This window comes from Chaetodon trifascialis, chromosome 21 (assembly GCF_039877785.1).
Source record: "Chaetodon trifascialis isolate fChaTrf1 chromosome 21, fChaTrf1.hap1, whole genome shotgun sequence".
Classification (NCBI taxonomy): domain Eukaryota; kingdom Metazoa; phylum Chordata; class Actinopteri; order Chaetodontiformes; family Chaetodontidae; genus Chaetodon; species Chaetodon trifascialis.
This window is the reverse complement of record NC_092076.1, coordinates 20,370,102-20,635,090: the sequence shown is the minus strand read 5'-3', so window position 1 is coordinate 20,635,090 and position 264,989 is coordinate 20,370,102. Positions and strand designations below refer to the sequence as shown.

At 40.8% G+C, this 264,989-nt stretch overlaps 8 protein-coding genes across 21 annotated transcripts in view; 4 read left to right on the top strand and 4 right to left on the bottom strand.

Annotated features, from left to right (window-relative positions):
- Window positions 1–14,281, bottom strand: part of LOC139349925 (caveolae-associated protein 1-like) — a 29,090-nt gene extending 14,809 nt beyond the window's left edge. The window contains exon 1 of the mRNA XM_070990991.1: window positions 13,433–14,281. Within this exon, the coding sequence (XP_070847092.1) occupies window positions 13,433–13,957 (525 nt within the window). The 5' untranslated portion in view covers window positions 13,958–14,281. The remainder of the gene's footprint in view (window positions 1–13,432) is intronic.
- A 4,858-nt stretch (window positions 14,282–19,139) lies between these two features.
- Window positions 19,140–45,311, top strand: LOC139350067 (V-type proton ATPase 116 kDa subunit a 1-like). 2 transcript variants are annotated; one of them, XM_070991159.1, is made up of 22 exons: window positions 19,140–19,243; window positions 21,017–21,179; window positions 21,410–21,488; window positions 21,778–21,875; window positions 21,980–22,108; window positions 22,215–22,297; window positions 22,790–22,916; window positions 23,104–23,186; window positions 23,906–23,999; window positions 24,867–25,079; window positions 26,150–26,300; window positions 26,922–27,061; window positions 27,375–27,538; window positions 27,701–27,791; window positions 28,139–28,257; window positions 28,880–29,096; window positions 30,056–30,163; window positions 31,851–31,958; window positions 34,085–34,102; window positions 36,841–36,958; window positions 37,146–37,317; window positions 43,416–45,311. In XM_070991159.1, exons 2-22 carry the CDS (start codon window positions 21,063–21,065, stop codon window positions 43,507–43,509), a joined length of 2,523 nt encoding a protein of 840 aa, XP_070847260.1. In that variant the 5' UTR covers window positions 19,140–19,243; window positions 21,017–21,062; the 3' UTR covers window positions 43,510–45,311. The 2 variants fall into 2 exon arrangements, with proteins under 2 accessions (XP_070847260.1, XP_070847258.1); XM_070991157.1 differs by having other exon boundaries at window positions 31,758–31,958.
- Window positions 45,312–64,984: 19,673 nt separating this feature from the next.
- On the bottom strand, window positions 64,985–106,856 carry LOC139350050 (1-phosphatidylinositol 4,5-bisphosphate phosphodiesterase delta-3-A-like). 2 transcript variants are annotated; one of them, XM_070991142.1, is made up of 16 exons: window positions 106,466–106,856; window positions 87,908–87,963; window positions 87,688–87,799; window positions 73,422–73,650; window positions 72,886–73,015; window positions 72,463–72,688; window positions 71,962–72,163; window positions 70,971–71,115; window positions 70,513–70,665; window positions 69,080–69,223; window positions 68,729–68,885; window positions 68,394–68,510; window positions 68,002–68,180; window positions 66,340–66,475; window positions 65,393–65,542; window positions 64,985–65,309 (listed from the first exon to the last, which is right to left on the bottom strand). In XM_070991142.1, the coding sequence occupies exons 1-16, from the start codon at window positions 106,554–106,556 to the stop codon at window positions 65,146–65,148; spliced, it is 2,391 nt and encodes a 796-aa protein (XP_070847243.1). In that variant the 5' UTR covers window positions 106,557–106,856; the 3' UTR covers window positions 64,985–65,145. The 2 variants fall into 2 exon arrangements, with proteins under 2 accessions (XP_070847243.1, XP_070847244.1); XM_070991143.1 differs by having other exon boundaries at window positions 64,985–65,306.
- Window positions 106,857–108,273: 1,417 nt separating this feature from the next.
- Window positions 108,274–120,031, top strand: acbd4 (acyl-CoA binding domain containing 4). 2 transcript variants are annotated; one of them, XM_070990857.1, is made up of 11 exons: window positions 108,274–108,456; window positions 109,219–109,357; window positions 110,065–110,185; window positions 113,070–113,154; window positions 113,477–113,597; window positions 114,892–115,023; window positions 116,097–116,194; window positions 116,314–116,524; window positions 117,309–117,529; window positions 118,039–118,098; window positions 118,769–120,031. In XM_070990857.1, exons 2-11 carry the CDS (start codon window positions 109,267–109,269, stop codon window positions 118,895–118,897), a joined length of 1,269 nt encoding a protein of 422 aa, XP_070846958.1. In that variant the 5' UTR covers window positions 108,274–108,456; window positions 109,219–109,266; the 3' UTR covers window positions 118,898–120,031. The 2 variants fall into 2 exon arrangements, with proteins under 2 accessions (XP_070846958.1, XP_070846957.1); XM_070990856.1 differs by having other exon boundaries at window positions 108,283–108,456; window positions 109,243–109,357.
- A 334-nt stretch (window positions 120,032–120,365) lies between these two features.
- Window positions 120,366–193,642, bottom strand: LOC139349838 (rho GTPase-activating protein 23-like). Of its 11 annotated transcripts, none has more exons than XM_070990849.1 (24): window positions 193,193–193,642; window positions 141,327–141,518; window positions 139,864–139,894; window positions 139,438–139,533; window positions 138,492–138,570; window positions 138,347–138,407; window positions 136,102–137,551; window positions 134,355–134,519; window positions 133,263–133,371; window positions 132,594–132,633; window positions 132,322–132,459; window positions 130,493–130,801; window positions 130,346–130,407; window positions 129,927–130,033; window positions 128,966–129,078; window positions 128,270–128,422; window positions 127,331–127,409; window positions 127,065–127,138; window positions 126,830–126,919; window positions 126,628–126,753; window positions 126,468–126,512; window positions 126,154–126,247; window positions 124,929–124,960; window positions 120,366–124,837 (listed from the first exon to the last, which is right to left on the bottom strand). In XM_070990849.1, the coding sequence occupies exons 1-24, from the start codon at window positions 193,199–193,201 to the stop codon at window positions 123,839–123,841; spliced, it is 4,653 nt and encodes a 1,550-aa protein (XP_070846950.1). In that variant the 5' UTR covers window positions 193,202–193,642; the 3' UTR covers window positions 120,366–123,838. The 11 variants fall into 11 exon arrangements, with proteins under 11 accessions (XP_070846950.1, XP_070846947.1, XP_070846948.1 ...); XM_070990846.1 differs by lacking the exon at window positions 193,193–193,642 and adding an exon at window positions 170,707–170,981; XM_070990847.1 differs by lacking the exon at window positions 193,193–193,642 and adding an exon at window positions 170,707–170,981 and having other exon boundaries at window positions 139,438–139,530.
- Window positions 193,643–196,586: 2,944 nt separating this feature from the next.
- On the top strand, window positions 196,587–204,649 carry LOC139349840 (zinc finger protein 260-like). Its single transcript, XM_070990855.1, has 3 exons — window positions 196,587–196,911; window positions 198,857–199,251; window positions 201,534–204,649. Exons 2-3 carry the CDS (start codon window positions 199,065–199,067, stop codon window positions 202,844–202,846), a joined length of 1,500 nt encoding a protein of 499 aa, XP_070846956.1. The 5' UTR covers window positions 196,587–196,911; window positions 198,857–199,064; the 3' UTR covers window positions 202,847–204,649.
- A 13,113-nt stretch (window positions 204,650–217,762) lies between these two features.
- On the bottom strand, window positions 217,763–264,314 carry LOC139349857 (AT-rich interactive domain-containing protein 5B-like). The gene is made up of 10 exons (XM_070990879.1): window positions 264,197–264,314; window positions 263,713–263,967; window positions 245,095–245,323; window positions 230,831–231,061; window positions 227,227–227,381; window positions 226,874–227,102; window positions 226,666–226,718; window positions 226,296–226,393; window positions 221,672–221,864; window positions 217,763–220,702 (listed from the first exon to the last, which is right to left on the bottom strand). The coding sequence occupies exons 1-10, from the start codon at window positions 264,215–264,217 to the stop codon at window positions 219,326–219,328; spliced, it is 2,841 nt and encodes a 946-aa protein (XP_070846980.1). The 5' UTR covers window positions 264,218–264,314; the 3' UTR covers window positions 217,763–219,325.
- Window positions 229,204–230,001, top strand: LOC139349858 (high choriolytic enzyme 1-like). Its single transcript, XM_070990880.1, has one exon. The coding sequence runs from the start codon at window positions 229,204–229,206 to the stop codon at window positions 229,999–230,001; it is 798 nt and encodes a 265-aa protein (XP_070846981.1).
- Window positions 264,315–264,989: the final 675 nt, after the last annotated feature.

The following is a 264,989-nucleotide window of genomic DNA, read 5'->3' as shown; positions in this document are numbered from 1 at the left end:
TAGCTTAAGTCAATGATTTTAGTGGACAACTTGGTGGTTTAATGTGGAAGTGAGTTGGAGAAGACACTGTTGTTACATAACTGCTGTTATGCTAAGCTAGGCTAACCAAGTCCTAACTCCAGCTCTGTGCTAAACACAACAGACATGGATTAATGTCAATCTGAACAGCTCACTCTCAGAAACAAAACAAATAAGTGTATTTCCTGAAATGCTGAAATATTCCTTTGAAGCTCTTTCATCACCTCCATTGTTAATACTTCCATCACCTCCATCCTCTCCTCTGATGTGTTTCCTTGTGTTATTTTTTGGACAACATTTGATGACAGATTTTCCTACATTGTGTCCTGCAGTTGTGGAGCTTCAGACCACAACTGTTCCAAAACCTCTTTTCTATTTAAAGCTTTGTAAGTATACATACATGAATCTAGCCTGAATAAAGACTTGCTGAAGTGTTTCCAAGGCTGCAGACATGTATGTGTGAAGCAGCTCTGTGCTGCTTTCATTCTCACTCCTTTGAGCTCTCACTGCAAGACACAGCTTGCTATTGTTTCACTAGAGGTTGTTTTTATGACATTCTTTTGTTCGTGGGTATTCTGATCATGTACTTTCATGTAGGAGCACACACATATAGTCTGTCGGAAGATATTTGTATTAAGAAACATTGTCCCACATTATCCACTGCATGAGTGAGCATGCATGAGTCTTTTTCAAATTCTCCATATGTGATTCAACAAACAAATTTTACAGTCCTTGGCAGCTTCTGATCAGTCCCAGTATGACTACCTTGTTGGGACAATTGGTAGTGATCATAATAATAGATAGACAGATAGATTAAGATTAAGAGTCACAGGTGAGTCCTATATTTTGGTTGAACACTCCTTACTGCTTATTATGTGCTACAATGACCCTCACATATACACACTACACATTCTGCTCTTTCTTTTTTCTATTTTACACTAATGTACCTCATTCATTTCTATCATTATAGTTAACTGTTGTGTTTTTATGTGTTTATTATCATTATTGTCCACATAGTTCCTCAACAGGGCAGGGGGTAAGCATAGGGAGGAGGGGCGGTTGGTTCATTATTGGAACAGTTCATATGTATTGTCTGTTCACTGTATTGTCTCATGATAAAATGCCAATAAAAAATATTTATTAACAAAAGAAATGCACACAGACAGAGAGAACAAATGTAGTTCCATAGACACACAAACACAATCTTTTGGAGTGAATAAACACAGATGCTCATCATTAATAACTCCTTCTGTGAGTGATATAATCCATATGGGTGCTATGAACCATTCCAATGCCATATCCAAAGACAGCTTTCTGCAAATACACATGATGGGCTTACTACTCCCTCCTCTCTGGCCCTCTCTGGGTCTATGTACAGTTCCCCATGCTTGACTAACAGGGACCTGGACAGCGAGGGATGACTGTGGTCGTTCCCTTGGCCACCAGTGGTACTCCTTCCATTAACAATGGAGGAGGTTGGTGTTTATGGAGAGATTTATAGAGCTGCAAAAGAAATGGCTTCTTCCTCTGCTGTTTGCTCCTGTCCTTGTCTGTGCAGTGTATCTTCCATTTAGGCAAATAGGAATGTTAGATTACTGAGGGGCTCAGTCATATACATTGTATGAAAACTTGTAATGATGACTTTTTGAAAGGGGTGTAATGATTTTGTATTGCACTTTCATAATGTTTAGGCACATGTGTGAGAGAAAGACTAAACCAAGAATGGTCAAACACAACAGCAGAGGCTGTGATATCCTGACTTTACTAGGACTTCTTGAATTGATTTGATTTTAATTAGAACTGATTTTACGGTCCTCCTCCTTGTATACAAAACCCTTAATGCGCTAGGACCAAGTTACGTTATTAAATCCTTTGTTCATTGTTTGCTTTCAAGAACACTTTGATCATCTGCTGCTGGTCTATTAGAGGTTTCCAGCAACAGCTGAAAGATTATCAGGGATGTAGCCTTTGTCAATTTCAACGCAAAGCTCCGGAACACTCCACCATTAGATTTCAGGGAAGCCAGCTTGCTTCTTTACGTTAGCCGTTAGCTATGATTTTCCTGATACAGGACTGATTTTGCTTTATTGATTTGCACTTAGTCAAGTAAACCATGAACTTTTTCATCTAGATTTGGTCAACAAGAAGAATTGCCAGTTTAATCATCAAAAATCTTGTGAACATTTCAGTCTAATTTTAGACAAATAATGATCATTTTAGTCAAACTTCAGAAAACTACTTTCAAATAAGATTTCACCCAATTAACTTCAGGCAAAAATAACTAGCACTGAAAATTAACCACGAAATGACAGATTGTGTGATAGAGAAAGCAGCTTTGCAGACAGGATGTCTTGTCTGTTATTATTGAGGTATAAACTAACATGTTCTGATTTGCATATGTATTTTGAACCAACACGATTCAACAAATCCATTTGGGGCCTTATTATTGTTGTTCTTGACTGTCTATACAATAGGTGACTATTGTATAGTATTGTATTGAAAGGTTTCTTTTGGCCTGGAGTTTCCTATATTTGAAGTGGGTCCAAATGTTGACCAGTTTTGTCCAGCCAAGCCCATTTTCTGCCATCATGTACTTTTCCCATCACAGTGTTACATTGGCCGAGCCCCTACAGCTGTGGGGTGCAGCCAGCCCAAGGCTTTAGCAGCACTGTTGGCAGCTGGTATGCAAAGTCACTGAGCCTGCTGCAGGGGAAGCTACACTAAAAGTGAATCAAAAAAGTAAAGTTGCAGCAGAAACTGACATGGCAGAAACTTGGCTCCAGGCTGATGATAAAGGAACTGACCACAGTATAACTCACTAAGGAAAAATGTAACACCTCCAGAAACTTAACAAATCGGACGTTTTGGACTCACCAGTGGAACAAGTTAAAGACCTGAAAGAGCTTGTTAGAGCAAGCAAGGCAGAAACAAAGCAGCTGAAAATGACTGTTTCCACTTTGGAATCCTAATTTAAAACACTGAGTGATGAAAAGAAGAGAAGAATTCACGAAAGGAAACCATGCTGGACTGAAGTGAGGCAGAGGGAATACTCTAAGAGTACTCTGAAGAGACATTCAGATTTCTGGTGGAACGTGCCCAAACTGTATTGAGTTGAGTATTGAGTGTTTCAAACACCAAAGGAGGATGACGTAAAAGGAAAACTAGTTAAACTTGTTGTTTACCTACTATCACCACCACTACTAATGCCATTACCACTCTGTAGTTTTGTGTGTACATCCCAGTCAGTGGTCTCTTCAATAACCATAAAGGCCAGGATCATTCCAGGCTGCAAATCAATGAAATGAAGGTCAAACAGGCCATTGATCTGTCAACTGTTGCTGCAGTCTATCATTTGTTTGGGTGGATAGGCTATTTATGCATGTACATGGATTTTTTTTGTGTGTAATCATCTAATTATCTCATTACAACTTCTGTACTGCAGCCTAAGTAAGTGAAATCACACATTACAGGGCTACACTTAATGTTAGCATCATTTGTTATGCTTGAATGTTCGTGTTTGACCTAAGTAGTACTTTGGCAAAAAAAAAAAATTCTTTTGCAACGTTTTGTGCCAAGCTTTTATCTCCTTTAATAATTTTTATCTTATGATCAAACTATCATATTTAAGTCATGTGATAATATTTTTTATTTCAATGACAAGTGAAAGCCAAGACATGCGGCTAAATGAACATGTGAGCCTTGTGAAAGTTCAAGTCATCATGGAACTAGATGATTTGGTGACCTATCACAAAAGTTTCTCTGTTCAGGGCCAATAATGTCACTTGGGGATTCAAAGCTGGAATCATATGACACAGTAGATCATATGAGGAAACAAACTAATGTTTTCAAGTACAGCATTTGACTGTGAGTCATCGACGTCTGACTTGTGGAAAAACTTCTACTTGGACATAAAAATGATTTGGGGTGAAACAAGGATCTGAAAGATAATTCCTCTATTGAACAGTATTAGAACAGATTTGTCATGTTTTTCAGCACAGCTGGAAAATTCTGGTGAGAAAGTAGTGCAGGAAGACTGAAACCTTGAGGTGTCTGGCAGTGGTAGACTGCTCCCTTTTTTGAATGAATTATTAGTGTGCTGAGGCAACCTACAGCCTAATGTGTAAACAAGCTCAAGAGATGTAGTTGACACAAGAGATTTCAAAAGTTGTATGATATTCATGTGGTAGATACACACAGGGCTTCTTTCAATCTGAAGGACAAAAGTGTGTTTTCAGTCAGTATTGCCTGCTCCATTCTGTGGTCACATCACTTCATGGATGTTTCTGTCTCTTACAGAGACTCTCACTTCTACCTGCTGTACTGTGGAATGTTCCTTTTGTCCTTGGTATACACTGCATCAGTTCTTAACCGTATTTGTAGTGCATGTTTTTTCTCCCTATTAAACAGCAGAGGGTGGCTAAATTTTCAGTTGCTCTCAGAAAACAACTTCAAAGATGATGGGCACACTTGATCAGCTGCTAGCGCTTTAGCAAATAACTCTCCTGCATTGAGCTCAGGAGGAGACACCAGGGCTGCAGAGCTGGAGCAAAGTTGAGAAGGTGGAGATTTAAACCCTGGTTCTGCCATTCATCATGGGGAACATTGGATCTTTATGAAATAAGATTAATGACCTGTGCACACTGATTGGAACCCAGAGGGAGTAAGTTAAATTACTTCAAGCAGAAAAAATATTTCAAACAAAAGACTACTTTACTTACTGTCTTGCTGTGATCATACTGATTACATTGTCTCCCAGATGGGAAAGGGATTGCTATCTCAAGGAAATGTTCTGTATGTGATCCACCTTTTGTTATGTTTGATGTTGTCAGGTCACTTGCTCTGTCACACCTGGAGTACTGCCCAGTCATCCGGACAAGTGCTGCAGAAAAAATCTAAAAATAATTGTACAGAACAGAGCTGCCAGATTAGCAATTCATTGCTCTTACTGTACTAATGTGTGTGAGACAACGACTATTGTGGCTGTGGAGGTGATATTAAAATCAATTCCTCTGTTATTTATTCAAACTATACCACACTTCTTCATTTTTTTTTGTTATTGTGTTAATTAGGACCCCAGGAAGACTAGTGATCACTTTGTGGAAGCTTTTTAAAGAATAAAGAATAAAGCCATGTTACAAACAGGGAGACATAACAAGGAATAGACCTTTTTTCAAACTAATGACATGCATTCATAATCAAGTTGATGCTGTGGCCTGAATGTCAACACCACTTGTCTAGGCCCAGCCTCAGATTTCTTCAAAACCAAACAGGAACACAATCTCCTAAAGGCTCTTTCCTTCTTACAATCAATCAAGTATGTGATATGCTATTTTTAGATGGCCCTCTTCTATTTCTCCGTCTCCATGAGCCCTCTGCTACCTCCCTCTCATTCTCTATTGTCTCTCCTTCCTCCTCTCGCTTTCTCTTTCCCTTCTTCCCCATTTTGTCAAGAAGCACTCAAAAATGTCCTGACCATGTTGCCTGACATGCACACCACCCCTACTTACTTTACCGAAGCCAAAAACACCCACCAAAAAGCCCTGCTACCAGCTGAATCAGTATTACACACAATCTGGCCTGTAAACTGAGGAGGGAGCGTTTCTGCCTCACATGTCCATATATGGACCTGGATAAACCTGTGTGAGAAGAATGGGTCCACTCTGGTGAATTATCATGCAAAACATTACTGGGAGTGCAATTGCTCCCAGGGTGTTACTGAAATGAGCACTTTACAGTGTTGCAGACCTTGTTTAAATCCTCTGACAGATGGTTTAAAGTTGGAATTTAGGCATTTTACTGATAGAAAATTGCCTTCACCCCTTTTAAGATAGGTGCCGGCGGTGAGCCCTGTCTCTCGAACTAACATTTATTTTGCAAAAATATTGGTACTGAACATTATGTTTACTGACAACGTATTTCATTTGTTTTCCACCAGAATAGGCAGTCTTGCAATCCTCTATCCATTTGTATCGACTATAGCATTATTCATACTCATATTCATACTTGTGATTAAGCACTGGCAGCACTTTGTCAATGTCAGGGAAACATAATGGGCTATTTCAACACAGGGAAGGTCGACAGCAATCACGACCTTGCCCTAACCTTAACCAAAGTGCTTTTGTTGCCTAAACCTGACCACAGTCAGGACAGGAACATTTAATTCTGGCGTTACTTTCTTGCACTTCATAGGGCCATCATCCACCCAACCACCTCCCTGCAACTGCAGCTCAGAACATAAAATGTAATGTTTCATTCCCTCAAAAAATGTCTCTGAACATAATTCCAGGAGCAACAACATTTGTCACCACAACATAATTGTGAATTCAAATTAGTTGTATATAAACGTAATTTCTAGGAGGACAAACTGCAGACCTTCTTGGCTGGGTGGCTAATTGGTAGCTAGTCCCATTTTAAGAATTGCTTTTGCCAAACGTTTTATCACTCCAAGCAGACAGTGGACCTCTGTATGTACAAACATATAAAAAATACATAAAAAGAAGGTTGTACTGGATAACAGGTAAAAAATTAATACAATTACATTAGAATTTTTCTGCAGGGAATGTTAGTGACAGAATGATGGAGTAAAAAACAAACTACGTAGCTCCTTCACTAACCAGTTACTGACAGCAAACTGTGCAGTACTGCGCAGCACTTCTGTCACAGAGTACTATATTCTCCAGCAGAGCAGGTTTATATAAAACTGCATAGCAGCATTCCTATCCACGTCTACGAGGAGACCTCAAAAGTATGAAAATGTAGTTATTGGTGTTAATTCATGTCAAAGTTGTACCCTGCAGGAAATGTGAGACTTACTCAGTCTCTGCCAGTGGATGTGCTGATTGCCGTGCTCTAATCTACCAAAGCTTCTGAGGCAGCCAGTGAGCACAAAATGTTTATGTCTGCAGAGGAAGGACTGGTACTGAGCTATCCGAACAGAGTCATGCACTTTACAACGTTTACTAAAGTTGTATTCTACACTCTACAGGCCTCTCCAAGAAGATCTGTTGTTTGCAGTGATTTAACTGAAATTGATTGATTTTGAAATCTGAAAATTGGAAATTCTGTGGTTTGAACAACACTGGAATAAGAACAAGACTGGAGTAAGAGCCATTTTCCTAGATCAACACGAGATTAAGAGTTCCTGTAAAAACATGTTCCCCAGGCTCATTACTTGCTCCGACCAAGAAAATATTCAAATGCTGAAATATTCTTTAAAAGAACACACTGATACTTCCAGACTGGAAGCCTCCTAGTTTAGACTTCAAATTGGTAACTGCTGGCAGCAAAAGAAATTTAGAATTACTAATCACGGATGTGCTGATTGCTGAATATTTTCATATTGCAGATGTCTTTTTAATTACATTTTTCAATTCAATGATATGACCAGATTCATCTAAAAGGGTGATCTAAAGGAGGAAGGAATAGTGGTAAGGGAACAGGGATGGTGTGTAGGGCGGGGCGGGGTGAGGAGGACACGATGTGGAGTGAATTATCCTGGTGGGTGGAGGAGCAGGGGAGAGGGAGGAACAGGGCAGTGACTAGTTCCACATGAGAAGGAGGCAGGAGGAGGTTAGCATGGAGAGCTGGGGATGCCTGTGCAATGAATCAGCTGTCTAAATATGGTCCCTGCTGTTCATTGCAACACGCCCATCCACTCCCTGTACAAAGTGGATGGACATCTCCTCTTCCTCCAGTTTATCTTTTGCTCTTACTCGCCCATGTACACAGTTCCACCCTCCTCACAGTAATGGAGGAAGCTTGTGAGGGCAATGTGTCACATATTATAACTACACATTATGTGTTTCTTCCAGCCTACTGTCTCTACTATAGGTGGTAGCAGCTTGTACATAGACACATTCAGGACAGGGGCACAAAACTGACAGTGGACACCTGGTCGCAGTCACTGTCTCTAGACTCCAAAGGGAGGTGGAGCATTAAAGTCTTAGTATAGTTAAATTAAGCAAGTTGTGACTTGATTAATATGTCATCAGACCACATCCAAACGAAATTAGAGTTAATAGCTGTTCCAAATGTCCACAATGAACATGCATGCCAGCATGAGGAAGATGCAATTAATTGAACTAATGTGGATGAACACATTTTCAGATAGTCTCTCCTCAAAGACAGTCGTAGTGTGAACACCAGTTTGTGGCTAGCTTTCTCCGTCTGCAGTGTGGTGCAGGGCAAGAAGAGTACAGTGGGTGATCCAAATTTTTGTTGAATTCAGCTGCCTGCTGCATCTCCAAATGGATTTCTGGAGAGCAGACTTGTGGGGCAGAAAGTCAAAACAATCATCCTGAAGATGCTAACATCTTTGGTAGAGCTGAAGGCAACTGGAGAGTTGGTGATAATTCTTTCTGGCTTTGACACTAAATGTGATCCCTTTAATATGACATGTATTCCTTTGATCTATAGGTAATACAAAAAAACTGAGTAGTGCAGCTTTAATCACCACTCTGCCTTGCTTCCTGTAGGTCTCTCTCTCATATGCATATTGTGTGGTAGAGTTGACACATTCCAGGTAAGTGCAGTATGCTCTGTTCTCTGGCAGCATATGGCCTCAGCTGTCAAGGAACTGAACACAGATGTAAGGGAGTAAATCTCAGGCTTACTGGACATTCAGGCTTACATGAGCCAAAGGCACATACATGCAAGCTAACACACACACACACACACACACACACACACACACACACACACACACACACACACACACACACACACACACACACACACACACACACACACACACACACACACACACACACAGAGTCTCAGAGGAGGACAGCTGTTAATGCAAAGAGGGAGACAGTCACTTCCAACTGATATGCTGACAGAGCTGCCACTGATGAGTTTCCACTTACACGTCAAACAGTAGCCTGAGCTAGAGCAGCATTATGATGACATTATGACATTATGAGGTATTGTTTGCATTGTTGACATGAACCACAGATGGTTTTGGTTTGCCTTTGACTGATACTAGCTTTTGACTGATCATGATGATTTGTGCCAGAATACAATATAATCTAATCCCATAGTTATGTAAAGCCAAAAAGTTCCTGTAAAACTCAGTTGAAACTAGGAAGAAACAAATCTATGCATGTTTTTGTTTGGAACTAAAATCACCAGGAAGTTTTAAAATACATGTATTAAAATGTATATATTTATCATATCTGAGGTTGATGCAATTGTTTTTTCATTAGAAAACAAGATAAACAAAGTCATGAATTCAGTCGGTGTAAGTCCTTGTTAGGACCACACTTGTGCAGGGGGCCCAGGAGGGAGTGGAGTGAAGACTGGCGGGTCGGCAGCCACTAATAAAGGAGAGATTAAACACCCTATGCTCCGATACAAAGCCCTCGTGCTGTGTCCTCCCTGTGTGAGCTAGCCCTCTGTAACAGTAAACACCACTCAGTAACAGTGTGCTTTTATTACCAGCAGAGCAGTATAAATCAATCTAAACTCCGCACTTCCCACCTCATACAAACTGAAAAGTGAGAAACATTTCAGAAAAATGTCTGAGAGAAATCAGAAAACAGTATCTGTTGCTAGGTTACATGTGTCACAAATCTACAAATAGACTCACATTAGGTCACAAACTCCAGCGACCCCTATATGGCAATATAGAGATGTAAGGCAGAAGGTGTAGAGCTATTTTGTCTTTTGTTGTATATTGTTCTGAATAGCAGTGTGTGGTAAACGCTCAAAGTGTAATGTAATGCTTCCAGTGTCCGTGAAATCACTTTGATGCCAGTATGCCAGGAACAAGGTTTGGATCATTAAAGAAAGTGTAAAGAACCATGGAAAAACACACCTTGACCAGTCACCATCTGACTCTGGTTATAGGGAAACTTTAGCTCAAGTGTGTCCCAGTCAGGGTGTACCAAAGGTGGCCAAAAACAAAAACCGAACATGCTAATGATTCACTTCCATTAAGACTAATGTGAAGGGTGAATCTCTAAAACATTTTGTCAGGTTGCTAAACATGTTCAACTTCAACTTCAAAGAACTTTATTTATCCGTTAGGAACTTCATTTGTGCAGAGCATCAGTGCGTGTACAGTTCACATAACCAGGAACACAACACAATATACCACAATCAGTCAACAAATAGAATGATAAAAACAATTGTTGAAAATATATAATATAATATAATATAATATAATATAATATAATATAATATAATATAATATAATATAATATAATATAATATATAAATATGTTGCTTTGACCATCATGACCTCTGAAAAGAAAAAACAATATGACTGAACAGGAAACCTTTGCAGTGCAACACAAGAATATCCACATCTGCAGCACTACAGGAATTTTTCACATGTTGGTCTGGAGTGACATTCTAATTAAGGCTCAGTGTCCTGCTCCAGGGCACTACAGCAGAACATAAATACTCATTAAAAAGCTCTGACACACCACACTGGCAGTCAACCAGTGGAAAGTTTATTTCCTTAAGTAATGTACTTTTGTTCTTCTTGTACTTTGAGAATTTTCGTTGTATTCCATTTTAACTTCTCTATGTACACCTTGCTCGTTGCCATGTTGCCCATTTGCTTGATGGAGACTGTGTAGGTTTGTAACAAGCTTTTTCATCCAGTGTGGAGAAACTACTTTATACTTCTACTGCATTTCAAAATGACTTGTTCTTTTTCAATCCTCCACATTTACTTGACACCTATATAAAGTATATAAAGGACTAACTAACATTAACTCAACATATCTAATAACAGCACATCTGTCAATATTCATGGTTAATTTCTGATAATCAAATTTAAAAGAAGATAAGTAGTGAGGGGAACATTTGAATGTTAAATCAAACATATCTTTGACATTTCTCTTCTTACATTTCGGACACATACAAATATGTAATCAATACACTATATCTGTGATGAAAATGATATTGGCTGATAACATTTCTTTGGTTTGGCTCTAATGAAGCCTTAAAACGATTTGTAGCAGTGTAAGAATTGTAGCCTTTTTTGATTGTTTGTCTTTCTATTCTGAGTACAAATACTGCAACTACTAACACTACAACTACTACTGCAAATGTCCTTGTACTTCCACAGTGTTCAGTTTGTTGCTGTGAATGGTGTTGATGTTGATGTGATTGTGCCTGGAGGTAGACGCCAAAAGTATTAATGAGTCTTATGAAAGACCAAGTATTTATGTGTTGACATGCTGTCCAAGCAGCCAAATAAACAGTGTTACAGTTCACTGGGGGTGTTGGTGGAGGCTTTCTCCGTCTACTGCTGATTTCGAAAGAATCTGTGCTTGAAGGGCAACAGAGGAGCACAGAAAATTGAAAACAGAACAACGCATTGTGGTTTACTTTTTTAATGAAGATGAATCTGACGTTATGTCATAGTTGGCAACCGTAAACAAAGCCAGTGTTTTGAGTTAGAGAGGAGCCAGAGATAGGCATTTCAGGGGGAGTTTATTTTGCCACGGGGCCCAAGCAGTTGGCTAACACTAGCAAAATCCCAACCAGTTTTGTTTTTCACTGTGTGGTTTTTCAAGTGGATTGTACTGGAAACTTGCAAGCCCCACTTCAAGACGTTATTAGATATGAATTAAAATGTTGATTTATGGCCCTTTCAGATTGAGAAACAGTTCAGTCATGAAATTCCTTCAGATGTGAGAATGAAGATAAACTTTTTCTTGCTGAGAGCTTTGCTGTGCTCATCTGTGGATCATTATATACAAAATATTTTGCTGATATGCCAGGTCGAGGAAGCCAAATATATTGTGTAAGCATGATAGAATGGCATTAATGCACAAGCACAGTCAGACAGTCTGGGTTGCTTAAGATGGAGCTCTCATTTGACTTCGAGAAACAGAGAGTGAGGCTGGCCCAAGACATGATGTCTGAGTCAAGGGTGGAAACTCTGAATGTTCTCGCGCCACTGTGCAAAAAGCTGCAAGTTGTTACACATCACACTGCAGCCTCACAGGCTAAAAAAAGACACAGGGCTCCCCTCAACTCCCATGTAAGAAAAAACCTTGCTCTCTGTCTTTTCAAATGAAACATCTCTTGAGAGCTCCCCTCTCTCCTGTCCCTTCCTCATGCTACTACTCTTCTGCCTTAACAGGACCTTCACCGTGCTTGTGGTATTTTCCATCTTTGTTTAAAAAAAGGAAAAGAGTGAAAGGACTTTCCGAATGGATTCCGTATGACTTGGGCAGCCAGCGAGTTTGGCTCACATGTGGAGGCTTGTATTTTTTAGTCCTATACACAGTGTGCTATTGAAGGAAAATATCTGGAGGGCAGCTGTAGTGGATACTGAGTACCAATGTACTGTAGATTTGAAGTGGGGCAGAGATGGTGTAAAACAACATCTGGGAGGTTGGCAATCAATGACATACATTCATGATTACAGCTTCTGTATGTTGTCTGGAGCTTTGTTTTTAGGTACTATTTTATATAATCACTTATGAATACTCAGAAAATGTAACATATACCAAATTGGAAAATGACTGGAAGCTGTGTTTGAGCTGCGAGTGATGTACCCACTAACTGCTTCTATAGCTGTGGATGTGAACCAGCAGCCTTTTTTCGTATCATTCACATTTCATAGCTACATGTGTGATCAGTCATAGCTGTGCACTCATATTTACATATTGAAAGATAGTTTATTGTTCATTTTGTACGTTCGTTTGTCTTTAACATACAGTGTGGTCAGAGTGAATGGCTGGCATACAAATCACAAGAGTTTGGCATCCGAAAGCAGGATTCATATCTTCAACCTGTGTTTGTTCAGGTTTATACTAAAACACTTAACTCACACACTTAAGAGTGAGGGGTACGTTTAGGGATATATGTGGTGGGGGTGTCACATAAAGTATAGAAACATCAAAGCTGCAGCACATAGACTTTCAATATATTGAATAGTCTTGTTTACCTCAGGTGATTATGTATGATTAAGTAGTAAGCAAAGGAGTAAGGTGTAAACAGTACCTTTCTGTTTCTTAAATATCTGAGACATCTGAGAATGTCTGAGAAAAGCATTACTTTCTGAAGGGCATGTTTTTGGTACTGTCACTTCAGTGATGAGAGATAGTACAGCCTCTTGAGCACTTGCCAGCAGTACTTTGAGGTAACCTTTAACCACTCCCTGAAATCCCCTGCACCTCAGCAAATTGAGTAACATCTCTGGCAAATCAACAGTTTCCTGCTCACTCCCATCAGCCCAACGCTGAATCATTTCAGCAGGGTTTTTATTTATTTATTTATTTTTTCTCATGTGCCAATGTTATGACTTTCATACACATTCAAGAACCCAAACATGTGTTTGGTTCACCAGTGGGCCACACCCATCCCCAAACCAATAATACGTACACATCCTCAAACCTCAAACAGATGAGCCACATGTATCAAGTATTCATGCACACATACACTCTCTCACCTGGTAGATCATGACTTTAAAGTTGCGTCTCTTCAGCAACTCAGCCTCATTGGTCTCCAGCTTCTTGATCTGGCCTCCTTGCTTCTCCAGGGTGGCTCGCACGGTCTTGACATTGACGCTCACCTTGCGCACCTTTTCCATCATCTTGTTGACGCTGTTGGATGTGGTGCTGTGGCTCTTGGACAGTTTAGTCAGCTCTCCCTGGATGCTGGTCACAGAACGCTCCATCTCCTGCTGCCTGGCCTCCAGCCCACTCTGGGTCTGCTGGATCTTGTCCACTGCCCCAATAATCTTGTCAAGTAAAGACAGAACCATGACTCCGTTCACCTGTGGGTCAAGCTTCAGCGCCTCATCCTTGTCTTCAACAGCGTCTCCCTCTGTCCCCATGGTGGACAGCTCTTTCTTGGCTGCAGCATCATCTTCATCATCTGAAGGTGGAAGGTTTACCTCGTCGTCTGAGATCTCAGTGAGGGTTTGAGGCTCTAGCTGGGCAATTGAGGATTCCAGTGCTTCCATGGCTGCCATGTCAGTGGATTTGTAGTGTACAGCTATTCAACGTGCCTTCGGATTCCTTTTTCAACTGTTGCTTTCTCACCTTTTTCTCCCTTTCTCTTCTCCGAACTTCTATTCTTTCTCCCTACTACCTCTAAACTCACTTATCTCTCTCCAGAGTACATGCACTCTGTCTCTGTCTGTCTGTCTGTCTGTCTGTCTGTCTGTCTGTCTGTCTGTCTGTCTGTCTGTCTGTCTGTCTGTCTTGTCTACTTCAAATCCCTGGAATCAGGCCAGTGTGCAGGGGAAGCCAAGCGATGCTGGATGTTACCACATGAGCGTTAGGATGTGAATACCACACCAGGCAGAGAAACCCTTCAGTCAAGCTACAGCCAGCAGGATTTTTTTCTCTCCAGCCTCCACCCCCCCACTTTTTCCACTGGATTCTCCCCCTCTCCTCAAACTCCTCCCTCATCTCCTCCCTAAATACAGACACACGCATATCAGTAAGACTCCACCTACAGCTGGTAGGTCCAGCCCCTCAATGATTCAATAACACACCCCTTTGGTTAGCCTTGTCCCATCAGCATGGTTGGAATAGTTAAAGCAGAGCGCACTGATCTGCTTGTATACAAGCTCAGGCACAGCGGAAGGAGGAATGTCAGGCACAATCTGTCCATTTCCACTCCCTTCTATGCAGAGCAGGTTCAGTTCATGTAAGGCAGGGCTAGATTTATTTTGGATGAAAAACACCATGAAGGAAAAGCACATACAGAAGCTAAGCTTGAAACAAAATGATGTTTTGATTTGAACTCTAAGAATGGTGTGTTTCACTTATTTAGTGGGGACTGGCTGACTTTCAGTCACTAGTGTGGGTCCAACTCCCAAAATGCTGTATCCTACATTTCCTATAAAGTAACTCAATAGCTTCTTTTGTTAGACCGTGCCTGCATAGTAAAATCCCCTTGGATTGTAACACAGACTTTCAGTTAACAGTCTAAAAATTAATGCCCATGCTGAGATAAACCTGATGGCATGACCAGAGCATCATCAGTTATTCAGAGTTATTCTCTCAGACTTGACAAAAACTCCCTCAGGGCCACAGAAGATATCACAACTGTTCAGGCTCAGTGGGACTGCTCATGCTGAGTAAAGGGAAAACAAGATGACATAGCCAAGAATGAATAAAGATATATATCTATCAACAGGACCACTGTGCTATCTGTTATTAATACATTAAGGATTAATAAACACAACATGCCTGAAAATCTTAAATAGTCTGTAGTACCACGGATAAAATAAACCAAACACCAATACAGTATAGTGAGCATGTACAGCACTTCGATCAATAACCAGTAGTAGGTAAAGGATCAATACTTTATTGCCAAGGCCCAAATGGCTCCTGGTTTTGGCACCTTTCGATCTAAATAAAAAGGGAGGAAGTAGCAGGGTAGCATGGTAGCTCCTGGCCTATGATTTTTGATACTGTGCATTTCATTTCATCCAGATGTTTCCTGTCTTGTGTGGAGGTGTTTCCATACAACACTGTTATTCCAAAGATTAGAATGCTCTGGATCCCTGCATGATGAAATTGCATCATATCTTTGTATGATAAAAGAGACTGCTGTCTGAAAAAGAGATTTTTTTTTGCTGCACTTTCTTCAGCACTGCTATAGTATTGACTTCCCATTTTGAAGGAGTGTGGACTGTTACACACAAGAATCCATCTGATGAATTTCTGACCGTTTATGACTAAAGGTAGATGCTCAGTATGACTCTTATAGAAGTCCAAGGCTACGTAGTTTGATTTTGAAACATTCAATATTAAGTTGTTGGCTGCACACCAGTCCATTAGGAATTAAATTTTGTTTCTGTATGTTGTTTCATTATTATTCAAAATTATTCCTGCAAATGTGGTATCATCCGCACACTTAAACACAACAGACTGGGACAGTGACTGTGAAATTCAGTCATTTATGTAAAATGGGTAAAACAGCAGAGACGAAATGCACATCCCCCTGTGGGCCTGTAAGACCTTTGTTAGCAAGTCTGACTACCTGCTTCATCCCCTGTATGTCAAAGATCCACTGATACAGGAACATCTAGACTCCCGGTTTTTGAGCAGCTTATCATACAATACAACAACTACAAAACAACAATGTTTGATGAACAGAACCCTTGCATAAGTGCCAGTACCTCAAGGTGTTGAAGTGCCAACATAATGACCCTGCATCATTGACAGACTTATTTACCCTGTCTGCAAACTGTCAGGCCCAAAGGCAACACTGAACAAATGACAGTAAACCAGGTGTTCAGAGACCTTCATTATAACAGATGTTAATGTGACAGGTCTAAAATCATTCTTGCAGCTTGGTTTAGATGTTTTTAGGCACAGGAACAATAACAGCAGACTTCAAACATGCTGAGACCCTTTGTGCCAGAAGAGATTAAAAATTTGAGTTAGATTATGGCCAACCCATCAGTATACCATTTCAGGGTAGCAGCTGACATTAAATCAGTGCCACAGCCTCGCTGTTATTTTTCTATGCAGCAGATTCCTAACCTGGCCTCATACATACTGACAAAGGAGAATAAGACAGTTCCATTGCAGACTGAAAACTCATCTCTTCAGACTGAAGCATGAAAAGGAAAGTAAAACACCTCTCCATCAGCTAAATGAAGGTAATGTAATGGGACCAACCCTTGAGATGGGTACTGGGATCAAACCTGCAGTGAAATTTATTAAACTCATCAGTCAGGTGCTCACAGATTCTGATTCCAACCTGCTTAATGAGTTGAATAAATTTCACTGCAGGTTCACTGTTCACTGCAAACTATAGTTTGTGATTAATGGCATGCCCTTCTCAGACCTCTATCATTAGAGTTCAGTTCATTTTCACAGGTTTTTGTTGCCTGATTTGTAAGAAATACATTTCTTCTGAAGATGACCACATCACAAAAACTCCAGATTACCATTTGAGTCATAATAGACTGAGGCAACCCGGCACATTCGGGAGAATAAAGGTTATAGAAGCACGCTTGTCTGTGAGCATGCAGCAAGATTCAACATAGCTGCCTGAATTCGCTTATATTTGGACACCACATGCATTTAACCACTGACCATATGGCGATGATTCAGAAAGTACAGTCAGTAGTTGCAAATGCATTGTGAAAACTGAAAACTATGAAAACATTTTTAAATGATGTGTTGTCAGCACAGAATATTTACTTTTTTGTAGCCAAGGGTCAAAACCTGACAGCTGCAAGCAAGACATGTTTTCAAAGTTTAAAGAGTTTGGAATCTATGGAATGCCATTTTCCAAAGAGCACCTTCCAGTCATTACCTTCATATTTTACTCTTTTACTTAATTTCACCAGTGTTACTTAATTTCCCTGCTGTGGGATCAATAAAGTCTTATCTTATATGTGTCTCAGTGGCACACTTTGCTCTGCTTTTCTCTGCACAGCAAGCGAGCACAAGACAATCCTAAATGCACTAATGCACACAATTTATGAAAACCACATGACACGAAATAGAAACCTATCTTTGAGAAGCTGCATCTTATAGAAGTCTGCAGCAGTAATTTATGTACATTATGGGAGTTCCATGGTCCCAAAATTGCTCGTTGGCAGTCGGCCAGTGTCCTGGTGTAAACCCTGAACCATGTGGAACTGAGAGGGGGTGAAACTCTTTTGTGGCTGTTTGAAAGAGGAAAATTTCTACAGGATCTTGTCAGTACTGACTCACCAGTTGGCCAGCTGTGGACCATTCCGCCACATCTGGTAGACCTTACTCTCTGGACATTTGAAAGAATGGTTTTGGTTGCACTTTACTTAAGGGGCTGCTAAAACGAAATTAGGTGTCATTTGCATCTTACTGGTACATTCTAATCATTTAAACAGGTGTAGTCCAGACTGTATAACATGAAGGTGGGTTAAATCTCAACAATGTGACTGATTAATGGAAGAATGTTAAGGCTGCCACAATATAAGAGTACCAATTACAATTTTTATTTTATTTTTTCAATTATTATTGAAAATAATAATTACGAGTGACACTAGTAGTGCTGAGGCCACATAGAATTATCACAACTGTGTATGGGCTGATAGGGCTGTGGGCTGATTAGCCCTCTTTTCTTTATTATAGACACAGTAAAGAGATAATAGGAAATAAAGTACAGAGGGATTGAACAGCATGATGATGAGTGGTCCCTGGATATAGGCTCAAAACATGTATGGCACACCTCAAGGTAAGTACTCTAAACCCTGAAGCCAGACGGGGCTCACCAGTTGCATCATCATCATTCTTATTTGGACATGGAGTTCAGCGACCTCTTACTCACATTCCTGCAGAGCCCCTCTCACTATGAACCTAAGCAGAGGTCTAATTTGACAGAATAACTGAAATAGTCAGTGTTGTCCCTTAACTGAAGCATAACATGTTCTTTGCCTGACCAGACAGGTGTGTTTGTTTCTTTATGTCAGGCCTGTCTTTTCCTGTTTGTTTGTTTGTTTGTTTGTTGGTTTGTTTTTTAAATTTACAATAGTGTTTGAGAAAATAAAACCCTCTATTTGTACTGTGCTTCTTGTACCTCATTTTCTGGGTCCATCACAAACATATAACATGTTCACTATGTTTTCAGCCTGTGTTTTTATGGAGTAAATTCTCTTTATTTCAAACACTGCCCACAATGAATAAAGGAAAAGACCTTACAGATAAGAGATAGACAAGTATAAACTTGATATGAAGCAATGTTAAATAAAATATATGGTACCTCTGTCCCCTCATAATTTCAATCCCTTATGAGGTTGTTTTACACTGTGTGTGTGTGTGTGTGTGTGTGTGTGTGTGTGTGTGTGTGTGTGTGTGGGGGGGGGGGGGGGGGGGGGGGGGATTATTATTTTGATACATAAATGTGTACAGCGTGCATGGCTTGTTCCAATGAATTCATCCTGAATCCTGAATCGATGACGATATCAAGATAACGGAATTTTTAAGAGCTTCCTCTTTTGATTTCCAAAATAAAAACAATGACGCATGATTTACAGCAATAGAATATACCAGAGCTTGTGATTAATAATGTAACTCATTTGAAAACTATTGGTATCACTACCAAATTCTGACCCAGTTTTTTAAAAAAATACAAGAGGTCCGCCATGGAAATACAGTATGCTCTTATTTTGAAATCGGTTATTTTCGCGAAAGATTTTTGCAGGACTTCATGTAACTTGATGCACCAGGCTGGACCGCAGCATCCAGCATCCAGCATCCCAGGGCTTGACGGACAAGAGAGTACCGACTAGCTGCGGCGTACACGGGTGAGTAAAGGGACATTTTGAAAGTCTTTAATGTGAAATTCGGTCACTTCAATTTTTTCAGACATTGCGGTAGTGGGGGAATTATGAACCACAGTCCTGAGAATCGTAATGTTGTGAGGACGGTGACAGCTGCTTCGCTCGCAGGTGCCGAATGTTTGCAAATGATGGATTTTTTACGTAATCACGGGAACCGATGAGTACAGCGTCCGAACGATACTCAGACCTCCAGCCTGAAGCCGAATCAATCTCAATCTAAGTCCGGTACTGGGCCTACATACAATGTTAGTGTGTAACGAAAAAGCCTGAATTCAGTAGCATTTATTGTTACACACGACAGATAGTGTCTTATTTTTCCGAAGGCACGTACTGAGTGTGTGAGAGGAGGTGACAGACGCTCACACAGGCCGGACTTGCAGCATCATGGCGTCCTTGAAGAGTGAAGGGCAGAGCTGCAGAGGGGATGATGCGACGGCAGCGATGCTCTGCATTGCTAACATGGGGCTCTTAAGAGGCTTGCTTTTTTAAAGCAGAAGTGTTTTTACTATAATAGCAATGATTTGCAGTTTATCAGCCATATATTTAGGCTTCATTGCGTAGCGTTGTGTATTGCGATGTTATCATAAAGGCTTGTCCATCCTTGGCAAACAACGCCATTCCCCTCCGCAGTTCACTTCGGCATCTTCTTACGTACACCCAGGCTGCATATGACCAATCATTGTATGAAATCAGTAATGAGAATGTCACCAATCCTCCATATCAATTACAAGTATATGAGTCGTCGTCCGTGCATCACAGAGACGAGGAAATGCAGTTTGTCTCTGTGATGCACTCTGACGATGACAATAAAGTTGAATCTAATCTAATGAGTATAAGATTTTTCTTCCTATACTTACTATACTATACTATACTATACTATACTATACTATACTATACTATACTATACTATACTGGTTACTTCCTATGCTTGCATCAATGTGTAAGCAGTATTTTGTTCTTGTAGTTCCTTGAGGTGGAGCTGATTTGCATGGGACTGCAAAGAATGCTTCTTTTCATTACGGATGATGAAACTGATCATTCTTTTCTTGATCAAATCATTTATTGTATGGTTGTTACTGTATGTAAGTTTACTGCAATTTAAAACGAGGAAAACCGATAATTAAAAAAAAAAAAAAAAAGAGAGAGAGAGAAGCTGAAACAATGAAATGTTTTATGATGTTTGCAGGAAAAATGACGTGACCCCGAATGAATTGAATTGTATTTGCTGCTGGGATCTGCATTTGCAGTGCCAGTGGAGTAAACAGTCTATAGTCTGTATTTGAAATGATCAGCTGATCAATCAATTTTTCAGTCAATAAAAATTAAACTGACAGTTATTTGGATAATCATTTAATAATTTCAGTTATTTTTCAAGCTGAAATTGCCAAGAATTCACTGATTTCTGCTTTTCAGATGTGAGGATTTGTTGCTGTTTTTCTTCATTTAGCTGGGCTTTGGTCTCTTGGTTTGCCAAAATATTTGGGCTCACTGTTTGTTGAGATTTAAGAAAACCCTTATTCAATTATTTCAGAAAATGATTGGCAGATTTATTGATAATAAAAATTAATGTAGTACAGTTTAGTGTAGTACACCATATACCACTGCATATAAAAAACAGGTTTGCACACTTCCTGCTATTTCCTTTTACTTGAGCCTTTGATGGTATAAAAAAAATGAATGAATAAATTTAAAAATCTTCAGCCTAATACTTTTATGTGTCTTCCTGTCATACTGTAGGTGCAGTGTTTCTTTGTTCTAGCTGAGTTGGGGAGTGGTTCTCATCATGGGGGAACTATTCAGGAGCGAGGAGATGACCCTGGCTCAGCTCTTTCTCCAGTCAGAAGCAGCCTACTGCTGCGTCAGTGAGCTGGGAGAACTGGGCATGGTCCAGTTCAGAGATGTAAGGATGAATGTTCTCATGCTTTGCCATTTCTTGGTGTTAAATGTCCCCTGAAGGCAGATATAATCTCACTGATTAATTTAAAGCCAGTATAAACGGTGAGCGGTCAGAGATGAGATGTGGTGTTACTTGTTTCCTGTCTTTCATATGACGTCACACAGTTATTAATGATAAATAATCAATTCCTATTGTGTCAAAATCTCAAAATTGCACTTGTTTTCCATCCACAGCTGAATCCAGATGTGAACGTGTTCCAGCGCAAATTTGTGAATGAAGTGAGAAGATGTGAGGAGATGGACAGGAAACTAAGTAAGTAATGAGAGAAATGAAGAGTCAGGCCCAGCCAAAGGCACAGTGTAGTTCTTACCTATGATCCAGTGCATCGTTTTTCTATATTACAGGGGTGTCAATGTGATAAAACTTTCCAAATGACTACCATCAGTCCAACTACTGCACATGTGTTTATTCTCAGTTGCCCAACACAAGGTGTCAATCAGAAACTGATTTATTTTTTAAATTTCATCTTATTCGGAAAATTTGAAGGAACCTGGTTTTCCATTGGTACAGTATTGAATCATGGATTATCTCTGCTGAACAGGGTTTGTGGAGAAGGAGATTAAGAAAGCAAACATCCCAACTGTGGACACTGGAGAAAATCCAGAGGTGCCTTTTCCCAGGGACATGATTGATCTGGAGGTAATCAATCTGCACTCCGTAATCATTGTCACTTAAGATAAACTGATTTCAGTCAAACTTGGATTTTGATGCATTGCAAAGTGTCTCGTGCTTGTGACTGGCAGGCCACCTTTGAGAAGCTGGAGAATGAACTGAAAGAGATCAACACCAACCAGGAAGCGCTGAAGAAGAACTTCCTCGAGCTGACAGAACTCAAACACATACTCCGTCGAACACAGCAATTTTTTGATGAGGTTTGCTTATTTTGCCCTCACAGAAATAAACACACCCAGAGGCACGATAGATTATATGTATGCTTCTGTAAATCAAGTAACTGAAATCTTCCTAATATCTTTGCAGATGGAGGATCCCAACCTGCTGGAGGAATCATCAGCCCTGATGGAGGGCAGCGAGGGCGGCCGCGGGGCCCCGCTCAGACTGGGGTAAAGCATGAGGACTGCATCAGATTCTTTAATATGGGGGCTTCAGGGCATTCAATCGATCGCAACTGGACTTTGTCAGTTTGTCTTGGAAGACGTTTCGCCTCTCATCCGAGCAGGCTTCATCAGTTCATGCGCACCGGACTAAAAGTCGCATGAACTGATGAAGCCTGCTCGGATGAGAGGCGAAACGTCTTCCAAGACAAACTGACAAAGTCCAGTTGCGATCGATTGAATGCCCTGAAGCTTACAATGACCTGGATGAATGAGAATATTCACAGGCATTCTTTAATATGCATTATCCAGTTGTGCTGGCAAATATAGACATGGTCATCTGAACTGCACATGATTACATGTTTTGGTGGGCAGTAGGATGTCTTCAAATGAAGACATTTGTTTTTCATTTTTGCCACTCAAAGGCTGGCTATTTACACACTGTGGTCTGTTTTCTTTTGTGTTATCTACTCTGCGCACTTGGATGTTTTGTTTGTGCAGGTTTGTGGCTGGAGTGATCAGCAGGGAGAGGATTCCAACCTTTGAGAGGATGCTGTGGAGGGTGTGCCGTGGTAATGTCTTCCTAAGGAAAGCAGAGATCGAGGACCCTCTGGAGGACCCCACCACCGTCAGTACACACAACACGCAGTCACAGGGTCTAGTAAAGAGACCTATTGATAAGGAAAAGAAAGCATAAAAATATGTCATACATATCATAATTGACATTTTTACATTTTAGAAACAGATACACGACTCATCTGTGTGTTGTGTAAGTGAGTGGGAGTTTTTTTAACAGCTTGTTCTCTTTCCAACAGGGAGACCAAGTCCACAAATCAGTGTTCATTATCTTCTTTCAAGGTGACCAGCTGAAGAACAGGGTGAAGAAGATCTGTGAGGGGTGGGTATAAAATTCTTCCAGACAAACTGACACTTTGGGACAATGTTACTGATCCGATGCTTGCAGCTCGGCACAGAACTTTCCTGCATACATTTCCTGCATCTACCTTTCTTCTCTTGACAGTCGTCATGATGTGTGACACGGTGACTGTTCCAACAGTGTAACTGCTAAGTGCGTATTGCATTCAGGCACCACCTGGAAGGACATGTTAGTCTAATGTTCTGTTTGTTTTATCACATAAAAAAGTAACATCACACATCAGTCATGTTGAGAGAGAGGCAGCACATTCGCAAGAGCTCATCACTTCAACAAACTCTCAGAAGTTCAACCACATTGGTAGATGCAAGACAGGTTTGCTGAAGACTTTGTGGCTGTATGCGTGGAGTTAGATATTCTGTTTGGACAAAATGAACATGCAACGTTCATTTCGGGACGTTCTCCACCCCTTGTTTGCAGGTTATATAAATGTTTAGTGTGGTTAATATTAAGAAGGGGAAGACTGCAGTACTGCCTCTGGTCACACAGTTTATTTAGACTAGTAAAGAAGGTGGTGCCTTCACAGACCTTAACAAGTAGTGGACAAACCTGGACTTCATTGTACCATTGGTCAACATTTTGACAATGAGGAAAGGATGAAGGAACCAGGATGGAAACAGGGAGAAAGTAGAGCGTGTGTTCTATGCTGTCAGTTGACTCTGCTAGTGTTTGTGTTTCTCCAGGTTCCGTGCCTCACTTTACCCATGCCCAGAGACCCCTCAGGAGAGGAAGGAGATGCTTGCTGGAGTCAACAGCCGCATAGATGACCTCCAGATGGTATGTTTGCTGTAATGGATCTTTACCTCCCCTCATTACTAGCATTACACACACATTAAAGATAAATAGAGTAAAGTGGGAGGTTTCAGAGAGGGGGTTGGCATTGGAGTCAAGCCTGCTTATTGTGTAAGTGACATTATCATTATCAATACAGATTTTTTTAATTGAATTCTTTCAAAGGCTCTTTGTACTCATTGTTGCACTGCTGCTCACTGAACAACAAGAAATTAATCAGAAACTTTGCACAACAGGATGTCAGGCTCCTGCTCAGTTTTCCCTTCTAAAATTTATTTCCAATAGTGTTCCATAGTGACGGCGAGTGTTTTCTTGTGCTTTAGTTCTCCTCTGTGAGAGACCTTTGTCCTGTCTCACAGTGTTGTGATTCCCAGAACTTTGCCCATATTAAGCCTGGAAAAAAACCTGGTTTTGCTTGAGAGGTCTGCTCTACTCTGAACCTGCCAACCACATACAATGTATTCCAGTCCTCCACAATAGAGCATTGTAGTCAGGTTCACATAGAAAATCAAATTCTGTGCATAGATGTGATTTGAGTCTTGGAGCCAGCACAGTAAGATCAATCCATTTGTACCATTTGCCAACATGTTTACATCACTAATAATCACATTATGTTCATATCACAAAACTGTGACAATAAGCAACGAGTCTAGTCTTAAAAGAGATTGGATAGACCACACACAGATAGAAGACAACAAATGGAAAGAAATAGCTTTTAATTAGATAAGTAAGAAAATTAATTCACCTCAGGTCGTCCTACAGCATTGCCAAGACTTCACACCATTCAAACACCCAGTGCTGACTTGGCCAGGTCTCCAACCTAAAACAGATCACTCCACATTGCATCTGTAGGTGCTGAACCAAACAGAGGACCACCGTCAGCGAGTGCTGCAGGCTGCTTCCAAGACCATGCGGGTGTGGTTCATCAAGGTGAGGAAGATGAAGGCCATCTACCACACGCTCAATCTCTGCAACATCGACGTCACCCAGAAGTGTCTGATTGCCGAGGTGTGGTGTCCCGTCTCAGACTTGGATTCCATCCAGTTCGCTTTGCGCAGAGGGACGGTGAGGTTTTTTTTGTTTGTTTGTTTGTTTGTGTATTTATTTGTTTCCACTGATCACATTCCTGTTTTTGCAGTGCGGTGTAGAAAAAAGTATTAAACATTTCTCTCTTCTTGTCCTGTACACATTTTGAGGTCATAAGCAGCAATGTTTTTTTTTTTTTTTTTCAAGCAGTCTAGTAATTTAGAGGGACTTTTGAAAAGTGTTTTTTGGATCTAAATTTTTTATGTTGGCTGTTTTTTAAACCTACTATTTTACTTCTATCTGAGGAAAATGTTGACTGTTTCCACTCTAGACTCTCTGTGGCTCTGCTTCCTGCTGTGAGCTGTCACTCCATGCTCATATATTGTACCACATTTTATATTGTACTGAGTGTGCTGCTGCTAAACAGAGCAATCTTATAACACACTTACGCTAGTACGCTTTGGCTTTTTTCATTCTGTCATGAAAGAAAGGAAAATTGAATTAATTGTATGTACAGCAGCAGTTCATACATAGGTCACTGACGCTTTGTGAAATAACAGGAATAAGGTTCCTGCTGGAGAAGTATCAGCAGGCAGCTGAACACACTGAGTCTCTGTTATTGTTTAGTTCTGTTAAAGTTTGGAAATTTGAATTTTTTTCACTTCTTGTATGAGGAAATATAAGCTGTAATGATTCTACAACATTTCACAAGAGGATAAAACTGCATTTGTTACAGCAACTGCAATTTCTACATAATTGCGGTAACAGTGTCTCAGCCATGATCCTCATGCCCCCCCACCCCCCACATATTGAAGTAATAGCACACTGTTTTGAGACTCGCTCAACTGCAATATGATTACACCAATAAAATCACAGTACCCACAGCAGTTGTTACAATTTTAAGCCCATTGGAGAACACTGTTAGGCGCTGGCACGGCAGAAAAATGAATAATTGCTAATTACAAGTGACAAAGACAAAACAAACACCAAATATATGCAGAATTTTTAGTTGGACTTTAAAACTGACATGACGTATTGAGGTTTGTGGGGACCTCTGTAAGTCATCTGGTCCCCTAATGTAACTAATAAGTGAGGGCTTTACTTGACAGGAGAGGAGCGGCTCGACAGTGCCGTCCATCCTCAACCGGATGCAGACCAAACAAACTCCACCTACCTTCAACAAGACCAACAAGTTCACATCAGGCTTCCAGAACATCGTTGATGCCTATGGTATTGGGAACTACCGGGAAATCAACCCAGGTCATACGAGAATTTATATTTATCTATATTTGAATTACTCATCATATTGCTTCACAATTTCAATTAATTGTTGCCAGAAATTGTAATAGTTCAGTAGCAAAAAGGTCCCATTTTAAGGACAACACACATACAGCTACTGAAATCTCTCACCTGCATGAAATGGAAGTAGAGTGGGTTCCGCTCTTTTGTGACTTCTCAAAAAGTGCTCAGGTGGTCCTTCATTGATTTCAACTGCAGAGCAAACCAGGTCTTTATTGAAACAGGCATTGGGACAGATCTTTATTTATCTCCCCCTCCTGCCCTACTGCCCTCAGTTTCTCTTCTCAAATGGTAATTCTGTTTTCAGTCACTAGGAGTTTTTTTGTTTTTTTTAGAGTTCCCATAATACACAAGGGTTGGGGTTGTATGATCACAGTATGGACTGTTATACATGTCGACTCTAAATTTTTAGGTTCCTTGTGCTTACTACCTTATACTGAGTGTAAAATGCTGGTAAATTCAACCTCTTCATGCTTAAAATTCAGTTGTTTGTCAGAGATTCAGTATGTGAGAGGTGGTGTCCTTGATCTGAACTTGAGCCTCATTGTGTGATGGTCTCCTCCTGTTTGTCAACTGTTACAGCTCCGTACACCATCATTACTTTCCCCTTCCTGTTTGCGGTGATGTTTGGTGACATGGGTCACGGCGTGCTGATGACCGCTGCAGCCCTCTACCTGGTCATCCGAGAGAGTCGCCTCCTGGCCCAGAAGAGTGACAATGAGGTACAGTAAGACATAAACAAGTAATAAAGTAATTAAAATCTTTGCGGTTCAGAGGTGGCTGTGGCTCAGGAAGAGCAGGTTGTCCACCAATTAGGAGGTCGGTTGCTCCTCTGGTTCCTATGTTGAATTATCCATGGGCAAGATACCGAAGGCCAAACTGCTCCTGATGCTGTGTATGAATGTGTGTGAATTGGTGAATATGGCATGTGTTATAAAACTCTTTGAGTGGTCAAAGTAGATTAGAAAGCCACTATAAAAATACAGTCCATTTCCCATTCAACCTAACATATGACATGTTGTTGTGTCTCTGTAGATGTTCAACATGGTGTTTGCTGGTCGCTACATCATCCTGCTGATGGGGATCTTCTCCATCTACACCGGCATCATTTACAACGACTGCTTCTCTAAGTCACTCAACATGTTCGGCTCTGGATGGAGTGTCAGGCCCATGTTTGGCCCAAAAGGAGCCAACTGGTCGTAAGTCAGCCACCAGCTTTGCTTGGACTGATACTGTCTGTAGTGTTCCACATCCCTGATTGTCACTAATGTATTCTTCAATTCAGTATATAGAAAACTGACCAGAATATTTAGATGATCCTGCTTCATTTCATTCGTTAATTTGCTGCTGGTCTGTCCTAGGATTGAGACACTTGATGGAAATGCCGTTTTACAGTTAGACCCAGCAGTTCCTGGTGTGTTCAGCGGGCCCTATCCACTCGGAATCGACCCGGTAAAACCTATATATCCACTACAACACCAAACAAGAGCTGGCAGTTGTTTCCTTTGGTTAGAACCACAGTGTGAACTTTACCTCTGGCTTTAAAGGGACACGGCCTGAAATATTCTTATTGTCAGCACTGTCCCAGGAAATTGCCCAAACTAACAAACTTGTCTAACTTATGTCTAACGAAGAAACTAACGGAATAAATGACCGAAAGACTTAAGACAAAGGGGCAAATAGTGTAGATTTCCCAGTATATGGTTTACATTCCTGCACACCTATGCAGAAAAGAAAGCTATGGAGTGTCACACCTTGGTAGGTCTCAAACTTTTGACTTTGTTTTGTCTTCTCTGCAGATCTGGAACGTTGCCACCAACAAGCTGACCTTCCTAAACTCATTCAAGATGAAGATGTCTGTGATCCTGGGCGTCATCCACATGCTGTTTGGAGTGTCTCTCAGTTTGTTCAACCACCTGTAAGTGATACACTCAACATCAGAAAATTAAGACCTGAATCCTTGGGTGTTACAAAATAGTCATTGTTGTCTCTTTGTATAGCTCTTAATCAGGGATGTCATATATTGTAACTTTCAAAATAGCTTAGCCTCATCATTTAAATGGGATGGCTGTGGCTCAGGAGGCAGTGGGGGATTCACTAATGACAGGTTGGTGGTTTGTTTCCCACCTCTTCCTGTCCACACTAAGGACACAAAACCCATACCATCAGGTTTTCCAAAAGTTTTGTTTCTTTGGAAAAGCAAGTTAGAACTCAGGTTTAATAGGGTTATAAGATCCTTCTGAACGGATATGATAACACAGATGGACTATGATGAAACAATTACCCTGATTGGAAACTCTCTCCATATTCTGTTATTGAGACGTGTTGATTTGATTTGTCAGGTTGCAGCTATTCTGGTTGGGAATGACAGTGCTATCTTACTGCATTCACATTACCTTCTGCTTGATATTTTCACTTCAAGTCAAAAGTAGCAAAGCAAAGCTGCTCAACTGATCCTGCACTAGATTCTCCATCACCAACAAAACATAGTTATAAAATTTGCCTGATCTGTGTTGTTAACTGACTTCACTGCTCTGCAGGTACTTCAAGAAGCCACTGAACATCTTCCTGGGTTTCATCCCAGAAATAGTGTTCATGGCGAGCCTCTTCGGCTACCTCATTCTGCTGGTCTTCTACAAGTGGACAGCCTATGACGCCTTCACTTCCAAGGATGCTCCCAGCCTTCTCATCCACTTCATCAACATGTGTCTCTTCAACTACAGCGACCCCACGAACAAGCCCCTCTATGCGGGACAGGTGCTCCCTCCCTCCCTCCCTCATCCACCCCTCTGCCTCTCCCAGCTACCGCCCCTCCCCCCATGCACTAGTGTGGTTGAACCCTGCCAGAGAGGTGCACAGCAGCTAATATCGAACTAACCCACAGTTTCAGTTTGTTTGATATTTTCTTCTGGTCAGAGCTGCAAGGGATTTTAGGTCACTGTGTGGCCAAACATGGCCATTATTAGCAAAAATCACCTTACCACCAATGTCTTGCTGCTATGTTTATCGACAGCAGCTCTTATTGTTTAAGGTTGCTGTGATTTTAGTTGTCGCTTTCTGTCCTGACATCTCAACAGAGGTTCGTCACTGCCATCTGGCTTTTGATACTAGCACGAAAGTGCGTGGTGTGTTCAGCCAACCATCCCTGCTATGCCTACCATGGGAAGAGGGCTGTCTGTTGTTGGTATTGGTTAGAAATAGCTTTGCTTCTGTAATGCAATTGGCTGTTGGTACATCATCAAGCAATGAACACTGTCAATACCATATCAGAGTTTTTCTCATTTGAAGCAATACAACTATATACTGGATTAGAAAGAAAAGAATATAAAAGTCAACATCTATCCATTCAGTAAGACTAACAATTGAAAACGTTCTTGCAGGAAAGTCTACGCTTCTTTTAACGACTTCGTATAGGTGTAGACTGAAACAGCCAGCCTTTAGTTTTGGTTTCCTGATACATTTGATAAATCTGTTGTATCCACTGATCAGCATATTATTATTGCTATTATAAGAAAAGCAAGGCTAGTATTTTGTCAGTGAGCTTCATGTAATTTTTCTATTCAAATGAGACAAAAGAAAGAAAATCAGCTGTGGTTTTTATTTCCTGTTCCAGCAGTAAGAGTTTAGAGTGAATGAGGCCTCATCAAGTTCTGTTCAGGGACTTAGTATCTTCTATCACCAACACTTTGTTAACATCTCTCTGTTTGAATCTGTAGATGGGGATCCAGGTTTTGTTGGTGCTGATTGCCCTTGCATGTGTACCCTGTATGCTGATTGTGAAAACTATGGTGCTTCGCCGTCAGCACCTGTGGAAAAAGCACCTGGTATGTGACATTGACCCCACCCATAACCTTACTGCCACCATTGATGAATAACAATTATAACCTTTTGTGTGACTTTTTCTCACTCCTATTCTGCCATTCATTTCAACGCACATTGTATTGTGTAATGTGTTTGGTTGTGTTGCCATGAAAAATGCTTAAAGCCTGCCTTGGAAACGCTCATATATTGGTGGAAAATGTATTAGTAATACTTTACAGACTGAGGGCACCCGAACAGCTCATGATCTGCCTCTTGTATTCTCCTGTTCTATCTGTGTATTTGGCAAGTAACCAAAACAATACATATCCAACTAATATGACAAATATGACCTGATATACTTGATAAAGCGACCTGTACCTCTCATTGCTCTCACTGGTTGTCTTAAACCTCAAACAAATGCAGTCTCATCAGAAGATATAAATTTTAGCATTTTGAGGCTCACATCCACTGCCCTTGATAAAGTTATATGAAAGATAGCTTTTTATAAATGCTGGTGTGGTGCATCTGCATGCATGCATTTGTAGTTTGTCCCAGATGTTTTGTTACCACTTCTTGTCAAATTTTCAGTGGGATTGAGGATGACTTTAGTGCATTAATCAATGCAGCCTTTCGAGGATGCTCCTTTCATACCCAATCATGATACTATCACCTCTTACAAATGAACCTGTGGATTGTTCCAACTTGTTTAGCAGCAGCAGATCTCTTTTTCTGTTTTCAACTGAGTATATGTCAAAAAGGAAAGCAAATTATCACACCTGTTTTATTTATGTTTCATAGAATGTGATACATTTCATCATGGATTTTATTATCAAGGGTTGCTTTTTATTCCATTTTTGTCTTTAGCTTACCTTAGCTTGACATTTTCTAGGATGGCAGAATCCATAGTTACTTTACTTTTTGACTGTGGTTTGAGATGCAGCTGCACTGGAAAATTGATTAAGTAGCAGTGTTTGTCTTAAGTTGTCTGTCATCTGTGTTTTCACAAGTGTAACTACTTGAATGGCATGCATAACAGGCAATGTACCAGTTCCACTGGAAGTTTTAATGCTGTATTAAGGCAGTATTAGCCACCAGAGTTAACTAGTCTTAATAAGGGACATTTTAAATGAGTAACAAAAGCACTAGACTAGATCAGGGTGTTGCTGGTAGCTCAGTGACCCAACAGGACATGTTGATTTCAGTCATAATAGTTTCCTCCTCACCATTTAAAGTTTACAGTTGTACAGTAGTAAAAACATACTACAAATGTAGTTTTCACCTCTTTTTTAATGAGGTTTAACTCAACCAGTGAGATTACTTTACCCTTTAATAAATGGTGACCCCAATCAAATACTAGTTTGGTCTATAAAATAGTGTTTTATGAGGCAAAATTTTGATAGATTACTGTATCTTTGAGCATTTATATTTTTGCTACCTTTTATTTATTCAGTGTCATGTTTCCCAAGTGTTGGATGCATTTCATTTTGGAATGAAAGCCTCCACTTTCTGTGCTGGGTGCCCTGGTTTTTCTGAAAAAACTCAAGTAAATTAAGGAGAGAGCGTTCAACCTAAGGCTTGCTTTAAGCTAGACACAGCTCTTGTGGCTTTTGTATCTAGTCCCAGAAGAGGGAAGAAACCCCTGCAGAGAATCTAGAGCAATCTTTAGAGCAAACAGGCGTGTCCTCATCATGCACCGGACTCACCCAACAGGGCACGCAGAAGTTCGGAGGGGTACGGGTGGGCAATGGGCCCACGGAGGACGAGGCTGGCATCATGGATCACGACCAGCTCTCCCAGCACTCAGAGGAAGGAGATGAGGTAAGCCCATGAAATATCACCAGGCACCACTGATTCAAATTCCATCCTCTTGCTGACCTTCATATTGTTTGCTTTGAAAGTTTAAATAGTTTTTATTAGGATTATTGTACTGACTATGCTCTCACTATTGCATATGGACTATTCCCTCTGTTCTCTGTATGGTACAGATAAAGGGGTCAGATCATACAAGCTTTTTACTTCATGTTCTCAAAATGAATTAATTAGTTTTCCAGGCCCAGGAACCCCAAACCTAAGAATTAAACCTGACTGTTTGACTTAGTAGTAGTAGCTTTAAGAGTCACTTTGAAAGTTGGCTGTCATAAACTAAGAAAATTTGCAGTCTGAGTTATTTCAGTTTTTTGTATGTCAAAACATATCAAAAACATACCTTGAAAAAAAGCACTGGCCTTTTCCCTCCTGTGCCTTTTCAGCTGGTGTTATCTGAAGGACTTTTAAATTTTATTTCTGGACACTAAAGATTCATTGAAATTTTCAAAATTCTGAGGTATACTTCATGGGGCATACAATTTCCACTAAAAATTCTGACAAAATAAAATTGAAGGTATATGGAGGGAAACAGTGGAAACAGACTATAAAAACCCATAAAACAACAACACAAGACAGGACTGTGACAGGACCATGATAGCACCCTCCTTCAAGGGAAGGCTCACAGACATCCCTTCAAAACAAATCCAGTCCAAGTCCAGTCCAAGTCCAAGTAAAGCCAGGTGGGTGCAGGGGGTATGGAGAACGGACTGAGGAAACGTGGGAGCTGAAGAATGAGGGCTGGACGGGGGCAGATCCAGGGACAGCTGGTGGGTGGAGCCAGGGCAGAACTGAAAGGCAGAGCAGGTATGGACGATGACTAGGGGGCTGGACAGAAGGGTGAGACTGATGGTGAGGACAGAACTTCTCCTCACAATGGCGGGCTGACAAAGAGGGCTGACAAAGAGGTCAACGGGGAAGGTGGAACCCCTCTGGAGGTCTGGCAGGACCCTGCCTTTCTTTCAGTATACCCTGAAAGAAAGGCAGGGCAGACATGGACTGGAGCAGATAAGAGATGGAATTTCCATTTCAGAAACATAAACAGCGAGGTGGTTTTCACGAGAACCAGCAAGTGGAATTTCTGAAAGTACCCACCCTGCTTTCTTCTATCTGTGACTCAGAGGTTTGGTGTCTCCCAGGTCTGAATAATAAACCTCTGAGTGTTTATGGTGTGATAACATATTGCATAACAGTAATGTAATCAGACTGCATTTTGTCATCATTATTCCAAGTGTCTAATATTCCACAAAGAAATGACTTATCACCAGGGTTATGGAATTTAGTACTGCATAATGTTGGGAGTAACAACTGACTGTAAGAATCAGTCTGGAAACCTCCTGAATACTCCAGAAAAGGTTAACATCCAGGTACATTGATTGATACAGGTATATCTTTTCTCCTTACCTCTTGTTAGGGGTGGGCAATATGACTTAAAATTTATATCACAGAAATTTTTTTTTGCACACATTCTGATGTTCAGATGAAGCTAATATGAGGCCTCAGCAATCTGAATTAGTCTAATCAACTAGGTATCTTTGTCCTGGCAGTTGCATGTAGGTATATGCCAGTGCTGTCTCTCAGCAACAAACCTACAGTACATGTGATTTCCACGGTGTACTGTATGTACTGTGTACTGTACTCTAACCCTGAGACAACTTAATCAAAGCGCTGCCAAATCTGAGACTCAAGTCTGACCTGAGACCTGAGTTACATATTTTGCTTTAGTATATCTATTACTGACCGTTAGTTTGCCAGACGAATGCAATTCATTGGTTACATGCTGTCTATTTCTCCTCTTTGCACTGGAAAGCATATCTGTTTGCAATACATGACACAAATGGATGCAGATGATTGAAACAGTCAGAGAGTGAAAGACAGAAATGTCTGAAATTACATCTGAAAATAATCAAAACGGAGTCCAACCTAAGCCCAAGTGTTTACCTCCCCTTTTACCTCTCAAAGCTGTCAGGTTTGAATCAGTCAAGTGAAATAAACTGCAAAACAATGATCAAAAAGTAGATGGAACCTTCTGGAAGTTCTTGAATTCTGCCACTAACCTTTGACCTTTGCTTACTTTCAAGCACTCGGAGGAAGAGCCGGTAAGAACCTCTGTTTGGTGCTTTCTTAGCAGGTCTGAATGCTGTCTCGCCGGCTCTTTTTGTTCCTTTAGTGCCAAGTGATGTTTTTGTCTTTCTTTGAACTATGGTTGATCTGTCTGACCTCCTGTACTCCTGCCCACCTCACAGTACCAGGCATGGTTATGTATGTCATGTAAAGGTATGTGTTTGTCTCTGACAAAAGCTGTGAAAAACCACTCTGCAGTAGTCAGATACTCATTATAAAGTCTTGATTTACAACATATTTTACAAATGCAAAAAATGCAACAATTCAGTTTGTTTCCAGTGCAGTTTTCCATTGGTAGTGGGAAGATTCTGTGACGAGTGTCATTTGTTGAGTGAGGCAGAATATGATCAGTAAGTCTACTAGTATCAAGAAAATGACACAGTTTTGAAACTATCTTGACTTTTTGGCAAATATCTTCATTTGGAAATGAAAATAAGCTTCCAAGACTCAATGAGAGACTTAATGACTTGCTAAGTTTGATATTTTTGTAGTGTACCCTTGAATGATGCCAAGACCACTGAAGTAAGTATGAGCAGTTTCAAGATTGTAAGACCAAGTCCAAATCAAGGTTGATTGTCCTTCCATTGTTTGTATAAAACAAGCAAAACAGCTACCATTAAATATTCTTAATTCTGTTGTATGTCAACATCATACCATAAAATATTTTTGCCTTTTGAGATGCTTATTTTTTGTGTTTTTTTTGTTTGTTTGTTTTTTTTTTTGCTGAATCCATCACAGATACAAGACAGGTCTATCATTGATCTTATACACTGTAAATGTACATTGTGAAATCATATGACTCCCCTCAGCTGGAATGTTTGGTCACAACAGTTCAAATCAGAGCCACTGATGTATTTTGCCATTACGGCATGTTAGCCAGTGTTGTTTTCATTAGCCATTTGTGTCGGAGACCCTTTGAATGGGAACAATGAGTGCTGCTTCCATGAACTCTATGTCACGGATCCAAGGACAAAAGCAAAGCATGGAAAGAGGAAGTCAGACCAGCGCAAAGCCAAACCTAACAACAGCAACACTGAGCAATAGACTCCCATTTTTCCCCCTCACTTACACACAGGAAAGGCTAGTCTTACTCCAGGAAGGGGAGAATGGAGGAACTCTGTTGGCTTTACACTGTACAAACTAGAGAAAAAAGAAGAAAGAAACTCAAATAAGCCAAACGTCTGTGCTCTTTGTTTTCTGCCTAATGAGAGGTAAAGGCTTTGGCGGGGTCAAAGGTCAGAGGGCCAACTCATAAAGATTTCCATCCAAAGTCATTTCCACTGTTCATGCCATGCTGACAGTACACTTGTTATTATACTGTAGGCCACATCTTAGATAGCAGAAGAGGGTGACAATCATCTTTCAGTGTTAAAGGGAAGGTCAGGTTTTTTGAAGTGGGGTTGTATGAGATACATACTCATGGTCAGTGTTTTACCTACAATAAATGGTGGTCAGCACACCCCCAGTTTGGAGAAGCAGACAGAAGAACCGGCACAAACTGAGCAATGTACTGCTGTGAACATATAAACATATTTTAGCCACATAAAAGAAGGCCAACCTAAAAGAATCAGTATCAGTTTAGATGTATGCTATATTTATGAATATTTTCACTGCTTTACCTTGCCATCAGACAGCCCTTTCTTTTGGCACTATATGTTCTCAGTCTTTGATACTGTGGACCTGAAAATTCTCCTTGACAGTCTGGAAAAGTGGTTGGGATTCAGGCACAGTCCTCAATTGGTTAAGATGGTATGTCAAAGACAGAGGTTATGTTGTTACCACTGGTTATTAATCTGAGGGAATCACCATGACGTGGAGTCTCCCAGGATTCAATCATTGGGCAGCTGTTTTTCAACCTATTCATGCTCCCTCTTGGTCAGATTATATGTGACAATAACATTGCTCATCTCCTTGAAGAAAAAAAAAAAACTCAGTAGGGCCCATTAGATGTTTAGGACGCAGTCAACTGGTCGTACATTACCTACTATGCTGCCCACAGCACCATAGCAACTTTCAAATCTAAAAGGAAAACCCTGCTGTTTTCTTGTACCTCTGATAGATTGGATTCTCTACAGCACCTTTATTACCTTTGATGCATTTGAGGCAACTCTTGTACAATTTTCCTTTCATTCTTCATTGTTTTTAGTATGGGTTTATTGCTTATTGTTTTGATTGCCATTCTAGCACTTTTCTTTGCCTGCGTAAAGTACTTGCCTTTGTGTTTGAAATGTGCAGTATAAATATTGCTGCCTTGCTTTACCTTTTTGTGTAGTCTCAGACTTCGTGGAGGTGCAATACTATGACCATGGAGAGTACAGATATATTTGCTACTAAAAGCAGACAAAAGCAGTTTCAAAAAAGGTTTCATGTTGAACCACACTTTATGTAATGGTGGCGAGAAGGTTAGGGAAGTGGGCCTGTGACCTGATGGTTGCCAGTCCGAAGTTTGATAAGTGAAAGAGTAGCACTTTCCCCTCACTACCACTACTAATGTGTCATTGATCACAACTGTGATGATTAAGCCAGGTTACGCAGTATATGTACTATATGCATTGTGTGGTTGCTGACTTAACCTGATTTTGCTGAGTAACCTTTCTTGTTTGCATGCGAAAGTACTGAGTGATACTGTACATTTCTGGTTAAGTAAAGGTTAAAAAGTATGCAATGAGTCCATTGACTGTGTGGCGTTCAATGTCTTGTCTTTCCACCGCAGTTTGACTTTGGTGATGTAGCAGTCCACCAGGCCATCCACACCATAGAGTACTGTCTAGGATGCATCTCCAACACAGCTTCCTACCTGCGCCTCTGGGCCCTCAGCCTGGCTCATGCACGTGAGTAAATACATCCAGACACACACATTCACACAAGCATGCACAGTTTGATGATACATATTCTGCAAACAAACAGACAAACAATCCTTACTTTGACTAGATACCATAGGTCAGTCAATTCAATAATGCTGAATTCAAATGTGCTTGTATTTTGGTACCAACCTTGTTGTCATCACTGTGTGTGCAGAGCTGTCAGAGGTGCTCTGGTCCATGGTGATGCACCTGGGTCTGTCCTCCCGGAGTGGTGGCGGGTTCTTTGGCCTGTCCATCATCTTCTCCGCCTTTGCCACCCTCACTGTTGCCATCCTGCTCATCATGGAGGGGCTGTCAGCCTTTCTACATGCCCTGCGTCTGCACTGGTTAGACACACATACACACATTTTTATGATATACATATACAAATGCCCACACAAATACAGCCTACATGCATGCTACTAAATGTGCAGGGTATATGCACATCCAGTAAATACACACACACACCCATGTGCACACACATCACTCTCAGCAAATACTCATATGTGCTGTCATTGTTCACCTCTTGCACCAAGTATTTCTGCCAAAACTGCAGTTCTTCGGTTTTACATGCACATGAGGAATGCTGTCAACATGAAACATTCCTGACCCAAGGTGGTTTACCAAACTGTGAGCATACAGGACTGCAGATAACCTCACACCCTCCAGCTCCATCGCCACCTAGCACCACCTCCACCCTGCTGATCCAGTGCGCACCAGTGTAAACTCAACTGACACGCAAGGAAGTCAAATATTTTGGAATACAGGACATTATCTAGTGTAGACAAGTCATGGATTGCCCTGAAACAGGACCACACCTATATGATTACCATTGTGAAATACAGCTTGATAAAAATTTATTAACTGGTATTAGGAGTAATTCTAACTTGTTAGCAAGTACTGTGGCAGCTGCAATCATGAATCGTATTAATGGATATATTTTGATAGAAAGGATTCTTAGTAACAGTGTTTTGAGAGGAGGACACAGATGGAGTACTGCAGAGAAATATACAGAGGAGGTGCCTAAGCCTTAGGTGCTAAGCTAGTTGTAGGCTAACCGTGCCCCATATCTAATGCATACAACATGAAATTGATCCTGACAACCCAAAATGGTCCTGCAATTCCAGTGCCATTTTATATGTTTGTATAATGTATGTATAATAAGTTGAAGTAGTGTTTGCTGCTGGCTGATCAAGATACATAGTGATGTATTCGGGTGAAGTTATTATATTATATTACTGAGGCTGTCTGTAGCATAGACCTGTCCATTGCTTGATATTGAGACATTTCTGTCTATGTCCATCCATTTATCATTGGCTCTTTTGTGGCACATTAGAGTTGAGATTAACAGGTGTTCCACGCTGCATTTCTGTTTTTCAGGCCGTGTCTTTTCAACCTTATGAATGAAGGCAACAAGTTTATTTTCTTTAATCATTCAGAACTGGTTCCTGAAATTAGCACAGCGCCTTAAGGCAAGGTTATGAGATGATGAACAAAGAGAGGAAGAGAATATCTTGTGTGTTTTTGTTGAATAGATGTATGGTTTTAATGCTTAACTGCTGCTCTCAGGGCTGATTGTTGTAAGTAGGTTTAAGCAGAAGCTGTCTGTCAGTCCTCTGTCTGTTGTTCCGTATACTGGTGGAAAATGATCTGACAACCTTTCAAATATGAGCACAGCTGTCTTTTATCCACACTGTGTTGTTCTTCCAAGAACCCCACAGTATGTGTTGTCCAATATATCTGCCTTACACATGGGCGGGCTGTATGTTCCAGGTTGGAGATCATGTTGTTCAAAGCTATGTTATGGAAGCAGTGTAATCAGCTGAGGTGAACCAGAGACAATATTAACACAGTCAGTCTAAAATGGGGAAGATTAAAAAGCTGAAGATTGATGCCAGAGCAAACAGTGAATATTTAATCAACATATCAGCAGCTGCAGAACCTTTATTTTTGACAGTTCCGACAAGTGTAGGCAACAGCAAGAATTATCGTACCCTTAAGAAATAACAGTATCTTTGGAAGTTGCCTTCAGCTCCTGTCCCCTGAGGTGCAGCCACGCTGTCTATACAGAATCGAGCTCACTGCTTCAGCCAATGAAGTGGTTATATAAATGATGGTCTATGAATGCATGATAATAATAATAATAATAATAATAATAATAATAATAATAATAATAATAATAATAATAATAATAATGTATTTCAGTGGCCCACAGAAAGAGGCTGTGGTTATACTGTGGTTTCACTGGGCAGCTCTCAGGCTCCAGTGTGTGTAATTGTGTGAATGTGACGCACTTTGTTAATAAAGCAGCAGTGCGTTGGCTCAACAGGTCTCCACTAAGGTTAAAAAGAGTAGTGGAGTTATTTTTCACAGAGGTGAGTGAATAGTCATATTCAAAGTAAACAGCAATTAACCTGGACCCTTTGCTCTGCTGTCCACTCTTCACACACACATGCTGATGAGTTACCTGCTCACACACACACACACACACACACACACACACACACACACACACACACACACACACACACACACACACACACACACACACACACACACACAGACCAAGGTCGAGTGTAGTGTACGTTAGGTACAAACTTTTTTCCACCTGCACAGCTGTGTGGAGAGGCAGATGAGAAGATCTCTCATTTCTTTCCTCTTTTTAAGTGCTGCCCTCTCACAGCTCTGGCAGGCCAAATATTTGCCACGGCTGGGAGACATTCCTGGGCACTCCCCCCGCTTTCTGAGGCCAGGAACGAGCAGGAACTGAAAATCTACTCTTAATGTTTCCTCTTAAATGAAGACATTAGAGCATGTTAACTGTGGATGCAAGTCAATTTAGTGTGCTGAAGAAAATTCTGAAAATACCTAACAAATATGTAATAACACAGCCAGTTAGTAAATAGGCGGTGCTGTCATTTACTGTAAGTGAATCAGAAACTGAAGTGCAGTTCAGACTTGAGGAAGCAACAAAAGGAAGAATTCAAGGACTTTAAAAGAATAAGCTGCTCTGCTTCTTACTAGCTTACAGCAAGAGTAAGCATCTAACTGTCCACTGTGGAGCAGGCAGCTGGCTAAGGCCAGCAGTATGGGCTGATGGGCACAGTTGGTTCCTACATGTGGAAAGAGTTCCACTTGGATTTCCCCAACGCCAATCTCTGCACTGCAGCTGCAAAGTTTAACTCAGATTTTATTAAATCAACACAGGAAGTAGATGAGGCAGTCTTGTGTTTTCTGATCAGGAATCTTTGTAAAGGGTTTAGAGCTTTACTACTTTATAGATCACGAATCACGTTAAGAACATGTCCATTTCCATGAGCGCAGGATCTGTTTCTTCAAATTTGGCACCAACGGCCACTTGGACTCAAGGATGGACTGATAACATTTTGTTGGTCAAAGGTCAAAGGTCAAGATCACTGTGACACCATTGTATTGTCATGAATGAGATATCTCAGGAAGGCCTAAAGAGAATTTCTTCAGATTTGGCTCAAACATTCACTGGATCAAGGATGAACAGATCTGTAGATTTTGGTGGTCAAAAGTCACTGCAACCACACAATTGCATTGCTAGGGTCTCTTGGGTCTCCAAGCAAGAAATCCGTGGGGCCCCCACCCCACCTGTGCATGCCGCAAAAATTTGGTGTTTGTACACATAAATGCACAATTTCTGCGACATTTGAGATGAATACTGAAAAAATAGATTAGTGGTTCTTAAAGCGAGATCCAGGGACCAACAGAGGTCCCTGAAAGCCGAGACCTATCAATAATCATGGTTGTAAGTAAGTGACTGGGGCCCCCCGAGTGGCTGTGGGCTCCAAGTAACTGCTTGGCTTGCCTGTCCATAAGCCCCGCCCCTGCAACCACACAAAACATATTGGCCATAACTTAAGAAAGAAGTGATGACATTTTATATTTCAAAGATCAACTTCACAGTGACATCATAACATTCTGTCCATTAATCAACATATTAACAACAGAAGGGCAGACTGATCAGATTTCACATGTGGTCTGATACTGACCTGGTGACACTAATCTCTGGTGTCCATCTTGAAACTGTGCTGATTGTATAGATCTTCTGTGCTGCCTGGTTGAAGATGTGTGTGAAGCATCCACAAATTTGTAGTTTCTTTTCAGCAACATCCATATTTGAAACATTGCAGTTCTCCACAGCCTCACTGGTTCTGCTGATATTGAGCTTTTGAAAAGACACAATTCCTTTTTATTCATTTCCTTCCAAGTCTTTGTATTTGGTAATAGTGAAGTTATACATGCTGATAATCCACAAATAAATACTCTCACTTTCTAACGATTGGAAAAACACATTCAAGGACTTTTATTAATAAGTGGTTGATAAACGGAGTGGCCAGACTGTCCAAAAGTGCCACACAAAAGTTGTTCTTATTAATGCTTCTAACTGACTGAGTTTTAATATATGATTTCTGATTTATTGACCATATTCAAAACCATTAGTTACAACTTCTAAATTCTCATAAACCTTTTACCAAGGATGCCTTACTAGTGAGTGGCACTTTTATTTATACAGAATAGTATGATTCTGAAATTCTGACCAACATCAGCAGCAGAAAATATGATCAGCGACTCACTGTCAGGTACTGCTCATAACAGACACTGCTGTAGTTATTATCTTTGTTTTTTAGACATTTTCAGCCATGACTGAGCAGAGAATAATTCCACTGTTGTGTGGGAGGATTTACTTTGACTTACTTTATTGGAATGTGCCCTACCTTAAAGACATGACAGCCAAATGAATTTTATCATCCTTGGTTGTTTTCAGTCTGACAAGAATAAGATGAATAAAGATGCAACACTGGACTTTAGTCTTGAGGTCATACATGCCAAGTCTCCTGATTTCTACTTATTCTAGGTATGTTTCTGTCTTCCTTTGTCTTTGTTTTGACTGGAATCAAGGGCCCAAGTGCTGTGCTGTGATCAGTCCACACTCAGCACAGACTGGTCTGTGCTGGATTCAAACCGACCACCCTTCCAAGCCAAGTCCCCGCAGACTGAACTATTGAACTGTTGATATCAGTGGGGATGTCACATGCTGCAAATAATTTCTTCACTCTTTTCTTGTTTTGTCACATTTAAGTTTTTGTGTATCTTCATTGTCACAAGCAACATCTACAACAACCAACCTTATGATGATTTACAATTTAGTATTTAAAATGTTTGACTGGAGGCCAATGAGATCACATCATTTCCATGTTCTTAAGAAATTAAACATGTTTTGATCAGGGAATTTTATAAGCTTAAACTTGTCTTGAAATGCCCATATAAAACCATGTGCTTCCACTCAGAGTTTCAGGCTCAATAACTCGTGGAGCGTCCAACAGGAATTGGAAGGTGCCTTTATGTAAACATGAAAGCTGACAGAGTTGTGTTCAAACCCTGCCTGCTCTCTCATCTACACACACCTGGCCAATTACTGCATAAAGTGGGAGTGATTGTCAGTTTTCAGAAGAGAATGAGGGCACACTTAGAGTTTAAAGACCAACTTTCTGCTTCTGCTTTGATCGATTGTATTGTGTACCAGACCTGAACACTTATGACCCAAGTTGGAATAAACTGAAATTATCTTTTAATGTACTGCCCATGCAGCATGGATTACCTTCTGCCATAGATATTATCTAGAAATAATATATGGGTTGTAAAGTGTATTTTTTTTCCAGGAAATGACATACAGTAATGTGGAGCGGTAAGGCCATGACTCAGAGTTTGCCGATATTTGAAATATGACCCCAAAGCAACATGATTCCTCCCACTATTCGATCAGTACACCCAGAAATCACATTTTTCATTTTCATGTAGTTTCACTATGAACTGCAGTATATCGAATCAGTGTTTGGGTCAAATGCATGTATTGATTTGTTCCTTCCTGACCATGAATCAGTGTTAAATTGAGTACGGTAGAGAATAGAGCTGTCCTTTGGAAACTTACTAGAATTGTCGATCGTAGCCTCCCAGTTGCAACATTCATAAAGGGGGAAGGTTTCAATTCAATATTCCTTTATTCGTCCCTCGAGGGGAAATTCTGTTTTTTTTTTATTATTATTTTTTTTTTTTCAGATGCTGTTCAACACCCTGACACCTTTGATTATGTTAATACCTGTTTGTTTATATTTACCTGGTAGGGTAATAAGGGTCAAATATGTTGGCCATTGTGGGAATTATATCAGATAAATATATGAAGTAAACCGCTGTTCTCTGTCCAAGTCAGTCATTTTATCACGATATACTTTATTTTCTTAACTGAGAGTGTTTCAGCTTGAGAATGATCTTCCTGAGTTCACCCTGTTAAGAATGATATTCAGCTGTAATACTCAGCATTTGATCTGTGTTTCTATATGTATTTACTGATACATTTAAGCATTCTTAAATCCCAAGTCTCACCACCAGTTTCTCCCTGCTTGCCCTCTTTTTCCAGGGTGGAGTTCCAGAACAAGTTCTACTCTGGCCAGGGCTTCAAGTTTGTCCCCTTCTCATTTGAGAGCATCCTGGAGGGACGGTTTGACGAGTGATCAGGCCACAGCCAGCAGAGTTGGCAGCCTTCCCCTCCCCTCTGTGTATGTGTTTGTGTGCATGAGACCAAATCTGGCCCTCTTTCACCCTCTAGTGGTCATTCGTGAAATTGTTGTGTATATGAACTATAGTGTGGTCGTTGTAAACGTTTTTTTTTCAATGCACATGAGCAAAGCTATACCCATACTGGAGCTTTAATTGCTGTGGGACAGTACCATCAGTGTACTCAGCACTCAGTATGTTCACCCCTACTGTAATAACATCTCACCAGCATCACTTCGAGGATACTCATTATCAAATGTATTGGGAAGTCTGTGTCCTTATAGATGAATCCAGATTGTAGGAAAAAGTAGAGAAGTCACCATTGCTGTAATGGCACCTCAGTTGTAAACACTGTATGCAAAATATATGCAAAGGATTTTGCTTATTAAGTGCTTTGACGAAGAAGACTGTCCAGCAGATCCCATAATAGCAATTATATTTTGAAAGGAAAACCATCAAATGCTGTTAAAATGAACATTACAATGCACAAAACTTTTGAACTAAATTCTGGCCAGTTTTGGCAGATGGCTACATGTCTTCTCTGTACTGTGCTCTTATCAGCTGCTCCAACAGTAAACCGAGGCTTACTTTGCTAAATCTGTTATTGAATCATCGTCATTTGTGAGAACACATAAATCAACTGCCTGATTTATCTCTACCTATATAAGCTTTTGCATTGTGGTATCATTTCATTCAGTGAGTCTACATTGTTGTCTCTCTGAAGAACCACGTTTTCTCAGCGTAGTTAGGTGTTGTCTGATCAGATGTATTTTTGGTGAACCAGAATCAAGAGTTGAAATAAAATACTGCAAAGCTTTGCCCTGTAGGTACCTCATGTATATGTACAGCTTGGAACATTAAAGTGGTGGAAAAACTTTCGAAGAGTGACCCTGGTTGTGAAAAAAACTATAAGACCAGCTATCGTCTTGCACCTGTGCAATCAGTACATTCAGCCTTTGCAGAACTCCCAGTGTTTAGTCCATTCAGATGAACAAGCAGTGCAAAGGAATAACAATATTGACACGAGACAAAAGAATTCCTCTGTGGTACATTTGTATACAGTGAGAATCCATTTCAAAGGACACACAGTATTACAGCTGTGCGTAATGAGGCGAAGACATGATGTGCTTTGTGCTGTGCTGTGGAACTTCCCTGTACTCATTCTGTGTGAATTGTTGTTGTAAACCAATTGAAGAACTGAACTGATGCATTTAATCTAAAATATCCATGTTCACTGTGTGGAATCACCTCCAGTTGCTTCAGATGTGGGTAATATCAGTCATGAAAGAATCGTGATAAAGCTTTGACCATCCATTGTTTTTGCAAACTGTACACTCATTTTTCAACATACCTTAGCTTTAATTTAGAAATCAGTGTGCAGTATTTTCAACAAATTACTCCACCTGGTCTCCACACCCATTAAGAGTTGGATATGGTGAAGATTTAAAGTGTGCTGTCCTGCACTGTAACATCTGTTCAAGCCCAGGCACAGTGCAGATTCACAATGCCACTCTAGTTAGTCTGATCATTTACGTCACTCTTATTGTCTTTGATTTTCATTCTTTTTGTTTTGCTTCAGAAAACATATTTTCCAAGTGTTCACGAGATGTTTCATTGAACTTTTATTTGCTTTCTGATGTCAGTCAGCTTCAGAAGAGAAGAGTCTGTAAACAACACATGCAACTGATGTCTGTCAGTAACTGGTGATATGGAAGATGATTTGTTTGTGATCAATAATAAACAGAAACCAGGGAAGTCATCGTGTGTCTGGTTTTTCTCTCACTCTTTCTGGGCAAAGCAGGAAAATCCTCAGACCCTCTGGGGCCCTGAAGGCTTCAGGTTCACTGTATGGCAATTGAACTGAATAATTACAAAATTGTGGGGCTATATGCAGCACAAAGGGCTACACTGGTATGATCATATTCATATTATTTAGTTAATGGCCATCAATCTTTAGATTCAGTGAAGTCACAAGACATTTTCTTGTCACAGTAGGAAGGCACAGGTAACAGATGTCAGTAATACTAATCGTGTGCCAGTGCTGGTACTCAGATCTTAATGTAAAAGTAGCAATACTACACAGCAATACTTTGGAACAAGAAAAAGTTCTGCATTCAAAATTCTAAATAAGGAGAAGTACACAAGTATCAGCAGCAAAATGTACTTTAAGCATCAAAAGTAAAATCACTCATTTTGCAAAATGGCCCTTTTATTTAATCTAATTCACACAAAATAATTTGTGTACACGGCTTATTATCTTCGCAACAATATCAACAACATATTTTTCTTTATTTTTCTTTTTTCAGGGGCACTCCTGCTCTCCATGTTGTGTGACAAGTTACAACTATATCATCCTTGTTAACAGGGCCACCTTGGGAAACCCATCTCATTCCATAACTTTCCACCACTTCAGTGATCCAGCATGAACAATGCCAGGACCCTGAAGCTGAGGCAGAACAAGTGTCATTCATTTAATTGTTTCCAGCTCTGCTTGTGCCGATGTGACTTGTCAAAATGTCTGCTGTGAAAATTGGATGAGTCACTTTCATTATATGTCTTCATGTCCATCTGACATTGACCACCTCTGTACCAATCTAGTGCCAGAAGAACAGCCAACCACTCTTTGGTCTAGGCCAGAAAATGACAAATCCACAGTAAAGCCCTCTACCAGAATGCTGCGGACAAAGCCTGACAGAGTCCAGATGGTGGTAACAGTAACCTGCTGTACTCGAGCGACGCTGCTCTGGTCTTAAGAGTCCACACTGTTTGTCACACTCGTCGGTCCTTACCTGCCACCACTGTCCGTCTCATCTGCTCAACTGTGCAGCCAACACTCTTCACAGTTAAAACCATGCCCACCTGTTCAATCACCTGACACACCTGGGACTCCTGACCAATCAGCTCAATATTTAAGCAGCTCTCTTTCACCCACTCAGTGCCAGATTGTTCTTCGCCCTCATGCAAGACTCTCCAACATTATTGTTCGGATTGATCTCCTGGTATCGACCTCGTCTGTCCCTGACCTTGCCTGTTCTCTGCACCCCTGGTAATTACTTTCGCCTTCTGTCTGTGACTACGTCTCTAGCCTTCAAATCAAATCAAATCAAACTTTATTTATATAGCACTTTTCATACATATTAAAATGCAACACAAAGTGCTTCACAGGATTTAAAAACAATAGAAATCAAAATAAAGCAACAATAAAAACCCATCCCTCCCACCCTCCGTATGTACAAACACCCACCCTCAACTACATGCATACATACACGCACATACACACATACATACGTACACACACACACACACACACACACACACACACACACACACACACACACACACACACACACACATTTACACATTCTTACTGCATACGATGGCAGGGGTAGCGAGACATGGCAGGGCACTAATGACTGAGGAAAAGGCCACCTTTGGGGTCGTCCACACCGAGAGACATCAGGGACTGTGAGCACAGGGGGCATCCGCACCCGGGCCCACCCGAGCCCGACAGACCCCACACCAAGGTAGGGAGTCCCCCAACCAGCCGGGCCAAGAGGGCCTGAGGACAGCCCCCCCTGCAACAGATCAGACACATCTCTCAGTGTGGAGGACCCGCCGAGGAAACACTGGAATTTAAAAATAAATAAATGAGTAAAAAAAAAAAATAAACATTTAAAAGAAGAAAAGTTCATAAGACAATAAGTAAAGTAGATAAAATAGAGTAAAATAATACAATATATAAGACATGAACATTGAATGAAATGAGATGAGTAAAGGAAATAAATAGTAAATAAACTATAAATGAAAGCTATAGATAAACTATAAATAAACTGAGTAAATGAAATAAATAGTAAATAGTCATGTCGTTAAAACATACAACTAAAGTATGATAAGATAAGAGGCCTGATTAAAGGAATGAGATAATTCAGACATAGCAATTGAAAGCCTGATTAAAAAAGTGAGTCTTGAGCCTCTTTTTAAAAACATCAGCAGTCTCTGCGGCTCTGAGGTTCTCCAGCAGGCTGTTCCACAGTCGGGGGCCATAAGGACTAAAAGCTGCCTCCCCGTGTGTTTTGGTTCTTACTTTTGGTATGTTTAAGAGGCTGGAGCCGGAGGACCTCAGGGTCCACGAGGGTTGATATGGTAAAAGTAGGTCAGATAAATATGAAGGCCCGAGACCGTTAAGACATTTGAAAACTAATAAAAGAACCTTAAAATCTATCCTGAAACGCACGGGGAGCCAATGCAGCGATTTTAAAACTGGTGTAATGTGCTCCCACCCTCTGGTCCTCGTCAGCTCGTGAGCGGCTGAGTTCTGTAGTAATTGAAAATTTGAGATACTCTTTTTGGGAAGACCAGAGGGCAGGGCATTACAGTAATCTAAGCGACAAGAGATAAAAAATGCATCTGCACCTCCGTGCTGGCCTGAGAGAGAAACGGGCGGACTCTGGCTATATTCTTAAGATGGTAAAAACCTATCTTTGTTAGGTTTTTGATGTGTGGAATAAAAGTAAGCTCAGAGTCAAAAATCACGCCCAGACTTTTTACAGAATGTGTTGGTTTAAGATCTTTTAGTTTTGGTAAAAGTTTCTCTCTCTGGCCTTCAGGACCAATGACTAAGACCTCTGTTTTGTCCTGGTTGAGCTGAAGGAAATTTTCTGCCATCCATGACTTGATGTCTAAAATACAGTTAAAAAGGGCATCAATAGGCCCTGTGTCATCAGGAGACACGGCAATGTACAGTTGCATATCATCAGCATAACTATGGAAGCTGATGCCGTGCCTCCTGATGACGTCCCCGAGGGTTGGACCTAAAATTGACCCCTGGGGAACCCCACACTTGATCTCATGGGTACCTGAGGAACATGCATCCCAACTTACAAAGAAGTGTCGGTCAGTGAGGTATGAGACAAACCAGTTAAAAGCAGTACCTGAGAGGCCGACCAGGTGCCTCAGTCTGTTTAATAAAATGTGATGGTCTACTGTATCGAAGGCGGCAGTTAGATCCAGTAGCACCAAGACTGTGAGCTTGTGTTTATCTAAGTAGCACCTGATATCATTTAAAATCTTTAATAGGGCTGTCTCGGTACTGTGGTTCATCCTGAAACCAGACTGATACCTTTCTAAAATGTTCTTTTTGTTTAAAAAATCATTTACTTGGTTAAAAACCAGTTTTTCTAAAATTTTACTTATAAAAGGTAAGTTGGATACAGGTCGATAGTTATTTAGAATATTGGGGTCTAAATTGCTCTTCTTCAGAAGGGGCTTCACCACCGCCGTTTTAAAGGAGGCGGGGAAGACACCTGTCTGAAGAAAGCAATTCACCATGTATAACAGCTGTTCCTCAAAGAATCCATAGAGCGTTTTAAAAAACGGTGTGGGAATTGGGTCTAAAAGGCAGGTTGTGGGGTTTACCTGGGAGAAAACTCGACCAAGTGTCCTTGCGTCAACCAGGGCAAAACTCTCCAGTGTTTCCTCAGGTAATACCTGTGATCCAGACGTATTGGTAGTTAAAACCTGTTGCGATAAAAGACTGGACCTGATGTCAATTTTGCGCCTGAAGTGGTCTGCAAAGTCTTCACACAAGGTATTTGTTATTGTCTTATGAGATCTGTTAAAATTACTGTTTATTAAAAGATCAATTGTGGAGAAGAGAAATTTGGGATTATTTTTGTGGTCAGAGATTAGTTTTTTGAAGTGAGAAATTCTTGCCTGTTTAATGGTGTTATTGTAAGTTTTGAGGTGATGACGTAAAATTTCATAGTGGACTGTCAGCTTTGATTTTCTCCATTTCCTCTCAGCACTCCTGCAGTTTCTTTTCAGATGCCTAATATCTTCATTTATCCACGGAGGTGTAGGTTTTTTCTTAATTGTTTTTGTTAAGAGAGGAGCCACTGAGTCCAGCGTTGACTTCAGATTACTGTTAAAATTGTCAATGATAAAATCACAGGGTGCTGGCAAAATCTCTGCAGGAGTGCAGCCACTTCAGGAGTTAGGTAACGCTTCCTCACTGTTCTCACTTGCCCCTGTTGGATCAAGATTCAACAGAACTGTTTGCCAAACATTTCCTGGATTTGCTGTTCGCTCTGAACTGAGCGCCAAGTGTGCCCCAGCAAAGACTCTCAGAGACTTCTGGGTTCAGTTAGTGCTGCTCTTGGGTCCTAAACCAGCCCGTTACAAAGTTAAGTTATATTGCCCTTCAACATATCTTACCAAAATGAAGACAGTGCTGCAAAAAAGTCATTCTCAGAATAGTACGTTTGAATAACTGTCAGGATTTCAATGGAATGTTTAGAAATCTTTTTTTTTTTTTTTTTTTTAATTCTTTTTTCAGGCCAAGTTGCGGTAACCTCTCAGGTTAAAGCTGTGAAGCTCTGGACTCAGTTCTCAGCGACCAGTCCTCTAGTCTGAGAGAGCTGGACCTGAGTAACAATGACCTGCAGGATGCAGCAGTGACTCCTGTGGGTTACCAGAAGCAATTCAAACTCTATAACGAGGTCTCTGGATTTTGTCCTCCATACCTTACAGGGGAGTTGTGTTATGAAGGTGTCACTTCACAGCCAGTATGGACTGGAGGAATGATCACACAGACCAGCAGCTCTCTCAGCTTGCAAATGGACTGTGAGTGTTTCATGTCATGATTACAGGAGATTTGACTCAAAGTGGCTCCTTTCACACTTTTCTGATTGTATCTGACTTTATTGTTCAGTGCAGACATTTTAATATGTGCAGTGCATAATGTGGATTTGATCTCAACCTGTTTTATTTTGTGAATGTGCGTTCTACAGCTCACTGATCGTGAAGCTCTCATCCAGGGATCCATTGAGGACACCACAGTGGGAGGACATGTTACCAAAAACCAGGATGTCAGAGCATGAAGCAGCAGACATCGGGACTGTCCTCCAGGGCAAGATTTGGTTAAGTGCATTTGCTGCTGACACTTTGTTTGAAGCTAAACTACCCTCCTGAACTCAAGTCCACAGCTGTTACCAGTGTGTCATGGTGAGGCAGATAGGATGCACTTTTCTGTGTTGGTCCTGTTGGATTATGGACATTATTGCTCCCTCCATTGCACCGATGGACTGTCCTGCACTCTAAAGGCTTTGGACCTTTAGTTCTCACCTGGACTTGGACCCTCATCTCTTATGATTCCTCCCTCCTGCTTTTCAACTTTTCTTTCTCGTTGTTCATTTTGGACATGCAGTGTTCCTCTGAGCTTTTAACTTTGGTGGGTGTTCATTTTGCTCTCTTCCTGACTGAACATCCACTGGAGTTTCATCAGGTCAGAATACTGATTTTATACATGTAGTTGTTGCATTTGTCACATGAGCAGAAAGAGCTTTTCAAAGATGATGAGTGCATTTATTACTGAGTACAACACAGAGCAAAGCAGCTTAAATTCAATGTATTTATTGTGATAGAAGTAAAATTCAAATTCAATATGCTGATTCAAACCAAACATTCCAGCATCTTTGGGCTGTAGGAGGAAACTGGAGCACCTGGAGTAAAGCCACTCAGACATGGAGAGAACAGAAGTGTGAAGCCCTGAGTCACCACGCTGCCCTCAGAGTGAAGGGAAATCAAGCTCAAAACACATTTGTATTCATCAATTTGTACTCACTGAAATAATGAAGGTTCACACTTTTTCATTTTGTAAATGGAGGTGGACAAAATACTGGAAACAACCTTCTTTATATGCAATCTTGTATCTTCCTGTTTTGAAAAATTAAACTCAAACATGTTTGCTAATATTTTTGTGACTACAAATGAAATTGAGCCTACTGTAATTCAGGTGTTTTGACATTGATTCACCCTCACAGATCAGGACCCATATTATCACCTTCAGCACAATTACCTGGAGAGAGTCAAGGGCTTGATAAACATGGGCCCTGGAAATACTGACCATGACACAGAATGACAATGGAAATATGACATAAGGTCCCCCAGTCTGCCTTCAGCAGACGTCTCTCCAAGTGAACTAACAGCGCTGTCAGACAAGGAGTCTGAGTCTCCCTGGTCCACGTCTGAGTAGTCTGAGCCCCGCTGGTCTGTGTGTGAGGGTCGACGTCTGAGTGGGCCGAGTCCCAATCGTCCAAGCAAGTTCCAGTATCACTGTTACTGGAGTTACTGTTTTTTTCCTGGTTGGATGCCACAGCGTCCTCCTGACCGCCGAGGGTACCTGGAAACAGATAAGAGCCAGTAACAGAGCACTTCAGCTACCGCCAAGCTCAGTACTTCTGTTTCTGCTTGTTATATTACTTCCAATATTACTGGCACTGGTACCAGTAGAGGTACAAGTACTCAGTGTAAAGACTCAGAAACAGAAGTAAAGGGCTTCAGGAGGGTCAAACCCTCCCTGACCCAAACCCTTTGAGAGTGTTCTATTTGTGCTTCCTGTTGTTCACAGTAACATGAGAAACAGGTCTGGACCTAACAGTTGATTTTATTCAGTGAACACTACACCTGAGCACTGCTGCCCTCTTGTGGCTGAAGTGACTAACACATTGTAACACATCCAAACACAGTTTGGTTAACCACAGCACAATGAATGACCTGTCATATTAACATATTAACTTTTCTTCTATTTGGAAATCAAAATGTGTATTTTTATTTTGTAGCATGGTGAGTTTTTCAAAGAATGGAAAGAAGGAAAATAAAAATTTGGAGGCTCATTATTTCCCCTGTATACATATTAGTGTTTTTTTATTTTATGAGATTTTTTAAGAGGGTCTCACCCACCCTAACCCTAACCCTCTGGAAATGTTCCATCTAAATACACACTTCCTGCTGCTCAGACTGCAGTGGAATGATAGAACAAGACACTAATTTAACAGGAAACTTGAGGCTGGCCAATGATGTCTGACAGTTCATTAAAATGCTTGTCAGTGAATATACTGAGATATGAGTCAATAAGAGAAGTCATGCTGACAGAACATGGAACATTTCCTTGAGACCCTCTTGAAACCCTCTACTCCTTTTATCATTGTCAAAACTTTGCAGCTTTGCTTATCTATATGCTTAACTTATTACAACTTATCTACAACATAAACTTATCACTTATGCATTCACCAAACAATACTGATCAATAACTTAAACTTGTATCCATATACTTAACTACTTTTTTGTTGTTGTTAGTTTTTCAAAGGAAGGAAGTAAAGAGTTGGACACAGAGATGGAGAACATATGTGAGTGATTGGCGGTGGAATTGCCACTAATCATACTTAACCTGGTCCTCCAGCTCAGCCTGGCCCTTCACCTGTGAGGGTCCTTACATCTCTGGGCTGAGTGGAGAATCATTCCACCATGCACTTACCTCCTCCTCACCTCCCGTGCAGTGGCTGGTGGAACCCAGTGGGGCCTGCGGACAGAGGACTGGGCCTGCTGAAGACAACCTCCACATCAAAGAGGCCCTCTCTCTGTCTGTGGGCTCTCATCTGTCTCTTCCCCTGCCTCCTCTTCCTCCTCCTCCTCTCCCGAGCCTGTTAGAGAGATGGACAGAGGAGAAAAAAAAGAAACAGCTCAAACTTCTTCAGTAAGAAGACAGAGAAGACAAGTCATTTGGGTGGAGGGAGAGCCTGTTATGAGTTGCTGATTGCTGTGTTTTTTTCCTATTGTATTCTGTACCGTCTGTTGTTTTTTTCCTCTTCTCCAGTGTTACGACTGCCACCATTCTTGGGGGTATTTGTGTCTGTTTGTGTGTATGGGTTCCTGTGTCTTGCATGTGTCTTGGTCGCAGGTGAAGGGGTGTGGAATCCGGACTCCTCCTCCTAGTCAGCTGCTGCCCATTCGCCTGCAAGCTGTCATTTCCTACCAGCTACAAGAGACGTCTCAGCCTGGCAGTCTGCGGCTGGCATCTTTGGAGACCAGTCCTCAGCACAGGAGAGAACCACTTAGTTGTGTGACAGATTTGTAAAAGTTCTGTTTTTGGTATTGTGTTGGCAACCAGACACGAATTGAGCTATGTTTAGACGGGGACTGATTTTTCCATACACTTAGTTTTTGTGTGCAAGCTTCAACAGGCTTAGCGGTGCTTTTTCCACTTGTATTTTGGTTCTCCTTTTCCATTTGAATAGGAGGCCTCATTTAGGAGGATTTTATTTCCATTTTGTTTTGACTGTGGGATTTAGGTAAGCTCTCATTTTTAGAGAGTTCTCTTTTGGTTAGTATTACTTAAGCTCTTCCTTTTGAAGAGTTCTCTTTTAGTTACAGTTAGTTAAACTCTCATTTTAGGAGAGTTCTCTTTTGGTTTTGATTATTTCATTTGTTTGAAAAGCACCCACTCGCTCTTTTCGTTGGCCTTTTGCCTTTTGTTTATTAAACAATTTAAAGCACTTTGACTTAAATAAATAACTTCTTTTCAACCACTTCCACAGGATGTTTTTTGTTACTTTCCTACCCCTAGTGAGCTGGGTTGTAACATCCTGTGTCCTCGGGGGAGGTGTGGTCTGGCAGTGCTGCGAGCAGCCAGCCTCCTCATTCCCGCTTATTTCACCTGCATTTAGGCAGCGGGGCGGTTTCGCCTCGCTGCCAGATTGTCTATGGTTCTTGCCTGACTTTCCAGCCATCTCTTGTGATTCCTTGCGTACTCTAGTCTTAGTCCTTGTTGTCTTGTGCATATCTCAGTTTGTTTTTTAGCATCAGTAGTTTGTTTTCTTGCATCGTACCCTTAGTGGTTCCAACCTTAGTTCATTATCCTAGTGTTTTGTCTGTTATCCTACCCACTCGCCACGGTGTTGTTGATTATTTAGTTTAGGGCTGATTTTGTGTTGGGTTTTCTTCAGGATTGTTTTGTTATAATATTTATAGTATAATTGTTTGTAATAAAACCGTTTGTTGTCAATGGCTCCCCTGTTTCAAGTGCTGTTTTTGTTTCTGCCTTGTTTCTTGGGTCCAATTCTAAACATTTTGGCAACCAGCCATAACAGAGCCTGGAGGTCACTCTGCCAACACAAATGCCAAGACCATTCACAAGTCACTGATATTTTCTTCAAGCAGAAAAACATTCACATCAAGTTTTTGGATTCTTAAATTCCGACTGGCATTCTTCCATCATTGACTTTGTCACTTTGGTTATGCAATTCATATTATCTGTCATGACATACTTTCTACAGCCTCTGTTTTTTTTGGTACTTATTGGTACATATTAAAATGAAATAGGAATTTTGCAAACCTTTGTTACCTTATGAACTTTAAAAACTTTAACTGCTGATTCTTTTGACCCTTGTCAAACTTTAAAACTCTGACAGATCTCCATACAAACCATCTGCCCGGTCTCTCTGGTGCATTTGTCTCTTCTGCAAAAATCCACATGAAATATGACTTACCTGGAAATGATGCATTCAAATCTTTGCTTAGCACAGATTATGTACAGAAAGGCCATCAGGACTTGACACTTTCAAAGGCTCCACTCTTCACAGCTGCCTTTCGTCCTCATCAGACACTGCAAGGCAAATATTCTCCAAATACATGATATTAAAACAATTATGTAAACAGTTTCAACTCCTGATGAAGAGAAATGAAATATGAGGAGTTTTTAACTTGCCATTTCATGCTGCGCTGAAAAGCGCTGAAGGTGTTGACTTATGCTAAGTACATGATTATGTGCAATATGCAATATTTTATTTGCCCCAAACAGTGTTTAAAAGATAAAACATTGTCAGTTTCATTATTTTGCTGGTTATCTCTGTCTTTGTCAAATTTCAATTATTTATCGTCACAGTTACCCTGAAATCTCTGTCATTTAGCTGACATTAATGTTAGCTAACTTAAGTTACACTAAATTCATTCAATTTGAGCTTCAAATGTACTCACAGTGGCCAATAAAAGCCTCATAGTCTCATACATATTTCAAAAGGTTTTAATGAGCTGTGATACTGTTGTCCTTTTATGACTTTTTCATGATTTGTCTTAACATGAAATTCCTGAATTTGAACTTGCAACTCTCATCAGCTAATATTAATGTTAGCTAACAAGCTAACGTTAATTACAAAAACAGCAGAGATGGAATAAAATGATTTCCAGTGATTTGAAAGGATTCATATTCTTAACTTTTCTGTGTCCAAGCTTTAAATCAGCTGAAGTGAGGTCTGTCGCTGCTCCTTCTGTGTCCTTTCTGGTTGATGGATTTTGGTGTTGCTGCTAGCTCTCAACTTTTCCGTCAGGTATCGCTCGCTCTTACACCTTTTAAACATAAAACGTCTTATTAATTTCACTCATCATTTCTTCACACATTTTAAAATATTGTAACACTGGATTTAGTGAGTAATTATTTTCTAGATTTTTTTTTTTTTTTTTTTTTTTTTTTTTAGCTAAATGTAAATCCAAAGGTGACACACAGTGGAAATATGGAGTCAGCTGACAAAGTTGTTGGCTGTGGCCCTTTAGCTTGTCAAATATGTGGTTGTCCAGTTCAGATAAACTTGATGTCCCCCTGGTCCCAATCCAGACCAAAATAGCTGACAGTGTGTATCATACTCATAGTAATCCACACAGAGCATCTGGTGTTTGGGTCAACAATCTCATTCCCATTGATGTATTTACAAATCAGAGATCGACTATAATAGAGAATCCACGTGCTTCCTGGAACTTGACAGCAGATTTCAAGAAGAGAGAGGGACTTGGACTAATACATATCAACATTGATAGCATCATGAAAAAGATAGATTACATGAACATTGTATGTTTAACTATAATCCTGACATTCCAGTCCTTTCACAAACCTGGTTAAAAAACGTCAGTTGGGGATAATGATATCACTTTAAATGACTACAGCTTATTTAGATGTGATAGATTTGCTACTGGCAAAGATAATTTGGACCCATTTCTTCTCAAGCTCTCTGCCCCCATAATTTCAGAGTACATTACACATATATTTAATTAGACAGTCTCCATTGGCACAATTCCCAAAGTATGGAAGTCAGCACATGTCACACAAGGGAGGACAAAAAGTGAGCGAAACAACTACTGTCCTATTACAAAACGATTTTGCTTGTCTGAAACTGTTGAACCATTGGTAAACAACCACTTTCATTCATTTTAAGTAGATATTCTATGTTAACCACCCACCAATCTGGTTTCAGAACAAATCATAACACAATTTCTGCCACTTCCCTAATTTTAAATGATATTGTGTCAGCTGTAGATAATTAAAAGCACTGCACTGCTCTTTTTGTTGATTTATCAAAAGCCTTTGACACAGTCGATCACTCTCTCCTTCTACAAAGGCTATCAAGTATTGGAATTGATCCCAACACTGTCTGACAGACAACAGTGTGTAAAAATAGGTAATACCACATCAGAGTTTCAACCAGTAACTAAAGGTGTCCCACAGGATTCAATTGCAGCACCAGTTCTGTTTACTAATTGTATTATGATATTGTCCTGCCTCCGCAAACCTGTAAGTTACTTACGTCACCTATTGGTCTTAAACTTGTATTAAATGCAAATAAAACCAAATATCCAACAGATCTGACATCACTTATTGGCTGGAGAGACTATTTGTGGCCTTTGGTGTGTCTAAGAAAGCTGTTGTTCAGATCCAGCTCATGCAGAACGCAGCAGCACCTGTTGTGACAACAATCAGACATTCATTTTAAAATGATTTTATTGCTTTGTAAAATGAATGGCTTTGCCCCATTTTATCTGTCTGATAGGGTTAAGACATATGTGCCAGAGAGGTTGCTTAGATCCTCTGACTAAAACCTCTTGATTGTTCCTGAGACAAGAACTGAAAGGCATAGAGAATCAGCCTAGGCGCGGCATTATGGGGTGGGCCTGATGGGCCTGGGCCCACCGACTTGTACAACTGGTCCATCCTAAATGACTTGGGGAATTTATTTTTAATGATTAAAATCAGCATTTTAAACCCTTAAAACAAAAATGTTTCCATTTGAAAAAACACTTATTCGCCTATTTATCATGTGAGGTCTAGTCCAGTCACAGCAGGCACATCATTGGTCACCCCAGACATGTTACGCTCATGTTATGCAAATGCATTTCCCATTGAAACTAAAACTTGTAGAAAATGTAGAAAATATGGGAGGTATAGCTAAATACTCCTGTCTGACTTGACTGACTTCAGCCCACCGAAAGTAACTGTGGCCCACCCAAAATTGAAATCCTGGCACCGTGCCTGCTGCACACAAGCTTTTTTTTTTTTAACCAAACTTTGATGAAGTTTGTAACAGTGAGTCAAACATACAGAAATGTCCAATAGGAACAGGAAGAGGAGGTGTCAGTGGAGTAGGTGGAGGGTTGGCCAACAGGTCATACATGGCCACCTCGAGAGTGGAAACAACCTCTCCCCACTCCATCTCCTCGACAGCACGGTCGACCTCTGCTCTGAAATCCATTTCGGGAGCAGAGACAATTGTCCTGCTTTTTGCTGTCCCTGATCTATTCTAGAAGAAACTGTCTGGTTGTGTGGTTACTGGACTCCTGTCACACACATTGATAGAAAGCTGATTTTTAGACACTTGACACTTTTATGGGGACTAACATAATATATTATAGAGCATTTTATACTCATTTAGTTCAAAACATTTATGGAGCAGATACAATTACTTTACAGATATGGATTTTACATGAATTTAACAACTCAGCAGCATATAAAGTTGTTAAATTTAGCTTCAACTGGACCAGCTCCAACATTAAAATGCTGCTTACACATTCATGCATCAATAATAATACTCCAAAATTATAATTATGTCATAATTGAGTTTTTGAGTTGAAAGAAGCCAGTCAGCATGATAAGAACTTTTACTTTTAATACTACTTTTACATTTCTCTATTTTTAGCTCAGTAAGATTTGAAGGCAGTGGCAACATTTACATGTATAATGAAGTATCATGTATCAGTATTAGTATTATTATCACATTATGGTATTAGCAATTTTACTTTAGTAGAAGATCTGAATATCAGTTTTTAGAGTCAGTACAGTTTTGAGGTACTGCTCCATTTTCTGCTACTTTATATTTTACACATTTCAGAGGCATAAATTCTACTTTCTATACTATGTAACAGCTGTAGTTACAAGTTACTTGGCAGATTACGATTTAATGTGAAAAAGTAATGATTAATTTCTAAAATATAAAGCATTGTTACAGATTTAACTGCATCTGTTCCTGCATGTGAAAGTATGACAGTTAGTGCTGTTGGAGTACTTACTGAAAAGGTTTGATGCTCAAGGGTCGCTCAGTTTGGTTCTCTGAACTAGTCTTGATACAATGATTTCTGTGTTGTTGATGTTTAAGCTGTGAAATGTTCTGGTGAAATGAAGCGGCTCTCTGTATATATACACTTGGTTTAGAATGGACATTATGGTGTCATTTGTTCAGTAAGCCTTTCGGATTATCTGGACTCAACTGATGTAACGTTAATTAGCGGTTATTAGAATGCCTGTACAGCGGAATGATAATGTCAGTAAAAAGTCCCAAGTTGTACTCTATATCAGCACTCATGGAATGTCTCTTGTCCAATCAAATTACTTGGTTATACTGTTGTATAAGTAAAGATAAGACCTAAAAAAGCAAAGTTTTTAGATTGAGAGAACTAATATGGCAGATGATTATAAAAGAAAACAGAATGCTGAGCTTATATTTTTATTTCAAAACATTTGGATATGTCAGTTGACAGTTTGGACTCAAATACTATCTGACATTATGAGGCTCTTCAACAGTTTTCAGAATGGTTTATTGCATTTTTATCATTGTGTATTACCTGTTTACATAGATAACATCAGGCTGAATACTATACAGCTGGTGCAACACAAAAGCAAACTGAAAATACTTCAGATACAATAAATAAACAACAACAATGTCAATGCTTTGAATTGTACAGTTATACTTTCCATTATCATTGCTACAGTCCAAATAAACTTTGGTCTTCGAGTCATGTCAGTGTGTGTGATATTGTTGGAAGCAGGCCTGGGATTCATTTCAGACTGTTAACAATTGGCACTGGCTCTAAAACACCAATTCTACAACAGCTTTCTGTAATATGCTTTGTCATATTGGCAAAGTAAGTAATGATTCATTGGGTGGAAAATTTTTTTGAAGTCTTCTCTAAGTTATAAGATTCTCTGTGAAATGATCTTAAGAAATATTCAAAGTCATTTTTGTCATGTGTAAACCAACAAAATATGAATGTTCTAAAACTCTCCTTAATAAAACAACACTGTCTAAAAACTTTTCTTTAACATGATAACCTACAGTAGATGACTTAAGAGAGTAATGCCTAACATAGAAATGCGTCTTATAATCTGATGAAACACTGACAGTGATAAAGTCTTCATGTCACAGTTGCCAGCACCATCAGTGAAGCTGACTCTCTCTGCACAGAACACAGCTTAACACAAAGCAAATAAGGACAAAGTCAAATAAAACAAAGAAAACTCATTGCAACTATGAAGCAGATCCATGCTTATCACATCTAATAAACTAACAATAAGACAGCAGATTTATCTAGTGCACATTATCATTTTGCTATTGCATAACTGAGCAAATTGTATTTCTAATATAAAAATTTCTTGTGGCTACATAATGATTGAGTTTGTTCTCAAGTAAATTACTGATAAAAAGAAAAAACAAATATGCTGTAGATTAAAATTATGTTCAGCTAAAATAGAGTGCCTGTGAATTAAATATTTAACATGAAAGCAATTTCTTACATAAACATAATATACAAGGCTACATCATAAAAATACAGGGATGGGATTTTACGGGCCCCTCATTTGTACAGCAAATGTCAGACAGGCAGAAACAGGAACTTTTCAACATCATGGAGATCTACAGTAACATCCATCCATCCATTTTCTATACCTGATTATCCCTTTTGGGGTTGCGGGGGGGGGGGGGGGGCTGGAGCCTATCCAAGTTGTCAACAGGCGAGAGGCAGGGTACACCCTGGACCGGTCGCCAGTCGATCGCAGGGCAACATATACAGACAAACAAACATTCACGCTCACAGTCACACCTAAGGACAATTTTTGAGTCACCAATCAACCTGATGAGCATGTTTTTGGTCTGTGGGAGGAAGCCGGAGTACCCAGAGAGAACCCATGCAAGTGGGAAGAACATGGGAACAGGAAGAACATGCAAACTTCGCACAGAAAGGCCCTGGCTGACCCGGGGATCGAGCCGGCGACCTTCTTGCTGTGAGGCACACGCACTACCTGCTGCACCACTGTGCCGCCCATCTACAGTAACATATAGAAAAAAAATTCTTTCCACATGGCTTTTACTATGCAGTACTGGGGAAGTTGTCACATTTGAACCAAGCAGAATCAGATTTACACTGAGAGCTGTAGCAGGATGTGGTCATTTGAAAAAGACTGGAAAAATCAGGTTACTGTAACTGGGGTAGGGGATTAGAAAAATGTGGCCTGGTGAATGATGATTTCCTTGTCATGTATACAGGTCATTGTGTTTCTAATTCTAAAAGCGTTTTACTGACAGGTAAAGTAGAAGTGGCTGGATGAAAGGACACAGTGATGCATCCTTGTGTTTTTAAGAATTCCATCCAGAAATCCAACTGAAACTAACTTTATGCAGCCAGAAGTCAAACTAGTTACCATTGCTGAACACTGGACTTTTTCTTAAAGTCACAAACTACCACCACATCTGTCTGTCTGTGTCTGACTGCTTTAACACAGATACATACACCAAATGTAAGCAATGGTTCCAAAATCAGGTCAGGCTAAGGGGAAATCTAACTTGCTGACCTTCTGCATGTATTCAGAGTTTTCCACTAAAACGTTTTCTTTGTTACCTGCTTAACCTGGTTGTATACAAATGCACTGAGCATGATGCAGTCAAAAGCTCCACAAAAATCTTAAATGTGGCAGTTAGAGTATCAGAATATTTTAGCATTTATCTAATACAGTATATGCACATCTTATGCATGTTTTTAGAGTTGTTGGTTATTTAATTATTCCTCTTCCTTCTTACACTGGCTGTGAACAGATCCTTCCCATCCCATTGTCTGACATGAGAAGATTCAAACGGCCCGCCCTTGAGGTGCCGGTGTTACCTGATCCACCCATCTATTGATACAAATGCTACATTTAAGTTTGGAAAGCATCTCACTTCACCAGTTGGATTTTTCATGTCATGCCCACAGCTAGCAATAATCAAGGAGAGTCTGCGTTGAATGGCAGTGCCTTGTCATGTAAAAATTAAACCAGTTGCAACTGATTGTGCAGACTGGTGCTGCATATAGCCAATGAAATTGTGAAAATGTTGATATGCTACATCAGCAGGTAATTTACAGCCAAATCAAGGAATTCAGTTTATATATAGTGAAATTACAGGGATATACCACAAGGTTTCAAACAGTAAATATAGTAAATGCTCTCAATATAAAGATATATAGCCTAAATATAAGCATAGAGACGCAAAATATGAATATAGATTGTCTGAATACAAATAGAGACATTTATCTTGATAAATATGCCTCAATGCCTCAACATACTGTACTAAAAGCATATATAAGTGTTCAGCCGGTTTAAGTGCACATTGTTGGTAGATTACTTAATGTGAATGTCACCATGATAACTTTCCAGAGTTGTAAAATCATGACTCAAAGTGTTATATATAAACCACTGCGTGATGTTTTGGCATCTGATACAAATTCCCACTCATCTATCTAACATCTATTTAACATTTTATTTGATTATTTAATTAGTGCCTGAAACAACATGCCCCCCCAACAGTCCTTTGCATTTTTTAATGCAGTGTTGTTTTTAGTCCAAACACCTGCAATCTTATTATAGGGTATGCTTGGAACAAACCGGTTTGTAAGAAGGCAAAAGTATTTATAACTGTTCTGAGAGGCCACACTCAAAGATAAGCCTGTTGACAAGCCTGTTGTCAAAGCAGGGCAAAAGGGGATACTGGCTTACAATTTCAGATACTTGTTTCTACAAAAAGTCATGCAACATACTTATCTGAAGAATAAAAAAAGAGAGCTTCAAACAGAAGTTCAGACCCTTCATACTTTCTCTCTTCCCCACGCCTGGCCAGTTGCTGGGTGAAGTGCCTGTTTGACTGTTCAGAAAAGTTACAAAAATTATTGGACACATCCTCCGGACCCACTTACAATGTCATGGAGGGAGGTTGTTTCAGATGCCTCCTGAAGCCACATATTAACTTCAGTTGAACTTAAGAATGCATTTTTGCAAAGAATGGTGACTGTGGATTTTGTCCCATCACGTACAGAAGCTCACATTACTGTTACCATAGGGAGGGATCGCTTCACAGCCAGACAGTAGAGACGGCAGGAATGATTACAGCGACCAGTAGTTCTTTTAACGTAGCTCTTGCACCTTGTTTGTTTATAGATGATGACTTCATACACTACGTTTACATGCAGTCAAGTAACCCTTTCATAACCGGAATATCAGCAATAACCCGGTTGCACACGACCATGTAAACACCAATAGCTTTTTTGAAACCCTTTTTAAAAACCCAAATATGACCCCTGGGTTACTCCTTTTCTAACCCAAATTTTTGGTCATGCCTATCGGAATATCCCCATCAAAAGGAACATTAGTTTGTGTTCTGCGCATTTTCTATTCGCAAGGTAACTTGGTCTTTTGAGTGCAGGTAGCATGGATATGGATGGCACAGCTCTGACTCTTTCCTATTTCTTCACGTTCTCGCCTTCCATTAATGAAGAAAGTGAGACAGAAAAGTGTCAAGTACTGGTGGTGGGTCAGTATCAGCCCCAGGATGTTCATTATCTGCCGTGCTGCTGTTGTTGTTGTTGTTTTTCGATACAGGAAGAAGAAGCTGAAATGATGCGCATTGCGTCATGATGTTCTCCGTGCGTCGACACGTCCGTGTGTCGCTGTTTTGATTGGGATATCCCAATTGATTACCCCGGTTTGCTCACGCATGTAAACAGGTTATGCCGAATGTTTCAGAAACCGGAATATTGACTGCATGTAAACATAGTGATAGATGAAGTCTTCTTCACATACCATTAAGAAAGAGTGTTAGGGGTGATGCACTACAAAGGTACCACATTACAGTAATAAACTACTAGTGATAAGATATTACGATTAAGTCTTCAGCAATATTGTTACAATGGCTATATTAGATGAAAATACATTTAATAGTTCTCAGCAATGTCATTCCTTGGATTATATTCCACATGGGGAACCCCAAATGATTTCTATGAAATATAGCTAATGTCAAGAAATGTGCAAGCCACCTCCCTAATGGTTAAAACTATAAACCAGCACAAAAATGACAATTACCAACATAAACCACCCTGTTATGAACAGAAACATTACAAAAACTATTGTATAAACACTGATGTTACAAAGTAACATTTGTATTTTGGAATATAAAACAGCAAACTTAACAAACTACTCAATCTAGCACAGCATGATGGGAAATGTGAGCCATCACTAAGTCTCCAGCTTTCAGCAAACCTAGTGCAAAAGAAGTGTGTGTGTGTGTGTGTGTGTGTGTGTGTGTGTGTGTGTGTGTGTGTGTGTGTGTGTGTGTGTGTGTGTGTGTGTGTGTGTGCAACCTCACATTTGTGTACGACACAGAGCTGAAATGCAAGCCTTCACAGAGCTGGTTCAGACAACTACATAAATTAAAATGAGAGTGCATCTGTTGTGTGACACAATAATACTGTGTCTGATAAAGCCTGTAAGACAAATTCCTGTCAAAACCAATCACAAGATGAACTAACATTGTCACAGAGACCAGGTTATGCAGGGGCTACAGTAGGTAGTGTTATTATTACAAACCAGAACATAATCGTAATATATAGCCAAATATAACACTAATCATACTGTGGTTTTGGTTGCAGTAACACAAAAGTATTATAGTCAGCAACATATTACTCTAGAAAAAAAGGATAAATAACTCATTACATTTAAGTACAGTAACCAGTAATACATTATATTTTGAAAGTAACTTCACCAACATAGTTTAAAGTCTCCACTGATGTATGGCTTTCTACCGTATCCAAGTAATGTTTGAATCATATACCAGCAGGCATTTCTAGACTATTCAGATAAAACTGATAATAAAATAAGTTACTTGGTTTAAAAAAGTCTTTCCTGCAGAAGGGTGAAGACTTAACACATTGGAGAGATTAGCTAGTCATAATATGTTCAAAATGTAGAGACAACATCTAGCACCAAACCTTGCTCTTGGTCTCATAGATCAATATACAATATGTAGATTCCTGCCGACTGGTTCCTACTCTGAGAATCGGCCTTCCATTTAATGAGACATTAAAGAGACGGTTCTGGCTTCAAGTATCCACCAGTCACAGTGGCTGGTAGAATTGTGATGGAGGGAATGAGGCTAGGAGTTAAACCTACCAAAAGCAAACAAACTGCCATTTGGTTGGCTAATGGTATTTACCCCCCGATTGTATCTCCATTTTTTATTTATTTATTTATTTTTTTTTAATATAGAAAGATTGAGGAGATAGCTGCAACATTTGCATTGTTAAAAAGGTTAGAACCTTTAAGTTTTTTGAATTACAGCCCAGATCTTTTAGGCAGATGTGTTCTGGGATCCTCCCATGGTGGCTTACATGCTTCATGTTGCTAAGGTGTAGAGAGTGGATTAGGGCTTCTTGGCTGAAGACTTGGCAGGTGACCTGGCTGGTGATTTAGCTGATGATTTTGACGGACTGCTCTGACATGGGGTGACCTTAACATGGATGAAGATTGAGGAGGGTGAAAGGCTGGAGCCATCCATCTTAAGCAGTCGGACATGACGATAACCTGCTGAAATAAAGGACAGAAGGTCAGGAGATCAAATCTTTCCTAAGGCCCCTATAATACTCAAATTCTACTGTCGCAGCACGCACCTGTACGGAGACTTGTGAAAGGCAGGGTGTATTGTCCTAAGAAGTCATTGCGGGAGGTATAGTCGTGGTCCTCCACCACGAAGCGAACCAGAGCCAAGTCAGGGACATGGACAGTAAAATTAAAGGTACAGTCCCACCGCGGGTTAAAGCCTGAACCACATAAAGACCAGTTACTAACAGACTTATTCACACCAATCTGTGCAATTTTACTAAATGAACTTTACATGTAGGATGTCCTCAACCTTTTTTGTCAGATGTACCCCAACCACTCTGTTTAGATGAACCCCTTTAACAACACCACCCGTCATCTTCTCTGTGTTAACCTGAATTGATTTCAAACTGGATGTTAACATAATTAATTATAATAAAGTGGGTATTACTACAATTTTTTTTTTTTTCATAAATCTGAACTGTCAGTGTTTCGGTTACTTTGGTCTGGATTCCTACTACTACCATCTGAAGCTGCAGAGGCTGGATGGTTCAACCTTTTAACCATTATTTTTAGCTATTTCAAGCAGTTATTTCTCACTATCACTACCCCATAACTCCTGGCTAATCCAAAACAGACAATGGGGTGGAGGTGAGGTGGGCCAAATGAAGCCTGGTTGAAGAAAGCTAGCTGCTATCTATCATTCAAAGTGGCCAGGTCCATAATTATGTAGAACTTTAAGCCTTAATATAATTTGGAATCATTGTTCCACTGTATGTCATTGACATTTTTTAGACACTTCAAAGATGCCATTGTCATTGTGCTTTTTTGTTGTTGTTTACAGTCCATACCATTAGACTTTTTCAACCAGGGTCCACTTTCAACCACATCTCATGGTGCTCATTAGCTACATTATTAACTGTATGACTATCCTATATGATATGCAGAAATCCCTAAATACTGCTCCTAGAGCCATTTCATTTTCAAATGGTCTTTTGTCTGTAAGGAAGGTATTTACCATTATTGTCGACATGATGAGTTTTCTTCTTATTGTTGTCTATGGGAACACCATGTATCTCTACCCACACCTGAGGATCCACAATGGAGCTGGGCTTGTCCCATTCTGGTTTAGGTAGCTGCTGAGCTGAGATAACCTGGAATAACAATAATAACAAAGTTTAATCATTACACAGGGAGCAAGCTCTTGTCCTTCAGTTCTTTAGTAATCCTTCAGTAATCCATCTATATTCTTGTGCCTTGAGATGGATTACAATCAGTGTTGTGCAAGTTATTGAAAATGAGATATTAGTTACAGTTCATAGTAATATCTCTCAAAAGTAATTGAATTACTCCATATAAAAGCAATTAATTACTTGGGAAACTTTTACTTTTAAATATCTGCTTCAATTCTCTTATTAATGTACACATAGATATGTTATTTAAGTGTTGCTGTGGCAGTGTGAGATAATACAGCTGCCAAATTTTATCTATCCATGTATCCATTACCACTGTGGTGATAGTTATTAATACTCCTGACCACCAGAGGGAAGCAACAACTAGTGTTCCTACCAGTAAACTACACTTTTTCTTATTTAATTTTGGTTATTTTGGTATTATTTTGGTTAGACAGTAGGTTTCTTTATTTTGTATAAGAAACATTACAATCACTACAGTGACAGGCGAGCTCACATTGCCTGCACTGTCTTGGGCCACCAGAAGGTCGGGAGACATTAGATCTGGATTATAAACTGCAATAGAAGGTATGTGTCTACCAACATTATTAAATTCATGCAAGATGAAAGGAAAGAGTAACTAGCCCATTTGAATTTCAGTAATAGTAACTGTGTCATTTAATTGGAAAAACTAATTAGTTACATTTCCTATTACCTCCAAAAGAAGTAGAATTACAATAATGCATTATTTTATAATGACTTACTCCCAACACTAATTGCAAGTGCCTAGAACCAGTCCAATAAGAAACTTCGAGTCACCAAAATTCTACTGCAGTTCTCATTATCATTATCTTTCCAATCATCCATCCATCCATCCATTCTCTTCTGCTTATCCGGGGCCGGGTTGCGGGGGGAGCAGTCTGAACAGGGACGCCCAGACTTCCCTCTCCCTGGACACTTCCTCCAGCTCTTCCGGGGGGATCCCGAGGCGTTCCCAGGCCAGCCGAGTCACCCCAGCGTGTCCTGGGTCTTCCCCGGGGCCTCCTCCCGGTGGGACATGCCTGGAACACCTCCCTAGGGAGGCGTCCAGGGGGCATCCGATAGAGATGCCCGAGCCACCTCAGCTGACTCCTCTCGATGCGGAGGAGCAGCGACTCTACTCTGAGCTCCTCCCGGGTGACAGAGCTCCTCACCCTATCTCTAAGGGAGCGCCCGGCCACCTTGCGGAGGAAACTCATTTCAGCCGCATTCCGGGACCTCGTTCTTTCGGTCATGACCCAAAGTTCATGACCATAGGTGAGGGTAGGAACGTAGATTGACCGGTAAATCGAGAGCTTCACCTTTCGGCTCAGCTCCTTCTTCACCACGACAGACCGGTACAGCGACCACATTACTGCAGCCGCTGCACCGATCCGCCTGTCAATCTCTTTCCAATCAATGGGAAAATATTGTGGGAACCTGCAGTTTCACCTGTTTAGCTACTTCCTTTACATTTAGGGCCATCTTACCCGAACGGTGAGCAGGACAGGTCTGTGGCCAGGACCTCCACCAACATTCTCTGGGTTGAAGGAGATGTCACGTTGGCACATGAAAGGAGGCTTCAGGATGTACCCACACTGACCATTCTGCAGGAACCTGCCATGGTTTAGGTCCATCTGCTCACCAGGTGTCTGGAAATTCAATGCAACTGGAGAAAACAGAACACAACTATGTTAGCAGCATACATTTATGTCTAATACAATGTTTTTTGATAGTACCACCTTGAGGGGTGGGGATGTTGGCATATAGGTGGAACACAATTAGACCAAAGAGCAAAAGGTAAGAACTTGTGCCAAAGTAACAACTCTCGATTAGTCTGTCTGCTTCTCTTGTGAATAATAACAGAAAAGTAAGCTTTCACCAATTTGACAGCCTCCGTTCCACATCTCCTGAGGGTTGTAGTTGGAGGACTGGAGGCGCTGTCCTGATGGGTAGATCCTGCTGAGTTGGTGGCTGTTGTGACGCACAAAATGCATCCCTGGAAGGAAAAGTCTGATTAGTCCAATATTTCCCTGAAGAGACTCATTTTGCTTTGGCCTTTACGCTGCCTGGATAATGTAGAATCAATCGGTACTGTGTATCCACTTAAATGTTAATTTTAATTTTTTGGATTTCCATTATCCCATTTGCATTTTTTTTTCAATTCTAGGCAGCACATGAACCTATTCTAGTTTCAGAAAGTAAGTTTAGTCATACCTGAGTCCTTAATGTGCCTGAGCGCTTCACTTTCAGAGAAAGAGGACATGTCAGTTGCTGGGTTTTTGGCTGCTTGTTCAAAGCTTTTAAAGGGGACACTTTGGGTGTACACCACTAGCTCTGACAGCTCTGGACTCAGCTTAGACACACCTGGCACCTGAGATGACACACACAGAAGCTGTTAACCAGCCCACCTGGTAAACACATTGGTCACTTATCCTCATCACATTTTCAGCATTTAGTGTTTCCACAGGCAATAATCTACATTGAATATACCAATCTCCCCTACCCCCCAAACTGGTGAGAGCTACTATTGGTAGAATAAAGATGAGCTGGTAGTGTTGTACCCACTTTCTTATCCTCTTTCTTACTCCTGGGTTTGCCTTCGGTGCGGCTGGCCTCCTCGTCTGAGGAGCTGAACTCTGAAGAGCTGGACAAGCACTCCTCCACCACTCGATCCTTCTTTCCTTTGATCAGGATTTTAAGCTTAAGATCCTGCAACACAGCCAACACATTACACACTGTATGTATTAACAACTTGTTAACGATACAAATAGTTCAACTATTTTATCATGCTGACAATACAACTAGAGTTACTACTGCAGTCACCATCACTGCTGCTTTGCTGCCACTATCACTACAGTAATATTGCTACTGCTACCACTACTAACATCATTCAAATATTTCACTCACTAGTAGCACTAGCCTTTCAGGGATGGAAAGTAACCAAGTAAATTTACTCAAGTCCTGTACGTAAGTAGTAGTAATCTAACCCTCAAGTACTGTGCTTTGCCAGTAGTTACTAAACCCTGACCATGCTACTTTACACTCCTTCACTGCAGGTCAAAGAGAAATCTTTTGACTATATTACATTTATTTGTTCAACTACATCTGTAGTTACTTGGGTAAATGTAATATATAAATATAATTAATTGTTATGTAATATATACATATAATTCATTACTCTTAAAAAAAAACAGTTTACAGTCTACAAAAAAATATTTATAATTACAACTGTAGCTCCACCACAAGCAGCTACATATATTTGAAATTGTGGTCTTGCAGCTTTTACTTAATAATAAAACACTTTTTTTTCTTCTTCCACCACTGCCTTTGACTACTTCTACTTTTATCGTGACTGCTAACAATATAGAAAGTGGTTAAATCAGAATAAAACAGTACATAAGAATAAAATCCTAAAAGCCAATGATATGAAATCATATGAGTGTAATTTGCAGGCACAGACACTACAGTGGCCAGAAGGCAATGCAATTGTGAATGAGCCTCAGGGGAATGTGAATACTGGGGCACAGATCATGAGTGCATGTGCACATTTTATGATTATATGCAAATGTAGAAGTGGGACACAGAATATCAGATAGCCACAGATTTCCCATCTATTACAAGACATGTGCTCTCTGTTTCACATATAATCCTAACAAAGTAACTGTTGTAATTAAGACAGAGAACCTGTTTACAAAGGCCTCACATACATAACAGAAATCCATTTCTTTGAGTTTGGATAATAAAGTGTGTCAGAGAGACATCCTCGACAGCCAGTCAATGGCTATTTTTACCCACATCCACATTCTGTTGAGAAGTAGCAAGCACACTCCAAATATCTATCAGGACAAATCATTTAATCGTGTCAAGTTTTCAGTCCCTCAGGCACTGGTTCTAGTGCATGCAGACATTAACTATGTCTCCAACTAAAGATCTCAATCGATATGGCAGTTATTATGAGGCATAAACTTATATCCAGTTATGGAACAGTGTCCTCTCACCTCTGGAGAAGGTAGGATGTGAGGATCTCGATCACTGAGGGGCTTAGTGAGCAGCTTGTCTCCCAGGATGGATTGCAGATGTCGAGCCATTACTGTCTGCTGCTCCACAGAGCAGTGGTTCTCCAGAGACAGGATCAGAGGGTAAGGAGATGCCTGGGTGAGAGGGACAACAGTGCAAATTCACAGAGAAAAGGATTTTTTCCAACGAGAGAAAGGAAAGTCATCTTTTGGCCTACGAGCAAAATTGTCAATGTAGATGTAACTCTCACACTATATAGAGTTCAAAAGCATATCACAATTTTCCACACAAATTAATAGAAATTTATTCAGAAAGACCATATGTCTAAACTACTGATCTGTACTGTATGTCTACATAAATGCGACCAAGACAAAATATTCTATGTTTGTATTTTTTGCAAATGCAAGTAAAAGGATTGTGATTCTAGTAAAGTACTCACTTTAAAAGCATAATTATTGATAGTCTCAATGACTTCAACGAAGGGCACTTTTGAGGTGAGTGTGTGTCCATGGTAGATGACTGGCTCTCCTTTATCTCCATCCCAACAGTCTAGCTCCACACAGCGGCAGCCATGATTTAGGGCTCTAAGAGAGAAATCATCATTAGGAATCTCTAAAACAGAGGTGGCTCAGTAAGTGAAGGTGTAATTTAAGAGCTTGTAACTAATTTGCACCCTTTATCACTTTCTGTTGGTGAGTCGTAGACTGCAACAGTATACAGAGACTAGCTGTGTTTCTGTCCATGGCCTACATGTCTTGAAAGACATGAAGTCTGCAGCCTGAACCACACATCTTCCTCAAATGAGACATTCTAGCCTCACAGTGACCAAAGCTAATGGTTTGTTTGTTTGTTTGGTCCTCATCACCTTGTTCAGATTAAGCGGTAAATAATGCAGTATAATTGCATTAATACTTATGCTACACTGATCTGCCTGTCTATCTTGCACTGGGGCAGCAACTCACTCCCAACTTGGGTGAGGTGCTAAGCCTCATCCCAGCTACCTCACACTCAGCTGCAAACTTTCTCATTGCACACTGTATGTCATGGGTTGATCATACCAACAGAATCACATCATCTGCAAAGAGCAGAGATGCAGTCTTGAGCACTCTCCCTCCTGGCTATACCCAGGTGTTCTACCGTGACAAGAAATTGAGCCTCGAGCTAAAGAAAGAATGAAAGAACTTCTCAGCCACTATTAGAACAGACAGGATTTTTATGTATTCAGTCTTGTCATACTGTATGGATTTCAATGATGGCAAGCAAACCCTTTAATGGCACTCAGCAATTTAATTTATTTTAGCTGCTTTTAATTGGTTTTACCTAGGCTAGCTAACTAACTACATAGCAAATTGCAAAACATTGACACGTCATTCAGAAAATGTTATAAAGCACATATATGCAAGTATATATGCAGTTTCATTGATTCTCACCGAATGTATGGCTCTGTGCTGCTGTCCCCAGTCAGTTGGTCCTTAGTGAGGTAGGTGTTGTGGGAGGAGGAGATGAAATAGTGTGCCAGTGGGTGTGTCATGTCTTGGTAAACCCTGGTATGTCCCGGGTTAAATACACAGTTCTCCTTAGACAGCATATACATGGTGAAACCATTTGGGGTCATGAACTGGTTCTTCTGGGCTGTACTGGGCAAAAGGGACAAACACAAATAATAAGCTTATTTACACATCCATCGGACTTTCATTTAGAACTGTTTTTCTGGCAACCTGACTCCTTAATATTTAGGTACAATATTGAATCTCCTTTTAGCTTTATTTTGGTCTTAACTGACTACTGAGATGGATGCTGGTGGATGCTCCATCTCCCATTTGGGGGTGGGCAGGTCACATCCAGTGATTTTATCAGTGCTGTTATGCTAAACACACACCCAATAAATGTTGGCACTTTGCAATACAGTATATTGTTACTTAGCACCGCACCCCACTCATTAAGTTCATAGGTGAGTATGAGGCTTTGGGCATGGATAAGTGAAGCGTCCTCCCCCTGGTCCTTCAAAAAATCCCTCAGGTCCACAGTGGAAAGTACACAGCCATTTGCAGAGTAGCGGATGAACACAGCATCCAGCTCTGGTCTCCGTAACAACTCCCTGCAGAAAATTTCAATCTCCCCATGGTCCAGGCGACCATCAGCTGACTGGTCACATTTCTATCAGAGACACAGAGTGAGACACAGATTATCATTTTTTCTTTAGGTGTTAACATCTGTTTTCAAGCTGGTCTCAATTATCAGTAACAAGGGACACACACTTAACAGAGGCCTGTCATTAGTCAAGTCAAATGAAATTTTTTAATTACTGACTAAGATCTCGGGCACGGGGCCAATATGCATGTGTGTTCCACTACCTGGAAAAGGCTGCGGGCATACTGGTCACTCAGGTCAATGTTGATCATCTGCAGCAGTGTCTGGACTTCATCATAACTCATCTTATCATCATGGTTCTGATCAGCTCGACTCAGGTAAGCATGAATCCAAGTAGCACAAATATAGTTAAGGAAGCAGCAAGAGCAGAAATGCAGTTTTGGTGGTGTTACACTTTGACTAATATGGAGTTTTGAAGCATAGAACTAATATGTAATTATATTAATTCTGCCTCTACGTACTTTTTATTGGTGTTCTGTTTTTTTGTTTTTTTTTTTGGAACATTTTCTTCAATCAAAAATGAGGAGAGTGACAAAAGTACCAACATGTGTTTTCATTGGATATATGTTACACTGTTGGTACTCTTCTTTTTGACTTTTAAGGGTCCTTGCAGGGAGCTTATGCTGCTTCAAATAAAAACTGTATATGAAAGTTTCTTGTGCTTTTATTCTTGGCTTTATGATGTCCCCATACACTGTCTCAATAGTTCTACAACTCTGAATGAACCAGAATAGGATATTGGTCAAGTTTCTCCCTCTGGGTCATGTTGTCCACCCTCTCCTGCAGTGTTCGGATGCCACGGGCCCAGTGCTGAGCCTCCTCCTGGCTCTGGCAGAGGAGATCCAGGCTCTTGCGAGGCCCTTTGAAGACCACTGTCAAACACCGGCCCTCAGGTACAAAGCCAACCATCTGTCTCAACGTCTCTGACTGGCAACCCTCACGAACGCACTCCACTTCCATGACAGAGACTGTGGATGTGTCAGGGAAGCAGAAGAAAGAACAAGTAAAACACAAGTATTTCCAAATTCATTTTCCACCTTGTTACCATGTGACATTCACTCCATGAGGAACTCATGAGTGCTTGTTATTTCAAGGTATTTTTGAGGTATAATTTAGTATCAATTTTTAACATCTATTACCACAGTGGAAATATTTGAGAACTTGGACTGAAAATACTGGGACCAGACATTTGAAAAGGAGATCACAACAAACATGCTAATGAAGAAGTCGTTCTTCTGGAACCCACCTTTGCAAAGACAAACTATAAATTAATTGAAATGAAAGCATTTACCCAAATATAATTTATCCCCATCTGTTCCCACCCTGTGCAACACCATGAATGTCTTCTAGGAGAGACTGTCTGAAAATGCTCACCATCTCTCTGACAACTGACTTGTCAGGTGGTCTTGGTGTCAATATTAGTTGTTTTAGTAGTTAAGCTGTTATGTCAGCTATACTGACATAACAGCGGTTTGTACACTTAATCCAATTTTCATTTTTAATTTTTCATCATCATACATAAACCTTAGTTGTGTAACAATAAAAATATTTAAAATACAAAGGAGAAAGTGTATACTTTCATTCATGGTAAACCTGTGTCAACACAATTGGTCAGTTTTTAAAAATGGGTACATCTGACAGAAATTATTCAACATCTCCAATGTCAATGTCATACGGATCAGATTAATCCGCTGATTAATCAGATTATCACCTCTTGAGGTAAAAAGTGGTATTATGAGACAGGACAGACCAAGGCTAGCTGGTTAGCAAGCTAACTCCAATAGATATCTCTGCAACACAATATATAGACATCTTTCACGTAATGTAAAATTTCTTCACATTGATCATATTAGTTAATTTTGGGTTGTTTTTAACAAAGATGTATACATATTGTACCTTTAATGCATACAAGGGAAGTTTTCTGAAAGAAAATAACTAAGTTTAAACTACATCAAAGGTATGCCTATACATAGCTAAAATCCACAATTACAAATGTGTTGACATTTTTTAAAAGATTTTTATTAATTGGACTAAAAAGGTTAGAAAATGAATGACTTCATGTTAAATTGACTGTAATGCTGTAACATTAGAGGTGTAACAGTACACAGAAGTCATGATTCGGTACCAGTTTGGAACAGAGGGGGAAAAAACAAAAGCAGAAGGATACATTTCTTTGAAACAAATGGAAGAAACACTCTGCCCACTTTAACACTGGCACATTATTTTCATGACAAAAATAAGGAAGACTTTCCCAAAGGCAATAGGTCACCATAGGCTATTAAACTGAAAAGCATCTCATATGCTATCACATTTAAAATACAAAATAAATAAAATTTGTGCATCAGGAGGCTATATTTACACATTCAAAACAAACAACCATTTATGTATAGCAGAACAGTGGAGCAACATGATACACTGTTCTTGTCTTGTTCACAACTGTCTCTCTTGTTGTCGCTGACTGGGAAGCTGAAATGTTCCCAAATGACTGATTTAAAGGACACAGGCAGGTCACCATGATGGTCAGCCCTGATACATGAACCATTAATGCTCTATTTCATATGTAGTCGTTGATTGTACACAAAATAACTTTTCACATCATCGAGTTTGTGTTGAAAAATAATTCATATATACATTTAACAACTTAATACCTTTGTGTTATGTGTGCTGGACATTTCCACTTTATATGACATGGAAACACTATGTTAAAAAAACAAATAAAACTGAAAAGATAAACTGACAGAAATCTGTCAGACAGAAGTTCTATGTACAAGCCATTTCAAATAAACTGTGAGCATTAGCAGTATGACAAAAAAAAACAATATAAGCTATATTATTCATACCATTTGCTCCATGTGTATATAGAGTCAGCAAAGGCAGTGCACAACAGCTTGCTCAGGCCTCTGACCTGCTCAGGACCTGAACAGTCCACTAGCAAAAAAAAATATTTTCCACACAGTTTAAACACACACCTTCTTCTGCTGCCTGGAAATCATGGTTACAGGCTATGAGGTTTGTGCAAGGACAAGAGACAAGAACTGGCTTCACAACATGTTTGGTTTTCCTGTGATCTGGGTAGCGCAAAATTCTGAAATATCATCTTATTTTCATTATGTATTTACAGGACAGTGTGTAAAGACACAGTGCTGATGCTGGCTTGGCAACTAATAACACTGCACCATTGAATCTAATTCCTACCAAATTTAGACACAAACAACTTAGTGGAGAGGTGAGCTGTCTCTAGGAAACGTTTCCACGAGTGTTTCCCTAGCAAATACAACTGTTTGTGAGTTATTTTCAACCTGTTTGTTCATCAAGCACACCTTGACGTTCATTTCCCTGTGACTGAGTCCATATGTGTACTTTCACAATCAAATCAGTCTACCTAATGGATTTGAATAAACCAAATCAAACATCACAACAGACCAAAACTCTGGTGTTCAGCTGGTGTTTGCCAAGCTCTGTTTGCTTGTGGTTTAAGCAGAAACTACACACAGCACTGTGTGGACATGGCAGACAGACAGCAGAGGGAATTCTGCTTAAAATATACCAAATGTGGTTCCTAAGGATGTATCGGTACACTGTGATCATTGCAAAACAGTGGAATCTGTAAGCTGGTTTTTGCTTCCAAAGCACTTTTAATCCACAGTTTCAAAATGTCAGTTATAGATGACCATCAGACACAAAACATCTCCACAAGCCTCATATTATACACATAACCAATCATGGAACAAGCATTCAAGTTAATTTAGCAAAAGTACTAATACAATAAAACTAAAATAAAATTGCAGAAGTATTATCAACAAAATGTACTTTAAGTATCAAAAGTAGAAGTTCTGCAGTAAAACATCCCCTTTGACTGATATGGGGTCCTCCAAAACATGGGATAAGCAAGGCAAAGTTTTATTTTTACGATACACTGAAGACATCTAGATTTGAGATCAAAAGATGAATATAACACAGGAGATCAGGATGTCAGCTTTTATTTTCTGCTATTTCCATGCATGTTTGTCTTACAATTTGTAATGTTTAATTTGTAAAGCTGTCAATGTGTAATGTGCAGGTTTTAGTCTTGATTTTATAGTCAGAAAGAACAGACCGACATGAAGACTAGAGATGTGTCTATGGAAGAAGAACAAGTCATTAGGAAGCTGAAGATTTCAATAAGAACCACTGCACAAAAATTTGGAAACAGCAAATACAACAATTTGGAAAGTATTGAAAAAGAAAGAAACCACATGTGTGCTTAGCAACAGACTACAGGTCGGCCAAAGAAAACAACAGCAAAACCCTGAAACAACTGTCAGTAACATCACCAACAACTTCCAGAAGGTACGACTGAAAGTATCACGGTCTACCATTTGCAGAAGACTTGGAGAGAAGAATTACAGAGTCTACACTGCAAGGTGTAGACTCTGCATACCTTCATTACTCTGCAAATCTCTCATTAGCAGCATCAGAAGGCCAGATTAGACTTTGCAAAGAAGTACTGAAATGACCCGGAAAAGTTCTGGAACAAAGTTTTATGGACAGGTGACACCAGAATAAACATTCACCAAAGAAATGGAAAGTTCAAAGTGTGGAGAAAGGAAGGATCTACACACCCTAGCTCAGCCATGTGCCATTGTGGAGGTAATACAATGGCTCACTCATCTTTTTATGATGATGTAACTCATAATGGTAGCAGCATCTGACCTCAAGAGTCTACACATGTACAAAGAAATGCATCTGAACTCATAAGGAAGCAGCAAGACATCGACCCAAAGCATACTGCCAATGCAACCAAGGAGTTCATTGGGGGAAAAGTTTTAGACTGGCCAAGTCAGTCTCCTCACTAAAATCCTATTGAGAATGCATTTCACTTGCTGAAGAGGACACTGAATATAAAAGCTGTGGCACATATTAAACTCGAACCCAAAAACATGACAAAGAGGCAGCAAGAGAAGGAAAAACGTTCCTAGAAATTTTAATCAAAAGCCAGGCAAGGGTCAAAATCAGGGGATCAGTCATTCTACATTTATTTGACAACTATAGTTAGCTGTTACTTTGCAGATTAAGGTTTTATGGAAGAAACATGATTGTCTTCTTAATTTCAATGCATTATTTAAAATTAGACAAACAACCTGGGATTAGAGGATTAGGTACCTATTCTAATTTTGAAGGGCCACATGACGAAGTTAGGAACCACTGCACTCGACCATCCAGTCATGTTATGGCAAACACATTTGATCTGAAACTAGTGGGATAAATTACTGGGTGTGGCTGACAAGCTTCCACTTTTTCATTACATAGGGGACATTACATAGACTTACATCCATTTCCTTCTACCCGAACCTAACCTTAGTACCCACACCGCCCTACACCAGACCCCAACCAGATCACCAACCCATACCTTTCACCAGAACATCGACCCGGGAACCAGAGACCTCATACCTCCACAAGAACATAAGGAAAATCATCCAACTGGAGGAAGCATCCCTTAGGACCCACACAATCCATACAGATGTGCTGGACAACCTATCAACTGCAGAACGTCGAGCACTCACCCAACTCATCCATAACCCCAACATAGTAATAAAACCAGCAGACAAAGGTTCCCAAATAGTTATCTTGGATAAACAACAAAACATACTGGAAGCTAACCGCCAACTCTCCGACACCAAATACTACAGAAACTGGAACACAGCATTCAGGACACAACAAACAGAGAAATCACTTATCTGGATCCAACAACCCACGACCACGACAGTTTTACTTACTCCCCAAAATCCATAAAGATCCATTAACATGGACGGTTCCCTGTGAAGTCCACATCAGGTTAACTTCTTGGACACTACAGTCTTTTTCCATCCAGTCAACTCCACACAGAAAAGAATGCTCACCAAGATACATTTTAAGACTACAGACACCCAAGCACTCCTCCATAAACACAGCTATCATCCAAAACATACATAATTAATTCACAACTCATACGCTTCTATAGAATTTCATCCATTTCAGCGGATTTTCTCATGGCAACACGCACACTTTTCAATAGCCTCAGACTTAGAGGACACAGTAAACGCTTCCTCCGCACCATAAAAAACACAACTTTGGCCTCCTTAGCTCCTACTCCACACACTACACCACAGTCTCCATACCCACAGATCCAACTCACCGCACAGGAATCAACACACCAACCCCTACTGGACTGGCACGGATCCCCTCCCAAGCATCCCTTACCTCCCCAACTGCCCCCACCCTCTACCCAAACCAGGGTCTACATCCATACCCCCCAGGCCTGGAAGAGCATCCCTATACCCCACCGGACATTCAGAAACCTCCTGCAGCAACGCTCATCCCCCTCATCTCCACCTTCTCCCACAGAACCACCCCCCTCTTGCCTGTGAATATTCTCATTCATCCAGGTCATTGTAAGCTTCAGGGCATTCAATCGATCGCAACTGGACTTTGTCAGTTTGTCTTCGAAGACGTTTCGCCTCTCATCCGAGCAGGCTTCATCAGTTCATGCGCACCGGACTAGATAGGACAGCTCTAGTCCAATGAAATGCTGTTAGGTTCAAGTATTTATCCTCTGAGTGAGGCCAATCCCCAAAACCAAGGATGGTATCACTCTATTGTGAGGCAAACGATCCCCCTCGTTAGTGTCCCATTCTTGTCATTAGGAGGCTCCTTGAGCCATGTGTGAATGGCTTTGTTGTTTATTTTCAGAGGCTAAGTTTTTGAATCTCTTTGGAAGAGATGAAAGGACAGCATTGTATGTGGGAGATAGGTGGTGTCTCAGACCTCCCCCTCTGTTCAGAGATGGTTTTTCAACCTTGACATGGATGGCTTCTCTCACTCCTCTTTCATCATCTGTCTTCTCTGTCCAGAATATGCACATTTTTATCCTCAAAGGAGTGTGCTTCCTCCTTGAGATGCAGGTAAACAGCTGAGTCTAGACCTGAAGAGTTAGCTCTTCTGTGTTGTGCCATGCATCTGCTCAGTGGCTGTTTTGTTTCCCCGATATATACAGGTGCTGGTCATGAAATTAGAATATCATGGAAAAGTTGATTTATTTCAGTAATTCCATTCAAAAAGTGAAACTTGTATATTATATTCATTCATTACACACAGACTGATATATTTCAAATGTTTAGTTCTTTAATTTTGATGATTTTAAACTAACAACTAATGAAAATCCAAATTTCAGTATGTCAGAAAACTAGAATATCACTTCAGACTGATACAAAAAAAGGATTTCTAAAAATGTTGTCCAACTGAAAAGTATAAACATGAAAAGTATGAGCATGTACAGCACTCAATACTTAGTTGGGGCTCCTTTTGCCTGAATTACTGCAGCAATGCGGCATGGCATGGAGTTGATCAGGCTGTGGCACTGCTCAGGTGTTATGAGAGCCCAGGTTGCTTTGATGGTGGCCTTCAGCTCTTCTGCGTTGTTGAGTCTGGCATCTCGCATCTTCCTCTTCACAATACCCCATAGATTTTCTATGGGGTTAAGGTCAGGGGAGTTTGCTGGCCAATCAAGAACAGGGATACCATGGTCCTTAAACCAGGTACTGGTAGCTTTGGCACTGTGAGCAGGTGCCAAGTCCTGTTGAAAAATGAAATCTGCATCTCCATAAAGTTGGTCAGCAGCAGGAAGAATGAAGTGCTCCAAAACTTCCTGATAGACAGCTGCATTGACCTTGGACCTAAGGAAACACAGTGGACCAACACCAGCAGATGACATGGCACCCCAAACCATCACTGACTGTGGCAACTTGACACTCGACCTCAGGCAACGTGGATTCTGTGCCTCTCCTCTCTTCCTCCAGACTCTGGGACCTTGATTACCAAAGGACATGCAAAATTTACTTTCATCCGAGAACATGACTTTGGACCACTCAGCAGCAGTCCAGTCCTTTTTGTCTTTAGCCCAGGTGAGACGCTGTCTCTTGTTCAAGAGTAGCTTGACACAAGGAATGCGACAGCTGAAAGCCATGTCTTGCATACGTCTGTGAGTGGTGGTTCTTGAAGCACTGACTCCAGCTGCTGTCCACTCTTTGTGAATCTCCCCCGCAGTTTTGAATGGGTTTTGTCTCACTATCCTCTCCAGGGTGCGGTTACCCCTATTGCTTGTACACTTTTTTCTACCACATCTTTTCCTTCCCTTTGCCTTTCTACTAATGTGCTTGGACACAGCTCTGTGAACATCCAGCCTCTTTAGCAATGACCTTTTGGGACTTGCCCTCCTTGTGCAAGGTGTCAATGATCGTCTTTTGGACAACTGTCAGGTCAGCAGTCTTCCCCATGATTGTGTAGCTTACAGAACTAGACTGAGAGACCATTTAAAGGCCTTTGCAGGTGTTTTGAATTAATTAGCTGATTAGAGTGTGGCACCAGATATCTTCAGTATTGACCTTTTCCACAATATTCTAATTTTCTGAGATACTCAATTGGGGGTTTTCAGTAGTTGTCAGGTATAATCATCAATATTAAAAGAAGTAAATACTTGAAATATGTCGGTCTGTGTGAAATGAATGTATACATTATACAAGTTTCACTTTTTGAATGGAATTACTGAAAAAAATCAACTTTGCCATGATATTCTAATTTTATGACCAGCACCTGTAAGTCTGTGCATTCCTCACTACACTGGACTGCATACACCAGATTGTTCTTCTGAGTATGAGGTGTCCGGTCTTTGGGGTGCAACAGCCTTTGTCTGAGAGTGTTCCCAGGTTTGAAATGTACCCCCCTCTTACACAGCATCAAGAACAACTTCACCAGGATCCAACCCCTGCACCCTCCCCTCCATAACCAAAGGATCATCGCAGCCCACAGAAGAAACAAATCTGAGGGACCTCCTATATACAAGAAATATTACAAGAACAGGAAATTCGTCATTAACCAATACAGCAAAACAGCTCACTCTATCCATAGCTCACTCTCCCTCACCTCCAGTAATATAGTCTATCTTATCACCTGCATACCTGCAATAAACAATATATCGGCGAGACCAAACACCCCCTCCTCACCAGACACCAGCCAACACCTCTACAATATCGGAACAGGTAAAATCACAATAGCTCCTGTAACACACTTCAGGACCCACCCACCAGACAACCTTATCATAACAGGATTAGAATCTCATCACCACTGGACCACAGCACAACACAAAAGAATGGAAAAAATCAGGATACACAAACTCGCCACCACCATACCCATAGGTCTCAAAGACATTAACAGAAGGAACACCCACACCCTCAACAGCCCAACTCAGACCCAGGATACAACCACCTCTTCCCTCCCAGGACAAGATGACTCCCTCCACCTACCAGCACCCCCCAAATCTCCTGTACGCTCCAACCTACATACCCACCCCCCTCCTGCTCCCCTAACCACAACCACTAGTCTGCCATTAAGTACCCCAACCCCTCTCCCTTCCCTAACTCCAACCCCAACCCCTCTCCCTCCCCCCAAGCCTAACCTCAACCACCTTCCCCCTCCTGCACCTACCCCGAGCTGACCTCTTAACCTCAAACTGAACCTCCTCTTTCCTCCTGCACCTAAACACAAGCTGGACCTCCCACCCAAATCTCAACCCCCCTCCCTCCCCTACTGCTTGCTCTCCCCTCAGCCCTCATCCAAACCTAACCAGACACCTGAACCCTACCTACAAGACCACCTTCCCCACGGACCGGACACTGCCCTTCATCATCCCACCAAGGGAGCTCCACTTACCTCAACCTCAACCTGCTGGGACGACTAAACATATCTCCACACCATTGCCATATTTGAATAGAATTTATACAAACCCTTTTTCCTTCTGTTTCTTTTAATTCAATTCAATTCGATTCAATTCGATTCAATTCAATTCAATTCAATTCAATTCAATTCAATTCAATTCAATTCAATTCAATTCAATTTTCAATTTTATTTGTATAGCGCCAAATCACAACAGAAGTTGTCTCAGGACACTTTCCATATAGAGCTGGTTTTATCTACAAAGAAACCAACAATTCCCCCATGAGCAAGCACTTGGCGACAGCGGCGAGGAAAAACTTCCTTTTAACAGACAGAAACCTCGAGCAGAACCAGGCTCTGGGTGGGCGGCCATCTGTCTCGACCAGTTGGGTGAGAGAGGGAGAGCAAGAGAGGGAGAGTGAGACAGACACAGACAGACAGACAGACAGACAGACAGACAGACAGACAGACAGACAGACAGACAGACGGAGAGAGACAGACAGACAGACAGAAATGCAGTCAGAGAGAGAGAGAGAGAGAGAGAGAGAGATAGAGAGGGGGAGAGAGAGAGAGAGAGAGAGAGAGAGAGAGAGACAGACAGACAGACAGACAGACAGACAGACAGACAGACAGACATGCAGTCACAGTAACAGTGACAGTGGATGTAATAATTTTTACACAATAAATTTTATAGATTTTATACATATAGATTTTATATACTTTACTTTTATATTCATATGGGCACAGGTACAGTCACTTTTAGGGCTTCACTCATATATTTATTACTATTTATCATTTTACTAGCCTATAATGTGTTTTAAATTTGCTTAACAGAATAATTCTAACCATTGAATGTGTGATGTGTTTTACGAATTTTGTATATATTAACTAATATTTGCATGGTAATTTTAATATATATTTCTTATACCTATTATTTATATTGCACTTACTTTTTATCATCATATAATTTTTTTTTAAATCGTCATATATATAAACTTTTTTATATATACACTGATGTTTGCATGGTTTTCTTTCTATATATAATTTTAATGAATTGCACTTAAGATCCCGAGGGAGGTTGGAGACATTGAGTTCGAATGGACCATGTTCTCCACTTCCATTGTTGATGCAGCCGTCCATAGCTGTGGCCGTAAAGTCGGCGGTGCCTGTCGTGGCGGCAACCCCCGAACCCGGTGGTGGACACCGGAAGTAAGGGATGCCGTCAAGCTGAAGAAGGAGTCCTATCGGGCCTGGTTGGCTCATAGGACTCCTGAGGCAGCTGATGGGTACTGGCGGACCAAGCGTGCGGCAGCTCGGGCGGTTGTAGAAGCAAAAACTTGGGTCTGGGAGGAGTTCGGGGAGGCCATGGAGGAGGACTACCGGTCGGCCTCGAGGAAATTCTGGCAAACCGTTCGGCGCCTCAGGAGGGGGAAGCAGCTTTCTGTCAACACTGTTTACAGTGGAGGTGGGGAGCTGTTGACCTCGACTGGGGATATTGTCGGGCGGTGGAAGGAATACTTCGAGGATCTCCTCAATCCCTCTGTCATGTCTTCCGTAGAGGAAGCAGAGACTGGGGACTTGGAGGTCGATTCATTCATCACCGGGGCTGAAGTCACTGAGGCAGTTCGCAAGCTCCTCGGTGGCAGAGCGCCGGGGGTGGATGAGATCCGCCCTGAGTACCTCAAGTCTCTGGATGTTGTAGGACTGTCTTGGTTGACACGCCTCTGCAGCATCGCGTGGCAGATGGGGACAGTGCCTCTGGACTGGCAGACTGGGGTGGTGGTCCCTCTTTTTAAAAAGGGGGACCGGAGGGTGTGTTCCAACTATCGGGGGATCACACTCCTCAGCCTCCCTGGTAAAGTCTATTCCAGGGTACTGGAGAGGAGAATCCGGCCGATAGTCGAACTCCGGATTCAAGAGGAACAATGCGGTTTTCGTCCTGGCCGTGGAACACTGGACCAGCTCTACACCCTCCACAGGGTGCTTGAGGGTTCATGGGAGTTTGCCCAACCAGTCCACATGTGCTTCGTGGACTTGGAGAAGGCATTCGACCGTGTCCCTCGCGTCATTCTGTGGGAGGTGCTCCAGGAGTATGGGGTTGGAGGCCCTCTGTTGAGGGCTGTACAGTCCCTGTACAACCGGAGCAGGAGCTTGGTCTGCATTGCCGGCAGTAAGTCGGACCTGTTCCCGGTGCATGTTGGACTCCGGCAGGGCTGCCCTTTGTCACCGGTTCTGTTCATCATTTTTATGGACAGGATTTCTAGGCGCAGCCAGGGGCCGGAGGGGGTTCGGTTCGGGGGCCGGCAGATTTCGTCTCTGCTTTTCGCGGATGATGTTGTCTTGTTGGCTACCTCGAGCCAGGACCTTCAGCATGCGCTGGGGCGGTTCGCAGCCGAGTGTGAAGCAGCTGGGATGAGAGTTAGCACCTCCAAGTCCGAGGCCATGGTTCTCGACCGGAAAAAGGTGGCTTGCTCCCTTCAGGTTGGGGGAGAGTTCCTGCCTCAAGTGGAGGAGTTTAAGTATCTTGGGATCCTGTTCACGAGTGAGGGAAGGATGGAACGTGAGATTGACAGGCGGATCGGTGCAGCGGCTGCAGTAATGCGGTCGCTGTATCGGTCTGTCGTGGTAAAGAAGGAGCTGAGCCGAAAGGCGAAGCTCTCGATTTACCGGTCAATCTACGTTCCTACCCTCACCTATGGTCATGAACTTTGGGTCATGACCGAAAGAACGAGGTCCCGGATACAAGCGGCTGAAATGAGTTTCCTCCGCAGGGTGGCGGGGCGCTCCCTTAGAGATAGGGTGAGGAGCTCTGTCACCCGGGAGGAGCTCAGAGTAGAGTCGCTGCTCCTCCGCATCGAGAGGAGTCAGCTGAGGTGGCTCGGGCATCTCTATCGGATGCCCCCTGGACGCCTCCCTAGGGAGGTGTTCCAGGCATGTCCCACCGGGAGGAGGCCCCGGGGAAGACCCAGGACACGCTGGGGTGACTACGTCACTCGGCTGGCCTGGGAACGCCTCGGGATCCCCCCGGAAGAGTTGGAGGAAGTGTCCGGGGAGAGGGAAGTCTGGGCGTCCCTGTTCAGACTGCTCCCCCCGCAACCCGGCCCCGGATAAGCGGAAGACAATGGATGGATGGATGGATGAATTGCACTTACTTTTTATCGGGTTGCATGTTTACCCTTTACTAGCATGTTTAATTTACGTGATAAGGCACTTATTTTAACAGCACTTATTTTAATAGCTCTTAATCTTGATTTACCATTGTATGCACTTTTACCAGTTCTTATCTACATATCACGAATATATGATTATTTAATTATTCTCAATATTTATTTTAGTATTTATTTATCTTACTATTTATTCATCACCCACATTTATACATGTACCAGGTTAATTGCTCATTTAACTTTTTCTATGGCAATAGTAGAAGCACAAGTGAACGTGACATTCAATATAATTCTTAACAGATCACCAAATGGAGGCCCAGGGACAGCACGCACTGGTGGGAAGATGCAGAGCGGTGCCGGGACTCAAACTGGGGTCCCCTGTGTGGAGGACGGAGATTCTACATCTGTGCCACCAACAAACATGTCCAATAACTTCATCCATCCGTCCATACTACATCCAGATAGTTAGGCCAGTGCACCACATTTTCAATAGAAAACTTTTTTAAACCCAAACCTAACCTAAACCTTAAACTAACCTTACCCCCAGTCATCATCCTAAAATGTAATGATTTACATTATGGGGACTTGATTTATGTTCCCACAACGTGAGGAATACTTGGACATACACACACACACACACACACACACACACACACACACACACACACACACACACACACACACACACACACACACGCACACACACACACGCACGCACGCACGCACGCACACACATGTTGTGTTTATATCACTTGTGGGGACATAACATAGACTTACATTCATTTCCTGGAGCCTTACCCTAAACTAAGCTTTTATCTAAACGTAACCATAACCACTATTTGCCTGTTCCTAACCCTGTACCTAATCTAACCTTACCTAACCTGTAACCCTATCCTCAGTCTGCACCCTAAAATTTAATGATTTACATTAAGGGGACCTGCATTTTGTCCCCATAAGGGAGGTCAGTCCCCACAATGTGACTGTGTAAACAGATTTTTGTCCCCACAACGTGATAAATACCTGGTCTCACACCCACACACACACACACACACACACACACACACACACACACACACACACACACACACACACACACTTGCAACCAAAACACCCACTATGCCACATCACAAAGAAATTTAGTCTTGTGGCAATTAAAGGCCTTGTACTGAGGTGAACCTAGTGGGTAAGTTGTATGGTAACTATAAAGCGCCAAACCTCAGGCTCCATGGCTGACTCCCACCGCAAAATAATGTCCTATAATTTCACTGTTTGAACTACAGCAGGATGGCAGCCCATCCTAAGCTCAAAATAGATGAGCTCTATAATCAAAGCACCGTGTGTGACCCTCAGATAGTGGAGGAGAGCGAGGGTAGCTGTGTGTGCGAGTCTATGTTTGTACACGGCAGTAAGTAGCATTTAAAGTTAACAAAAATAGATACTGTCGTATATCAATGTTTCACCTACACGCCCAGTCAGAGCACTGAACTCTTCTGGGACACTATGGCAAAGGAAAGGCCTGCTTCTTACTAGTTATTGAACAGAGATGGCTCCTAACTCTGGGTGGGGCCCCTGAAAGACTCATTTTAAAGGATTTACAAGACTAATTTTACAGTACTTAATGCATATGGAAAAGAGCCGCATGGATCCTATTCCGAGTAACGAAGGACGGACCTGGGACCTGTGTTGGGCTGCACCCAAATCATATTCAGTCTGATCAGGTTAGGTCCTGTTTTACTGCAACAGATCTCACGTCTGTGTCAATGTGTCATGGTATACTTCCAATTATGTTGTTCATATTAGTTTGAGCTGACCAAATCAAAGACAAAGGTGTTCATAGCTGTTCAGAAGGGCCTCACTCATAAAGCATGTGGGCATACAGATGGGGAAGATGAGATAATGGTTCCAACACAGTAGTAATACACACTTTCAGCCACTCAGTTTCTGCTTGGTGTTGGTGATGTCACTTATACACACAAACACTCATGGAAGTAGAATGGAAAATCAGATCAATAAACTTATTTTGATTTGTATAAGAGAACACATGCACACACACACACACACACACACACACACACACACACACACACACACACACACACACACACACACACTTACAGGATTGTTGCTCCTTGGCCCGGCTGGATGTTTTGTGTGACTGACACCAGACAGTGACACCGTCTTCCAACAGCTTCAGAGTTCGTCTCTTCTGCCAGCGAGGCGAGCGGACCTAAACAAATGATAAATGAATCCATGACATCTCATTCATTTCATTACTAATCACTCACTGCTACTAACAACCACTAGTAGTTCATACTGTAATTAGTAACAGCTTTACCTTTACCATACTGGAGCCCTGTAACATCTGCTTCACATCTTCATCATCCTGCACTCCTGGAAAGCAAACAGACAAAAAGATAGTTAAAGAAAGGTGCATATGATGCCATGAAAACTGTATTTAATTGAGTACAGGATGGCGGCAAGTGTTTTGAACTCTGCTGCGCTGAAAGAAGGCGGGGGGTGGGGAGAGAAAAGGGAGGAAAAAGAGTCAAGCACAGTCAGAATTAGAAGCTGGCGTATATACATGTGTTGGACCGCAGCAGCTCAAATGGGAGCTCTGTAATTCTGACATGTTGGTCCAGCTCTAGCAGTTGGGTATGGCTACAGATGACACGGTATGGACAGAGACATAGAGAAAGACAGAAGGAGCTGATACTGTGGAAGAGGTAAAAGCAGAGAGAAGATGGGGACAGACAGACAGACAAAGATTGTATCCTGATGAGGTGAGACAGGGAGGACTTTTGATTCCAGAGGAGAGCAAATTCCAATTAGCTAAGTGCTTTTGGCCTGTTATGAAAGTCCTATCCTGTGACACCTTTTACGAAGATGACAAATGCGGAGATATGCCTTTCAGCTGAATGTGCCTGTATCTCAACCATAGCAGACTTTGTAAAACACACATTTGCTCTTTTGCGAACAGTATGTGAAGCAGTGTATGTGAAGCCTGTTAGTGATAACTGCTAATCTCTCCATACATAGGATATCCCTGAGGGCATGACAACAACAACAACTTAACTTTAAACTTTTAAGAGTTTCAGCAACTTTCTGACATGTAGGTGGTTTTTCAACCCAACCAGATCCAAACCCTACTGTACAACCTCATAAATTCCAAACCTGGAACTGGAAAATGCAATTTTAACCACTGAGTTTCATCTACTTCTAAATCATAATTACAGATCTGATTACAGAACTGAAGATGATCAGCACTACACTGCTGTCTGTGGATTTAACGGATTAAAGTATGTATGATATATATAAATGATATATCTTGAACTGCAGTTGGTGTCTAAACGCTGTTTGAATTTGAGAATATTCCATTTTAAAGAACATACTAATTCATTCTAATTTATGCATTTAGATTTGGGGATTCATTTGTTTAAATCTAGCAGCTCCACTCCAACAATATCAGCACTGTAACCTTCAAAACAGCCAAACACTGCTTTCATTAAGCAGACAAGCACAGGTTACATTTCCAAACAGCCTTTCCAACATTTTTATAACAAGATACAAGTGGAGTATCAAGTGATGAAAAACACTGGCTCCAGGTTTTGGTGTTGAAATCAGTGAAAAATATATAAATGAGGGAATAGTAGACAGTGATGATGCAAGGTGGACGTGCAAAATAATGATGAGTCACGTAAACATGTTTTGCTTAGTGTGCCTTCACAAACTTCCTCCACTAATGTGATTGGAAGTCATGAAAATATTCTGCTTTACTTCTTGTATAGCTGTACTGCTATTCAAGAAGACTATTCAAGATGATATAAATGATAATTCTGTTACTGATTTATTGAACTGACATCTTCAGCAATAATGAATTAATAAAAATAACTCTTGCTACCTTAATCCAGATATCTAAAGCTCCTCTGACAGAAAATCAGCTAACACTTTGAAATCTGTTACAGCTCAATAGTTATTTGACTGAATCCAGCTGTAGTTAAATCTTCTTTGTATACTCCAGATGATATCCGATCTTTGTCTTATTTCCTTACTAGCGGGACATGAGTCAGAGCTCGGATTATCAGGGCGGTGACTGTCTTTGACTGGATTAGCAGAGGAGAGCTCAGTAGGAGTGAATGCATAGTGCATGATGCAAAAGATCTTGTGATAAATGCAGCATATGAATCAAATATAAATGTACATTCAAGTACATACTTTCTTGCTGAGAGATAAGGTGATCAATATCACCCTCGTTTTGGCCGTGGAGCTGGAGCCAGAAGGAGATTATTTTAGTTTCCCCTAAGGAAAAAATTTACAATAACTGTATAACATCAAAAATGTTAAAGCTGCATGTTTTGCCTCGTGTGGCTAGGGAGCAAGCTGCAAACACAACACCCCTGAAGGGCACTAATGAACAGGCATCTTATTTATTTCATTAATATGCAAAGAAAGAAGGAGGTTACATTTTGGAACTATTTCAAGCAAACAGTGGCTTTAGAGGTGTTGGTAGGCATATTTTTTAACTTTGGACAGAGCCAGTATTCCCCTGCTTCAAGTCTTAATGCTAAGCTAGGCACCTGGCTCTAGCTGTATATCTAACACATACACGAGTGGTATCAATCTTCTCACTGAAAACAAGAAAGAAAATAGACAACAGTAACAACTTCATAAAATAAAATGTCAGTATTGTGTTGTGTACAGCTCGTTTCACTGCGCCCAAAATAAATCAATATGTAAACAGAACCTTTATATTTTGACATTATAAATGTATGATAAATGCTGAAACAAGCCCCGAGCTGCGACTGCAGACCTGTTGCAGACTGGTGGTTTCCTTTGTCTCCTGCTTCCCTTCTTGAAAACAAGCAATCTAATCAATGACCATCTGCTATTTATAGTAACCAATAGAATGTATGGATGGTGAGTTATTTATGGAGAGACTTAAAATGGACACTAAGGGGGCCCTGTGACCTTATTATCATATAGCAATACATAACCATGTGTGTATTGAGGTAAAGAGTAGATGATACATTGTATTGTCTTGCAAAATTACTATTTCCACTGCAAAAAGGGACTTACAAAAATGATGTCACATGGCTTTAAGTTCTCCTTCCCTGATGCTGCTGAGTCCTAAGCTGAGTAAGTAGGACTCAGCAGTTGAAACAGAAGTCTCACTGTGGTTTGAGAAGGGCTGGGTCACTACACTCACAAAGGCACCTTGATTACTGGGAAAACACACACAAGCATGCAGACACACATACTCCCCTGTGTACAGCATGAGCTACTGTAAATCAGGAGAGCAATGTTGCAGCAGTGGCAGAAATTCAGCGGGTGTGTGGCTGTGTGTTTGATGAGGAAGAGAGGCACACCATCTGAGTGTTGATCAGAAACAGACTGACCGCTACAAAGCAACTGATCTCAAAACAGTGTTCCTGCTTGTAGGTTGGTGTAATCAAACCATGTGGTTTGACTGATAGCCACTGCATAGAATCAAATCACACACACACACACACACACACACACACACACACACACACACACACACACACACACACACACACACACACGCGCGTACCTCGTGAACAGGGGACTGTCGCCGAGCACCTGGGAAGTGGGAACTGGTGTTTCTGGTCATTTTAAAAATACAAAACTAAAATGCTACACTTAGTTTTAAGGTCTTTTACCATAATATTACTTCAAATGTCAATTTTTATTTTTTTTAAAGAAGAAGCTAAGAAGGGACTTGGCGATGTCTACCTATCAAAGAGTGGACCTCCATAGACTACAGTGTGACTGTCTGTATCCATTTATTCACTTAATGAGTGTTGGTTTACTGCAAAGACTTTCTTTGTTTCTTTCAAAATGTACATTTTAAAATAGACACAGATGGTCTAAAGATCAAGTTTGATTTGCAAATATACCAGAAATGTTGTTTTACACTACACTGGTGAGGACGACAGTTGTAATGTGTTGTGTAAATTAGATCAGAGTAAATACCATTATCTAGTTTAGGAATTATTATTTGTAATTATCCACTATAATCTATCAAAATGGACATGTTCATTATCAGTCTTCAAGTGTGTCAAACATTTATTTGGAACTGAACAAAAAAACGTCCCCACTTGTATAGTAAAGAACAAAATGGTACAGGTCCCCAGTTAAATGGTGTGAAACGACACTCACATTCACATTCTCACATTCTAGTAAAGCTAAAATGTGCAGCAATATCCCCTCACGTATGTCAACATTTCAGACGTGGTCCTTAAAGCTACTGGTGTGGAATAGGCACTTTGCTATGAATGTTTAGCCAGTGTAAATCTGGCTTTGGATATGATAATTACAGTTTCCTTCAATTGAACAACTTGTTTTGAATGAATGTTTTATATATATATATATATATATACACACACATATATATATATATATATACACATATATATATATATATATATAGGAATTGTGTTATTCTTCATGCAAACACCCATACCACCGAATCTATCAAAATGGACATGTTCATTATCAGTCTTCAAGAACAAAAAATCGTCCCCACAAAATGATACAGGTCCCCAGTTAAATGGTGTGAAACGACACTCACATTCACATTCTCAGATTCTTCACATTCACACACTCACACTGCAATCAAAATGAAAGATTTAAACACAAGCCATTGCCCTTGTTTTTGAGACACAAATGTACAACTCACTTCATGAGACTAAAGACAATAAACATGTTTTTGGAACTGAACAAAAAATAGTCCCCACTTGTATAGTAAAGAACAAAATGGTACAGGTGCCCAGTTAAATGGTGTGAAACGGCACTCACATTCCTGCATGTATGTATACATTAGGACAGAAAAAGATGTGGTCACTGTGACAGAAATGTGTGACTTGTGAATGTTTGGTTGGTTTTGCTTTTGCAGTGATAGTGTTTCCTGTTCTGTCTCTGCAGAGACTACAATGCCTTTAGAGAGTATTCCATTGTTTGCAAGTAGAAATACTAGCACACCTGGCTTTGAATAGGATAAGCCCAAATTATCCAAATGAAAAATGAATGTTTTTTTTTTATATATATATAGAAATTGTGTTATTCTTCATGCAAACACCAATACCACTGGCATCTCTGTGTTGGTTTTACAGAACAAAGTTCAAACAACATAACAAAAGAATTCTCTAGTCCCTTCATGTAATAACAAACAAGTTCCCCCTTGAATAGGATGGACCGACATTCAAACTCCACCATGTGTAAATACAAGAAGTAAGCTAAATTTATTCTAATATATCCACTATGTTTCATAATATTCCATTGAAATAAATCATCTCTACAAAATAATCTCACAATTATTTTTCAAACATGATTTTTTTTATTAGATTTTTGTAACAAATTATAAAGGCTTTAGGGGAAATGGCTTAACCATTTTCAAGCTTGACACTGTATTTTTAATAAGGGCTACCAAGAGTGCAATGAGTTATTCATGAATATAGTAGAGTCCAACTTGGTCATAGGAATGATGTCGGCAACGAGTGCTAGATGCGTACTTCAGGTGGGATGGCAACTGCTACCTGCTATTTCAACGGCCATGTCATTGCAGATATGAAGACCTATTCAGTGTCAGTATATAAAGTAAGCACGGATTCACACAGGATCAGGCATTCCGGGAAAAAGCCCCACGTCACGCAAGCCTATCAGACACTAAGATCAGTCAAACATCCACAGCCTGAAATGTCTCTGAAACTGAGACTATCCAGGTGGATTCAGAGACTAAACTCTGATAATCTACCTGTTTGTGTGTTCTCACTTTGTTTATTTCATGTACCAGCTTCTAAATCTGAGTCTGACTCACAATTTGCAACAATAATGATGAAGTCTAGAATTTTTTTTTTTAACATTTATTGTAAGATTCAAAATGTCTTAAATAAACAAGACATCATCAGGACTATTTCCCATTCCACAATTACATATGTCTACAGTAAAAACAGAGATTTCAAATGTCATTTGCAGCATAATGCCTCTTTACATATCTCTTGGCTCTGAAGACAACTGTAGAAAAGCAAACATCATATAGGATAAGATACGTCTTCCTTTTTTTTGCAGTTGTGAAAAAAATCTAGTGTCAGCCTCACAAAACATGGTCTTTCAGACCCTGGGCAACATCATTTAAAAATAAAGAGTTGCCTATAGAGCTTAAATGAACATCATCACTTAAGAATAGTGCAGGCTTATCAAACACTAGCTGAGGATGATGCACCATCCTCCCATTAACACACAAATCAAAGGCAGCCATCACACTGTTAACAAACTTCCCTGCTTTGTCAATCTTCACTGGGGGTGCATGCCTCCAGTGCCGTCTCTGGTTGATGGAAGAAAACAAAATTTTCATCTGAGAAAACTGTTGATGGAGGATATGCAGATCCCCCTTTATTGCTCTGAGAAGCAGCACACTTTTCACACATCCAAGGTCATTGCCCCCACAATGAATCACTAGTACACCTGGAGCAGTTCTTCCTTTTAGGCAAAGAAGGGAACGAAGTCACCCCAACACATTCCTCCCCTGCTGAACCACTCAGCATGGGCAGGCACACCAAGATTGGCCCCTATGGTCTTCCTTGCTTGTTTTTCACCTCGACGCACATAACTACCACCAACAATCCAGACTTTGCAAGTTGCTGAAAGAGGAGAAAGGATATACATGCTTAAAAGTAAATCAAAGACATACGTTTTAACCTAAAGAATTGATCTGTATTATTCCTATATTATCCAGATGTTGCACAATAACTTGCATTTATCTTTTCACATGACTATTTGTTAACAAGGTTAATTTGTCAGTTCCATCACTGTTAAAGCCTCAAAGGCTTATATTTTAGAGATGGGTCATGAAACACAACAAAGGATATTTTCAAATAGTAACAATTTGCTTGCTCTAAAATACACTAGCTACTACTCAGGATAAACCCTGATTTTCACTGATGAAAAAATAAATAAATAAAAATACTGACAACATACCATTATCTTGGAGTGTAAATTCTGTTGTTACTTGAACTTCTTGTTGTTTAGGATGAACAACATGAACCACAGACTTAACTTTTCTGTAAAAGAAATAAAAGAGAGTGCAAGCATGGTAAGCATTTTCATAGAATCACTTGGAGAATAACTGATGACTAAAAATCACCTAATGTTTACACTTTATGAAGTGCAGATTTTTTAACTGGCTTTCTATGGGTGCAAATCTATGTAAAATTCATTTTTATTAAGGAAAAAAAAAAGGTATTTGCCATTTGAAACTTACCTCATCTTGTAGAAGAAAGAACCTGTCTCAAAGATTCCAAGTGCAACAGTTCCAAAAGGCACCAAAGACACTTGTGAAGATTCTGAGGGGAGTCGAGAGTAACTTCAGTCCTGGCTAGCTATACATAAAGTGATCCTTCCTTTTGGATAAGGTATCTTTTGCTAACAGCTCCTCATACAGCTATGCAAATACTATCAAAAAGCTCCTCCCACAAAATAGAAGAAATGGGTTGGTGGACTACACTGGTGAGGACGACACTTGTAATGTGTCGTGTAAATTAGATCAGAGTAAATACCATCATGTAGTTTAGGAATTATTATTTGTAATTATCCACTCTGATCTAATAAAATGGACATGTTCATCATCAGTCTTCAAGTGTGTCAAACATTTTTTTGGAGCTGAACAAATTAACAGTCCCCACTTGTATAGTAAAGAACAAAATGGTACAGGTCCCCAGTTAAATGGTGTGAAACGACACTCACATTCCTGCATCAAGAGGCAATAATCACCTGTAAGGTTAGAAGCAGCAGGAATGTCACAGAGAGGGTGTAGCTGTAATCCAAAGGATTCCAATCAAAATGAAAGATTTAAACACAAGCCATTGTTTTTGAGACGCAAATGTATAACTCTCTTCATGAGACTAAAGACAGTAAAGCTACAATGTGCAGCAATATCCCCTCACGTATGTCAACATGTCAGATGTGGTCCTTCAAGCTATTGGTGTGGAATAGGCACTTTGCTATGAATATTCAGCCAGGGTAAATCTGGCTTTGGATATGATAATTACAGTTTCCTTCAATTGAGCAACTTGTTTTTGTCTTTCTTCTTTAACCTGAATAGTGAAGTTAATCTCCAGTAGTTACCTACACCTTTTAAGAATCAATGTAACAAGATCCAGACCTGTTCTTCATATAGTATAAAATGACAATCATTAGATGCTCAGTTGTGTGGAAAAATGCTAAAATATCCATAAAGGTTTTTGTAAAACCAGTATAGACTACTCTTTGAAGATTTAGTGCACCATTGCAAGCACTCCATGACTTTCTTCAAGACCTTCTGAAAAAATGCTATCAACTTACAGTGGATAGAAAAAGTCTACACACCCCTGTTCAAATTCCAGGTTTTCATGATGTAAAAAAAATGACAGCAAGACATATAATTTCACAACTTTTTCCACCTTTAATCTGACCTATAACCTGTACAATGCAAGTGAAAAACAAACAGAAATCTTTCAAGGGGGTGAAGTAAAAATAAACAACTGAGATAATGTGGTTGCATAAGTGTACACACCCTTTTATAACTGGGGATGTGGCTGTGTTCAGATTTTACCAATTACATTCTAACTCATGTCAAAGCATCAGCACACACCTGTCGCCAATTAAAGTGCCTCTGATCAACCCCAAATAAAGTTCAGCTGTTCTAGTAGGCTTTTCCTCACATTTTTGTAGCCACATATTCCAGCACAAGCCATGGTCCGCAGGGAGCTTCCAAAGCATCAGAGGGATCTCATTATTCAAAGATATCAGTCAGGTGCAGTTTACAAAAGAATTTCCAAAGAATTAAACATACCATGGAACACAGTGAAGACTGTCATCATCAAGTGGAGAAAATATGGCACAACAGTGACATTACCAAGAACAGGACGTCCGTCCAAAATTGATAAGACGAGAAGAAAACTAGTCAGGGAGGCTACCAAGAGGCTGACAGCAACACTGAAGGAGCTGCAGGAATTTCTGGCAAGTACTGGCTGTGTAGTACATGTGACAACAATCTCCCGTCTTCTTCATATGTCTGGGCTATGGGGTAGGGTGGCAAGATGGAAGCCTTATCTTACAAAGAAGAACATCTAAGCCCGGCTTCATTTTGCAAAAATCTCCCAAACGCATGTGGGACAATGTGTTATGGTCTGATGAAACCAAGGTTGAACTTTTTGGACATAATTCCAAACGGTATGTTTGGCACAAAAACAACACTGCACATCACCTAAATAACACCATACCTACAGTGAAGCATGGTGGTGGCAGCATCATGCTTTGGGGCTGTTTTTCTTCAGCTGGAACTGGGGCCTTAGTCAGGGTGGAGGGAATTATGAACAGTTCCAAATACCAGTCAGTGTTGGCACAAAACCTTCGGCCTTCTGTTAGAAAGCTGAAGATGAAGAGGAACTTCATCTTTCAGCACGACAATGACCCAAAGCACACATCTAAATCAACAAAAGAATGGCTTCACCGGAATAAGATTGAGGCTTTGGAATGGCCCAGCCAGAGTCCAGACCTGAATCCCATCGAACATCTGTGGGGTGATCTGAAGAGGGCTGTGCACAGGAGATGCCCTCGCAATCTGTAAGATTTGGAGCGGTTTTGCAAAGAAGAGTGGGCAAATATTGCCACATCAAGATGTGCCACGCTGGTAGGCTCCTACCCAAAAAGACTGAGTGCTGTAATAAAAGCCAAAGGTGCTGCAACAAAGTATTAGTTTAAGGGTGTGCATATTTATGCAACCAGGTTATTTTAAGTTTTTTATTTTATATTTTTCCCCTTTAAAGGTTTCAGTTTGTTTTTCACTTGCATTGTACAGGTTATAGGTCAGATTAAAGGTAGAAAAAGTTGTGAAATTATATGTCTTGCTGTCATTTTTTTACATCACGAAAACCTGGCATTTGAACAGGGGTGTGTAGACTTTTTATATCCACTGTATATATTATACTATGAGTTATTTTGTTTATTTTCTGCAGCTCTCTAATTGAGAACAGATTCAAACAGAGATAATGTACTTTGTATCATGGAGAGCATGGTCATGAGTATCACTACTGTAGTATCATAGTATTACTATAAACATTCAGCCAAGGGTAAATTACAGTTTCCATCATTGGAACATCTTTGCAACTTGTTTAGCAAGCTTCAAGCCCATTGTGGCCTAATGACCATCGTCAGCACCTGGAAACCATCCCCCACTCTGCAGAGAGAGAGGCATGGACACAGTTTGTCATAGATTGCCTGGATCTGATTCACACCCCTCACCCACCCCAAGTCACTCACTTCTCAAAGACAACACTTTGAGTTACCTCAGAGCTGGGATCTGTGAAGCACATGGGGCCTGGTCATGTCACTACTTCAGTGTAGAGAACTTTTTTTTTTAAATGTATAACTCTTTCAGAAAATAATTTAATAGAAGCAGCAATAAAGTAGTAGTAATATGTCAAGTATTCATAAAAATGGCTTTGAATAGTATAAGCCCAGGTTTGTGCAACTGAACCTTTTTGGAACTGATGTAGCCAGAATTATCCAAATGAAAATGAATGGTCCTAGACATGACGCAGATGCCCCCTAAGCATGCATGGTCATGAAAAGTATCACTGTAGTATAACATCATATTTGAGAAGACACATATATGTCTATTTCTGCTGAGTTTCAGCAGAAATGGACATAAAGGTGGATTAAAACATGGCCATGACTAATTCTAATTCTAACTCTTAGACAGTGCCAAAGTCATATTAGCTTGCAGTAACCTTTCCAGAACCAACCATATTTTTCAGTAATTCATGGTGTGTAACCTTAATGCATGTGTCGTCCACTTTATGCAAACTTTCAGATCCATTGTTATGATGCTGCACCTTCTGACAGTCTTGAAATATGTTTTCTCCCAGTCTAAAACTCCATATCAGTCATTATGTGATGCAGTGTATACTAATAAAAAAACTTTATTTAATGTTCAATTTAAGTGTCGTTGTGGTCATGAGAAAATACAGATGTTAAGTAAAAACTGTAGTAGAGCCAGTATCTCATGATAAAGAAATGTGTATTCCTGGAGTTTTTGCAGACAAAGGAAGATCTTTTTGTCTTCTTTTGTCTTCTTCTGTCAAACTTTGGCATATAACAATTTGTTGACAATGATTAGATTTTCTGTCTTTTGCTATCCTAATGAATATTTCCAGGAGGAAGTGTGAGCATTGCTCCACATGGGCCCAGTATCATTCTCTTCAACAAAAAAGGAAGTCTGTGCAATCCTTTTTCTGTTACAATTCAAAGGTCAAAGCAACATTCTTCGTACACGCCTCTTTTACAGGTATGCAGGCTATTGTCTTCATTATCTGAGAACATTTGCATTACTGTGCCAACAACAGTTAGCAAGAACCAATGAGGGTCCAGAAAGATCCAGGATTATACTGAGCTTTGTACAGAGGGTTTATACCAGTCTTTTCTGACTTTTGGAATTGTTCATCACTCGAACGAGGACAACAAAGCCCGGAAGAGATTTATCTACGTTTTTTGAGATGAGACCCAGAAGAATTTGTCCTGAAAAGGAAGCCTTGCACTTCATTGCTTCTCAGAAAGACAAGGACACATTTCAGAAAAAACTCATTAGTGTGGAGAAAGGTACGTTATCAGAATGAAATGTAAGGTTCTCTAGTAAATACTGTATGTATGTGCATTAAAGATCTCAGTTGAGTTGATAATGAATTAGGACACATCTATTACGACAGTCTGTACATAGTTATATCTATACATATTACATGTTGCCAGGTGCAGCCCAGAAATAGTTTAGACATAATTGACATTGTGGTAATTCTAATTTTTCTTAATTTTCTTGTCAGTTGAGAGCACCCTTTTTGAAGATTTGAAACATTGAAAAACTGTACCCTTAAAATAATTCTGTGGATGTGCCAAATCTTGTATGTATTTACAGGTTTCAGACATCAGTCTGATTGCACTGGAACCACCAGCAACTTGGACAATGAGAATACATATAAAGTAAGTATTTTCAAGTAGGTGTTGGGGCACGGTTTGATAACACTTGATATTTTCATAAAAGCAAATAACTGACGCTTCTCTATTTCAGACAACTGAGCAACAGATGTCCCTTTTCCTGGAAATGTCAGACGAAGAACAACAAGCAGAAGTAGCAGTAAGCAGTTATCCCCAACAACAAAAGAATGATCAGCCAGAGATTACTGGCAGTGACCTGATGGATTCCTCTTCTCCCACCAAAGAGAAACGGTCTATGTATGTGATGGTAATTAGAATTTCAATTACATAAACAGAGTTGGTGAAACATGCCTATGATAAGCTAGTATCAAATTTCACAATTCTGTTATTATTTGTAAAGTAACTAACAAGCTATGCTATGTGTTTCATTACCATGGAGAAACAGGTTTAGGGGCAAAAATACTTTTAATTTGTAAGAACTTTTCATTTTACATTACAACATTTTGTTGCAGCTGAAGATGAGTTAATCTTGGATGCAGATAATGCCATTAGTCAAAAAGGTAAGACTTTCCACTACATGTACTTAATCAATCATAACAAAAAATCTGTCACTCTGATTATATTGCCATCTATGTGATTTCAGGAAACTCAGAGGAAAAAGAAGAAGAAGAAGAAGAAGAAGATCCTGAAGAAGGGACTTCCACTTCCAGAAAGGCAACTGTGGACATAAAATCATTACTGCACTTCAGGCAAAAGGGTACGTGATTCCACTGACTCGAATATCGTCACCTTGATATTTATTGATAAGAATTGATGGCGGTGATTTTCCTTGAACAATTTCTTCACTTAATGAATTTCTTCATGTATTTATAGGCAAAGCCATGCACCCCAAGCGAGAGAAAAATAATTGAAAACTATTTCAAAGACTTCCTGACGAAAATGAAGATTCCTGGAAAGGTTGATTGTCTAAGATGCTTGGATGAAAATCCTATTCTAAGGGACAATGGAAGATAATGGAAAGCAGTGAAATATTTTGTGCATAACAAAATAACAAGTATCAAGAGGCATTTGTGCCAATAACTATGAAGACCAATAATACTTACAGCCCGAACTCTGAGAGCTCACATTATGGAGCATCAGTGTTATTCACCTGAATACTGGGAGCTTGCATTGTGGGGTATCAGTGATATGTGCCTGAATGCTGGGAGCTCGCATTATGGAGCCTCAGTGTTAAGTGTCATAACATTGGTAATTCATGTAAACAGAGCATCAGTATAAAGGTCACAACACTCTGGTAACTCATGTAAACAAAGCATCAGTGTAAGGGTCACAGCATTGGTAATTCATGTAAATGGAGCATCAGTGTTAGGGTTGCAACATTAGCACATCATGTAAACATAGCACTACTCTTTTATAACATTGAAGGAATTGATTATTTTCTCATTGATTTCTGTAACTACAACAGTTAGAAATAGTACTGACAGCCAGAATTCTGAGAGCTCACAGTTTGGAGCATCAGTGTTATTCACTTGAAAACCTGGATAACAGTGATATGTGCCTGAATTACTGGGAGCTTGCATTACAGAGCTTCAGTGTAAGGGTCATAGCACTAGTAATTCATGTTAATGGAGCATTTGTAATACATATAAATGTATCAGTCGTAACATTAGCAATTCATGTAAACATAGCACCACTGTGTCATAACATTGAAGCAATTTATTTCTATTTTTCTATTTTATTATTTCTATTTTATTTCATGTAACTGTTTTTGATATGTTTGAACTGTTTACTGTATGTAAAAGAACTCATCATATATAAGATTTTTTATGTGATAAACTCTGTTTATCATGTGGAAAGTCATTTCTGTCGTTGGAGTACAGTAACACGAAGAGAGAAACCCTCAGTTTAGGAGTGTATGTGTGGGCTTAAATGTGTGGGTTTAAATAAACTTTTTCTAAAGTTAATTCAGCATTTTTGGACTGATTTCTATTTAGGGTTGAAAAGCCTTGATGTGTTTTTCCAAAAGCATAGTAGCAAATTTGTAAATAATATATTTATAATGTAAAAAAGCTAATAATATATAATATAATAATATATAAAGCTAATATATATATTTTTTTCATTTAGTTTCCAAAAGGATATCAATATAAAAGAAATATTAATTTCCCCTTTTTCATGCATGAGTTTGAATGTTGCTCCATGATGCACTTGTGTCATGATGAGCCATATAACAGGGGACCAATGTCATTCGGTACAGTGCAAGTGTGGACCTTTTTGAGAACCTTGGGGATACAATTACATAAATAAATTGATTGAAACAGTTTATTTAGGTCTAGTAAAAATCAGATGAACTTACAATAACTAATCTTAACACTGTCTTTTCATTTTATGTCCTTGTATCCTGGTTAATTTGACTATTTCAAAATGTCTTTAAACTCCTTGAATTCCACCTCAGTCTAGACTGAGCACACAGGGTTAGGGTTAAAAAAAGTTAAAAAATAAAAAAATCCTGCGATAAATGTGTGAAATGTGGCCGGACCAGCATTTTGACTGTACAAAAAATTCAGTACAGTCTGTCATCAATTTATTTTTTGTGTTTCATTTAAACTAAAATAGTGTCTTACTGCTGAAAATTTTATTTCATTTTTTTCCCTCCTTTTTAGACTCTAAAACATTCATTTATATGCTGCATTCTAGGTAACCCTTTATTTTAATACAGTGAAATCTAAGATGACCATTAAAGCTGCACTTACCAACCCAGCTAAGTGTGGACTTGGGTGTGTGAGTGTTTAAGAACCTACTCATGAGTGCCTCTACTGGTTTGAACAATGAATGTCAACGACAGCTTGAGGAGTGTGAAAAGCGACGTGTGTGTAATGGGTCGTTGAAATTCATTGTTCAAACCAGTAGAGGCACTCATGAGTAGGGACTTAAACACTCACACACCAAGTGTGGACCTCTTGGAAAAAAGTTAATAAACCTTACCAGAGCATGTTAGACATGATTTTAGGCTGATTTAAGGCATGTCCAAGAGGGGACCTAAAAAATGTCCCCTGTTAGTTTTCAAGTCCACTGTTGGTGAATGTGTGACGACACCCAAGTCCACACTTAGCTGGGTTGGTAAGTGTGCGCACACACACACACACACACACACACACACACACACACACACACACACACACACACACCACTGTGCTGTACCCCTGCACACAACAAGCAGTGATATTATGGTTAAGTTTTAACGTTGCTGGAAATCCCACCGATCCAAAGTCATCCTGCCTGTCTGGGGGACTGATGGCCTTCCATGCAAAAGCTCGCTGCTCTAACTTTTACTGTAGGTTGTCACTGTCCCTGTAGTGGGAGGACCGGGATAATATGCCAAGCAGGGTTTTAACGAAACAATGTGAGCTGGTCAGGGTCTTGACTGAATGCCCTTTGGAGTCCGACCTGAACCACTGACTGAACACAGCTGATTCTGAGTCAAAGAAAATACCAAATACCCCAAACATCTGAAAAAGAGTCCATTTACCAGATAACCTGACAATACACATGGCTTTATGATATAACACACTGATATCACTGTGGGGAACTCGTGCTGTCTCTCACTTCTATTACAGGGAGGTCAGAGGTCAGGAACCTCGAGAGCAAGAGAGAGAGAGAGAGAGAGAGAGAGAGAGAGAGAGAGAGAGAGAGAGAGAGTAGTAAAGTCCACAGTCCAACACAGCCCTGACAGATAATCACTGCTCTGGCAGTACCTTAATTAACTGGCTGACATTTCAATAACTTCCTCAATAAAGGCCACTTTCCTACAGTTAGATGAGAAGATTGATAGGAATCTCATGTCTGTGAGTAAAGTATGGCACATCAGTTTAGAAGCAATTAGCTTAGCTTTGGATAAACAGTGGAAGCAGGGGGAAACAGCCAGCATGACTCTGTCCAAAATGTCTGAGGCTGCATAGAACGATTGTTAGTGAGGATAACTGTCACGTTACCAACAGGGGTAAGAGCACCATCCACACAATGAATAAAGTTCAAAACATGGAATATGGCACTTTTCAGCCAGATTTAAAGGTAGACTAACGCTGTTTCATTGTGCTAGATATCAGTAGATTAATTGTTCATGATTAACTGACGTTTTGTTAGCATTCAGATAGCATAACATTAGCTAAATCTAACCTTAAGATTAACTAACTTCACTTTGTAATACATCACTCCTTTGCTCCTGTCAGTTATTTTGTCTTTCTTTATACATTTCTAATGCAATACAACAAACAATAGAACAAACAATACACCTATCTCTGCAGTACAGTGATCACAGTGGACAATAAAGGCATTTTAGGAGCAGCCCTGTGACAGCCCACTCATGTTCATGGAGGCCAGGGTGTTTTCCAAACTGGAAGACAGCTGTGACTACTGACCAATAGTCGATTAGAAAACATAAAAGGAATACATTGGAAATCCGCTTGCTTTTTAAATTTGGACAAATAATGAATAGTTTATTAAGGTATTAGTCCAGCAAAAGTAAGAAACGCCCTCTCACTGCAGCTTCTTTTTTCTCTTGATCATTCTTTATACATTTGGATCATTCGACTCTTAGTAAAAAAATACAAGCTGTTTTTAATTGTGTGTTCTTCTTACTTACGTTACACGTGTCGTCATTTGACATGGTATAGACTAAACTATGCCTCGATTAATCAAAACAAATTGCTGGATCGATTTGTGGTGTCAGTAAGCCTTTGTTGCAACTCTAGTTGTAAGTCACTTTGTTTGAATGCACTCAACTGTAAACAGACATGTCAATCATAGATATTCATTATATAGATATTGTAGATTAGAAATTTGTGATGATGCTGCTACACCTCAGAGTAAAAACTCTAAGTATTGGTGCTGTGGGTGTTGGTATTGTCTGTGCAGGCACACAGGCCAAACTATGGAGGGTAAGTAACGCATCATATGACAATTACATTAAAGGCTCACAGCTGTGAACACCTGGGAGAACATAGAGCTTGACCATCTGACCTGAACAGTAGACTTGGTTCATTTCTCTGCTGTTTTCAAAGCAGAGCATCGACGGTAAAGTTCATTATCCTGATCCTGGCCACTTGGCTGGCTGACAAGCCTAAAAACTAACTGTCCACTGGTTTAACTCCAGGTTACAGCTCTGAATACTGAGCAGAGATGAAATCATCCGTTTGCCCAAATTACAAGAAACATATTAAAACATTTTTATTGTTAGATTTTCTTTTTTTTGATACATGTCTGATAACAGCCCAGAACAAAGTCAGTGAATGGAATTTCAATCTTGCTGCTTGAAACATTGAAAATTCACACTTATTTAGCACAACATCAAAATCTTGTTCCGGACACACTGTCCTACTTACTCTGGATAATCCACAGAACATACTGTAAACCGTTTCCATTGGGAATTTACTGATTGTGTGGGTGAATCTCTGTTTCTAATTCTAATGTACAATCACAGATAATGAGTCTGTGCTATGCCAAATCATGTGCCTGGAAATCAAATTTAGATTCTAGAGGAAAATCTTACTATCAGAATCTCCATTTGTTGACCTGTGTGTTGTCTTAGTTCTCTGAGCATTACTCACATTTAAATCAAACACTTTTTTGTCAGGGGTGTACTGCACTACAGTAACATGCTGACCCAATTATAGGCTACAGACCAAACCCCAAAAAGCATGAGGAGGACAGCAGTGAGACTAATGACTGGCACCTGAAAATATGCGCTTTGGATGAGGAGGCTCTTTGCTTAAACAGCTGCTAAATGTTTGTTTTCTCCTGTGGAGGAAACCAAAGTTTAAAATTAGTCTGGACAAATTCACAGCACGTCTCAACAGAACAGAAGCTGCACAGTGCTGTCTGATGGATTGCAAGATACTCCTGCTCAAACAACACAGGCAGCTTCTGACTGGAATAAAATTTTCCATCAGTCGTTCTAAGTAATGTGTCACTGATGCTCATGAGTCTGCACAACTTAAATTCAGCCAAACGCTACCGCAGCTGTTGAAGATAACACCGGCAAGGATCTGCAAGCTCTTCAACAAAGGCACTCATCTTAGTCTTTAAAAGTTTCTGTTAGTGATCGTGACTTAAAAAACAAAACAAAACAAAAACCTTAGAGAGCAACAACATACAACAAAGTTCCAACTTCGACTCTGAGTTGTAAACATGTAATAAACAGACACTAACAGCACAAGGACCTTCTGAACGTAATACAAATATTTCTTTTCTTTTCTTTTTTATAATTTCACTGCTTGTTTCACTCTTTCTGTTTTATGTAATAAATTTTCAATTCAAATCAATTTGGGGGATTTTGGACTGTTGGTCAGATAAAACAGACTATTTGAAAACATCACTCTGGGCGCTGAGAAAACTGAAATGAGCATTTTCCTCCATTTTCTGACATGTCAGACTAGACGATCCCTTCTGATTAATCACAGGAATATTCGACCTATTCGTGATTTATAACACGTATTTATGATATACCACTTCGAAATTCAGCTTATTATTTTCTACACTTCTGATCATAAAATCTTATCCACTCTAAAATATAGTACAAGTTAAATTGTTTCTAAAAGTTTGAATGCGTTTTAAAAAAGATAAGAAGCCAAATGTAGCCTGTGTAAATTCAGTTAAACTTACTTTTATATTGCAGAGCGTCGTTAGAATACAAATAACTGGCTAAGGGAAAATATTGAAGTGTTTATTTATTTATTTATTTATTTTAATATTTCCTCATTGCACTAGCGAGAGGAGGGCGGGGGAGATAACGGTACCACGGTCAGTCAGGGCTCCTGTAGCTTATATCAGCCCTTCTATCTTCTCCTCTGTAGCAGGAGAAGCCTTGATCATTGCATACAGTCAGTTGCAGGAGTGTAACACAAACACTCACCCAGATTTCTCAGAGGATCAATGGCCTTCGAGTCGGACGTCCCAGCTCCATTCTTCACCATCGGGGCTGCTTTCTTTCTGTTGCCCAACATATCGAAAGAAACTGCGCTTTAAATTGCCTCCCTCACTTCCTTTGCCTTTGTTGTGGTGGGATCGGCTGCTGCTTCTCAGTCTAGAGGATCAGCTGTGTGGAGCTCCTGCAGGAGGGAAAGGTGAGCGTGTGTGCGGCCACAGCGCCGCGCTGGATGCGCCTCATGCTTTTATCCTGGAGGAGGAAAACAGGAGTCTGTCCAAATGTTCACCCTGCTGATGTCACTGGGGCTGGATTTGTTAAACAAGGAGCAACGCAGGGATTAATAAAGCGTTGACATCGGTCAATGGCTTCCTGAGGTGACTTTCAAAATAAAAGTTGCTTGGAAGTCAGGTAGGCTGTAAACGCAAACCAAGAATGGTCTACTCACACACATCTATACACCTACATAGATCTCATTATAATACGATTCGAATCCTGTAGGTCTAATAAGATTTCTTAGCATAGAAATCTTATCATGACTTAATAAAATAAAATAAAATAAAATAAAATAAAATATAACTCCACTTCGACGGACCAGATGTTCTCAGAGCATTCAACCACATCTTATGGTCTTCCTCCTCAGTTTGTCGTTGTATATTATACATAGCATTTTATGTATCTATGTAGCTATTTATTTTTCCCAAAACTGATTACTGAGAGGTCCTTTTACTTTTGTCAGTGCTCTCCAAAACAGTAGCACTGCCAGCCTCTGAATTGCACCATAACACAAGAGCTACGTTAGATCTGGCTGAAATGTTTGGGGTTATGTTTTTCTTCTTCTTTGCTTTGTATTGTATGGTGCCAGTGTTAGAAGCTAACGTTTCTATTGTGTCAATAAACATAAAATGTCTTTATTCACTAGTTTACAATTTGTGTGCTTTTCTTTTGAAACTCTCCATTTCTGGTTTTGCAGGGTTTGTCTTGCAGCTTGACAACTGACGGAATTTAAACGGATTATGGACCTAAGAGAGACGCTCATGTGTCAACTGTGAAATAGCCGTCCTCTTCTCGGTCTACTAATCTCTAATTTGATCCAAAATCACATTCTAAGTGATGAACAGACCGATAACTGAAAATACTTCATCCTCTAATACTGTCCACTGTAATTGGGGCAATGGTGCCGCATAATGATTTATGGTCAAATCGGCCTATGTGTCCCGCGTCGGCTACAGCAGAGGGTCTTTAATGAATTGATGGCTTTAGTCTGAAACAGGCCTCGCTTCTGTGTCGCCAGTTCCTACATCTATCTATCTATCTATCTATCTATCTATCTATCTATCTATCTATCTATCTATCTATCTATCTATCTATCTATCTATCTATCTATCTATCTGAATGATGTTCTTAATTTTGTGCCTTGCAATTGTGCCATTATAAAAATATGAAAAATACAATGAATGTTAGTTGAATGAAAATGAATGGTTGCAGTCCTTTATGAGAACAACAAAATAAAAAATACAAATCAATAAAAACACATTAAGAAAAGAAAAAACAGTGAAATATTATAATATATATCAACTAGCAAGTATAAGATCTGGGACACACAAATATAAAAATAAATATATATACAGATATGGAAAACATAGAGAACCATTTTCAAAACTATTTCAAAGAAAATGTAGACTTGAGCTCCAGTTTTCTTTCTTTGTTTTTTTAGAAGTGTCACTTTAAATGTCCACGTGGGCGTGGTCAAGATTACGTCATGTGACTTGACACGGAAGTCGTCTGTTTAGGTCACTTGCTGCCCAGTTAGGGCCATGGGCAGGTTCGCAAATAGACCTAACTGTCAAACTAAACCTGGAAATAGCTGAAACCACAATTCTTCTTCGGCTCAGTGAGCGCTTCTGTATTTTCGTGGTGTCTGTGATAAAGACGTCGCCTTGCTCACACTGTGCTGCAGATGGAACACAGCCAGTGAGGTAAGACAAGTTAACAAGCTAACTGCTGCTAAGCTACACCGGTTTCCTAACTTGGTTAGCCAAGTTTGGTAGCTTAGCTTAGCTCAGCTGTGTTGGTCTTCACGTTCTGGTTTTACCTCATCAGACCAAACTTACATTTGGTAATACAGTGTTTTTCTTGATATAAATGTGCAACAGAATATCGTGCATGTGCTCCTGGTGAAGCCACTGGCAATTCTGCAGTTCGCGATGAAACTGCAGTCAGTCCACAAGCCTCAGAAACCAGCTGTACTCAGTGACACTAGTTATTGCGCCACACAGGCTGTGGTTAGACCTGTACCCCAACACCTCTGCTCCTCTGAAACACAGAGGTGTGGGTGTGAGCACAATGCAGTGCTTATCAAACATTGCCGCCTCCATTGGACTTTCATGTTGTTATCAGATTTTTGTGTCAGTCATGAGCAGAAAAAATGTCAAATAGCAAAGTGAAAATGAATCCTTACAAAACTGCCAGACTGCTGGTTAGAGTTTTACTACAAATACAAAAACCCATCATGAATAGTAGCATTCCAGTGAAATTAGTGACTGTAAAGTAACAGCCAGGGGAATTTTACACTGAATGTTCCTCAGAGAACATTAAGATCAGTGTCTATGTCTTGAAGAGTAGTGTTACAAAGACACATGGGGGGAAAGCTGCGGTCAGCAGATCAACATGTGTGTCGTGTCATGTTACTTTTTGATTTCACTCTCCTGACTGACTTTTGTGTTTGTGTGCTCTCTCAGCTGTACTTGCGCTCGTCCCTCCAGCGAGACCAAACAAGTCAAAGTGTCATGCCGGTCCCAGCGATGGCAGAGCCTGTGGTTGATCATCAGAAACGGTTTCAGGCTGCTGTGGATGTCATCCATAACCTCCCCAAAAATGGTGTGTAGCCTTTCACAGGCGTCACATTATCTCACACACACCATGTGACAGAAAGTTTGTTGCTGGTTAGGCTATGGGAACGCTTCATGAAACCATGTCTTTATTTTGTGGAGTTGAACTGTGTAACTCAGAAGCCTCGGGGCATTTGGCCTGTTAGTGCAGCTGTGATTCATGCTGTGCTCTCTCAGGCAGAGGGAGTGTAAAAAAAAAAACAGTGGCTTAGTGTAGCTATGGACTTTGAATCCACTGTCACCTCATATTATTTTTTTTTAATGCAAGCCAGGCCATAGTGGGGCTGTCTATACTTTATCAGACATTCCATCCAATATACTGTATTCTGTTTCCAATAAAGACCTCTCAACAGCCACTTTGTAACTGGATTTTGGTGTAATGTTGTTTTCATAATAGTGTTTTATTGAGAAACTACTGAAGTTGACCTTGTGCTTGCCAAGAAAACATTTTATTGCAATAATTGATGATCTGTGTCATTTACGATGCTTTGATATCTGAGCAAGAAATCCCATACTTTCTGTTCTCTGAGCACAGCTTGAAGATTCCTCTGACCTTCAGTGAAACCCAGCAGCTATTTTCCAATTCTAAACTCATGAGTGTGTCTTCCCACAGCAGCTGAGATCTGACCCCAGCAGCCTCCAGGGAGGAACAAGCAGACAGTTGAACAAACCTGACAAATGTTTGTTATCTTGCAGGTTCCTACCGGCCGTCCTATGAAATGATGCTGCGTTTCTACAGTCTGTACAAGCAGGCCGTGTGTGGACCCTGTGCAGTGCCTCGACCCAGCTTCTGGGACCCAGTGGGTCGCTACAAATGGTCTGTATATGTATGTGTGTGTGTGTGTGTGTGTGTGTGTGTGTGTGTGTGTGTGTGTGTGTGTGTGTGTGTGTGTGTGTACATTAGACATTACAGCACATGTTTTCTACATTTTGCGTGGAGTTTGGTGTGATGTTCTCTGTTGGTTAGATGCTTTGTCTTTGGGTATAAGTACCACATAATTCAGTTAATCTCCACACCGTGTCAGCGTTTGCAGCTAAAGACCTTGTGGGTCTTGACAAGGAGCAGCAACATGGGTTTAATGATATGAGCTTCATGCAAACTTACACTGAAGTCAAAAGAAATTGTGTTGCACAGTTAGTGAGTGGAGAGAGGTTCATTCTTGCTGAAGGAAATCTTGATTGGACACATGGCCTATCACTGAGACTAATGTGGGGTTTGAACGTGATGGTAACTAATGTCCTGTCACCCTGTCAGTTCACTTCACTTCTAAGAGATTAAGGTGCAGTCAAATCCTTAATCAATTGCTTAATCAGGCAGTGCATGGACAGTAAATCAATTGGCAACAAAAAAAATGTCAGGAGAAATACCAACCATTCTGTGATCCAGGTTGTCAAATGTGAGCATTTGCTGCTTTTCTCTCTGTTATCTATCATTTGAAATGGACTGTTTTGGGTTTAGGACCATTGGCTGAATAAAACAAAACATTTAAAGATGTCAGCTTTGGTTCTGAGAAACTCTGGTGGACGTTTGTTGCTGTTTTCTGACATTTTCTAGACAAAAAGATGAATCTGTTCAAATAATCAATTTTCAATTTCAATGAAAATTAGTTGCATCCCTCATTTAAAATGTTAAATGCTTGTCTTGTGGTGATTTTTGTTTTTATGCAGATAGTATACCCCATACACAATTGTCAAATAATTCATTTCCATGAATCAACTATAAATTTGGAGATTATCTGTCCACCACACCCTACACTACCTTATGTCCTGTCTTGTCAGTGATCTTTTTCTCTTATTTTTGGGTAGTCCTTTCAGTGTGTATTAGAATATTGGCATATAGAGTTATTTACTCTCAAATTAAAACTGCCATTGATAATAATGATAATAATAATAATAATTTGTTCAGTGTAGCACTTTTGCTTTACAGAGACACAAAACAAAGAAATACCAGATTAAGGTGGAAGTTGAACAGGATTAAAAATAATACAATAACAAATGAGGTTAAAACAAAAATGTGCCGAAAGAAAGAATAAATCATGAAACAAACAAACAGTTGTAACCTAATGCATTTGTAAGAGAGATTAAAGGAACAAAAACATAACTGGCCTGCCTGATGCCCACTGGTCTTTCCACAGTCGACAGACTCCCTACCGGAGGATGTCAGGGTGCACTCCGATTGGATTTTTGTGCATTCTTTGGTTCTTATGAGAAGTCTTGCTGAGATATTCTAGACCAGCTGAAACTTGGCTGTATTGACTCAGCCAGGAATGTAGTGAGTTACAGTAATTTAATAAAAGCAGGATGACTGCTTCGTGTTCTTTCTAGATAAAAAAGATGTAAAGGTTAAAGGAAGCAAGACCAGAGCACAGATGTCACATGACGGTAGGGCTGGGCGATATGGCTGAAAACTCTATTGCGATATAAGTGTTTTATATCGGTCGATATCGATAATTATTGATATTTTTTATGACCTATTTAAAATAAGGACCGGGAGAAAAATACATTCAATTTAAACATTTTTATTTTAAATTTAACCTTCCTCTGATTATAATCCCCTCAGCTATCAAGGCAGAAAGGAAAGGAAATGTCAACACAACCATGGAAAACACTCAAATAATAAATGTAAAAAAAGTGTAAAAATGTAAACTGAGAGAAACCTGAGAACTTTTTTTCTGCAGGTTTAGTGCAGAAAGTTCACAAGCTGATTCACTGTCTGCTGAATGAAATGTTTTCAAATATGTGCAGTGTTTTAGAAACATAGCAGAAACTGAGGTGGACTTGACATCTGTAACATACAAACAAACAAACAAACATGATAGACAGTACAGTAACACTGCCGCTGCCTCCGTTACGTCTTCGTGCCTTTTAGATGATTTGTCATCAGGCACTGAAGCAGATACCTCTGCATGGTGCTGCGGTTGGCGGACGTTGGCGAATACGGCTACGTGAATACGGCTGCGCTCCAAAGAGTGAGCGCGGCTAAGGTGGTTAAATAAGTTTGTGGTGTTACCGGTCTTGGTGGGGACGAAAGTCTTGCATAAGTTACAGACCACATTGGTCTGACTACGGTCCGACTTATAAAATCCAAAAAACTCCATACTGGCAAGCTGACTTTCCCTGTTTTATTGACGATTTCTTCACTCGCTGCAGCGCTCACTTTCTATTTCTCATGTCACTCCTCGCGGAGCAACAAATACGTGACGACACGGCGCAACCGAACTTGATAATGTTACATGATTGGCATGTTAGCGTGTCTCTCTCACTGATCAGTGATTACTCCCTACGTTGCTCAGTTACCTGAGAGCGAGTGCCTTTGTTCATGCAACCGACCTCGCTTCGCAAATTCACGTTTCTTCCGACGAAGAAAAAAAAATTATCGAATTTCTTATCGAACGCATTTTATATTGATATTGATGACGTGTCTATCGCGAGACATATCGCTATCGTTCTATCGGCCCAGCCCTACAAGATGGTCAATTTAAACTCAGATAAGACTGAAGAATGATAACAAAGTGTCTGCTTCATCTTGAAATCAAATGTTGAAAGACTGCAGTTTGTGTTCAGCTTTATTTTGCTAATGTTCAGTTGTAGAAGTCTCATTTTTGTGACTCTGCAAACGTTGGCTAAGAGTTCACTTGGCACAGAACACTGTATGGTCAAAAGTCAGTGTTTTTGGCTGATTGTTCTTCTGTGTGTGTTAGGGATGCCTGGAGCTGCCTGGGAGACATGAGCAGTGAGACTGCCATGGCAGCATATGTGGACGAGATGAAGAAGGTAGCACAGGAGGTACATGACAGATTTTTTTCATTCATATATTTCAATTTAATGTGTGCACATGGCTGATGAAAAAATCTGTTCCATTTCAGTTAATATCCCAAGTGAATGAAGAAATGACTTTGGCCATCAGCTGATGTTTGGCTGTTAACACTGTCTTGTTTTGCTCAGGTTCCTGTTTGTTTCTTAGCTCTCTGATCAAATCAGTTCACAGTAACATTGCGAAACAAGGATAAATCAAAAGGCTCTCAGCAGCATGCTGACTGGTCAGATGAACACAGGGATTTGGATTTAGCAACCCAGTGATCAATAAAGGTTTCCACTGATCCTGCAGGTCATCGACACCATGCCCATGGATGAGAAGACGGCTTCGCTCTTCCACCACTTTGAGCCTCTCTACCTGGTGATTGATGACATGCCGCGGCCTCCGGAGTCACTGCTCACACTCAGAGAAGGTCAGTGACCCTGATGGTCGGCCTCTAACCAGCACGAACCGAGCAGCTGGAGGGCTGCTCTGAGGTCTGCTGGGCAGTATTAATCTTTGATTAGAAATGAGATCTGCGCTGTCAGTGTGCTCCACCTCAGATGAACTGACAAATGTGTTAAACAGGATGTCTCTGGAGAGTCTGGACGGTCTCCAGTGCACTTCACATATATCAATTCTCTATTAGTATTAGTGTGACAAGTCATAAAGTTTTTTTTTTTGAAACTCTCACTCCAATAAGGACATATATTTTGTGCAAACTGTAGCTTTTTTGTCCTGAAGCTATTAAAAATTGTAGATGAAAGGCAAACATTACAAACAAAAGCACCATATAGTGTATTTTATTTTAATTATTTAACATTGTAAGTTAATTCTGTAGGACACCTCAAACACAATATGAACATAATATGTATTGTTATCAGGAATAAGTTTTATGACAGGGTTATGCATGCATTTACTTGATGCTAATCTCCATCATCTCCATGGTCGATGATGCAGATGCACCTCCAGGTCCCTGGTTCAGTCTCTGATTAGCTGTCTCCATCCACAGGTCAACAGCTGACTTTGGGTCAGTGTCTCTTTGGGTGTGTTTGACAGGTGGATGTCCATCAGGGCTGAGAGACGAGTGTGTGACAGACAAGATCTGAACTTGAGAATCCTTCTCACGTGCTGCCCTGTTCAAAGGCAGTGGAAGTGACAATTTAAGCACATTGTTAATGTTAGAGTAACAATGTGGATCGCTTGTAGTTACTATTTGGATTTAGTCATAAAAAGAGGACACGTCCATTTTCTCTCCAGGTCACATTCAGTTGCTGCCTGGTATGCAAAGGCCATTTGGAAACAACTGACGTTACCCATGTGTGACATCTGTCAGCATGCGTACCTGCGTACCAGTTATGTGCAGCCCTAGCAGTGTGACCTTCATGCAGTGATAATAATTATGTCAGTGTTGTGTTTATAGTGACTGGAGCTTTAAGAATAGTGGCACATACAGACTATGACGCTGACACAGTAAAATGCAGTTTTAAAGTTGTCTCAAACACTGCAGCTCCAGCAGGGTTGGGTTGTCCATCCATGCGTGAATGTACGTGTTTTTATGTATGAGCTGGTGAACTGTCCTGTGCAGTGTTTCTCCACTGTCAGGTATGTTGACAACCTGAATTTCCAGTTCACTGAGCTTTGTTGGAAATGAATGGACCTGTGGTGACTTCTCCTCATGATCACACAGTGTGGCTATGTGTAAGAGTCTGTGTCCATTACTGTAGGTTTTAACGGCAGTGACCATGCTAATAGGCCAGAAGAGACAAAGGATGAGGGTCTTCCAGAGGCTGCAGATCCAGATCAGGAGTTCAACCTGACTGAGGTTATAGACCTCGCTGCCAACACCATCCCTAATGGTATGTACTGGATAGAGCTGGACGGTTCTGCGTAGAACACACTCACAGTATACCTCTATGGATATATGTCTACTTACCAGGCAGCGTTTACGTTAGAGAATTTTACTTGTTTCAGGCCTTTTTGTCCTTAGTTATCTTAATAAGACATTATAACTTGATAGTTGCTGATTTTTATTACTGTTTATTACTGATTCTGAGTAACTTAATGTTTTCCAGAATTATAAAGCTGTTTGATGAATGCTGACAAGAACAAAACTGCTTTGTTGAAGTCAGAATTTCTTTGTATCCAAGTGTACTTGTTTTTAGTTTGGTTGGGGTCGTTGAGACTACATATTTTTACCTGTTTTAAAAATCCTGGTAAGCGAATTTGTTTATTTTAAGAGACATTTCCTCAGTTTCATTGCTGCTGAGTTTTTGTAGTGCACAAAACTCACTGAAGTCGAAGAGGTAAAACATTAAATATACTGTCTTTGCACTGTTTTCAATTGAGTAAATGTCAAAGTGATTAGAAAATGATCACATTCTGTCTGAGTTGTATTTTACACAGCACTTCCCAACTTTGCTGCGGGGTTGTCTAATGTTAGTTGCTACTGTAATTACTGTAACTAATGTTACTAATGTTACTGCTAATGTTAATTAGCAGTCAATCCTGAGATGCTGTGCTACACTGATGATTTTCTAATCATGGCGTTGTATAGAAGAGCAGTCTGTTAACTCTGGGAAAGGATGTGCTTTCTAAAGGTTTATAGCTGGCGGTGCTGTTGTTCTGTGTCGTTCTGTGTAGCACAGCACAGTCAAACAAAGCCTGTATTTTGTCTGACATGAGATTCAAACTGGAGCTCTTTGACTCCTGTTTTGAATCATTGATATTTCAGAGACACTGGGAAAGATGGGAATGAAACTGTCTATCTGAGCCTTTACATGCTTTCATGAAGTTACAGTTCCTGTAATGAACCTGTTTATCATCCACCATTCATTGAGTTTTTTTTTTGTTTTTTTTTTTGATGCACACATATGAATTGACTATTCAACCTTTTTTCTCATATCCACACATGCTCATTGTGCTCCTGCAGACTCTGGTGTATCTGAGGGTTTGGTGTTGACCAGCGACTCAGAGAGCGAGATCTTCTGTGACTCTGTGGATTCAGTGGAGCAACTCAGCCACATCAAGGTACGACTCACTTCCATCCTGCAGCAGCTAGATGCAGGAACAGGTCAAGAGTAATGAGCAGATGTGGAAATGGATTACGTGGAAATAAGACTATTTCAAATGCCCATTTCCATTCACAGACTCCAGTTGTGAAGTCCAATGGTTTTCATAATGGCCCCGTGTCCTTGGAGTCCTCTCTGGTTCAGAGCCATCAGCTGGAGGGCCGTCTGGAGGTCAGACAGGTTGGAGCAGGTCAGGGTGGAGAAGGGGCAGAGGATGGCAAGGGTCAGGGTCCTAACAGGAGGAGTCAAGACACTAGGCGGGAAGGATCCTACCACAACTGGAGAGACCGTAAGCTACTCCAATAAATGAATCAATACATATATGAATAAATTGTGTAAAGTAATATTGTAGAAAATAATATTGTAGAATAATATTGAATATTTTATCCTTTTAACAGATTGTTGAGAAATATGATCTGCCCTTAGAGCTTTTATCAGAGACTATTTCAAATAATGTTATGTCATTTCTCTATACAGTAGAGCCATGTGCCTTTAGATAACTGAGGTTAATTTCTTTATTATTTGTATTACTCCTCTCTGCTCCTCAATGTCCTTATTAATCAAGTGTGTGTCAGTGCTAAACTTCCACACACAAGCAGTCTCAATAGGTCAACTCTTGGAACTGCATCACAAAAGTCTGCCCTCAACTGCTCACTAATCCCACCTGTGTGGGTGCAGGGACTGACCCAAAGTCACTGTGAATCAACCAACAAGAGGCTGTTTCTGTGTCTGTACTGTGTTTATTCACAGCAGCAGCAAGATGGCTGATTCAGAACAACTCTGACATTGTTGTTGCTCGTGCTAGCAAGAGCTAACGGTCTAAATATGGTAGCAGTTGTTAAAAAGGACATTCAGTTTCATTCATGTACTTTCTACAATTTATTGAATGAAAAATGATTTCATTAATAATTTTTCATGTATTTAATATTCAAGGCTTTGGAACTCACACTTCTAAGAAAATCTCTTTTTCCACTTTTGCATGACAAGCAAATGGTGCCTCACTTCACACTGATGTTACTGTGTGTAGTGTTTGTGTGGTGTATCGGGATTCAGATAACCATTATGGTTTGTAGGTGGTGTTCCTCAGGGCAGTCCGAGGCGGGGGGCCCCAGGTGGTGGTGGCGGTGGTGGTGGGGCTGGACGAGGAGGAGGGGACGGTTCAGAGAGCGGGGTTGAGAGGCTGCATGACGCCCAGCTACAGCAGCAGATTATTGTGGCCCTGCGGAGGCTCAGAGAGGACATGAGGAGTGTGATGGACAGGCTGGAGGTGGTGGAGAGGCTCGCTGCCACTCATGTGAGCACCAACATAATAACTGTTCTTTGTTGACTGCAGAAGATTCGGATTCTCACAGGAAAAAACCCACTGATGTTCAATATTAATGTGGATGGTCAGTTTTTACTTCTGCCTTATTAAAATATAGTAATAGTAATTCAAAAAGCTGACCTCACTGGAATCAAGTAATGGACTGTGGCTTTAAGCTTTAACTATTAAAACCTAGCACTAAACCTAATATCAGCATTCAGCTCAGAGCAGCTAAAATCTGCTCACTGAAACATAACCGAAACATAACCGAAACATAACCGAACTAAGAGCTGACCCTTGACCTGATCAGCAGTTCTATATTGTAATATTGAAAGTGTCGGTAGCAGGTTGGCATTATTCTATAATCTTTGTTGTTTGTGTGTATTTTTGTTACTCTGCATGTGAGATATGAGGGCAGAAAAAAATCGAGAATATCACCAGGTTTGCTCTTAACGCTGCCTTCAGTGCTGTGAATCTCACTGCTGGTCTCTGTGTGACAGACCCAGAGCTCAGAGTGGAGACCATGCCTGCAGTGTGCAGCCACAGTTTCACAACCACAGGTAAGAGAGCAGCAGCGTCTCGACTCATGTCTGCATGAGCACTCTGAAGAGCAGTTACAGTTTCACTCTGTCCTGCAGTCTGTCTCTAACACTGTTGGTTTTGTTCCAGTTTACAGATAATGTCTTCAAACTGACTGCTTTGGTTCAGTCCCACTGAATTCTGTTAAACTGATAGACACAGTCAGTAGCCTATGAACATAGTGGAGCATATAGCAGCCAGAATGTCAGATATTTCTCTATGGAGCTTGTTAGAGGTTCGAGGTAAAAGGAGAGTGACTCTTGGACTTCCATTCTCAGATTGCCAACACATGAAAGCTAATGTTGGTCTCTGTCTGCTGAACTTTATGAAGTGATAGTGTATCAGTGTTTACAGCCTATTTGGTTTCCTTCAAGTGGTCAAGAAAACAGTTCATGCTGTAATGTGTATAATTAGAAAATATCACTTTGGTGCCCCCTAGTGGTGTGTCATTATTTTTTAATTGCTGTTTATGGCTGAAGGAAGCACTCTGCAGCAAAGGTTCCACACACTGAATATTAAGTAAAAATCACATGTGTTATGCTCATGTCCTTCACAGTAAAGCAGTGTGTCCCTGCTTTTACCCATTGTGGCTCCCAAAGCTCCTGGACATGTGTTCTATGATGAATATGAGATGTTTGATGTTTCTCTCAGGAGGAGACGTGGTGGCCGTTTGATGTGTCCAGTCAGACCATCCTCCTCTTCCTGTTGTGGCCGTTTGTTGCTCAGGGTCTGGTCTACCTGCTGAGGAAAGCTCAGAAGAGAAGTCGCATATCCACATGAAGGAAGCTGATGAAGACGTTTAACCATTCACCTTCAGTGATCCACAAGTTTAATTTCGACAGCAGAAAGGATTGAAACAATACAATACAAATTCATGGGAAGGCTTCGTCCCCCGTCATTGTGTGCAGTGAATGGAGGGATAGAAGTTTGTGGAGTTGCTGTCTGCTTGGAGAGAAATGTATTGACCTGTGTTTTTACACCTCAGGATCCAGAAATCCTCTCACTCACTACAGCAAATGAATCTTTATTATGATTATTCAAGTGGATTAATCAGATGGCTTCAGTTGGGCAGCAGGAAGCCTAACATGATTTTGACCTGATGAGTGCTTATACTGATCACAACTAGGCTGACTGAAAGATGTGGATTATAATGTTATATTGTCCAAGTTAGTGAGAAATAATGTCAATTCACCATATTCCATTTACTTTTGGGTTAAAAGTGTTTTTGTGACATACAGACTATTATCAGTGTCAGTAACAGCACAATGCAGCCAAAGCATCTGCTTTCTGATGGAAGAAGTCAATCAACTGATGAAGTCATGTAGTTGTGATGTCACTGTCACTGCAGTAGGGAGGAGCAGCTCTGTATTGGCCGATGACTGTGGCTACACTTGTCATTTCTGTGTAATCTTTCAGGTCTGATTCTAGACCTCAGTGTCTCATTTGACTGATGTTTAAGTGTTACTGTTAGAAAGGTTTATCAAAATCACTGGAATATTACATTTCATTGATTGTTTCTTTTTTTAATAATCCAGTGATTTTAATAAACCTTTTAACAGTTAACAACCTGGATATCGTTGAAAATGAGAGACTCAGGTCTCTTCAGCACTCTGGTGCACCATCTCAAACTGCTTGTGTGCTAACTGTTCATAAATTCCATCTACAACATAACTTCTGATCACAGTGACAGTAATGATGTACTTGTACAGCGTCAATGGAAATGTAATCAAATTGCTTTGTTGCATCTGCAGTCATCTATTGTGACTCCAAGTGTAATCAGATGATTCAGTACACCAAAATGACAAGTGTAATTGAGACTGATGTAACTAAATGATGGAAGAACCATTTTCACAACTGCCCTGTATTAAACAGTCATGAATAATATTAAAGCATGAGCTAAAATTAAAAAGTCTATATTGAATAGAAGCTTGTGTGAAGATTTTTCTCATAAGGCTCAAAAGATGATAAACTGACTAATGTCAACAACTCAGCCCTAAAACATGTTTAAAGATCTAACCTGAAAACTACAGGAATGCTGTACATGGTCTGTAATGATGAAACAAGTGAACTAGTGAATGAGCTACTTTTTACAGGGTCTCACATCTCATTACAGCGGTCTTTACACATTCTGCTTTGAGACAAGGGGTCCCAGTCTGTCTTGACATTATTGCAACACTGTGGAAGATAAATTCACTTCTGAACTCACTAAATGCTGGCATATGAAGCAAAAAAGAAACACAGCCCCACATCCAAAACAAATAATTTAATATATTATGTATAATATTTATATACACAGGTTAACTTAACAAGGCTTTGTACAACTGTTACAAAATTGGTCCACACACAGTCACCCACGTACATTAAGTACATGCACAAGGGCACAGATAGAGGAAAGGGCAGACAGAGTCTAGATATGATTAAGACAAACATGGAGTCTGGTGGACAACTGGTTGGCAGCATAGTCAGTTCCATTTTATTTTTCCAGACTCTGTTTAACAAAACTTCATTTGGGAAGATTGTGGGAAGGTAGCAAAAATACTGAAAATGTGAAAAGAAAAATGCAAAAATGTCACTCAGATAAGACTGTGGTTTTGGATTGAAGGAGGTTATTCACTCACTTTCAGCTGTTCCCATGACAATACTCAGTAACACTGATAAAATGTAGAAAGTGGAGCCTCGCTGTTGCACGTGCTCAGGTTCTGTCTTGGCTCCATACTGCTAATGTACAATTACTAGATACAAAAAAAAAAAAAAAAACCCACAAAAAAGTAAGCAATAATGATAATTTTGGCATGACTTCACATAGCTGCCTTAAACACTTTGCTCCTCTGATGAAACAGATCCTCACAACTCTCCCTCCAAAACATACTCACACACACAGGGGAGCACGATAGGCTTGTGTTGAACAGTTAGGGTTTGCATATTTTTATTTGTCACTGACCCCATGCATGCACATTTTAAGTCCATGGAAGCTTTGGTATAATGCCCAATTGACATCATCCAGAAAAGAGTTGTTTTGCTCCCACAGATCACTGAAGTTCCCTGTAGATCCACAGGAGGCTTTGGAAGAGCTGTAAAGGGCTGATAGGAAAACTGCGGTTTCCTCTGAATGAATGTACTGTGCTGTACTCAGGCTGACAGGAAAGTGTGCATATGTAATACTTGTCCATGTGGGTGGGTCACAGACATCATTGGTGAAAACCAGTGGGGGAGAACACCAACATGAAGCACTGTTGGTTTGCACTGAAGTGACTCCAATGACTCTGCTTAAGTCTCTGCTGGTGAGGGTTAATTGTATCAACAATAGCTGGGCTCTGGAATTGAGATCCAATTGTCTAATGTGGCGGTCTCTAATTTTTTACTTTGATTTATCATCACCATTCATCAACCTGAATTTACAATGGAAGGGTTTCAATCCAAATCTCCTGACTTTGTCACCACCAAGCAGTAGTATCAGGAATAAGACTTTCAATCCTTTTTCAATTTTCATCAAACAACAACTTTATCAGAATAATCTGAAAGCTGCTGTAATCACATTGTGGCTATAACTGTTGTTCATTAAGGTTGAGGGTTATTGTCATTTTAGAAGGATTACATCCTGGTAGTATATTGTTGCCTGGATTTCTCGCCATAAATCAAGTCTTGGTCCGGAGCTGTGAATAATTCCAACAATTCCTCTTAATAGTACACCATCTTTGAAAGGGAAACACACAAAGCCGCCAATTCCTTGGTTTGACCATCTGTTGTCTCAGCATAAACTCCATATACATATATATATATATATATATATCACCAGTTTTACGCTGGAGTTGTTGGGAGTGTCTGACCATCTTCACACAGCACACCTGGGACCAATACTTCTGCAGTTGCAGGAACGAAAGAACGGTTCCATTGTTCTCGGACATTTGGCTGTGATGTTAGGATGATATTTGTGTTCAGTGTTCAGTGTTCCGCCTTTTGAAAACTGCTCTGTGATCGACCATTCTTCTCTTTATTGATATGGAGGTCTGCATGTTGAATTAGTGCATAATTTCAATTTACAGAGTTTGTACTTTGTTTTTTTCACTTAATCTAAAAATATTTTACCACACAGGTAAACTATTAATTATCATATTAGTATGAAAAGTTATTGGATGAAACCACAGGTCAAAAGTCTATCTGGTTACAGTATATACCTGTAAAGGCCCAGTCACACCAGCATTAAAAATGGCAACTTTTTCCAAAAAACAATTCATTTAAATGGAATTGCTGTGATTTGTGGATTTGTTCATTGGTGCCAAGTGAATCCTTGAAACTACAGTACTTGAACTTGTACCCCTTACCAATAGGAAACTGTCTTGACAGAGCCGACCACTGAAAAAATCCACCACAGTGGAAACTTCTGCCATTTATTAGCTGTGTTGCACCATCCACATTTAAATAACTTCTTCTGCTCAACAAAATGGGAAGGTTTGCAGACAGTTAAGAACTGTGTGAACCTATTGTCCTATTAGCAACCAAGCTAAGTCTCAGTTAAGCCTCTTTCACACAAGCAGTCTAGCCATAAAATGTTCAGGAACATTTCCCGCATGGGCTCATGCATGAAAGGTATCAGGGATCACTCTTCCTGGAAATATCACACCTCAAGACCTAGTAACATTTCAGGGAACATGCTGGTATGGCTGTGTTGTGAATGAATTGCAAGGACCATCACATAAAAGGTTACATCCATCTGATGAATGACGTTTTCATATGGAGCAATGGAACCAATAACAACTCTAAGCTGATGGCATATTTGATTTGCTCCTTTTAATGTATGGAATGCTTGTTTCTGATGAAGTACATCATGAAAAATCATTACCTGTTTTGCAAAGTTCTTTAATAATAAATGCACTGGACAGACACAGCTCCTTGCCCACTATGTTCCTGAAAATAGTGAGAGATGTCTTCCACCACATACATGTACACTGCCTGCCTGCCCCCCTCCACTGAGTTTTCTAGTGGTTGGCATCAGTAAGTGTTGCATTACTGCCATCTGATGGACTCTCCCTTGTTCCATCTAATCCAGCATTGCTATGGCATGTGTGAAAAGGCACAAGATGAAAATGTTCCTGAATGTAGCTGCATCTTAGTGAAAATCACTAGCGGTGCCTGAAGGGTAATCCCAGTATCCCAGAACAATGTGTGAAAGAGGCTTTAGCAAGCTAGAGGGCTATTGTGAGTAACACCAACGTATGCCAGCTACAGGAGTTCACCGACTAGTCCTTGCTAGTCCCCACCATCTCACCAAGCTTCTAGCACCATCTATTTCACAACAACTCATAGTTTAACTTTACTATGCCACTTTCTGGTGTGACTGTGCCTTAATAACGACAGTTCAAGGTTGGACTACACTGTATCTGCAACAGATGGCATATATATAAGGGCATGGATAATTACATCTACAGTTATTTTGTAAGTAAGGGAGTAAAAACGAGTAGCTTCAACAGCAGTTGAATACTATGATTTGTATGTTTCAGAGTGAGTTTCACATTTTTGAAGGGTGGTTAACTAATTTTGGAATGAAACGCTGCAACTGAACAAATGTCAAAGAATTCCTTTAACATGAGATCACATCTCCAACTTAAGATGCCTAAAGCAACATGATGGACACTTGGCTTCAGAAGCAGTGACACAGATGATCCAGGGCTTGTGAGTAAAGGGAAAGTACTTTGTACTGCATTAGTAGATGAAACAGTCAGGTTAAACTACGACTGTGTGTCGTCGCCACGCTCTTGTCTTGTCCCGTGGGTCCACGGCCAATCTCCTCAGTACCACAGTAGCAGATCCTGTGGAGCTTTGATCTATCCACCCTGAGGAAGAGGAGGAGAGAGGCTGAGCCTCCTGGGCAAGACCAGGGAGGGTTTGCTGAACTGACCTGGGACCCACAATTGATCCCTGATGAACACATCCACGCGGATCTGTTGTTCCCTCAGTGACTCTGATCACCTCCACCCTCTCTGCACTCCATCCTCTGACTCTGTCCTCACTCTTGCTCAGCTCAAGGTCCAAATTCATGGACATAGCCCTCGTCCTACCACCTCTGGACTTCCTGTAGCGTACTGGCACTGACTGGTTCCAGTCTGTCTGCTGGGTCCTGTGAAAGCTAGAAGCCTGGTAGAGGTTTGGAAGCCTGGTGGGGCAGATCCAGAAAGGGACTGTGGGGCGTCCTCTGGCCAGATTGTGAGGCTTCAAATGGGAAGGAGGATTAGTCAGGGGTCTTGGGTATGTGGCATGGTTCTGATGGTGTGAGTAGAGGAAACTGGTTGGATGACGTGGTGGTGCATTTTCTGGCAAGGTCGCTCTCTGCTTGCTCTCCCCTTCTAGTTTTTTTGCGCCATTACCTGTTCCATTCCCCACATCCTTTTCAGCCTCTTTTTCTTTCACCAATGGATCTTTTCCATCTGTGGTCTCTCGATCCTTGACACCATTTTCTTTTTCATTCCCTCTTTCTTTTTTAGGAATCATATATTCTCCCTTGACTGCCTCTTCTTCTCCTCTATCCTCTTTCTCCCCCCATTCACCTCCTTCTTCTCCCCAGTAGTTGATGGCTTTGACTGGCTCGTGCTCGGAGTCCTCATCAGCACTGCTACCCTGCAGGTGGGTACTGAGACATTTTTTACGTTTGCGGGTCACAGCAGAGATGATGGACATGGGCAGGAAGTCCTTGGCATTCAGGTCTTTCTTAGAGGCTGGAGAAAGCTGAAAGGTTCAGTCAAATAATGGTCACTTTATACTTCATATTCTAGACTCCATGATCCTACGAGGATAAAAGTAGAGATTTCTTGCTTACCTTTGACTTAAGTGAATCGCTGGTGGTGGAATCTATTAGAAAGGAATAAGATGTAGTTTAGAACTATGTCATCCCTGGACAAGTGGTGGTAGTGGTGTTAGGAATGGTTCAAAGGTGTGATATCTGGCTAATCAGCGCACACATGACCAACAATGCAACCTTTTGGGAGAACTCTAGCCATCATCAGAGGATTCATCTTTGAAATCAATCAGACAACTGCAGTTTTCTCTGCTTTTACTTTAAGTAGCAGAAATGGCTAGAGTTCACCTTTAACATCAGCAATACAAAGGAATGATGGTATACTGGTGGGAAACCAAAGAAAGCAAAGAAAAGGAATGGGCAAATTAATCCAAGTGCAATAGAAACACCAAACACAAACACACAAGGAGGAACACCTGGTCCTACCGAAGAGGCTGATCCAGTGTTTCAGCTAGAGAAAACACAAAGGTCCAGAAAAAGAGAAATTGAGAAAAAGTAGGAAACATCATGAGTATACACAGACAGAAACATAACAGTTGGAGAAGTACAGAGACCTACTAGGAAGGAAAGACGCAGAGCTGAACCTTACTTGATAAGGCCACCAACTGGTAGGAGTATAGAGTGTTAAAGACTGTTTCATGTTTTTCTTTGGGGTAAATGCAAGCAGATAAGAAAATTTCCATAAGACACAGATAGGAAGGTTTAATCGTTCTTGTAGGTATTGTATCTAGTTTTCTTTCTGGGGCTTAAGAAGTCACTATGCATCAAATGGAATGGCTCTTGGATAATTCAACAGCATCTGAAACCACCTCCTACCGCATCTTTCTGACAGTGGCATTGTGGAGGCTGTATCTGAAAGTCAAAACTCTGCGGAAACGACAAAGGCCATGTCATGCAGCAACTGGCTGAATGTGCAGTGGTGAGAAAGTAGGCTTTTTTGATAGTCCACACGACTACCTCTCATGTTTACAAATGAGTGTAACACTGTGAATGCTTTTAAGAAAGATTGTCCAAGCATGTGTCGTTATCCCCGTTTTAATGAATATTATGTCTTCTCTCTGCCTTTGAGTGTGGCTGTTTGGAACAGCTATGAACACTTGCTCTCAGGCCGGATGGCACGTTATAAGATCACATACCTCATACATACTGTAAGTGCCCATTGCTGGATTGTACTGAGATGAGGGTAAAGTTTCTGTAAATGTCACAAATTACATCAAGACTTCAATGTTGGATTATGAATCCTCACCTGATGCCTCTCCTGGCATGCCTGGCCTTCCGATGTTAGATAGCAGATGGTCAATGTTGGGCACAGGCTGCATGTCCCGCTTATCCTCTGGGGCCTACACGCACACACACACACACACACACACACACACACACACACACACACACACACACACACACACACACACACACACAAACATTCGCGCACATCCAGAAATACACAACCATGCCCGAAATAAAAGTACACATGAGGACATCAGAGAACAAAACCATCCCTGCATTCATGATGTTCTCAGCTCTTTGCACTAACAAAGCCACTGCTGTGGTCTAACGTACCTTGTCTTCCTTATCAAACTCTCCATTACTGAAGAACCAGTCATGCTGTTGAAGTAACACAACATAGCATCACTGTATGATGTTAAGACAAAACACATAACTAACTCACACACAATGGTGCAGCATTTCTTGTGTTGGAGAGAGCAACATTGGTTCTTACATGCAGGATAAGTGTCTCCACTATTTTGTAGCGGTCAGGCATATGGGTGACCATATCTGTCATATTGTCCTCTGACATCCTAACCAGAGTGGGACCAAACACCAAAGCCAGGTTTCTCGGCTCCATCTGGAAATAATATCAAAGTTATGTTGATGTCTGGCTCCATTAATGACCAACTACTAAGATTAGGGGGTTCAGTTACCTTATTAATTTCAGAGTGATCTGCCACCGTTTTGAGGTGGCCCACCAGGAACTTAAGGGTGTGATAATAATGATCTGGGAGGTCATGGATCTGGACGAAGAAGGATGGGAAGGAAAAAATAGGTTTAGCAAAGAAGATAAAAGGTACATTTTCAAATCAATTTATGACAAACAATTTTAGATTATATACTATTATATATCCATTGTTCTATATTCTGCTGTCCTTTGACACATACTAGTTTCTTCATTGTTTTCAGTCTGTCCTCTGCGTCTTCTATCCGGTTGGCATCAATGAAATCATTGTATTTGTCTGTAGACAGAGAAGGCATATGACTAACATACAATGACAGAGCTGTATCACAAAAAGTTAAATATTCTTATATTTACTTTATTGTGAAAAGTGAAAAAATAATCCAGTGGCAGCCCTACTTTTATAATATACACTATACACATTCATTCTGATTCATGCTGCATTTCACAATAAACAAATGAATGGACGTACCATCAGTAAACAGCGGCTCAGGCAGTTTTCGGAAGAAGGATTTGAGCAGGCTACTGATCACATTCAGGTCCTGCCATCTCTACGGAGACAGACAGGATGAGGGTTTATTTTTGGTGCAGCATTACAAAAATAATCTAACAAAGTGATTCCGAGTATGGTATTACGAGTGTTATGAGTGTATGAGCGTTATGTGCTGGGGCACATTTTTCACCTTTTTCCTCGTTTGGTATATTCCTTTTTGAAGTTACGTTTGTCTTTGATTACAGTATTTAAGTTTTTTCTTATAGACTTATTTCGTTAGTAGGTTTTGGGAATTTAATTTATCGCGCTCCTGCCCCTCCTATAAATAGGCTGGCTCCAGAGCGCTTGCTCTCTCTGGCTTCGCCCTGCCTCTCCCACCTCACTGGCTCCACCTCGCTACCTGCGGCGCGCCTTGGTTCGGTGCGCGCTCTGGGCATCAGCTGTGCCACACTGCCGGCTTTGACCATGCCGGTCAGGTCGCCGTTTTTTTCTTTTGTTCATATAGTCTTCTTTTCCCGTTTGACCTGGTGGGATCGGCCGTCCTGTTTTCGCTCTTTTCTTTGGTTTGGGTTTAGGTTGGGGTTTTCTTTTAGCTCGGGTGTCGGCACCGGCTTCGACGGCCCTGTATAGGGTTGGCCCGGTGCCGGCACCCTTTGGTTTTGTTTGGCCGACCTGCCAGGTCCACCTATCAGTTTATTACTTTGATTAGTTTTTGGGCACGGGGTTGTTAAGGGTTTTTTTGGCTCCTCCTCTTTCAGACAAGAGTTGCGTCCAACCTTTATAAATATGTTTCTCCCTTTTTATGGGTCATAACAATGAGTATAAAACTCAGGTATGACTCCAGCTAAGACTTTTGTTGCAAAACATCCTTTTTAACATTCTGTGTGATATAGTGATGTAGCCATGTATCCTGCACACCTCTTCAGCAGTGTTGATGTCCATGCCCTTGTTGAGATGCTCCTGCAAGTTGGACACCATGGCATTGTTCCCTGGCACCCGGTAGATGCCGGTGTACTCCAAACCTGTCGTTTCCACCACACCACAGCACATCTCCACAATAAGGGGGACAAACTGAAGAGGAGGAGGGAGAGAGGGAAGTAAAGAGAAAAAAGAAGCAAAATTGATGGAAAGCAGGAAGAGGGAAGTGTGTTGAAAGGAGACAGAAGAGACAGAAGTAGTTAGTTGGAGAAAGAATGGCGGGATGAAGCAAAGAATAGAGAGGAAGAAGGAACAAGAGAGATTGTGTTTTGAAAGGAAAGAAAATGAGACAGAGTTAACGAATAAATGAAGAAAATCACTTCAAGCAGTGTTGTATGAGTCTGACACATTTAATACTTTGTGCTTGGAAATCAAACTCATTTGAATTAAACTGGAGAGATGATGATTTTCTTCATGGAATTTTAAGGTTTAAAATGACACTAATTGACTGAAGGGCTCTCTTGGTATGTGACATCGCTTGAATATACATGTTGTATATTGCCCCTCTGTTCCACTTCTTTAAGTTGATCATTCAGTATTTCTACGATGAAAAATATTAGTTACATGGTTGGTGCCATTTTACACGGAGGTATAGTTGTTCATTTTTGACCTCATCATAAAACACTGAAGGCTTACTTTATGGTTGACAGCAGGCTGACAGTCCTCCAGTCGCACACCAAAAGCCTTCGGACTGCCTGTCTTCTTAGCCTTCTTCATGATGTTGATGCCCCACAGTGCCTTGTTGTCGTCTGACAGACAAGCACAAATTTGCTATTTATATCCACACGTATATAAACTGAAAACTTAGTATGGACACATTGACAGTTTAATATCACAAACTGGCCAATATCAGATTTTTAATAAGACGGCTAAAAGTCTACAGCCACATTAGCAGCTCTGTAGAGTACCTTCATCAAACACAGGCGGAGAGTTTTGGTTTCAACAATTGTAATGACACTTGAGAGAAGAGTGAGATTCCTTGAGTAAAAAAAAAAAAAAAAAAAAAAAAGAATGAAAACATATTTTTATTGTCTTTCAGTTGCATTTTTAATGAGGCACAGAAAGAACTGCTCATCAGGCAGGAGCTATAGTTTAGATGTGACCCATAAATTCCTCATTTTTGCTTTGCTCCCAGTAAAAAATACACATTAAGACACATTCTCATCATAATTTGAATTACTAAAGGTCACACAAATAATATTGCAAATAATGACAAATATTTTGCAGTAAATAGAAACCATTTAGGTCATGAGCCTCCACTCTTAAATAATTGTTCATATACAATATGAATTGTGAATATGAAATACAGTTTTTGGTTTTAACAGTGAGTCCTTAGTATACTTCCAGTTATTACGTGATGATTAATGATTTCATTTCAATTCAATTTTATTTATATAGTGCCAAATCACAAAAGAAGTTGTATTAGGAGTCTTTGCATATACAGTAGAGCAGGTCAGGACCACTCTTTATCTTGAGACCCAACATTTCCCCTGTGAGGTGTCGCAAACACCCAACTGTTTATTTTGCCGCTTTTAATCAGCAGTTGGCAATTTGTTGTACATTGGTGAGCGCCGAGCAGAGTTGTGTCTGTACCCACCAGGTCTGGAGGCTCGGTTCACTGAGGTGTTGTCAGTCTTAGCCAGGAGGAAAGGAGGCATCATACGATGGGCTCTGGGAGAGGAGTCCGGCTTATTCCCTGTCAGACTAAAGGGAGAAAAACAAAGACAGCTGAAAATGAAGTATGTTTTTTAAGATTCAGTTGTAGATTCAAGATTTCAGTGAATAAGAAGCTCTTTCAGATTTTTGCTGAAAATCTCATGATGAACTCAGTTTTATGAAAAAAAAACAAAACAAAAAAACAGAAAGGGTGCCTTGTTATTGTGGGTTCTGGAAACTGCATTTAAAGTTATTGTTTCTGGCAGGCTTAAAGCCCAGAGCTATAGTGACTACTAATTATACAAAGGGTAAGGAACAGTTGTTATCAAGCAAAGAGTTTTTGCTAAATACAATCCAGACCTGTGTTTTCTGTAGTCATTCAGCTTCTTGTTGATGAGAGCTTGCCTTGAGAAGCCAATCTCCTAGAGCAAATGGAGATTACAAATTAGTTTGGTATGTGAATGTTTGTGTGAATTCTAATATATTAACTGGATATAAAGATCTAACCTCGTTTTCGGTCTTGCTGTTCTCTCTGATGACCTTAATCCAGGCCAGCATGTCATCCCTGTCCTCGGCCTGCAGCAGGTACTCACAGAAGTCCTGCGTGGTCAGCCTCAAGGTATGTTTACGCTTGGTTTCACTGTAGGCGATGTCGATCAGACAGCCGCGAATGCTGATTGGGGGATGTTCGTCCTGGCTTGGCCCCGCACCCGCCCCATGAAGAACAGCTTCTCGCTTGTCCTTGTAGAGGAAAAGTGAATGGGAACGGAGCACAGAGAAGACGCGCTTCCATGGCCGCATGCCACCACCTACTTTCTACAGTTAGGAAAACAGAAACAAGAACATGCTGTAACTATCCATGGCTTAGTACTAGGGAAGATTCACCAATTCATATCGGTGATCCGATACAAACGTTTGCGATGCGACTGCACCGGCAGATTCAAGGTACATCGGATATAATTTACGGGTGAATTTATGGTGCATCTCTTCGAGCCTGTCTGCATGGTTAAATCAATTATTTCTCGTTCTAGTACTATTCCCTGCCTAGCCGTGTTTTCCGAGGCAACCTGAATGCACCATCGCTCCTCCTTCAGTGACACAAGCTTGGTTCACAACATAGAGGGAAATGAGAACGATGTTAGCAGCGAGGAGATATTCAGTGCACCGAAAAAGACACACAAATCAAATGCAATATTTCGGGTTTTTCAAGCAAGAAGGTAAACTGGACAAAACGCAATCTACAAACAATGCCGAGCAGCTATCAATTACGTCAGTAGCACAACGAACCTGACTATGCACGTTGTTAATACTGTGCTCTCTGAAACTGTTAAACTGTGAAGTATACGTTTTGTAAAATTGTAGAGACAGAGAACATAATTCAGAGTAAGGATTGCTTATTATAAATAAAATTTAATGCTCTGTCTATACATACTGAATTATGTCTTTTTTAAAAATAGGATTTATTGCTTTGCTCAATAAAAACAAACCAAATATTACATGCATCTCTCAATTTGATACAGAGAGTAAAGCAGAATTGTGCTATAAGAAATCTGATATGGGCACACTCTTGTACCACAACTTACTGTATTGAAATGGATCATATCATATCGAACCGAATCTCTGTGTAAGCAATTCATATCATCAAATCATTTTTGAATCACATCGTATCGTGAACAGGAGCGAATCGCATCGCATCGACAGAGGCTTCAGTGTATCGTTAATGTATCGGAACAGTGGCTGCGTATCGAGATGCGTATCGAATCAGCCTCAGTGGTGGAGATATACATCCCTACTTACTACGAAACATGTTCCCAGATGTTACAATAGCAGAATTTGGGTTCACATTAGCAGCTCTGATAACTTTATCATTATCCTCAAAGCTTGTACGTTAGAAAGCCTTGTGTTTGAAACACAGTTTTTTCATCGAGAAATATAGACAGTGTCTCCTGGATAAATCACTTAAACTCCAAAGATTCCTTTAAGTGGACAAGATGGTGTTTTTTTTGTTTTTTGTTTTTTTAATTTGTGACATGTAAGGTTTAGCCTTTACTCTGATTTTACATCAACACACAATTCTGGATTATGATACTATGTCTCCAGCCATCAAATCTATATTTCAGACCAAATTAAATTTTCAGGTGACACTTCAGGCAGCAAAATTGACTGTTACTGGCCAGAAAAAAGCTGCTTTTGTCTACTTCTATGGAAAGTTAAAAAAAAGCGGGGAAAAAAAAGAAAATTCTGCCACTGTTCTGATTGTAAAATGCACATGTTGACAGGTGTAGTAACAGTTACTGCAGGCCTTTGGTGAGGGGGTGAGTGAGGTTTGCCTTCACCTTTCCCTTCTCTGTAAGGATCTGTTTGTAGTGAAGCCAGCCCTCCTTGCGAACATCACTGAAGGTGATTGTTCCCAGTTCAGAGGTGGAATGGCGCTTGGATCGGGCCTCCTCCTGGGCTCGCAGGCTCTCAAGAGACTGAAACACAATATATGGGTTTTATGCATTGCATGGTAGACATGGCTTGTTTGATTGCTGGAATATGAATGGCAGACAGAAAATACATGTACATGCAGTCAAATCTAATAATTACAGCTGAGCTGAGGACTCACCCCATCAGTGAAAAAGCTCTTGACCCTTTTTGGTAGTTTGCTGAGGAACAGAGAGCACACAAGTCACAAACACAGGATGCCATTAGAGTCTAGACAATGTGTAGACAGTGTGCATAGACAGTATTTTGCGATCAGTGGTGAGACTAAAAGACTCTGGAAGAGTAATATGCATAATATATCGTAAATCCAGAAGTAATACTGTAGCAATACAGAAAATAACATAAAACAGCAGACTGAAAGACTTCAAATGTGATACCATTTGAAGCATTCTTAAAACTGGGCAAGTACAACACTATTCATTTTCCTACTCTGCAAGAAAAGCAGTCTGCTATGACATCTGAATGTGCTGCTGAGTGTGAAAACTCAGCGCTTCACACAGACCATTGAGAGCAGTTTCTAAACTGACTGCAAAGACTCAGTTCTGCTCAAGACTGACTGACCCAAACCTGGAAAAGCAGCTGTGAGTAGCATCATCATCATCACTACCACCTGACATCAGATGCCTCACCAAGCAGTTCCAGTCATCACAGAGGTTAATGGGATATAAGTGTTCAATAATTTAATACGGCCAGGGGCACCACCAAGGGGGGGCCAGGGGACCAAGGCCACCCTGATACAACTGCTGCCCCACTAATTGAGCAATTGCTGTCTCCTGAGTTCCTGACTTACGAAAAGACGCGGCCTTCCTCCCTGAAGGTGTTGAGACCCTCATCACAGGACTTGGATCTCTCAGTGGTAATGGCCAGCAGGTAAGAAGAGCGACGACCTTTAATACTGCCTGAAGAGAGAAGAGTCAAGTCACAGAGGAAAAGAAGAGAGGAAAGATTATGAGTGGAAAAAAATATGCAATGTATGGCAGTGATGTGTGAAATGACGACGACTAAAGAAGACGAGAGGTGATATGTTGTTTCAAACGGTGAGTGATTAATATGACAAGGGGCAGGTGGATGAATTAAGGGGTTAAACATAAGTACTGCCTAAGGTATATCTTGACATTTTGATTTTTAGTTCCCAGTTTTAGGTTCATCCTAGTCTACACAGCTAACATATGCTAAGGCCATGAAGTGCCCCTTTGTTATTAAGTTTTAAATGGAAATTAAGAAGAGCTGGGGAAACACCCTTAACTCTCAAACTCCTTTAGATGTCTAAAATGATATGTCATTTGCTAAGACAGAAGGTATGTTACAGGCACTATAAGAAGGATTTTTATGATTACTGAACTTATCCAAATCGTTCAGATGGCATTTAACAAAACAATTCAACTGTTGCATTTAATTTTTGGACTGCTATGGTTTCAACAGCTGTAACAACATTCTGAATTTGTCCAGCTCTGATTTGCACAACTGAGAGATGCATAGCAATGGATATCATAGTCTTTAGAGCCATCGGCAATATCAAACAAAGAGAAGAAATAAACAAGACTACATTGCTAACAGTGTGAAGTTGAATTAAAAAAACAAACAAACTCTGAAATGAACAGTTCCTTAATGTCTCAGCCCTATTACTGTGTGCCATATTTCACTGTAATCCTTTAAAATGTCTTTAGTCTTTAGTCTGAGACTAAGGCTAGGCAAATATATCAGTGTGCCATAAAGACATAAGATAACTGCTAGTTACTGGCCTAAAAACACTGGCAGTGGTGTTTAGCAATGTTAGTTCAAATACTATTCAATACTAAAAATATTCCAATAAAATATGCTTTATTTTGGTCTAGCAATTAATTCATATATTTCAGTATTTAGAGTGGTGAGTAAGACTCACTGCAGTCCTGAGAACGAAGTCGGACAAAGGGGGACATGGAGGAGAGGATGGGGGAGACAGAGGTGGAAGGGAGGGTGGCCACAGTGGAGGCTTTGGAACTGGACACCACAGAGCAGGCTGGTACATAGCAGGCCTGTAGGTCAGTACTAGGACTGGTGGGTTCATCTGCAAGGGTGTCATCAGAGGTGAGCAACAAGGGATGAGAAATAGGTTTAAAAAAAAGACAACATGCTGAGAGCTTCCTCAGGTGGTGTTTAGGTTGTTAGAGCATCTCTGTGAGACAGGCCTGCTCTGGACACAGAAATAACCTCTGATGGAGAACACAGTGAATATTAGCTATCTGACAAACCTAAATGGTAGCAATAGGAACTCTTTTGAAAGTGCATGTAAATTTTGAGAAGAATGGTCAAAAATATCAAGAATCTCTTTAGTCTGTTGAAAGACATAATCATTTGGCCTCTATTAGGTGTTAGCCTCAGCTACAATATCTCTAATTTGGTGGAAAGAAATGCAGAAGTGTCCCTAAATGGGTGGGCATGGCTGAAAACAGCTAGACCTAAAAAAATACTATTTAACATGAACTCAGTCAATTTTGGTGACTGTAACTACAGTGTTAGACTGTTTCTATCTGGCTTCTTGTCAGCAAACTGAGAGAAATACATAATATATATATATTTTTTTTTAAAAAAGCTAATGGCCAACATACTGGAATAATACATGAATATTCCAAAAATGGAAATAATGGGAGGTTTTCTTCCCATTGTGTCAACATGGTGGAAATACAGCATAACAGTGGCACAGACAGAGGAGAGTCACACTAACTATGACACAGCAACTAACTATGACACAGCAATGTTTGCTAATGAGCTAACCAAGTCACACCAGACCAAGTAAGGCCGTAGCAGTAAAACTCCTCTATATATTGAAATAAGAAAGGATGTAGTTTATTGCTAAAGCATTTTCGTTTGCTCTATTTGTTAGAGGGAGTATGTGTTTTTCTTTGAAAGTTGCATTGTCATACCTTAAAATTTAAAATTTAAAGCAATTACTATTTTTTGCGATTTATACACAGATAATTCTATGCTAGTATTCAGATTGAACTTGTAAAGTAAGCTAGGGCATTGAAATAACACTTTTCAATTTGTAGTAATACTGGTAGGCTTAAACAGTTCTCCTATTTCGCCAATTTCAGTCTATAGCTGTGTTAGTATTTGGCCTGTTAACTGAACCTGTAAGATTATTTCTGACTCCAGAGCATCAATTTTTCTAAGAAGTGTTTCCAGTACAGTGTACAAAACATAAAAACACACTAGAACATTAAACATTCAGTATTCAACAACACCGTTTTAGACACACACGGAAAACTAAATGCATTGAGGGTACAAGCATTATGTGGACATGTACTGTATATGACAGACACAGACACACAAAAATGTTGAAAGAAAGCACAGCTAAACCTCACATAAATTAAGTGAAATATTGAAAAGCTCTGTAGCAACAGACGACATAGTTGTTCAAAATATATAAAAATGTACCTGTTAATGACAAAAAATGCCAGAAATGTGGTCATCAATTGAGTAAGTGCAGTGCAATCTCATCTTCAGGAACACATTTTTAAATTTTACAACTTAATAACCAATTCATGTGACATGACAGTTTTGCGAGAAATTTTGTTATTGTGCTGACAAGGTGTGACATCTTCTGACAGCCATATTAAGTCAGTTGCTACAGAGAAAAGGTCACTAACCTATGAAGGGAATAGAGGAGAGGGAGTTGAACGCATGCTGTGCCAGGCTACCGTTAGCCTTGCGGTTGGGTCCCCCAGAGACAGGAGAAGGGGTCCCTGGTGTAGGTGTCAAACCAGGAGGCTCAGGTGAATCCACAGGTGTGATGTAGTGGGGATGTCGAAGTCCCTGAATAGGGGTTCGGCGGCCAGGAGGTGGCTTTTGCCTCAGAACCACCTCTTGATTCATGGAGATGGGGGAGATGACCTCCCTGTCCTCACCCAGTTGGGCTCTCTCCTCCTCTGAAGCAGACAGGGCAGGGGTAGACTGGGGTCTGGGTACCGTCCCGCCCTCGCTGTCCACAGGGCTGCTTCTGCTCCCAGGGCTCCAGTTGATGTGAGGGCCGCTGTAGCTGGGCTCTCTGAAGGAGTGGGCCTGCTGGAGGAGGTGGCCAGCTTTGCGACAGAAAGAAGGGCTGTAGCTTTTGTAGCCCACAAGCTCTTCTTTTACTCGCCTTGTTTGGGGTTCAGCGATCTGCTGACCTGACTGCCTGCCACTAGGAGGCACTGTGGAGGAAGCTACAATGGGGGATGTCACTGTGGTTTGGTGCTGATGTCCTGCTGAGACTTTCTGGTCTTTCAGCTCGTTGAACGTTGTCATGTGGGAGCCTTGTGAAGAGTGTTCATAGCGTGGTGTGACAAGTGCAGAGGCTTGTGCCAATGTTTCCACAGAACGCCCATAGTTGTGCTCGTACTCAGCGTAGGCTGCCAGCAGGCTCTCTGAGCACGACCTGCTTCCTGGTCCTGATACACCACCCCAGCTCCCTAGCCAATAGGAATCATGGGAAGCAGCAGCTGCCTGGTGGTGGTATAGGAGGGTTTCTCTTCTGCGATGCTCCATGGAGGTTGTGGAAGCAGATGTAGGTACAGGGCCGAGCGCTAACCCCAGCCCCAGCTCCGCTAAACGATCCTGAGATATACTGCGGTGGCGGGGGGACATACGCTCAGCAGCCTCAGCCTGGCTGTAGTACCAGTCTGACAGGGCCTGGTGGCAGAGAGCATCGGTGTGAGTCCGCGCAGAGGCTGGCAGGCTACTCTTCCTTGGCGTAGGAAGAGTTGCAGAGGCAATGGCAGCATTGTGGTTAGCAAAGTGAAAGTCCAGTGCATTGATGGCCGAGGATGAGCGGCCACGGTGTCGCCCAGATGGGGCAAAGTGGCTGCTGGAATCCTCAGGACCCCCGGGCCAGCCGGAGGTGGGCGTAGAAGCAGCAGGGGGGCGGTTATCCAGTGGAGAGGTGGTTGGGCTGGGTCGGCACTGCCAGTTATCCAGGGGACTTTGAAGGTCGTGGCTGGGCTGTGGGGGACTGGAGCTGGGCTTAGTGGAAGGGTAACAGAGAAGTGGTGGCTCAGGGAGGTTCTGGGCCTCGCCTGAATATGGCTCATTGCCTTTCAGGTAGGCATCCTTGGAGTACGCCTGAGGACAAGTGGAGTAAGGACATAAGGTAAAACATGACAGAAAGGGCAAAGGAAGATACATGGAAGGAACTGCTAGAGGGCAGAGTTGGGCAAACGTGCACCATGCAGCAGTAGTCCTCTCCTTTGTCCTTATTTCTAAAACAGGGTCAGTAATCTCCAAAACAGCTGGATACTGCAGTTTTTAACAAACGCAAAGCCAACAGGAGGAAATAGTGCATTTAGTCTGGGAATATTTTCAGTGGCAAATTAATTCACATGTGAATCTGGGGCAGCAGGATGGTGTATGTGGTATTGTGTCAAACTATAGTGTGTGTGCTAATGGCTATGGAGGAACATGGCAGCCAGTACAACATTGTGGCTCACTGTTGTATTTTTAATAGACAACAGTGGAGTTCTATTCAACAGAGGAAGAAGAATCCATCATTGCTGGTTTGACTTGTCTTTAAGAAAAATGTATGCCCAACTGTATTCCTTAAAAGGTCAAGGCTGACCAGAAAACTGCCAAACAACATTTACATCTATTAATTCTTGGCATGTGTATTCCATTTTTTTCATTTAGAAAATCCAATAATATTTATTTTTTGACCCTTGTGTGCACCACCTCCTTTCATGCATTCCTTTTATACAGATTGTAAAATTAATTCTGTCATCTGCCCTTTCTGCCCATGCACAATTCCAAAAAAATACACAATCCATGCTATGAAATATACAGCCTAGCTAACTGCAGTGGCCACACACAGTAACGAGGTGAAAAGGAGGAAAGAAGAAAAAAGAGAAGAAAGATAATACTCACACTTACCAACTGCAACACATCATCATCTTTTGGCATAATAGAGAGCTCCAAAATGTTTTCACTACAAAAAAAATGAAAAAATATTACAAAAAAGTAATATGCCAGAACTGAACATTATGTATTTTTTTTAAGAGTTGTCTCCAACCTATTTTGGATGAGTGCGATCACTTGAGAGTAGGTTTTCCCCAGAACGCTCTGCCCATTCACCTTCACCAGCCTGTCTCCTGGGAGAAACACACACACGCACAGACACCCACACATATTCAGAGGAAGGATGAAACATGTTGCATTCAAGGGTTTGGCTTTAGAAGTAGCAAGGCACAATGAAGCCATAAGTTCTTCAAACTTGCATTCCAAAAAATAAAAAGACATTTGAATGCTGTGTTAATTTCTGTATTTTCAATCCATTAAACCTATTGCATCATAACCTGCTGTCATTCACAAGAATTTGATTTCGCCACATGGGTCTTGATGTTGTTGGGTGACAGTCACCTAAACTGTCCAATCAGTGAGTGATCTGTCAGTCTGTTTAACTAAAAATATAATTGCCAGAACCATCAACAAATGACTCTTAACTAAAGGAAAGATGCAAATACAATATTATTATATATTACATAAAGAATCAGGTCTCTAAACTAAACATGATGTTGAAATGATGTAGCGTTCATGTGCTCTAAAGAGCTGATAAAGAAACAACTGATTATAAGCAGTTATTTCTTGATGAAATAAAATTAATTCTTATTCTTATTCCTTCAGAGCCAGATAGCATCCCAGCTAAGGTGCTCTAGTTCAGTGCCATGGAGCTCCCATCCTCCACTTCTTCTGGGAATCCTACAGGACAGCGTTAATACCCATCCTCTGGAAAACATCCCCTACTGACCGGCCAGTCTGGAAACACTGATCCTGAATACCATCCTGTCAGCTGTCACACCACAGCTGGACCCCCACCAGTTTGCCCACAAGGCCAAATGAGAGACGGAGATACTGTGGCATGTCTCCTCTACTCTCTCTAACATTTGGAAATACACCAGATGATCAAGAAGCCTCAACATCTCTCCACTCCTCATCCATTGGATTCACAACTTCTCTACCTGTACACAGTCCAGCTTGTTGGGCAGGGCCATTTTCTTTGACACTCTTCACGAAGATGGTGTCCATTGGCTCCAAACGAGACCGCGGACAACCTGCTTAAACACACAGATACAAAGTATGTGCATACACATCAAGAATAAATCCAAACTCAGCAAACATTTCCAGCGCTGAAAATATCAGCAAAACCCACAAAGTTGAATCAGTTCCACCTACACATAGAAACAAAAGTCCCCCGCACACACAAACACATCGTGAGCATTCATAAAACAGAACACAATAGATAGAATAAATCCTAATGAGCCCAAATGGCAGGTACTGTAAAGATGCATACAAGAAACCGTAACAGTGATTCATCAGTGCTAAATGCCTAAACATTAGCAAAGACTGTGTTGCTGATGAAGTCAGCAGAAACACGAAACACTCACCTTTTCCAGTTGCATTTCCATTCTCTTCATCCTGTAAAAGAAGACAGAGCAGGTTTTTGAAGAGGAAGACCACAAGGGGGCACTGCTTGGCTCACATTCAACCCAAAGCTCCAGTCCCACCCAGGTCTGACTGACTCCAGCTCATGGGGCAGTTTGGGCTGTTGCTCAGCTGCCTAACTGGCTGATCAACAGTTTGACCGATTGTCTAATTGTCTCGTTGACTGACATACTAACTCCCTGTCAGTTTGACTGCCTGTCTCAATGTCTGCCTGCCTGCCTGCCTGCCTGCCTGCCTGCCTGCCTGCCTGCCTGCCTGTCTGTCTGTCTGTCTGTCTGTCTGTCTGTCTGTCTGTCTGTCTGACTGGCAGGCCTGCTGGCTGGATCTATTTGGAGGCTTTGATGCTTCGCTGAGTTAGCTCATTCCTGACCTGCACACACAAAGGGCTCTGCACACAGACTGAAATCCACTTCTACACAACACCAACCACTCTCCAAGCCAGAAGGACATTTAAGTGTGTGTCATTTTAAGTATGTGTGTGTGTGTGTGTGTGTGTGTGTGTGTGTGTGTGGATCTGGACCTGTAGGATCTGTATCACCTTAGAAAAATGATCAGAATGACTTACTGACTTAATGCAGCACGTGTGTGTGTATGTGCACATAATCAAGATTGTCTGATGTTTGTAGAGCTTCGCATGATCAACTTTTTGGCATAGCAGAACAGAATTACTTTTCCATATGTAGTATACACACAGGCCACAGACAGACAGATAAAATGCATCCATTATGGCACAGCATTAGGTTTAGCCGTTTAGTAAGAAGTGGTTTGCTCAGGAAATAAGCTTGTGACATCATATCTGACATTAGTCCACAGAGTATACAAGAGAAGACCACGTGTTGTCTGTGCAATCGATCATGTTCAGCCTGTGGTGTCTATATGTTTAACCATGACCACAACATCAATTCCTGCCTGTAATGTACAAAATTATGCAGAGTATTCTGATCATTTTTCATCGTGTTTAGATGCTTTGACACACACATTCATGACTGCCAATTATCATATAATACTGTATAGAATACAATATAAAAGGCTGAAATGAATGCAAGTATGAACATAGGAGTCAGTGATCATAGATGTTTCATTTCAGACCAAAATGGTCATGCACAGAGCAATGTCGCTAGTGAGAGTCAGGTCCCATTCACTACATTCTGCAACGAAAGGCTTGTGCAAAGTCTTTGATTGTCAGAATTCGACTGAGTGTTGACATTTATTTTTAAAAGCATCCCATGTCCAAGAGAAATTTCAGTAAGTCTTCATTATCCTTCTACTTTTGATGGCATGAGGTGTTTTCCCAAATACTGATTCAATTTTTGTACTTGCACTCTCTCTACTGGCTGCTTGAGCCACATATATTCATTTTTTGTGTCCAGACCAAAGTCCAACTCCAGAACAACAGTCCACTAACCTTGAGGTTGTGGAGGGAGGACTCTGGAGGATAGACGATGAAGTGGCGCAGAGTGAAGCCGTATCCCTGTGAGTTCTTCTGGAGGAAAATGGTCCGTGGTCCTTGCCATGACATGCCCTCCACCTCACCCGACGACAGTGGCCGGCGCCTGATCTCATTGGACGACACCATGCCATCTTTCCACCCTTTAGCCTAGTGACAAGAGGAGAAAATGTTTAGATCAATAACAATTAACTTTCCTTTCCCTCTTGGGAGGAAATGAACACTGACAAAACTTTACCATGTGAATCTTGAAGTCCACTGTAAGTATCATTTTGAGGGACCTCCACTGAACTCTTGAGTGTGACTGTGTAATCATTCATCATTGAATACATATAGGAGAAGTATGAGTGGGTGGATGTGGGCGTATTGTGGTCCATTCACTGACGACTCTGCCCAGATCCGCCAGAATTCCACCAATGCCAGGAATTTCTCTGAGACTTCCTCTCTCTAAAGAGTGAGCTCTATTTTCACTAACAACCTCACCTATAATCATATTTATTACCTCCAGCCAGCAATGGCAGTTAAAAATATATAAAGTCTATAAATATCAGTCATGGAACAACAGGAAATTATTAGGGCTCATAAACACAGACCTGGAAAATCAGATGAACAATAGACAAAGGCAACTTCACAGAGACTGAGCCTGAAAACATCCACTGATGTTTCTATAGGCTAAAGGGGGTAAGGATTAAGCCAGATACAAACACACATTGAGTTCTGTAACTTTCAGATGATGTTGATCCACATGATGTTTAAGCTTGATAATGGGTCATACAGTAGCCCAAACATGTCTGGAAACTCTATTTAATGAATTAACTACACTGATCTTGATAGCTTGGGGCGGTTAAACAAAAACATATCTGTTGAAGTTAACAATGATAAAAGCTTCTACACGTAGGGAGGAGGACGGATCCAGCAGATCTATGAACCACTTATGGTGCATGGATTTTTGGTTACATACATATTCTAAATTTAGTCAATACTGATGATTATTTAGTTTAATTTCTACTGAGTGGGTTGATTTCCCTGACAATTACAGTATACTGTGTTTCTAAGGCACAAAAACACTGAATACTTTAAATTAGCCAACAAACTACATTAATCCTATTTTGGCCACTAGGTGGCAGAAAAACTCTAAACAAGCCAGACAGATGGAACATATTAAACTTAAACCTTTTACTCATCCTGCAGACAAAAAGCAACATCATCATTCATTTGGAATTGTTTCTTTCAACACAATGAATCTAAGTCCATCGTTCACTCCTCCTTTAGCTCTGGTTTGGTCTCCACCAACTCCTGAAAATAATATCGGGCTCTTCAGCTGCTCCATGTTCCGCTTTCTTATGAGCTAGTTTCAAGGCTTTTTCACTGAAAACTGCCACTAAGATCTCTAATGCCTCACTTCTGACTCCCAACTTTCACATTAAAAAGAATTTTACGTGTCATTAATATAAAAATATTCAGCGTATTTTTAAAGATGGTAAATACTTTAAAACAGAAACTATTAGTCAGCAGTACTGAGAAAAAAAAATATTGGATGGATCATAAAACCATCTGGGAGAGCATGAAAACATACTGTATAGTATCCACCAGCATACACAGTGAAACACACAGAAAATCACACATATTCATAGACTAAAAACACTGGACTCAGTTATGAAAACAACAGGAACTCTGTTTCTTTAGACAGGAAGTGGATAGCCGATCCCTTCAGAGGAGTGTTTTGGGGAAACATTTGCCTCTAAGAATAGTTCCAAGGAGAGAAGGCAAAAGACACACTTGCCACAGAAGGAAGCCAATTAGTTTAGAATAGGCTTACTTTCTAACCACATTCTACCATAATATCAGTGAGTGGACAGTCTGACGGTTGATTTGTAGTTGAATATATATGAAGTGCATAAAATGCATGCATAAATATTTTTAAGGTTTACATTTCAGACTGACTTTTCAAACTTTTTAAAGACCCACTCTAATAGCATTACATAACATATATTATCCTTCACCATCAGGCTTCACAAACACGATGAAATGACCGCAGAGGATTCCTGCCCACTGACATTTCTTTGTATGTGTGGCTGTGGGTGTGCTGGAGAGTTGTGTTGTGCAAAGCCACAGAGCAGGAAGTCAACATATCTCTACATGTGTGAGACAGTTGGGTACATTGTAGCGTTAGATTCCTCCTAATGCGACATCTCTGCAGGTGACGTTTCACACATGAGCGAATGTAAACATACAGTAAGAGGTGAGATGCTGTATGCTTACCTCTCTTTTCCCATCTCTCTCTCACACACTCACCTTACTCGCCCACCCACTCACAGTGTGAAATGCCAACATGCCAGAGTGTGTTTTATTAAACAGTGATTTTTTTTGCCAGCTCTCTCTGTGACACAGCTCTGTTAGCCCAACAACTGAAAGCAAGTGCGTGAACAATAACTTCATTCTATAGTTTTACACAATTAACACTGACATTATTCTACACTACAAAAACTACATGGATGGCACATATCAAAAGTGCATTGAATCTGAACGCAGTAGCAGTAGCCTGCCAGTGTGTGCCAATGTGTAGCATGTGAGGCATTTTGATTAGGATCTCTTTCTAGTGATAAAACACAAAACAGAAAAAAAAATATTTGTACAAGTAGGACACTTAAAACCCACAATTTGTCCCATTAGAGAATTAAACTTTAAATTGAAGTGATGTTTAAATCTACCTTCCACAAAACTTTCTCGTTTGACATGGAATAGCACTGACAACCTTGTTAAGAAATGTAAGCATTTAAGACTCAATCACAGATTGAAGTTCAAACCTATTTTTAGATTTCCTTCATAGTGGCTGTAAAAAGAAATCTGTGGTTTGCGTTCATATCAGTTAGCATGGATTCCAATTAGGACAAAATTTAATATTGTTTAGTAGAATCACGTATCATAATTACATAACAACTCATTGTTCAAATGATTTCAAGCAAATTAGAATGAAAATTAAAAGCAAAACTAACATGAAGAATGTGAAGAATATTGATTAATGTAACAGATAACAGTGGAATACAGTTCACTGCACTCAGTTCAACTCAATATATGATTTTGAATACATTTGTTATATTGTGTGTGCATTTTGCTGAATTACTCCCATCTCAGGCCTCACTGGGGAAAGAACAGAGGCCTATTCCAGGTAGGCGGTGGGAGACTGTGGATTTGCGTTAGGGTAATGCTGTTCCTTAAAACTGTGTTCGAACCTCAATGTTTTTTTAGTGCTGTCTTCTACTCCAGACCTCCCTCTTTTTACAGATCTTATTTAAAAACACCAGCAAGCTATTAAAAAGACGCTGATACTGTGCTACAGCCTATATTCAATTAATAAGGAACTATTCAGCTGTCAAGCATCTCTCAGCAGAAATGGTTTTACCTGGGTACATGTGCACTGAGCAGATGTATTATATCAGAAATTATACATACATACATACATACATACATACATACATACAAATCACTTTGGAACTAATACTGTATCTTAGCATCTCTGTCTATAAAAGCGAGGAGTTTAGATAAAGTTGTTTCCAGTTGTGAGAATGGTGGTCACACTGGTATTGTGGATGTAATTCATTAAATGTTACAAGCAGTAGTAAACCAATAATATCTTTGTTTAATATGCCTATTTTCTTTCTTAATTTAATTCACCTGGAGAAGTAACTTAAAACAAGTATAAGTTTAATATTGTTTACTGTTCTTGGCTTTACCCTCCTGCCCTACAAAGCACTCCTTACCTAACCCTGAAGTCTCAGCCTGATTATGCAGCTATTTCAGGACAACAAGAGCTTATTGTGCTGACTCAAATATGGCTCAACATTAACATGGCCCACTCAATCAATTTACTTGTTCTTCTGTCTACTGCACCAATAATTTGGTTTGCTTCGCTTGGATTTAGCATTGCAGGCCGTTACTGTTGGGTATTGAAATGATTTAGCTCATCTGACATTCAGACCACAGCAGAATGAGCTGAACTGAGAGAGAAAGAGTGACACAATGCAAAAAGACATAGTCACATCCACCCTGCATACACAGATCACATAATATAAACTGACAGACACGCTGTGCAATAACACACACTCACACACAGTGTATACTAGAAGCTGGATCACTCTACCAGACATGCAAACATACAAGCAGTGTGTGTTGGAAAAGGTATGATGCCTGATGCATACTTGAACACATGATGTAAAAGCACAACCACACACACCCACATACACAAGATTTTATTTAAGGCTACATGAATTTCTGTGTGTAGAGAGGGCATCAGCCTCATTTCCCTTCCCCTTGCCAACAGTCCCCCTCAGTGCTACATTACATAACACCTAAAGGAAGCACAGAGAGGCAGACAGAGGCATGAGACACACACAAACACACACTGAATCAACTGCCACGTGCTGAATCTTCCTCCAAACTGTAGATAATCACAGCCATTCCATTCTATTCCACTGTGCAGTCTCTATTGTGACACAGGTTAAAGTCACCCCTAACGCTGAAAGCAGCGACATCAACTTTGGCCTCCTGTAATCAAACCAGGACACCCACATGGTGGAGAAGGACGAGGATGGTCAATAACGGTGTCTTTGCACTGATCAGAGAAGACAGGAAAGGTTAAAGCAAGATGGCAAAAGAAGATCCCAGAGGAAATACACCTGTCCACAGTCATCAGATCAGACACGAGATGAGGACCCTTCAATATGATGACAGCCATGGCTGTTTTTAGAGCTGGAGTCAATCTACTATGTAGAAGGAGGGACCACAGACAAATTCTGGTCCAGTGGCTAGATTCCAGATTTTTTGGTTCAATGATTCTTGTTCCACGTGTCTGAGATCAAACCTAAGTACATGTATATTCCCACATAATATTACCCAATATTTTCATATCAGCAATGGGTGAAATGACTATGAAAGGGGTCGCTAATGATTACATATGCAGTATCACCAACTCTGCAGTTCCCTTAAGCTCTACACCAACATTTACCCCCATCAGCTTATTATTTTTGTTTTCTGGCCCATGAATTCACAGTTTGAGTCTAACCAATGTCATAAACATTATTTCCAGCAGCAGCAGACAGCTGTTCACAGAGGAAAATCTCTGCTAAAACTCACTGCATACTACCTGCCCAGCACCAAACAGCAAACAAAGTTAGCAACTACCCGGTGAACATAGCGTAACATTTCACAGCTTAAGAGAGAAATATTTTTCAGGAGTTGGTGGGGACAATAAGAGAGCTATTGGGAGAGTGAAAATTGGAATCTTCAGGTTGACATTAGATTTGTTAATGGTCAAAATGTTTTTGCTGACACATTAGCCATATCAACTTTACTAGACCATTCTATCTTTGATATGATATTCAGCTCATAGCCTTCTGCCCTCAAAAAGTGGCCAAAAAGCTGATTAATATAAGTCTAAGAAGTGTGGTAATAAACAAGATGTGTACAAAGGAGATAGAAGATATGTAGTACACAAAGCTTGGCAAAAACAACCTATTGGCTGTAGCCTACATTATACTGCTGATAACTGAAGTGAACAAGCGTTCGCTGTTAAGTGTCCTCAGTGGCAAAATAAAACCATTCATTTTTAATAAAAAGCATTCATCCTTGCCTTCACATTTTTGGAAAAGGGGCACAGAAGGCACAGAACCTTCATCTGCAAAGCAGAGTTGGTTCAGGTGAACCCCTGGTTGCTGGAACCTCCTTCCCAACCACTTTGTACCTCACACAGGTTGTGAAACACGGCAACAAATGGCATTTTAAGATTGCCTTACTGAAGCAGTGACCAAGTTGAAAGATAAAAAGAAAAAATTGTATAAATAATGTACAACACTCAATCTATTCAAAGCCACATTTAACAAAAGTTAAAAAGAGGGCATCAGGACCAGCCTTCCCACTAAGCTGATGGTTTGGTGATCCTATACGGTCAACAATATGGTACACTGATGGTATAATTTTTTTTTTCTTTTCTTAAAAAAGTGTGTGGGGAATGGGAAGGCCACAGACATATTAATGACTTCAATGTCAATTCTTTAAAGTGTCTTATCATCCACTTGTTTAATAATGTGATCATCAGGCTGGCTTTAAACCCAGTTCAAGAGTCAGTGTCATAAGATGATCTAAAGCATGTTACAAATTTATTTGGTGAAATATTGACCCCTGGCCAGAAAGTAACACAATTTAATAGTACTGAATAATGGCAGCCCCAGTTTCAGCCCAAAGTAGTGTTTCCCCTCTTACCCAGGATAACCGGTGGCGCTGTATGAGCCTCCGGGAGCCCCGTCTTCTTGGTGATGCAATGGGGGTCAGCCGGGGTGAGGTGCGAGGTGAAACACCCCTTAAAACTGCTAGCCAGATACAGCGAGGTTCGGCGTCGCTACAGTCCACCCCGACAGAACACTGAAATCGCCACTCGTGGCCTGACGGAGCTGGTGCAACACCTGACACCCTCAGCATAGCACCTCCACATTCGTAAGCACATCTACTGTCTGTACAGGGAACACGCACTAACACACACCAGGGGTCACAAGGCTTCAGACCCCACAACTGAGAAATGCAGTCAGCTGTGCACGATCTCTGCTGGATGCATCACGGCCAGAAGCGACAACCGAGGGTAAATCAGTGGAAAACAAACTCCTACACAGTATCTCTACTACTTAAGTATCACATTCAGCACCATGGATGCAAAACGCCCAGTCTTTAATGTGTGAATCTGTAATTGTTGTATCCTCCTTGAATTTAGCTTGAGCTTCATCATTCATGTGCATCTTCTTCAGGGAAACTCAGACTGTGTTTCGTTGGTCTCAAAGATAGATGGTCAAGGCATGATGATTCTGCCCAAAGCCAGTGAAAGCATCTGATCTTTGATTAGATTAGACTCCATTTGTCATATTCTGTCCACTTTTCTACCATGTTGTCTTGAGCTAGTCCTCATTTTTTTACCTATCTGTTAATGAACATTTCTGTGATCGAAAAAGCCGTTTGTTGCCTTCGTCCACCTTCTGTTAAGTCCAGTTCACAGGTCTAGATGAGGAATGCATCCTTGCATTTTGAATGTGAAACAGCATCGGCCCCAGGGTAACTTTAGAGGCAACATTAGCTGATATAGCATTCTCAAATAATTACTAGTCCTCTTTAAAGCTTTCAAAGTAGAATTGTCCTCATGTCAGAAAAAATACACTCATCTCACTGAAGTAGTGGTTAGTTGCTGCTGTGTGATTTGGCTTAAATTTAGTGCTCCTCTCTGGATTTCAGAAGCGACTCCATCCCAGACCAGTTGAATTCCGTTCCTGGACCAGCTGAGCTGAGAACACAGCTTGTTGTCAAACCAGATTTTAGACCTGGATACAATCCCACGCTGCCTCTAAGAGATCCAATGTGTCCCCCTTCATGCTGGCACTATAGTGCAGCATTGGCTGTGGCTGACTATCTTTATTGCTGTCTAAGTATAGTCCTCCCTCCGCCTCTCAACCCTGCCATGCCTCTCTATCTCTCTCTATTCATTCTCTCTCTCTCTCCCTTGGGTCTATTTGCTGACATCCCTGCACTCTCTCTCTCTCTCTCTCTCTCTCTCTCTCTCTCTCCCCACCATCCTTTTGCTACACAATCTAGTCCATTGGTAGAGCAGAAAGCAATGTTACTCTATCTCTAGCTCAGTGTTTGGTCTCTCTGTCTCCTCCTTTAAGACTCACATGATGCTGCTGTTGGTCTCCAGGGTACGTTGTGAACTATGTGTGTTCAAACGATTAGCTGGTTAATCAATTAGCAGATTGACAGAACATTAATCAATAATAGATGATGAAGCAAAAAGACAAACATTTTCTGGTTCCAGCTTCTGAAATGTGTGAGGATTTGCGGCTTTCCTTTAATATTAAAGTGATATTTTTCTGTGCTTCTGTGCATATACACAACATGACTACAATAGCGGGGCCAGTGTGCATTCAAGTATACTGCCTAAAGTAAATAATGTAGCCGGAGGCCTTTTTTTTTTTTTTTGGTTGCACTAGTGCAGTACTGGGGATACCCAGATAACAAAAGACATTAATTCAATGTTGGATTTTGGTCAGATTGGTTATTTTTGGTTGAGGTTGAAAAAGCTATGTTGATTCAATGTTTAATCACAGATACCATTTCAACATTTGAAAAAACGTTGTTGATTCAATGTAGAATAGATGATGACTTTTCAATGTTGAAATGCCCTACAGTGAAATTACATGATTTCAATGTGTGGTGCTGATACTGCTTCGCCCCCTCCCTCCCTCCCTCTGCAAGACCAGTGAGATCTCAAGGGACTTTTCAAAGGCGCTTTTGTGGCTTGTAGTTGCCATAATTCAACCATCCGTGTCTAAAGTTCTTCTCTGTGTGCGAGCAATACAAACTGGTAAGTCATTGAGAATATAATTTATTTTGCTGTTCAGATACCATCACCTGGCAGTCATTGTTTGACTTAATGTTAACTTTATTTAAATCATTGCCCTGCAGTGAAAAACTAGTATGTACCTTCCCAGATAGCAAAATACAGTGATTCAACGTTGAATTTCGGTGAAATTGGTTATTTTTGGTTGAAGTTTAAAAATCTATGTTTATTCAATATTTAATTAGAGCTACCATTTCAACATTTGAAAAAATGTTGTTGAATCAGCATTGTATAGATGCTGGGTTTTCAATGTTGAAATGTCAACATTAAATAGACATGGTTTCAATGTATGGCATGCTGTGGCTGTGCACCTGTGCCCCCGCCCACGAGACTTGCTCTCTCCTGAGACCAAACCAGTTCAAACCAGTCAACAGTTGGCAGCGGTTGGCAGCTTTTAGTGGCTTTTATTACCTTTGAGTGACAAAAGAAGACAAACTGGTAAGTCCTAATGAGAACACAATGTATTTTCACCAGCATGTCAACTTTGTGAATTATTACAGTGCGGTTGTAGCTTATTAGCGTCGTTAGCACCAGGGCCACCAGGCTTTACTTGCCCCCTGCCAGGCTAACGCTACGTTCCCACCAAACGCGATGAAAATTATTTAATCGCGCTCCAAATGAAATCGCGTCGCGCCAGACGCTCCAGTTTTGACGCTGGTACGAAAAGGCTACGTTCCCACCAAACGCCTAAAATCGCTCCTCAAATGAAATCGCGTCGCGCCAGACGCTCCAGTTTTGACGCTGGTACAAAAACCCCTTGCGGCGTCATCGCGTCGCGCGACAAGCCCGCCTAACAACAACATTTCTTCCGCCATTTCATTCTCTCATCGACCACGTCCGTACGTCAGCACATCAATGACGATCTCAACGCTGATAGGCTGTCGCGGCGCGTCTTCACGCGAATCCGCCGCAAAAGTTCAATTATTTCAACTCGAGCGATGAAGCAATAACGCAATGGGGTGACGCGATGAGAGCGATTTTCGCGGCCAACGCGTCCATCGCGCATCGCGTCCATCGCATCGCCCGGCAAAATGACGCTTCAAATTGCGTATGCTTCATGCAATTTGCCTTGCATGAAGCATATTTAAAACCTACAGATGAAGGCTGAAAAGTGCTGTAATGGTCCTTTAATTAATAACATTGTTGCAATGTAGAATCAATGTAATTTCAATGCATTTATAAATGAATCAATATTGATTCTATGTTCAGATTAATTGACAATTCTACATTGTTTCAATGTTGAAATTGATGTAGTTGAATAAATATTGAATCAATGTTTAGACTGATTGAAAATTCAACATTATTTCAATGTTGATCATAACGAGCGCTTTCAATGTTACTTTCAATGTCTGACATCAATGTTGATTCAATTTTAAGCCATGACCATACCTCAATGTTGATTCAATGGATTTTTGCTTTCTGGGTAGCCTTTTATTTTCCGAGGTTGACAAAACAAACAAACAAAAAACAACAAAAACAAAAAAAAACAAAAAAAAAACAAGATGTCAGGTCAGTGCTTATTTATGTTTGGGTTATGAATGAAATTTTACTCGAGATATTCATCTGATTTTCTGTATTTAGGTGGACTGATCTTGCCATTTATTATTTTATGCAATTTCAGTTTTTGTTTTAAGATTCTGTGGTTTAATCTGTCTGTAAATTAGTGTTCTGTCTTAAACATGTTATCCTTTAGATGTTGGTGTATTTTGTAGATCCATCAATAAATCAAGTCAAATCTAATTTCTGACATTTTGTGGACTCAATCAATAATTATTGTATCAAAGTAAAAGTTTAACATTTTGGGAAATGTGCATTTTTGCTGTCTGACATGAGAAGATTCAATCACATGTCTGTGCATTAAATATGTTTTCTCAAGACAAGACATGATTAGCCTAGCTTAGCATAAAACTTCCTAATTAACGCATTAAACAAACAAGATACTTTGAATTGATTAGTGATATGTAGAAGTGTTGGTCAACATGTATTTTAACTGAACAGAGTCAGGCTGGCTGTTTTCACCTGCTTCCAGTGTTAAGCCGTGTTCAGAATCACTCCCTATTTGTTACCTCGTTCACTGCGTTTATCCTACATCATTTTCTTTGAGTATCTAAATGCTTATGCACTATTTAGCTCCCTTAAAAAATATATGGTATGTAAACTGCAATGCATTGTGTTGCATTTCATGTCAGTGCATTTGTGTGTATATCTGGTTTAAAAAATAGAAATGAGTGTCTGAGAGTATAAAACATTACAACCAAACTGTCAGTGAGCATAAATGTTTGTGCTTCTTGGATAACTGTACTGTGTGTGTGTGTGTGTGTGTGTGTGTGTGTGTGTGTGTGTGTGTGTGTGTGTGTGTGTGTGTGTGTGTGTGTGTGTGTGTGTCCATTCTACCCCTCCACAACAGCTCTGGCAGAGCTGTCAGCCCCTCAGTGCTCTTTTCATTGACACCTAAGAGCAGCTCAACAGACATACAGCAAGAGAGAGGGAGAATGAAGATAAAGAGGGAGAAGTGGGATGAAGAGATGCTAAAAGAGGCTGACGTCCATGCAAACATCATCCAGCAGCCTCTGCATCTCTCATCTCTTGTCCTCCACTGGCCTTTTGTTTCATTTCCTATTCTCTTATTTATCCTCTCCAATTCTTTATTTTCTCTCCACTTCTCTCCCAACACCTTCTCTCTTTTCTACCTCATTACTTTATATTCTTAACCTTTCCTTTCTGTACATTACAACTGTAAAACAAAACCTAAGTAGCCAAAGTTATCTTGCCTGAAACCAAGCAAACTACTGGGAACATTATTCTGGCATTACTGTGTGTCTCTCCATTTGAGGAGTGTTGGTTTGGGAAAGAACTGTGACCAATCTGTGCACTTTTGTCAGCGTTTCCCTGAAGATTCATAATCATGGAGGAGTCAAGCCAGAACCAAAATAACATAATGTGATGTGTGAGTCAGAGGAGAATATGCATCTGTTCTGCCCTGACTCTTTATGCCTCGGCCCTGTTAGGACTCCACAGGAGCTCAAGGCGAGGCGCTGGTATGAGGGCGATTAACCACATGATGGCTGTGAGGAGAAACGCTTCTCTCTGGCTGTTTGACTGTTTAATTCATGATACACTTCAGTTCATGGTATACAAATACAGAGTACCTACTACCAAGTCAAGAACACCATATTAAATCAAATGTGGTTATCAAATCTATGAATAATTACAGTTGCAACAATTAATCGATTAGTTGCCAGCTATTAAATTAATCAGCAACTATTTGATCAATCAGTCAATTAGATTGATTTTTTTTAACAAATCTCTGATTCCAGCTTCTTAAATGCGAATATTTACTTAGTTCTTAGTCTTTTAGTCCCCTTTGGCAGTAAACTCAATATCTTTGGGCTGTGGACAGACATTTGAGGATATCATCTTGGGCTCTGGGAAACACTGATTGACATTTTTCATCATTCTCTGGTCATATTAAAGACCAAACAGCTAATCGACTAATTGAGAAGATAATCGTCAGATTCATCAACAATGAAAATCATCATTAGTTATAGCCATGACATTTATGTAAGTGTAAGTGTGTCACTGAAAAAACAGGAATTGAACCCAAATGCAGACCACACAATGTGGTCTGATGCAGTTCAACAAATTTAATAACAAAGCTAACTCACATGTACAAAAGATGAACCGACAAAGACAGAGGGGAACACATGGACTAACATAGACGGGGAGGAGAACTAATCAGACAAATGTCTTTGATTCTGTATGATGACATCAGTAAAGAAAAACAGAAAGCATAGTAATTCCATACTATACTATAATGGTATCTTCAATCCTTCAACTCACAAAGATGTATGTGTTTCTCTGTTCTGGTAATCCTATCGATCCTTTTCTAAATGAAACTCACCCAGTTCAGTGAAGGAAGTTTAAACTTACAAATGTTCTGCAGTTGGGGTCAAGTCAGCATTTAAGTTTAAGGAGAATGAGGAGCGAGTAAGCAGAGAGCAAGGTAAATAAAGAGCTGTCAGGCAGAATCTCGGCCTGGGAGGGAAGAGAAAGAGGGAGGAACAACTCAACCAGACAGCAAATAAGATGAGAAAGAGGAACACAGAGAGAAAGACACGATCCCTGTAAGACAGAGTGAAGTGTGTGTGTGTGTGTGTGTGTGTGTGTGTGTGTGTGTGTGTGTGTGTGTGTGTGTGTGTGTGTGTGTGTGTGTGTGATTATAGCTAGCTACATGTGATTTTAAGAATCAACTGAAATGAACACAAAGAGAGACATGTATTAACTGAGTGAACTGACACAAGAATGGCAACTGCAGCCTTTAGGACTAAGTGTTTCAAAGGTAAAGTCAAAGTCCTGGACCCTGAACCAGAACCTGCTCCAGATGGTTAGCGCCTAGCACGGTAGCTTGCAGCCACTGGTGTGTGAGTGTACCTGGAAATAACTCTTTTGCAATTGTAACTTCTTAAACATCTACTTTATGTTGTAATTAACACCTACTATTCATTAACATTCACTCCTTTCATTTGTACTCATGTGGAAGTACCCTTCTTGTTTTTTTAACAGTGTCCTTTTGCAATCTACTGTATGAGAGAGATTTTTTACAATACAATCAGCAGGCAAATATCATGAATTACGATAAATTATGAAGTATCCAGACCTCTCAGGTCATCAGGGACAGCTCTATTGTGTGTTACATCAGCCCTGAGAAAGACTGATGATCTGTCCAGGGTGGAGGTAAATGGATAACTGGATGTTTTCTATGATGGAGTAGAGGGCAATCAATATTATCCCTTCTATTCCTGCCAATAAGTAATAAATTAATTATCATCCCCCTATAAAACATCTTAAAAATGACCTACAATCAACTGATAACATCAGTATTTTCAAGGATACCTTGAAAGTGGTTTTGAAGAACTGTCAACAAGACATGTTCTACCAGCTGGGGCAGTGCCTGGTAGGATGTTTCAAGATGATAAAATTACTGTTTCTATGAATGGAGTCTGGTGGCTTTGGTGAGAGCGCTATAACAGCTGTTTGTGGTTAAACAAAAAACAAATCTCACTCCTTAACAAAAAGGATCCATAGCTGTAGGGATCCTTTCCATAATGTTGTCAAACACTTATAACAATCTGAGCCTGTCCGTGGCAAAAACAAACATCTTTCAGTGAACGTACATACACTGATGGAGTGTAAATGTCTGAGGGGATTACATTGTGGCCTGTTTCATAGCTGCAGCAGCAGTGCCCTCATTTAATACTGGACCAGTTTGAAAAATTGGTGTTTATTATAATTGGTGTCCAGGACGTTGAAATTAAAACAACAGATGTACTACTTGTATAGGTATATTCATTTCAACAGAAACATGTCTTTTAAAAGATCTACATTACAACACATTACAAAATACACTGTCACGATCTGCTTTGTTTGGTTTTGTTATTTCCTGTTTTATGTTGAGGGTTGACCTCATGTGTCACATTTTGCTTTACTTCCTGTATTTTCCAACCTTTCTTGGTTTACCTGCCTTTTCCCTTTGTTTCTGGATGCCTGGTTGTTTTCTATCTCGCTGGTTTTTGCATTTATGGACTTGATGCCCAGACACTATGGTGCACACTTCGTCCTTTTTTTACATTACACTTCTAATCAATGAAAGTTTTGCCCTATTATGGACATAATGTGCAAAAATAGATATCCCAATGGTTGAACCTATGCGCTTTTTTAGAAGAAATAACCCAGTGTCATTTTTGGCCAATTTTGACATCTCTAGTCCTTGGTCATTACGGGGTGTAAGAAGTACTAAAAGAGCTGAGAGGCGCAAACATTTTTATTTTAACATTTAACCTTCCTCTGATTATAATCCCCTCAGCTATCAAGGCAGAAAGGAAAGGAAATGTCAACACAACCATGGAAAACACTCAAATAATAAATGTAAAAAAAAGTGTAAAAATGTAAACAGAGAGAAACCTGAGAACTTTTTTTCTGCAGGTTTAGTGCAGAAAGTTCACAAGCTGATTCACCTTCTGGTGAATAAAATGTTTTTAAATATGTGCAGTGTTTTGGAAACATAGCGGAAACTGAGGTGGACTTGACATCTGTAACATACAAACAAACAAACAATGATAGACAGTACAGTAAGATTGATTGAACTATAAAACCAGCCTAGACACATGAACAACTTTAGTCACTCCTCTTACTCTAAACTTACATGAACTATTCAATTATATTTTTATTGCAAGTGTGTTTAAGAAAAAAAAAGCATGTGTAAGAGATGTTTATAACCTGGCTTCTCCACAGTGCTCAGTGAAGCATGTCTTTAGCTATATGATATGCCGCTGCCTCGTGATAATGAGATGGCGCAACAGAACTTGATACTGTTACATGATTGGCGTGTTAGCGTGTCTCTCTCACTGATTAGCGATTACTACCTACGTTGCTCAGTTACCTGAGAGTGAGTGCCTTTGTTCATGCAACCGACCTCGCTTCACAACTTCAGGTTTCTTCCGACAAAGAAAAAAAAATTATCGAATGCTTAATCGAACGCATTTTATATTGATATTGATGACGTGTCTATCGCGAGATATATTGCTATCGTCAGCCCAGCCCTAGTATAGACTCATACAAAATTAATCTCTCTCAATCGTCACTTTTGACTCACTGGAGGTCTGTGGTGGTCTGTGTCTGTATCTGTACAAATTTGCCCACTGCCTGTATTTTCTTATTTTGCTGTGCTCAGGATGTTTCGGGGCATCAACCTCTGGGCAGTAGAGGTGTAGCCACCAGCCAATCACAACGCACAGGTTGTGAGGGTGAGCAGGTGCCAGCCGGGGAGGAGGGGCCAACTTTGAAATGCAACTGACAAATTCTACTCATTCTATCTACAAAATGCATGAATGCAGCTTTAAGTGCACCATGTCAGTCTAAATGCTGTTTTGGGGGCTTTTTGCCCCCACAAGAGAGGGAGAATATAACATATCTGTAATTCATTCAGGTATAATGTCACATTTAATGATGCCTCTCTTTCATTCCAAGAAAGCTCGCATGAATTTAAACTGACAACTGTTTTTAGGAAAGAGTGACAGAGAGGGAGAGAAAAGAGACAGAGACAATGAGAGACAGGATGAATAGAGGGATAAAGAGGAGACTGGAGCTGATGACAGTACTGAACTCACAGCTGCAGAGGACGCTGAATAGAGATACTGGAGCCCCTCAACAATACCACAGTGGGACAGATCAGTGATCTAAGCAAACAGCAACACACATACATGCACTTTAACCACTAATTAATACTCAAATATGTTTCACTAACTACAATGAAACAACAGTAACTACAATTTGTTTTTAGAAGCCAAAGTCAGTGGCTCCACTTGTTACTGATCCTAGTAAAAATATCAATATTACACTGATAACAATGTGGCAATAACTGGTTACACAAACCATGGTGTTAGTCCCCAAAGCAAATTTTCTCTCTTCCTTCTAAAATTGTCAGTTTCCTCTCCTGAGAATGATCAGGAAACCAAACAGTGTCAATGTCCCATTCTGTGAGACTGGAATTATTTCCACTCAGTGAAAAGACAACTCTTCAAACTACTACCACCACTTCCATTCCAACTGTAAAGTTTCAAATACTTTCAATATTGCTTCTTGTTTTTTAAATAAACACATTGCAGGAGTCTCTCCTGTCATTTTTCATAACGCTAGGTTGCACATCATCTCTGAGCAATTTAGTTTACATTGAGACTCATTTAGCAGCCTATTAATGAGGACAGCATATAAACTGTTGAGAAGAAAAAGAGGGCACACACAGGAGACAGAGGAAAAAAAATCACGTATGAGTTTCACTGATTCCACTTTACAGCCACAAGTGGGCAGCACTGCATCATAAAGAAATGAACTGCATTCAAAATATTCCCTTCCATACAGTGAATCTGCAGAGCACATTCAAAATGGTCAGGCTGTACACTCAGGAACCTATGATACAAACTATACTGCTCTGTATACAAGCTTATTTTGTCATGTTAAGTTATATACAATATAGAGGTCTCCAACTTTATTTTGAAATTTTAGACAGTTACCTCCTCTCATCCAGACACATCTACAATGAGCTTCATTTCCTAGATCACCAAGCAACCACACATACATGTGGTATATATGTGTGCATATATGGGGCTGATATTGTAAGAGAAGCTATGTGACAGACTTCCTGATGTCTGTCACATCAAATGAGAGAGCAGGCTAAATTGACCTGGAAGTGAGAAATGCATATAGTGCACTGACCGAAATATGCTAACATGAGTAGGACAGGATCAGACTGGAGGCATGAATGAGTGCAAAAAGAGGACACATGCACGCATAATATGTCCCTGATGAAAGAGGGGAAAAGTCACTAATTGACCTATTTTTAGTCAACTGTGAAAATGGTTCTGAGCTAAAAATAACTCCAACTTCACTTTTATGCATTTCTTTGATTTTTTTTCATGTGAGACGCAACTGCTGTTACTAGGCAGTATATTCTCTCTTTTCAGAAATTAAGAGACTAGTCTGTCTTTTCAGTTAATGCCGAGACATTCTGATGGTTATCTGGTGACTTCATGTGGCAGAAACTGAATAAAATATAAAGTATGATTTCATTACTGTTTAATCACCTGAAAATAAGAATAGTGGTGTTTTTGTTACCTTAGAATGAGCTCTTTCTATCTACAGAGGGAGTGGGTCCTCTTCCACAGAGTCCACCCTGTGTTTCTACAGTAGGCCACAATGGACAAACCAAACAGTGGCTCTAGGAATTGCCTCTCACATTTTTCATAAGTTTCCTGGCCACCCTTGGTTCTCCTGTACGCTTGGAAAGGGGAAGCAATACAGAATAGTTTTGTATGGGCCTTTCATAAGCATCCATCCATGCTTATGAAAGGGAGCCTATCCCAGCTGTCAGCGGGCGAGAGGCAGGGTACACCTTTAACCAGTCGCCAGTCGGTCGCAGGGCCATTTCATAAGCATGACACACAAACTCGTGTTGGTTCAGTTGCAATCCGTAACCTCACCGCTAGATGCCACTAAATACTGCAAGCACTTTCAACTGGTAAGTGATGTAGAAGAACATACTGGTGGTCTCATGAGTAGGTCTGCTAAAAACCGAAGGTGGCGCTAACTGAAAGGTCATTTACTGCAGAAATATGACAGCAGCGCTATTTAGATTTTGATTTGTTAAGTTTAAGAATAGATATTGTTCTGATGGTGGTGGTGCAAAGAGTAATGCAGACAACATTCAGGTTAGGTTAGGCAAAACATCACCAGCAGCAGATCATCTGTGACTGATCAAAATTAATTCCATTAATTTAAACTTGGCAGTCGTCTGATTTATGAGCTCTCTGCAAATCAGTGTCTGTATTCAGTGGCAGATTCAGGACTCGTGATGCATTTAAGGTGAAACAGTTCCAAACCCTGGTTAAGATTAAAACTATTTTATTAGGCGATTCAGATTTCATTTGCATACATACACTGGCGTAAAAAATGAAGCTCTAAATGAAGCTTGGTGTGGGAACATTTCTGAGAGAAAGACAACAAAGTCAAATGGAAATTGTGTGATGTTACTCTTCGGTTTTGATAAGTATGGCAGTTTGTTATTTTGTTTTTGTTTTGTGTTTCTCTGTTTTGTGGCTGGGACTAATTTTGTTTTTGAGTCTCCCCCTCCAGTACAGCAGTGTAGGTGTGGCCAGGTTGTTTGGCAGGGCCGACGGCGCACCTGAAACTGTTCTACTCATCATCACTCATCATCCTTCTCCATTTAAGCGATTAAGATGTCTCGTTGCCAGATTGTTCTCAGCTTTATTAAGAGTCTCCAGCCTTTTGTCTCCAGAGTGTTTGTTCCTAGCCTTGTTCCTAGTAATCTGTTTGTTTGTTCCTACTCGCCTGGCTGTTCCTAGTTTTGTGTTTTTTCCTACCCGCTTGCCATGGTTTAGTTGATTTTTTTGTCTTAGGGCTTTATTGTGTTTTGAGACTTTGGTTTTCTTTTGTAGTTATTTATTACGGTGGCCGACAAGGGCAAAACGCAAACGACAAAATGCTGCAAACACAGGAATGATGCAAAGCCAAAAACACACAAACACATAAAACAAATGCCACAGAAAAATGCTGCAAGAGAAAAATGCTGCAATCACAGAAACGAAGCAGAAGCAAAAACTTACAAACACACAAAACAAATGCGAAAGAAAAATGCTGCAAATATCAAAACACACACAACCCCAAAACAACTGCAAGAGAGAAACTCTGCAAATTCACTCCACAAAACGGAAGTGTGCCAGACCACTAGGGGGACTCAACCTGAGGGATGGACTGGTCCTGTAGGACCAGACCATAGACATATAAAGAGTAGACACCGCATCGACCGCTACTGCCTACTGGCACTGACGAGCCGTGGGGCCGCCATCTTGGACCGGTCACCCACTCCGCTCAGTGCTGTTTGGCAGGCGCAAAGAAGTGTCAGCGCATTTAATCCATCTTATACCATGGTCTGGGTGAATATTCGATTCTGGCTAATTTTCACTCACAGAAGTGATTGAAATGCTCTCAGTGTAGGCTGTTGTCAAGGAGAGCAGCACTGCAACATTAGCAGTCTGAGGTTGACAAACAGTTCAGCAGAGAGTTCAGTAGAGAAAGGATCCGTACTAGTACTTCAGCTTTCTTTCACCCGATACTGATCTTTAAAATATGCCTGGATCAACCTCAAAATCAGTCCTTAGACTTTGGAGTCAAAGAACCAAGTCAGCGATGCTGAGAGTGACAATGTTTAATGACTTACTATCATCTGTCATCAAACACAGTCTGATTTGAGTTAGCAGTCAGTGACACTAGCATGTGACATTCTGTAACCACAGACCTCCAGTGATTCTTCATTGTTGTGCCCTGACAACAGACCCGCTCTGAGATCAGTTTGGTCAAGCTATTCGGCAGCAGACATTGTATCTAGTACTGATCACAGACCAGCTCTGGCAGATGTATAAGACCATTGTTCTATTTTTTCGACAGTGGCTCTGTGTCTGAGAAGGCAATGGGACCAGTTTGGATGTTTGTGTTTCAAAGAGCACAACACTATAAGAAAGGAAGGAAGCAAAAGACAGACACACTGATAACAAGGACTCAGTGGCATTATTGTTGCATACCATGAACTAGTCGGACATGTTTCTGACCAAAAAACAAGCATTTTTGTGGATAAAGTCACCCAAAAGCAAAGTAGATTTTGTGACACTTAAGACTTTCCAGGAAAGATAATCCCAAAGTGTGCAGTGTTATCCCCAATTATTGTGTCTCTCCCTTCTCCATGACCATCCAGAAAAGGCATTCAAATCTTTGTCTTACAACACATTTAGATGTACACATGTAGGTGGCACGGTGGAACGGTGGTAACGCTATCGCCTCACAGCTCGAAGGTCCCGGGTTCGAAACTCGCTGTGGGCTCCAGGGGTGTGTCCTCCACCATGCCTGCTGCTTGTTGACCTGGGGTATCCTCCTTAAAATACTATACTAACTACTACTATACTATACTAAAACACTATAAACATGCAAGATCACCACCTGACCAGTGGTGGATGGCAGCCCACCACTCCTGGTCTGCTGTGGAGGAAGGTGATGGGATGAAGGCGGAGGACAAATTTCATGTTGTTGTGTGACTAATAAAGGGGATTATCTCTAGATGTTGTGATGCTGTATGAACTAGATTCAGGCACACCTTACAGGACTAATCCAAAATTGCCAGTAAAAATTCATTTCTCTTTTCCCGCATCTCTGGTCCATCACTGATGGTGCTTCATCAAAAGAAACTCTATGGACTTTATTTTGCTTAAAACAGCTGATAAACTTCAGTTTCCAGTTGAATTAAACAATCTCAGTTTTAAAAACAATTCATGTTTTGGACTTTTTTCGCAACATGCAACAATTTCCTAAAAACCAACAGAAGGTGCTCCAGGGGGCCCTCAGGGCCAACAGGAGTGGTCACATGCAACATGCATGAGGAACACTACATTAGTGAAACAGAAAGGACAGCAAAACAAAAGCAGACAGGACCCATCACAGATGGGGACGATAGGTCATACAGAGGACTCATCCAGAGGACTCATCCAGGATTTTGTGGACTGGTGTCAGCAGAACCACCTGCTGATCAATGTGGATAAAACCAAGGAGCTGGTTGTGGACTTCCGTTGGCGCCCGCACTCTCCCCCATCACCAGTGAACATCCAGGGAAGGGACATTGAGATCCCATCTTATAAGTACCTGGGTGTTCATCTGAACAACAAACTGGACTGGACTCATAACACCACTGCACTTTACAAAAAAGGACAGAGCAGACTCTATCTGCTCAGGAGGCTGGGGTCTTTTGGGGTGCGTGGGGCACTCCTGAAGACCTTCTATGACTCTGTTGTGGCCTCTGCCTTGTTCTATGGTGTAGTCTGCTGAGGGAACAGCATCAAAACAGCTGACAGGAAGAGGCTGGACAAACTCATCAGAAAGGCCAGCTCTGTCTTGGGATGCCCTCTGGAACAGGTGGAGGAGGTGGGGGAGAGGAGGATGACAGCCAAGCTGTCCTCCATGACAGACAATGACTCCCACCCCCTCCAACACACACTCACTGCACTGAGGAGCTCCATCAGTGACAGGATGCTACATCCGAAGTGTGTGAAGGAGCAGTATCGCAGGTCATTCCTTCCTGCAGCCGTCAGACTGTACAACAGAAACTGCTCCAAGTAATCAGTACAATAATATGTACAACAATCTGTGCAATAACTGGACTGAACATGTGAAACAATCTGGGCAATAATCTGGGCAATATTTCGGTACATAAAAGTCTGGCGGTACATAACAGTCTGTAAATACTATCTACAATTTATTTTTTTAGGATGACGTTTCTCTTTCTATCCCATCCTTTTGTGTATACTTGCTGTGTTAACTTGCATGCACTTGTTGTCTTTTAACATTCTATTCACTTTATTGATGCTGCTGTGAAATTGGTATTTCCCCTCGCGGGACGAATAAAGGCATATTGAATTGAATTGAAATGAATTGAAACAGACAACAGCAGCTATCTGTTAACAGCACACCAAAACCTCCCACAGCAGTCACTGAGAGGGGTCATAGGTCATCAACAAGGAGTAAGTGGACAGCTGGAGAAAGATCAAGGAGAAAATCTAATGCAAGAGACTATCTTTGAACAGAGACAGGAGCTACCATCATCCTTTATTCTTCTTATCCTTTAATGATTCAGTCTCGCTGTCTTTCAGTTTCTTCAAGAAAATAACTATAAAGCATCAATATTGATTAAATGACCTCATTAAATGCACATGCCTGCCTCTGTGCTGTATGCAATTATGAAGATGAAAAAATCAACCTGCCTTGGGCAAATTTCTATTGGCATAATGATGAGCTCTGTAACCACATCACTTGCTTTGTTTTGAGTCTGGTTAGCTGCATTAGTTGGACTGACTTCCACTGACCTGGCAAGGTTGACAAGCACTCTATTTTAGGATCTGTGTTTTCCTCCAAAAACATGTGGAAATAATGAAATCAGCGAGTGAATCAGCTCTTGTCTTTGATGTTGCCCTTCCTTAAAGCTTTTAAATGAGATAGGAGATTTGTCGAGTTTCAACAACAGTAGCATATTTTTACACTGGTGAAAGATTAAGACTGGGTAGACTATCACATCATAGTTCGAATTTTGGTAGTAGCATGTCTTTGTAGAGTTTGGGTGGAATAAAAATACTGCAGTTTCATCATAATATGTATGTATAGTGTAAGGATCATTGCATAGTGTGATCCCAGAAAAACTACTACTCAGCACTCAGCAGACAGACACAGTAAGAGATGGAGTGGAGCATTTAGCAGCTAAAGGACCTCCTCAGGAGTTGATAGAGACCAAAAATAGAGCTGAAAGACAGTGAAGTTTGTACTTACATTCAGCATGTGGATACAAACATGGCTCAAACTGACTGATAAGGCTGCTCTGTAGCTGTCAGATGTGTTGTTCTCACAGCTTGTCTCTACTGCCCCAAAATTAGTGGAAAACATCAGTTATTGCAGGTGTAAAGTTTGCAGAGTGACACATTGCTTTTCATTTTTCATCAATGCTTTGGTCATGCAGCTATTTACAGCCAACATGAGATAATAACTGTCCAGTCAAAGCTGGGTAAATGATTTTGGTGCTCTCTGCAAAGACAACTGCTTCAGACGTCAAGGTTGTGAGAGACAAGCAACTGCCTGCCTCTTTTTATGTGTATGAATGCACCATGAGACAGTTAGTGAGGTCTCGGCTGCATCGTTGTGCCTGATCCCAATAGCAAGAGAGAGATCCAGCTCGAGCTTTCTGGATTGGCAGAGTAAAAGGGGGGCATGTGTACAGCCATCCACACACACACACACACACACACGCGCACGCACGCACGCACGCACACACACACACACACACACACACATAGACACACAGAGAGCTGAGAGTGGACAGCAGCAGCAGCAATTGACTGCACCTGATCCCTCCTGAACTCTACTAGCCCTCTTTTCACTTTTTATCTGTTTTTATCTGTTCAATCTTATTCTAACCAGCTCCAACTGACTAAGCGAATGTTTCTCTGTTGCAATTTTCCCTGCTTTCATTTCTTTTTTCTCATCTGACTGTTTTACTCGTTCTCTCAGACACACATCATTCCATTGCAGCAGTGTAATCACCAACACTCTTTCATTGACACATTCCTGAGCAGCCCACCTGTTGGAAGAAGAATGGTCCAGTGTGCACAGTAACCCCCTTTCTCTCTCTCACTCACTCACACACAGACACACATTTGTACTTATATCTCTATACTTGTGAGGATCCTCAACGACATAATGCATTCTCCAGCTCCCTTAACCATCCCACCTAAATGCCTAACCCCAACCCTTACATTTACCTAAACCTAAATCTGACCTTTAGACCAAGTTTGAATCCTCAAATAGTCCAAAAATGCCAGTCCCAAGAGCTAAAACTCAAATTGGTTTTCACAAAGACAGATGTACCAGTCCACAGTCCACTCAGACACACACATACGCCTCTCCTCTGTGGGATTAGATGGGAACCACCAGCATTGAACAAGGCTGTACTGACCTCATGTCCGACCTTTCAACCTTGACCCACACAGCATCTACCCACACCATTCCTCTCTTTCACACACACACACACACACACACACACACACACACACACACACACACACACACACACAAACAAACATGCAGTACGCACAGCTTAACAGAGGTCCATTGTCACACATTTCACAGCAAGTCTCAGCTTGTCCACCTCCCTACAGTGCAGAGCCAAGTCTCCAAGCCCCCCCAAAAAACACAATGACTGTTCCCCATCTGCAGCGGGCAATTTGCTCTGTGTCACTCCTAACCAGCCCCCCCAATGCCAACACACACACACACACACACACACACACACACACACACACACACACACACACACACACACACACACATTCCCTGTGCCTCATGTGAGAGGGGTAAGTGCTTGTTAGTAGAGAAACACTTCATCACTGTAATTGTAGAAGTCACTTAGTGATATTGCTTTTTCAGAGGGAGCAATTTTCTTTTTCACTGCTGATATTACTGAGCTTTCCCCATAAGCAGGTACAAAGAGCCAATGCAATCTGTCATTTCTACCTGATTATAAAGCTTTGTACTGTCCAAAATGGCCGCAAACCAAGGTTCAAAATTATGGTGGAATTTGTATTTGGAAAACCATCTTTAGTCTTTTTCTTAAACTTGGCGCTGGCTGGTAGCCAGTCTATCACAGTGATAGAGAAAACATACACACTAACATTAAAGTTTCCACTGACCTAACCTGTACGTCTTTGGACAGTGGGAGGCCTGAGCGGCCATACAACTGTATTTCAATGTATTACTGACATAATATTAGCATTGGTTAGTGTTTGTCATAGGGGCAACATGCATGAATATGGGAAACAGCACACAGGACACAGAGAGAGAAGAACAGAGATCCAGGGACTTCGATACAATGACATGTCCTTCTCTGTTAAAGTCTGATTTAAAAGGGCATACAGGCATAACTATCTATCTATCTAATACTATCTTCTCTTCTACTGTTGTTTTTTGTTGATGGTTTTAATCTTCTGTTTTGATATTGCCATAATATTTTCATTCTTTACAGTATTCCATTTTTACTTTTTCTTCTTTATTTTTCTTTCTTCTTTTTCTTTCTGAATTATATTAACCATTGCTGCCTGAACACCAATAACACAAATAGTAGCCACTAATTTTACCTACTGACAAATCTAGACTGAACTTTCTGTACCTAAACGTATGATTCAGTGTTAGAGTTGAGTAAAAGTAGTAGTATTAGTGGTGCTTATAATATTAAGTGGAGTTTAAATGAGGCCAATGGTACAAATGTTAATCAATTCCTGTCATGTTATATGTTTTACCTTAACAATACAGCACTGCATTGAGACAATGCTAGCAAAGTTAAAAAAGTACTGTTAGCCAGTATTTAGACTTCCATACAGTTAGGCTCCAGATCATTGTTTTGACCCTGGCTTTCCATTCACTATCATTCAACTCTCTCAGCAATTCCCAACACGCATTTAAAACCATTGCTCCTGACCAGAGTTGAATCACAAACATTAAACCTCTGCAAGCAAAACAAGATAGCAAGCATGTCAACCTTAACAACAGAACCCCACACTGTAACTGATTTAACCCTGTTCAACCATTCAAAAAAGTTGGGGCAATAAAACACTGGGAAAGTTGGGGGATGCTCCATATACACAAATGTCCTTGTTAGAATGTGCAACATCACATGTGCATTGTTTTTAGAAATATGACTCATGATGTCCACTTTCTACAAGTCTATGATTCAACTTTTTCAACTGGGGATACTGGTAAATATATTGTGGCAACTTCACATTGAATATGGAAAACTAGAATTGGCACCTCATGTTTGCATGCCTCCACAGTCAAGTTGCAGTTTACAACTGATGCAGGCACAGCAGTTTATTTGGACTCAATCTCATAAGGTCCTCCTGCCAAAATACTCACTAGAGCGCCAAATGTGGATTAATCACTGAAAACAGTCCCCAGTGTCTCCCTGTTTGAGTAACATGTGCTAAAAACTACAGTGAGAAGCTGTTTTAGAAAATTAATAAAAAATAAAACTATATTAGGGCTGCTACTAATGATTATTTTCATTGTTGATTAAACAGTTGATTGTTGTCCTGATGAACTGATCAGTTGTTTGGTCTGTAAAATGTCAGAAAATGGTGAAAAATGTTAACCATTGTCTCATAAAGCCATGTCATCAAATATCTTGTTTAGTCCACAACCCAAACGAATTCAGTTTACTGTTATAGAGAACTCAGGAAGGTAGAAAAAAACACACATTTAAGAAGCTGGAATCAGAAAATATGGACTTTTAAATTACTCAAATTGATTAATTGTTTATCAAAATAGTTGCTGATAAATTTAATAGTTGACAACTAATTGATTCATTGATTATTCATTACAAATGTAAACTATATATTTTTGAGGTATTGGAAAAGACTTGTGTCTTCATTAGTTCGTTTTCATCATACTTTTATATCCCATCATGGAACCAATCAGTCAGTGTGAGCCAACTGCATCAGCACTCACAGTTGTAATGCAGCTGGTACAACCATAACACTAAATCATCTCATCCCTCTTTTCCAATGGAATTACTCTGAATCTTGTAAGTGCACTTTAGGACTTTTACAGAGCTAATTAGGCCCCATGCATTACGAGTGCTCGTCCAGATGCACTCAGATGCTGAGACGCTCACTGCATCATTACTATCTCCCTGATTGCTGCTGTGTTGTGACTCTGTGAGGTTCAGTAACATTTCCTACAAACTATCAATCAAGAATTAATCAAGAGGAAGTGCTATACCATTGACCATTACCTCATGTTTCATTCAAAACAATCTTTACAGAACAAACAGGCCCTCACTGAAATCCAGCACCTGCTGCGAAAGAGAAATGCCACCGTTTTACTCGTGTGAGCACATGAAGTGAAAGCAGCACACAGTAATTACCCCTCACTGCCTGAGCTAAGGGCAAAATTTGGCAGCCTGATACAGGACATATAAGGCAAGAGGAGCCTGCTTGACTGAGCACACAGAATCTAATGGGATGGGGGTGGGGGGGGGATAACCCAGACATTTGGAAATATTGGCAAAGTAGGAGGACTATACTAAAATCAAGGATTCATAAATAATACAGCTAATGGTGATGAACAGTGTGATGAGGAACTAGTTTATACTGAGGTCTACGGTTGTTACTGCAGAGGGTAAAAGATCAAGCTTTTGTCTGTCAATTAATTGATTAACAGACTGAAAGAAATTAACCGCCAACTATTTGAATAACATTTCAGTCATTTTTTAAGCAAGAATGTCAAATGTTTCATGACTCTGACTTTGGAAATGTGAGGACTTGCTGCTATTCTTTGTCATTTATGACAGTAAATGCAGAGTCTTTGGGTTCTGGCCTGTTGGCTGGAGAAAAGAAGTAATCTGAAAATGTCATTTTGGGCTCTGGGAAGTTGTGATGAGCATTTCTCATCTTTTTTTTTTTTTTTTTTCAGATTTTGAAAGCTAAACAATTGTGAAAATCATTATGAAATTCATCAATAATCAAAATAATAATTACTTCCAGCCCTACATAGGGTTAGGCTTAATTTATTTGAGTTTTGGCTGGTTAAAATAAGGAAGATGCCAACTCTGAGCTCTGTCAAATTATACTGGGAATTTTCCATTATTTTCTAACATTTTATAGACTAGATGCTTGATCAAATAATCTAGAAAACTGCCAACTTTGTAAAAAGCAGCTGCCTTACTCCACAACCACATCCAAACTGAGAACTCAGCTGCAACCCAAGTGAGACACCAGAATCCCGTGGAGCAACGTCAGCTGCACAACAACTCACTGTCAGGAACCTCGCCAGAAGCTCATAAACAGGCCATCACTGATAAGAGACCAAGATTTGTATGAAGGACATGCTGCTCACTGGCACTGTTTCAGGAGAAGGTTTTCATGATAATGTAAGAACTGAATCCACGATACAAAATTAGAAGTGGCACCACAATGTCAAGACACATAGTACACATGGATACACTTCTGTTTGCCTTCCCCTGGACTCCCTCTAAAACTTAAAAATGTTGTTTTTCCTCTCTGTTTGTGTAAGTATTAAACAATCAAGATACACTGTGTTCATTCATGAGGTTTAGATGTAATGAATGGTGTATTTTTTTAACTTTGGATGGAGTCAGGCTAACTACTCTTTATGCAAAGCTAGGCTAACCACACCCTGAACCCAGCTCTCTACTTAACACACCGCCGTGGGAGTGACACTGATCCTCTAATCTCTCATCTTGCTCTCAAAAGGAAAGCATTTTTTTCTAAAATGTTAAACTGTTAACATAAGAAGAGAGATGTATAACCTGTTAGCCTCCATGTACAATCAAATGAAGCCTGAAGATAACTAAAGTTTCCACAAGTAACTAGACAGGCTACTTTCCATTTCAAGGGAAATAAAGACGCAGCATCAGGAAAAATGATGGATAACATCAGCTTACAAATCAGCTATACACTGACTCATTTTCTCTGTGACATTTACAGTATTTAATCTACATGAAAATGTCACTTATTGTAACTTTAATTAGAAAATTCCACAAACGATGGCAGTTATCACTGGTGTATGACCCATGACGCTCATGCTAACTGGGCCATGATCCAATCCCACAGTAATAAGCTGTGAATAACATGACAAGCACACAGTGAGTGGAGAACATTGCTCATATGCTCTGAGCAAACAGCATTGTGTTGTGCGATGGGAGTGATCAAAGTGATGAGCGCTGCGAGAAAAAAACGTCAGTTTCAAGAATAGCAACAACCCTCATTAATATGCATTGTTAAGATCAAGCTCAGTACTGGTCGGGAATGCGGAGAGTAGGAAGAGAACTCTGAAATGTCTCATTTTTGAATGAATTTTTCTCCACTGAGAGAAGACCAACGGCCACAATGTGCCTTCTGTCACTCACTGTGCATATGTGGGCTGGCATATGGAAATACATGCATTCCAGCCCAATTTCTTATTGTCTCTCTGCCCACCCACCCGTACCCCATCATCTCTGCAATGGGAGGGGGATGCAGAACTGTCACAGCAAAATATGAGCTGCTTTCCCTGTCATGGAGAAATTATTCAGTTATTTGCAGAATGTGGCACTGGTGAAAAACATGGGCTGTGTTGAAGACATGACATGAATTTGTTGAACTAGCTGCAAGTTATTACATAAGTTTATGATCCACAGTTGAACGTCCCTCTGCTTTCAAACAAAACGGTGCACTTGAAATCATCACTTATTCATGGATTAACATTATGTGTGTGAACAGCCTGCAGCTTGCACTTTTGTTCCACGCTGGGGATGTTGCATAAGATAATGGACAAGTGCATGAGAACATGTCCAGAAATATCGTCCCAAGGCTGAAGAATGAATACCGGGATGTAACCTGAAAACTTTGACTGACACACGACTCAAATACAGACTGTGCGGGTTGAATGAGGAACTCATTGTGTCCCGCTGAGTTCAGTCAATCTGTCACAGGCTTTCACCTTGTTTGCGTTGTGGAGATGTCATACGTTGTTTCACCTTGCACTGATTCGCTCATTACAACACTTTAGCTAGAATGAAGATTAGCACCTCGAACGTAAACCTATGACTAAGATTATTGGCACCCGAGGAAAAACTGAATTGACGAGGGGAAACCCAGCAAAATAAATACAAAGTAATAAAATGGAAAAGACTTTGAGTCATGGCTGAGAGAAGAGAAAAACACTTATTCAATAAATTCTGTTTTGACTTACTTCAGTGTCTGAGTGAGGTGGAATTCCAACAAGGCAAAAAGCAACTCCATTCATTGGATTCTCGGCGTGTAGTCTGAGTACACCGACAAGAGAAATGTTTGAAAACTACTCTGCTGTCAACATTGTGGACATTTCTTTCGGCTCCTACCGTGAACAGCGGATTCAGTGCGCACTGAACGGTCCGCCTCTCCCTCTCACACAACGTAAACACGAGCTCGCGACGATTAGCGTCATGCGGCCGTTGTAAGACACAATGGTACCGGAAGTCTATCAAAATGGACTTCAAAATAAGGGCACAACTCAAACGCTCGTCTTAAACAATCAGACAAATGCCATTTGTAGGAGAGTGGGTTGCCACCCCATCCCAAAGCCTGTGAACAGACACTGGAGGCGCAGTATGAAGTACTATCAATACGTGAGCATGGCACTCATGAAGTTTATTAATACTCAGGTGGAGTTTGTTTTTTGTTAGTTTTTTGTTTGTTTTTTTTATCAATAGCTTCCATGTCATGTGACCTATTGACTCAAAATCCATATCAGTTATTATTACTACACTGGACAAATAAAACTCACCCCATCATGGTGTATTTCCAAACTTCTATTTTATATAAGTAATTTTATGGAAAAATCAGCAATTTTTTTCAAAAGCTTCGATGTCATGTGACCTAGTGATTCCAGACCTGGAGTGAACATCTGACGACTTTACCTTAGTCATGGACCAAAATACTCACACAGAGCTAAAACAGCACATTGTCTCACATGTTCCAGATCTTGTTCATGTTGTAAGTCTACTCTGTCCTGTTTCAGCACAGTGCTTTGGAACTGGCACCTTCATATATTGCAACTTTGTGGCACTGTGTTAAATGGAAAACTGAGAATGCAAATCCAGCAACTGAGCCAAATAAACTGGTCTTGTAAACTGACTTTGCTGCAAAAGGCAACAGTGAGTCTTGATCACAGGTGAGGACAGTATTTATATGAAAGAAAGCTGTGAGAAATACCTCAAAATCAACCGACCAAACTCCTTGAACTTGAGTTTGTGGGTTCATTTGTGACCTTGAAAAGTCTTTTCAATCCAGTTTATTTGTCTTAACTCAAAGTCCACTTACCAGGCCATGAGATGTGACAGAAAGCTCTGGAACAAATCTTACCCTGATGTAATCTAACTTTTCTTTTTTCTTCTTCTTTTTTTCTTCCAGAAAACTCACACTGGTGATTTTTTGCATGTTTTAACTACAAATCAAACAATGATGCTGAGCCTTGTCCAAAGTAAACCGGATGTTTTCAGATTGATTTCATGTGTTCCAGGCAGCCATTGCTTTCCATTCCATTTTTACAAGTAAATAATATTTTGTACATGTGGTGATACGGCTTGATCATGACATTTAGGGACTAAATCTAGATATTTACAAAATCTTAAGTCAGGCTCCACTTGCTGTTTTTCTCCATAGCTCACAACCACATCTCAAGCAAATGTGGAGAAAATGGGTGGTGCTGGATATTTCTTGCCTCCTACCAGTCCTCATGATGACATTGCTTATCTTCCTATCCTCTATTTCTGTCTATTTTCACTAATGTTTTGGAGCGTTGACCTCTTTTTTAACATGGAAAGAGTCATACTGAAAGGGAACACTGTGCAGCAATCTTTGCACCAGGATTACAGCTGAGATGATTACATAGGAGAAAAGGACTGATAGAAAAACTTGGATGAAGAGGGAGGACAAATAACAACAATGAGGAAACATTTGACCAAGGACAGACTGCTAAAGTACTTTATCTTATCAACAGTAGTGCCTAACCCACTTTTTCTTTTCCCATGTACACACAATGGGAGTGGAGGTCCTGAAGTGCTCTGTCAGCTGTCAGTAACATATGGGCAGTGTACAGTGGCTGAATATACCTCCATGTTCTATGGTCCATATCTGTTTCCTGTTAAGATCTCAGCTTTCATGCCCCTGCACTCTCATGCTCCATCCACGTGTGTTTCCACTTAAGGTGGCTGATTAGAGCTCTTCTCAGGACCCAAGTTCAACCTGAGCAAAGGGAGAATCAGAGTGGTTAACTGAAAACACCTGTGCAGGTGTGAAGGGCCTGAAATTATATTAATATACTATTAATAAGATCATTATTTTGTGAGACAATATAGCTGCCTAGATCATGTTCTGAGGCAGCGTCACTTTGTTGTTGTTTTTTTTCTCAATAGAAATGCTCCATCTACCTATTGCACACAACTCATCGAGAGCATGGATGGTGGATGCTGGTGGATGCAAGATTTGACACCATGTTTCCAGGTTTCTCTTCCTGAGGTCAGTGTGTGTGGTCAGCTTTAGGCAACAAAAACACTTTGGATAAGAGTCAGAAAAGATTGTGCTTTTTGTCAAGTGTAAACAAAGTGAACATCTCATCCTTCAAGTTACAAAATTTTCTTAACTAAGTTGCACAAAAGCATTGAACACTGACTCCTAGAAATTTTATATCCAGTATTTGCAGCAGCAGACATGTGTTGAGAGAAACATAATGCCAGCAAGATGACACTTTCTTAAAAAACAGAATTAAATTAAATCAAACCAAGATGAAATTCTTTGGTCCAACAATAAAGTTGTTCTACATGCTGTGGGTGTTGCTGAAGTTCTGAACCATTCAGTCTTTTTTTTTTTTTTTTCCTTATGACCAGCTGTGACGTTGGGCCTGTATTGTTTTCTCTTTGTGTGTGTGTGTGTGTGTGTGTGTGTGTGCGTGTGTGCATGCGTGCGTGCGTGCGTGCGTGCGTGCGTGCGTGCGTGCGTGCGTGCGTGCGTGCGTGCGTGTGTGTGTGTGTGTGTGTGTCCATGTATTACTCATGTTGTAGGGACAAAATGCAGGTCTCCATTTTGTAAATCATGAAATGTGTATATAATGTCCCCACAAGTGATGATGAAAACCTAAAGTGTGTGTGTGTCGTCATCATGGCAAAATATGGTCCTGGAGACATCTATTGTAGCAGGCAGTTGCTCAGCTGACCTTTTCATTGGACTGCTCTCCATTAACATCCATCCATCCATTTTCTATACCGTATATCCCTTTTGGGGTTGCGGGGGGCTGGAGCCTATCCCACCTGTCAACGGGTGAGAGGCGGGGTACACCCTGGACCGGTCGCCAGTCGATCGCAGGGCAACACACAAGACAAACAACCATTCACACTCACACTCACACCTAGGGGCAATTTTTGGAGTCACCAATTAACCTAATGAGCATGTTTTTGGTCTGTGGGAGGAAGCCGGAGTACCCGGAGAGAACATGCAAACTTCACACAGAAAGGCCCCACCCGGGGATCGAACCGGCGACCTTCTTGCTGTGAGGCACGCGCACTACCTGCTGTGCACCGTGCCGCCCTCTCCATTAACACATACACACAATTTGGATTGTTCTTTACATGTTTTAACATTTCTTGAATGTATTTTACTACATTTCATCACTCTGTATTTCTGTATAACTGTGTGCTTTGTTATGGAATTTAGTGGGAGAACAGTAATTCCAGAAGGACTTTGTGTGTGTGTGTGCGTGTGTGTGTGTGTGTGTGCGTGTGTGTGTGTGTGTGTGCGTGCGTGCACACACACACACACGCACACACACACACACGCACACACACATGTTGTGTTTATATCACTTGTGGGGACATTACATAGACTTACATTCATTTCCTGGAGCCTTACCCTAACCCTAACCATAACCACTATCTGCCTATTCCTAACCCTGTACCTAACCTAACCTTATCTAACCCCTAACCCTATCCTCAGTCTGCACCCTGAAATTTAATGATTTACTTTAAGGGGACCTGCATTTTGTCCCCATAAGGGAGGTCAGTCCCCACAATGTGACGGTGTAAACAGATTTTTGTCCCCACAACGTGATAAATACCTGTTCACACGTGTGTGTGTGTGTGTGCGTGTGTGTGTGCGTGTGTGTGTGTGTGTGTGTGTGTGTGTGTGTGTGTGTGTGTGTGTGTGTGTGTGTGTGTGTGTGTTCATGGTCAGTGGAGCGAGAGACACAGCCCCAGTGATATTGGCCGACAGTGCCCTCAGGACAGAGAAAAGAGCATGCGCAAACATGTGCATGTACTATTCACACACGCACACATACACACACACACACACTGAGTCATTATGCAATAGCAGGGCATAGAATCATGAGAGAGACAGAGTGGAGAGAGAGAGAGAGACAGAGAGAGCGAGACAAAGAGAGAGAGAGAGAAGCTGAGTGTAGATGTACACTCTGATACACCCTCTACTGGCCTTGCACTGCTCTATCAGACACACACTCAAACACACACACGTCACAGCTACCAACGCTGATCATCCACCTGTTCCCTCTGCCCTGACAGCTAGGGAGCTCCTAATGAAATTGGTTCCTGTTTTCAGGGAAAATCACCCCATCAGTAAGTCAGTGTAGGCAAACCTCTACTTGATGAGAAGCTGTTGAATTAATAAGTGATTGTGAGAACATTTGTGTCACCATTCCTGAAAAACAAGTCATTAGTTTAAATAATTCATTTCTTCCCTGCTCTCTTACATCACTTTTGACATGCAATCAAGTTATCATAGAAAACAGGGGATGGTTAAATTCTGTTATATAAGCACTGGTCCGTCTTACATGAGCCAACATCATCCGACATCATGACGTCAGATTGGGGTTTTGGATGCTTTTCCTCTTTGCTCTTTCTTCGGTTTAATTTTTTATCATGCGTAGAGCATCAGGAAATGACTTACAATCCTTCAACTCACAATGTGAAACTCACAACAGGAAGAACGTGGAAGTGTTGATAGACATTTATGACCCAGCACATTTGCCATTAGCAGCCAATGTGCTGGGTCAGTATTTTGGCTGAAATTATGGAAAAGCTCTGAACCAGAATTGGCCACTAAAGCAACATAAAAACAAAATTGCAGACTGAACAAAAGCATACTAAACAAAAACACAGATATTACACAGAGGAGCTTACTGTGAGACACTTAACAAACAAGGGATTTAAACGCCTTGATATCAGATTCCTCACTTTATTTGTTTCCTAAACAGATGTGAAATAATGTGAAAATTGCATCTGCGCCTTAGATGAGTTTTGAGTCTCCTTTGGTTGCTTCCCCTTATATGCTGTCTTTGTTCAGGAGTCGGTGCTCAGTTTGTTGTGTGTTTTTCTTTTTTAGAATTCGAATATTACCCCAAATGTGGATTAAAAGGTTTGAGAATTCATTAGAATTACTCCATTTGATCTTCCATCAGAGGAGATTAGCAGCAGTTATTGATGTCAAAACATCCCTAAACAAAGGGTTTCCAAAATGTTCTCACACCAAGCATCAGCATTCAGGACGCAGCAGCCCATTGGTCTTGATCCTAACGCTCCTGTGCTCCAATAAAAACAAGGCTGCTCAGGATTTAATCTGGACATTGTGCTGGAAAGTGATGATTGTCAGGATGTGGAGGGGAGGAGGGTGACCTTTGCGCGTGTGTGTGTGTGTGTGTGTGTGTGTGTGTGTGTGTGTGTGTGCGCATGTGGGGGGGTGCTGTGGAGGCACTAATCTGGCCTTGTTCTGAAAAGAGTTTCATCCCCACTGCAGGGGTCCTATGGAGACCAAACATCCAGGTCCTTCCTTCATCCCCCCAGTCGCTCTCCTCGTGTACCCTGTGACCTCCCACACCCCTCCTGCTCTGCAGAGACACTGCAGCTATAAATCTCGCAGCAAGCACGTTACCTGCTATCATGGAGTGTAATGGAGAACTTCAGTGAAATAAGCTACATTATTTCAAGAGTGTTACTTCCATTGCTGGCACACAGCTAGCCCCTAGCTAGCATAGATAAATAAGATGCAATAGCCTTTTCTTTGCAGCAGTAATTATATCTAAATCTAGTGTTACTGCTGGATTTTATTTACACTCCTTCGTCAAACAAATGATGGCTGTCCACCTTTTGTGCTTTGTCTTTTTTTGCCTTAGACATTGTAGGTGTCAGAGTAGAATATATACGGATTGAAAGATTATGTGTGTGTGTGTGTGTGTGTGTGTGTGTGTGTGTGTGTGTGTGTGTGTGTATGTGTGTGTGTGTGTGTGTGTGTGTCAGTCAATGATATGTTTACTACTGCCATGTCCCAAGAATGTAATAAGACTGCTTTCACCCAGGAATGACAAAAACATTATTACAGTTTAATTAACCATATTATGATATGAGCGAGTTATATCTGTTCTAACTACCTCAGATTTATATATTGAATTTTATTTACTAAAAACTATGGTCCATAAAACCAACATAATAGTTGTACAATACATTTGGTCATAATAACATACATTATGTTCATTCTTACCTAATTACAGCAACATAAATTACAGATTAAAAACACTGAACAACAACAACAAGGAATCTGAGGAAACTACACATAGGAATGAACTTCTCTTTAAAAAAATAAAATAATAATAATATATAATTTCTTTTGCAATGAGTTATTTGTTTACCCATACTCCTTCTTGTTGGAAATGCTTTTATCACTTGAGTATATTGGTCACTTTAACATATGGACCAACCAAACTGTCAAACCATTCAACATTATATCAACAAATAAAAGCCATTGTCTATGAATAAATAATCTAAAATATATAATCTAGATAACCTTTCAATTCATAGATATTGTCGTTTTGGAATTAAAGTCTTAAAAAGACATACATCTGTCTCTGTACTGTAATGTTCTGTTATGTTGGTGCCTGGCATGGCAGCAGAGAGGCTGGTGTGTGTGTGTGTGTGTGTGTGTGTGTGTTTGACGTTGGGGGAGGGTGAAGGACACATCCATCTGTCTATTTACAGCAGCATGGGGAGATTTCGCTAAATATCTAATCCATCTAATCCTCACTGAAGCAATGATAGAACATGCAGTGGTGCCACTAGAGGGCGAGCTAATTGTTTGCTGTTGATTGAAGTGAAAGACTCGTCCTTTCTCACAAACAAAGCTAAAGTAGGGTACACATATAAGGAGGAGCTTGTGTGCAAGTGGTGGATGAACAGATACAGAGCAAAGATATAATAGAATTCATTTATACTGTACACACACTTGAAAGCCCCCAATCTGTGTGTGATAGCACATGACCTCTCCAGCATCAGTGGTCCAGTCATCTGCAGGGATGGGCTGTCCTGGACCATTCACATGTAAATTGCTGATCGAATTAAAGCTATGTGGATTCAGAAAGAGGCTCTACTTTACAGAACTATCACCTCACATCAGTGTCACTCGCCTGCAGCCACAGCAGGACCACACACTTTCATTCATGGACTTCATGTCCTCGGTAGCTGGATGCAAATGACAAGTTTCACCAAAGTTCAACAAAGTTACACTGCATGGCACTTTTTGTCAAAATCACAAAATGGGGTGATGGAAATGTTCCATCTGCTACAATAGACATGCCTGTCTCTTCTTCACTCGGGAAGTGACAGATAATATGCTGAGAGGAATCAAAACTGTCCTTGAAACAGCAGGAAGTAAACATTCTGCCCAGCAAATGCTGGACTCATCATATTTAAACTTTTGCCTTTCTTTTCTCTTATGGCATCCAATGTATCACAGAAACAGCTGGTTTGCTACAAATCATGTAAAACACTGCATCCTCACATGATTTCTGGGTATTTGAAGCTGTATTAATAAATATTTTTATGGCATCATTTGTGAAAAACTCGTTGTACAATACCTGCTCAGCACCAAGCAGGCAGACACAGTTAGAGACTAGCTAGTGAACGTAGGGGAGCATGTAGCTGCTGCAGAGCCAGTTCACCACATCAACTATATGTGATGGTGATGTCAGTGTTGTGTTTACAGCTATGCAAAGTCCCAGCCTAAAACATGGCTCTTTAATACAAAATTAAGAGCTCATGGCAATTTGTCTCTTATGGTAATTCCAGCGTGACTCAAATTTAATGGGAAAATGGTTAAGTCTTCCTCTCAAACAGACACCTGGTCATCAATGAGGTCTTCCCATTTCATCCACAGGAAAATCTCCACAGAGAGCACATGTCAATCTCACAAAGCACAGGCCCACGTACCATTACACAACAGCCTTAATCTGCTGGATTTAAACCCCACCACCCCTCACCATGCTTGCGAGCTCACACTCACATACGCACGCTCTCATGCCACACACTGACACACGTACAAATAAGTCTTATCTGGCCTGTGCTGCATCCTGGTTTACAGCACTTTTCTAACTTCATTGCAGAGCAGAAACAAAACTTTTGGTGATTATATCATTTTAATTCAAAGCAGTCCATTGTCCAAGGGCATTGCATTTACACCACTGAATGTAATTTAGATATAACTACATACTTTTATATTGGTGCATTGATGCATGTGCATTGCCTGCACACCAAATAAACACATTACAGGCACTTAAGGCTTCATGTTGCCAAGCTAGTGAGTGGTATCAGGATTCATTTACTTTCTAGGCTCTTGCTTAGACTGTGGCTGCCAACTCGGCTTAGTCACCTGAAGTAAACCTGCTGCTAATGTGGAAACACTCTGCAGGTTTCATGCTGCACTGTTTGGTGCCAATATATCTTGTCACAGTCTGTTAAAGCCATGCAGCTTTCACTTTTCATGTGTTCATAATGGCTGGATATTTCCCCTCATATAGATTGTGTGTTGATATGATTTCTACAGATAATGTTGACACCTTAAAAATCACATTTGATCGGATCTGACAGAGGTGATTTTGAAGACTGAATATTCAATGTATCTTGGGAACGATTTCTTCTTTTGTTGAAATCTACTCACTTTGAAAGCATGGCAACGGCAGGAGCAATAGAGAGCTACAATGTAATTCAGTCACACAACCTAGTCCTGCAAACATTGGCATTCTATGGCATTCCGATTTAGCATTTCCATGAAGTTTGGGGGATTTGTAAAGGACAGATTTAAAAAGAATGATCAACACTGAGACAGCAGAGGTGGAGATATTCTGACTTTTAGTCACTATCACGGGTCAAGCTCCGATCAATTACATCGTTTCATTAGACCTGTGTCGCATGTTTAAACACACAAACTTGACAGAGCTCCTCCAGAGACACAAAAGACATTATACAACTGTGTCAGAGAATGAGTTCAAGTAAACTGAACTGAATGTGTAAAATCAGTGGAGGAGCCCTGTAAAGTATCATCAGATGGACCCTGCACCCAATAAATTTAGGGTCAAGGATTTGATGTCAATGTTCCAGTGTGAATAATAATTAAACATTGATCAGAGCGATCAAAAACTGTAAAGAGTATGTGAGGGAAATGTGGCTGGTAGTTTGGTTTGAAAACACAGTGCATCAGTGTTTCTACTGGCTGACCCTGCAGAATTGTCAAAGTTGAAAAAAGTTGGGTTCTGACTTGTGAGTCTGCCAATGATTGGTAGCAGCTTGCAATAAGACATGAATCAGATCTGGATATTTGCACCTGGCCTGACCAAAAACAGATCAAATCATCAAGAGAATGGCAGCTCAGACCTGATCTGAAGCTAAAAATAGACTGCAAAATGTAATGATCATTTTGAACCCCAGCAATAAAATGAAATATTCACTCAGGAATTGTCATGCTCAGACATTTGCCAATTAGCAGGTTCAAATGTAAGTGAAGAGACAGAAGAAAGAGCATGTTACTGGCCTAATTTAACGCACATGTCAAGTGGAAGTGCATGCACACAGCAGAAGAGACTTGCACACAACCATCTGCCATGATTATAAAAACACACTAATTAAAACAACAATCCACAACATCTTCATGATAAATGGCTGTTTTATTCTTGACTGATATGTTCATTCTAAATACATTAAAACAATAAGATCATAACATCTTCATATCTTCTCTGTTTATTCATTCTAAAATGTTCTAGTTACAGAGAAACTTCAGTAGAAAAGCCTCAGTAGACATTTCAGTCACATGCTTCATTATTGATCCACTAAGGCTGTGTCTGTTGCACTTGTTGCATCTTGTTTTTATTGATACATCAATATTTACATCTGACCCATTTTATTAAAATGTAACGGTCCTAAATAGGAAAAATAAAGTAAAATTATTTCTTTGATAACTTACACCAGTTTTTCCTGGAGTGTTTGTCTCTTTGCATGGAGTAAGGAGGAAGTCCATAATATGCAGTTAAAAGGTCTGGAAAAAGCTTGTGGTGTAAGTGGGAGTTAAGTGCTTTACTTATTCTTCACAAACAACAGTTTGTTCATCACACAGTACTACTGAGCAGCATCTCACTCTATACTGCAGACTGACAGACAGTCAGTGAGCACAGGTTTTAGTCTTGGAGCAGAGCAGTAGCAAAGTTCAGTTCAGGGACACGTTTCAGTGAGTAGACACATCGTCTGCAACTGCCAGAGTAAAAAAACTGAGACCGAGAATATTATTGGTGTGGTGTGTAAGCTACAAGAACAACCGCTTACATGAGGAGAGTAAAGAAGCCACAAGATCAGATCAGAAAGGCCACTTTTAGGCTTTTACCAGACATATTACACACACACACACACACACACACACACACACACACACACACACACACACACACACACACACACACACACACACACGTAATATGTTCTCTTTGGAGGACCCTCAGGGGATGCACTCTGGAGGAAACCTATTATCAGGTCAGGAGCTCACACATACACACACAGACACACACATACAAACATATGCCAGAGGAATAAGGCTTTCATCATTTTATTTAAAGCTCTGATACAGCTGAATGAAGTAGAGCGGAGCAGAAAAACAGAGAGAGAGAGAGAGAGAGAGAGAGAGAGAGAGAGACTTACATTTGCCCACAAACACACATCCCCATTACACAGCCTCTGTACAGCCATCCCCATGGAGTTCTTTACATGTTTTAACATTTCTTGAATGTATTTTACTACATTTCATCACTCCGTATTTCTGTAGAACTGTGTGCTTTGTTATGGAATTTAGTGGGAGTGTGTGTGTGTGTGTGTGTGTGTGTGTGTGTGTGTGTGTGTGTGTGTGTGTGTGTGTGTGTGTGTATGTCACAGCACAGATGGTACAATCAGCCGTTGTAGGTGTGACCCATTAAGATTGCAGCACGCTGATGATGTCACACAATGAGCCAAGCAGGTCAGCGCAAAGATGATGTCAGACCATGAGTAAAGGAGCATTAGCAAGGACATACTGATTTATGATAAAACTGGATCACTGATAATATCAAATTAACAATCATTAACACAATGCTGCATGCACTGGAAAATCATACAGATTTTGCAAACGAAAGAGGGACTATGTAAGTTTTGCTGAACAGTGGCCACTGTAGCCACAAATGGCAATTACAGGACAATGTAAACAAGAACAATGTCTTCATATTGTGCCATTGTACATCAGATGACAGGACATTACAATAAAAGCAAATGCAAGATACAAAATACTGACAGTAATTAGTAGTAGATTAAGATTCAGGCAGTAGCTTTATAGTGTAGCTTGACATGTTTGACACATTTTACATTAATCATTACAAATACTGGTCTCTCACTCAAGTGCACAGGGACCTGTAGCCTGCTAGCAGCACACAACTCCCTGCCTTCGTGAATTGGAGTCATAAAATTATGTGATAAAACTCAATATTTTGATCAAGTTGAAACATTTTAAACCAGCATGTATGTATAGCATGTAAACATTTATGCTTCTTTGCCTACGTTCTGTTGACTTTGACTTTCTATACTGTCACACCATTTCTAAAATTTGTTGTGTTCAGTCTAAATAAAACTTTAGGTAGCCTGACTGAGAGCAAGTGGAGGACCACAAGCAGGAAATAACAAAAATATCTTGTGATGAGGAGGTGTGCTTCTTGGTTTCTTTTTGCAAGTTTTATTTAGGTCGAAGCTAAAACACAGTGTAACACAAGTAACAAATAGACAAGTCATAAGGGCGGTGACCTGCCTCAGTGGTTTTAGTTATAGAGCATTATTCATCTAAAGTCTGCTATCATTAGATAACATTAGCTACCAAGCCACCCATCATATGAGACCAGCTTAGGCTGTATAAGCAAAACCTGGAGCAATTGTGTGTTTTATTTCCCTTCATATTTTTGAAGGAAACTGAGGCAGATGAAAATAAAATCTAACTGTCTTTGAAACAATAGCTGGCGAGGCTCAGGGAGTGTTTTCATTTCACCACCACATTCCTCACTCATTAAATCAACAGCACAGACTTCAATATATTGTTGGGTGAAGTATGTCTAAATGCATGAAATCACTGGCAAACAATGAAGAGCAGCTGCTAAAACGGAGACTCTGTGTGTGTGTGTGTGTGCGTGCGTGCGTGCGTGCGTGCGTGCGTGCGTGCGTGCGTGCGTGCGTGTGTGTGCTCTGTATTTATGTATTACTCGTGTTGTGGGGAAAAAAGACAAGCCTCATCATGTAAATCATTAGATTTTAGCATGAAGACTTGGGTTAAGGTCAGGGTAAGGGTCAGGGTTTGGCAACTAGTGGTTATGGTTATGGTTAGGGTAAGTCTCCAGGAAATGAATGTTTATGTAAAATGATGAAAACATAACATGTGTGTGTGTGTGTGTGTGTGTGTGTGTGTGTGTGTGTGTGTGTGTGTGCGCGTGTGCCACAGGCTAGTTTGTCGTCTGCTATTAGTGATCATTGAAAAGCATAGTGGACATAACTGCAGTTAGATACATTATGTAATTCCCATTCCATTCATGGCAGGAGATGACTGACCGACAGACAGACAGACAGACAGACAGACAGACAGACAGACAGACAGACACGTGCGCGCGCACACACACACACACAAACACACAGAGAGAGAGAGAATTTAAACAGCTGCACTTCGAAATAGACATGTTTTGCGAATGCTAATAAGAGGCTAATGAGCTAAACTGTACCAAAGTCATAACTCCTTTGAAAACTGTCATGGCCTGATTATTTTATATTATTATTATTATTATTATTATTTATGTATTTATTTTTTTTGCATAACTCCTTAAAGAGCTTTTATCTCTTCATTCCTTCAGCCTCTGACTTAATGTAGTGAAGTCTGGAGTCACTCTCTTTCTCCGGCTCTTCACTCCAGGGTTCTGCAGTTCTATTCTCGGACAGCACTGATGCTGATATTTTTGGATAAAGTGTTGTGCTGAAATTAAATATCAATTTTAGTTGTAGTTTTACTTACTTTTAAGTAAAATATATCATCATCATCATCATCATATCAGTAATCAAATGTTTTGTGTCTGATAATCTAAAACACTCATCTATTAGTCTTCATGTTTTACAAATGTGACGTTCTCAGACTAATTTGAAAAAACACTGAAATTCTCACCACCATCAAAGCTGCAGTTAATTTACCAAAGATAATTTAAGTTGCTTCAGAAGCTTTAATGTGAAGAACCTATTCAAAACATTTCAGATATTTGCACACAGTCCTGTGCATGCGGTTCAAAACCAGACACTTCTAATTAGAAAGAATGATCTGCAGTCAAGCAGCAATGAAATTCAGAGCAGCTGAGCTTTATAAGGCTGAGCCATGCATGCTATTTTTAAAAATGAAAGTGAACGGTGGTCACTACTGTGACTTGTGTCTTGCAGGGCATTCCAGCCACAAATGTCTGCATGTTTGCCTCTCTGAGGCAGGGCTGTTCTTGTGGCACTGTGCTTGTTCAGTGAAGCTTTAATGAGTTGATCCTAACAACAGCTTTTCAGGTTGTATGAAGAAGTTGTGGGACAAACTTAAGCTCACTGAAAAATACTGCAGGTAAGAGGTATATTGAAAAGTAAATATTATAAAGGCATGTCATCTGATTATTGAATAAAATATTGCAGTTAAGCCATATAACCTAATCAACTTAACATGACCATCCGAGTTTAAAGTAACTTGTAACTGGCTACAACATAAATTGTACTGAAATTATTTCAAATCCTGGTTTCACAAACATAAAGATGCCAAATATGAATTTAATGATTTAAAGCAAGACTAGAGATTTTTAGACATCCGCCACTCATTCATCTTACGAAACACATACACTTCCATTTTATCAAATGTAACAATCCTCACTGCCCCTCGAGACATGCCATGCTTTTTACTCTTCAGTTTATGTGCTAATGCTAACATTCTCACAATGACAGTGCTAATATGTTGATGATTAGCTGGTATAATGTTAACCATATTCATCATATTGATGTTATTTCAGTGTGTTAGTATGCTGAAATCTGATAATTAACCTGCTGGTGGCACTAGAGGAAGAGTCAGGAGGTCACCAAAGTCAGTAAGAATGACCAATGTCAGTACCAGATTTTCTGGTGACTCATCCTGTATTTGTCCTGTTTAATTTGGGAAGCCCGGGGCTGCAAAGCGCTGGAAGGGTGTCTTTTGGCGAGGCTCACGCTGTGGAGAGCAGACCCTACAAGGCAAGAGGTTTCACAAGGCAACCGACTCCTCCTGCTGTTGTTTCAACTTCTGGCCTTGGTGGAAGGAGCTAAGTGCAGTGATACCAGGCAGCAGAGAGAGGGAGGTGGAAGGTTTTGCATTGAGTTTGTTCAAACTGCATACTGCAGCTTTAAGATCAAACTTGATCACCAATAACCACGTCCCTGGAGCTACCCCTTATGCATGGTTAAAGTATAAAGTGTGCTACATGTACATAAAAAACAGTAATTTGGTGGCTATCAGCAATTGGGAAAAATCTAAATTAATTATTTTTACTGAGTGAAATTCTATAGTACTATAGTAATCACACATTTCACTCTCCACTTTGTCCTGCAGACAGCTGCACAAAGAATCTAGAGCAGCTGAAATCTTGTCAAATGGGACCTGAACTAAATTGTGATCAAACAAATCTGTCTGTGACATGAAAACATTTGAGAAGCATGCAGGAATGGGGAATTGTCATTATAATTTTTCGCTCCCCACCTCCCGCTCGCCTCTCTTTTGCCCCCCCACCACCGCCTCCCTTTCTCCCTCCTTCCCTCTCCTCCTGCTAAGTGCTGATAACAGCCAGGTCCGGTGCTGGGATGTCGATTACAGGCCTGGATGTAAAAACAGCCCGCAATGCTTTTGTGTCTTACTTCATCATTTTTCTGAAGTGTGTTTGTGCCTCTATGGTTTGAACTCAATAACAAAACAAATCACATTTAAAAACAGGTGTCAAGCAAGCATAAAGGCAAGATATTGTATGATTACTGTCTATTGTAAGAGTGTGTCGAGTTTCTTTGAAATATACATGTGTTGTTGAAAATATTTCTATATCCTTACTCACACATTTGCATTTGTATTATATAGCACTAAAGTTAACCACTTAATTAACCAGTGTAAGCCCCAAACAATACATAGATAACCTAAATTCTCCACAAAACTGCTGGTCAGGCTAAAATGCACTTTGTTTGGCTATATGAAAATTACACCATTGTCAGGCTCTCCTCAGTACTGACTTGTCCGTTCTTGGATTTATGTTGTCCTCATTGTATGTCCTCTTGTGACTATGTAAATAATGAGTGTTCCTTTGAGGTAAAGGGTGAAGTACCAGATAGTGCTGCCAAATGTCTTAGCCTGCATTCACATATACACGCTCATATGTGAGTCTGAAGAAGCATCAGATATCAGTCTGAACTGAACTTTGATCTCCATGCTGGCTAACCAAGACTCAAGGACTCAGTGGCCAGATGTGGAAAAGTTCAGAAAATTTCATGTTTATGCAGTGTACCAATTTGTAACCTATAGTGCTCTTTTTCATTCCCACAGGAAATGAAAGCACCTTCTTGTTCTCCACAACTCCATTATGTGAAAGGATTGTAAACAAAGCGGAGGAAATATCTCGTCAATGGCTTTCCAGTTGTCCAGTCCAGTTTCCAGACTTGAACAGGAAAAACAACTTGTGGAAACAGGTTGCATTTACTGTCAGGTTTGTGATGAAGTTGTGCAGTGACAGTGGCATAGGTATGGTGGCAACGTTAGACAAAAACGGCCCAAACAGAGCAGAGTATGGAAACACATGGACAATGCTTGTAAAAGATCATTCTAGCAGGATGAAGGACGGTTTTCTGTAGTGTCCACCACCTTGTCAACACAAAAACATTTCAGCTGTGTTTTTCAGTCATACATCTCACATGCATCAGTCAGAAAAGATCGAACAGAACGATCAACATAACTGCCTAAACTGCCAGTATTATTACTCACATTTCACTCAGCGTCCTTTTAAAGCTTCAAGTCTATTTTCCTCCATTTTGTGCTCAAGACTTGTTGTATACTGGATTCTGAGCACTGCCACAACACGATCGACTGCACAGCAGGACTAAGTCTGAACACATCCTATAAATGCTGAAGCTGTTGCTGAAGATGTGCATTCACTGGGCCACCTTCATAACATACAATAAGCATCTGTCCAGCCACCTACCAGCAGTCGGTGTAGGTGTATTTCAAACATGATCCAATCTTTCTGGAACCTTAACTCAGTAGATTTAGTTGCTTAAATGTAGTGTTTCTCAATTCCATCAGCTCGTCATCAAGCTCTGCAGTGGCCCGATAACGAGCCACTCATTTGAATCAGGTGTGTTGGAGCAGGAAACATCTAAAACATGAAGGGCAGTGGGGCCCGAGGACCAGAATTGAGAAACACTGCCTAAATGTAACCAAACCCTACAGTGGTAGCAGGTCAGTAAATGCCCGTTTTTTATACTGGTTATTGTGCTGGCTTTGGAAGCTACTTAAGAAGCATTTCAACAAAATTGGTTATATACAATATAACGTTTCAATCTGATTTAATTGATATTTACACCTTTTACAAAGTAACCAGTCCAAACATGTTATTGGTTGCAACACAATGAAAGTGCCCTCTGTCCAACTATCCCTTTATCATCTTTGTTTTCTTTGTTGTACCCGTCCCTCGGCTGGATGAGTCTGTATGGGCAATGTACTGGGTGAAATCCACCTCTAAGGACACACAGTAGCCATTAGAGCACAAGTGGCCAGTGCAGTGTAATTGAGAGAAGATAAAGGAGAAGTCCTTAGAGAGGCCTGAAGGCTTCAGACGGCAGAGCTGCTGAGCTGGACTCGCTGCAGAGGACATGTCAGCTCAATGTGACTCACTTCAGTGAGTCACAGGGTAAAGCTCATGTATGTTGACCAAACCTCAAGCCCTTTATGCTGTTTCATGTAGAATACAGGACATGTATTTTTAAAGAGTTGTAGGGAGGGTTTTTCATGCATGCTCTTTTTCAGCTGTGCTACAGTTCACAATTTGATACATATGTATGAGTGTGTGAAGACTCATACCGATGGTTTTAAATTGATGGTGTCTTTGTTTTGAACCACTTATTAATACTTTTATGTTTTCATACTAAGTTGAACCCTCAGTGCGTTGCACTGATTTCTTCATTGAAGGTGAGCCAGTGGATGGGAAAATGCTATTTTAATAACTGATTCAACAGGTTTTGGGGAGGTTTTAAGGTCATACCTAATGCTTAAATTCTTAATTTATTTTTACAGAATTGGCTGAATCAAGTGATGTGTACTGAATGGGAAATTTTACAGGTAAAAAATGAACTCATCAGGCGCATTACTCTAACAGCAAATAAAATGCTACATTATAAAGTAGTAAACAACAATAGAAATGAAATATACATCAATAATATACAGTATAATGTTGTGATAGGAGTCTAAGACTACATAAAATTATAACCCAGGAAACTTTGGTTTATCCACGCTTGACACTATATACCACTATCATTGTAAACAGTAAGTAGTGCTTATTCCTAAAGAATGTATTCAGTGTTTGATTTTTGTTGCGAATTTTGGAATTGGAGTTTGAAAGATTAAAACAGAGGGCCACACTATACTGAACTATAATAAACAGATATAAATAGTGTGATACATTTAGTGCAAAAGCCTGTATGGTGAGCATGAAATTTGAAATGAATTTCTGAATGACCTCACACATATCATTGGCATTTCTATTCTACAATATCTTCTTACTTATCGGCAGACATAGTCATATATTGATATCTGTGGTCAATTAAAACCTGCTAATGCAAATGTGTCTGTTAGGCTCCATTCCTCAAATTAAATAAAATACATCAATGTACTCTGGATTGTGACAAATACATAAATAGATATTAAAAAACAGAAAAAGAAAAAGTTACAGCCCTGCACGGATGGCAACATGTTGCAGCAACTCTTGTTCACCATTGAGCTTTCTCTTCTCGTTTCTTTAACAGTGTGGTTTTTTAGTACTTAGATGTGCAGTTACTCTTGTTTAGTTATCCATGGCGAGCACTGTGACCACTAAACTTGCTGAGTTTGCCCTGGTCTTTCTATTGGTTTTTGCCTTGTTTATCATCAGAAATCAGAAATCAAAAAAAGCTTTATTGCCAAGTACGATTTTACACATACGAGGAATTTGCTTTGGTGAGGTTGGTGCATGACACAGCTACTAAAAATAAGCTATTAAAAAATAAAAAATCTAACAATATAAATACATATCCACAAGTCTGTTTTTTTTCCCCCCAGAAGCACATCATCATGTTCAGGGATCGCAAGGGATCAGCTGATTGCGCGTTACATGGCAATGCTTCCTGGGAAGAGACCTGATGTCCCTTGCAAGCTGAGTAGGAAGAAACAGGGAAGCCATGCCGGGGCTGAATGCTGTGCTACAAGGAGACAATACAAACCAGTCCTCCCTTCAATTATCAAGGGGAATATGAGAGCTCTGTACAAAACGACGGCTAGCAGCGTTAAGTCAGCACCAGTGGGAATACCAGTAGTCTAGCATTATGCTGTTCACAGAGACATGGCTAACTGGACATGAATGCTGCTTTGGACAGTTTCCAGGTTTCCAGTATTTTTTTTACTGCCACCCACAACCTCCAGAACCCAGGCCCTGTCCCTCACAACAGACCAAGTGAGGAAAGAACTCACAAGGATCAACGTGAGAAAAGCTGCAAACCCTGAAGCTGTGTGCCAGAGTGCCACAGCTGTGGAAAACATCCTGTATGGTACCAGCACCAAAAACTCCACACCATAACGCCCTCAGCAGGCCAGTGGCACTAACATCACACCGAATGGAGACCCTGGAAATGGTGGTCCTTGTCCATCTCCACTCCATGGTGGCCTATCAACTTAACATTGGGGGTTGTTGCTGTCATCTGCCTCCCTCTCTAGATCTAGATCTAGATCCCTCTGTCACCTGGAAAAGGTTGTGAACACTGGGTGAATCATATTCTTTGATTTCTCCAATCCCTTCAACGCCATGCAGCTCATGCTGTCGAGGGACAAATTGGAGGGCAAAGGAGTGGACCACCATCTCATAACATGGGTCATGCACTACCTCACCAACTGATCACAAAATGTAAGGAGACTGACAATTGCATTTATTGTTTTGACATGGACAAGCAATAGTCCATCAGTAATGCATTAGTGTTAATAATGCCCAACCTTTGTGCACAGTTGGCTGTAATATGAGAACAAGTTACCCGGCTTTTCTTTTCCAAAGGATGTAGATAAGTACCAGTTAAATAGTTGACTACCCATGCCCAGTTAGGACACAGGAAGTGTAAACCATTTCATACCATTGGGTTAGGTTTGGATAAGGGTGCATGCTGCAAAAGAAATGGATAAAATTAGTACCAGTTAAGTTAGGGTTAGGGTTAGTGCAAGTAGTGGCTAATGTAGTGCTGAGCCTCTGGCCTGCAGCTGAGATGAGGAATGGGCTGTAGAGGTCTCACTCCAACTACACATCAACAGATTTTTTCCAGTTTCAAACTTGTACTCTTCAGTCCCACCCAACACTGATTCAGGTGACCTCACATAGCTCCATCTGGAAACACTAAAGGCTTTATACTAACTTTTTTACACACGTGAACTTTTAGGGCAGGTTCAAACAGGCAGACAACTGACTGTCATCACACTGAAGCCCCACTTCTCAACTATCATTCAACAAAATCACTTGGTTCTGTGTGCAGACTTTCTAATCATCCAGTGATCATCTTAGCTGAAGAATATTTAAACCACCTTACCAATTTTTTCCCTCTCTGCTGCCAGCTTCGCCCCTCCACCATCCCCCCTCTCACCGTCACCAGTGTCAAGGCTCCATCTACAGCTTCCTAAGGGGATCTACGATTGGCTGTTATTTATAGGGCTCTATCTCTATACATCTCTCTAATCAATGGGGTCAACACCAAACTTTCTCTCAAATAAAGGTTAATTTCATGTCAACTTGTGCCTTTCCAGATAGAAATATAGTAGTACTCCACAACACCCTTAAACACACTTAAACACACTTTGATCTGGAAAAATGGGTTCTCCTTTAAGACACAGACATGACATTGATATTGATTTTCTCATCTCCAGCTCTCTCTCTCTCTCTCTCTCTCTCTCTCTCTCTCTCTCTCTCTCTCACACACACACACACACACACACACACACACACACACACACACACACACACACACACACACACACACAATCTTGTTATTATATATTATTTTGTCTTGTGTATTTATATGGAATCAGAACAATATATGTCAGCAAAAGTTCAGTTTGGGTTTAAGTCTCTCCAATATTTAATCAGCCAAAAGCACATTTGTCAAGTCTAATATCATTGTGTAGTCCAATCTAATTATCTATGTTTGTTTCACATATTGATGGAAAATTCATCAGTTTGAACCTGTCTCCTATTTGTTCCAGTAAATGTGTTTGTCTGTGTGCAACAGCAAGAGCAGGATATCCTGACGTTTCCACACACACAAATGCCCAGCCTCCAAAACACAATGCACCTTTCACACTCAGGCTGACTACATAGTTTCTCCATTATCCTGCTGGGCAGAATGAGTTGTTCCACCCTAAAAGACTCAATGCCTGCTCTATCTTAAAGGATAAACTATCCTCTGTATCCACATACTACCATAAAGACTTCCCAGACCTCCCATGCTCTCTTTCTCCTACTGTCTGTCACCAGCTATGAAAAGACCATACAGTCTGTCTTACTGTCTTCACATACACACATGCATAACACAGACAGAATAAACAGCATCACTTGAGCCGATTGGCTAAAAATACACAACCTTTTTTTCTCTCAGAGCCATACCCTCTCCCTCATAGACACGAGCCCAAAATACTCCCGTCTTCATTTCATTGTGTTTTGCTGCGCTTGGTACTCTGCAGATCCTCAACTGAAAGCCCCAGACATACGCTTCACTGTCTCTCCAATAAATGATTGTCCAAGAAGCTCATCTTCTTTTTTACCCAAAAGTCTTTGGGTGTATTTTTGTCCTCTTAAATCTTTGGCTAAAAGTACATAAAGGCTACAGCAAAAAGTGTCCCCTCCTGAGACACCATATATCCTCCTCCCAGATGAAATGTTTCAAATGTGGTCACTGGTAGGAGATTCTCTCAACAAAGGAAATAACAAATTAATTAATTAACTGTAGCATACTGTGAACAACTGTCAATGAGCATCAGGGATTGGGTGCTTCTTTAAAAACAAAGCTGGACCCAACAACAAATGTTCAAACTGCTGCCAGTCTTTTTTAACAATTTCCTGTTACTGAGAAGAAAACTTCATGCCCCCCATACACACCTGGTGTTCTCCAGTCTGTCTGAAGTTTTGGTAACAAATATTGATTGAACTGTGAATGAGTGCTGAGGTAACAAGACTACCATTGCAGTAAGTTTTGACACTGCAAATAAAATTAATTAACTATTACAAAGTAATTGCCACACAGACATCCTGGGACCTTTAGGGCCCTTGAGGGTTCAGCATCCTGGGGCAGTTTCCCACATTGTCCACTCGGTATTTCAATCTTGGATTCAAACATAGAGGCCAATGTTACATAATTTCTCAGTAATGATGCACTTCAAACTCTCAAAAATGTAAAGACTTGTCTTTCACTATGGATTGCCAGAGTGTAAGTTGCAGTTATTTTTTTCAAACATGTCCTTATTCCATGATCATGGTCTAGTTGTACAGTTGTACATTAAGCTACAACTATGAAAACTGATGTCAATTCTCTAAATGTTTTGTGATATAACAATGTAGTCTTCTTCAATTGCACTCTGTTTTGAGTTGCGTAAGAGCTGTGGAGATGCGAAGTATCTCACACAACTTCTCTTGACACTATATTGATGCCTGCGTGTTTCTTGAAAGTGTGAGACGAAGCAAGAAAGAGACAAAGAAAGGACAAGGAGCATGTCTTAATTGATGGAAACTTCAGTTGAATGCTGCCTGAGTGTGTGCTGATGTATTTGAAGAACCCCTGTTTCAGTAACATTGAAGTTTGTCTGTGCTTTCAAATACATATGCACCAACACACATAATTTGGATACACTGTGTGTGTGTGTGTGTGTGTGTGTGTGTGTGTGTGTGTGTGTGTGTGTGTGTGTGTGTGCGCGTGTGTGTGTGTGTGTGAGAGAGAGAGAGAGAGAGAGAGAGAGAGAGAGAGAGAGAGAGAGAGAGAGAGAGAGAGAGAGAGAGAGAGAGAGAGAGAACCTCTCCTCACCTGGGCCATGGTGTTCAGCAGGACTTTGGTTGACTCCAGGTCCTCAGCATGGCTTGTGAAAACTCAGGTTGGCTCTCGGCAGATGATGTTGAGGTTTTGATGATGAAGGGGTGTGGTGGGAGTTCACTTCACACACACAGCTTGGTGTTATATCACTTCGCTTGTCGTTGGTGTGTTGTAAACCCACATGCTCACACACACCGCCTGCTTCCTCCTCCTCTGTGACAGCACCGTCCTCTGAAACACTCGCTCTTGGAAATACAGTACTCCTCCTCTTTCTTTTTCTCCCCCTTCTTCTACTCTCCTTCCCTCCTTCTGACAACAACCTGTGTGTAATCCCCCTTTATTCTTTTCAGATGACACTGAAGGGGAGTTTATATCCCTTTATTTCTGTCCTCCATGCTCCTGTCTTCCCTGCTTCAGTGTCTGGTTGGTTGTAATCTGGGCTCACACCGCTCACTGCCTCTCGTTTTCCTCCTCCTCTCGCTTCTGCTCTCTCCCTCTCAACTGCTCCCCCTCCTTCTCCTCCTTCCTCTAAAACCCTCCTGCTTTCCCCCTCCCTCACTATACACAGCATTAGTGAGAGACAGAGGGAAGGGGAGGGTGGAGGGATCAGAGGGATGTGTGTCTGTGCGTACCATGTGACCTGATGGTGAAGTAGGACTCCCCCAGCAGCTGTCACACTCATTCCTTCATAGTGCTTTACTGTGAGCTTCACACACTTCCACTGATGACCAGTGTTGGTAGACTGTCGATAGAGCAGGGATAAGTAAAACCCACTGAGTCCCTGCTGCAAAGTGAAGCATAGCAAGGGGTTTACTGTCACATACTGTACATCCCACCTGACCGAGGTAAAACGCCAGAGAGAACAATTTGGGCAAATTCGTGCAGTTACACTGATTCATATTTTTGTTATAACAATGGATCAAATGACTATGTATATAGAGAAAGGGGACACACATAGTGACTAATTGACAAAAAATGATCACCAGCTCTGTTTTCTTATGCTGTCCAGAGCATTTTACTATTTTACTGTTTTGGATGACTCTTACCACTCTCATCAACCGTAGTTCCAAAGTAAAACCCGCTGTACACGATCTGCCCAGCACCCAACGACAGACAGCCAGACAGTCAGCAGAAGTTAACAAATAGCTAATGAACATGGTTGCTGCTAAACACCACAATATATCCCCAAAACAGCTAAACTAAGAGATTGAAATTCCATTTGCCAGTGACAGACACATGACTCCAACTGACTGCTAATGTTGCATCATGTCTGCCAGAATTTGTTGCTAACATCCATCCAACATTTGCCACAATAACTTATAAAGCCATGATAATAATGTATATAGCTTGTTCCGTTGCCCCCAAGTGCTCAAAAAACAAATTACAATTGCTTTAACTGCATCGAACTCAACCAATAAGAATCATCTTAAAGAATAATTGAGGTTGTTACAACTTGGGCCTTCTTTCATAGTTTTGTACAGCATTTTTACAGTTTAAAACAACGTACTCTGGAAACATAGCAATGTTACTAGTTCAACAGGGCAAGCAACACAAGCAGGCAGGTTGTAAACAAGCCAACAATTTATCCAGATTATCAAACCCACATTATTTGAAAGCAAAACTGATGGTGAGCCCAAACGGTGGCAATGATTGCTCTTAACACATGAGAACTTATACACTACAGTCAGTACAGTAGGTCAAAGCTAGAGCAGGAAGCTTACAATGGACAGTTTTTGGTTATGATGTTCCTGTGAGACATGTATACACACAAATATTACTGCAGCCTTGCTTTGAAATTTTGGTTCAGCTCTGATGTACAACAAGTTGTAACAAACTGGAATTGTCCTTTAAGAGATGCTTTTGGATTTTTGGCCCAATTAAATCTGACTATTCTGCTCCAGAAAATTCCCAGGTATTGTTCGATCACACATTTAATCTTAATTTGAAAGGTTGGAAAACCTTTATAACAGCACGGAACGCCATAGGTCTATACTTAAATCAAGAATACCACTACAATGAATCATACCTGTGCACCCATATCTGAAATCTGGACAACAAGTTGTGTTACAGAATTCCATTTAAGGATGTCCTACTGACAAGTAGTGAGGTATTGATGACATGTACAATAACTCAATCAGAATATGTTATATCAAATAGAGACAAGGTAGTTAATGATGATTGGACCATCTGATTTTTACTACTGAATATGAACTTTTAAATTCTAGAAGCCTGTTTGATGCATCATTGCAAGAAAATAAAAGCTACTGACAGAAATCACAGATTATTGACACTTTTGCAACATGTTAACCATTCTGTTATTTACAGAAACACACACAAGTAACACAGTAACACATATGTAGAGTCAGTCTATCTTTGAGGAATGAGGAAAAGGACATCCTGTGGCGCTTCCCCTGAGCTGTATAGCTGGAAACTCCCACCCCACAACAGGAACGGGTAGGCTGGGCCGTCACAGCGGCCCACTGCTCTCCACTTCACAAACCATTCAAATTACTCCTGTTTGCACAGTAGTTCAGTGCTCACAGACACGTGGCCTGGAAAATAAACATCCACCAGAGTTGTTTAATTTATAGATTTCTACTGCTTATTGTTCTGCTGATTTGACTAATTATTACTCCTGGACACTACAGGCCTGAACGCATCCTTAACCATTGGCATTACTCAGATTAATTGGGGTGTATTTAAACAACCTGTGAGTTTACCAGTGAATTGTTAGAAGGAACAAAGAGTAATCTCAGATGCTTGAGGTTGGCTGTAAAAATGGTGCTCAGTACAGAAACTATGAAAGGTGAATGGCACCATCTGGTGCACAATATATGTACATGGACTTAAATTCCATAAACCTCCAGTCAACAAAGAAATCAAATGGAATAAACTTTTGACATTTGGAGTCATGGGTCTAAATCACGCATTTTACCATCATGTATAAGAGATTCTAAGATGTCTATGTTTTGTGGTTTAATCATTTATTTTTCAGATGGGGTGGAAAAATTCTCTAAAGGATTGTTATGTCTATTTAAACCTTGAATTTGAATAAATCAGATTTGCTTTATAATACAGGTTGAGAACCTTTACATTTAATACAACTTTATCTTATCTTTCAACACATGATGTTCAGGTGTGTTATAGTTGATTTTTGATGAAACACAGAAGTTGCCCCTGAGGTAAAAGCACCCCTGCACTAATGGTATACAGCAGTGTTGCTGCCACCATGTCAAAAAAAAGTCTACTCAGATCACTGTGTATTTTTCTGGCAGTAATTAATTATTTCAATCTCCAGTGTCAGCCTACTGATTATTTTGTACACCTGCTGTTGAGGATTCAGTATAACGAACTGTACTGGAGTCGAACAGTTGGTGGCGGTATTGTTATTGGTGCGATGAAAGGTAAACGAAGAAGAGGCAAGCGCCCCGCTATGTTTTTAGCATTATAAGTCTTTAACTTGACGGTAGACACTGTACAGCGTGTAGCTGGTTAGATAGTTCTGGGGCTTTTATTTCTTGGCAAGCCGGCTGCACCTTGATAAACTACACATGGCAGTCGCGTGCTTGTGTTCTCTCGTTCGCAGCGCAGTTTTTTTTTCTCACAAGTTCTTGTTTGTATGAACTGACAGCTCAGCTAGCTAGCCTTCCGTACATGAAGCTAACTCCGCTAATTCAACAGTGGCTGAAAAAACAAGTGACACTGTCGCCAGGGTAAGTAGTAAAATGTACCTATTGTTGCTGACAGAAAATGAAAACATATCAGTGGTTTCTTTTATGTTTCTTTTCTTTTGAGGTTAGGTTACATTAGCTATTTGAAATAAGTTATGTACGACATGTAGCTACAAAACGTGCCAACACCAGACAGCACCAAACTTTGTCAGAAGTTCTCGCACATTTGTTTTCTTGGTTGCCACTAAACTTAACGTACATATGCACTGCAGCATGATTGTCTCTCGTTAACTCTACGTTAAATCTATTGTGTTAAAACATGAATCATACGCATCCAAACAAGCGTGTATGAATAAGCTGATTGGACACAAGCAGTTCAATTCAATTCAGTTTTATTTGTATAGCGCCAAATCACATCAAAAGTTGTCTTAGGACACTTTCCATACAGAGCTGGTACAGGCCGAGCGCTTTTATCTACAGAGACCCAACACTTCCCTCATGAGCAAGCACTTGGCGACAGCGGCGAGGAAAAACTTCCTTTTAGCAGGCAGAAACTTCAGGCAGATCCAGGCTCTGGGTGGGCGGCCATCTGCCTCGACCGGTTGGGTGAGAGAGAGAGCAAGAGAGAGAGAGTGAGACAGACAGACAGAGTGAGACCGACAGAAATGCAGTCACAGTAACAGTGACAGTGGATGTAATAACTGTAGCAGTTGCAGTGAATGTCAGGCAGGGCCGTGGCAGGAGATGTAGCTGTAATCCATAATCCAGATTCAGCCACTGTCCATGGGAACCTGCAAGACGACAAAGCACAGAGACTCCGGGGAAGGAGCTAAGTTAGTAACACGCTGTGGTAGGACATGAAAATGTGTAGATGGAGAGGGAGAGAAGGACAGAGGAGCTCGGTGTATCTTTGGAGGTCGCCCGACAGTCTAATCCTATAGCAGCATAACTAGGGGCTGGTCCAGGACAAGCCTGAGCCAGCCCTAACTATAAGCTTTATCAAAAAGGAAAGTTTTAAGCCTACTCTTAAATGTAGAGACAGTGTCTGCCTCCCGGACAAAGACTGGAAGATGGTTCCACAGGAGAGGAACTTGATAGCTAAATGCTCTGACTCCCATTACGCTTTTGGAGAAGCAACCAAAGTGAAGTGTGTTTTTATTTAGTATTTTCAAACTGTTTTATGAAACAGGTGTCTTCCATTATCTGAACACACTGATGTGTTTTTTTTCCTTAAAATATGTAGTAAACTCCCAGTCTATTAGCGAGTGATAGCATGTTCCAGCTCTACTTACGTAAATACATGAAGACAATGATGCATTCATATTGTTTACGACAAAGAAAAAATACAAGTCTGATTCGTTTTTGGAGACTTTGACTTGAGTCAAGCCATGATATTAAAGTATTCATGTCAGAAAATAGTAAAAAATGGCCACCTCAATTGCCCATAGCCCAAAGTAATGTGGTCTCTTCAACTGAGCAGTTCGAACCCCAAAGATATTCACTTTACTGTCATAGAAGACTTAACAAAACCACCAAAAGTGGACATTTGAGGGGCTGGAACTGGAAACCTTTCTTTGATGTCTGCTTGGTTATCAACATCGCTACCAAAGAATTTTTGGTTAATCAACAAATTCTTTTGGGCTAATACCCTAAAAAAATCTACTTTGAGTGTGTGAAAAATAACATTCCTGATATTTGAGTACCCAGTATTATCAAAAACACGTTATAAGGCTCAGAAATTCCCTCTACAATCCCTTTATAGTTCTATTTTTTATTTTGAGATGATCAGAAAAAGATCCAGAATTGTTCATGTTGCTGTTTTTGTTGTGTAATGAATTCTGTTGTACTTCATTTGAAATTGACAATAAATCAAAAGGACTTGTGAAAGCTGTATTTGTTTATTCTGGTGGAGTTCATGCCCTCACATTTGAATGAAGCATTGCATTCATCTGACGAAAATATAATATTATCATTCAATATCTTTCAGATATCCAGTTCTTTCTCCTGATTCATACGGCTGAATCAGAAGCTGACTAGAAAAGGATGCTGTGTTTGCAGACATGGCCAGAGCAAGGTGGGATCTGAGGACACAGAGCATAGCTTTGGTGCAATCAGGAGTGTCAAGAAGGCTTGAGGGCTGATGTCTACTTCATAAACACACATTGCTTGACTCTCGCTGTGGAGAAAACCTCAGCATGGTGAAGACAGCAAAGATGGAACTGCTGAGAGCACTCATCGGTGAGTGTTTGTCTGCAGCTGCCCAGGAGATCCTCAAGGTTGTAGAAAGAACCATTATGGAGTATGAAGAGGAAATGTCCTGTTCAAAGTGGGTGGTGGACAGCCACAGCAGACTGCTGGATGTTGCAAAGTCACATAATGAAGGTCAGTTTATCACGTTTGCTCTCTAGAAAATAAATCATGACTTACAGTACCAGTCAAAAGTTTGGACACACCTTCTCATTCAATGGTTTTTCTTAATTTTTTTATTTTATAAAGAATATGTTTTATATTTCAGATTCTTCAAAGTAGCCACCATTTGGTTTGATGACTGCTTTGCACACTCTTGGCATTCTCTCAGTCAGCTTCATGAGGTAGTCACCTGGAATGGTTTTCCAACAGTCTTGAAGGAGTTCCCAGAGGTGTTTAGCACTTGTTGACTGCTTTGCCTTCACCCTGCATCCAACTCATCCCAAACCATCTCAGTTGGGTTTAGGTCAGGTGATTGTAGAGGCCAGGTCATCTGAGCAGCACTCCATTGCTCTCTTGGTCAAATAGCCCTTAAATAGCCTGGAGGTGTGGTTGGTGTCATTGTCCTGTTGGAAAAAACAAACGATGGTCCCACTAAGTGCAAACCAGATGGGATGGCATGTCGCTGCAGAATGCTGTGGTAGCCATGCTGGTTAAGTGTGCCTTGAATTTTGAATAAATCACCAACAGTGTCAGCAGCAAAGCACCCCCACACCATCACACCTCCTCCTCCATGCTTCACAGTAGGAACACATGTAGAAACCATCTGCTCACCTTTTCTGCGTCTCACAAAGACATGACAGGTGGAGCCAGAAATCTCAAATTCGGACTCATCAGACCAAAGGGCAGGTATCCACTGGTCTAATGTCCATTCCTTGTGTTTCTTGGTCCAAGCAATTCTCTTCCTCTTGTTGTTCTTCCTCAGAAGTGGCTTCTTTGTAGCAATTCGACCATGAAGGCCTGATTCACACAGTCTCCTCTGAACAGCTGACGTTGAGATGTGTCTGCTACTTGAACTCTGTGAAGCATTTATGTGGGCTCTAATCTGAGGTGCTGTTAATGTACAGGTTCTGGTAACTGATGAGTTTATCCTCTGCAGTAGAGGTAACTCTTGGTCTTCCTTTCCTGTGGCGATCCTCATGAGAGCCAGTGTCATCATAGCGTTTGATGGTCTTTGTGACTGCATTTGAGGATACGTTCAAAGTTCTTGACATTTTCTGGATTGACTGACCTTCCTGTCGTAAAGTAATGATGGATTGTCGTTTCTCTTTACTTAGTTGAGTGGTTCTTGAGGCCATAATATGAATTAGAACAGTAGTCATGTAGGGCTATTTGCTGTATAGACCTTTGTACCAACCCTACCTCTGCACAACACAACTGATGGTCTCAAACACATTAAGAAGGCAAGAAATTACAGAAATTAACTCTTGACAAGGCACACCTCTTAACTGAAAACCATTCCAGGTGACTATCTCTTGAAGCTGATTGAGAGAATGTGAAGAGTGTGCAAAGCTGTCATCAAAACAAATAGTGGCTACTTTGAAGAATCAAAATCTATAGCATATTCTGGTTTGTTTAATACTTTTTTGTTCACTACATCATTCCATATGTCTTCAGTATTAATCTACAATTTAGAAAATAAAAAAAGAAAAAACTATTGAATGAGAAGGTGTGTCCAACCTTTTGACTGTTACTGTATATCAAGTTAAAAAATACAGAAATGTCTGAGGTTTGAAATTGTCCTTGATAGTGGTCATTATCGTTTGTAGCATTAGGAGTGTTTTCCGGTGGTCGATGATTTCCTGATGGGCAGGCTGCTGGTGTTTGCAAAACAGCAATCACAAGCTAATCTATGCTTTTGCACTGCAATGCATCATTTTTGAGTGGTATTCAAGGAGACTCAGGATGTGTTACAGATGCTGTGAATAAAATATGACTCTTTTGTAACTCTTGTAACCTCTGCTAATGAGGTAAAATCACTTTTTAAAGATTCTGAAGCTCTCTTTAACCTACATTATTAACCTTTTGTTTTGCCTTCTAATTACAAATACAAAAAAAATAAATACATCACTAAAATTTTAATCCAATTGGCCATAAATTCGGACATTCCCAAGTGAATTTCATGCTTGAGAGATGTGAGCTGAAATAGACCCAGTGTGTAAAGATTGCTAAGTAATGAACAGAGCCATGTCTGAGACACTCTAGTCACAGGGCCAGTGGACACATATACTGTACACAGGCTAGATTGTTGCAGCTGGATTGTGCGTGCATTACGGGCTCACATCAACATCAGAGTAGACTGTTGCAATCAGCACCTGTTGCAGTTCAATTTAGCATTTTACAGCCTAGCTGAAAACATAGTCTCATCAGAATCTAACTCGTGAAAGACTGTGAAACAAATGTCTCCTTTTCTTCAGACTCTTCCCAGATGTCTACCACAGATGTGAAATTGCAGCCTGGTCAACAGCAGCCTGCTGCTAGTGTGAACATCAGTGTGTGCTGGGAACCAGAAAACACCACGTCAGAGCAAACACAGAACTGTCCCAACATGAACAACACTCATCCAGACTCCTCTCCTGCCAGTGAACATGATGAAAGTGACCAAGACATACTGGTTGATATTGAAGAGGATGATGTGAAGCAGGAGTGTGACGTGAACATCCCTTTGAAATTTCTCAAAGTGAAGAAACTGTTCAAATGTCCCGTTTGCTTGAGTGGTTTTTCTTCCAAAAAGACAATGGTGCGACACATCAAAAAGCATCCGGAGAACAAATCCTCATTGTACCAGTGCCAGTTCTGTGACCGCCACTTCTGCCACAAGTCAGAATTCATCATTCACACAAGGACACACAAAGGCACCAAACCATACAAGTGCCAAGACTGTGACAAAAGCTTTGACCAGAGGGACACATTACTTGTTCACAAACAAAAGCACACTGAGAAGAAAGCATATCAGTGTTTTAGTGAAAAGGTGGATGCAGAAATCCATCTCAGATCAGTGACACCTGCTGGTAGGATTGAAGAAGAGCTGGACTTCAGACAGGATGAATCTGGCATTAAGACATTTCCACTTACTATCACTCCCTATGATAAAAGTGAGTTTGATCAGGAGTCTCTGCAGCCACTGTGTCTTTACCAGATCCAGACTGTTGCTGATATAGATAAAGAGGCCTCGGCTGCCTTAACAGTTGATCACATCAAAACTGAGCCAATTGCAGCTGATGGTGGACTGTCAAACAGCACCGCAGATGATCAGCCGCTCCTTTCAGTGATTTCAGGTGAACAGAGTAAAAGTGAGACAGACCCCAAACATCTCAATATAAAAAATATCCTGCCAAGAAGACCTTCAGGAAAATCAACCGAGCTCGTTGTTCAGTTTGAAGCAGGAACGGCACAGAAACCCTACAAGTGTCCTTGTTGCACCAAATGTTTCTCCCTGACTAAAACTTTAATTAGACACATAAAGATCCATACAGAGGACAAACCATATCAGTGCCAATTCTGTGGGAGGAACTTCTGTCAGAAGTCAGACCTGGTTAATCATACAAGGATACATACAGGAGAGAGACCATTTCAGTGCCAGGAATGTCACAAATCCTTTGCCCAGAAAGGCAACTTGGTGGTTCACATGAGGAAGCATACAGGAGAGAAACGGTATCAGTGCCAAGAGTGCAGCTGTATCTTTGGAGAGAAGTCAACTTTAGAATGTCACATGCAGAGCCACGCATAGTTTGATGAGTTTGCAGATTTGTCTGAATGGTGCTTATCTAACCTCAGTATCCCCTCATTGAGAACCCAATATCTTTGTACTGAGTGAAATGTGTCTGAGGCAGTAAAGTACTGAATGCTGGATTGAATGTATGGTCAGATTCATAACAGTTACTTATTTGATCATATAGTTCTGATCAGAGGTTTCCCAGTTGTCAAGTAGTCCCACCACAAGGTCCATTAGTAGCTGTTCTGGAGCCTTTGATTGTATCACATTAATTTCCTCTGCACTTGGAGTTGATCATGGCATCCTAGTGAATTGTAAATAAAAAGATTTTTACAGCACTTCAAGGACTTCTCTTTCATGTTTGCTTGAAAGCTGACGTTTAACATTATTTTTTCAAGGTCATGAATATACTCAGCTTTGAAGTCAATATTGATGAAGAGGTCTTCAGTTGTTCTGAAAATCTGCATATCTAATGCCATGGCCACTGGACATACACTATTCACAAAATGGCTTTCGGGTGAAATTTCAGGATGATCCTAAAATGCACTATAACCTTTACAGGTGAACTTAATTTGACCTTCACGTGTCCAACTGTTCAGTGTTTTGGTACTTTTTGCACAACTTGCTGTTCTCTAAGAAGGAGCTGAATGACAAAATTCACAACAGGTGTTTGATCCAGAAATCAGCCAATAAATTTCTTGGTTCGATTAGAATTGGTATTTAAACAGTCCTCTTCATCATGCTGTTCACATTTTGCCACGAGACCAAGATGCCATTGCGAGGCTTCAAACAGGATGTTCTCAGAGGAAAGTGGCCACTGAGCTTAGAGTGTCATCAGCAGGTTGCAACAGAGATAAAGAGAGACTGGAAGTGTCACAGAAAGGCATAGAAGTGGACGTCCTTTGGCCACATCCCACACTGATGCCTGCTTCGTTGTGAACAGTGCCCTGCAGAACCGGATGATGAATGCCACTCAACTCCAGGCACATTTAAGGGAGGTGAGAGGCACCCAAGTGTCAAATCAGATCATTTGAAACCGTTTACATCAGTGTGGTCTGCATGCTAGACGACCTGCAAAGGTACCTGACCACACCACCAGGCACAGGCGTCATCGTCTTGCATGGGCCAGGGAGCATTTACGGTGGACGAGGGACCAGTGGGCCTCAGTGCTGTTCTCTGATGAAAGTCGATTCACGTTGAGCAGAAATGGTGGCCGTCGATGTTGGAGACGTCAAGGAGAGCGCTATGCATCAGCCACTGTTGTCACTAGGCGAGCCTTTGGTGGTGGTGGTGTCACAATGTGGGCAGGTGTGTCTAGTCAATACAGATCTGCCCTACACTTTGTGAATGGTACAGTGACAAGCCCATACTACCTGAATAACATTATTAATCCAGTCATTGTGCCCCTGCATGAATAACACAGGCCTAATTTCATCTTCATGGACAATGCTCCAGCTCATCGAGGTGGCATCACTGGGGAACGGCTGGACACTGGGGTACCTCAAATGGAGTGGCCTGCAACTTTCTCCAGACCTGGATCCCATAAAAAACCTATTGAATCAGCTGAGTCGCTGTGTAGAGGCTCAGTACTCTGTACCCCAGAACCTCAATGACCTGAGGGCCGCCCTTCAAGAAGAGCGGGATGTCATGCCTCAGCAGACAATAAGTCGACTTGTGAACAGCATGAGAGGTCATTGTCAAGCTGTAATTGATGCTCAAGGGCACATGACAAGTTATTGAGACGTTGACATTTTTTGTTGTGGTATACCCACCACTATTGTTGGCTTTTGTTTCAATAAATTGTTTGAGATGAGGAAATCACCATTGCATGCTTCTACTTAAATGCCCTTCTTTCATGATGTAATCACTGCAGCGTGAACTTTTTACATTTTCCATAAATTTCACGCGAAAGCCAAATATCCCTAACTTGTGAGTAGTGTATTCCTTTTGCTATCACATGATACAGTTGAAAACTACAGAACAGAACAGCTATTATGGTAAACTTGGTTCCAGACTTCTGTTGCCCATTGACTTTGTTTTCCCTGGTAAGAGAACCAGGTAATAATAGCCTAGTAGGAGGTGAGATATAGAATGGTTTTACGTAGCTTTATCCATAAAAAACATGCTTAAAAACAAACTTCAGGCACTCTTGCACAAAGGAGCAGTAATAATTGGAGTTTTTATAAAAAGTACAGGTCTATGTGTGTTTTAGAAGGAGAAACCTGCCCCGCAATGTTGTTTAGTTATTAAAGGTAATGTGATCATTTTCACATTAGGCATCTCAACAGCATTCATTTTGCAGAAAACCCAAAGTATTATGTTTAAGTTCAACTGTTGGTGTACCACAGGACTTGTTTATTAAGTGCATTTAAATATGGCCGCAATAGACACACATATTGACGCAGCAGAGTGGCTTTCCTGTAACAACAAACCAGCTGAGCATGTGTGTGAAGTGTGGAGATAGCATTAGCTCTGGCTATGTGAGGCTACACAAAGAACATGAAAAAAAAAAAAAAACAGTTTCCCACATCCAAGCTACTACTCTGCTGATTTAATTGGTTTCAAATGAGGCTTAACATTCACACAATGTGACTGTCCATCAACATTAAATACATCAACATTGCTCCAGCGTGTGGGCCTGTAACAGATGATGCTAGCCACATTAGCTGCAGAATGTGCCAATGCAAATTCAACAGACTAACCAATAAAATAAACTGTAAAGCAGCATGAAAATGACAAAACTTACAGGTTCTAAATTTGAAGTCAGTATCGATCCATCCTTCAGCTACAGTTTTAAAGTAAATCCTGCTTTGTTTTGGCCTCACAGCAGTCAGAAGTAAAATGATTAATGCACACATATATAAAGAGTTTTGAAATTGTTGTCAGGGCATTTCCATCACGTTAATCTACTGGGTCCTCACTTCCTCACATTTGGATGTGAGGAAGTGAGTGGACTGGTGGATTTGTGTGTTGGTTCTTTGAGCCAACAACAGAGAAATTAGTGTGTTGCTCGTATTGTTAGCAGAGTTGGTGTATACAGTAGTGAGTAAAATAGTAGTAACTGGGTGTAACTCCAGTTCTATGATTATGTGCATAGTAGCCCTCCCCACCCCACCACCACCACACCCCACCCACATTCCAGAGTGTCTAACGTTTTCTCTTTTGTACATTTAAAACAATTGTCAGCCTCGACAGATTTGGCACTCACTACTGATTACTTGGGGCAAAACAAAATTACCTCACCTCCCAACAAGAGGAACCTTGTACAACTTGTTTTCATGACATCAACAATATGTCAGATTGAATAAATGAAGTGACGTTTCTATGGTCAGAAATCAGTGTTCAATTTCAAAATGTAACTAGTTGACTTTAATTTAGTTCAAGTTCTTGTCCTGCTAATTGTGTTGAAACAACTTTCCTGATTTGAAAACACATCAGTGTTGTTTCAGCACAATGTTTCTATCCATACCCAACTTGATTTGTCATTGTGTTGGTATTAACTGTCAAGTACAGTTTATAAGCTCTTACAGCTGTCACTTTTTTATACTGTCTTAAATGTCATGTCACTATTGTCCAGTGAATGTCTACAGCAAGGCTCAGTGTGATCACAACACCACAGTGATTACTGACAGTGAAATGAAACAAATACATAAAAGCAGCTGGCAGTGGGAGGGACTGAATTGAACTTCTAAATCATAGGGAAATATGATTTCAGATCAAATTTATGGTGGAAAGAAACCACTGTAGCAGCACTTTGTAATCAGTTTCGTGTCAAGTTCTCTGTGCAAGCATGTGTTTAGGGAAACTAGAGAATGTAGTTACTGATGTTTCAGAGGCCTGTATTTTAATTTTACACATCTCATGGACTCTTGAGTGTCTGTAATGTTATCAAAGATTTGTATTCACTATATGATTATAAAATTGTTTGGTTGTGTATTGTAATAATTTGATTTTGCAAAATGTGACAAATGTGTATTTCTACATAAAATATGACAATTAGAGTGTAAAAGCAAGCTTCTGTCCAGAGTTATATCATTTGTTTAGAATATCCCTCAGTAAACTTCTGTGATTACAAACTGGTGACATTGATATTAGATGCTCAGAGAATTTGCCATTTATACACATTACTCAAACACATTGTCAGTTCTTACATTTGACTTGTAGTGAGTGTGGTTTCACATCATAATTGAAAAAGAATCAGAATAGGACCTTATGTGATCTTAATGTCACATGTCAATCATTCCAACCTTAGGGTACTTTACTGCAGTCCTTTCATCCACCAGAGGCCATAAATACTGCTCTTGTCACATTGATTTTTAGTTATAGGAAGTTTTAAGTAGACTGTTTAGTACAACAATGAAAGACAACTCAAAACTGTTTGCTGAAAGAAAGAAAACATCGCAGGAAGAATGTGCAAATAACCTGCCTGACAGCTATCTGTAACTAAGTGTATGACTACCTGCCAACAACATAATGAACAACACGTTTAACATAGAAACACATGAAATTCAGAATATCGATTGTGGACTTCAAATGTGCTCTGACAAAAACAAGACAATAGAATGCTGTGAACACAGGCAATCATATCTATATATAAGAATGTGTGCACTGAAATGTACTGGAGTGAAATCTGATGACATATCAGAAAGGGCAAGATCAGCTAAAGACAGGGCTGCTGTTGGTTGTGTCTATCCTGACTACTTCTGACAAGATATTACAGAGCTGCCTGGTTTGTGTGAGGTCACTGGATGGATTTGTTTTTGCAGTTACATTATGTGAAGATGCTGGAGACAAACATTTAAATTTTGTTTATGTGGACAAGCATGAAATTTGTGCTTATTCTTTAAACGTGAAAAGAAGTCATGAAATAACAAAAGCCATGAATCTCATGGTGACAGATCCTGTTCATCAGGCTTCAACTCACAGCCAGCCACATCCAATTGGTTTCAACAACCCCACAGAGGTTAAATACCTGAGATTCCCTACTAGTTAGAACTGAAGAAGCCCCTTTGATGAGAGGCAAAATATTTTCAGTTTTCTACAACCAAGTCCAGGTGTCCTTGATTCAGCCCTCCTTGAATAACCATGACCTGGATGGCTGAGATTCTTCACAGACAACTTTATGTGAAAAGCAGGTCCTATGTATGTGACATGAGTCAGGATCCAACTCTGTCACACATACATACATGTGATCCAAATGAGAATTGTGAACATTGGATTCCATGCAATTGTTTACATTAATTTAAGAAACAATCCGTCCTGAGTAACAGGTAGGACAAATGTCAAGTGCAACAGCCTTTTATGTTATGTCAGCTTGGTGTTGGGGTGAACAAAGTTTAATTGTGGCTGTCTAAAGGTGGGCTATGGGTTGACTGACACTTGAGTATAACCTGTGGTCAGTCCCAGCTCATATGTTTGTTAGTAGATATGTACAGTATTGGACTGGCAGCTTTCTGAGGCATCAGCTGCCTTTGTATAGTTGAGGAATGGATGGCATTTGGTGGGGCCAATGAGGAAACAAAGTCACTTTATTGATTTTTCAAGTATTGTAGTGGGTCGGTCCATAGTTGGGGAAAGGTTCAAGGTATTTCTGCACAGGTGTGGAACCTTGGAAAGTGCAAGGGTATAGTTGAGAAGAGAGAGGGGAGGAAAAGCTGCACCTCTCTCCACCACCTCTGCAGTTACTCCCACAAAAATGTCATCCAATTCCTTGGGTGTATTGATCTTTGTAGTTTGAGACAAGACAGGACATCATTGGGAGTGGTTCAAACGGCTTGACTTCTTTTTCACATGCTGTTTCCTGTGGTGTGTAGCAGAACTGGCCTCTAACTGACCTTCTCTTACCCTCTCTGCAATACTCCAGAGAAATGGAGTTGTAAACCAGTCTAACTGGTTGAGTTATAGACCACCTGGTTTGCTTACAAGGAAGGGGTTAATTTCAGAGACAAGGTGTCTGGCCAAGAGGAATCTCCTCCATGTTTTCTTTTTGGGGAAGCCAGAGACACAGACACCTCAACATCAAAGGTCGCCTTCTCCTCACCTTCTCCTCACTATGTTTCTCATGGCAACGCTAATTCTCTCCTGATAGCCCCATGAGAGATCGGGACAATAAAACTGTCTGAATGAAAGGTGCCAGGCTCCAGAGGAACCTCCAAAAATCAGATAATGCTGATGGGTTGTAAATTGGACATTCCTGAAGCAACTTGTGGTGTATGCTTGTGTGCCTTTTCCTAATACTCCAGGATAACCAAACTTCTATGTTGAACTTAACTTTTGATGTTTTCACTTTACAGGACTCCCAATATGTGTAATATTGATGTTTTTCCAGTTTCTCTAATTTGAAGAATGACAAAGTTGTGATTTTAACTGTTTTATACAGTTTGTCTGAATTTTTATCATGGAACCATACTGCCATCTAGAGGTTCGTAACAGTCAGGTTGAATACGTTTGACGTGATGCGTTTAATAAGTAACCGTAATAGTGATAATCATTTTGGGCAAATATAGTCTGCCTTTCTTTATTTCTTTATTTTGTGTTAGTTATACCTTGAGTCATCATTCATATTAGGACGAGTATTATAAATTGTTACCATGATTATCGTTTAATGTTGTCATCCAATCATAGGAATTGCCCCTAACGCATGCTGTGAACAATGTTGAAATGTCATTGAAAATCGTCCATTCAAAATATAGGTGATTGACCATAGTGAGAAGCAGATGAGCCCCTCGTATGAATCATTAATTAATTCCAGCTCCATGAGGCGAGATTACATCGTGCGCCACAAACCGTCCTACTGTACGTGAGCGACGGCCTGCCCATTAGACATGCCCTGGAGCGAGATTTAAATGTCTGCAGTCGCGGCATGAATTCAGTGCGCGTTACTCAGTCTTGTCTTAAGTTACGTTACGTTATGTTTTAGTTTTGTTTGTTACTTCTTACTGTAGTTGTCTTAGTCTTGTACAGTCGTTTTGCTCTTTAGGTTTTTCCCGTCTTCGAGCTACTCAAAAGCCATACCGAGTAGCGTGATTTATTTTTCAGACGTGTTTCCATAGTTTTGCCGTAAACTTTCCTTTTTGTAAGTCACACGTTTTCTTTTAGTACCTGTAAATTTTGGTCAAATAATAATAATTTTGTAGACCTTTTCGACCGGCCATCGAAGAGACTATCAATTTTGTTACTATCAGTCTAAAATAATCCTTCACGGACTCAACCAAACCAAAACCCTGCAGCCAGCCGTTGATCCTTGGTCTGGGTTAACAACCATCCGGAGCCGTTCCTCATCTGTAACCGACACCGTAGAACCAGTTCCAGAGACGTCACCGTCCAACATCAGCTCTCCACCTTGGTGTGTCTGGGCCTTCCACTGGACCACCGAGTAGATCGAGCCACGGACGAACATCTGGAACATCTTCGAGTTAGTTCGGAGCAGAACTCACCAGGACGTCATCAGCCAAGTAGGCATGCTAAGCGGGTTTGAATAAGAGTTGGTCCGTGAGGTTAAGATACTGCTAATTTATCCAAATTCTCTCAACTGCTCGTTTAATCCCTTTACGTTCGCGTCCCTATTATCCCCTTACAACTACTTCTCACTATCGCCAAACTTTGTCATCGCGTTGCCATAAGTTTCTTTTGTGTTCTGTCACATCACCTCATATCTTCTGTCGTACCATTCATGATATATCATTCATTATCCATAATTCTGCTTAATAAATGAGATTTTGATTTAAGTCCTGATTAAACGGTGTCCTTTTGAGCTGAATATATACGATCCCTGTATCCAGAGTTTACACTTCAGATTATCAGACTGGTTTACTGTTAGTTCATTCGTTAGTATTTTATCAGCGTTATAGCAGTTAATTTCTGCAGTCCTTAGCTGAGGAAGGTGGTGCCCCGTCATTTTATCAATGAATGCAACATCAAATTAAGGTAGTTCCCCTACACTATATAATGGTGCCCTCCGCGTGAGGCGGATTCAAATTGTTTTATTCAGTAATTAAGGCTTCATCGCATCACATCTGTGCTGACTTTCCACTAAGAATCTTATGTGCGCTGTTTGGCTCAACTATGTTTGTGCGCTGTTGATAAACTGTGGCTTTGTGTGTGAGCATTTCAACCTGTGCAAGCTAAATATGTGTTCTTGTTTTTAATTGTGGATTAACTGGATCCTGATGATTTGTTTATTTTGAGCGCTGATTGAATATTGAAGTGTTTTGAATTACATTGTGCATGCCGCGTCGCCGTACGCCGTTAATGTTGAAAGGACTGTTGGCACGTTATAACTGCTGCGATGTTCCAGGGTTATGATTGTGTCCTGTATTAGGTCAGTTTGGCTGCGAGTTTCCAGCAAACTTGATCGATACAGAACCCTCGCGTCTCTGTATCAGATTAGTTACCTGATAAGGGACAACTGCTTGACAGTGGGGGAATAGAGCGGATGTCCGCCTTGATAAAGAGCGCAGACTCTTGATTTGCTTTAATAAAAGTTGTGACCAACGCCGGTCCAGTGTGAGAATCAAAAGAAGCGATTGCTAGTTTGTTTATGCGGTGAACCGCCAATAAAAGTTGTGACCAACGCCGGTCATTTGTGAACGTTTTAAAAGAAACGATTGTTCGTTTAGTGAATTCAGTGAACCACTGATACGAGTGGAATCTCATTGGTTGATCGTAGTAGCGATCTGATTACAGTCCAGTGAATCTGGCCGCGCCGAAGTGCTGATCTGAGTGTTCGAGAGAACCTGTGCTGAAAAGAGAATTAAAGGAAAGCCACCGTGCTTATTTTGTCTTGTTGAATTTTAACTTGTACGACGCCCGTTGGGCGGCCGTAGGTCCGTTATCCAGACAATACGGCGGAGCGGATCTTCCTTCGGTGTTAACCCGTAGCTAAGAAGCTAAAGTTAACTTGAGAGTGTGTGGAAATTGGAGAATAGACGACTGAATTTAACGTCCTGTCTGAGGTCTCTGATAGTAAAAGCTGACTGTGTGTTTGAGACTGCTGCTGCTTGTTGTATCTGCCGATGTGAAGCTTATGATTGCTGGAGCTTGACTGACGCTGGTTAGCCAGAACAGCTAGCCTCTTTCAGGGAGGTGGAGCTAAACGCTCCCATCTCCTTCACTTGCTGCTTTTTCAGAGCAGCGACCCCTTTTCAACTCTCTAGCGCCACCCTTGGTAATTCCAGTGTATTGAACCTTTGTCTTCTACTGTGCGTAAAATAACCACAGCGCCCCTGCTGGCAGTGTAAGGTTAACCCTTTAGGAGAGACAGAAACATAAGTTTCTCTAATTTGAAGAATGACAAAGTTGTGATTTTAACTGTTTTATACAGTTTGAATTTTTATCATGGAACCATACTGCCATCTAGAGGTTCGTAACAGTCAGGTTGAATACGTTTGACGTGATGCGTTTAATAAGTAACCGTAATAGTGATAATCATTTTGGGCAAATATAGTCTGCCTTTCTTTATTTCTTTATTTTGTGTTAGTTATACCTTGAGTCATCATTCATATTAGGACGAGTATTATAAATTGTTACCATGATTATCGTTTAATGTTGTCATCCAATCATAGGAATTGCCCCTAACGCATGTTGTGAACAATGTTGAAATGTCATTGAAAATCGTCCATTCAAAATATAGGTGATTGACCATAGTGAGAAGCAGATGAGCCCCTCCTATGAATCATTAATTAATTCCAGCCATTCCAACCCCAGATTTCAACATGGCAGACATAGACCAGTCTGGACACTCCAGTGAGAGGGACCGTCCCGATAATGTGGAGTTGGCATTAATGGATCTGACCGGAGATTTGCTGCCTGGCTACCTAGACCAAATATACACTGCTGATCCCAAGGGCTTAGAAGCTATCATGTTCCAGTTAACCCTTCCAGTAATAGGTGATGAAGTTAAGAGTAAAGACAAGCCGAAAGCACTTGGAAGCATAGCAGTGGTGGCAACTGCCCAGCTCAAGCATGCGTACAAGTTGTTAAGACAAGCAGACGAGAGGCTAAGAGCCTACAAACGTGAGATTAAGGGCCTGCAAGAAAAGAGTGAAACCCAGAGACAGTCCCTGCTTGAGGCAGAAGGACAAATTCAGAGGTTGATCTCCAATGAGAAGTCACAAGAAAAGGAGACTAAATGTCTGGAGTCAGAATTAGCCCAAGTAAAAGAATGTTTGGGTGAAACGGGTAAAGAAAGAGATTTGAATAAAATACTTCGCCAGGAAGCTGAGAACAAGGTGGAACACTTGGAGCACCAGATTCAACTCCAAGCTGAGTCTGCTGAATCTGACCAAAGGTACCTCCAAGACATGCGTGCACGTCTGATGCAGGCTGAGGAACAAGCTGGCGAAGCACATCACCAGCAACAACTGATGGAAGCAAAACTGGCAAACGTCAGAAGAGAGCTTTACCTTGAACAAAAGGGAAGATGCCAAACATCTCTTGATGATTTCCTTCAAGAAGAGAAGGGAGACATTAAGGTCCTTGGAAACACCCGACGGGATGTTTCCTCCCCATGAGTTCCACTGGAACCAGTTTATGATTCAAGGAGGCTCTCACCTAACCGTGTAAGGGGGAGCCCCATTTAGCGTCTTAATCTAGCCACCTCTGACTATACGGCACATGGGCCTACAGATAGAGACTTAGACAAGATCGCTTGCAACATAGCTCGGTTTGAACCAAACCCTGGTGGTTCAGATCAAACCAGCCAGTATCTCAAAGACATTGAGTTTTACCTTCGTAAGTTTCCAGGTGCCACTGTCGATGATAAAATCTATCTAATCAAGGTGACATCTAACCGAGAGGTCAGCAGATTCATTGAGAGACAGCCTGACTATGTCAGAAATGATTATGACTTGCTCTGCGAAACATTGCTGGAAGAGTTCTCTGATCCTCTTTCCCAAACAGGCTTAATGGCTCCTCTTGCAATTAAACAAGGAAGACAAGAGTCACCTCAACAGTATTACAACCGCCTACGTCAGGCTTACTTCGGCTCCAGAAACGAGCCAGGGATGGAGGAAGATCTTAACTTCAAAACGCTCTTTGTCCAAAACCTCCATCCCACCACTAGCCATCATCTTGGTGTCGCAGCTTGTCCGCGCACCTGCACTAGTCGCCACCTATGCGAACTAGCTGCAATGGGGTTTGCAAAGCAGAGACAAAGCACCCTTAAACACCCAGAACCCAGCACGATCTTGAGTCTGGGAACTGAAGCCTTGGAACTTGAAGGAACTTCTGTTTGTGAAACACAAAAATCCAACACGTTCTCTTCCCCAAATCGCCGATACGTGCAAGATCACAAGGAACCTCCACCTCGACGAATGGAGTCTGAATATGGTTTTTCTCAACCACCACAATCTGGTTTCAGACCCAACCGTTCACGATTTGAGGCAAATCGCCACCAGTCCAATTTCAGGCAAAACAAATTTCCATCCACCTGGCATGGAAATTACCAAACCCATGGCAACCGGCAAAATGGCCGTCGTGAGTTTCGAAATCCTGAACAACAGGAAAACCGATCTCCAGGACACAACGTGTCCCAAGGAGAAAAGACGACAATGCTAAAAGCAAGTCTCACCTAGATGACCTCAGCAAGGAAGATCTTGACATCATTAGACAATTGATTCAAAACATGCGTGAGAAAGAAAATAGAAAGGCTGACATATTTGCCATCTCTTCCATAAAAACAGATCCGCCTTCCCAGATGGATCAAACCCCTCAACTTGAAGCAGCAATGGCAGAGTTGTACCTAAACCCTGATAAACTTGAACTCATGCCCCCTCAAGTTCAAGTTACAGAGTTGGACAAGGAAGAGACGACGCCCCCTACCGCAGTCTTGATGGTTCAACTCGAACCAACCGAAGAACTTACCACTAAAAACCCTTCAGTCCTCCAAGGTGAATCACCCTGTCTCCACTTGTGTGATTTGACCCGAAAAGGGGCGGCACGAAAATTGTGTCTGTCAACTATACTTGAAGGTGAACTGAGGCACGAAGCTCTCCTCGACACAGCGGCTGACATTACCTTAATGTCAGCAGCGCTTTTCAACACGCTGCAGGCTATAGCCCGTCGATCGCTTACAACGCTGATGTAAGTGGTGTTTATGCTGATGACACGGTCTTGGCCCTCGGTGCTGACAAGTCAGCTATCAGCTGGCAATTTTCTGAGACAGTAGTACAAGACCACTCCAGCAGCCAGCTTGTGAAAACTACCTCTTGCCTTCCTACAGATCCTCTGCCTCAACCAATTTTGGCAGCCGATGGTATCTGCTCATTGAAGGTAGAATGGCGTCATAGACAGCTGACTCATGCTTTTATGGTCGTCCCAAATCTGCCACATGATATCTACATTAGCAGCGATGTACTGGTCAGATTGGACAATCAGGTAAATACAGTTCACAACATCCTTTGGTCACTGCCAGGGGTTGAGGAAGAAACTCCCCCTGACACTGAAAACTTTAAACCGGTCCTTTTTCCCCACCCACCAACCCCTGATGTCCGCATCGTCACTCCGCCTCGACCACTGCTCTCTGCTGCTGTCGCTCGACCACGTCCCAGTGCTCTTGGCACACCTGCTTTCTCTGACGACCTTGGGTCCATCCAAACGCCGTATCCCGTGCTTCATGGCCTTCCTTCTCGTGCTCTTCTGTTCTTCTTCGCCGTCCTGGGCTTTCTCATTCATGTCTCTGATGCACTCGCTTCTGTTGCCCTCACAGCGTATCAGAGCCACAGGGTGGTGATGCTAATGCACGCCCATGACTCTCCACGCGCTGAATACAAAGTCTGGGATTTGCAACTGACTTTGATTCTGATGGCTATTAGAGCAATGCTACATACCACCATAGGCTTCTCTCCTTTTGAGATAACGACGGATCGGCAGATGACTCTACCAATGCACCTGCTCTATCAACCAGGTAAAGCCAACATTGCCAGAGCATACACTGCGCATCAGTACATGACTGACTTGCATGAGCATCTCAAGACATTCTCCTTCGCCCAGAAAAACTTAGGTGAGAGCGTAAAAGGACGTAAAGCCTACTACGACCAGAACGCATCATACGACGAGCTCCAAGTGGGGGACAAAGTGTGGTACTACATCTTTGCTCCAGCCATTGGAGTAACCAATCAAGGTCTCGGGAGGCTCACCCGCAAGCTCCCTCCCCACTGGGCAGGTCCTTATTTGATCACTGACAAACTCTCTCCAGTGGTGTGCCAAATCCAGGTGAAGAAAGGCCAGAGAGAGCCTATCTTTAAGTGGGTACACCGCAACCAGGTAAAACCACACATAACCCCCATGAGAATGAATGGGGACGCCAGAGTCTCAGTTAAGGGTTGAATTACATTATATAACGTCTACTACTGTTGGAAAGGATTGACAATTCTTCCTTTTGGTACTGGTCGTACCGAAGAAATCTGAATTAGACATCCCTGTCTGAACACATCCAACAATTTGAACTATCCGTGATACTTGCTCTGTTCTTGTAATCCAGCCATTTAACCAGTAATCAAGTGGGGGACAGTTTATGCTATAACGACTCCAGTGATCCTAATTAAAAGGTATAACAGCAGATACAATCCACACGTTGCAGCAGTTACAAAAGTTCACTATCACTCAGTCAGAATTAAGTGGACACAATAAGAGATACAAACAATTTATTGGTGGTTTGTTAACAGCAGTTGTCGCCTTCGACACTCTTTTCAGCATCAGACTCTTGTCAGATAACGCAGTTAGTTAAATAAGGTCAATTGATCTGTAGACCAACTTCAATCTGTAAAAAGTTATATATATTTTTGTTCTCTTTCTCTCTTTTCTGTAGTGCAGGCTGACTACGCTCACACAATTAGTTGACGTATTAATGTTGGGTGTGTTGTGTGACATTGGATCCTCAGTGGACAGTTTAGCTGCAAGTAGGATTCCCCCATATCCCTAGGTTACCTGTAAACTTTCACGTTTAAAGTTCAAAGTTTATAATGTAGAGTCACCAAATGTAGTCCCTGCAATTCTAGAACTTGTGCAAGATGGTTATTCCTCTGTGTCTCATATAGTCCCATCGAAAGCCACTATAATAATCTGTAGATTCATAGGACACCTTACGGATACCCAACGCCCAACGGATACCAACTCTGTTCAAATGCTGCTGCATGCGACCTGTTCTGCTTAATTTTTCAGCGATCTGAAGTTCCCTGGACAGCGATCATCGAATCGAGTGGGGGATATGTAGCAGAACTGACCTCTAACTGACCTTCTCTTACCCTCTCTGCAATACTCCAGAGAAATGGAGTTGTAAACCAGTCTAACTGGTTGAGTTATAGACCACCTGGTTTGCTTACAAGGAAGGGGTTAATTTCAGAGACAAGATGTCTGGCCAAGAGGAATCTCCTCCATGTTTTCTTTTCGGGAAAGCCAGAGACACAGACACCTCAACATCAAAGGTCGCCTTCTCCTCACCTTCTCCTCACTATGTTTCTCATGGCAACGCTAATTCTCTCCTGATAGCCCCATGAGAGATCGGGACAATAAAACTGTCTGAATGAATGGTGCCAGGCTCCAGAGGAACCTCCAAAAATCAGATAATGCTGATGGGTTGTAAATTGGACATTCCTGAAGCAACTTGTGGTGTATGCTTGTGTGCCTTTTCCTAATACTCCAGGATAACCAAACTTCTATGTTGAACTTAACTTTTGATGTTTTCACTTTACAGGACTCCCAATATGTGTAATATTGATGTTTTTCCAGTTTCTCTAATTTGAAGAATGACAAAGTTGTGATTTTAACTGTTTTATACAGTTTGTCTGAATTTTTATCATGGAACCATACTGCCATCTAGAGGTTCGTAACAGTCAGGTTGAATACGTTTGACGTGATGCGTTTAATAAGTAACCGTAATAGTGATAATCATTTTGCGCAAATATAGTCTGCCTTTCTTTATTTCTTTATTTTGTGTTAGTTATACCTTGAGTCATCATTCATATTAGGACGAGTATTATAAATTGTTACCATGATTATCGTTTAATGTTGTCATCCAATCATAGGAATTGCCTAAAGCATGTTGTGAACAATGTTGAAATGTCATTGAAAATCATCCATTCAAAATATAGGTGATAGACCATAGTGAGAAGCAGATGAGCCCCTCGTATGAATCATTAATTAATTCCAGCTCCATGAGGCGAGATTACATCGTGCGCCACAAACCGTCCTACTGTACGTGAGCGACGGCCTGCCCATTAGACATGCCCTGGAGTGAGATTTAAATGTCTGCAGCCGCAGCATGAATTCAGTGCGCGTTACTCAGTCTTGTCTTAAGTTATGTTACGTTATGTTTTAGTTTTGTTTGTTACTTCTTAGTTGTCTTAGTCTTGTACAGTCGTTTTGCTCTTTAGGTTTTTCCCGTCTTCGAGCTACTCAAAAGCCATACCGAGTAGCGTGATTTATTTTTCAGACGTGTTTCCATAGTTTTGCCGTAAACTTTCCTTTTTGTAAGTCACACGTTTTCTTTTAGTATCTGTAAATTTTGGTCAAATAATAATAATTTTGTAGACCTTTTCGACCGGCCATCGAAGAGACTATCAATTTTGTTACTATCAGTCTAAAATAATCCTTCACGGACTCAACCAAACCAAAACCCTGCAGCCAGCTGTTGATCCTTGGTCTGGGTTAACAACCATCCGGAGCCGTTCCTCATCTGTAACCGACACCGTAGAACCAGTTCCAGAGACGTCACCGTCCAACATCAGCTCTTTACCTTGGTGTGTCTGGGCCTTCCACTGGACCACCGAGTAGATCGAGCCACGGATGAACATCTGGAACATCTTCGAGTTAGTTCGGAGCAGAACTCACTGGGACGTCAACCAAGTAGGCATGCTAAGCGGGTTTGAATAAGAGTTGGTCCGTGAGGTTAAGATACTGCTAATTTATCCAAATTCTCTCAACTGCTCGTTTAATCCCTTTACGTTCGCGTCCCTGTTATCCCCTTACAACTACTTCTCACTATCGCCAAACTTGTTTGTCATTGCGTTGCCATAAGTTTCTTTTGTGTTATGTCACATCACCTCATATCTTCTGTCATACTATTCATGATATATCATTCATTATCCATAATTCTGCTTAATAAATGAGATTTTGATTTAAGTCCTGGTTAAACGGTGTCCTTTTGAGCTGAATATATACGATCCCTGTATCCAGAGTTTACACTTCAGATTATCAGACTGGTTTACTGTTAGTTCATTCGTTAGTATTTTATCAGCGTTATAGCAGTTAATTTCTGCAGTCCTTCTTAGCTGAGGAAGGTGGTGCCCCATCATTTTATCAACGAATGCAACATCAAATTAAGGTAGTTCCCCTACAGGTGCCACACAGGTATTTTGTTCAGTACAACCTGTGATCCTCACTCATTTTGTTGTTAAGTCCAGTTTCCAATTGTTCTTGCCCTTCCTCATCTCCTACTTTCTGTTTCCTTACTACTCATCTGTTGTGGGCTGTGCCATCCACTACTACCTCAGTGGTTCAAGTATAGAGTTCAACTGTTGGGTCTTGTCTGGGATTGCATGTTTTTGCAGGAGACGCAGCCAGTTGAGGCACTTGCTTCGCTTGAGAGTAATGTCCAGTGTTGACCGCTGTGAATCCATTGTGAGAGAGTATTGGGTGACTCTCCTGATACCTTGTGGAACACTTGAGTGGACAGAAGGTGTAGGGATGGTGAAGTGGTTTAAGAGAAGACTTCGGGAGACTTAGATCTGTGGGCTGATCATTAGACGCTGTTGGTCTTGGACTGGAAGATTTGTCCTGATCAGTAGGGGCGGAGTACTTTAAATCATAAGCAGATTGAAGGAATCCCACCAAGCTATTAGGGTCTCTTGAGAAGGTAGCTCCTTGCTCCAGGGGTCGTTTATATCCATCATGAACTAATTCTGCACTGACTGTCCCATCAGCTTTCTCAGCTGTACTGTGCCAACAATGAACGTGTGAGAAGCATGAGATTAGGTCATTGGAAGGAAGGAAGCTTTGAGGTGTGCAGCTGGATTGGACCGTTTTAGAAGTCAGCAGCGGTGTTGATGGACACTGAGGCTCTTTTTGAAGGGATAGGACAAGTAAGTGAGAGTGTGGCAGGGGCACAGACTGGAAATGCTGTTCATGTGAATATAAAGGGGGTGGTGTGCTTTCTCTAATCGGGTTCACTCTGTCTTTCTGGACTCCTGCCTTGAAGCTCTGCACATGCTGTATCACAGAAGGACGACTGAATACCACCACTGAAGAATCTTTGAGTAGTGCTGGTCGCTCTGCTGCCTCTTCTGTGGTACAATTGGTTAAACTAGAGGTAATAAGTGGCAAGGGCTGGACAAAGTTGGTATAAGAGGGGTCTTGAGAGGGTAATCCACTACTACTGACCTGCAAGAACAACTTTTTCTCGGCCAAAGGAGACATAATCGTCTCGCTAACCTCAGAGGAGTTGAAACCTGAAGAAGTGTGCTCTGTTGTTGGTAGTTCAGCTTGTTCACCAGGGGGTTCTGGAATTGTTGGAGACTGCACATTTCTTGGTTTCCCAGCATGGCACTGGTCCTGTACTGGTACTTGCTGGTGTTGCCAGAGTTCCATTGCTGAGTGGGCTTGGTTAAAAATCTTTAGAGTGGTCAGTGGAAACACACTCTTGTCGTCTGTTGCCATTGGAAAAGCTGTCACATAGGAGGGTTTACACGCACTATACCTCCTTTTCCTCTTCACATCATCTTTGTGTTGCAGCATCAGCTGTATCCCTGTATCATTCTGACAATCCTGTGTTTGGCTCTGTCTTTTTCTGACACCATGTGAAGGCTGTAGAGAATCCAGACGAGTAATGCAGATTTGGGGTTCAAGTTTCAGCTTAGAATTTTGTTCCATCAACTCCTACGAGACGAAGACAAGGAAGGAGAACAAAAACAAATGAGGTAGAAAGAGATACAGGAATGCTGTAAATGAGACATAAGGAAAGACTTTGGTTCAAATTCAGATAAGGCCTGCGAGGAGAGGGCGAAGGTCTTTATTGAATGTGACAATGAGTTATTGAGCACCCTTGTCTATCCTTTAGAGAATTCTGTAGTTGTACATTTCTCTTGCTCACGTAAGTTCACTGAAAATTGTAAATGTTTCTCCTTTTACAGTCCTGGTATGGTTCTACAATGAACAGAGGTTGTCAAGTAGCTTTTCTCTCAGCTCTTAATAAGCTGATTAATGACCTGTCATTCATACTTCAAAGCTGGTACTGAAGAGCAGTATTCCATATGTGGAGTTTTGTGTTGTGAATCAGTTAGAAATTGATTAAAACTGGTGTTTGAACCAGAAAATTAGGATGATAAAACAGGGACAAAATTTACAGTTATTGATGGCAATAGTCAGAGATGATGTAGAACCACAAACACAATTAATACAGTACTTAGCTATATATTTATGATTTATACAATTGATTCCTATTTTTCCTGTTTCTTTAATTGTCGTAATTGCCATGTAATATACTGACAATTACTGCACATAATGGTTATTTGGTGCAATGATTTGTTTCAACATAAAGTGAGACATTAGCCGCAATGTTAAGTAATGGGCTTTTTGCCCATCATAGCACATTGCATGTATTTGACCAGAGTATCAAGCATGCTTTTCTACATTTCCCACATGACCTTGTGTATTGCATTGTTCATTGAGAATGTGTAGCTAAAATAGGTTTGAGGTCCTGAAAGGAATGCCTTCCTTCTTAACTCTGTAGTGTGTGCTCTGATGCAAATGTTTTCTTACATCCTGCTGTTATAAACCACTAATCCACATGAATGAAGCAAAGAAAATGTAACGTTAGTAAACTGACAGACAATGAGAAATACTGACTAATCTGCTGTAATCCTGGTCTTTGGTTTCCACCCTATAATTCTTCTCAGGGCATGGGTTGGTCTTCAGGATGGGGGCACTAGTACTATTGGATGATCCTTTGCTTGAACTCGCTTCTGTTGTCCTGCATTTGAAAAGGGGGAGGGGTTTGTTCTCCTCCCCTTTGAGGAATCTCTCATAGGGCAGGATGAGTCTGGAAAAAAGATGAACAACTGCATGAATGAATGACAGAAGACACTGGGTCTAGAGATACATTTTGGTAATTATTGGTTAACTTTTACAAATATCTCAATAGTTTAAAAAAGCAACTGCACTGAAACTGTCCAGATACCATTAAGGGATGGAAAAAGATGATACCACACTCCTGTTATCCAGGATAACTGTTCCACGGAAACTCATACTTTCACTCATCAAGTGAGTTGCAAAATAAATAGAAAATATAGTCAAGACATTGCAGGTTAGAAATAATGTTTTTTTACTTGAAATAATAATTATGTCCTTCAAACTTTGCTTTTGTCAAAAAATTCTCCATTTGCAGCAATACAGCCTTGCAGACCTTTGGCATTCTAGCTGTCAATTTGTTGAGGTAAAATTGGCTCCAATCAAGTGCTGTCCACAGGATATGGCCTGGTGTTGCAAAATGGACTGATAGCCTTCCTTATTCAAAATCCCTTTTACCAGCACCAAAGCTGCCCCAGACCATCACATTACCTCCACCATGCTTGCAGATGGTGGCAGGAACTCCTCCAGCATCTTTTCACTTGTTCTGCATCTCACAAATATTCTTCTGTGTGATCCAAACACCTCAAACTTAGATTTGTCTGTCCATAACACTCTTTTTCCAGTCTTCCTCTGTCCAGTGTCTGTGTTCTTTTGCCCATCTTTAGAAGGCCAGCATCCCGGAGTTGCCTCTTCACTGTGGACGTTGAGACTGACTTTTTGTGGGTACCATTCGATGAAGCTGCCAGTTGAGGACCTGTGAGGCGTCTATTACTCAAACTAGAGACTCTAATGTACTTGTCCTCTTGCTTAGTTGTGCACCAGGGCCTCCCATTTCTCTTTCTATTCTGGTTAGAGCCCATCTGCGCTGTTCTCTGAAGGGAGTAGTGCACACCGTAGGAAATCTGCTGTTTCTTGGCAATTTCTCAAATGAAATAGCCTTAATTTCTCAGAACAAGAATAGACTGTCGAGTTTGAGAAGAAAGTCCTCTTATTCTGGCCATTTCGAGAGTATAATCGAACCCACAAATGCTGATGCTCCAGATACTCAACTAGCTCAAAGGCCAGTTTTATAGCTTCTCTAATCAGCACAACGGTTTTCAGCTGTGCTAACATAATTACACAAGGGTTTTCTAATAATCAATTAGCCTTTTTACACGATTAGCTAACACAATGTACCAATAAAACACAGGAGTGATGGTTGCTGGAAATGGGCCTCTGTACACCTATGTAGATATTCCATTAAAAATTGCCATTTGCAGCTAGAATGGTCATTTACCACATTAACAATGTCTAGACTGTGTTTCAGATTAATTTAATGTTATCTTCATTGAAAAAAGTGCTTTTCTTTAAAAAATTAAGGACATTTCTAAGTGACCCCAAACCTTTGAACGGTAGTGTACATTTGTGAAGCTTGGACAGAGCCAGGCCAGTTGTTTCCCCCTGCCTTCAGTTTTTATTTTCAACTACGCCAACCACATCCGTTCACCAACATTTTCACTCTCTGAGGAATAGTGCAACATTTTTGGAAATGCACATCCTTGAAGGGGAAATTTAAGTGGAAAACTAGATGTCATGGACTACATCTAAACATATACATACAACTATAATCAACGATTTATATACACTAAAATGCAGTTTTGTGGTTGCAGTTCAATAGCAGCTGTTTGAAGCTTTTTATTTGCCATTCACCTCAGCTACGTGATGCATTTTTGCATCTTGGTTTTACAGCCTGCAGCTGTTTTTGTTTAGTGTCACTGTCATTTCCTGCAGCAGCAGGTGGCTATTTAGCATCTTCAGAGCTGGATATTACCCTCAGGAGGTGGTGGACACCAAAACAGCAGTAACAGAATGTATATTGGAGTTACATTTACCAGATGAACAAAGACGTCTCCAAATCACTGATGATGTCTGCTGGATTTGTAAATAATAGTGCTGTAAAAAATACTGCGTTAACACAAATCAATTTTAACGGCGTAATTTTTTTTATCGCGCGATTAATGTTCTTTGTGACCTAGTGAACTTGTAGTTTTTTTTATAAGCTGTGGCCACTGCTAGTAACATTACAAAAACTACAGGAACCGGAAACAAAACAATGGGAATGCCCCACACATGTTTTGGTCTTGCCTGCTGGCTAGCTGTGAAAGTGTAGGCGGATGTCAAGCGCGAAACGCCGAAATGGATGTGAACAAGATTCTGAATAGAAAGTTTAGTTTCAAAAAGTTGTCAGATGTGTCGACTGATAAGACCAAAGTTTGGACAGAGGCATATAGATACCGCAACTAAAAACAAGCTTACTGCAGCCATAGCCAAGTAATGTTCATTCTTTCTGGAGAAATAAGAGGCTGCGTTGATAAGCCTCTGGTGAATAAACAGAAGAGCATTATAGTCTGACTGCTTGTGTGTTCAGAGGAAACTTAAGAAAGGAAAGTTTAAGCCATGGTTTAACTGCACTATAGGCTGAGTCCTAGTTTACAATGATGTGCTCTTTGTAACTTTATCTTGTATCACCCTGTTTTGATCCCTTAGAAAGGGTTGTTGAAGGGGCTTTTTTGTAACCAAGCATTTATTTTTGTCATCTGTTTATTGACAGTGTTAAATTGTGTGAGATTTTGCTTCAAATGTGAATGACTGCTCAAAGTGAGAATGTGAGAAAAACATTTGCACAAAGCAAGCCTATCCACTTTTCCATGTTGATAACAGTATTAAAATGGTAATTAATGGGACATTTAGAATAGATAAAAATGTGTGATTAATCGCGAGTTAACTATGACATTTATGCAATTAATCGCGATTAAATATTTTAATCGATTGACAGCACTAGTAAGTAATATAGTATTTTCACCATATCAAATTTACAAGATATATTTATATATAGATATATATTTGTTGTGTTGACAGTTGTTATAGCATTCAAATATCATCTTCCAAGTGAACTACAACTGAAACTAAAACTAAAAAAGTAACATAAAAAGAACAGTCAAGTGTAATAATGAAAAAAAATAGAAAAACAAAGGACAGCGACTGAAATAATCCTTCAAAGTCTCTGTTAATCCATTGAGGCACTGTAAAAAGATTTAAGGCTTTAACTGAGCCCTCAGAGGTAGGGATGGGAATCGAGAACCGGTTCTTTTTGAGAACCAGCTCCCAGTAGCTCAATTCCAAAAGTATGCCTGCCTGGTTAACGATTCTGCTTATCGATTCCGCCTGTCTTGCACATGCGCGATAACATCACGCACGCTGCATTGTTTTGGTTTAGAACGTGGCCAATATGGCATCGAGGCAGAAACGCTCCAAAGTATGGCTATATTTCACGTGAAAAGTTTCCATTTCTTCAAAGGGGGGAAATACCTCCAACATGCTAAAACATTTGTCCACACAGCATGCAATTCATTTGCAGGAATGTCACGTGTTTGATACGCTACTTAGTGACGCTTGTGAATCTAGCGGCAGAGCAAACACCATCTGTTATTAGTGCCGAAGGTAATGTTGAACTCTTACATGTCGTGTCTGTTGTGTTAAGGTTGGCGCCATTTCACTGTGTAAATTGCTTTCGCCATATGAATCATCTCCATGTCCTTCCATCAAAAACAGTGAGTTTGCTTTACCTGCCTGTGAGCCTTACCCTTGATGGAGATTTTTGTTCTTAAGTGTCTGTCGAGTTGTTCTCCAGCGCTTGTTTCCTTTTTTGCCTGTGTGCTTTCCCTTAACGGAGTTTTGTGTTTTCTTTATTAGAAGCTGTCGAGTGTCCTCCAGCAGAGACTTCATTCTTCATTCCAGTTTTTCTGCCGCCTGATTTGAGTATTTCTTTTCTGTTGCTACTTTTTAATAAACTGAAATCTGCATCTCTGCATGTGAGTCCTGCTTTCCAGTACACGTCACACTATGAGAAGTAACTCACCTACTTTATAGGTTTGTTCTGAGGTTACGTCACACATCATTTGTGCATACTGTATATGTTTTATTTTCTTTGCAGAGATGAAAATATAAAAGACAGTTAACGCAAACAAACCCATTTGTACTCTTATTTCCTAACCCAATGAGAATTGATAATGGAATCGGAACTGTTAAATTCTTATCAATTCCCATCCCTACTCAGAGGATTTGATTACACTTTATAGGAACTTTGAGGAGTTGGTGTTGCTGCTTAAGTGAAGAGAGGTGGGGTAGAGTTGAAGGGCTGGCACTGAAGAGCTAGTTCAATACAAATCTATTATGACCAGTGTAGCTGCAGCTCCTCCAGGTTACTCATTGTTTTATATGTAAAAATAAAAGTCAGCCTCATAACAAGATCAGAAAATGAAATGTATGATTACATCTTATTAGCAAAGAGCCCTTGAGGGAAATGGCATTTATTGGTGCACTTATCAGTCTATCATTTTTTAAAGGTAATATACACACTGACCTTTCGTAGTGTCGACGTGTGCAGGTTGCTGCACTGGTGCTGCCTGGGTTTCCGCCAAGCTCATCATAGACCTTCTTCCATTGTCTATGTGCTGTAACCTACACAGATAAAAATATAAAGAATTTCCATCTTCTACTGAGGCAACCTTAGTAAAGGGTTTATAAGTTGTAACTGACTTTATCAATGATTAATAGACTATTAACATTTATGCATACTCGCAAATAGTCATTTTTTAATGACTTACTAACATGTGGAACTGCATTGTTACCAAACTGAAAGGCATCGTTTGTCACTGTGATTAGTGACAACATCATCCGGTGATTGATCCAATTTATCATATTCAGACTAGAGCAAGATCTCTAAAACTCACCAGTTCATATCCTCCCAGGTTTTGAGCTGCTTGGAACATGGTCCAGAGGTTTACTGTCATGCAGTCAGAAGAAACGACAGACATTTTGGAATAAATAATATCCACACAAAAATGTGTCCTTGCTTTCATTTCCATGTCTACACATTTTTTTAATGTAAAGTTCCAGTTTATTACAACTTGGGTCTTAAAATATATGAGGTCATTTTACCCTGTTTGAAGCCCAGGTAGGGGATCCTTTCAATTGGTGTCTTCTTCTCCTTCATGTATTTATACAAAGACACGAGGAAAGCCTGCTCCTCTGCTCTGTACTGCACCACTTGTCCTCTTCTTCTTCTCTCCTCTGACAGCGCTGGGGTTGTGGTCTGTCCACTGTGATTTCTATTACTACAGTTGCTTCTGCCACTGAGTTTGGATGAGGCTGCTTTGTTTGCTGTAACCTGGAAGAAAACGGACAAGGGAAGGACAGAGAAATGTGTATACGTTCACTTTGATGTCAATATCAAAAGCGTCACTAAATGAATGCAATTACTACTTGGCTTGAGTAAATACTTGAATTTGTACCTTGACTGTGGTCTCTCCTGCTGTTTCAGTCTTCTTGGAAGCCACTGGTGTTTGACAGTTAACTTTAGCCTCTATCCTCCGACTTTTGCCTTGTGAGTCACAATACAGAGAGTTTGATGACTTCTTTTTCCGGGGGCGGCCCTTCAGGTTGGGAGCTGAAGACAAAGAAAAAGACAACAATTTTTGTTAGAAAAATTTAAATGGAAGCAGGTTGAAAATATTTTCAAATGATCCTTGCATGCAGGAATTTAAATGGCAGTCTTGCTAAAATCCAGCATGTTTACATCTTGTATTTTGAAACTGATATTCATTACCCTGCTCTGTCCCTACCAAATAAACTAATAAAAAATAGATTGTACAGGAGTTGTCCTTTAAATTAGGGCGAGGTGTATGTTAGAGTATCAGCACTGAAAACAGCTGAAATGAGTGTATACTTGCTGAAAGCATATGAACTTTGAATTTAAACTGAAGAAGGCAAAACAAAACGTCTTATGTATGATCAATAACCTAATACCATGTCATGTTATGGTAACTACAGACCTGATCTAGGACTAATTGCCATCTCCTGTAACCCAGACAGTTTGGGAGGTGGATTTGTCCATTACAGGAAGAATATGGAAAATGCAAACTTACTGCATGACAGGAAATCTTCCTCAGGAAGACCAGCAGTAATCATGATTTATGCTGACCTAGAAACGTCTCTTGCATTGAAGTCAATACAAATCATGTACAATTAAAGATAGTCTTCCTTGCTCAGCAGCTTTCTTTGATTTTACTTGGTTTATATTGACTTTAATGGACAAGACCTTTTTCCAGAATTAATGACGTTTTTCATAGTTACTGGCAATCCAGGTTCAAGGCTACGGCAAACTATACTGTAACATTAAGGTTTACAATATTGGCTCTTGAAGGTTGATGTGATTTTGTTGTGGAGTCTTGCTGTTCCCCAGTCATCCCCAATATATAAACAGACAGATAACAAATCTCTAATCTGGCTGTTTCTTTAAATTCTTCACAAATGGTAGAGACATAAGTGCTGCTAAAACTTGCATAACCTATAATAACAACCCATAATTGTACTGTTGACATTATTAGCTATTTCTATTTATACTGTGATAGTGTCAGTTATGAGCAAGAAAACAGATTTGTACCAAGCATAAATGTATGTGTTTCTACATTCAAAATATCAAACTAAATTACGCAGTTGTTTGTTGCTGGGGTCCTCCCAAAATTCAAACCAGTTGGTAAGAGTAAAAATTAAACTTAAAACAGTTACGTTCTGTAGAAAATTTGACCAATTTAACTAAAATTTAACATAGTTACATTAGTGATGCTCTCCAGTGGCATTTATCTATAATTATTACTTTCAAAAGCTTTTTTCTTTTAAAATAACAGCTACATATTTGACCAGTTTTGGCAATGATGATAAACTTCTTGTTTTAGACAAGTGTGTTCTCTCAACGTTGTTCTTCTCATTTGTCCAATTCATTCAATTTATGTTGTTTTGCTGACCACACCATGCAACTGTAGCCTTGAAAATCTGTCTGGTAGAAATTAGAATTCTGATTCAGAGTAATTCATCCTTCAGTTTAGTTCCTTCAGTTATTTGACTTTGTAAAATTGCAAAATAAGAACATCAAGTAAAGGCTGGTTTCACATAGATACTGTGAAGTCTTTCTGGTTGAAGGCAACTTAAAATGTTGAGTTGAACCAACCAAGTATACCAACTGTATTCATCCATCAAATGACCAGAGATAACAAACCACGTTTAAGTAGTAGGCGTCTCTGTGGTGCCCTCCCTGAAGAGGATTATTTGGGCCTAGCAGTGTGGACCCCAGCCCATAATCCTAATGCAGACACACCTGTAAAAGAAAGTATAAAGAGCCTGTACTGAACTGAGTCAAACATCAGGCTTCAAGGGATCTCTCCACAGCAGCTCTCATTAGAAGCTCCACAGCCTCCAGACCTACGCTGAAGATGACTCCTTCTGTTAGCCTGCTGCTGCTGCTCCTGCTGAGTCACTCTCAGGCACATCCTCTCATCGAGGAAGGAAGTGGAGCAGAGGTCCAGGTGGACGAGGATGACACTGTCGACATCACCACCAGGATTCTGACCTCTAACAATGGCACCAATGAAATCCTGTTGGAAGGAGACTTGTTGGCTCCCAGAACCAGAAATGCCATGATGTGCTGGTCCCAGAACTGCCTGTGGAGGAAAGCTTCCAATGGCCTGGTGATGATCCCCTTCATAATTAGCAATGAGTTTACTAACTGGGAAAGGCGGAAGATTGACTATGCCATGCAGGCCTTCCACAGCAGCACCTGCATCCGTTTTGTTCCCCATCAGAACGAGTATGACTACATCAGCATCGAGAACAGAGCTGGATGTTTCTCCTCTCTGGGCAAAGAGGGGGGCAGACAGGTCCTCTCTCTCAACAGACAGGGCTGCCTCTACCACGGCATCATTCAGCATGAGATTAACCACGCTCTGGGCTTCCAGCATGAACAGACCAGGAGCGACCGTGATAACTATGTCACGATCAACTGGGAGAACATCAACCAGCAGATGGCCTACAACTTCTACAAGCAGGCTACCAACAACCTGAACACTCCCTACGACTACTCCTCCATCATGCACTATGGAAGAACAGCCTTCTCCATCCAGTATGGCAGGGACACCATCACCCCTATCCCTGACCCCAATGTCCAGATCGGCCAGAGGCAGGGCATGTCCTACTGGGACGTCATGAGGATCAACCTGCTCTATGGCTGCTGATAACAATACTTGTATACTACTAATACATATCACTCAGCAAAACAAATGAAACTTTTTCCAACTTACACATCCTTTATTAAAAGCTTCTACAACATTTGTTCATAATCAGCTATAGATTTCAGCTCATGAGACAAAAATGTTCGGACCATAGAATATACGTCAAAGGTAGAGAGAAAATGAAGCCTCCAATGTCTAAAATACGTGTAATAAAGTTAATGTAAATCACACAAAAATAAAGCATTTATCTGTCTTCATTCCCTTTCCTTTTTGATTCTGTCATCTTCACTTCTTCCTTCCCCTCAGTAACTTTTTATTCAGTGCACTGAAATTCATTCTGTTGCAAGTCAATTCTTTCAATTCCCACATTACTTCTCCCAAACGTGATTGAATTACTTTACCAATTACAGCATATAAAAGTAAAAAGATACCATGGAATGTAACTTTTGCGTTACTTTTAAATGTCTGCTTCAATTATGTTAATGCACACATAGCTCCATTATTCTAATGTTGCTGTGGCACGGTGTGGGACAAGACAACTGTTAAACTTTATCTGTCATTGTACCGTTATCACTGAAGTGAGGAGTTATTAATACTCCTGACCAATAGAGGGCAGCAACAGCTAGTATTCCTAAGTGTAAGCTACACTGGAATTGTCATGGTTTAACAGCAGGATTTGACATGAAAAGCAAGCTCACCTTGCTTACAGCTTTCCAACACTTTGGTAAAACCCTACATAAGTAATCCATACTGAAATAGTTGACATTCAAATTCTATATTTGCTTGCATCTACAACTGTTTGTGTATCTGTGTTGTATTATGTCTTGCTCACCAAATTCACCGCATATGCTCTTGTTGTGCAGTAGTGTGGGGTGGTGAAATGTGTCTCGACAGTACAGGATGTGTGTGTTTTCAGACAGCACTGCGATGCCACCCAACGCCAAAACCACCTGGTTGGCCAGCTGTGATCTGGGCTGCTCATGCAGCCGGGCCACAACAGAACGGTACCTGCAGTACTGGGGGTAAGACAGGACCAGCACCTGCTTCTGGTCCAAGCCTTCACCTAAATAAAGACACAGAAGGGGACATAATGAAGAGGAATCAGAGGAAACATACAGCAATGCTAGCAGTCCTGTAAATACTCAGTACATATTGATGTCAACATTAGCATTCAACTGAAATAACAGCTGTAGTTAGGAGTTAAATTTTAACTTAAACCAGTTTGTTAATAATGTTTAGTGTCTTGTGCTTGACAACACAAGATGTTTCCACCTTTACAGAACAAGTTATTGCATAATCAAATCTGGTATCTTATGTTAAAAGCAAGTTAATATATTGAAATTTACTATGGTATCACAGCAATGTTAACTGGTGCCTCCATGCTATTGGTTGACACTCCTAGGACTACCCTCTTTCAACATATGGGCATCCCATGCACTGGAAGGAAACCAGTAGGCAGATCATATGGGCAGAACTGTTCTGGAGGTTGGTCATCCTGTAGGTTAGCCCGGAAGCTGAGCAGATGGGATAGACTGGCAGTGAAGGTAGGATTTTTCCGAATGCCGGACAAAAGATGGAACCTCTCTGGACGGTGAGCTGGAAGGTTGGGCTGAAGGCCGGTAGCAAAGGTAGAACTCCTCTTGAGGCCGCCAAGAGAGGGCGGGACCCCTTTGGAGAGGTATCGATGTGACTGGAGATCAGAACTGGAGTCTGACAGCAGGAGTGTGGGTGTAGAGACCTAAGATGGAGGCTAGTGACAGGGTTGGCAGGACCAGAGGCTGGTGGCTATGAGACTACTAAGTGAGCTGGTGTAGCCAGGGAAACAGGACGCTGCTAAGGTACATTCACAGAAGACTGCTGCAGCACAGGAACTGAGGATTGCTGGAACACAGGAACCAGTGATTACTGCAGCTGAGGCTCAACAAGTTGCTGCAACACAGGAAAAGGAGACAGCTGCAGCACATGAACAGGTAACAGTTTCTGTTCAAGAACAGCAGATTGTTGCAGCACGAAGTGGAGACAGCTGCTATTCAGCAGGAACAGAGGATTGCTGCAGCACAGGAACCGCTGACTGCTTCAGCTCTGGCTCAATTGGCTGCTGCAGGAAGGGGAACGCAGGGACTGAAGACACATTGGCAGGGGCACTGGGCAGCAGGACCTCTGTGGTGCTGTGCAATAAAACCTCCACAGAGCTGAACAATGGAGAGGATGAGGAGCTGAGGGGGATGATGCAGGCGACGGCCACATTTCCTTCTAGAGGGCTTCCCTGAAGGTGGCTCCAGGGCAGGATCAGGCAGGGAACTGACAGGTTTCATCCTAGCCAATTGGTAAACTGGCTGCAAGCTATCAGTCTGGAGGCTGTCTGGCTTTAGAGTTTCACAAAATCTAGACCTCGGTCTGCACTACAAAGGTCTTCATCCAACCTGCAGAATATTGATGAATTCATAAAATGCACACATCAAACCTTAGTCACCTGTAAGAGGCCCCGTTTGTCCTGAGAGTGATCATTCAATTAGCCTGCTAACCCCTGGCTTTGATAACTGTTTTCTCCATCATTTCATATGCAAATAGCCTGCACTTAATTCCCATGGAATGTTCAGAGTCTAACCATAATCTTTAAAGATTGGACCACACCTCCTTGAGCTTCTCCAAGAGAGATCTAGTGTCAGCTGGATCCATACTGTGGCCAGATTGTACTGTCAGGGGTGGTGAGGCACATGGTACTGACTTAACAATCTGGTAAGAAACAAAGGAACTAGACCAGTAAATAAAGGAAGTCCAGGCAACTGCAGAGCAGGTGGGAGGATTGAGAACATGTATGTGGTTGGATGGGGCAGTCAGGTGATGGGAGAGGAGAAAAAGTTTGAGGATATCTGATGAATAAATGGAGAATAGCACTGAAGAGGTTGGGAAAACAGAAATGTGGCTGGAGAGGAGGGTCAGACTGTGACATAATCTTATGTAAAATGCAATTACTAACATTAAGAAAATTAAAATGATAGTTTGAATTACAAAAATAAACATTTCATTCAATTTCAGTTTGAACAGAAAACAGCTGCTCCCATTTTTTAACCCCATGACGATGTTGAAAATGAATGTGTAAATACACTTTTAATGACTTGAGATGGCAAACTTTATACTGCTGTCACACTAACTGTTCTTGAAAATCTGGAGTGATTAACATGAGAAACTGCAGGTTTTAGCAAACTAACTTTAAATAGCTAGCTAGTATTTTAACATGTGTGTCAACTACTGACTTTTAGCATGTTAAATTGAGCACTGTAACATAGAACGTTTATATCCTCACATTTTAATGGAACATGGATGCTTAGAGAAGTTTATTGAATCTTTATTTATACAAGGTCAGACCTGTAAACACTCTGTTTACCGTTAAGATAAGACATTAAATATCAAACAAGCAATATAAACAATAGAAAAAAGGAATATTGAAAAATATGAGCAATAGGTACTGATATTGCACACTGGATGATAGTACTCCTGACTGGAGTATTGATATTGCACATAGGAGTAATAATACACCTGACTGAAAGATTGATATATTGCACCTTAGGTTGAAATTCACCTGAGCTAAATATCTTCACAGTATAAGTGAACACAGTTGATGTGTATTATAATGCAGTCAGTTTGAGAGTCTTGGTGAGTGTGTGGTCTACTGGGAGCACTGCTGTTTGTAAAGTCTGACTGCTGCAGGAAGGAAGGACCTGCAATAGCGTTCCTTCACACACTTTGGGTGAAGCAGTCTGTCGCTGAAGGAGCGAGTGCTGTTAAAGTGTCCTGCAGGGGGTGGGAGTCGTTCTCGATCATGGATGACAGCTTAGCCATCATCCTCCTCTCTCATACCACCTCCACTGAGTCGAGGGGGCATCCCAGGACAGAGCTGGCCTTCTTGAACAGTTTGTCAAGTCTCTTCCTGCCAGCCGTCAAGATGCTGCTCCTCCAGCAGACCACTCAATAAAAGATAGCTGATGCCACCACAGTGTCATAAAAGCTCTTCAGGAGTGACCCCTGCACTCCAAACGACCTGTCTCCTGAGTAGATAAAGTCTGCTCTGGCCTTTCTTGCAAAGTGTGGTTGTGTTGTGAGTCCAGTCCAGTTTATAAGATAAGGTACTTATAAGATGTCACCATCTCGATGTCCGTTCCCTGGATGTTCACCGGTGTCAGGGGGCAGAGTGTTTGTCTGTGGAAATCCACTACCAGTTCTTTGGTTTTCCCTGCGTTGATCTGGAGGCAGTTCCACTGGCACCAGTCCACGAAGTCCTGCGTCAGTTCTCTGTACTCTCTGTCATCCCTATCTGTGATGAGGCCGACGATTGCAGAGTCGTCCGAGAACTTCTGCAGGTGACAGGTGGGTGTGTTGTATGAGAGGTCCGCAGTGTAGAGGGTGAAGAGGAACAGAGCCAGGACCGTTCCCTGCGGGGCCCCCGCGCTGCAGACGAACGAGTCGGACACACTGTCCCGGGTCCTCAAGTACTGTGGACGGTTGGTGAGATAGTCCAGAATCCAGTGTGTGAGGTAATGGTTTACCCCGGTGTGCTGCAGCTTGTCCCTCAGAAGTGCAGGCTGAATGGTAAAGCACTGGAGAAATCAAAAAACATGATTCTCACAGTACTCCCAGGTTTCCAAGTGAGAGAGAGGATGGTGTTGGAGGAAGATGACAGTGTCATCCACCCCGATGCCAGGCTGGCAGGCAAACTGAAGTGGATCCAGCGATAGGCTCACCAGGGGGCGGAGATGAACAGGGACCAGCCGCTCCAGGGTCTTCATTAGGTGGGATGTTAGTGCCACTGGCCTGTAGCTGCTGAGGTCCTTGGGGTGCAGAGTCTTGGGCACCAGTACCACGTAGGATGTTTTCCACAGCTGTGGCACTCTCCCCAGCTTCAGGCTCAGATTGAACATGCGTTCAACAATCCCACACAGCTGATCTGCGCAGGACTTGAGGAGCCTGGAGCTGATGCTGCCTGGGCCTGCAGCCTTCCTCGTCTTGATCCTCCGGAGCTGGTTTCTCACCTGGGTTGTTGTGAGGGACAGGTTGGAGCAGGGGGGCTGCGTGCCGGAGGGTGTGTGTGTGTGTGGGGGGGGGGTTTGATGAGATGAGCAGTGGGGGGTGGCTGTGAGCTGAGTGTTGTAGAGGGGGGAGGAGCTTGCGATCGGCTGGCAACCAGTCCAGGGTGTACCCCGCCTCTCGCCCGATGACAGCCGAGATAGGCTCCGGCCCCCCCGTGACCCCGAAAGGGATAAGCGGCATAGAAAATGGATGGATGGATGTTCACCCACTTTGCCCACTTTTGGTCCCCTGCAGCTTGGGAGTCAGATTCCTTGTGGCCAGAGATCATTTTTAGGCCTCTCCAGACTCCACTGACATTTTTTGCTGCAGCTGATCCTCCATCTTCCTCCTGTAGGTGTTTTTCCCCTCTCTGATCTTCCTTCTCAGCTTCTTCTGCACAGTCTTCAGCTCATCCTCATTTCCTGACTTAAAGGCCCTCTTCTTCTCCTAAAGGAGAGCCTTAATGTCGGGGTTAATCCAGTTTGTTGTTGGAAAAACACTGAACAGTCCTGGTGGGTATGGTGTTTTCCACACAGAAGTTAATATAGTCAGTTATACAGTGTGTGAGACTATCGATGTCCTCTCCGTGAGAATCACAAAATTCCTCCCACACAGTCGTCTCGAAACAGTCCTTCAGAGCCTCATCAGCCTCGTCGGACCATCTCTTCACTGTGAAGGACCCAGCTGGTTGCCTGTGAACCAGGTTGTGGTCAGGAGGGAGGGGTGATGATGTGTATGCCTCCTTGGTGTTGGCATAACATAATTCCAGTATCTTATTGTCTCTAGTGCAACATGTAACGTCCTGGGTGAATGTGGGCAGAGTGGAGGATGGAGAGGAATGATTAAAGTCCCCAGAGATAAGATGGAGGGCCTGGGGGTGCTCTGTCTGCAGCCTGCTTGTGTAAGTGGAGAAAATCACTGGCTGCATCAGCATTAGCAGAGGCGGGAATATACGCAGCAACATGCAAGAATTCCCACGGCAGGTAATACTCAGAAATAAAGTTTAAAAAGTCTTGTTCAGTCCTTAATATCAACGCATATATTTGAGACAGTATCAACTGATGACTATGTGGTCATGAAGACCTTTGAGCGCCTTGCGCTCTCACACCTCAAGAACATCACAGACCCTCTCCTTGACCCCCTGCAGTTTGTCTACAGAGCCAAGACGATGCAGTCAACTTGGCCCTCCACTTCATCCTCCAGCACCTGGACTCTGCAGGAACCTACGCCAGGATCCTGTTTGTGGATTTCAGCTCTGCTTTTAACACCATCATCCCAACTCTGCGTCAGGAGAAGCTCTCCCAGCTGAGCGTGCCTGACTCCACCTGCAGGTGGATTACAGACTTCCTGTCTGACAGGAAACAGTGCGTGAAGCTGGGGAAACACGTCTCTGACGCAAAGACCATCAGCACTGGATCCCCTCAGGGCTGCGTTCTTTCTCCTCTGCTCTTCTCCCTGTACACGAACAGCTGCACCTCCAGTCACGTCTGTCAAGCTCCTGAAGTTTGCAGATGACACCACCCTCATCGGACTCATCTCTGATGGCGACAAGTCTCCCGTCTCCTCAGGACCTTACACCTCCAGGACCCTGAGGCATGCAGGAAAGATTGTGGCTGATCCCTCCCACCCCGGACACAAACTCTTCAAGACACTTTTTTCCCCGTCTGCTGTCAACCTTAACAAGGCCCGGAACCCCCCGACACTCTTCACACTCCACCTCTGCCTCTGCTTGTACCACTGACATTGCCATAACCCTATGCGTTACATTAATGCTCAGCTTGGACTTCTTTCTGAAAAAAAGACTGTTTCTGGAAAAAACAGACTGCTTCTGGAAAAAAACCAAAACAGACTTGTGTACATATATATATATATTTATATTGTTAGATTTTTTTTTTCCTTTTTTAAGAGCTTCTTTTTAGTTGAGGTGTCATGCACTAACCTCACCAAAACAAATTCCTTGTGTGTAAAATTGTACTTGGCAATAAAGCTTTTTCTGATTTTCTGATTCTGATTTTGTGTTTTTACACTTTATAGATTCAGCGGTCTCTATGTTTGACTTATATTTAACAGCACAGCAGTTTTAGCTACATACCAGGTTGCCAGCTAGTGTACATGAGAATATGTAGTGTCAAGAGGAAAGAGTTCATTAAAGTGGAAGACACAGTGTAGGTGTACAGGTGCTCATACATTTTGAAAGCCCTCATTATATTCAATGAAATCCATCTTTTTTTTTCTTTTGGTACTAATAAGACTTTTGTTAAACAAAAACATTCACAGGAGACTAAATTATTTACTGCTTGAGTCATTGTGCTATAATACAAACTTCAAGAGCAGGATGAAGATACATTTAATGGAAGATCTTGTGGAAATAAATCCAATTAATGCAACAAGCAACAACCGTAGCATTTTGTTTGCTGACTGATCCAACTACTGATCCAATTTACTGTAGACATGAAATTACAGGACACAGCTACATTGTGCCACTTGGGGGCAGAACAGCACAACAAGTTAACACAGTTGTAATTGCTACAAGTTAGCAGGTAGTTGTCTATTTACACATCCTGCAGACACAAAGCAATGTTAGCATTTACTTGAAATCAGATTTTTGTCAACCTGAAGAATCCAAATTCAATATTCACTGTCATTTATTGTAGCTCTGCTTTGGTTCCCACCAACTCACAATAAGTTCTTAGTTTAGCTTTAGATGGTCTTCGCTGCCAAATGCTCAACTGTGTCCATAGTGTCTACCAGCTAGGTAGACACTATGGATTTTCATGGAACCCCTGGTTGTCCATTGACAATTCCAGTAAAGTTTTTTCAAACAGGACTACCGCATCTTCACAGCAGTGTTACGAACAGAAAGTAAGACGGAAAAAAATAATATGGAGCTGTAGATGGCTGGATGATACAGACAATAAGGTGCCTGTCCTGCAATGAAGTTCCATTTTATCAGAAATGTCTTGGTCAAGTCCACATTTACATCATGTAAAAATACTACTCCAATCATATTAAAATAAGCTGACTATAATTCATATCAGATGTTTTGACAGCAGCCTTGAGGGAACCTGGAACTGCTCAAACTGCAGACAGACGACCTGCCAAAAATCCAACCAATCATCAGATTATTAATTATTGATTGTTCAGACAATTAATAATTATATGTGACCACCCTCAAAACTATGGCAGAAATTTGGACCCACTCTAAGACTACATTTACACATGGCCAGCTATTTTCATAAACGGACATTTCACCCTCTACTTTTTCAAAAATAACATCGTGCACATCTGTCCATTTTCAGAAAACTTTTGTATGTATGTACGATGTCAGTAGGGATGTAGCAATTCGGACAGTGACAGCAGCAATGACCACGACATCCTACAATTTTCACGCCGCAGGTGCAACTTCTGGCGCATAATGTGACATTGGCTACCTAAAACTTTGTTTTTCTCAGTTCACATGCAAATGTGCAACCGACGTTTTCCAAAATCTCCCCTCTGGCCAGAGTTTTTAGAATGCATCGTTTTCAGAGGCGAATTCTCCGTTTGCGTGTAAACGAAGGGCACAAACGAAGGGACATGTCTCTGTTTTTCAAAATTACCATGTACGTGTAAACAGGGCCTTCAATGCCACCCAATTTGGGGCTGAAATCTGTACACTGCTGCCCAGGTTAACTGTGTTTGTCTTAACTGTGTTTTCCTCTGGGCAAGTAATGCTATTCTATAAACGTGATTCTAGAAAAAGTTAAGTGTTGGGTTACAATCTAAGGTAAGTCAAGTTTAAACTTGTTTCTTGAATCCTGGCTGGCCAGGTCCTCCAGGCTGTTAGACGTCCTTGTATGTCTTGTCTCAGTCATTAGAGAAAAACAAACGTTGTTGTGGTAAGTAGATTTAGCATGAAGTTGCTCTTTAAATAAGTTTGGCCAGTGGTGCACCAAAATTGAAAATCAGTATAGAGAATTAAAATCTAACAATAACTCTACAAAGCACACAAGGATTATGCTGAATACAATTATGCAAATGGGGAGACACATGAAATTTGAGTCTTACAAAAGCACAGAAACTGAAAATCAGCTATGATAGCTTTATGAAAGTGTAATTTCCTTGTCCTCACTCAACTATTTTTACTGTATTCATAAATGCTTTGTCTTTGTTTAGTGTTGTTAGACAAAAATAAATGCGCAAATAAATGTGAATATATACACAAAGGAAAAAAGAGAAAAAATAATGTCTTTTTTTTATCCAGACTAAATGGATGGATTGTGAAGGAATGCTTTTGATAGATCATTCACAAAAAGAGAAATAAGACATGGTCTAGTTCCACTAAAATTCAGTGTCTTATCAGTACTTTAATAAGAAATTTAAATATGTATTAGTTCCAAAAAAGCATGTGTTGTAATGATAATTTCAGTTCCTTGTAATTCATCTACTTGAGACACCACACCTCCCATTTTTACCAGCAGCAGACAATTTCCACAACAGTGTCAAATACTGCAGACAAACCATCACAGAGAATAACTTCTTTTGCCTCAAAAAATGACATCAAATTCAAACAAGCACCATTTGCTTCACTCACACTTTGCACACATTATGCTTCACATCAATTCCCTTTTGACTTATGCATATAACTACATAGATTTTGTAATGGCCTGAAAGCACTGCCAAAATTCTTCTACTATACAGCTGCTGTGTCTGAGCACAACCTGTGTGATGCTGATGGAACACTCGAGCCTTGCTGCTGTTGCTAATGGCTACTGTAGCTCAAAGTGTTATGTTTAATGATGTCAAAAGAAAGTCAAAGAATGCCAGACACATTTCACACCAGCCTAAACAAACTGAATCAAATGGGTTTGTTTGAACCACACCAAACAGGCTAAAACTATAAGACTGATACCAAAAGAATTGGAATGCTGTGTAAAACGTAAATCCAAGATGGCGCCGCGTGAGTGGCAGCAAGCTGCAGCAGCTCTGTCTTCTGTTTTACCCACTTTAGTATTTTTTTGTATTTCTGTGTTTTTCTGGTGTTCTTTCTTGTTTTCTAAAACCCCTGTGGATATGTGCAAGTAGGAGTTCCACTTTTGTAATTTTTGTGCTTGTTTTTCTGTTATTTTTTTTGGACTTTGAGTCTGCCTTGAGAGACCCTTTCAGCCATGGCTCTATTTTCTATACACGGGACCAGCTGTTAGCCCTCAGACACACTGGACTGCTCCACACTGGGAAACCAGAGATTCCAGCAGAGATAAGGAGGAAACAGAGAGGATGTAGAGGTGGTCTCAAGCGCCGGGAGAGAAGACTGAGATATAAACCATGTTTACCAGCTGTTACCATGGGAAACGTCCGCTCTCTCTCCAACAAGATGGACAAACTATCGGCGCCAATAAGGCTGCAGCAGGAGTACAGGGAGAGCAGTCTTATGTGTTTTTCTGAGACATGGCTGAACCTGGACACACCGGACTCTGTCTCCTTAGACGGATTTACCCTAGTCCGTGCGGACTGGAAAGTGTCAGAGAGCAGTAAGAAGAAAGGCAGTAGACTGTGTGTGTTTCTTAACAACAGATGGTGTAACCCTGGCCACATCACTGTTAAAGAGCAGCTCTGTAGCAGGGACATTGAGCTTCTTGCAGTCAGCGTTTGGCCATATTACATTCCCCGGGAGTTCTCACACGTTATTGCACTGACTGTGTACATCCCCCCGTTGGCTGATGCTGCTGCTGCCTGTGAGTGCATAAAGAGCACATTGTCCACACTGCAGACAAGACACCCACAGGCCCCCCTTTCTCATCTCTGGGGAGTTCAATCACGCCTCTCTCTCTGTCACTCTCCAACTTCACACAGTATGTAAACTGCCACACAAGAGACAATAAGACTCTCGACCTTCTGTATGCTAATGTCAGGGACACATACACCTCCACCCCCCTCCCCTCTCGGTCGCTCTGATCACAACCTCGTCCATCTGCAGCCAGAATACACATCAGTGCTGAAAAGCAGCAGCACTGGGGTCCCCCAGGGAACAGTGCTGTCACTGTTCCTTTTCACCCTCTACACCTCGGACTTCATGTACAACTCCACCCTCTCTCATCTGCAGAAATTCTCTGATGACAGTGCCATTGTTGGCTGTGTCAGAGGAGAATGAGCAGGAGTACGGGGGGTCATCACGGACTTCGTGGACTGGTGTCAGCAGAACCACCTGATCCTAAACACCGGCAAGACCAGGGAGATGGTTATTGATTTCCGAAGGAAACCTTCCCCTCACACACCGGTGAACATCCAGGGCTCAGACATTGACGTGGTGGACTCATTTAAGTACCTGGGTGTTCACCTCAACAATTAACTGGACTGGACAGAAAATACTAACGCCCTGTATGGCAAGGGCCAGAGTTGTCTACACCTGCTCAGGAGACTGAGGTCCTTTGGTGTGTGCAGGGCTCTACTACGGACTTTCTATTACACTGTGGTGGCCTCTGCAGTGTTTTATGCCATAGTGTGCTGGGGAAGGGGCAGCATGGACAGAGACAGGAAGAGACTAAACAAACTAGTTAAGAGAGCCAGCTCTTTCCTGGGCTGCCCACTGGACTCCATTGAGGAGGTGGCAGGCAAAAGGATGTTAGCCAAGCTGACATCCATCATGGACAACTCCTCCCACCCGTGCACCACACTGTGAGGACCCTGAGCAGCTCCTTCAGCACAAGACTTCACATCCCCAGTGCAGGAAGGAGCGCTACCGCAGGTCATTGCTGCCCACAGCCATCAGACTGTATAACAGTGCACAATAAACATCCATTCAAATGCAAGTTGTACTGATAACCTCTGTTTTCATGTGCAATCCTTATTTTTAAATTAGTGTGTACTAGGGTTGACCCGATCTGATCACGTGATCAGAAATCGGGGCTGATTGCGTGACTGCAGACTCAATCGGATCAGACGTCCCGATCAGGTATCGGATAAATAATATATATACACATATGTATACTTATTGTTATTCTTAAATAACATTTACAATATATGGGCAAGTGATTAAAAATAAATGAGAATAAAATAGTACTTAACTACCAACGTTTACAGGCCAGGTCTGTGTCTGTGACAGACGCCACTGAACAGCGCACGCGCGGAACACGGCAGCACGCAGCAGTTTGTTTTGAAGCTTGGGATCTCGAGAGGTGGGAAAGACAAAGCTGCTTTTAACACCACAAACTTGATACGCCTCAATACACTGCACTGAGAATACGAGTTAGGAGTGCAGTTCCAAAACGCACAATACTGGCCTCAAGCTCACTTTTATTTGCTCATTTGTTTGCATTTGATATTTTGATGCCTATTTTAAGTTAAGCAGCTATTTGTTTTAATACTAGACTATTGAGTCTTTATACTGTGGCCTGGGTGAACACTCGATTCTGATTGGCTGCAGGGTGTCTGTTAAAAAGTGTTGTGGACACCTATAAAAAAAGTTCAAAGTGCAAATAGCCTGATTGTTCTAAATTATTGTGCTGGCTCAAACGCTAGTTGGCAACTGTGGCAACACAAACTCAGAACATATGTTGTTTCACAGTTTATTTATCACAAAGGCAAGACAGAAGAGGACACACACAAGCAGAGGTGCACTTGCCCTCTGAAATGATACTTTGTATCACGTAACATAACTTTAAGCAATCATCTCACTTCCCTCCACTGATTAGGCCTAATATAACAGCTGCGGCCCACCGAGCTGCAGGTTCTGTGGCCAGAGCCGGTTACCTTGGCAACGCGTCACAAGGAGAGATATTAAATAGTCCACTCAGCCGCTTCTTGTGAAAAACTTAGGATTTTAATGGAAAAAACAACATTAACGTATTAATAATTGCTTTAATAGCTATTTCTTTTGTAAGTGACCATGGTATAAGCGGGATAATGCCCAATGAGGTGTCCATTATCAGAAATGAAAGCGAAGTACATTCATTCGCATCGGACGGTTCACACCTCCACATCGTCCATTCATTTCTGATCATGGACACCTCATCGGGCATTATCCCTTACTTAATGTTGCACTATTCCTAATGTGAAGAAAATTTTATTTTATTTCTGTGTTCTGTTCTGACTTGACTTTATTCAAGCTACCTCATAGAAGTTTACAATACACTGCACTGCATGCATGCACAATTGTGTATGTTACATGTTAATATAAGAGCTATTGGTAAAAAAAATAAATAAAAATAAAGGTCATCCTGGATCTTATTCTTTGCTCTTAGTTTGTTTCATAATGTTTTATAGAAGTATCGGATCTGTATCGGCAGATACTCAAAATCAAATGACTCGGACTCGGGGGCAAAAAAACGTGATCGGGACATCCCTAAGTCTGTACGTATTATATATATTGTAAATTACCATAAGGTATATAACATTTGTGCAATATTTTTTATTCTTGTTATTTTTATTTTGTCTTCTTATCCTCTGACTTCTTGCACTCTGTCTTGTTGCTGCATGTGAATTTCCCCCATGATGGGATAAATAAAGTCTCTTATCTTATCTTATCCTAAATAAAAACTGCAACTGTTTGCAAATGAAGTCTTTACTGACAACAGTTTTACAAAATGTCCCTGAGCCCAAGTAGTAATATCCTTTATACAATCATGTGTTCAGAAAGTGGTGAACCTCTCTCCATCCTTGCTTGTGAATGACTGAGCCTTTCCAGGATGCCCCTTTCATACCTAATCATGATACTATCACCTGTTACCAATGAACCCATTTACCTGTCCCAGTCTTTTGTTGCCCCTACCCCAACTTGTTTAAAACATGTTACTGGCATCAAATTCAGAATAAGCAAACCATTTTCAATTGAGAATATGTCAAACTAGGACTGGCAAATGATCACATTCTATCACATTTATGGTTTACACAGCATCCCAATGTTTTTGGAATCTGTTTGAACACATATAGGCATGATTGTGTGGTTGTTTTAGATATTTCAATCACTGTCCAACTGTGTGCATGTGAACAAGTCTGATTTTCCTTCCCATTTCTCAGCCATCACCTTTTAACATGATGCAAAAGAAGCCAACAGTTGGCTACTGACTGCCATTTTATAAAAGACTGTAGAATGCATGAACACAAAGAAAATGCATCTTATCTTTAGTGCAAAAATTCAGGGCCCTCTCAAAACAAAATTGCATTTGCAAAAGGTGGCTTTTGTAGACAGAATTGTAATAGCAAGTTAGGAGCTTTTTTGTTGAGCTGCTATGGATGAAAAATTGCTCACAAGCACTCATACTGTAGACAGTGCTAACCTGCATGCTGACTAATGAGTACATGAATGAGACAAGCAAAGCCAAACACCACACATTTTCAAAACAACAAAGATGCATCAGGCTTGCTTCTGCTTGATAGATTCATCATATTTATGTCCCTTTCTTTGAGTTCATGTATTATTTATAAGTTTATGTTGTAAAGTACTTTGTCTCTGTATTTAGACAAACAAGCCATACACAACATTCAGTACAATTTGTCTAATGATGCTACTCTTAAAGGTTTCCATCAGTAGGAAGCAGTGCTGTTTAATATGAATATGTTTAATGTCTCCTGCTATATTAATAATTTGACAAAAAGATGTTAATCTCATACTAGAATAGAATGTTGTGTGATAACTTTTACTTGTGGAGACACCAACAAACCTTTATTTACATTATAAGATTAAAGTACATAATTTTTCCACATAGAAGAGATATTAACAAGCTCTCATTCATAGAGTGAGTCATCCAGAATTGTGTGCTCTCAGACTCCTGCTGAGACTATTGATTTCACAACAGCGGTCTGATTTAACAGCTGACAGCACAAAGTCTCCACATATTGACTGTCCCACCTCATCTCCATGCAGGAATAGAATACCAAGGCTTCCATTTAACCATTCAAGGACATTTGAACATTTTGTTAGGAAAACAAAGCCTTATGCACACACCATTTCTTCTCCCTTTGCCCCATTGGAATATCATACTTTCAGGTTTTCAGTGATAGGTTTTTCAATACTGTCAGCTCTACACAGAAAGGTGAGACATTAGTTCTTACCTAGAGCTGCTTTCTCCTTTGAGATATCTTTGAAGTGAGGGCCACAGCTAAGAGTTGAGTTGCGGTAAAGGAGGACGGAGTCTATCCTGCTTCCGGTTGTGTTTACTGTGCTGCTCTTCAGGGGTAAAGCTTTCATTCCTCTGTTCCAGGCATGGTGGTCCCATACTGTCCATTTAACCAGGTCCTCCACTCGAACTACAACTTTCTCACACAGTGCGATCACCTCATCCTGCAGCAGACAAACACACACAAACATCTCAACAATACAGTGATAGACAAAATCAGATAGATACCACTAGATTTCAGAGGGAAGTATTGTACTTTTTAGTCATCTACCTCATTTATTTGAGAGCTATATACTAGCTATACTAACTATATTAATAACTTTACAGATGCACACAAAATGTAACATCTTATAAAATATTATGCATGGTTATGGATGAGGCGTATGTAGAGGAGTTAAAATTAGGTCCTGCTTGACCAGCATTAAACAACAATAAAACTGTCCTTAGATTTAATGCATCAGTAATAATAATACCCCACTAATGACAACTTTTTACTTTTTCTGAGTAACCTTCTAAGACAGGACTTTTCCAAATTGTGGATTGAAAACAATCACACAGGTGGGAAAGTACAGGAAGTAAAGCAAAATGTGACACATCAGGTAAACCTTTCAACATTTATGAAGGTTTACCAAGATGTATTTTATAAAACAGGAAAAACAGAAAGTCCAACAACCCTAATCAAGTTGGGTGGGCAGGGGGAGGTCTGGAGGAGGGACTTAGGGGCAAGTGGTCAAGTAGCTGATGCATGGACTGGACAGGGAACCTCAGGCAGGCAGCCTGATGACTGGGCAAGGGTGGAGCAGGGAACTTTAGGTGGACGGTCTGGGACAAGATAGATGAGAAGAAAGGCAAATCCCCTCTGGAGGTCTGGCAGGAGGACAGCAATGAAGGTGAAGTCCCTCTGGAGGCTGGCAGTGAAGGAGACTCAAGTACTGGAGCTAGCAGTATCCTGGCAGGCCTGTGGCTAGCCAATTCAGGGGCTGGAGCTGATGGGAGGCTATCTGGACGGTGGCTAGCTGACACAGGCACTGGAGCTGACTGGAGGCTAGCAGGCCGGGGGTGAGCAGATTCTTGGGCGGGAGCTGGTAGGAGGCTGGTAGGCCTGTGGCTAGCCTGTGGAGTTGACAGGAGGCCAGCAGACAGTGGATCGGATGGCTGGGGAGCTGGGACTGAAGGAGGGCTAACAGATCCCATGCTAGGAGCAGAATTGCAGCCAATGAAGGAGTTCAGATTCTCCATCCTGGCTTTAAGACCATCTGTTTCCCACAAAATTCTCCACATGCCTGTTATTTCCCAAAACAAGCATTTAAGAGTAAAGCCTGGATTCTACAGAGGTTATGGCTCCCAGCGTGTCCTTAGGGTCCAGAGCCCTCATGGATACAAAGTCTTTTGCCTCCTCCAAGTGGAAATTAATGTCTGCTGGATTTATGTTTGGTCAGTTTGTACTGTTGAAATGGTGTGACAGAAAAAAAAAACAAGAATCAAACCCAAATACAGACTAATGAAGGCAGAGCTGGTGCAGTACAATAAATGTATTAACAAAAAAGGCAACCTGCTGGTCGCCAAAATATTTAGAATTGGACCCAAAAAAAGGCAGAAACAAAAACAGCACAAGAACCAAGGGAGCCGTTGAAAACAAACGGTTTTATTACAAATGAAATTACTACAAACACTATAACAAAAACAATTCAGAGCCAAACCAACACAAAATCAGCCCTAAACTAAATAATCAACAACACCGTGGCGAGCGGGTAGTATAACAGACAAGACACTAGGAATAATGAACTAAGGTTAGAACCACTAAGGGAATAATGCAAGAAAAAACAACTTCTAACGCTAAGACACAAACTGAGACAACACAAGGCTACAAGGACAAGACTAGAGTACGCAAGGAATCACAAGAGAATGGCTGGAAAGTCAGGCAAGAACCATAGACAATCTGGCAGCGAGGCGAAGTCGCCCCACTGCCTAAATGCAGGTGAAATCAGCAGGAATGAGGAGCAGGTGTGCTGGCTGCTTGCAGCACTGCCAGACCACACCTCCCCTGAGGACACAGGAGAAAAGGAAAAAACAACAAATGGCAAATTATACAAAAGGAAAAAAACACAACAAGCAACTCATAACACAACCAAACAAAGACTTACGGGAGGGTGAGACTGGTGAGGGTCAAAACCAAAATAAACAGTCCATACTCAAAGAAAATCCAATGAAAATATCCAAAAAACAACCTAGGTCCAGGAGGAAAAGAAGAGAAAAGTCCAAACACACACGATATCGAGGGAAACACAAACAGACTGGAAAACTTGTCACACATATATACAACGGACGAACTGAAAAAGACTGATGGGAACACACAAGCTTAAATACACTGGGGAGGGAAAACTAATGAGGCACAGGTGAAAACAATCAGACAATCACACAATACAGGAAGTAAAGCAAAATGTGTCACATAAGGTAAACCTTCAACATAAAACAGGAAATAACAAAACCAAACAAACCAGATCATGACAAATCCCTCACGCTGAATCACTTCTGTACCACAATTGCAGACTACAGATCAGACAATAGCTTATTGATTCTAATAATTAGCCTGTGTTGAAAGTTTTTAAAGCTGGATGTTTCCAGGTAGGCTGAATAAGGAATAGTTTTCATATCTAAACTGTGACTTGAAAGATCATTTTGAAATGATTGAAAATAGAATCATTCATACAAAAAAGAAAGTCTTGGCTGTTGTTTGCTGCTCAAAACACACACCAATGGAGTGGTAGTGGTAGACAATCAAGGTTATCCTGGCAGTTTCAGGTAGCCAGCAGGTAGGTCAGTGGGCCTATTGTTCAGTGTAAATGACAGACAGCTGGTGAGAAGAGCTGTCAGATCTCCAGTCAAAGTTTTGAAGACATCATATCTGTGTATAAAGTGTGTTGGCTAAAAAGCTGAATTGGAACCTCCAGGATTCAGAGCAGTCTGTCCTGTTAGTCTGGGAAGTTAATGTTAGTGTTAGTAGTTGGTAGTAGCTAGTACAGAGCAGCATCCTTAGTGGTTGTCACCTGATATCAAATATAGGCAGATGTGACTTTATTTAGTGAAGCTTTATTTTCTGTCATCATTGTCATAACTGTGTAATTATGTAGCTTTTTTCAATAAAGAAAACATCACTTTAGAATATTATTACATTTTATCATTACGTACACCATTAATGTAATATAGACAGACACAGTACATGAAATCCATATTTTCCTGCTTTCTGTTCTGTTTTGCTTCAAGGCTGCTGACAGACCAAATTACCAGTCAGCTTTAATTTCCAATGAAGCATTGAGTGACCTTGTTGCATTATGTATCTGCAGTCCGCCTGCCCAGCAGGATGCTTCGCTATCATACAGGGCCTTAATCATTTGGAACACCTGGACTGCTTTGCCAGATGATTTATTAACATGATGAGGCAATGAGGCAAAGACTGGATCCTGGCCAAGATGTAAAGCTGGCTCTAGAGTGAGCGGTGTGTGTAGTGTGTGTCTATATGCTCATACACACAGTCAACATTAGGACTACTCCGTGCTACATTATGTTTGGTTAATACTTTGGGATGGTGATGTTTATAGAGATTACACATGTAAAAGTGAATAATGGAGCTATTAAAACGAACTACAGCAAGTAGGACAAGTTAATCAAATTCTATCAATGTATATTAATACAATTCTTAGTCTTTCTTTTCTCTGTTATCCATGCTTTGTTTGTTGTTTGAAGTCTAATTTTTTCTGCTGTCATGGCAACAAGCTTGCCTTGAAAAGAAGTGAATGTGGAACTTCCCATGTTTTCATGGAAAGTACTGCTCCTCTGCCACTCCTTTACCTCTCCAAAGCATAGCCTGATCAGAGGTGACATCACCTGGATTAAAACAAATATGCCCTCTGGAAACATGGAGAGAGTATCTCATAGTATCTCATTACATTTACTTTACACGCACGCACGCACGCACGCACGCATGCACACACACACACACAGATGTCTTTTTATCACTTGTGGGGACATTACATAGACTTACATTCATTTCCTGGAGCCTTACCCTATGCCCTTATCTAAACCTAACCACTATTTGCCTATTCCTAACCCTACGTATACCTAACCTAACCTAACCTTACCTAACCACACACGCACGCACTTTTGGGGTCTATTACATAGACTTACAATCATTTCCTGGAGACCATAACTGGTACTTTTCTAACCCTGACCCCCCCACACACACACTCCCAGGAAGTACTGCTTTTTTTGTGAACAGAGCCAATAATAAAATGTATCAGTAAGTCAACAATGGCAACCAAAACATATGGAAAGCACAATTGCAATCAGTTGCAATTATCCAAGTATGAAAGTGATTTGGGTTTTAATACATTGTGTGGGCTGGTACCAGACTTCTGAGTCACCGCTCACATCTCTTCATTATTCAATGGCTCAAACTGCTCTGGTGCTTGTCACACCTGTTTCTTCTTGATGAAGAAGCAGTTTACAGTTGGGATTAAGCACATCAGGTACATCAGCACTGAATATATGCCAAGTCCTTTAATTGTATACACATTTCCCTCAGTTGCGTCTTTTCCTTACATTGCTCATTCATTCATTCAATTCTTATTTACACTCGAGAGATCATTGAGGGGCCACCCTCGTTTGCAATGACACTGAGTCAATTACACAAACAAGGAAAGGGAAAACAACAATTACAACAACAAAGATATATACTGACAGAGAAAGGTCATACCATTATTTTAAAAAAATCCAATAAAGCTTTCCAATCAGGGAAAATGATTTGAAAATTAGGATAATTTAGGTATGAAATAAAATAAAAAGTTATGTTAAAAAATGCAATTAGGATAGATAAAATGTCTAATAAATTACACCTATGTAAAAAGGAGGTGTCCAGGTGTAATAATAATAATAATAATAATAATAATAATAATAACAATGACAACGACAACAATAATAACAATAACAATAACAATAATAATAATAATAATAGATAAGATAATAGTTTTTCAGTCCAGGTGCTGAGATATTTCTATTTTGCAACTTTCTCAATCAGAAGTCTGTTGTTAGCTGCTCTGTCTGTGGCTCAGGAAAAAAGCATGAACAAAATAGAGTTTTAGCAACATTTTGTACAAGTCTTAGGTCTTTAAGAGCATTCTGCAGATTGTTAAAGGAATGCTGCAAGTTTTTGCCAAATTGACAGGATGGGATGAAAAATAAGATAAAAGTTGTTTTTTTTCCCTGAGACTTGGACAGTCAGAGGGCATCTGTCAGTGGTGGAAGTGCAGCAGAGAGTGCTCCTCTGAGCTGTCAGAAGTGGCATGTTTTAACTTGAGCATCCCTGCATCTAATGCACCATCAAAGAGGGAACTTGGTCCCTGACATGCACAGGCCTAAAAACACAGTCGTGTGCGTGTTTCACACCTCTGCAGGTGTGAAACACACTTGGGAGGTCCTGAATCCATGATGTGTTGGAAACAGATATGTTTCTTCTTCCAGAATTTACCCATTATTATTCAGGAAAAGAAGTCAGCTACATGACTGACATGTCTATGCGTCAACCATTACCTTCAAATCAATTCATATTATTGTGGATGAAAAAAAGGTTGCATCTACCCACCTTAATTAATCACAGATTTAATGCATAACAAAACAATGACACAAAATACACCAAGAGGTTGTGTGACCTGTGTGTGCACCCTGTGTTTGGCTAAATGCTGTAATGCTCATGGTGGATTCTCCAGCTCTGACTTCTACATTTGCTACATCACTGAGGAACCTCTTCCTTCAGTGAGGTGTGTGAGGACTTTCTGCTGTTTCTGACAAATTCTGGTACAGTTTTGACTGCAGAGCTTAACTCAGCTCTAAATGTTTGAAAACTCTGGGGAGTGCAATGGGACAAAGAGGCTGAGGGGACTGGTTATACTTGTACTGGGCAGTTATTTTATTTCTGCAGCCTAATATCTCTACTCACAACCACTGTGTCTACAGTTTGTTTAAATTATTGTTGGTCATTTGTGTTTGATTGTGTGAGTTTTGTTTGGAGGTTGTATAATTAATAATCAGTGGTATGCACAGGCTGCAAAATCTCTATACAAATTGAATTTATGATATTTTATCTTAAATGTAAGTAGTTTCTATTTCCAGTGAAAAACAGAATCTTTCAGTTTCTCGCTGCCATTAAGACGGCAGACTGGAATGATTTCTATATCCATGAAAAGTAGGGATAGAAAGCTCACCACAGGAATAAAAACTCTTACATCTAAGTCATCATCATAAGTGCTCCAAGCAACAACTACTGTATCACATAAACTTAAAATGACAACTCTCCAACATGCCAACATGAATATGCTGTCAGGCTGAATCAAATGACAACTGAGTCTTACTAGTAAGCTATATATTTTTCCATATGGGGCTAGAAAATCTGAACCTTCAGCTTCTGAAACCACTTCCAACATACTGTATAACCTTAAGCGGCATGATCAGCAAACTCCAAACAAGGCTGTCACTTAGTTTCTGAAAAGCTGAATGTCCTGACACCAACATGTGCCTGAGGCAGAAATAACTGAGTGAGACAACTGAACCTTCACCCTTTTTGTCTCTGGAAATACACGTATTATGAAAGACAGGAACATCTCTTTGGTAAAATCATTAAACTATTAAATTTGTTCAAATAACAACATGGGCTCTACACTGTAAACCAATAAAACAGAAGTTAAAGTAGAGAAAGGCCCACTGTTGTTCATCTGCTGTCCCTCAAGCCCTGTGGATCATTCACACAGCTGACAAAGGCACATGTAGACTCCAGTATGCAGAGTGTGTTGTGTCTCTGCTGCTCTGACACTATCAGGCTTCTCATCTTACTGTATCTGACACAGTTTGACATCCAGTCACACTGATATTCAGATCAGCCATATGGTGCTGATTTTCCACCAGCCAAAGGCAAACATTGGTGATATGACATCATACCCATTTTATAAATTTTAAATCAGCTCTGTCGTTCCGAATTTATCTGTGATTTCACGATTCAACTTTGAAAGATTAACTGCAAATTTTGAGGAAAAGTCATGTATTTTATGTCTGCATGTGAGCAATGAAGCAAGCTGCATTCAGTATGCAAGCAATTAAATTTCAATATGGACAACAGCATACACATATTAACACTGACACACAATACATTACTGTACAGTTCAAAATGAATTGCCTTTCACAAAAGCTTCATTTCAATAGTTACTTGGGTAACTATTGAATTGCATAGTTCCAGATGTGTTTCAGATAATAAATAATTCTCCTAAGTCCGGTCAGTTTCCCCAAGCCTTGAAAACTGTAGTAATAAAACCTCTCCTAAAAAAACTAATCTGGATGCTTCAGTAATAAGTAACTACAGGCCAATATCAAATCTTCCCTTTCTAGGAAAAATTATTGAAAGGGTTGTTTTTCAACAAACGCATGCTTTCATGATGCAGAACAATCTTTTTAATGCATTTCAGTCTGGATTTCGTCCACACCACAGCACTGAGGCTGTACTTATCAAAGTTTTATATGACATACATCTGAATAATGATGCTTCCAAAACCTCAGTCTTAGTATTATGAAATCTCAGTGCTGCTTTTGATACAGTTGATCGTGACATACTTCTTGACAGGCTGGAAAAGTGGGTGGGACTTACTGGCACTGTACTACACTGGTTCAAATCCTATTTACAGGATAGAGACTACTTTGTGTCAAATGGTGAGTATGTGTCTGAATGAAAAAAGATAATATGTGGGGTGCCACAAGGGTCCATTCTCGGACCACTTCTTTTCAATATCTACATGTTGCCCCTAGCTCAGATTATGGAACGTCATAATATTTCTTATCATACTTACACTGATGATACACAACTTTATATTTCTGTCGTCACATGACTACCATCCCTTACTTTCACTGAGTGAGTGTATTCATCAAATCAATGAGTGGATGTGCCAGAATTTTCTTCAGCTTAATGTAGATAAGACAGAAGTGATTGTATTTGGCCCCAAAAATGAAAGGTCAAAGATCAGCGCTCACCTTAACTCCATGTCACTGACAACAACAGATAAAACCAGAAATCTTGGTGTAATTATTGATTCTGAATTTTAACAACCATTTAAAGCTCTTTACCAAATCAGCCTACTACCACCTGACAAATATAACCAGAATCAAGGGATGTCTGTCCAAAGAAGACATGGAAAAACTTGTTCATGCATTCATTTTCATTAGGTTGGACTATTGCAATGGAGTCTTTACTGGCTTAAACAAAAAAACAATTAGGCAACAGCTGATCCAAAATGTTGCTGCATGAGTCCTTATAAACACTAGAAAAATGGACCATATCACACTTGTCCTCAGATCACTACATTGGCTTCCTGTGGGTCAAAGAATAGACTTTAAAATCTTACTTTTGGTCTACAAAATACTAAATGGTCTAGGACCAAAATATATTCTAGATTTATTAACCCCATATGAAGTATCCAGACCTCTCAGGTCATCAGGGACAGCTCTATTGTGTGTTCCCAGAATAAGAACCGAACAAAGTTAAGCAGCTTTCCGTTATTACGCTCCTCACCTGTGGAACAGTCTCCCTGCACACCTGAGGTCTGCACCAAGTGTCAGCTCATTTAAATCAGGGTTGAAAACATTATTGACAAGCGACGAAGCTTTCTTCAGGCACTCCGGCCGAGCCAAGGATAGTTAAAAAAAACACCTGTTTTTTACGCCCTGACGAAGACCCGCCGTGGTTGAAACTGGTCGGTGTTTAGAATATTTTTAGGGCTGTCAGGTTAACGCGTTAATTAGATTAATTAATTACGCTGCAAATTAACGCATGGAAGACGAGGGCCTAAAAGAGGCGTTTCAGATAGCGTCATCTGACTCTAATTTCCAGCTACAGTCGAGAACTACAGTGATGAAAAGAATTCACCAGCTGTAATGTGAATGTCAGGAATTGTAATGTCCTAGAATTCAAATTCTTTATTTGGGGACCTTTAGCAGATATGAGATTAAAATGCGATTAATTAGATTAATTAATTACAAATCCTGTAATTAATTAGATTAATTTTTTTAATCGCCTGACAGCACTAAATATTTTATATCAATATGCCCTAATTTAATAAAGGCTTTTTAACTATCCTTGGCTCGGTCGGAGTGCCTGAAGAAAGCTTTGTTGCTTTTTCTTTGTCTTTATGGAATCTTTCAACTTCAAGAGCACCTGACATTGAACTGGAGTCCACCACATTCTTCACCTGCGAGCACTCAGTAATTCCCTCCTTTGCTTGTTGAAACCATTATTATTTGCTACAGCTTTTATTTAAAGTAAATATATCTGCTTAATGATTTTAATCATTCTAAATGCTAAATTGTCTTTTGGCTTCTGTTTTTAATTTTCCTTTAAATGTATATTATTTTTGTTTTTCTACTCTCTTCTAATTTCTGTTTCTTTGAAATGTATGATTTTAAGGTATTTTTGTCCTTCTGTAAAGCACTTTGAATTGCCTGGTGTATGAATTGTGCTATACAAATACATTTGCTTTGCCTTGCCTAAAAGAACTATTCTACATTTTGAAAGGTGTTTCATGCTTGGTTGTTGAAAGTCCTCTTTATAAATCCATATTATTTTGTATGAACAGTTTGCTAAAAAGTTGTGTTTTGTATACTGAGAACACAATATTTAGTTCACAGTAATGCCAACAAAGCTATTCTTAAAACTTAGTCTAGGGTTAGCACTACCGAAATTGGACAGATTAAGTTTAGACTTATTTAACTAATGGCTTCCCAAAATATTTATTTGAACTGCACCATTGTGGTTCAATAATGATGCCCTTTATGCTTTACTACACTGGTAAACTCAAAATTGTTGTGCAACGCTGTAGGGACATCGACTAAATGGAAGTTTCGGTCCTATAATTATTCTTCATTTGGGGCCTGAACTGTTTCAAATGCAAATAATACATTTAGTGTCTGAATTATACAGTTTTTATCAGAGTTAAAATATTCATTATTTAAGGAAAGAAGAAAAATATCAACAAAATAGGTGATCCTAAACATTTGATGAATGTTAATGAGGAAATGATTATGAAAGTTTAAGAAACTAATGTATATACATATGGTATATTTGTAGTATTCCATTCGGCAGTGTCCACTACAACCTTATCCTGTAGCTAAGAAGATAAAGATACATATTGCAATGGTTTTTCACAGTATTTCTCTTTAAACCTGCATTTGATGTAGACTCATGCATCATTACTGCACCTACATGTATAGAAATTCAAAGCTTGTTCCACCAGGGCCTAGTTACAGTTACGAAGCTATGATTGGACAACTGTGTGGAGGAGGGATTTATCCAAGGGCCTTTATGTTAAAATAAGAGAGACCGTTACTCAAAAGAATTTCCACAAGGATTCACAAACAAATATTCAAACTACACTCAAAGAACAAGATTATCTGGATAAAAATTCACAGATGATAACAGCATGTGAACCTGAATTAGTTAAGGCTCATTTGAACAACAGGGTCGTGGTCCTGAGCCTGTAAGCTCATGCCAGTACCATGTGCTTCCTCCACCACTCCATCCTCCTCTGTATGTGCTGTAAATTTTGTTGAGGAGGTTTAAAGAAAATGTCCTTTTCCACCAAAACTAAACATATAATTATTTCCTATATATGGTCTTTTCGTTGATGTAAGTGTCAGCCTGAACTCAAGATTTAAGTGAAAACATTTATGCGGACATCTCTCAAGTAGTAACAAAAGAAGAGTTTACAATGTGGATACTGAGAGAGAACCCAATGTGGTAGTGCCCATAATGTACCACAAGCAATGCACAAAAACTTCAAATCATGTCTTCCAGCACAGAGCTCCACAAGGCAAACGGCAGATTTACAGTGAACTGGGCAGTTTTTAGTTTATCTGGTGGAGGACAAATAATCTCAAATTATCACTTTGTTTTTTGGTTTCCTGTGTCAGGGAAAATGTGTTTGCTTTCAAAACTCTTAAATTGGCTGCATATCACAGAAATAGCGAAAACACATCTTGATGTGGGGTAGATTTTTTTCCCTTTATAAAAGAGTAATCTGATCATCTGCTTCTGCCAGAGGAGGAAAGTAAAACAATGTGGAGAAAGGGGGAGTTGTTTTCTTTGCAATATGGGCTGACTCATATAATTACAATAACCAAGAGCAGAAACAAGATGACACAGATTAGTTGATTACACAATAATGTGCGGAGTAAAGGTTTCCAAGAAATTCACAGTGTTACTGGATGAACATCTCAGTGCTTTGTTATGCAAGTGATGACATGAGACAAAGTCAGTACACATACTGTATCCATAAAGCTGTAACAATATTCTTGCGCAGAAGAAATGCCACTGTGCATGATTAAGTCAAAATTAATTAAAGCATTTTTGATTGCGACACAATGGATTCACAACCACACAGGGCATCAGTTAACTACAGGTGTCTCGTGAATTGAAGACATGCTGTTGAAGATTTTGTCTATCCAAATTTTGCCACCCAACACCTCTTGCCTCATAACTGTGTGACTGTCAGTGTGACTAGTTATGACATTTAACATGTAGTCTGCATTTTATTTCATGGGTATTATCATTTCATTTTGTGAAACCTTCACTGTCTTTGACAGCACGCAGGAGACATTATGAGTGGAACAAATAATTAATGTTACGATACACTAAATGTCCAGTTCATGGATGACAATTCTAAGAATTGATTGTGATTGATTTATTTTCTAATTTTCTGCTCCCAACATTTTGGACATCCTGGTCAAAGGTGCGTTCACCTTTGCACAGCGTTACTGGGAATATTTCTATCTAACGTACGTTCACTGCCCAACAAACTGGAGGAACTACAACTGCTATTGGGTAAAAACAAGGACCTTTCTTCATCTGCGGTTTTGTGCTTCATTGAGACGTGGCTGTGTGGATTAATACCGGACTCTGCGCTGCAGCTGGCTGGCTTCCAACTCTACTGCGCGGACAGAGACACGGAACTTTCCAGCAAAACTAAAGGTGGAGGAATCTGTTTCTACATCAACAGTAGTTGGTGCAACGACGTGACAGTGATTCAGCAGCACTGTTCCCCTGACCTGGAATCTTTTATCATAAACTGTAAGCCTTTGTATTCACCCAGTGATTTTGCTTCATTCATTCTGGTTGGCGTTTACATCCCACCGCAGGCCAACGTGCAGGATGCACAGCGTATGCTTGCAGACCAGATACTGCATGTGGAGCGGACCAACCCAGACTCTTTAGTTATTGTCCTTGGTGACTTTAACAAAGGTAACCTCACTCACGAACTCCCTACATACAGACAGTTTATTAAATGGCCGACCAGAGAGGAGAATATTCTGGATCACTGTTACACCACAGTCAGGGATGCTTCTCACGCCCTCCCTCGTGCTGCACTGGGCCACTCTGACCATGTCAGGATCCACCTGATTCCTGCGTACAGGCAGAAACTAAAGCTCTGCAAACCTGTAGTGAGGACATCAAGGAAGTGGACCAGTGAGGCTGTGGAGGATCTCCAGGCATGTTTGGACTCTACTGACTGGGATGTGTTCAGGACTGATACCAACAGTCTGGATGAGTACACGGAGGCTGTAACGTCCTACATCAGCTTCTGTGAGGACTACTGTGTTCCATCACGCACCAGGGTGAGTTGACACCTCTCAACAGCTCCAGCTCCGTGCCACGTGCCAGCCTGCTTCAAGTCTTCAACCATCATCCCTGTTCCCAAGAAGCCAAGGACCACAGGACTTGACGACTTCAGACCCATTGCCCTGACCTCTGTGGCCATGAAGTCCTTTGAGCGCCTTGTGCTCTCACACCTCAAGGACATCACCGACCCTCTTCTGGACCCCCTGCAGTTTGCCTACAGAGCCAACAGGTCTGTAGACGATGCAGTCAACTTGGCCCTCCACTTCATCCTCCAGCACCTGGACTCTGCAGGAACCTATGCCAGGATCCTGTTTTGTGGATTTCAGCTCTGCTTTTAACACCATCATCCCAACCCTGCTTCAGGAGAAGCTCTCCCAGTTGAGCGTGCCTGACTCCACCTGCAGGTGGATTACAGACTTCCTGTCTGACAGGAAACAGTGCGTGAAGCTGGGGAGACACGTCTCTGACTCAAAGACCATCAGCACCGGATCCCCTCAGGGCCGCGTTCTTTCTCCTCTGCTCTTCTCCTTGTACATGAACAGCTGCACCTCCAGTCACCAGTCCGTCAAGCTCCTGAAGTTTGTGGACGACACCACCCTCATCAGACTCATCTCTGATGGCGACAAGTCTGCCTACAGGTGGGAGGTTGACCATCTGGTGACCTGGTGCAACCAGAACAACCTGGAGCTCAACGCTCTAAAGACAGTGGAGAGTCCATCCTCACTTCCTCCATCACCATCTGGTACGCTGCTGCTACCGCCAAGGGCAAGGGCAAACTGCAGCGTGTCATTCAGTCTGCAGGGAAGGTGATTGACTGCAATCTCCCGTCTCTTCAGGACTTGTACACCTCCAGGTAGGGATGGGAATTGATAAGAATTTAACGGATAGAGGTGCGCGAGACCTGCTGGTGCCCACTGCAGCCTCTGAGCCAGTGTGAGAGCTGGCCTCTGAGCCAGCCTGACTCTAGCAGTCATCGTCATTTTAATTTGATGGAAGGACATCGAGATGATTCATATGGCGAAAGCAGTTTACACAGTGAAATGGCGCTAACCTTAACACAACAGACACGGCATGTAAGAGTACAACATTACCTTCGGCACTAATATCAGATGATGCCCTGGTGTTTGCTCTGCTGCTAGATTCACAAGCGTCACTAAGTAGCGTATCAAACACGTGACATTCCTGCAAGTGAATTGCATGCTGTGTGGACAAATGTTTTAGCATATTGGAGGTATTTCCCCCCTTTTGAAGAAATGGAAACTTTGCACGTGTTGCAAGTGGCCCTGGTGTCATCTTTTCGTGTGAAATATAGCCATACTTTGAAGTGTGTCTGCCTTGACGCCATATCGGCTACGTTCTAAACCAAAACAATGCAGCGTGCGTGACGTTATCACGTCTGTGCAAGACAGGCAGAATCGATAAGGAGAATCGTTAAGCAGGCAGGCAAACAATTCCAAGGAATTGAACTACTGGGAGCTGGTTCTCAAAAAGAACCGGTTCTCGATTCCCATCCCTGCCTCCAGGATCCTGAGCCGTGCAGGAAAGATTGTGGTTGATCCCTCCCACCCCAGACACAAACTCTTTGAGACACCCCCCCTCTGACAGGAGGCTGCGGTTCATCGGGACCAAAACCTCACGCCACAAGAACAGTTTTTTCCCGTCTGCTGTCAGCCTTATCAACAAGGAACCCCCTTCACACTCTTCACAATCCACCTCTGCCTCTACTTGTAACATTGACATTGGCATAACTCTACGCGTTACATTAACGCTCAGCTTGGATTTCCTTATTATTTTACTGTATCACTGTCAGCTATATTGCTCTTTTTATTCGGAAAAACAGACTGTGTATATATATATTTATATTGTTATATTTTTTTTACTTTTTAATAGTTTATTTTTAGAAGATTTGTCATGCACCAACATCACCAAAACAAATCTACTTGGCAATAAAGCTTTTTCTGATTCTGATTCAGATTCTGATTCTAAGAATCACTGTGTATTCTGAAAATACTGTAAATGATTTGAATGGTTAAAGATCTGAACAGGCAAATGCACTGTAAACTGATGTAGTGGGAACATAAGCATAAACACACAGTCCTCTTGCAGTTGAACAGTGGTGTTAGAGACTGGAGGTTCTCCCTCACAAAACAAATTGGCAGTTTTAAAGGGGAGCAGCAAAAGGACAAAGACAGGATCTGCATCGATCAGATTTATTCTAGCCGATATGATCCATTAAATTATGCAAGGATCAGCCCTGACACCGATCCTTGAGATTGGGCTGGGAAATCTCTATTAATTATGGGAGCCTGCCAAACAATGAGAGAAAATAACATTCAGGTCCTTGTATCTCTGTACTATTAATGCTTGGCCAAAGATGACATGTCTTTTTACTGTTCAAAAACACAAACAAGCAATAATATCATTGCCTCATGTCAGTTTCAGACAGGTAACTCGGAGGTAGCTCATAGTTGTCTCAAGTAAAAGACAGCAAATGGTGTTGATGGAATGCCACTCTAAGCTTAGTACGGCAGAAGCTCTGAAATTGGTCCTTGAGAATGTGGGGCTTTGAAACAGTCTGTCCTGTCCATCTGTGAAGATACTGAAGCTCTGGTGAAAGTTCAGTCACTTTTGTTTAAAATTTCTGCAATTTTTTTGCTCCCACTTTCCCACTCTGTCATAATTCCTTTAATACATTTCTGACGTCACCATATTTGGTCAATGATCTTTCTGCCCCGGTTCACTTCAGGCCTAGGATTGCACAACCCATCACCTCCCAATCATCACCCTCAGGATGATCCAGGTGTTTAGACTGAAAGGTTCCATCTTCTATCAGTGGGCTTTACTCCACCACCACCTGTCTCTAAAGTTTTGGGGACTCTACCTATCTCCTATCTTCATGGGCCCATGCTTATTGAAGCTGTATCTCATCAAAGGGGTCTAATCACCAAACTCATTTCCTGTTGTTAACATCAGTGAAGGTCAATCTCTCCTGATTGAAATGTTAGCTCAAACAGAGTGCAGCGTGTGCAGAGCTGTCAACTGTATGATTAGGGTTTTCAGCCACTTTTGAATACTGTCAGATGTGAACAACACACACATAACTCATTTATCCAACACCAGCAGTTTGTCATTATTACCATAACTGACTTGAACTGAAATTTGTAATTAGCTTGGTACAAGCTAAACTACCTTTATCTAGATTTATGTCAAATGATTTCTCATTTAAGTCATTTGTTAAGCAAAAATGCCAAACATTTAATGATTCCAGTTTCTCAAAGGTGATCGTTTGCTGATTGTCTTACTTTATAGTAAACTGGCTGACATTGCAAAACGTCTGATTACCTGAATTAGATTAGCTGAATGAAATTGTGCTGTGATTTTTCTGATGCTTTATGGCCCAAACCATCTTTAATCTATCCATCCATCCATTTTCTATACCGCCTATCCCTTTCGGGGTTGCGGGGGGGCTGGAGCCTATCCCAGCTTCAACGGGCAAGAGGCGGGGTACACCCTGAGCCGGTCGCCAGCCGATTGCAGGGCAACATGTGAAGACAGACAACCATTCACACTCACACCTAGGGGCAATTTAGAGTCACCAATCAACCTAATGAGCATGTTTTTGGTCTGTGGGAGGAAGTTGGAGTACCTGGAGAGAACCCGAGCATGCACAGGAAGAACATGCAAACTTCGCAGAGAAGGGTCCCGCCCGGGGATCGAACCAGTAACCTTCTTGCTGTGAGGCACGCGCACTACCTGCTTGCGCCACCGTGCCACCCACCATCATTAATTGGGCACATAATTGACAAATTAAGTGATGAAAATATATATCTGTTTGAAGCATGACTGCAAGAATATAAAGGTCACTGTAACCACAAAATCTATGAAACTCCTTTAAAGCAGCTTCAGTCTCTCTGCTTACAGCTGCAGCCTGCCTTGTAAAGCAGTGCTGCAGCCCAAAACCACTACACAGAGATTACAGCCAATGCATTCCAAATACAACATCCCAAACTACCTTGCTGAGTACTGCATAATACTGCTTTAATATCAATATTAATATTAATAGCACAGGGAGGCTTATTCAGTCACTGATGCTGTAAAATTAAATTAATCTGGAGACTGCAGCATTGTGACACAGTAACCTTCAGAAATGCCAATGGCTCCCTTCAAGGCACAACCATCATTAATCAATTCATAACGACAGAGAGCAGCAAAGTGCCAGCACATCTCTAATTTACTACAGGCCTTAATGCTACAATGCAAAATACATCTTGATAACAAACAATATAATCAAATACTGATCTTCAAAAAATAACTATGCAAATGTGTCACTAGTTAAATACTTTGCTCTAAATACAATCTTGAAATAAGAAACAGAAAATTGGAAAGGTATGATATTATCTTCCTTTTGTCTGGTAGAGCACTTATTTCAGCTGAAATGTGACAACTTAACTTGTCAGCTCATATCATGTCTTAAACCCCAAACACGTTTTCAAGCTCTAACCTGCCCATTTCAGCTGTCACTTACTCTTAGTGTATCCTGCCACAGACACACCACACATGAACACACACGTACTCCACACTAAAAAATAAAGAGGGCATCACATTTACGGTGAAGAGTCATCTCTGCACTCTTTGAACTATACCAGTAAAACATGAAAGGACACAATCATCTACATCAGTGTAACCAGGCATCAGATTACATGCGGATGCAACAAAAACTACTATCAATGTACTTAAAATCATTTCATGATATTATCATATCAAATTAGTGAGTACTTTAGGGGACCACACAATAAATTGTTCAATTCCTCTTCACATCAGTTTGTTCCTTGGTATCATTGGTTTGATTAAAGGGAAGCATGTATCTTATCAGCCCATTGTGTCACAGCATGCAGAAAGAGGAACAGATTGCTACATGTGATGTGAATCATAGCTAAATACAAAATCTAAAATCCGTGAGTCAGTTTCCTCTCAGAGCAGTCATACTCTTCACCACACTTCTCACCTCGCTTCAGGGCCAAACAAACAGGATTTCGTATTCTCCACCTCAATTACATACTGTAAAGTACTGTACTGTACTGTACCTCAAAGTAAAGAAGACTTTGAAACAGCATTTTGGAAACAAAAATTCACTGAACATTGAACTCAACACTGCAATTACATGATAAAACATGAAATGTTGTGTTGTCTTTAATTAGCATGAACATTTTACAGAGTTTGGTTGGTGGCTAGTTCACAATTTCCATTATGGGTGTGGTTCTGATGGAGGAATATGGGCACAGAGAGCTCTACAAAGTCCTGGTCCTATAGCTTGAAGAGCTTATCAACCGAAATAAATGTCCAGCAAAGGTTTCATTATTAATCTTTTCAGCACCAGAACAGGAATGTAAAGAACGTCAAGTTTTTCCAGAGTTGAAATGCGACACAAACATGGCCTGAACACATATTAAGTTACGTGGGGAAGTTTGTAAACAGACCAAACTCCGTTCAAAAGTCGGACATTTTAAGGCTTTGCCGATACTAACACAGACAGACCAAACTCCGTTGAAAATTCATGCATTTTTAGGGAATGATTATCTGCCAAGCTGAACACCAAATACGTCAACGTAACTAACTGAATGGCTGCTGAGCTGGGCAGCCTCAGAGCTTCACATATGTTCAGGCGTGCTACTTCACCCACAAACATTGAAAACTTGAATGAAAACTGAAAACATGGGTGTCATGGTGGCATACGATGCTGGGATAAACGCCCGAATAAAGGGTCACTGGGACAAACACGTAAATGATGACAGTTACAGGACAACTGAACAGCACGCAGCAGAGTGTGTGTGTGTGTGTTGGTTTAATTACCTCACCGTGACTGGCACTCCGCCCCTGCGGGGTGTCCTCTGGTAGAAAATAAAGTTTGGAGCTGGACAGGAGATGGTGACTGGTCCTTTCCTCCCAGAGCAGCTGCAGCTCGGCGACGCACAGCGGCTCTCCCGGCTGACAGCGTACGAAGAAGAAGTCCCCCAGCGCCAGCAGCCGTTCCCGACGGTCCAGCTGGAATCGAAAACCCCTGTAGAAAATATACGGTCCGTGGAAACCGCATGGTGAGCCTACCCACTGCGGACAAATGGAAGAATGAGCGAGTGGAGAAAAAGACCGAAAGTCATAGCGTAAAATGAATCCCAAGATTTCACTTTATGAGCATCGTCACATATTATTCATTAATATTCCCCCATATTACTGCATTGTCGCCTTTTAACAAGTCCGTAGTGGAGATAACTGATCCGAATAAAATAGCAATATAACAACAACAACAACAACAACAACAACAATAATGATAGCGTACCGTGAGTGGGGCAGACTCCATCTCGTCTTTGCAGACTGATTAAACTCTCAACATGTTTTTTCCAAACTTGTCGTCTTGAATGGGCTGCAGGTCGGTCCTGGAAGGCTGCAGAATGAGCGCAGAGAGGAAGCAGCTTCTCGTCAATATCAAGAGGGAAGAGCTCACACACGCTGCCAGTAAAATGTACAAAAATGAGCCAACAATTTCACTGGACGATATGTTTACACAGACTCATTTTGGTTCGGAATTTCCATCCGGGGAAATCATTTTAGAAGTAGACAACATCGCAGTGAGCCCACAGCCTCTTGATAATCTACTGTGAATCCCTAAAAAAAATACCAAAACGTGGAATTAGCACAAACTGCTCTCACACATGTATTAGAATGAGGTTTGCTAAGAATATCTAGAGTTTCTGTTTTTATTGCTTTCATTTTAAGAGTTTAATGTCGCCATTTATATTATTATTAGTCTACGGATTTGATAGGACCTGTAACAAGGACAACTCTGTGTGTGTGTGTGTGTGTGTGTGTGTGTGTGTGAGAGAGAGAGAGAGAGAGAGAGAGAGAGAGAGAGAGAGAGAGAGAGAGAGAGAGAGAGAAACATACAGGCAGACTCTGCTTAAAATGGGATGAACAATTTATTTATTTTTTTTAATTTTTTGATAATGTCTAATAGTGTTGTATTTAATTGTAATCTTGGGTGACCAGCAGGGGCCTTTGCTCTGCTCTCTCTTTCATCCTCTCGTCTTATCTTCTCTCCTTCCCTCTCTGTCTAGGTCCTGTCCTACTTAGAT

Coding starts and splice junctions, on each gene's coding strand:
- LOC139350067 (XM_070991157.1), top strand. CDS start 21,063: ATGGGGGAACTATTCAGGAGCGAGGAGATGACCCTGGCTCAGCTCTTT. Junction 21,489..21,777: donor GGAGATGGACAGGAAACTAA/GTAAGTAATGAG, acceptor TCTGCTGAACAG/GGTTTGTGGAGAAGGAGATT. Junction 22,917..23,103: donor CTCTGGAGGACCCCACCACC/GTCAGTACACAC, acceptor TCTTTCCAACAG/GGAGACCAAGTCCACAAATC.
- LOC139350050 (XM_070991142.1), bottom strand. CDS start 106,556: ATGTTGGGCAACAGAAAGAAAGCAGCCCCGATGGTGAAGAATGGAGCT. Junction 87,964..106,465: donor TGATCCTCTGAGAAATCTGG/GTGAGTGTTTGT, acceptor TTTGCTTTCCAG/GAGTGCAGGATGATGAAGAT. Junction 87,800..87,907: donor AGGGCTCCAGTATGGTAAAG/GTAAAGCTGTTA, acceptor TCATTTGTTTAG/GTCCGCTCGCCTCGCTGGCA.
- acbd4 (XM_070990857.1), top strand. CDS start 109,267: ATGCCGGTCCCAGCGATGGCAGAGCCTGTGGTTGATCATCAGAAACGG. Junction 110,186..113,069: donor CCAGTGGGTCGCTACAAATG/GTCTGTATATGT, acceptor TGTGTGTGTTAG/GGATGCCTGGAGCTGCCTGG. Junction 118,099..118,768: donor CCACAGTTTCACAACCACAG/GTAAGAGAGCAG, acceptor TGTTTCTCTCAG/GAGGAGACGTGGTGGCCGTT.
- LOC139349838 (XM_070990841.1), bottom strand. CDS start 147,842: ATGCTGAGGGTGTCAGGTGTTGCACCAGCTCCGTCAGGCCACGAGTGG. Junction 137,552..138,346: donor ATGTGTTGCAGTTGGTAAGT/GTGAGTATTATC, acceptor ACTTGTCCTCAG/GCGTACTCCAAGGATGCCTA. Junction 129,079..129,926: donor GAACCGAGCCTCCAGACCTG/GTGGGTACAGAC, acceptor CTTGTCTGTCAG/ACGACAACAAGGCACTGTGG.
- LOC139349840 (XM_070990855.1), top strand. CDS start 199,065: ATGGTGAAGACAGCAAAGATGGAACTGCTGAGAGCACTCATCGGTGAG. Junction 199,252..201,533: donor TGCAAAGTCACATAATGAAG/GTCAGTTTATCA, acceptor CCTTTTCTTCAG/ACTCTTCCCAGATGTCTACC.
- LOC139349858 (XM_070990880.1), top strand. CDS start 229,204: ATGACTCCTTCTGTTAGCCTGCTGCTGCTGCTCCTGCTGAGTCACTCT.
- LOC139349857 (XM_070990879.1), bottom strand. CDS start 264,217: ATGGAGTCTGCCCCACTCACG. Junction 245,324..263,712: donor GGAGTGCCAGTCACGGTGAG/GTAATTAAACCA, acceptor TGTCTGCTGCAG/GATGAGGTGATCGCACTGTG. Junction 227,382..230,830: donor GAGCATATGCGGTGAATTTG/GTGAGCAAGACA, acceptor CTTTGTCTTCAG/CTCCCAACCTGAAGGGCCGC.